At 44.2% G+C, this 264213-nt stretch overlaps 8 protein-coding genes across 27 annotated transcripts in view; 4 read left to right on the top strand and 4 right to left on the bottom strand.

The window, feature by feature from the left end:
• The first annotated feature begins 21154 nt into the window (after positions 1-21154).
• LOC147231711 (aspartyl/asparaginyl beta-hydroxylase-like) lies at positions 21155-56921 on the top strand. 9 transcript variants are annotated; one of them, XM_086150708.1, is made up of 27 exons: positions 23681-24331; positions 24418-24483; positions 28800-29018; positions 31041-31085; positions 31724-31792; positions 40141-40176; positions 40793-40876; positions 40987-41019; positions 42901-42936; positions 43640-43684; positions 43767-43799; positions 43881-43919; positions 44170-44202; positions 44322-44366; positions 45976-46086; positions 47169-47198; positions 47293-47378; positions 49050-49136; positions 49222-49372; positions 49520-49656; positions 49778-49876; positions 51176-51265; positions 52712-52849; positions 52929-53064; positions 53209-53300; positions 53934-54067; positions 54150-56921. In XM_086150708.1, the coding sequence occupies exons 1-27, from the start codon at positions 24145-24147 to the stop codon at positions 54298-54300; spliced, it is 2412 nt and encodes an 803-aa protein (XP_086006834.1). In that variant the 5' UTR covers positions 23681-24144; the 3' UTR covers positions 54301-56921. The 9 variants fall into 9 exon arrangements, with proteins under 9 accessions (XP_086006840.1, XP_086006834.1, XP_086006835.1 ...); XM_086150709.1 differs by having other exon boundaries at positions 44319-44366; positions 45976-46080; XM_086150707.1 differs by having other exon boundaries at positions 44319-44366.
• On the bottom strand, positions 55939-64300 carry LOC147231710 (clavesin-1-like). Its single transcript, XM_086150717.1, has 8 exons — positions 63998-64300; positions 61587-62253; positions 61324-61494; positions 61128-61246; positions 60791-60965; positions 59884-59994; positions 59140-59357; positions 55939-57839 (listed from the first exon to the last, which is right to left on the bottom strand). The coding sequence occupies exons 2-8, from the start codon at positions 61683-61685 to the stop codon at positions 57761-57763; spliced, it is 972 nt and encodes a 323-aa protein (XP_086006843.1). The 5' UTR covers positions 61686-62253; positions 63998-64300; the 3' UTR covers positions 55939-57760.
• A 1084-nt stretch (positions 64301-65384) lies between these two features.
• On the top strand, positions 65385-73421 carry riok3 (RIO kinase 3 (yeast)). Its single transcript, XM_086150694.1, has 13 exons — positions 65385-65671; positions 67498-67613; positions 67980-68125; positions 68846-68953; positions 69113-69222; positions 69556-69699; positions 69800-69927; positions 70208-70390; positions 70529-70688; positions 71044-71124; positions 71228-71317; positions 71435-71542; positions 72131-73421. Exons 1-13 carry the CDS (start codon positions 65636-65638, stop codon positions 72236-72238), a joined length of 1518 nt encoding a protein of 505 aa, XP_086006820.1. The 5' UTR covers positions 65385-65635; the 3' UTR covers positions 72239-73421.
• A 518-nt stretch (positions 73422-73939) lies between these two features.
• Positions 73940-84697, top strand: rmc1 (regulator of MON1-CCZ1). Of its 2 annotated transcripts, XM_086150692.1 has the most exons (21): positions 73940-74142; positions 74966-75042; positions 75184-75268; positions 75627-75683; positions 75782-75868; positions 77253-77393; positions 77623-77726; positions 77939-78028; positions 78320-78425; positions 78527-78635; positions 78740-78784; positions 79250-79303; positions 79588-79716; positions 80100-80206; positions 80347-80466; positions 80853-80930; positions 81046-81150; positions 82099-82167; positions 82270-82357; positions 82573-82710; positions 84075-84697. In XM_086150692.1, exons 1-21 carry the CDS (start codon positions 74044-74046, stop codon positions 84152-84154), a joined length of 1968 nt encoding a protein of 655 aa, XP_086006818.1. In that variant the 5' UTR covers positions 73940-74043; the 3' UTR covers positions 84155-84697. The 2 variants fall into 2 exon arrangements, with proteins under 2 accessions (XP_086006818.1, XP_086006819.1); XM_086150693.1 differs by lacking the exon at positions 73940-74142 and having other exon boundaries at positions 74989-75098.
• Positions 84698-93383: 8686 nt separating this feature from the next.
• Positions 93384-148259, bottom strand: rreb1a (ras responsive element binding protein 1a). Of its 8 annotated transcripts, none has more exons than XM_086150688.1 (20): positions 147704-148259; positions 125216-125317; positions 116985-117092; positions 116647-116857; positions 116439-116508; positions 115784-115903; positions 115177-115340; positions 108860-109001; positions 108619-108770; positions 105595-105784; positions 105241-105486; positions 104684-105164; positions 102865-104608; positions 102601-102779; positions 101576-101770; positions 101330-101491; positions 100866-101000; positions 100617-100735; positions 98815-99529; positions 93384-97866 (listed from the first exon to the last, which is right to left on the bottom strand). In XM_086150688.1, the coding sequence occupies exons 3-20, from the start codon at positions 117085-117087 to the stop codon at positions 97238-97240; spliced, it is 5757 nt and encodes a 1918-aa protein (XP_086006814.1). In that variant the 5' UTR covers positions 117088-117092; positions 125216-125317; positions 147704-148259; the 3' UTR covers positions 93384-97237. The 8 variants fall into 8 exon arrangements, with proteins under 8 accessions (XP_086006814.1, XP_086006816.1, XP_086006815.1 ...); XM_086150690.1 differs by having other exon boundaries at positions 115784-115873; XM_086150689.1 differs by having other exon boundaries at positions 115784-115873; positions 116985-117089; positions 147704-147972.
• An 11594-nt stretch (positions 148260-159853) lies between these two features.
• On the bottom strand, positions 159854-171269 carry LOC147231706 (coagulation factor XIII A chain-like). Its single transcript, XM_086151621.1, has 17 exons — positions 171225-171269; positions 170728-170824; positions 170480-170653; positions 169084-169332; positions 167827-167945; positions 167644-167751; positions 167391-167565; positions 166620-166758; positions 165928-166031; positions 165264-165352; positions 164241-164394; positions 163879-163988; positions 162821-162986; positions 162586-162740; positions 161113-161249; positions 160491-160596; positions 159854-159889 (listed from the first exon to the last, which is right to left on the bottom strand). Exons 1-17 carry the CDS (start codon positions 171267-171269, stop codon positions 159854-159856), a joined length of 2163 nt encoding a protein of 720 aa, XP_086007747.1.
• Positions 171270-181454: 10185 nt separating this feature from the next.
• nrn1a (neuritin 1a) lies at positions 181455-195962 on the top strand. The gene is made up of 3 exons (XM_086150676.1): positions 181455-181751; positions 189994-190141; positions 192473-195962. The coding sequence occupies exons 1-3, from the start codon at positions 181691-181693 to the stop codon at positions 192699-192701; spliced, it is 438 nt and encodes a 145-aa protein (XP_086006802.1). The 5' UTR covers positions 181455-181690; the 3' UTR covers positions 192702-195962.
• Positions 195963-230364: 34402 nt separating this feature from the next.
• Positions 230365-264213, bottom strand: part of fars2 (phenylalanyl-tRNA synthetase 2, mitochondrial) — a 102712-nt gene continuing 68863 nt past the window's right edge. For all 4 annotated transcript variants that reach the window (XM_086150680.1, XM_086150681.1, XM_086150679.1 and 1 more), the window contains 2 exons: positions 258861-259015; positions 230365-231463 (listed from right to left, as the gene is read on the bottom strand). In XM_086150680.1, coding sequence (XP_086006806.1) covers positions 231325-231463; positions 258861-259015 — 294 coding nt within the window. In that variant the 3' untranslated portion in view covers positions 230365-231324. The remainder of the gene's footprint in view (positions 231464-258860; positions 259016-264213) is intronic.

Genomic DNA, 264213 nt, shown 5'->3' with positions numbered 1-264213 from the left:
TAAGTTCATTTTTTCTTAAAAAGGAAATCAAATTGATAAATGAAATACAACCAAACTGCAATTCTTTTGAAAACAAAAACAAAATTATTTGAAATATAAGACGGGGATGTTACACTGCAAAATAAATTTGGTGGAAAGAAAATAAATAAAATAAAACAAACAGAAAATTTAGCCATAAAAAAAGCTACATTTGCAAGAAAATGGCCGGTTACTTTTTTCTATTATAGAATACAACAGAAAATTGTTTTTGACTTCTGAGTTCTGCTGAAATTACAGATGGTCGGTGTGCGAGTGTGTGTGCGCGCCCGTGTGTGTGTGTGTGTCGCCGTGAATTGGCGGCAATATGGCAGAGAGCCGTCAGCAGCTTGCCACTTGAAATCAAGTTTAATTTGGCCCCTTGACAGGAGCAAACAATGGTCGCTGTCCTAAAAAGCTACTAGTAAATCTCTGCTGACTCCACTAAACAGTTAACCGCACTTAGTTTGATGGAGTCGGTCATTTGTAGTTCAGAGAATAAATAAATAAAAGCGCCGTTCGCCGGTGAGGTGACTGGACTTTTATTTAAAGACGCCGTGCCGAGCCGAGGGACTCCCGGAGTCCACCGCGTCTGATGGGGACGCCGGTCGCCATGGTTCCGCAGTTGCCATAGTTACACCGGGTGGTGATCCCGGTGAACAGGTGAAATCGCAGCATGTGTGAGCACGCGTGTGCATGTGTGTGTGTGTGTGTATGTGTGTGCGTTCAATGATTTTGTGATGATAGAGAAGCAGACACATCCACAGAGTGTGATTTATAACTCTGCCCTGCACCTCAGGGGCGATAAAACATAACGCGCTCACGGACACACACACACACACACACACACACACACACACACACACACACACACACACACACACACACACATACACACACACACACGCAGTGCCGCTAATGAAAAGATGGTGGAATATTCTGACGCTAGACTTTAACTTGACTAGCTCACACACACACACACACACAAACACACACACACACACACACACACACACACACACACACACACACACACACAGAGCTCTCTTGTTGCCGGGCACAGACACCCGGGCATGTGAATGACTCAAGGTGCGTTTGATTTACACTAACAGACACTTGAAGGGAAGTGGGCACGTCACCGAGCGGGAAGATAAATCCAAACGCTGCCGGTGGGGTGTCAAGATCTCCACCACACTATGACCTTTGACCTCCGGGCTTGATGCATCCCAGAAATTGCCCCCACCCTCCTCCTCCTCCAGGCGAACAGGAATTCACAAGGCAGGTGGCCGCTGCTTCTTTGAGCAACCAAAAACTAATCAGCGAAAAAATTACAGGAAGGATATCCGTTACCGAGCATCAAAGCACTCGAACCCTGACCCGAATGATTAAATCAGGAAACAATTATCGTCAATAAACATTTGCTTCCCACAAGGCTGCTAAAAAATTATATCATGACAAGTTATGTTCATCAATGTTTGAATTCAATTGTCATCCGTATTTTAACTATTAGTTCATAAACTCATTAAACCGTTAATTGTTGCAGGTGCTTTTTGGAAATGTGTTCTACATATGTAATGTAAGATAGTAAGAGCAGAAACCCGGACTCATTACTTTACTCAAATTCTTTTCAATTCTGCCATCTTTCCTTCTTAAAAACAAGCATAATGCAACAGCAAAATCCATTTTATATTACTAAGATATCACGTTTTATTTGTGTTAATTAAATACTTATATATATATATGTCAGATAACATTGTAGGTGAGGTAGCGATTAAAAGAAACAATAAATTTCAAAGCTTTGACTTTACCGTCCAGGACTAACTGCTGAACAAACCCATTAGTCCTACAGTTTACATACCCGGCTAACAGTCATGCTGTAGAATTATGCTAACATTTAACTTTTTATTAGATTATTTCAAAGAAATGAATATTTTTAAAAAAGAGAAACTGGCATCTGAAGGCCAATACATCTGGCGTTTAAATTAGCCCAGGGTTGCAAACGATAATTAGCGGCTAAACACTCATAAATGTCGCTGGGGAAGCTAATCGCTTCTCTCATACTCAGCACACAGATACATTCAGACTTTGTAAAGCTATCTCTGTGAGCCCTCATGAATGTTTTCGAAATGCTGCGGGAAATTTCTGCAAGCTAAAAAAAAATCATTTTCAGCAGGACCAACATTTAGCTAGCAGTTAGTTAGCATCAGTTAGTAAAAATTAAAAATCCAAAACATGCCATTTCAACAACATATGGACAGAATGGGCATCACCCAGCAGTTGGGATACTATAACCGTGATGATGAAGCTAAAAATCATTAGCAAACATTGAAAGAGCAGGGCTAGCTTTCAGTGGTAATGTCAAAATTAGTGTGTTGTTGTTGCAGGATGGAAGATTATATTTTGGGGTTTAGGGGTGGACACTGCATTAGCCATGAGAACAGCTTTGGGAGTAAACGCAACATGGGAATGTGCAGGATTCGTATTTTTCCGCAGTATTGCATTCAAGGCCCTGATATCTCCAGTCCCAGCCGGGTCGGAGGTGAACATAAAGGTCCCTTAGGAAGTCCGAGTTAATTTGGGGCACCTTTTTAGGTGAGTCAGAAATAACATTAGAGGTTACAAGGGGGCAAGCAGGTGGATCTACGCAAAAACGAGTCTGAGCGTGAGTCCGACTCCCTTCTGGGTCCGGGTCGAGTCGTGATTCCCGCAAGTCAGACTCGAGCCAACATGGATTTGTGTTTCAAAAGTCAGGCGGTTAATTTGTTTGTCCTTTTTTCCACACATTGTGCTGGCACTGTTAAGAAACAACGTTAATACCCAAGGTAAATAACTGTCTCATCACAACGTCCTGATTTGTTCGCAGTACAATAATTTCGCAGCCAGCCATAAATGTATGCCGCTCTGATAACGCTGTAAATTTGGAAAGCATTTTAAAATACTCATTGTGTGAGTCGCTGGCGCTGTTTACTTTAGCCGTATCAATCATTTTAATGAAGTTAGCTGTACTTATTTGGATCTTACATTACGACTCTTTTGACAGCTAGCTAGCGCTGCCTAATGTTAAGTGCTATCAGACCTCCTCCATGCTACTCGAATGCACATTTCCAACTAATATGACGTCGAGATATGGACGTAAACACAACAGTCAGACAGCACGTCTATTTAATTTAAAAATAATTTTCCTGCTTAGCTACGACCGGGCGGCTTCGCTAAGACGTTTATATTCTTGAATCAAGAGACGATGATCAAAAAGTGTCACCTCTTTAGCAAACTGACCTCTAGGTTGAAAATCTTTAAACATTTCCCCTTTGGTGGAAAATTGTTAAAGGATTGGAAACGTGGCACTTTCAACATCAACCACGATGTCTGCGGACGCTATAAGGTAAAGTCAGCGAACACAAGTAGCCTGGTTACATAAAACCACTTAAAGCTAGGGCTGCCCTGAGATTTTCAACAACAGGGTCTGTAAAAATTAAGGCAGAAGCTCTTAACAGTTCAGCCAAAAGCTTTCTGCCCCCCCCCCCCTTTTTTGTCAGTAAGCCGGCCTCCTTGACTGTCAGACCGCTATTAAAGCCGACAACATGCTGCTCTTTGGTATTTCACTTTGCAAAGACTTGCAGCTGCATTTGGAGCTGTTGGCAAATAATATCTGGCGTTTTCTTTATATCTAATGCGCCGAGACATGACACGACAAAAGGTCTCAGAGTGGGAGAGGGTTTGCACATCATCTTTCAGCTGACCATCGAAGTGAATTTGCATTTCTGTTCAACCGACTTATTGCACAGATAATCCCAACAGCCTTCCTCTTTAAGAAGTGGCTTTTAAATCACTGAAAGTTTTTTTTCCATAAAAAATGAACAGTCATGTTCACGACTATTGTTTTTGAAGTGAGAAAAAAATGGCTTGATGACATTTGACCTTTTCTTTACGATTGAGGGACTCGATTGATGTTAAGTGTTTTCAATGTTTTGAAAATTGTCCTGGTCGGAATCAAACCAGGAACCATAAAGTATTCGAACAGCAGTAATGGAGGGGTGATCTGAGACAGCATGTCGAAGCTCTGCAGACCTAGGTCTGATTTGAACTCAGTTTTGGGTAACAGCCTCAGGTAAGGGGTCCAAGTAGGGGGTCCAGTCAGGGGCATGGGTAAGAGACCCAGTGCAATGGGATGTAAGGGGACTCGGTAGGGGCTCCAGCCAATGGGCCTGAGTAAGAGGCCCAGATAACAGGCCCAGGAAAGGCAAGGTGAGGGACCCAAGTCGTTGGTCCAACCAATAAACCCAGTTAAGCGGCCCAAATAAAGGGGCCACCCCACGGGCAACTCCATTGAGCCCCACTAAGAGGCCCCGTCAATGGGTCCGAGAGAGATACGCAGGTAAGAGACCCAGACAATTTGCTGATCCAATAGGCCCCAGTAAGAGGCCCAGGTATGTGGCCGAGATATGGGGCCCCACCAATGGGCTGCTCCAACAGCTAAGTCAATGGGCCCCAGTACGTGGCCTAGGTAACAGGCTCAAGCAATGGGCCCTGGTAAGACATCAACCTAAGTCCCTGTAACAGGCAGCAACTCTTTCCATTTTTCAGCCCCATAGCCACACTCTCACCTGTCCATGTCCGAGAAACAGGTGAGCCTAGTCATTGTAATCCGCTTCTCTGACATATTTGGAAGTGAAAGTCTGTGTTTCAGGTCTGGCCATCTTGCTCTATTACACGCTCTTTGCTGTATTCATCACCATAATCAAAAAGTTTTGTCTCATAACTTTGTTTTGATTTTTCCAGCTGCCATTTGACTTGCCTGACTTTTAAAACCCGACTGCTCCTCACCATCTCGGCTCAACACTCCCGAGCCTCCGAGAGCTGTCCTCCAAAAAAAAAAAAAAAAAAGGCAGTGCAAGGTACAGCATGAATTCAGATCAATTGAACGATCCCTGTGTGTCGATGACTCTCATCCAAAGTGCCTGATGGTTAAATGCCTGGTCTGACAACTATGATAAGACATGGTTCACTCACACTCCTTCAAAAATGAAGGATGATACATATTTTAGGGAGGGGACTCATCATCATCCTCACCAACACTGGAAATCTATCGCTATCTCTGTCAGTTGTGTCAAACCAGCATTGGAACCCCTGCAGTTTTCACACTAGCCATATATTGGAGTGGAAGATACCATCATCTTCCTGTTCACGCTTTACACGTCTGACTTTAGCTTCTGATCACAGCAGAAGTTCTCAGACAACTACCATCGTGGGCTGTATCAGCAGAAGCCAGGAGGCTGAGTACAGGACTGCGGCAAACAGGTTTGTGGAGCGGTGTGGACTAAACCAGCTGCAACTCAACATAACAAAAACAAAGGAGTTGGTGGTGGACTTTAGGTAACGGTGGACCAGTCCAAACCCAATCTCCATTAGTGTGGCTGATGTGGACATTGTGGACGAGTACGAGTACCTGGGCATCCATATAAACAAAGATATGCACACACCTATTCACCATGCTAGCTACTTATAAAATCTCCAAGTCAAAATGATCTACCAACTATAAAAATGCAAAAAATGTATTTACCGTATGTACCGCACTATAAGGCGCACCGGATTATAAGGCGCACCTTCAATGAATGGCCTATTTCAAAAAAAAATCATATATAAGGCGCACTGCATTATAAGGCGCATATAATAGAAGCTACAGTAGTGGCTGGGGTTGCGTTATGCATCCACTAAATGGAGCTGCGCTAAAGGAAATGTCAACAAAACAGTCAGATAAGTCAGTCAAACTTTAATAATAGAATATAAACCAACGTTCTGACAACTCCCAAAACAAGTTAGTGCATTCACAATACGGTACCGTACGTACCGGTAGCTCATATAGGTATTTGCGCCGCCTTCATTCAAACAATGTATTTCCAACTCACTTTGTCACAGTTCAAAGCGTTTCATAAAACAAAGGACCAAGAAGGACCGCCTCTAAAATCATTGATATTAAGTTTGAGTGCTGGCACTGTTGCCTACATTCGAATAGTGACCATGGTGACACTTTTACTTGCTGCTCTCTGTTCAACAACACACTGTTCAAGTTAGTCCTTTAACTGTGGCCATCTCCCTTTGTTCCCTCGGAAACTCTGTTTAGTCTTCTTTACTCGGCGCAGGTCATCTTATTGCTTCCTCCACTTCCGTACCACTGATTTGTTAATGTTGAATTCTCTCGCTGCTGCTCTATTCCCATGTTCGCCCGCGTGAATGAGTGCCTTGAGTTTAAACTCCGCGTCGTAAGCGTGTCACTTGAAAGGTGGCATTTGGGGGTCTTTACACACACACCAGTGGTGTGGAACTGGAATTCCCCTTTATCGTTTTTACTGCTGCTACTTCGGCGACGCACACACACACACACACAAATGGAAATGAAAACGCCCGCTTCGCGCAGTCATATGTCCTGGCATGCACCGAGCTACCTCTACGGGAGAAAATGGAGTCTGCGGCTGCTTCCCGTAGTTGTGAGACCTCTTGCAGCTCAATATTGATCCATATATAAGGCGCACCCAATTATAAGGCGCGCTGTCGGTTTTTTAGAAGATTGAAGGCTGTTAGGTGCACCTTATAGTGCGGAAAATACGGTAATTATAAATATCGTAAATTCCAGATTATAAACTGCAACTTTTTCCCCTGCTTTGAGAACAGCGGCTTTTAAAATGATGCTACTAATTTATGGATTTTTATAGGGTAATTATGGTAGCTTCCTTCCCCCCAACAGCCTCACAGTGGACAATTGAAACTGTTTCGGCAAAACCACTCACATTCACGATAATTCTTCAGATCAGCCATTTTGCGCTTATTGCTAACACCCCAATCATAAAAAAGACGCGCAGAAATTCATTTCATGCAGCATTCAAGTTGAAAGTGATCGGTCTGGCTGTCGAAGAAGTTAATAGAGATGCTGCATGCAAGTACAGCATCTATTCTGAAAAAAAGCACTTGCATTATGTACCAGTAGTTATAGATGTTACCGTCATTTATTTAATTAAAAGTTTTCAAAAAAAATCTTTCCTGCAATATATTGCAGCATTAATATCTCATATTTCAACGGGGACACCTGCAGCTTATAGACGAGTGCAGCTTATTGATTTACTTTTTTTTTTCCTTTTAAAAATTAGTATGCGCTGCCTATATATAGTTGCGCTATATAGTGCGGAATTTACGGTATATTGAGATTTCTTTATATGAACAATATATGTTGGTGTACCTTGTACAACTCTGTACATTCTTTGCACATTTTTTGTAAATTTTTCTGTTGACTGCAACTGAATAGAATCAGCCAGGGATGTATAGTCTGGACAGTAGCTACTGATAGCCGGCCTCAGCACACTTCGGAATGATCATCAGTCATGGTAGAACGGTAATTGGACATAATGATCTCCATGTAGTGTAACAAGCAATATGTAATAAGTGGAACAGTCCTAAAATGCCGCTCCACATTTCCCTTCTTCTGTATAGTGGTGGTAGACTGGCAGGTGAGGCGAATGCACCTTAAAAATTACATAGTAAAAAAAAAAAGTCCTCCTTCCACTTCAAGTGAAAGTTTTTACCTTCTTACTTGGCCCAGTATAATACCATTTATTTAGTTTAAAAGAAATACATTGGAGGATAACTAGGTAACTCGCTAACTTGCTAGAGTTTTGCAGCACTTAGCACAGTTGTATTCGCATGCATGGTGACCCATGTGTCAGAAAAGGTCAGATGTCAGACTGGCTGCCCTGTGTGTCAATTAAGGGACAAATTAAGAGAGGACACATGAAAAGGCTGAGGTCTATTTTTTTAATATTGTGAGATCTACCCACACTACCTTTGCAATCGACCAACGTGCTCCACACCCCTGACAATAAACTAGTCTGGACTAAAAACAAGGATGCTGTATACAAGAAAGGTCACAGCCGGCTGTTCTTTCTCAGGGGACTCTGGTCTTTCAACGTCTGCAGAGCCATGCTGCAGATGTTTGATCACACAGTGGTGTCAAGTGTCATCTTCTACACTGTAGTGTGCTGGGGCAGTAGGCTGAAGGTAGCCGACACTAACAGACTAAATAAGCTCACTGGGAAGGCTGGCTTCATCCTGGGAGTTAATGGACCAGTTAATGGACATCCTGGACCTGTTAATGGAGGTGTCTGTCTTTCTAAGAGTAAGGTAGATGTGCAGACTTGCGGAAACTGTAGAGTCCCATACAATGAAGTTATGGGAAAGAGTAGTGGGAACTAGACTGGGAGCAGAAGTTAGCATTTGTGAGCAGCAGTTTGGCTTCATGTCTAGATAGAGTACCACAGATGCAGTATTTGCTTTGAGAATGCCAATAGAGAAGTACAGAGAAGGCCAGAGGGAGCTGCATTGTATTTTTGTAGACCTAGAAAAAGCATATGACAGGGTGCCAAGAGAGGAGCTCTGGTATTGTATGAGGCAGAGAAGTATGTCAGACTGGTGCAGGACATGTATGCTAGCTGTAAGACAGTGGTGCGGTGTGCTGTTGCGGTAACAGAGGAAGTTCAAGGTGGGGTTGGGACTCTATCAGGGATCAGCTATGATCTCCTTCGTGTTTGCAGTGGTGATGGACAGGCTGACAGATGAGGTTAGACAGGAATCTCCATGGACCATGATGTTTGCAGATGACAATGTGATCTGTCGTGAGAGCAGAGAACAGGTTGAGGAAAATCTTGAGAGGAGGAGGTATGCTCTGGAAAGGAGAGGAATGAAGGTTAGTCGCAGCTAGACAGAATATATGTGTGTGAACGAGAGGAACTCATGTGGAACAGTGAGACTACAGGAGTGGAGATCAAGAAGCTGGAGGATTTCAGGTATTCAACAGTTGAACAGGGTTCGAAAAGGGTTCAACAGTCCAGAGCAATGAGAGCAGAGAGTGTGGAAAAGAGGTGAAGAAACAGGTTCAAGCAGGTTAGAATGGGTGGAGGAAAGTGTCAGGGGTACTATGTGATAGAAGACTATCAGCCAGAGTGAAAGGAAAAGTGTACAAGACAGTGGTGAGACCAGTGACACTGTATGGCCTAGAAACTGTTACAGTGACGAAAAGACAAGAGGCAGAACTAGAGGTTGCAGAGATGAAGATGTTGAGGTTCTCTTTGGGAGTGACCAGGATGGATAGGATCAGGAATGAGTCTATCAAAGGAACAGCACATGTACGATGTTTTGGAGAGAAGGTCAGAGAAGCCAGACTGAGATGGTTGGCTCATGTACAGAGGAGGGATAGTGAATATATTGGTAGACGGATGCTGGAATTGGAGCTGCCAGGCAGGAGGTCTCAAGGAAGACCAAAGAGAAGATTTATGGTCGTCGTGAGAGAGGATATGAAGGTAGTTGGTGTGAGAGAGGAGGATACAGAGAATAGGGTTAGATGGAGAAGGTTGAATCACTGTGGCGACCCCTGAAGGGAAAAGCCGCAAGAAGACGAAGAAGAGGAGAGGAGGAGGAAGAGAGGAGGAGAGGAGGAAGCCGCTCAGTATCAGGGACAATGTCTCTCACCCCTTGCATGCTGTACTGAAGCCCTACCAGAAAACTTTCAGCCGAGATCATCAAGGAGCACCAGAGAGCATCACAGGAGGTCTTTCTTACCTGTGGCTGTCAAACTATATAACTCCTCCCCTTCTTGCAAGAAGGAAACCTGACAGCAAAAAACAATTAATATCATGTTTCGAGTACATACATATAACGTTGGAGCCTTCCGACAAAAGAATTTCCTTTGGGATCAATAAAGCTCTACTCGTATTCTATTCTATTGTATTCTATTCTATTCTATTCTATTGTATTCTATTCTATTCTATTCTATTCTCTTGTCTGTGCTCCGACCAGAAATGTACATAAATGAACAAGGTGGCGTTTGGGCACGTCAAGAAAGGAGAGCATTTCCCTGACATCAGGGAGCCAAACAACAAGAAGGGGTTAGTTACGGTATTGATAACTGTAAACATCGTATTTACCGAAATTTCTGGACTATTTAGCGCAGCTGAATATAAGGTGCACCACTTAAAAATAACAAAACAAATATATGAGTACATATATAGCCCGTACTTGTCTATCAGCCGCAGGTGTCCTCATTGCAGCATGAGATATTTACACGAAAACATTTTTTTTTTACTTTTAATTAAATACATACCGGTAACATTCACAAATACATACTGGAAATGCTATTTTCTAAACAGTGCCTGTAACACAACTGATGAAAAAGATTAATAATAAATAACACAAGGAAAATTCCATCCATTTTCTATCCCCGCTTTGTCGCACTCCAGCTGATCGCTCCCTTCGTCTTCCTCTTGCGCACTAAAACCAGGAAAGTCGTCTTATTCTGTGTCTGAATTTCACTGTAATTTAATTGATCCTATGTGACGAGACTACCGTAATTTTTGGATGATAAGCCGCGACTTTTTTCACATAGACAACGCTGCGGCTAATATATGGACTTTTTTGGGGGGGGGGGCTAACGAGCTTCACGCCGCTAAAACGTTTCTCCTCGTCACATCAGACCGATGAAATGACTGGAAAATTCTGAGGCCGTTCAACTCCGACACCAAAGAAGATGACTTTGACGGTTTTAGTGCCCAGGAGGAAGCCCAAGATAGTGATCGGCTAGCCGGTAGGGCTTATATTGAGGTGCGCTCAATAGTCCGGAAATTACGGTAAATGTTTTGGCGCATGAAAATATAGCCCCCAAAAAATCCATAAATTAGCTGGATCATTGTTCAAAGCATGTGGAAAAAGTAGCAGATTAGAGTCTGGAAATTACGGTATTCGAGAAGCTGTCAGTAACACCTGTTGACCCCCGGTGGCAGTACAGTCCCATCTGCCTCCTGGCTATCAAACCAGACCCTTCATCCATTCATTCATCCATTCATTCGCAGGCGCTAAGGGCCACTCTCTTCACAGAAGAAGATAAGGGCTTACAATTGGCACTGCAGATTGTTTCAGCAGATGGAAATCACAAACTGCCGTCCAGAAATTCATTCACTTATTCATTCATCTATACTGCCTATCCTGCACTCAGGGTCATGGGGGGCAGAGGTGGAGTTGTACATGCAACTTGTATGTACATGCAAACATACAACATACAATGGAAGTTGGAGAACCCAGAAGATACCCTTGCAGACAGAGGCAGAGCATGCAAGCTCCACACGCAAAGTTCCCCTGAAGGAGTCAAATCGGCGACCCAACTGTATCGTCAAACGTTCTCTCATCGCGAGAAACTCGGTTTTGTGTCAGGAGGCGAGGCGCCAGGTTTCGAAGAGAAAAGTAGGAGCCGCCGCGTCCGTGGGGTCGGAGGGCCGGGCGCCGCCGTTCTCTTTGGATTCGGACAAAAGGCGCACGAACTGCATTGAACTCTGTCAACAAAAACGACCACATGCTGCCTCTGAGGCTAAATTTAGCCCCAGTGACACGCAACACCGCTGTGATTTTATTGCCGGGTTTGTCTTTTACCCAGCGGCTTCAACCCCGTCCGTCTGGTGCCCGGCCGCTGCCCGGCCGCTGCCCGGCTACCATCTTCTCTGAATAATACCGATCTTGTTTTGTGTCTAACGAGGCTGGAGCCAATCAGCTGGGTAACAATGTCAACGATCATGTTTGTTTATCGTCACGTGTTATGATGCAAATTGTGTCCACGAATAAAACTATGCCGCCCCCTCTTCTCTCATCCATTCAGCACCAGGTGGACACTCTCTGAGGGACAGGGCTCAACCCCGAACGCTTAACTGTCAATCACAGGGTCCAAGTATACAGAGACATCCAGCTGTTCACTCTCATTCATGCTAATGGACGATCTAGAGTCGTCAATGACCCTGCTGGCTGATTTTGGACTGTTGAAGGAAGACGGAGAACCTGGAGAGAACCCAGGCAGGAGAACCTGGAGAACCTGCAGAAAGAGAACGCAGTGGAACACTAGACTAGAATCAGGACCTTTTTGACTTTTAGACAAGAGTTCTAAGCTCTGTTTTTGGACTATTGGAAAGGTGACAGAGAACAAGGAGAGAACCCAGGTGGGAAGAACATGGAGAACCCAAACAAGGAGAACCCAGTGGAGGACTGGATTTGAACCAGTAACTACATGACTTTTAGACAAGAGTTCAGAAGAAGACATAGAGAAAGGAGAGAACCAAGACAGGAGATCTAGGAGAGAACCCTGGCAGGAGAACATGGAGAACCTGCACAAAAAGAACCCAGTGGCCGTTGGATTACAACCAGGAACTCAAGAAAACTCCCATCAGCTCTTGCAAAGTATACAGTGTACCATAAGCTGGTGAGAGCACCTGAATATCGCCATGGAAACTGTTAGGATACCTAAAGAAAATCTGTCAGAAAATGTTCGACGTCTCAGCGGAAAACTACAAAAATGATCGAAATACTTGCTTTGTGTTTTTTTTTTTTTTTTTTTTTTTTTTTTTTGCATTGTAGGGTTTAAAGTTTAAATCATGAAACGTTAAAAAAAAAAAAAAAAATCACATTTAACCGCTGATGCTTCAAAACTGCTGTTTGCAAAACGCAAGTGTCGCGTAAGCACCGGGGGGGGTCGCAGCGGCGGCAGGGAAAAACCCGGCTTTGCTGACGCCGACGTCTCCCCAGATTTCGGACAGTAAATTGTGAAGGGGAAAGGAGAGCGGCCGTCACTTTTTAAGAGTATTTCTTCGAGCTGCTTTAACGGGGAAATAACAGATAATTAAACTGTCAGCGGCGTCCACTCGCCCGGCAGAGGATCACCCAGATTAAAGACGGACAGGAGCGAATCCTGACTCAGCCCAGAGCCGCCGTGACTCAGCTGCGGAGGTGAGCCCGCCGCAGGCCCAACGCCGGCCACCTCCGACCCCGATTCAAGGCTCCGGAAGAGACTCATCCTTCCAAATTACCGCCTCGGAGCAGGAAGGTCCCTGGTGCGATTCCCACAGGGGAACAATGCATTGGATTCAGTGGAGATCCGACGTTGAATGAGAATGAGAAGGTGAACGGTTTTATATCTCCTTATGCGGCTCTGAGATTGACTGGCGACCGGTTGGGGTCAAGCCCCGCCTCCCGACAGCTAAGATAGGCTCCAACCACCCATAAAGAAATGAATGAATGAATGAATGAATGAAAGATCATTTTCCTCGTGTTTGTGCCACCTGGCTCCAGGGTCCTATTTCCTGCCATCTGATCCCCCCCCCCTTTCAATCATGGGCATTGTCGGAGTTGACATTTGTGAATGAATGAATGAATGAATGAATGAAAGATGGTTTCTGTAACATTTGTCCCATATGGCTGCGGGATCCCATTTCCTGCACACTGACCGCCACCTCTTTCAATCACAGGTGTCATCAAGGGGTGATATTTGCAAATGAATGAATGAATGAACATTTTCCTAGTCTTTGTGCCACATAGCTCCATGATTTTTTGCAAGTATATTTCCAGCTATTTCAAAAATGGGCGTTGTCAATGGTGACATTTGTGAATAAATGAATGGATGAATGAATGGTCATTTTCTTAGCATTTGTCCCATATGGCTGCAGGATCCCATTTCCTGCCCACTGACCTCCACCTCTTTCAATCACAGGTGTCATCAGGGGGTAACATTTGTAAGCAAGGAATGAATGAATGAATGAATGAATGAATGATCATTTTCAAAGCATTTGTCCCTCTACAGGGTCTGCTTTTCTGCATGGTGATCTCTACTTTCAAATATTTGAGGTTGTGGGAGGTGACATTTGCAAATGAATGAATGAATGAATGATCATTATGTTTGTCATTCTGGAAGCTGATCTTAGCTTTTTCTATTCATGGACATAGTCAGGGGGGTTACATTTACAAATGAATGAATGAATGAATTATCATTTCCCTAAAGTTTGTCATTCTGGAATCTGATCTCAGTGTTTTCTGTTCATGGGCGTGGTCATGGGGATTACATTTTCCAATGAATGAATGATGGAATGAATGATCATTTTCTTAACATTTCTCCCGTATAGCTGCAGAGTCCCATTTCCTGCACACTGTTTCAAATCTTTGACGTTGTGGGAGGTGATATTAGCAAATGAATGAAGAGATGAATGAATGAATAATCATTTTCCTTATATTTGTCATTCTGGATGCTGATCTTAGCTTTTTCTGGGCATGGTTGGGGGGTTACATTTTCAAATAAACAAATGAATGAACGAATGAATGAATGGCTCATTTTCGTCATATTTTTCCCATCATGACTGCAGGGTCCACTTATTTGCATCCATGCAACTTCTTTTGATTCATAGGCATTAACGGGAATTAGATTTTTGAATTTTGAATTAATTAATTTCAGGGCCCACTTTTCTGCACAATGATCGCCATTTCTATCAGGTTGACATTTCCAAATGAATGAATGAATGAATGTTTATTATATAAAGTTTATTTTTGGTTATTTGGGTTTTTTTGTCTTTGTTTGTGTGTTTGAAAACCTCAGTGCTAATTTGATGACGACTTACCGAGTACATTCAATAGAAGACAAGAAAAGTGACCTGGATGCCTCGTATTTTTTAAAAGATGTTTTCGTTAAAATGATATTCAGAAGTTACATTCGAAGAGAATTCAATTAATATTAAAAGGCAATTTTTTTTCTTTTTTTCACCTTCAGAATCTCAGCCCAGTTCCATCCATCGTTTATTCCGGCGCCGGCTGTTTCATTCAGGTAATGATCTGCAAACTGGCCTTTCCCTTTCCACGGGATATGACACGAGCACAAATCTCTCACGGAGGTTAATGGCCATGAAAACACGCCGCCAGAAAACACACAAAGGAAGTGAATGCAAAGCAAACGCTGGGGGAGAAAGATTGTCGCGAGGGTTTTTTAAGCCCCGTGATAAAAAACCCACCCGAGCCGCTCTCAGGTTTCATACGCCGCCTTTACGGCACAAAGGTTGGAGATAATAAGCGGGAGGCTGCTTCCAGCCCGCGGGACAGATGTCCCCCGTCCAACGGCGGCCCGGCCTGCGGAAAGGTCAGGCCGGCTGCTCCGACACTCATCAAACAGCAAACGGCGGTCGGGACACCCGCGGGTTCACACAGGCACAAATGCGATGCATGCGAGGCAGCCGGGCGGCCGGACACCTGTTGTCGGGGCCGGCAGCAGAGGCACGGCGGCCTCTAAAATAATGAATAAATATAATAAAAATAAATATAAAATAAAATGACACTAATTTAAAAAATATATATACAATATAATAATAGTTCATATGTGCCACAAGCTAATGTGATGATGAGATTCGCAGTGAAAAAACAAAACATGCTGCAAATCTGAATCTGAAAATATTGAGGTATTGATTAATAATTAAATGCAGGGGGTAGAAAATCCAAATAAAATATCAATTTTTACAAAAATTTAGGATTTTTATAATTCTTTTTTTAAATTATTGTCATATGATAAATGAAAAAAATAGATAACCAATTAATATCTAATTAAAAATGATTGATTGAATTATTAAATAAATAAATGGATAAATAAATAAATAAGGAAAGCGTTTGAGGGGGAATAGACGTTCCCCGACCTTCTGTCACTTCATCTTTGATCTCGGAGGGGTCATAGGTCGTGACCTAAAATGCACCGCTTCAAATGTGTGTGTGCATGTTTTTGTGATTCATCCCATTTTTGTACCATGTTGTTTATCAAACCATATTATCCCATAAGATGAATAACTTAATCGACTTTACAATACATGTTTCTTTTTTAAATGAAGGCGGAAACAAATGACAAATACTCCATTGCCGGGACTGGTAAAGGTCAAAGGTCATCAGACAGACCCACATGTCTTAACTGTAAGAGATTAGCATTTAGCCCTCTATGAAGATACGCACATTAAATAGAAATCTGAAATTTTTAACGGATAAATGCAACTGAATATGAAGAGGTAAAGGAAGAAAATCCAAAAACTACATCCAAGAAATCAGCGGATTGACAAAAACATCACAATCAGGGATGCTGAGTTACATTTTCTTTCTATCTTTTTTTTTTCGCCCCGCGAGGGCTGTGAGAGCGTCTCAGGGCTTGGAAACACACGGCGGCCCCGAAACGCGTCTCCTCGCACAAACAGAGACGCTTTAATTAATGGAAAGTGGCGGCTCGGCCCGGCTCGGCTCGGTTGCATAGGAACAGAGGGGAAGTGTGTCACTGGAGGGCGAGAGCCGCTCATAACAGGGACGGAGGAGGAAAGACATATTTACTTCAAACTGCAAGACTGCCGAGATTATTACGACAAGGCTGGGGGGGGGGCAGGGCGAGGGCGGAGGGGGGTGAAATCAGGGTCCTCGTTCCCCCCTAGCTCGGGATCTCCTCCCAGGGAGAAGGAAGCTTTTTTTTTTTTTTTTAATAAATTGGGGACATAGGAAGTATGATCCCGCCCAGTCGCATCTGTATGGTTATTCCACCCGCGCCTGCATGTAAATCCTCAATATAATAAGATAAAATAACTTAACAATTTAATTAAAAAATGTAAGTGGTAAAACAAACTGCAGATTTTTTTTTAAATGAGGGGGAAATGACATTCTGATTTAAAGGGGAGATATAGCGATGCATGATGCATTTGTTGTGTTTTTTAATTATATTAAAATGATTCAAAAAAATTGCAAAACATAAATTTGTGGTTTTTTTATTTTATTTATTTATTGCATGAAAGCGTGAGGAACTGGATGTTGGCTGGACATGGGGGGGTACGACCCTCCCTGGCGTTTCTTTTTTTTTTAATCTGTGCCAAAACTACTATAATATTCTCAATAACAGGATTTAAACATCGCCTTGCACAAAAAATATTTTTATATGTGTGTGTAAAAAACATTAAGAGTTTGAAAAGCCGTACTCACATGTGAAAACTCCTGCGTTCGTCCGAAATACCGCGGGTTGGTCTCCTCCGTCCGGCGCTCACTGGCCCCCCGGGGCGGAGGCGCGGGCTGGCCGGCGCATGACTCCCAAACTCCGGCCGTGAAAAAAGGGGGTAACCGTAGAGAAGGGGGGGGACAAGATTAGAAAAAAAAAAAAAAAAAAAAAAAAAAGTGTGTGCAGGAGTGGAGGGTTTAAATCCCGACAGAGATGGATGAGTGGCTGGCAGCGTGGAAAAGTGTCCGGTGGATGGGTGGGGGGGGTCGGGCTCCTTCACTCCGTCTGCGCTTCCGTTTCCGAGCGCGTCTTCTTCCCGCACGCAACTCCGCTTCCCGCCGTGCGACTTACCCCCCCACCCCCCCAACACACACACACACACACACACACACACACACACACACACGCCCCCCTCCTTTCCTGCGGGACTACACGGAAAAACTCCTCAGTCCGCGCACGCACACGCACACGCCTCCAGGTGAGACCTTTTCAAAATAAAAGCCCCGCCTCTCCAGCTGTTGCGTCGCTCGGTTCCTCCGGTGAAAGTTTCTTTGTTTGTTTGTTTGTTTTTTGTTGTTGTTATTGTTGTTGTTGTTGTTGCTGCTGCCGTGGGAGCGGAGAGTCGCGCTGCGTGTTGGTGGGCTCGGAGGGGTCTGAGCGGCCGGACTCCCATCATCCCCGCCGCTTGATCGCCCCCTGGACGCGGAGAGAGAGAGAGGGAGGAGGAAGTGTGTGTGTGTGTGTGTGTGTGTGTGTGTGTGTGTGTGTCTGCGTTCGTGTGTGGGGAGGGGGGGGGGCAGTATCGCGAGGTTACGCAGATTCTCACTGGCAAAATTGCCAAGAATTACATCACAAAAAATATCCAAAAATGTGTTACAAAATTGAACGTATAATTGCATCCAAATAGTTATTTATTCATTTTTATTTTTTTAAATAAATGAATATATCTATCTTTCTATATATTATATTATTTTTTAAGAAATACTAAATATATATACATATATGCATGAGGAGGAAAATGTGCATTCACGTGCCAATATTTTTTATACATGTATATAATTGTGTTTTATTATATATCAAAATTCATATTTATTTATATATATATATATATATATAAATTATGATAAAGTCACGTTATGCACCCTTTAGAAAAAAAAAGATAAGATAAACTATCGATCTCCGTGGGGGAAATTTCTTTGTCACAACAGTGGTACAGTTATGTCAAAAATAAAAAAGTAAAATAAATATGAATATAAATAAAAATAGAGACTCACAAGATAGAAAGAAATCCACAAATAACTAGACAGCAGGTAGAACAACAACAGTAAAAAACAATAATAATGGACAACAATAATGGACAACTCAAATATCATGATATTTATTGTTATTATTATAAATCATTAAAATAAATAGATAAAGCATTCAGGTAAAACAGGAACAAAATCCTGTAAAACCAAGAGTTGAACGATATTCAAATATTTAGAAAAAAATGGAAAAATGATTTTTACGCACACAACACACACACACACACACACACACACACACACACGTATGTATATATATATATATATATATATATATATATATATATATATATATATATTTACATGCCATATAGGCCCCTATATCATATCATTAAACTTAAACGAATAATATATTGATGCAGTCGCCTTCAAATTGATAAACCTTGATTAGTGTATCTTATAAAGTAGTGTGTAGTAGTTTCTACCTGTCAAACCAGTATACAGTATTTTGCCAAGTGACATTTCATGTTATTGATCAGGCAGTTTCCTGATTTCACTGATGAGCTGATTGGATCATGTGATGGGGCGGAGCTCTTCAGTGCCAATCAAGTCACCCAATCACCAACAGCAGCGTAAAAACTGGGTAAAATTCAGCAGGGTGTTAACATCCCATAATTAAAAAAGTCTCAATTGATGTATTGGCGGGTCAGGATATTGATGACCGATCATTTTTTTCTGGTTTGAAATGCTCGTGAGGGGAATCCAAACATCAGCCAACATAATTTCAAGTGACCCCCAACCAATCACAGTCACCTCAAGTGTGTGTGTGTGTGTGTGTGTGTGTGTGTGTATGTGTGTGTGTGTGCGTGTGTGTATAAGGTGGTTTGGATTGGTCTACCCACACCAAACCTCTGTCCAGAAACCCCAAGCCGAAAAACCCTTGTGACAGAATCTAGTGATTCAAATGCAAAATGTAAAGTTTATCTTGATATCTTGTTTGTTTGCTTCCTGCCACAGTGGATTTATTTCCCATCATGCTTCACTTCCAGGTGCAAAACATTTCCCTCCTCCCTCCCTCTGTTGTTTGCTGTCACTCGCTGTTCCATTCGTGCTCGGCGAGCGATTTATTTTTATAGGAGTGTCGAAAGAATCGGATTCTGTTTATTCTTGTGTGTTAAATAATTTTCTGTTGACACTCGTTGGGGAAAAAAATAATTGACATGCCTCTCAATGTTTATCCAATTCATGAAGGTATTCACACGTTAAGAGCTTTTTATGCGTATGTGTGTGTGTGTGCGTTTAGGGTTTTAAGAAAGGATCACACTGGTATGCAACATGAGCTTTATTAGCAAACTGAGTGTGTATGTTTAGCTTGTGTGTAAAGACATCATTAAGTGTGTGTGTGTGTGTGTGTGTGTGTGTGTGTGTACAACAAGCACCTGTCAGTCTGTGTGTGTGAAGTATCGGTACACCATTTAATATCAACTTGACATCAGCAGTTTGATATTCTGTCCTAAAGATGTCCTCTAAATATTTGAAATGTTAACAACAATATGCTTTAAAAAGAAGGATCAAATGAAATACTCATCTTCTTCTTCTTCTTCTTCTTTTTCTTCATCCTTTAAATCATTTTCCATAGGATTTCCCCCCCTGGCTTGCATTTTGACATTCATCTCCCTCAGGTTACGTAGGAGTGTCGTGTTGCTCTTACCTAGAAATCGATATATATGTTCGTTTTTCTTCAAGGCAATAGTGATGATAAAAATATCTGATTTGGAACTTAAGATTCAAGAAAACTGCTAAAAATTACATCTCCAAACTGACCGAAGGAGTCTCTTGGAGAAGTTTAAAAGCGCACAAGGATGTTCCTGTGAAATACAGTGCGACGGCGTCATCTAGTGGTCATAGTTTGTTACTGCACTACAGCTTTTCATCGAACAATAAGAAATTTATTTCTATTACCCTATTGTACATTTTCTATTCGGTATGTATGTTTCTTCCTAATCCCTAGGTATCATTATTACCGGCTATGTGTTTTTGGATATCGTTTGATAAAGTGATTGCTTGTTATTGTATGCCACTGCAGATGTTCCAATACTTTTGGTAATCTTCAAGTAATCTTGAATTTGAAATAAATAGTATTTGTGCAGCTGAATTTCAGTATGTTTGGTCAAAAACCCACTTGTAATTTTTGACATCTTTTCTTGCAATTTCAGCTGAAACGCACTTGTGTTCACATCATGTTTCATCAGGATTTTCTCGTACTCTTAATTTTTCAATCCGTTCTTTTCAATCCAGTTTCTATCTGACTTGATATAGTTTTTACTGTTAAATCTTGCCTGGTGTTATTCTGTATCATATTTTTTTATTTCTATTTCACTGGTTGTTTTTCTTCTGAGGTACCGGATAGTTTGTGGAATAAAACCAAAAAAAAGGATGTCTGATGCTTATTCAATGTATGAAACAATGTCAAATATAAAAATCTCAATTACCACCCTGATATTTGTTGTTTTTATGTTTTACTTTAACGTAATTACTCAATAATTTTGCGTCAAATTTGGCTGGATTTCTCAAAAAACAAAATGACATCGAATGATATCACACACAAGGTCTAGAAGTTTATATGTAAATATCGAGCATCACGTTCAATTGATTCTCACGTTACTCATAATCTATCTCACAAAACGCGGTGATGATGCTTTTAAACGGGGAGAGGATGAAGACAAGAATTTTCGTGACGTTTTACTTTCATTCCATAATTTATTTTTATACGATTGTAGGGAATTTAAATGTTTTTCGTGTCATTCTTTGGCCTGCTCTCCGCCCAGATCCTTAAAACTCCTCTTCTTCTGCCACGTTTTTCCCCTTCTCCGAAGAGAGGGAAGTCAATGGGATGCTGTACCACAGCATGATTGGTGCAAAATGTCAAAGTCCCGCCCTTAACCCCGCCTACTATCTATAACCATGTCTCCAATTGGTCAAACTTTCAGCCAATCACGGTTACTAGGCACGTTAGCTTGCCTGGTATCTAGGCGAAGACGTGATTTCTTGCATGTTGAATGAGAGTCGAAGGCAGACGTCAACTCGTTTACGTCTGAACAGCTAGCATACCTTATTAACTGAATTTGGAAAAAAATAAAATACTAATAACGACGGGAAAGCAGTTACGGTGAATTTTAAACAAAATGGCTCAGAGAAAAAACCCCAAAACCAATGCCAAAAAAGGTCAGTACCCTCGTCTTGCTAGGTTCTCTTGCGCCCGAGACGCGCTTGGTCAAACCACGCAGACTTCCTATTGTTTTCCTGCTGTTTCCATGTGTTTGCTTCACAGGGGAATATGCATGATTACCATGGAAACGCAGAATTCGTGTTCGGGATCTTTAACATACGCTCTTTAACACGGCTACGATGGCGAGACGTTAATTCATCAGGTTTTACAGTTTTCACAATTGATGCTCGTTACTCGTCATTTTAAGTGTGCGCCTTGCATGGCATCAAAATCAGTTCATTTGCAGCGAAACGTTGAGCTTTATTCAATCGAAACTATTTTGGTGTTTTTTGTTTGTACCCGAACTGTGCAGTGCACCTCATAATTTCGTGAAATTGTGTCGATGGATGTTTACGTTGTGTTCGTCGCACCTCTGAACAGCGGCTTGTTAAAGTAGACGAAATTTGAATGGAGCGTGGTTCGCGTTTTCGAAACTGGGCCGTTCCCGTCGCTGTCAAACAAGCCTGAATTTCCCGAATCCAAGGCGCTAAAATAGATGATAAATTCAAATTTCAATCCCGAGGCTTTGCGTGTGACTGTCAGTGTTTTTTGGGGGGGTCTCGGATACTGGACCCTGCGAACGATGTCAGGCTAAGTTAGCCCGCTAACAGGAGCTAAACAGCTATTAACTTTTCCCGAGCTTAATGTTTGTGCATTGCTGTGCATCACGTTTTCTGGCCAACTTTTTGGGTGCAGAAGTCAGCGGAAAAGATTTAATGCTTTTTTGCAGAGCTTATTCTCAAGCCGGATATGAAGCTTTCGTGACATTGAACAAGAAACTCAGAAATGAGTAAGCACTAGTCAAGACTTTGAATATTCCTTTGCAGGACTACTTCTCACATTTATATTCATCTTTACGTTCATTCCAGTGCATGTAGGATGTCTTCCTCAAGCTCAGCAAAGAGTCTATGCTTCCTTTCTCTCTGTCCCTTGATGACACACACTCAAAAACAAGTGATGATAAAATGATTTTTATCTGTGTTCCTGTTGTGTTCTTGTTCATAGGCCCTCAGAGGACAATCTTTTCGACTACTATCCAGATAGGGTGCAGACTTTCACCAATACTACTTTAGCGAGGAAGTATTTCTTGGCACTAATGTATCTATAAGGCTGTGAATAGATTGAGCAATAGAGGTTATCAGCCTTTTCATAGACATACAAGCATCAGTGTGTTTGTTGTACTGCACAGAGCTAAATCTTCCATGTGATTTGTTTGGTTGGTTTGTTTCAGAGTTACACATTTCCAGCAGATACCAGTCAAACCAGTTACATATCAGTTCTTGGTTACCAAAGTTCAGCGTTTGGATGTCCAATGCCTCGGGTTTGATTAAAAAAAAAAAAACAGATGGCCGCTGCTGTTGGTATTGTGTTGCTAACCATCCACAGTCAGATCAATCACTGTCACCCAGTTAGCGTCCACTCAGCGTGACACGTTCCCATACTTCATTTCCTGTTCCGTACTTCAATCTAGCACTCACATTGTTCAGTTCTCATTCATCACTTGTTTGATTCCTGTCCTTTTTTTAATCACAAAGTTTCCACATTTCTTATCCGACTACAGGATGCATCTTCTTCGCGCACTCAGTTCCCATGCTTTGGTACTTTCATGTACTTGCGTTTCCTGGTCACAAGATCCAACAACTGTTCCAACTTGTAGCTAATTTCTGGGCAAAAACTACAAACCTTTTTTTTTCATCTCCATGGCGACTGCAGGGCTCTGTTGGAAACATTTAAATAGATATTAATGAAGCTGGAAGTGCATTGGAAAAATGTATTACATTGATACGCCATAATGTAATATTCTGCATAGACACAAATCTACCACATACCGTGCTTTTTTAATATTTATTCATCAAAAATTGCACTTTTTTTAGTTATTATTTTAAAAATGTAAAATATTGTGATATATTAAAAAAAAGCCACAATACTGGCAGTTTAAGGGCCTGTGGTGTTGCCTCTCCCAAAAATATAACCGAGAGTTAATTCTAATTTTATAGCAGTTTTGCCTCACAAGCTCTTTTAATATTTAGCACAGCTCACAGACAGTTCTTATGTTATCTTACTAATCATATAAAGAAAATAATTCAGCCATGTGTGAACATCATGATCTACAAGTGTCCCGTATCTGTCTGAGATGCGTGGGTTAACTTTTCATCGCTAGCATTAAAATGCTACGGCAACAGCAGCTGCGACGGGGAGGGCAAGACGATCCCGTTTTTATCAGCTTTTATTTTAGCCACGCTCGTCCTTTTAAACGGCGGCGTGATTGGCCCTGACGGGACACCCTCCACAGCTGAGGCTGACGTGTGTGTGTGTGTGTGTGTGTGTGTGTGTGTGTGTGTGAGAACAAACAAGTGTCAAGGTTATTGAGTGAGTTATTCTGTCCTCTCTGGCATCTCTCTCTCTCTCTCTTTCTCTATCTCTCTCTCTCTCTCTCACACACACACAATCTCCCAGGGTTTGTCGGCTCTAATAATAGTGTGCGATCAGGTTCTGGACGTCCGGCAGCTCATCATTCTCAAACACTGGACTGCTGGGATGAGGACGAGGAGGAGCTCCGTCATTGTCCTCATCCCTGTTGATCACTCCTGCACTCGCTTACTCTTGCTCGGATGTTCCATTATTTCTCTTTTCTGTAACGGTTGCATTCATTTTTAAATTGTAGTTTGTTTTTTTTAAATTTTGCACCTTTGACCTATTTAACGTTTCCCTTTGTTTGTTTTTTGGTACTTGAAAGTCACTTCTCATAGTTTGGAAGAAGGGCTCCCGTTTTCATGCAGCGCTACCGCCAATATGGCGCTCCCTTCTCCTCCACCACCTCTTCAGCTGCGGCTCCCGTCGAGGAGGTGCACGCCAATGAGGAGGCTGAGGAAGGGACAGAGGAGGTAGAGTATGTTGAGGAGGAAGTTTATGAGGAAGAGGAGCAGCCGCTCCTAGAGGAGAAGGTTGTCCTGGAAGCAGGTGGGGACCGGCATGTCGGGCAGGTACCTGATTTAGATCGGATTGGAGTTCGGTTTCTAAGAATGGCCTGGTTTCGGCTAGAGCAGGAGAGGCTCCCCAGGAGGAGGCCGCTCCCATGCAGACGGAGATGAAGTCCGATGGCTGTGAAACAGGTAGGAAAGGGCTGTGAAATTAGCTCGGCATGGATTGGCCCAGTTTGGCATGAGAAGGGTGTGCAAGAAGAGCTCTGGACCAACTGGTTTCAGGCATTGCTTGGCTTGGTTTGACTCGCTTCTACCGCATGTGTTTTGTTGTTAATGCAAAAATAGCCACTTCCTGATTTTGCTGATCATGATAATGATGAACTCCGGCTCTTGGGCAATGAAGACTGCCTAAGCGTTTCGACGCAGATCACTCAGCATGCCCGTTGTCTCAAAAAGAAGATCCTAAATTCTGGATATCCAGAAACTAGCTTCTTGGAGGTAGTGAATCTGTTTTTTTTTTTACCCTTTCCTGTCTGCCAACTCGTAATAGCACCCCATGCAGGGTAAGAAGGAAAACATGCATTTTTGTAAAGTCGTCAACGTCGTGTACCCAAGACTTGGGGATCAAAAACTGGACTTGGCGTTTGACATACTTAAGGGTTGGACCATGAGGATGACCTTTCGCTTGTCCAGGCAAAATGACCAGTCTACCTGTGTTTTTATTTTTGAAAGCAGAATCAGGGGATCCTGTGGTTACTAATGTTTTCCAACAAGAGATCATGCATGAGTACAAGAGCTGTAAACAGAACTTCCCTTTGACCCAGTTTAAGCCCTTTTCGATTTGATCTCAATCTCTCAGCAGAGAAACTGAGCCATGTGTAGGATTTCACTTTAAATCTCCCGGTGTCAAAGGTTGTCACAGTCGGTGCTCCAAAAATGCATCCTCTGTCTTAGCAGTCTCTGAAAGACTCTGAGGCTCTCACACCTTCCGGACATCTTTTTAGTGCCGAACCAAATGAGTTGTCCTTGTATTTGAACTACCTCCCAAAAGTGACCCCACCCCTCATTTAGAGCGTCACATTTGAACATGTAAAATTTGTTACAATGTTAAATTTTTCACCAACTATTATTAGTAATATGCTTGACCCTCTGAGAAAGCCCCCCCCCCCCAAGAAACAGAAAATAATCCTGTACTTGTGAATACAAGTCACAACCTTTTAGGCCGTTTTGTACAACATTCTGTTGCTAACTGTCTCCAGGGGGCCGATACTGTTGAGATCCTGGTCTACTCTCCCCTCCAGCTCCACGGCAACTAGCGGTGTCTAATGTTTGGTCTTTTTTTTTTTTTTCCCCTCTGACCCCCACTCTCAATAAACCCATACAACATGTGGTCACCACTTATGTAATAATTTTCAAACAGTCGGACCTCGATGCTTTCACAGACCCTTGAAGTGCATTTGCTGCCTGTACTTTTACAGTAATTAGACCCGATTGTGCTTCTTTTCAAGCACAGCAAGGAATGGGAACAGCTGCTGTGCACACTCTGAGTCTATTCCTGTGTCAGGTTGCCCTCTGAAGAACCAGGCATATTGTCTCCTTGGTCTCTTCCTTTTCTTTGATTTGGAACAAGTATTCCTATGGGACCATGGTCTTCGCTATTAATCAACAATGAATTAAAATACAATACCATTATTTGGGGTACTGCATAGGCGGGGCCAAAATGATTGCATTCTTTTTAGCAAATTTTCTTGCAATAACAAGGGTGACTTTTCTGCAATCAGTAACTTGTTCTTTTGGAAGTCACCCTGTTTCTAAGACTGAGCTAAGAGCCACTTACAAGACTCTTCTATGTTCATGTATGGACCAATGAACCGTCCTTAGTAGCCCAAGGGCTTTTTTTTTTATACCAATGGACTTAGCCCTCTGTCCATTCTCTGCATTCATTTTGTGCATAATCCTGTGCACTTCGTGGCGCTTGCTGCTGCATAGCCTAGCGAAGCAGTACCCCCGGAGTGTTGCCCAGTATGCTCAAGGGTGACCAGGGAAAGAACAAGAACAAGAAGACAACATGGCATCGGTACAACAGGGGACGAAGAATTCTCCATCCACATGGTGTGATGCATTTAATGGTCGCACAGACCACCATCGTATACTGCACTGTTTCTATGTTTGTTTCTTTTGTCTGAAATGGCACTCTGAACCACCCCACCCCCCCTTGTGGATGCATTGCTTAATAACCATGGCAACATAAAGTATGGATGTGATGTTTGGAAACGTGTGAAAAGGACATACCTATTTCCGCAAAGTGAGTATAAATGAGCCTTTAAAGCTGTTGCGATGTCTTGGGCTGTTAGCAGCTAGCCAGATTTCCGCCGTCTGCAGTCCCTTGACTGGCCACTTTTTAATTGACTCAAAGGGCAGCAAGGTCCCGAAGCCTCACATGAAGAGCAGGTCTTGCAGAAGGAAATGCTTGGGTTATTCCATTGAGTATCTTGCTAAAGAGGAAATTCCAATGGTGCTTGATAAACATGTCATGTCCAAGGATATGTACATTAAATTGCCTCTGCACCACCTGCATACCTGATCATTGGTTTTCCCCAACGCCCTCTGAGTTCAATAATCCCATTTGGATTATTTATGTATAGCGGTTTGCCAATTCGTCTGTTCTTATTTCCAAAGACGCCAGAATGGGTTGTATTTTATTTTCTCCTTGTTGAGTGCGTTGTGACGGTGGGGCAGTATAAAGTGCCCCTGATCTTGCTGTCAGAACGCCGGGTTGTATGAAGTCCAGCTGTGCAAGCACAGATTTCTAAGCTATGCTATTCTGTCTTTGATTCAGTCAAGACCACTGATTAAGATTTAAACATCTCATCTCAAAGAAATCAGACTCTCAACCCTTGAGATTGTTTTCACTCCGTCATCGATGACGATCCCTGAGATGCCTAGTTGTAAAATCCCAGCTTTCGTTTCCTGTTGTACTGAGGACTTCTCAATCTTATTTCCTCATTTCATTTCTCCAACTCATTCTTTCATCAATTCAGGTACCTTCAAATTGTCAAATTCATTCTTCTCCCCTAGTGTCTCTTAAATCTTACCCCGAGCTTAAGCAGTCCATCTCACCTTCCCTTCCTCCTCATCTGGCTCACTCTTCCATGCTGGTTTTCTTTCCATGACATCCTGCAGTGAACAGTGCCGTAATACATAAATACTTGACATACACAGCCCTCAGTTCAGGTCCTCGCCCATCTGTGTTGTATAGAACTCCTGTTGTGCGGAAATCCAGACAGAAGTGAAGATGATTCCTGAGGTTCTTGGATGATGGAGATCTTCCCTTCCTCTCAACCCTCTGGGTTGTCTCCAGGCACTTTTGGACTGTTTTATCTTGCTTTTGAAACCAGAAGTGGAGGTGCCGGACAACTCCCTGACACACACCCATGTTATTTCCACGGCTCCTAAACAGAGGTTGGGAATCCTGTCAGCTGACCCTTACTCTTGTCCCACAGCCAGTCATACTAACACGATATGGACCGTTCTAAAATGCAAATACACCAAATATTAACCCTCAGCCCAACTCTTTTGCAGAGATCTGAACTGTACACAGCTTGTCTGCACTCATTTAAGTAGAATTTCAATTATAAAATTAATGTTTGCTACTTTCAGCACATTCTACAATGTCGGTCCACTACCTGGAATGAAAATCTGACTTTGATACCAGACTCCCCAATCCGAATTACGATATGCGGCTATCGTCCAAAATGAAATCCAGTGAGGCTAGCGAATGTGTTTTTATTTTCTCCCTGTGTTGCTTCCTTACGTGAAAACCTAGCATTAGCTAACTCCATACTTATTTTGCCCATAATGTCAATGTTCCTCTGCAATCCCCGGAAACCCCTTTGTGGCAAAGCAGGCCATAGCAGGTCATATGAGTTCCGATGGAATCTTACAAAGACCCTGCCTTGGAGTGGGGGCTGAGAAGGTTTCTAGGAACGAAGGTCCATGGTCTCTGGTTTCTATGCTGTCTGAAATGCACAAAGAAACGGCCTAGTTGCTGAAAAGGTTCTGGGAACGTCACAAAGCCCCTAGAGTGTGAAAGCAGCTTTTCATTTGGAAATCATACAAGAGCAGAGCAAGTATCTGATCAGGAGGCGACAACATGAAGTGTCATTAAGTGAATCCACATGGAAACCGCTTAGAGTCCACATTTGTAAGCAGGTAAGTTGGTTATAGTTCGGTAACCTGGCCCGTCACTTGGGAAGCCACAGAAGATGAGCGTAGTCACTGATAGGGCTCTATTGTGACGAAAGTGTATACCTGAAGGAAGGGTTGCAGGCCGTGACCTACTAAGCAGAAGGAAAAAAAAAAAAAAATGCATGAAAGCAGAAGTGGTAAGAGCTGAAGATCAAATGATGTCTCGATCTTATGACCTTAATTTAAGACACAAGCATTGCAAAATGTGAAACATCCGTTGACTTGTTAACACTTAACATTTCCACTCGTGTCCACAGAGGTGAAGACGACACCGATGGAAAGCAAGAATGGAAAGAGGACAGAGGGAGGAGCGGCAGCGGGAGGAGGAGGAGGAGGAGGAGGAGGAGGTGGTGGGGATGCGGGAGGGGGTCCCAAACACTCCATGGTGACGTGGTTCGTGGTCCTGGCTCTCCTGGGTGTCTGGAGCTCTGTCGCCGTGGTCTACTTTGACATTGTGGACTACGACACTGTTGTTGGTAAGTAGGCAGGCAAATGACCCTGTATCATATATATCAGATGGGCTTTTGGAAGTAGGTGTGTAAAAGGAATATATTGAACCATCCCACTGGGGGGGAATTTCAGTTCACATGCAGTAGAAAGTGGGTAGTGCAGTAAAGGTCATTGATAACAACGTGCAGGAGTAAGAAATATAAATAACAGAAAAATATAAAATAAGCATAAAAAATATACAGTAAATTAAAAGGGATAAAGAATATTTACTGTACACGATCAGTGCAAAAGTGGCAACTAGATGCGCACAATCGTATATATCTGTGTGTGTGTGTGTGTGTGTATACACTTTATTCGTGTTTACATGTATGTATGTGTGTGTGTGTGTGTGTGTGTGTGTGTGTGTGTGTGTGTGTGTGTGTGTGTGTGTGTGTGTGTGTGTGTGTGTGTGTGTGTGTGTGTGTGTGTGTGTGTGTGTGTGTGAACTCATCACATGTAAATGATGCGAGGTTCCTCTGCCAATTCCTGTAATGTGCAAATAACAGTAACCCACTACACACACACACTGAAGGCTGTAGCTATACCTACTTCCAAGAGCTTTATAAAGACAATCCCTGGAAATCTATCTGAGAAAAAAATCTAGGTGGTAGCTCCCTCATGAGAAAAAACTTTTTAAAGGCCCACCGAGAGATCTCTCGATTTTTCTCTCTCTCTCTGTAACGCACACACACACCAACACACACACACAATGTATATATCAATACGAGACTTGTTTCAGTTATCATGAGTACGACGTTCACGCAAAGCTTCACATCCTCTTTCTCTATAATCCACACACCGATTAACACGCTCGCTATGTCCCAGAACTGACGACCCACTTGTTTCATCTCCAGCCTTACTTCCTCTATTTCACCTACTCATGAACTTATGAGGTCATTCTTCTCGTCATTGAAGTGAAACCTGGCCATTACGGCGATGCAGTAGACTGTTTACTGCGGTATATGACTTCCTGTTTGGAGGGTAGAAAAAATAAAAAAGCCAGACCTCCGCTGTCTGGCTGCATGGCAATGGAAACGTACAAATATCAGGTATATCATGTATTGTTGGAAATGTTATCATGCGTACTTATGCACATCTTTATTGTCATGATACTGCGAGAATAACATTAGTCTTGTTCTTAGTACTATATAAACACAGACATTTTAGACATTTTGTATGCTTGTTATCAATAGATATTGACACGTATATTTAAAAGTGGGGGGGGGATCAGCATTGGCACTTAACTTTCTTAACATACCCCTATGGTTAGAAAGAAATGGATAAAATACAATTATTAATTTTTATATATAGGGTCCTTGATTTGCGCCATTTTCAATTTAACGGTAGTGTGCTGCTGTGTGCGTTCTGTGCATTCGCTCTTTCACTTTTGTGATTAATGTTTTTTTTCCCACTTTTTTGTGGGAAATACACTAAATACACAGCTCCCAAACGCAAGGCTTCGCTATGTAATGTTCTCCTTTTCAGTTTTTTGATGCATACATGTGACCTCAGGGTGTTTTAGGCTGGGGTGGTCCTGACTTGTATTGAAAATGGCCTCACACAACTCGAGGAGCCCCCATTTATCTTTATACAACCCAGATTTCTGTCACACAGCAACAGTGACAAGAACACTTTTGTTTTCCACCCAAAAATCACATTTTTATTTCTTATGTAAAGTTCCAGACCCAGGATTACTATCATGATGTCCCATTGTGCCTAAGAAGAAAAATACATTTTATTTCAGCACCCTATTAAACACTCAACAACACCGTTCAGACAAATACACGAAATACAGATCCAAAGAAACAATTAAATTAAATCAATAAAACTAACAAAGCGGTTTAAAAAACAAAAACATATATGTGCATATATAAAATATATATATTCTATTGCTTTGTATCATTTCTCTCTCTCATCAAGAACAGTGGTGTAGATAATAATGCCGTGATCTTTTGTTTAGTTCTGGCTTCATTCTCTCTCTCTCCTCCCTGTGTTATCTCTGCATGCAGCCAGAGCTAAGGAGTTTCGCACGAACTTTTCTCAAGTGTTACAAGGTACGACGGGTCAAATGTTCTCCCACGTATAAAAAAAAAAAATTAATACCCCTGACCCCAGTTTTTGATCACTGAAACTCAACTGGTGTCAGATTCTGAAATAAAATTAAAAGAAACTGATGACTTTCCTTCATTCATTCATTCATTCATTCTCTCACACACCGAACAACATGGCCACCCTTCTCGCGTATGTACCCAGTTATGTCCAATTCAGGAAAATGCTGACGTGCATTTTCAAAATAACATTTTTTTTCGTCAAATAAGTCTGTCAGACCGGCCTGATGTACCTGGTCAGCAGGATACATTCATAATATTTATAAATGCTACCGAAAAGTTGATGAGGTTGTTCACTTTTTGTGCCTTACACAGCACGAGTGTCCATCTTTGAAAGAGATTGATAAAGTATAAAAAAATGTTTATACAATTTCAAATTTATAGAATGTATAAATTAATATACTTTTCAAATGATTCACTGGTACGTTAACATTTATCACATTTAATTTTTTTTTTTGGTTCATCTTATCTTAGAAGGTTGATGGGGCCATCATATTAATATTAGTGACATTTCACATGAGTTACTTTAACTGTCTCCTGTTGGCGTGTTCGCTCATCTTCCTCCTCCTCTTCTTCGACTCCAGGAAAGCTGATGGCCTTCGACACGGATGGAGACGGAGACTTTGACATGGAAGACGCCAAAGTGCTGTTCGGCAAGTCCCCTCAAACCTTAAAACCGCGCTCACTGCGACCAACTCGATTTGTTTTTTTTACCGGTTGAGTGACTTTGCTTGGCGCATGTGAACAATAGAGAGACGCAAATAGTGCTTTGCATTTATTTAGTGCTAGCTTAGCGCTTACTTAGCACTTTTATAACATTGGAAAAATAGGCTTCAGAGCTTTTTTGATATTTCTTGCTTTTTAAAGGGAACTTCTTACTAACTGAAGGTAATTTCTTGCTCATTTTATTGTAATTTCTTGCTGATCTTTAATGATTGCCTGCTGTTTATTCATTTTTTCAACACGATCTTATTTTACCAATGTCCCAATGGAAAATCTCTATAAGGATATGAAAATTAAAATAATTTGCTGGGGGAGGGGGCTCACAAAAAAAAAACAAAAAAAAAGAAAACTAAAATTCCCCTTATACACAAAGACAAATAGAAAAGGACACCCCAAAAAAACACTTTCTTTCTTCTTTTTCCACTTTTCCAAAATCAAAACTAGTTTCTCATGATCAACCGGCAGTTTGAGAAAAGCACTTCTGCCCCCCCCCTGCAGGTCACGCTCACGCAGGAAGGACAGATATTTATCTACTTTTTTGTGACTCATCTGCAACTTCTTTAACTCACTATCTTTCTCTCCTCCTCTTCATCGTCATCCTTTGTTTTCTGTTTTTGCTCTGCGCCGTCCCACCCCGCCTCCTCCCATCTTATTTTTTTTTTCTGTTTCTCCTTCCTTTGCCTCGCCTCCCCTGCTCATTTTTCCATCGTTTTCTCTCAACCTGCTCCCTCGTTTTCCGCTTTGCTGTTTCCACGTTCACCCCCTCCCCTCTCTTCGCCTCTCTCTTTCGTCAGGCCCGGTCAAAGATGACGAAGGTAGTGCGAAAGCGGAGTCGCTTGAGGAGATTCTTAATATTTTAGCTGAGGAGGGCTCTGATTGGATCTATGGCTTCTTCACCTTCCTGTACGATGTAGTGTCCTCACCTGTAGAGCAGGGGAAGGAGGAGGAGGAGGAGGAGGCGGCCGCAGTGGCCGAGAAGCGGGAGGAAGGCGAGGATGTGGAGGTCAAAGAGGTCATACTGGACCTCCAGAACCAGTAGGAGGCTGGGAAATTGAGCCTGCAGCCGGTAAAGAGGCTCCCCTTGTGCCGCGGACGAGGACCAGAAAGGGGCGTAGGCAGGTACAGCTGCAAGAGGAGGAGGAAGAAGGCAGTTTGTAGCACAACAGAGAAGATGTTTCAACTATGTGGCCAAACCAGGCCTTAAAAGAAAAGAAAGAATGAAAGCCATCTCAGAACTCCTGCAGGGCTTTACATGCCATGAAACCAATGTCCAAAGTCTAGGACATCACCAGTTTACCCAATTGTGTCTCATGTGTGTGTTCAGTTGTACTCAGAATCGCCGAAAGGTGTTATACTGAACATTTCCATTTATAAATGACCAAACATGAATTACAGTTATCAACAGAATGTTTTGTGTCGCAGGGATACTTGCCCGAGTTAGCATTTGCATGCTACTAGGCTAGAGCAAATGCTCTAGGGGTCCCTCTGTTTTTGCTGCGGCAACCAAAAGAAATTATGAAACAACTCGTGAATTTACAAAAAAAATTAGCAAGAAATTGCCTTAAAATTATTTTTTTCCTAGCAGGAAATACAAAGAGGGAACGAAAAATTCCTAGGGTTTCCTGTTTTGTTCTTTGTTTTGTTTTTTTTATTCCTTATTCGGCGGTTAAAAACAAAAATTCATATTACTTGATGAACCCTCCAGGATGTCTGTGTGACTGTTATATTCTGCTGTGTCCGTTGCTGCTCCCCCAATGTGATGTTCTCTGTATTAACACTACTAAATTCTTCTCTGCCTGTAAAAAACGCTAAAAACTTTTAAAAAAGTTTTTACGTTCATTAACGATGCGTCAATCTATCGCTTATATTTCCACTTAGTTACACTTTTTTCTTTACACTCTTAATGTAAAAAAACATACACTCCGTACCACATTCACTCTTAGTCGTGCTGATTTTTTTTTTCCCTTTATTAATGAATGTATTTTGTGTGACTTAATTCCTAAAAAACACAACAATAATCGTCATTACCAATGATTTGCCTTGAAAATCGGTTCAATCTCGAAGCCGGCCAGAATCTCCTCCCTTTCATAATCAAAGCTTGAATTCTTGGTTCATGCAAGCTGCAGAAAAGCCAGTACCGAGATGAAAACTTGCCCTTTATTGTAATAGTTAATAAAAAAAAGGTTCCTCTCCGAGGACAAACACAGGTTAGCATCAGCGTGGTTGTGTGTGTGTGTGTGTGTGTGTGTGTGTGTGTGTGTGTGTGTGTGTGTGTGTGTGTGTGTGTGTGTGTGTGTGTGTGTGTGTGTGTGTGTGTGTGTGTGTGTGTGTGTGTGTGTGTGTGTGTGTGTGTGTGTGCGCGCGTGTGTGCGTGCGCATGTTTATTTGTTAACTTAACTTTTGTTAAGTTCCTTAAACACAGATGTACTTCGATTTTTTTTATTTTTTTTTTATTTCTAATTACAAAATAAAATGCTGAATCGTGTTTTATGGAGCGAAGTCGTCATTTTAAGACGTTTGTCTACTTTCCACGACAAGATGGAAAACATGGAATGTGCGGGCAGCACAGCTGTCAAATCATGTGACCTGTGCAGCGAATCGGAGTGGTCACGTATGACCCTTGTTTAACATTCATCACAGCTTTTCAGTCCCGATCGGTCGTTCTTATATCCTCCCCGACATTCGCGTTATCCAAGCTGCCGATTTTGAGTTATCGAGCTCCGCAGAAACAAATTGCGTTTCCTCTCTGTGTCAGACAAGACGCCGGCAGAAGCAGCAGCAGCCGCCGCCACAAAGGCCACTGGCCGAGGTACGCGATACGACTACTTGTACGCATGCTTGTTTGGCTTTTTTTGTTTACGACTTCATGTGTGAGAAGCACGGGTTGGTTTGATAAACTGCTAACACTTTGCCGTAGCCCGTTGGTATCGACCGAAACTCTGACAGGAAAGCGCCAAGTTGGACAGTTTATAACTGCGCTAAAAAAAGTTCCCATTCAGCAGCTGTATATGGTACAACTGCGAGTGTGCACGATTGTCAAGGAAACACAATAACCCATCCATGAAAGTGCACGGTATTGTTTGAAGTGACTGCATTGTACGGAGAAAGACAGGCCGGCCAGGTTGTCCAGTCCAGGTGTTGGTGAACACCCATTGATGGGATCATCTCAATTTATTTAATTTACAGTAACACCTTATACGAGTTCAGTCGATTCCGTGACTGAGCGTGTAACTCAATTGGAGGTATTTCAAATCAAATTTTCCCATTAGAATTAATAGGAAATTATTGATTCAAAGATGCATCAAGATGACAATTTAGAAATATTGCAGTTAAGTGACATAATCAGTTTTTAAATAAAATAAGTTGAATGGTTACCTTTCTGCCTGGATGATATATTTTTGAAGTTTTAGTTGCAAAAAGCAGCAGCGGCTGAAGCGCAATTAAATTTCAACACAGTTTGATCACAGATATCTGGGAATTTTTTTAAATTTTTTTTTATTTTTTTATGAAGCTCCCAGGCAACCTCCACTGGATCAGACTCACCGCATTTGTAAAACTTGCAAAAATAAAGTACTTCGGTAACACCGCTTGCACGAGGAACCACATTACCTGATAGCACACCTAGCTAACATTAGCCTTGCCTAACAACTATACAAAAAATAATGTCCCAGGCCTGTATCATCGAATCCAACCAAATCTTAGACTGGTGAATCGTAAGCGAATCACAAGGCCAGTGAAAATGCACACCCCAGTTTGTTAGCTGTTCTAATTAGAAAAAAATTACTTTCGAAATGAATGATGTATGAAAATAATAATAAATTAAGTAGCGGGGCGTGGATCCTTTCGGTTTCTGTCGATGGAGCAAACACTCAGCCTCTTTTTAAAATGACCAAACCGGTCCCCCAAACTCCTCCGATGGCTCATCCGTCTGACGCTCCTGCTGCCTGCTGCATCAAATCCTCACAGATAACGCTCTCGGTCACGGTATCTCACCAACAACAACTTCTCCATCTCTTCCCTGACAGCAGTTCAGAGCTTTGAAAATAGTCTTGACAGTCTCGGCTGGTGTGATAGCCTTTATCGACTTCAAAATCGAACATATCTCATGATCCTACTGCCTCACCAAGTCAACAACATGTGCACCTTGCTCTTGTTTTTGGATGAATCATGCTATATGTCCAAGAACATTGTTCTTTTCTTCGTCTCAGCACTGCCGTTTGCATCCACTTTCTTTGGAAGCATCAAGCATCCTCGGCTCACATCAAATACCCTGATGAGCGATGGCTCATCTCATAATTCGCAGGTTCATTCGTATTTGACGGATGATCAGTCAATCCTTCGGGACCCTGCTGAATCACGCTGTTTCTGTGCTAGTAAGCCTAGCATCTTGTCAAACTTGCATGTTAACCCTCTCAAAGCATCTTCTTGGATCTATTGACAGCGATCTGTGCAACGGCAAGAACCATGCAAACTCGCTGGGCCACCTAGTGGCGGAAGCTCACTCATAACTCAGATCACGACTCACGTCATAATACCAAGCCAGGCGATTGCTCGTTTCTCAAAATTTGTGAGTTGGCTCGCGAGTCAAGTTTTCACAGTATTTGACTCGGAAGATCAGTCAATCCATCGATACCCAGCTGAATCCCATCTTTGTTTTGCTAGTTAGCCTAGCATCTTGTCAAACTTGCATGTTGCCATCAAATGGAGGTTGCTTCCTGGATGATGTCGACACCAACCCCGAAGAGTTACTGCATTTCTAACATCTGGGTTGCCGTGCAGAGTTGATCCAGCCTGCGTTCCCCCCCTGTCCGCTGAATTGGTTTTTTTTTTTAACGTCGACCTCAGACCAGCCCCTCCGCGGCGCCAGGCTGCGCTCCGCCCTGAAGGAGGAGCTCAGGATGATCCACGAAAAGATGGAGGCCAAGCGAATCGCCCGCATCGCCCTGGCCGAGATCAGGGCCTTCCTCCAGGAGGAGCAGGACGAGAGGGAGGCCGAGTGGCAGAGGAAGACCGAAGCGCTGGAGGCCGCCCGCGAGGAACTGAAGGAGGAGAAGAGGAAGGAGGCTGAAAGACTGGAGAGGGAGAGGGCGGAGAGAGAGAAGGCAGAGAGGGAGAAGGCGGAGAAGGAGAGGATGGAGAGAGAGAAGGCAGAGACCGAAAGGATGGAGAGAGAGAAGGCGGAGAGAGAGAGGATGGAGAGAGAGAAGGCGGAGAGAGAGAAGGCGGAGAGAGAGAAGGCAGAGAGAGAGAAGGCAGAGAGAGAGAAGGCGGAGAGAGAGAAAGCGGAGAGGGAGAGGATGGAGAGAGAGAAGGCGGAAAAGGAGAGGATGGAGAGAGAGAAGGCAGAGAGAGAGAGGATGGAGAAAGAGAAAGCGGCGAGGGAGAGGATGGAGAGAGAGAAGGTGGAGAGAGAGAGGATGGAGAGAGAGAAGGTGGAGAGAGAGAAGGCAGAGAGGGAGAGGATGGAGAGAGAGAAGGCGGAGAGAGAGAAGGCGGAGAGAGAGAGGATGGAGAGAGAGAAGGCAGAGAGGGAGAGGATGGAGAGAGAGAAGGCGGAAAAGGAGAGGATGGAGAGAGAGAAGGCGGCGAGAGAGAGGATGGAGAGAGCGAAGGTGGAGAAGGAGAGGATGGAGAGAGAGAAGGCAGTGAAGGAGAGGATGGAGAGAGAGAGGATAGAGAGGGCAAAGGTGGAGAGAGAAAGGATAGAGAGAGAGAAAGCAGAGAAGGCAAGGATGGAGAGAGAGAAGGCGGAGAAGGAGAGGATGGAGAGAGAGAAGGCAGAAAGAAAGAGGATGGAGAGAGAGAAGATAGAGAAGGAGAAGGCAGAGAAGGAGAGGGAGAAGATAGAGAAGGAGAGGCTGGAGAGGGAAAAGGCAGCGAGGGAGAGGATGGAGAAGGAGAAAGCGGAGAAGAGGAGGATAGAGAGAGAGAAGGCAGAGAGGGAGCGACAGGAGATGGAGAGACTCGCCAAAGAGAAGGCGGCAAAGAAAGCCAGGGAGCGACTGGAGCAAGAGAGACTGGAGAGAGAACGGCTGGCGCGGGAACGAGAGAGGGAAGACAAGGAGAGGATGAGGAGAGAGAGGGAGAAGGTGGAGAAGGACAGGACGGCGAAGGAGGAAGCGGAAAAGGAGAGGACGGTCAGAGAGAGGCAAAGATCGGAGGTGGAGAAGGAGAGGGAGCACCTCGCCCAGGAGAAGGCGCAGGAAAAGCAGAGGCTGGTGAGGGTGAAAGACGCCCGCCAGCCCGCGGAGGGCGAGCATCACGCCAAATCCAACGCCACCATGCCCAAACCGCCGGAGGCACGGAGGGAAAGGAGCGCACCGGGGAGGAAGTAGGACGGAGCTGACAGGACTTTTCTCGACCCTCCACCCGCCCCCAGAGGCGACGGGCCCCATTTTGACAAACATTCGCAAAGAACCCAAACCGCTTCGACCTTTTTGTAAAAACGCAGTCGAAAAAATCAGGGCCGCCCTTTCATTTCCCGTCTTCCTCAGACGTCCAGGTGAACTCTTCCAGGTCTCGCAGCATCTTTTCTCCTTAGAACAGCAAGTAGAATATTTAACAAAAAAAAAAAAAAGGATTTTTACCCAACAAGAGAAATAAAATGAATTTACCACGGAGTCCTTGTCTGTCTTACTCGCATGTGGCGATGAATCACTTTTTATTTTTTTTGTTTATTTTTCTCATTTTCCCTGCACACGAGACCTTCAAATGTCCCTGAGGATGTAGGAGGTTTCAATTTCATGTGCCGTTTCACTTTTACATTCATTTTTCTCACAAAAACGGCACATCACGGGAACAAGTTTTTTTTTTGGTGGGGGGGGTTGTTTGCTGTCGTTAATAAGAATCCTATCTTTTATGTTGAATAAAGAGGGGCTGGTGCAGTCTGACTAACACAGACTTCCACGAACATTGCACATCTTCCTCCTGTCTGCTGTCGCCCTCTCGCCGTCTAGCCACTTCCTTCCGGAGGAGTGATATTCAGGACTGTGCTCGGACGGATGGGGGCCAGTTATGCGCTTGAAATAGATAAGAGCTCTCCGATTGGTCGATCTTCACACTTCCTTTCTGTCGCCGCCGAGACCCAGCTTGGACATCCGCTGCAAACCAACGCGGTCCAGCACGACATTTGAGTGACCGGTGAATGAGAGATTGAATGGTTGTATGTCTCAACATTGAGTGCAATGAGGGCGTGAATGGTTGCATGTGTCCACATGACGGATGACTGAGAGTGAATGTTTGTATGACTATATGAGACCTGGGCATTTATGGCACATCTAGCCTGTTTTGCTTTTTTACCCGGCCCCCCAAAGTATTTTCTTTGAATATTTTAATAAGAATTTTCAATCAATATTGTATTTAGAAACTCCTTATTTTTTCCTTTTTTTAAATTTTGTATCCAACATTGCATGCAAAATAATATTGGTTCATTTTTATGATCATTAATGATTTTAAAGTCAAAATAAAATACCCCAAAAATTTTAAATATTTAAATTGCAATTTTCATTTTGTTCAATGTACATGAATACCTAGTTGGCCCGCGCAAAAAAATCGTGAAATGTGGCCGGCCAGCCAAAACAATTGCCCACCCCTGGGGTACATATATAATATTTGAATGATAAAGTGAATAATTGAATGTGTAAATATCATGCAAATGAAAGAATGAATAGTTGTATGTCTCTATATGATGAGTAAATGAGAGTGAATGATTGTATGGCTTTATATTATGTTTGAATGGGAGTGAATGGATGAATGTCTATATGCTGTGTGAATGAAAGAGTAAATGACTGTATGGCTGGATATGACATGAATGAGAGAATGAATAATTGGTTATCACTAAATGTGGCCCTGCTATCAACTGGCAACCGGTCCAGGGTCACCCAGTGACAGCTGGGAGAGGCTCTGGCGCTGCAATGACCCTGAGTGCAGGGCGAACACAGCACACAATGAATGAACTATCGTAATAAATATGATAATAGGAAGGCCGCCTGCTTCTGCAGCCTTCCTTTTGCAGGCTCGATAAAGAGAGACACTTTTTAAAGGGACATTCTGCAAAACCACAATTCAGAATCAGGCTGAAACAAGCTGTTTACAAGACATTTAAGGGAAACACTATCCCCAGTCAGCAACTACAATTGAACAAAAGCAAAAAGGGACTATGAAATAAAATCCAGAGGGAGGTCGAGTTTGAAGACATGTTCCCCCCGAAAGACGCAGAGTTCGGAGATTGACGTTATTTTTGTGTCTGATTTTATTTCCCCTCTGATTCCCTGCACAGGCCTGAGAGAGGCACCGGGCACTGGAGAGACGGCAGGTAACAATATGCACGGACACACACACACATACACACAAACACACATTCCGGCCATATACCTGACTGGCCATCCGAGGGCGACATCCCTCTCTTTCAGATTTTATGTTTTATATTATTCAGCCCCAGGTGAAAATAGGTGCTGAAGTTTGAAATATTAAAATACACAGTAAATACACATATATATATGTATAGATAGACAGATAGATAGATAGATAGATATAGATATAGATATAGATATAGATATGTGTGTGTGTGTGTGTGTGTGTGTGTGTATCACTTTAGGTATGAGTTTTTACCTTTACCACTGTCACTTTTTTGTCTTTATAGGTATTTTTTCTTTTGAATCTGTCTTTTGTATATATGTATATTTCTGTGTAGAGTAAGGCACCATATAGTATTTAAAAATGTTTTCTAATGGTCCCCGAAATATTCTAAAGATTATTAAAATTTAGAAAATTCTGTCTGTGTTTGCACGGATGAATGACATGTGGTCCAGTGATTGACAGCTGATATATACAAGATAAACCCCGTAAATGTTGCTGATGGTACTTCTTGAAGTGCAGTGAATTTTAGCCGTTTGTTGACGTCATAACTCAGCTCCCCTTCCCATGTTTAGACAACAGCCGGCGCGTGTCCGAGCCGACCAATCAGCAAGCCAAAGAGCAAAAGGGGGAGGAGCCAGCCAAGAAGGCCCCGTCAGGTGTGTAAATTAATATACAGCCTTAATCTGAAATCACCAACATTATTGTAATATGTGAAGCAATGGCTAGCGTTCAGTTGCTAATTGTGATTTTCTGTCATTTGTTTTAGAGAGCGCCCCCCTTTCCGCTGGTGACGATGAAGGTACGGATGCTTTTTGAGCAATTTGACATCTCACAGCTTCACAGCTTTTTTAAAAAAATTTTTAGCTTGTAAATTGTAAATTTTGTAAATTGCGGTCCAAACCGACTGACCATCAGACACACGCTCATCATCTCTTGTTGTTTCCATAGTAACAATCAGTAGCAGACAACCAATTTTAGGTTGTTTTGTTTTTACATGTCTGATGCTCAAGGTTTTCTCGTTGGATTAATTTCCCTCCCCCCTGTCAAACACCTGCCGCTGTGTTTCCTGCTGCGCTGGCATGTTTCACCGCTAAGACCGGCCGTTTCCACTTTTATTTACTCCTCGACGTCTCCCGGCTTTGCAATGCCACCTGCCTCACACCACCTGGCCGAAAGTATGAGGACACAACCAGAATATTCCAACTCCCTCGCGGAGTATCATTTGGCGTTCAATGATTTACGGAAAAATATATGGAGCCGTTTTTTCAGTGTGGCAACGCCCTTCGTAGGAAATCCAAGTCAAGTCAGATTTGTTATATATAGAGCCATTCTGGATCAGTCTTTTAAAGGGATCCTGGTTACCAAGATGTTATTGTCCTATTTGATTAATATTCTTACCAGCTACAGAAAAACAATCATTAAAATCCCTCAGCATATCTTAGTTTGTATAAAATTGTAAAAGAAACAAAATTTCAGTCATAGGCCACCATTGTTGTTTACGTCACAGTGACATCACGGGGTCGACCTGGGCTCTGTCCCGTTCATTTTACCGTGCAAAAATATGTCATCTGTGAAACCTTTCCCATTTGGAGCCGAGACGGATGTGAGTGAGGAGGATAATAATGAAGACAGAAGTTAGAACGAGCTTCAAAACGAAGACCAATAAAGATGCGAAGGCAGGAGTCGATAAAAGTCGCTGGTGTGTTAGCGGTCACTGCGTTGCTATGCCAACAAAGAAAGCGTCTGTTGTCAGGAGCTCCGCTTTTTGTCACCAGCTTTTCACTTTTCAGTTGTGTACGACCACAAGCAATTTCCCACTCCTTTCTTCCCTTCTTGTCCCTTGGAAAGCTGTGTAGTCTAGCATCAGTCCCCTTCTTTCACTTGGGCTGGAAATTGCACCCAAAATCAGCACATTGTGGCATTATTACTGCGTTTACTCTACTGGACAGACCAAAAGTTAGCACAAGCAAATAGCCAAAGTTAACATGAACAACGTCTATATATCATCAACCTATCATGTATTGCGCTAGTAAAACAATGGCTGCGGCAATTGGTTAAAATATGTTATACATTGCAATTTTTAAAGAAATAAAAAATTGTCGTACTTTTCTAGCAACTCATTTTATTATAAGAGAAAACTTTAAGCAAATTTATGCCAATTAGTATTAGTCGGGGATCCCCTTCGAAAAGCTCGCCAAAAACCCAACGTTCCTCCATGAGCAGGCACTTTTGGGCGGCCTTCTGCCTCGACCGACTGGGCTAAAGAACGGAGAGACGGAGCGCTTTGAGGGTTGGGAGGGACATGGATGAATGCTAATACTAGTAGAGCTAACAGCTACAATCTAATAGCTAATGATAGCCTTAATATTCACGCGGGAGCATAACCAGGAGCTAGCCTGAGCTAGCCTAGCCCCAAAGTATATGCTTTCCAGGTGACAGGAAGGTTGTTCCAAAGAAGCAGAGTTTATTTGTGGGTTGAGAGTTTCAAATTTTTTGATCATATATTAATGAGTCTCAGTGAACCAGAAACTTTTTTTGATCCACATACTTTTTTCCATGTTGTGCATTCATCCTCCACCAGAAGCAGCTTTTTATTTTTCTTTCGCCAGCAACCTTGACAGCCTTGTCCGTCTCTCCCTCTGCTTGTCCGTCTGTACGTTTTGTCTCTCCGTCCGTCCAGTCTCTGGATCTCAGGATGTGGAATCTGAAATCCAAGGTTGGTTCGCATTCTCTGGCTCTCTCTTTGCCCGATCACGCCTGACGGCCTCAAAGGGACAGTACAACCCCAAAAAGTGACCTTGTCCCCTCCATACCATGACACAGTCAAGTTGAGAAAGAAGCAGCGACATTTCGAAACACTAGTCCACTCTTAAGTTGGATGGCGGGTGGGGAAGTTATTTATAGATTTCTTTTGGGTGGGGCTGAACTGTCCCATTTAAGCCTGGATTTACTGTATCAACTTTATTTCCAGCGACATCTATTTTAATATCATACGTGTGTGTGGGGGGGGAATAGCAAATGCCCAAACTGAGCATCCCCAGAAATCCATATCGCCGCCTTATGAAAATAACGGCTTAGCTCATGTCTTTTTAAGTTTTTCACAAAAAAAAAAAAAAAACTGAAGCAATGTCAAAAAACGTACTTATTTTGAGAAGGTTCCAACATGTAAAATTTAAAGATGTTATAAATCGAGGCCTGCACTGTCAGGCTTATTCAGCTTGTTTTGATTTTTAATTTCCTCGCCGGCTCGGGACCTCTTGAGAGGATGGTAAAACGCGATAGTGTTATTTTGGAAAGTCAAAATTGTGTGACTGATGGATGAATACAGAAAGAAAATAGAAACAGTGTAGTTGAAAATCCCAAAGTTTGTTTCTTTTACGTCCGTGTGTGAGCCTGTTTTCTGGGTTTGTTGCATCCAGCTGCCGTCCCTCTCCCTCCTCCGGTGGACGACAACTTTATCCCAGGTCAGCCCCGTCTCTCAAATAAACACAAACATTCATTTATATCCTATTTATTACATTGACCAATCCATCCGGTCTCTTCCAGACGATCCCCGAGGAGCCAGCGAACTTCACTACGGTCCGTTATACTCCCGTCTCCGCCTTTCCCCGCTAACATGAGCGGCCAGTAACAGCGGGACGTGTGCTTCTTTTCTTTCAGAGGGCGCCAACGGCGGCGGCGGCATCGACTCGACGGGGGGTGAGTTAGCAAATCTGGCCGGGAGAAGAGATCCGTAAGCAGGACCGGGAGGGAGAGAGTTAGATTCCCCCCCACCAAGGTCCTTTATAATGAGATAAATATCAGTTCGCATTCAGGTGCCTTCACAAAACACAAGAATCTGGCTTGCATAGTAAAAAAAAGGAAAGCTCAGTCCTTTGGCCGGACGGCAGGATGTCCTGCTTCGGATCAGTCTGAGGCGTTTTTTTTGTTTTTTTCCTCTCGGTTGCAGTCCTGGTGGAGGAACCGTTGCAGGAAAGCCAAGGTGAGGCAGAGTCCCCCCACGCCTCACCTGTCAATCAGCAAATATTGTTCAGGAGAGTTTGGAAGACGTTTGTTCTTGTAACGACGCGGCCTCGTTTCTTTCTGTTTGTCCCAAAGCAGCATCCGGAGAACCTCTGACGAGTTCGAAGGTCACACAGGAAGCAGGTACGGTCGGACTGGTGACCCTTTTCAGATAAGCAGAGATCTTGAATAAAGCCCAAAAGTTATTTATTGAATATTCTTAGCACGGTTGGCGGAATTTAATGCTGGGCTTACAACTCGAAATTTTCACGGTGGTGGATTAAAACTAAAAGTAGGAAATTTCAGGAGTCTTACTGGAGTCTCACAGCTGTTCTAGATCAGTATTTTCCGAGTCTTGGGCTTACGACAATATCAGACATGTTTGATATTATCGCAAGTCTTTCAGTCTTTACTGTGACATAACACAAACAACGACCAATGGATGAGCTCCAACAAAACCGGAAATTGGAAACCTGGTAGCCAAACAATCACCAAAGCTTTATTGGTGGCAGAGACGGTATTTGTTGGTGACATGGATGAAAGGGAACGGCAAAGGACGTCCAGATCAATATTGAGCGTCCAGTAAGAGGAGTGGATGGTGGTGTTGTGGGTAGAACAGCCCAGCTTGGACGATGTCAACTCTGACGAGTTACGACCAAGCGGAGAAGGACTGAAATAGCTGAGGCTCTGCAAATACCGGCTGAAAACATTGCATGGTGCGAAAAAATTGCTGAAAAAGAATCTGTTGTAGTGTTGTAAATGGTGACCCTGTAAGCAGGGTTTCCGCAGGTCATTAAAAGTCATTATATCAGCAACGTATGATTAAAGCTGGGTAGAGGAAAATTTGAAATTTCCTCTAGAAATAAAAAAAATGCAAGAAAGTCCTTGGAAATTCAGATAAATTAAGAGTGTAATTGGCAAAGTAAAGTGTGTGTGCATTTCAAAGTTATTTTCTGTATTTCCTGTTGAGGCGGAAGTTTATTTTGAAAGGATGCATATGAAATGTTGGAACTTGACAGTTAAAAAAGGAAAAGTAAAAATCAGGAGATACAGTGATAAAAGACCAGCGGACTTAAATATCAGAGGCTCTGCAAATACCTGCTGAGAACATCCCATGGTGGGAAAAAAATGCTGAAAAAGAATCTACGTGTAGTCTTGTCAATATAGACCCTTTAAGCAGGGTTTCTGTAGGTCATTTCAAAGCATTAAGTCATTAAATAGATTTAGCCAAAATTAAAGCCTTAAATTGCATTAAAAAGAATTAAATTTCATTTTTGGAGGCATTCAAAGTTTAAACACTCTTAATAGGGAAAAAAAATATTTTAATCAGGCTTCATAAACATTTAGTCATTTTGATTGGAATAGTGTGGTGATTCTGTTCAAAATAAGATAATACTTTATTGATTCCCATTGGGAGAAGTCGGGTAAAATCTATTCCAGATTGCCATTATTATAAATAAAAGTAGTAAATGCAGTTGGACATGGGCATTACATTTGTTAAAATCTCTGTCTGTGACTAAAAACTCTAAAAACCTGTCTTAGTTGTGTAAGCAATAGTTCTCCACAGATGTACAGGTAGTTTAAGGGGAAAAAACATGGCAGTTTGGGGAAATACTTTCGATGGAGGTCGCAAAAGCAATGTCGGATTTCTTACCCAATTCAAAAACGACGATTCCCAAAATGAGGCAGGTGCTAACGAAGGTCAAAGGTCAACCTGCCTGGTCCTGAAACGCATCTACTTCTCTGAGCTCAGAGGAAACAGCGGAGACGGAGACCCGGTCTGAGGAACCAGCGGAACAAGAACTGCAGAGTCGAGCGGCCGTTGAACCTGAGAGGATCTCAGAGGCTGAGGCTGAGGGTGAGGGTGAGTCCTCACGTGCACGCACACACACACGCATTGGCAGAAAAGGCGTCAAAATTTACACTCAAAGCCAAGCTGGCGCTGGTTGGATGGTGAACATTGTGGCCCCATGAATGTCCTTGGTTCTAGTGCAGTGGTTCTTAACCTTGTTGGAGGTACTGAACCCCACCTGTTTTACATGCGCATTCACCGAACCCTTCTTTATTGGATCGAGGATCGTTTCGTTGATGGGTACAAAGAACAGGCAGAGTAGCCTTTTCATTGAATCTGGCTCCCTTCACCTTGAATTCAGCAAGCGCTATGTTCTTGTAGTTCCCATCTCCATGCAGCTTAAGGAAGCCTTCCCTTAGTTTTGCCGGTGCCGGACTAGAATTGCTCATCTTGTCTTTGCAAATCATGCAGTTAGGACATCGATTCCAATCACGTTCCGTCATACATGTGAATCCGTATCGTATGTATTCTTCCGACCGCTTTCTTTTTTTGCCCGACATAATTAGCATGAAGGGATTAAAATATTAAGTAAGAAATCACATGACGTACCATCACGACAGTCACAAGTTACTACAGCTGAGCGCGCCAAAATCTCTGCAGCACAGATAGGCCAAGCTATGTAGCGTGATCACCTTCAGCCATCGATGTCATCACCAATGTGTGTCTTGACCTCCGCCGAACCCCTGAGACTGACTCACCGAACCCCTGGGGTTCGATCGAACCCAGGTTAAGAACCACTGTTCTAGTGCATTGGCCCGTCTGGGTTTTTTAAATTTTGCTTCTTAATGCACCTGGATTAAATATCTGTGATATACAATTGCAGAAACCCATGGTTTCGTGAAAAATCTGCAATAAAAAATTGTATCATGGATCAACAATCCATATTTTCTGTCTAAGGTTTTTTTTTTTCATTGTGTTTTTTAGTTATACCATGAGTTTGTGTGGTGTACAATAAATGATTTTTTTTTACGTATTTATCATTTCAACTATTTTTATGGTAAAATAAGCATTTTCTTGGGTGGCGACCAACCAGAGCGTCATCTTGTGATGTTTGGTTACTGAGGTGTTTTTTTTCTCGCTCTCCTGTTTTACAGGGACAGCTGAGACCCCGCCCAAGGAAAAAGGTAAAAAAAATAAAATACGGGGATATCGGGAGGTAAACACTGTCTCCGGTCTCACTCTCCATCTCCCTGATCTCTCTCTCCATCTTTCATCCAGCCAAGAAGAAAAAAACAAAACTGCTGAATAAGTACGACAAAACCATCAAAGCTGAAATCGACGCGGCAGAGAAGCTGCGCAAGAAGGTGGAGTACACGCACGCTCACACTCGGAAACATACAAACTTGATAACTGACTTGAGAACCAAATTTATGTTCTGATGATCAAATAATAAAATCTGTGCAATGAAGAGAATTTTGGGAGGGGCGCGAAAAGCTCCAAACCCATTAAAACACGGTTTCCCGAGTTTGTGACGGTCATGGATGGACCGCACGTTCCATACCTTTGCAGCTGCAGGGCGGCCCTTGTGTAAGCGTTCTTGCATGTGTGAGCACGTGCGCAAGACAATTTGTTTTGCCTGGCAGAACCGGACAGATGCTGTGGAGGTTCTTAATTTTTTGTACTGTAATTTCCGGACTATTGAACACTCCTGAATATAAGCCGCACGGGTTAAAAAGAAATAATAAGCTGCACTTGTCTATAAGCCGCAGATGTAATAACATGAGATATTTTACATTTTTTTTAAGTTTTAATTAAATACACACCGATAAAATCCACAAATACATATTGGAATTGCTTTTTTCCGAACAGTGCCTGCAACACAGCTGATGAAATGATTAATAATAAATAACGCAAAGAAAAGTCCATCCGTTTTCTATCTCTGCTTTGTCCTACTCCAGCTGATCGCTATCTTCACCTTCCTCCTGCGCACTAAAACCATTAAAGTGTTTTTCTTCAGTGTCAGTGTCTTCAATTGATCAGCCTCAGAATTTCACAGTAATTTCATTGGTCCGGTATGACAAGGCTAAATGTTTTGCCTGCTTGAAGCTTCTTAGCCCCCAAAAAATCCAAATATTAGCCATATCATTGTTGAAGCCGCAGTGTTGAAGCATGTGGAAAAAGTAACGTCTGACAGTCCAGAAATTAGGGTGATGTTCCCTGCCATTGAAGGGTGCCTTCGGTGTTAAAAGGATGCCGTAAAGGAAAAAGGGAGCATTTGTTGTGTCCTGGCCAAACTAGGCCAGTCTAACGTGTTGCATGTCAGAGACGGCCCATTCAGTCCCTTTATACATCACTTAAATGTGTTAAATTTTAATACCCTTGGTGGCTGGCTGCTGTTAAGTATTATTGAAATGCCTTTTTTAATAGCCATTATCACAGATTTAAAATTTTACCAGAGCTAGATATTAAAAATAGGAATTCTGTAAATTCTTTGACAATTTTTTCATTCAAAATGTATTTTTGATCGTTATTGTACCAGAAATCTTAAAATTTCAAATTTAAAAATGTGGATAATTGGCCTCAAAGTAAAGTGTCCGTGTGTAATGTATATAAGAAGTTAATTTTGGGCGGAAGTTTATTTTGAAAGGACTTGGATTTATGTGAAATATAGGAACTTAATGCTATATTTAAAAGGAGTAAATGGTAAAAGACAAACAGGGAGACGGAGACACAACGTTAAGCTTCACTTGAAAGTTTTATTTTTATTATAAGTATTCATTTCAAACAATTCAGTGATTTGCTTGCTATATTTAGTGCTTGATACACTAATGTATCAAGAAAATGCTATTTGCTAAGCATTATAAGAAGAATGCTAAGTTTATCAATTTTATGTTTCATGCTGCTTTTTGTTTTTTTATTTATAACCTGCACTAAACTACAAGTACTAGCTAACTTTTTTCGACTGAATGCAACAACGGGAATATTGAAAAGAAAACGATGATAGTTAAATAACGGCTCATGATGCGTTTCTACAGGGTAAAGTGGAGGAGGCGCTGAGGGCGTATGAGAAACTCGTGCAGAGCCACCCGCAGAGCCCCCGGGCTCGCTACGGCAAAGCCCAGGTATGCTACGCTAATCCATTAGCGTACCTGATTCGTGACACTGTTTACAAACAGTGTTTGTGTGTGTGTGTGTGTGCATGCTCAGGCGGAGGATGACCTTGCCGAGAAACTGCGCAGCAACGACATGCTGCAGAGAGCCATCAACAGCTACAGGGAGGCCGCCGAGCAGCCGGACGCCACCCCTGACCTCCAGAAGACGACACTGAAGCGCTGTGCGGAGCGGCAGCAGTTCCTGGGTAAACGCATATTCCTGAATTGGTGATCGGAGATATTGATCAGTGATGTCACAGAGTGCACAGAGACCTCCATTTAAAAAAAAAACTGGTGACCTTAAGAAACAACTGAGGATGAAACGTGCGCCGCTGAATTTCCCCCCCCCCCAGGTCGGATGCGCGGATCTCTGGCCACTCTGGAACGGCTTGTCCAGCTCTTTCCGGATGACATCAGCATTAAGAACGACATGGGTGTCGCCCATCTGTTGCTAGGAAACAACAAGGGCGCCAAGAAAGTCTACGAAGAGGTGCGTGCTTGCGTGTGTGTGTGCATATGTGTTTGTGTGTATGCATGTGTGCGAAGGCGTCTACGCCGGCATCTTTTCTTTAGTCACCCCAATTCTCACTTATGATGTCTGTCTCTTCCAGGTGCTGGCGGTTGCCCCCGGAGACGGCTTCGCAAAGGTCCATTATGGGTTCATCCTGAAGTCAGAAAACAAGATCGCTGAGAGCATCCCGTACCTGAAGGCACGTGCATGTGCACACAAATAGACACCTCTCATGGATGGATATGATTAGAAGTTTAATATTAGATCTATAATCAATAATATTGATGGATAAATTTTATAGGAGGGTGATATACACATCTCTAGTGTAGTGCTCCCCCTAGTGGCCAATGTCAGAAGTGCACCTTTTTTACCTACATTTTTTTCATTTTCAAATACGTAAACTTTTTCTGTTTATTCTTAATATAAGATAATACAGTGGCCCATTGAGATATGAATCTCTTAATATATGAGTTTGTGGAGACACAAAGTGCGATTTGAGCAAATTTTATCCTTGAAAAAAGGTCATCACATTAATACAAGAGCGAGAAAATCAAAATTCAAAATTTGCACGGTACGCGCCAAGCAAGCTCCAACCACTCAAATACACCTCATGATGCTGCCCCCTCTTCTGAATTGGCACTGCTCACTGCTCTCTGCTCTCACCTTGAAGAACACCTCGCAGTTTCCAGCATCCCTCGGCCACCTCGTCTGGGTAGTTTGTACAATTTGCATATCAGGTGTTGTCCTATCTCATTTGTGGCATAATTTGATGTCTTTGTACTTATTTTGTATATTTTTTGATAATTATCATGGGCCCTAAGAAAGCAAGCGGTAAGTTAAGTGGTGAACCCAGAAAGAGGATGCTTTCTATGGAAGTTAAGCTCGGCATAATTGCAAAGCACAATCATGGTGTATGTGTTACCACATATTGCGCGTGAATATAATTAGAATGCATTCAGGATATGTACCATTTTGTGAGCTTGGAGGGGTTGGGAGGTTGGAATCAATTAATTTGCTTTTTATTATTTTAAATGGGGAAAATTAATTTAAGGTACCAAAAAAATCAACATACGAACCCTCTTCTATAACGAATTTAATTCATATCTTAAGATATCACTGTATTTTCTATGAACCTGTCGTCCCTGAAGCAGAGAGAACTCGAATATGTTGCCGTAAAGAGAAGAATAGGCACGTCATTCACTCATTCATTATCCCACCTCTTATTTAGGGTTTCCATGGTGACAGGTAAACCCACTCTTCACTGACTGGTGCTCTCTAGCGCCCCCTGGTGGACGTTCCTTGAACGCCTCCACAGGGAGATGCCAGAAGGCAGCTCTCGGAGCATCGACTCCCGGCTCCCCCTCCGCAGGTCTGCGCTCCGCGGCCTGTTTCTATGGCGAATCTCCGCCTCCCAGGGGAAACATGACCCGAGTGCGATTCACGCGAAGGAGTCTTTGATTTGGTTGGTTCACGGCCGTTGTTCTCGTCTTTCCCCCAGGAGGGCCTGGAGTCGGGGGAACCCGGGACGGACGACGGGAGATTCTACTTCCACCTGGGAGACGCCCTGCAGAGAGTCGGTGACAATTCCGTGAGTCACGCACACATGCAAGAACTCCAACCAAAAGCGTGGTGAAAAAAGGGAAAAAAGAAACAGGAATGTGTCAAAAACGCTTTTCAATTCAGCAGAGCCTTGACTTACGAGTGCATCAATGTACGAGTCTTCAAAGATATGTTAATTTTTTAATAATTTTTTTTTTTTACTTGCTTTTGGATATGAGCTGGGATCTGAGTTAGGAGCGATAAAGTGACATTTAAAAACAGTCGGACGCGCCGCCCGGGGAAAATCACCGAAAAACATCTCCATGAAGGGATGGAGAAGTTGTTGTCAAAAGAAGGAAGAAGGAACGACACATTTACAGGGATTTGGTGCAACAGACAGCAGGAATGTCTGCAAATGAAGCGTCGGGAGAGACATTCAGAGCCAGTCGATTGGTCATTTTAAAAGGAGGACCGGCGTTCACGCTGTTGCTTAATGAAGTTTAGAGTTAAAGTGTAGCATTGTTTGAGTTAAAGTTAGCAATACATTGTAGCATTAAGTGTGTGGCGAGTAATTCTGGGCTTACACTTATCGATTTTCATGGTCGCAGGATAAAAACTGAAAACTCTTGTCATATATGCCGTTAAGAATAAGTTGGTTGTCTGATGAGCCTTTCCGAATCTTTGGCTTGCGACAAAATTGAACATGTTTGATATTATCGCACGATGAGGTAACACAATCAACAACCAATAGGGGAGCTCTAACATAACCGGAAAAAGGAATCCCCGGGAATCGTCAGAGCCGTAGTGGCGGCAGAGATGGCATTTGTCGGAAGTATGGATGAACGGGAACGGCAAAGGACGTCCTGATCAATTCAGAGTGAGGAGAGGATGGTGGAGCTGTGGGCAGAACGGCTTGGACGATGTCAACTCTCCGACGAATCACATCCAAGCAGAGAAGGAAAAGCAAGTGAAATAGCAGGGGCTCTGCAAAATCAGTGAAAACGTTGCATGGTGGGAAAAAATAGCTGAAAAAGAATCTCGTCGTGATCTTGAAAATAGTGAGCAGGGTTTCTGCGGGTCATTAAAAAGCATTAAAAGTTATTAAATAGACTTTGCCAAAATTAAGGCCTTGAATAGCATTAAAAAGCATTAAATTCCATGTCTAGAGGCATTCAAAATGTAAATACATTCAATGGGAAACATTGTTATTCGGTTAATAGTGACCCCAGAGACTGTAAGATTCAGTCTTGGTGAACTCTCGGTCTGAGACTAAGCTATAACTTGAAACTCCTAAAAACAAGTCTTTAGATGTGAATATGTACAGGACAATAGTTTTCCACGTGTCTTTCCAAAGTCTTGGGATATATGGGTTGCTCAAGGGAAAAAAAAACTTGGCAGTTTAAGGAAATATTTTAGGTGAAACTAAGGTCTTGATTTCTCACCCAATTTAAAATCTATGATGTTTCTGCTCAGGGTTTGTTTTGTGTTCTGGCAGGCGTACCACTGGTACGAGCTGGGTCACCAGCGGGGCCACTTCGCCTCGGTGTGGCAGAGATCTCTGTACAACGTGGACGGGCTGAAGGCCCAGCCCTGGTGGACCCCCAAAGAGACGGGGTACACCGACTTGGTCAAGGTAAGGCGGGAGGGCGGCGACGACAACAACGACGCCTCACCAGGGAGAGATTTTGAGTCGTGTGTGCATTTGTGTTGAGATGTTGGAGAGGAATTGGAGGACCATCAGGGACGAGGCCCTGGCCGTCATGGACCAAAACACAGGGATGTTCATCCCGGAGGAAGAGAACCTGCGGGAAAAAGGAGAGTGGGGCCAGTACACACTCTGGCAGCAAGGTACGCCGTCGTGTCCAACTGCTATGTTTGCCTGTGTGGATGAGGAAAAAGTGTTTTTTGTCATCTTTACTGATTCAAGATTTGTTACTGATTCGTTATCCTTAATGATTCATCGCAATCCAAATGGACGCTTCGTTTGTTCAGGGAGGAAAGTCGGCAACTCGTGTCAGGGCGTCCCTAAGACGTGCTCGCTGCTGGAGAGATATCCAGAAGCAACCGGCTGCAAGAGAGGACAGGTAAACACACACACACACACACACACACACATACACACACATGTACATACTCACACACACAGCAAAACATAACTGGCGGTTCTTATCTTGTATTATATTTTGCAAATCGTCTGATAATCTTGACGAAAATCACCAGGGATTAATTGATGAGGAAAAATCCCCCTGTGAAGAGGAAAAGAAATTACAATTTTTTGTGATTTTTTTTTTTTTTTTTTTTTGTGATTTTAGTGATAGCCCAGTAAACACAAACAGAGTTAAATTTGAGTCAGCAGATCTGCCCGGCAACCCATTGCGGCCCTCATCTTCAAATTCCTGCCCCAGATTTTCAGGACAAAAAAAAAAAAAAAATCAGACGGAGGACGAGGAGGAGGGAGGAGGGAGGAGAGGGGGAATCCGTGCTTTCTGGACAGATGCCGGTAATATTCAGAGGATTTCACCGCTAAAAATATCCGCCAGCCACTAAGTTGACGGCTTAACACCGAAATCTGCGTCGGAGAACTGACCGGGCAGGTCGGTGTGGAATGGGCTGAACCGGCCGTTCCAACCGATTCACTCCACCAGTGATTCACTTTCCCAAACTCTCCGATTGGTCCAGAGTGTGTGTGTGTGTGTGTGTGTGTGTGTGTTTTTCAGATCAAGTTCTCGGTGATGCAGCCCGGCACCCACGTCTGGCCCCACACCGGCCCGACCAACTGCAGGCTCCGGATGCACCTGGGCCTGGTCATCCCCAAGCAGGGCTGCCGTATCCGCTGCACCAACGACACCAGGTACCGTCTTCTTCCTCTTCCTCGCCTTCCTCCTACCTGGTGTTACTTATTCTCCATCTCTTCCCTCTTCCTCGGGTCCCAGGACGTGGGAGGAGGGAAAAGTCCTCATCTTTGACGACTCCTTCGAGCACGAGGTCTGGCAGGATGCCGACAGCTACCGCCTCATCTTCATCGTGGACGTGTGGCATCCGCAGCTGACGGCGTACCAGCGCCAGACTCTCAGCTCCATTTAGACCCTAGTGGGAAGGGGGGGGGTTGGCTCTGAGAAACCTGCAAGGCGAGCCTTACGGAGCGGAGATCTACGCTCTCTAGGTTGGACGCACTACAAAAACTGAAGGAGAGGAAAGACTAGAACAGGTTTGTTTTTCTGGATTAAACTACTGACCAAATGGCACACACACACACACACACACACACACAGAAGACACGGTACTGGTTCAAGGACCGGGTTTCGACTCTGGGTCAGACCCGCTTCAAACCCGGTTCAGACAAGACCAGGACTGGATCTGCAACCCTGGGCTTGGTTTGGGTTCAGACCCTGTTTTTTTTTTTTTTTGGACCTATTTTCAGATCGACCGATTGTTTTGGACCCGGACTGGGACCTGACTTTTCTAGCTTTGGTGTATTCCCTGAACGTAGGTCACATGGCCTCATCCTCGGGGGGATGAAAGGTCATTACTATCCTAAGATCAGCACAGTATTTAGGTTTGTAAAGGCACGGAAAGACAAAAAAAAGCCCAGAAAGGTCCAGGAAGTGTGAATTAGCGGCTAACCAGACTCAGAAACGTCCACTATGTGAATCCCCGTCAAAGCTGATCAGAACTACAAACACGGAGGCCCAAAAAAAAAAAAAAGGAACGGGACCTGGAGGTGCAGTGGTGTGTTTAGATTTACCTTGACCGTTTGAAAAAAAAATATAATAATAAAACTGACCTCTACCGACCTGATCACCACCACGCCCTTTTAAAATCATAGTCCCGCTCCCGCTCTACTTTTGCACCACTTTTGCACAGTTAGAAGGAAAACGCAACGTGTTCTTAAAGATGCTCTATATTTGTATTAAAAAAATAAAAAAGGTACAAGAACCAAAAAAAAAAAAAAGAAAACAGGAAACCAGTGTGTGTTTTGTTTCTTTTGAACTTTTTTTTTTACAGGATGGACATCCAATTTGGACATTGTAGCATTTTTAGCCGCTGTACACCATCCCTCACATCTTGTTTGTGTGGATTAATCGATAATCGATCAATCGCAAATGCACGTAGACACACAAACACACAGCTCATGCCTTTTTTTCTGTGATAATTTCTTCTTTCACATATGGAAAAATAAGAACTAAAATATTGCAACATTTAGCTATCTTAAAATAGTTCATTTGTACAGGCTGTTGAAACGGAATATTATAATTTTATATCATGTATAATTTTTCTTTGTGCGTTTCCATCAATGGTAACACACTCATTTGAAACAAACACAACGTGAAACAAATCTGTCAGATTGTAGTTACCACCACTCACCACAAGAGGGCGCTGTTTGACACGCCCCTTCAGCCACTTCCTGTACAGTTCATAGCTAGCCGCCCCTGGAATCATGTGACCCAGCGGACTCGCATGAGGCCGACAACTCACGAGTGACCCCGGAAATCCAAGGATTACTAAAAAATGTCTTTTAAATATAACCGTAACTTTAAACGTAAAGGAAGTTAAGATATGTAAACACCCAACACTCCCATCAGACGTGTCAACTTCCTGTTTACAAATCCACTTTGGATCAAATTCAAATATCGTGAAGGTGTGAGCGGAGCAGTGTAGCCCCGCCCCCTTTGAGTGTGAAAATAAAAACATCGGCGTCGAATGAAATACAGCGGAGTCAGCTGCGGTGTAAATGTTTTACTTCTTTACATTCGTCGAGAGAAACTACATTACAGTCGAGTGCGGAGATCGGATTGCTGCTCGGTATCGCCATGACGACGAGCAAAAAAAACAACAAAAAAACAAATAAGGGACGAACATGGCAACGATCTCCGTGTCGTTTCACATCCAGCTGTTGAATTTGTCGGAGTCAGAAGTACCAGCACGCCAAGTGTATCACTTTTGTTGTTTTTTTTTGTTTTTTTTTGCAGTGCAAATAATACTCGTAACAATACTATACAATCCTCCAATAAGTTAAATGCAGTAAAAATAATCAGTCACCTTCACGGCAGGTGAAAGGTGAGAGTTTGGCATCCTGTGTTTTCCTCGCAGCTCAACACTCCCTCCCGAGAAACGCCTCATTCCGGTAGAGTTCCATTTTTATTTTATATTTTTTTCATAATGCGTGGAGAGGTGAGCCCGTGCCCTGTGCAGTGCTTTTATTTTAAAAAAAAGGAGAATTAATGAAAGGATTCTACTAAAGTTTCCATCTCATCACCTCTTTTTTACGGCGAGAACTTCCACAACTTCTCGTTTTCACATCACACGAAAACATCGGAAACAATTGTTTTGTTGCTTTTTTTAAATAATTTTTAAATTTGCCTTTCCTTTAAACCTCCCAAAATCTAAATACCAGGTGCAGCATAAATGTTAAAAATCAAAATTTATTGTGGTTTGTCGTACTGTATTCTGTTAAATTGTGTTTTTATTCCGGTGGCGCTCGCTTTTTTTCCTGCCTGAGGTTTAGCTAAAGCTTTGTTTCTGTTTTATTTTCCTTTGTTTTTTCTTTTTTTTACATTCCTGCCCATTTACCTTCAGCTCCCATCTCACCGAGGGTTCAGATCATCTGGATTCTAAAGTCGGGTGTTTTGTGTCCCCCCGTCTTTACCGGTGATTTGTTCCCACGCTCACACACACACACACACACACACATACACACACATCACTAAAACTACTGCCTCTGTAGGCCTCAGCCGCATTTTGAAATTCTTCATTCTTAAAAAGAAAAAAATCTTGATTGTTCAGATCCGGGTATTTTGGAGGAGTCATCTGGAATACGGATGAGCCAAATCGGGCCTTTTAGTGCTAATCTCTTGATCGCTAGGTCTTCTCGGATCATTTCTGGGTGACTGAGAGCCACCGGAGTATGATCGGGATGATCGAAATTGGGAAAATAAGAAATTTCAATAAATTAAAAAATAATAATAATAATTCTGCAACAGAAAAATAACTACTTAAACAGGTCTGTTGGATATGGTGTAAATAATATTGGGGCTGACCAAAGGAATAATATTTTTGTTTTGGTGTGTATCGTCTCTCATTTATCTCTCTCACACACACACACTCACATACATACACATACACATACACGTGTACAAACACACACTTTCAAGTGAACGGCATGTTTGGGAACAGTTCCCACTCTCTCGGGGGGGGGGGGGGATCAAAGCTCGTGGTTGTGCTGATGCACACACACATACAGACAACATGGCGTGTGTGTGTGTGTGTGTGTGTGTGTGTGTGTGTGTGTGAGGCTGCTGCTGAACAGATGCTGGTAAGAGGAGGAAGTCAAGTTGCTGTCAGAGTTCAGCTCACTGCTTCCAATCCAGCTTAGAGACACGCAGCTGATGCGTCTGTGTGTGTGTGTGTGGGTGTGTGTGTGCGTGCGTGTGTGTGTGCAGACTTTACAAAGAAATTCCATCTTTATGAGGATGCGTCGGCTTCTTCTTTTCAGAGAATGTCCTGACAGAGAGCTGTACACCCGAGTGTGTGTGTGTGTGTTTTGTCAGTCCAGCGCCAGCAGCGGGGTGCTCGTCTCTCTGTCCGTCTGCCGAAGAGTTCCAGGTTCGACCACCGACTGGGACCTGGAACGCACAAACACACCGTTGAGGATGTAAATAATAGAATATTTATAGAGAGGAACTTAGAGACATACAACCATTCACCCTCTCATCCACACATAATATAGACATATATATTATAATTAGAATAATAATCATGTCCCATTGTAAAAGGCAGTAAATTACATATTTTGATGAGCTGCTACTGCTTATCAAAATAATTAGCATAGTCTGTTAATATTTATCTAAACATGAAATTATGGTGTAGGACAAACAGGCGAATACTTCCTTTGAAGTATTAAACCGTAAAAACAATCATTACATCAGTGATGGTGTAAAAAATGTTTTGCAGTAGGCTAAAGATTTGTAATTGATTCACTTTTTTAAAAAAGGCAAAAGTGCTTTCTATTCCTTTTGCGTGTTCAGTGAGAGAAATCCAGCCCGACTTAACCGTCAACAAGTGCATTGAAATCCAGCTGAATAACTAAAGTGGATATACAGACGGCAGCTGAGGATCTGGATTTGTCAAATTTATGGCTGCTGACATAAGTTCACATAGGTGAATATGATTTTTAGAGTAAAATCCTTTAAAAAATCGTAAACTGTAAAAAAAAAAAAAAATACTTGTTGGTTTTGAAGTTTTGCTAGTTTAGGTTTGCAGTTTAGCTATTTTCATTTTGCAGTTTAGCTAGCAGTTTCATTTTGCAGTTTAACTAATTGTTTCGTTTCACAGTTTAGCTAGTGTAGTTTTACCGTTCAGCTAACAGTTTTGTTTTGCAGTTTACCTAGTTCAGCTAACAGTTTTGTTAGTTTAGTTTTGCAGTTTAGCTAGTTTAGTTTAGCAGTTTAGCTACCAAAGTTTATGTATCCTCCCCCCATGTTGGGTCATGTAGTCACCATTCAAATTGTAATCTTCATACACTGCTTCGCCTTTGACTTCTGTAAATTAATATTTAGTGGTCCATGTGTTGTTGTATTCGGCATCTACTTTTCTTTTTTGACATTTGTAGGGCTAACTGGTTAGCATCACCCATCTGTTCATGCACCCATGTCATGGATGTAAGTACATGTGTCCGAAAAATAAAACAAAACAAACAAAAAAATCCCACTGTTTTCTAAATGAAAACAACACACTTGCATAACATTAATGCAATAAATGTTTTTTTCACTCGTGTTCAGATTGACCTCAAGGGCAGTAAAATGCCCGGGTCCATCAAATAGGGAACCATTCACCCTCAGCATTAAGTGAACCTTCTGCATATTTGTTTCTTGCCGTCAGGTAGAAAACATCTATCATTTCGACGTCGGAGAACTGATAGGTCACCTCTTCATCAGCTCCTTGTCCCCGCCACAGCTCTCCCGTACGTGCAGGGCGTCGTAAGTCAGCGTGTACTCGGTCTCGTCATTGTAGTCGGGCCCCAGCAGCGTCCGCGCCCAGATGCCCATGTCGTACGGCGGCAACGTCCCGCCGAACTCCGACGGCAGGCACTCGGGCTGGATGAGCTGGTGCAGGGAGTTCAGGTTGTTCCCGTGGAGGAAGATCTGAGGAGGGAGGGAAAGAAAAAAGATGAGGTGAGGAGATGCGGAGACCTGCATGTGGTGAGAATGAATGCAGATGTGAGGAAAGGTGACAGTGAAGATGCAGGAGAGAGGGTGATAGGAAAGGAGACATGAGGAGGAAAAGATGAGCAGATAGGAGGAGAGGAGAGGAGGCGACACAAGAAAGACAGAGGAAGGAGACATGCAGGGGAAGGATAGAGGAAGGAAGGAGGGATGAGGAGAGGATATGGAGGAGACAAGGAAGGAAGAATCGCGGATGTGAGGAGAAGAAAATGGTGAAGATGCAGGGAAGAAGGGATGAGGCGTGGAAAGGAGATGTAGGCGTCAGTGAGGAGTAAGGATGCAGCAGAAGGGGATGATAGGAAAGGAGACATAAAGAGGAAAGGGAGGAGATGTGGAAGGAAGTGACAAATGAGCAGAGGAGTTACGGAAGTTAGGATGAAGAGGAGAGGAGATGTTCAGGGGGAGAGGAGGCAGTGAGGAGGAGGAGGAGGAATGAGCGTCTCACCCGTTTCCTGGTCTTGTCTTTGAGGAAGGGCTTGATGATGGTGTACATGGCATGGATGTACCAGGGCTGGTTCACAAAGTGGATCCCGCCGAAACGAGCAGGGAAGCTGTCCTGAGGGCGGCATGGTGGAAATTTTCATTTATTTCATCTTGTTTAGTTTTTATTTTCATTTTATTTTATTTTATTTTATTTTATTTTATTTCATTTCATTTCATTTCATTTCATTTCATTTTATTTTATTTTATTTTATTTTATATGTTATTCAGTTTTATTTGATTTATATGTTATTAATTTAATTTATTTACATTTTTAAAAATTTAATGTAATGTTTTTTTTTTTCATTTTTTTATTTCAATTATTTTACTTTATTTCCTTTTCTTTTCCTATTGGTTTCTCAACCATTTTAAAAGCTAATTGCGAGCACTTTAGTTGTGAACGCTAATGACAGGTAACATAGCCCCGTTAGCTTGTTTAGCCACTGGCGCAACAAGCTCTACATGGTGAAGGAAAATAAGTGAAATGAGGGGAATTAAAAATACGTGAGTTACAAAAACGTTTAACAATTTATAGTTCTGTGGAATATAATTAGAGGTGAAGACACAAATAATTATTTCTTATCACGCTAAAATTAAAATCATTAAAAAAAAGATTGTTTTTCATTTTAAAAAAATTAATTATAGTAAATGCAGTGAAACGTGAAAGATTCATGTATTCATTCATTGCAAGTGAGCTTGCCGGAGCCAATCCCAGCCAGGGGGCGGGGCTTAACCGGAACCGGTCACCTGTCAATCACTTAGAGACCCGCAACTTTTCCGTGAACCCGCTCAACAGTTTTTGAACCCAGAGAAAATGTGAAAAAGGGAGAAAAAAAAAGTTCAAAAAAGAGAAATCTCCACGCTCCTCCCACCTGCAGGCCTTCGATGGCCAGTTTGAGGATGTTGGGCGTGAGCTTGGACGCCTGCTTGAAGGAGAAGTTGCTCCAGTCGATGATCAGGATGAAGCCGTTGATCTGCAGCTCGGGGTTCTCGATCAAAACCTCCAGCGAGAGCAGGATGGCCCGCAGGATGTCCGTGAAGGAGTTCCTTCAGAGGAGGAGGAGGAGGATCAATAGTTAAAGAGCGCGTGAAAGCACCTTCGTGCCGTCACCCTTAACTACATTTAAATCTATTTTTGTTCAAAACAGCTCATTAGGCCCTTTGTGTGTTCAGTCGCTGGCGGGCTGTGTGCGCTCTAAACACTCGTACCTGCTCTGGTCCCAGTTGGAGGCGAACAGGATGAGGATCTTCCGTCCGTGCTGGTCCGGAGTCTCCAGGACGCCCGGGAAGCCGTCCATCAGCGCCCGCTTGATGCCGGGGTCGTCCACCTGACGGCGAGGGGTGGGGAGTGGGTCGCAAAAAAAAAAAAAAAAAAAAAACTTCTCGACGTGACGTTCGGACTGACCTTGAAGCTCTGGAACATGTCCAGGTTCTGCTGGCGGAACTGGAAGTACTGGGCAAGCAGCCGGAAGGTTTCCACCTGGTCGAACTTGCGGGCTCGCAGGAAGCGGAGGATGAAGTCGTCGTCCGTTCGGAGGAATCCGATGTCGGGCCGCGTCACGATCATGTCCCGGACCTACGCGTGGCGACACACAAAGACGTACGGGTTGACGGCCGGCGGCTAGGGGAGGCGGTCCAAAGCTTGGCGGGAGTTTTTCGGGTTGCCACCTGCTGGATGTCCTGATGCAGCGTGTCGGGGTTTTCGTTCAGCTCCAGACGGGCCTTCTCCGTCGTCTCGGAGCTCAGGCCAACATGGAGGTGCGTCATCTCGGCGTGGCTCGGGTTTCCCCCGCGTCCCCCCCCTCCTCGAAAAGCAGACTCCCCCCGAGGATTCGTCTTTCGCACCCGGGGGGCTTCAGAGTTCGTTTTTCCAGGAACGCTGAGACAATCAACTTTTGCTGGTGGTTTTTTTTTTTTTTTTTGTACAATCTCAGTTTTTGGAGTCAAGTTTCGGAGCGGCGGTCAAAACAATCGCAGTCGAGAAAGCTAGAAACAACGTGAATCAACAATCATGGCCGCTGTCTTCTTCTTCTTCTTCTTTGTTTCCCAGCCTTTTCAGGACGGGTTCATTTGAACCTTTTGTGTGTGTGTGTCGTTCATGAGGAGCGGTTAGCAGGCTAGCTCTAAAGCTAAATTCACATCCTTTTTCCTCCGGTTCTCGCACCCCCCGCCGTGACTCTCTCGTCGCTCGCCGGTGGCGTCGTTAGCCAGCTGCTTCGTTGTGACCCGCTCCTCCATCCATCCATCCACGCTGGGCTCCCGACCTCCGGTTCAGGGTTCAGGGAAAGGTCAAAGGTCGGCCAAGGCAACACGGTCAGATGTGGGACTCCCCAGCCTGCTTGACAGGAAACAGCGGAGGTTGGTAATAATCAATATTGGTAAGTGGATTAGAAAATGATGACTTGAGGTAAGAAATCATCCTGGACCAATAGAAAGTCAACCGCTCTTTAATTTTTGAACACTAATCCGGCTGTGTGTGTGAGAGTGTGTGTATATATATATGGTTTTTTTTTGTTTTCCTTTTTTTTGCCATTTTTTTCAGGTATTTCTTTAAAGATTTAATCTAATTTCCTTCATTTTTTTATACATTTCATTTGTGTATTTATTTCTATTCAGCATTTCTCTCTTTATTAAAATAATGATATAAAAAACCCTTCATGAAAAGAATAAAGTTTGATTTTTTGTAAATATTATTAATTTATCATTAATATTATAATATTTTGTAGATACGTATAATATTCAGCAGAAGCAGCAAACAAATGAAAAGGAAGGAAAAACAGCCAATAGAAAAAAGTACTTATTTAATTCTAAAGACTAATCCGACTATATATATATATACACACACACACACACACACACACATATATATATATATATACATATATACATTATATTTTCTACCATTTTTTTCTGTATTTTTTTCCAGATTCAGAAACATTTTCATTAGGGATTTGGCATACATTAAGCTGATTTTACTGTGATTTCCCTCATTTTTTTAATTTAGATCATCTGATGATTTATTTGAAGCTAAGAATTTAGTTAGATTATTTCTTTGCATTTTTACAGAAACAACATTGTAAATAAGTATGACATTCAGTGGAAGCAGCAAGTAAAAGCAAAGGAAGGAAAACCAGCCAATAGAAAGGCGACTTCGCTTCAATTTTAAACACTATTCCGGATACATATATGGACTGCATTTTTTTGCCAGTATATTTGCCAGTTTGTTTGCTTTTTTTTTATAGATTTTGAAATTTTCTTTAAGGGCTTGGGGTACATTTATCTCATTTAAAAGTAATTTCCATCAATTTTTATTAACTTGAATATTCCTCATTTGTGGATTTATTTGCACTCAGCACCCCCTCCCCTTATTAAATATATTATATTTATATTTGTATTTATTATATATAGATTATACAAAAAAACAACTCCACATGCTAAGAATCTAGTTCAAACGAAAAATAAATAAATTCTAACCGAAACAAATGCTTGCAAATAAGAATAATAGTCAGCAAAAGCTGCGACTTTGCAAAATGCAAAGGAAGGAAAAACCAGCAGCTTCGTCAGGGAAAAAAAAAAAGCCTTTGGGGGTCAGATGGATTAGAGCCGATGTGATTATTGTGTTTGACTGTTGGGGGTTGGGGGTATCGGTGTTTGCCTGGTTGATCCACGCCTGCAAGCCCCCCCTGCCACACACACACACACACACACACACACACACACACACACACAACTGGTCCCCATCTGCCTCTCCTCCTGGACAACATGATGGAGAGACTCTTAAAGGTTCAAGGGGGAGGAGGGAAAGGGTTGGGGAGTGTTTAAACCCAAAAGGCGTTGGAAACGCGTCAGGATCTCAGCTCGAAAAGATTGCAGAGCCGGTGCTATGGTGTTCCCTTGGAGGCCCCGGGGTGCGCGTTTGCTTATGAAAGTCACCCTTCTGGTGTGCAGCCTGTGTGAGCAGATGTCCTCACAAGGAGGCAAAGACCGGAGAGCATCCCCCATCCTTCCCACCCCGCCCTCGCCTCCCAATGAAGCTGGGATGTTCCTGCGTGTTTCGGTCGTTAAATATCCGTACTTACGGTGAAGCGACCCCCCTCCCCCCTGCTAGGTGTGATGGTTGAATCCCGGTCGTCCTGGCTGGCCCGGCGGCCCTCCGGCGGTGGTGCTGATGCTGGGGACGCTGCTTCTGGTGGCCATCGGTATCCCGCGGGAAAAGAAAAGGAGGGGAAAAAGATGAAAATTCAAAGTGGGAGAAAATGTGACATAGACGGCCGTGGGATCAGCAGGGGGAGGGGGGATATTGCTGTTAAATTATCCGTGTGATCATCCTGATGGAGAGGAGGACGCGGGATCTGCGCCTCACTTTGTGCTCCGAGAAGACGTCAAGGGTGGTCCAGAGGTTTGCAACACGAAGCGCCACTTCCGGTTAGCCCTTCACAATAAAAGCTGTGGCTCGGTGTTAAAATTTGTACTGGACGGTGCGGATTTTTCAATTTCATCAAACGATTTGTATTCGGACAAATTTATATGGTCCCGAACAGCAATTCGATTTATTAAGATGTTATGTCAATCTGATTCCAATTTAGAGAAAGAATGTTCGAAAGGGCGCATTTTTTTCAAGCTCAAGCAGAAGTCAATCACGGTTTGATTTTGTTGGAAAAAGGAAACAGGTGAATCACAATAAATAACACTGAAAACAACACACTTTTGTGTTTTGTGTAATTTACGTATGCTGCTTTACAATATGCCTGCTTTAAAATTGGGGTAAAAATGGAAGCAACCAAAATTTGTGTTCTTGTTGGGCAGCTAGAATGTACAAATAAACCTTCAATTAACGAATAAAACGACTGCCTTTAAGACCATAGTAAGTGTTATTATTATTGCTCACACGTTTGTTTTTAATTCAAACCGGATACTAAACAATGTTTATTTTGAGGCCAGTGTCTGTAAGCTTCCGGTTTATCACATCTTTATTCTGTCTAGCTTTACACCCAATCCACTGTTTCGGATGCGCGTTCACGCTCCGACCTGGACAAACGGAGGTGGAGTACGTCGGTGCCCGCGCCCTGTTACACGGATGAAGACAAATTACCCGTGTAATAAAAATAAAACTTACATCCCGCTTCGTTGTTTTTATGTATTTTACCCTGTTGTTATAATATAAAGATGTAAAATTAAAATTCCGGCTGTATTTCAGCATTAGTCATTATTGTCTAATGAGAAATCACTTATTCTTCTTAATAATTATTGTATTCACAAACGTTTGCTTTATTTTTTGCGAATATTTTTTAATGATGATAATAATAATAATAATAATAATAATGATTATTTTTATTGTATGCCAGAATTGCCAGAATTATTCGTCGGTTCAGCGCGGCTTTTATTTTGAAGGCATGCCGCGTCTCCGGGCAGTGATGATGGACTTCCTGTTTTATTACGTTCCCCTCTTCCCTAGATACCTCTTTTGCAGCGGCTTCTCTGACTCAAATCAACCTCTCAAAAATTCAACTCCCTCCGTTCAAGGTTAAATAAAACATTACTCTCGTTTTTTGATAGTTATATAACGCGTGTCTGCCACTGCCATAACGCGGGACCTTGTAATTCCTCTCATTTTCGGTCGCTTTTTTTCGGGTGCTATCTTATTTCTTTGCTAGCATTAGCCCAGCTGCTAGCCACCATTCACTCCTCAAAGCTATCGATTAAACACTTAGGCAACCATGGATCAAACCGGAGTAACAACACAAGCGCCAAAGGTGAGCCGGTTTACATGTTCTTTTCAAAACGGCGGCTTTAATTTTACAGAATTTTGTGGGAAACTTAAAATAGTCTTTGAGTCAGAGCCCAGATTTAGCTTCAGATAACCCCCCCAACATGGCCGCGGCGGCTCTCCCTTCTTTAAAAAGGCGAGGAGTGGCTAGCCGTGGGGATGCTAGCTTGTCACGATAAGAAAGAAAGTTTTCGTGTTTGTTCATTTGCGATTACATGACCAGCGTTATAGACGTCTATTCCACGGTGAAATCCACGACTTCGGGGAAATGCTCATCGATACCTTCAATAGAAATTATGTAGTACATGTAGAACGACAGCCAAAGTGACGAAATTGTTCCACGACATGAGACCAATCAATAACATATAAATAAACACACCTTGTAGTCCTGTTTCGTTTTACAATTGTCTTCTTTACGACAATGTGCCACTGTTTATGTTCCCATTTTGCAATGAAGAATATCAAAGAGATTAACTTTCATGAATTGGTACCATTACTGATATATGGGAAGTAGAAAGTGGCCGTATGTACAGTCTAGAAACGTGTTTCCCTGTGCAGTTAAATTATTATTTTGCTGCCGACAGTGAAGCCAGATAGGTAGCAAAACATAAATAGCAAGAATATTGTTGCAGTCAGATGTAAACATTGCAGAGAAAACGGCCTCATCATTATCTGAATAGCATTGATATAGCATTTTGGTTTTAAACTTGCAGGACTGTTGAATAGTCATATCAACTTCGACTTAATTTTTCCTTAAAATTCACAAACTGTACTTTCTACGCAACAAAACTGTTTGGCGTTGGCTACCAGAACTATATAATTGATTGAAAAATACAAACAAAAGTTAAGCTTTGAAACAGAAGTGTCCACAGAAGTGATCACGGCCATGCCTTAGCAGAAAAATATAAAATTCTTTACTTTTTAATGACCGAATTGGGATTTTGGTCATTGTGACATAATATTGCATGTAACCTCTGGGGGAGGGGATGTCCAGACATGTTTAAACATGTCTGCTGCCTTGTTACAATGCTCGATGACCACAGGCAAGATTGCATTCACATCTGGAAACAAAGTCTTACAAAATTTTGAATGCCTTTAATAAACCCATTATTAGTGTCCTCATTATGTCCAATGTATTGTAGTTTGTCTTTATTTTCAAGATAATAGCATCGGGAACCCCCTCTAATACATTTCATATCATTTTAGTTGTTTGTAAATTCAAAATGTTCTCACATTTGCCCTTTTTTATCGAACGTTTCTTGCTTGGATGCACATTTCACACAACTCAGTGAAGGGAAAATAGCATGGGTGTCATATTCCACTTAGCAGCCCCTCAGCTAAAGAGGGATATTTTAAGTCAGAGGCCAACTGTTCCTATATATCTTGGCTACCATGGTAATTCACAGTTCAGTTTTACACATGAGCCAATTCAAAATTTTGCATGGTATTTAAACAGGTTCAAGCATTTGGATAATATTCATATAAGTTATGCTATTGAAACCCACCTACCACCCAGTATAGCTTTTAAAATGTAGCTAATAAACCAGAACAGTTTCTCTGAGACCCATTCTACTGGGATTATTTCAAGGAATATGGCTATTGCATATGACTTGTGGTGTTTGAGTGGATAAAGATCCTTTTCAACACAACCCTAATTTTCACCACAGTATTTTTTACCTTTAACAAATCAGGATCGAGTCATCATGTGACACTGCGCCGTCACTGGCCGTTCTGTGGGGGGCTTTGCTGGTAAATCTTAATACCACATACTAATGGAAGAAACTAATGGAAGCCTGTGTGTGTGTTGACCAGAGCCCCTGGGGTTCAGTGGCTCCAGTGGCCCCAACCTGCTCTCTGGTTGATGTGATGAGCGAGCAGCTGGCCCTGCACCTGGATGAAGAGAACCATCCTTTCCCTGCCCTCGTGGTGTAAGCTATCACCTTTCTTTCAATTTCTCATCATCTGTGAAATGTATCTTAGTCATTTCACCCATGTGTCTCCTTCCTTAGGATCCTTAGACCCATTAGATTTATTGATTATCACTTCATTCTTGAACACCATATAGATTTCATCCCCTTGGTGAGCTTGGTGTCATTTGACTCATTAGCACCACCTACTGGCAATTAAAAAATGGCCAAAACATTTAGCACAACATTCTCCTTTAGCTGAGATATTTCGATCCCTGGCTGTCCCAGCACTCCTGCAGGTTGTCTAGTAGGGTGTCACTGGACTCACAAGCCTTGTTCCAACATCCCCATCCTCTCATCTATTTTCCCCGCTCATCTCTCTCTCAGCCCCGAAGCTGATCTGCTGCTGTCAGATGACGCTCCCGACACGACCAGCGACCTCATGCTCGCCCAGATGCTGCAGATGCAGTTCGACCGCGAGTATGACCACCAGCTCCGCCGGGAGGAGAAGAAGTTCAACGGCGACAGCAAAGGTAGCACAGGATCAAAAGAGATGCAGCAATTCTGGTTTGGTCAACATCTTTATCAGCTGTCAAACAGTCATCCTGATATGAGTCGGATGACTAAAGCTTCGTGAGCTGATCAGATGTGGACTAAAGGGCCACGTTGTGCAGCAGTGTTATGAAACACGCATTCCAGCGAGGGCGGTAACTAAGCAGGCAGCTCAGCATTGAGAGCAACAGATGATTCAAGGACTGCAGTTTGATAGAACCACCATGTATTTTAGGAATGAAGAAGGGAAAAAGAATCTTAGAGGTTTCATGAATTTCTCCTCGACAACTTTCAGATAATTTTATACAAAGCCGTTGACATTTTTAAATTCGTGTCATACCAATTTTTTCTATATATTTAAATCTTAAGCAAGTTATATATACAATAATTTAGATTGAATCTGTCACCTCCAAGTGTCTTTCAACACAAACACCATCAGAACGACAGAAAAACATTGCTCTTGTGATCTTTCCGAAAGTAATGTGTACTAAGTACATGTGACATTTGATGTTGTAATAGCAGCATATTACAATAAAGCTCCTTCAAGAAATTGATACTATTTGAAAAAAATAAACGGTCACAGAGGCTGACGACATAATCTCAGCTGGAGGCATTTGAGCTGTCAAGGACTCCCTCTTGAGACTGACTCTTTTAAATACAGAGAAATACATTTCTTTCGTCATTTCCCTGTGTGTTCCCAGTGTCCATCTCCTTCGAGAACTACCGTAAGGTCCATCCTTATGTGGATAGCGATAGCTCCGAGGACGAGGTGGACTGGCAGGACACGAGGCACGACCCCTACAGACCAGGTAGCACATCCGTGCAGGAGCCCTCATCAGATATCCATGCGTTTTTTTTCTAACGCCCAGGTTGTCTTTTATACCCCACTGTGTCCAGTCAATAAACATAAATCGTTTCTATTCCAGTCCGATTTGAATAGTTGGATAAATATGTGTTTTCTTGTTCAGTGAAGCCTCAGATCACGCCCAAAAAAGGTTTCTATGGGAAAGGCAAGAACATCAAAACGAAGCATGATGAAGTGACCTGCGGCCGCAAGAACACTGCCCGCATGGATAACGTAGGTTGACTTTTCTCAGACCCTCCTATTTTTCCCAGCTTGAACTCGATAGGACTCGGTGTTGTTTGAAACGCCAGCCTTGTTATAATAGATCCCTGAGCATGAATTGTTGAATTGTCTGTCACCAAAGATTACGATTGCAGGGCTGTTGAAAGAACTGTTTACTGAGACTTGGATCTAAGTGGGAGTTTGGATCACTTCCTCGTAGACGGTTGTTCAGCAGGAGGGTGAAACCCCGCTGGCAATTTTGAGGGGCTGCATTTAAGTCTGCGCTCACTGCTTTTGATTCTGCACATCCCATAAGTTGCCTCTCCGTCCCGTGTGCCGTGTCAGTTTGCCCCAGAGGTGCACGTGGGTGACGGTCTGGGCATGGACCTCAAGCTCTCCAACCAGGTCTTCAACTCTCTGAAGCAGCACTGCTACAGCGAGCAGAGGCGCAGCGCCAGGCTGCACGAGAAGAAGGAGCACTCCACCGCTGTATGTTTTTGCACCGCTACATCCATCCATTAATCCAGAGGTCGTCGTCCTGCCTCTTCTTCCCTACGACGCTAACCCACCCCTCCTCCGCCCCCCTCAGGTCCAAGCAGTGGACCCTCGCACTCGCCTTCTCATGTATAAGATGGTGAACGCCGGTGTGTTGGATAACATCAATGGCTGCATCAGCACCGGGAAAGAGGCTGTCGTCTTCCACGCCGACGGCGGGAGGTAAGCAATGAGAGGCCTTTAAAAAAACATCTCCATAGCGACGAAGAGCACTAACATTGATTGGTCTTAAATGAGCACAAGCAAGATGTGTGCAAGTATTTTTAAATAGTTTGTTCAAATAAGTGACTATACAACTTTTATGCACAAGACTGCTGGAACTGTTAGGAAGGACAGTACAATGCAACAAACGTCCCTTTGCTAACATCTTGATCAGACCTTAACCCTCAATACAGTTCAGTAATACAAAGTCTATATGTGTGTGTCTGTTTGTTTGTGTCAGCCTTGAGGAGCAGCTCGTCCCCGAGGAGGTGGTGCTGAAAGTCTTCAAGACAACACTAAACGAGTTCAAGAACAGAGACCGCTACATCAAGGACGACTACCGTTTTGTCGACCGCTTCAGCAAGCTCAACCCCAGGAAGATCATCAGACTCTGGGCCGAGAAGGAGATGCACAACCTCCTCAGGTGAACAAAGCATGAAGTTCCCGCGGAGCCAGGCGGCGGAGAACTGGCCGCCCGTCGTCGTGGTGGAACTCTCCGGCCGACAGCGACGTTCAACATCTTGTAATATGTTCTCGTGCATGTTTGTGTGCGTGTGTTCAGAATGAAGAAAGCAGGGATTCCTTGTCCCGAAGTGGTGCTGCTGAAGAAACACATTCTGGTGTTGTCCTTCATCGGCAAAAACCACGCAGCAGCCCCCAAACTCAAAGACGCCATGCTTAGTTCGGAGGACAGGAGGAAGGCCTTCGACCAGACCGTACAAGTGAGCACATCAGATGCAAATGAGAAGTTTACATTTGACATTTTTTTAGATGGCACATTTTAAGAAAATCTTGTACCCTAAAAATGTACAACATATTGAAATACTCTGGCTATTATGTTGGATTTACATTGCAACATACTTTAATAATTCAGATTTTTTAAAATACAACAACAGTACTTTAAATTTAGGCATGGCAGTTTTTTAAGAGATAAAATGGAAAAAAGTAGATTCGACCTTGAAATAACCTGTGCATTTAATACATTTTATATAATCTGACAAGTCAGCAGTGGACCGAACCCAGAGCCAGATAAGGTGACACTGAGGTTGTTTCCCATCTCCTGTGGTGTTTGTGCAGATGATGCAGCAGCTCTACCAGGAGTGTAACCTGATTCATGCTGATCTCAGCGAATACAACATGCTGTGGCACGATGGGAAGGTATTGACCCCTCCAAACTTAACTTCACACTGCTCCTTCATCATTTCATCCTCTTCCTGTTTTTCTGACTGACTCTCACCATTTGTTGATTTGCGTGACTCAGGTTTGGTTTATCGATGTCAGTCAGTCCATTGAGCCCACTTACCCCCACGCCCTGGAGTTTCTCTTCAGGGACTGCAAGAATGTCTCCACGGTAACAGAGTTTCCCCTCTTTTTAAATTGAAAAACCCCAGAGGCTGTCTTCTTCCGTTCATCTACAACTTGTGTGCGTATGTGTGTGTTTGTGCGTGTATGTGTGTGCACGCCACAGTTCTTCCAAAAGCAAGGTGTGGCAGAGGTGATGAGTGCAGATGAACTTTTCAATTCAGTGAGTGGACTGAATATCGACGCAGTGAACGAGGCTGATTTCATCTCAGAGGTAACTCACACAAAACCGACCCATATACTAACCTGTTGTAAAAGTACTGTCCAGGCGTATTAACATTTCCAGTCTGTTTTCTCTTACTCGACTTCTTATTATGTCATTTCTTGATCATTTAAACAAGGTTTACTGTCATTTTGACACAGTTTTTACTGCTTTTCTGGTGACATTTACCTTTATCTGGTAAGTGTAGTCATTCCTAAGTAATTATTTTTGTGTTCTGTTTTTACACCCCTTTAGAATAGTAGAAATGGATAATATTTTAATCGAAATGCTATTTTCACCTGACATCGCAGTAATGGTCTATCATCTTTCTGGTATTTGATAGATATTTACTAGTTCTTGAGGTTAGATTGAATCTCATTCCGCTCAAAACGGAGATCAAGGAACTCCAGGCTGTTCATCAGATCAGACAAACCAGCTGGAGAAAACTACAATGCCCTCTTGTGTTCTGCAACAAGTTAATAGACGAAATTTTTAAACAACATGATGAGAATTTTCCTATTTTAACTAACTACTGTGAGCCAGAATGTTCCATCCCGAGCAAATAGTAATCCCCAGGCTGTTGTCTTGCTGCCCCAACAGATCATGGCCCTGGAAAAGAGAAATGAAGACCATGTGCAGCGGCGCGGTAAGAAAGCCTTCTCGGCCGAGGAGGGCGGCCCTCCTTTAAAACCCGCTGCGGATGACTAACCACCAGCCCGGCCTGCGCTCTGCACGATTCCACTGTGCTGAAAACCCGATGAGGAGGAGATTAAGGCGCCCTCCCGATGACCTCCATCACCCTCCAGCTAAATGGAGTGCTCCTCCTGGCTGGAGGAGAATGGCGTTTGGGGCACTTGCAAGACTTCCGACACGTTTCTATGGAGACGACACCCGATTTCAACATTTTCTGCCATTCCCGGCTCACGTTTGATTCCAGTGTGTGTTTTTAATTAGCAGTCATATTAACAAACTAAATTGTAAAAAAAAAAGAAAAAAAGAATCAATCTGACATTTAAAAAAAAAAACAACAAAAAGTAAAACTGAGAGTTGTCAAATCTCCAGGAAATAATTTAGCGAATTGTGATGGGAAATCCGGTGTGGAATGGATCCTGTTTTGAATGTTATGTCGCTGACTTGCAGCTTGGGCCCTCAGTGTTTTTATGTTCTGCAGCTCCCGTGAATTCAAAAGTGAGCATTTGTGGTGTGCGAAAGTAAAATGATGACGCAAGACAAGACATGAGATAATGAAACATGACGGTGGGGATTACCTGTGAAAACACCTCATAATTAGATCGTATGAAAGGAGTGGAAATAACCTTGAGTGAAGCGCACTGCTGATTCTATGAGGAATTTAAACAACTGTTTATGATGAGTTCGTGGACTGGTGGAAATTTCATGTATAAGTCATTTTAATTTGACCATAAATTCTCATATTTCAAGAGTTTTTCAGTTTTGACAGACTTTGAAATATCCAAAAGCCAACCCAGCACCAAACAGAAACCAGAATAAAGTTTTATTCTGCATGTTCTATTCTGTTTCTATTCCATTTAAATGGCCTGATAGAATGGACTCTGACATTGAATCTATCAAATTGCACTTCAGTAAATTACAAGGGCACTGTTCTCTTCTTTCACACAGTCCAGAATGGAAATCAAGGTATCCTCTCGTATGTATTCTGTTTTGTTTGGGGCTTAAGGTAACACTTGCTTGTATTACAGTAGATCAAGTGGTTGATTCGTTAAAAACATAAAAAAAAATTGTCTCATGGTTACAGTGAAGGATTTTTTTGCTGATGCATTTTTAGAGACAGGCCTCAGAGATGAACGTAGATCGGCCGATCGATCATTTTGTCTTTGACGTGAAATAAAATCACGCCTCGCTGCTTGAAACTTTGAGAGGCTTTGTCTTCTTTTCTTCCGGTTGATCGCTGGCCAAAATATCGAGTGTCATCCAGCCAAAGACCCCAAGCACTGACATGTTGACATTCAGCTTCAAAACAAGGGGCTTGCCGAATGACTGTCACGTGACCCGACAGACTTCCGCCTTGTTCCTTTCAAAGTAAAAGCGCAGTAAACGCTAAGTGCGACACAAAAGTAACCTGAGTCTTAATATTAAGATGAAGTGATGATAGCCGCCCTACCTTTTTTTTTTAATTTTTAGTAAACCAAAATACCAGTCCATGCGTAAAAAATTCAATAATCACACACGGATGTTTAGAGTATTTTAATAATGTACCACGAGTATATAGTTTTCTTTTTAAACAGTCATTGATGTATTTCTGGAATTAATTACTAACCGACATTCCAATAAAAAATACTCAATAATCCCACAATACTAGTTATACTAAAGGGCAGATCCTTTTTTTAAAGTTTTTATTTTGAATTCTCTCACCGGAAGTCGAAAGGCTACCCGACCAGTCACTCTGATTTTGCCTCGGGTGACGCTGTGTCGGATACTGTCAGGCGATGTTACGGAGCTGAAACAATCCCAAACTTTGCCCGGCAACCGTAAGGATGAACGCGGAACATTACCTGGAGCTGTGCGAGAACCCAGTGCAGTTTGAAAATGCCTCCAGCGTCAACAACGTCTTCTTTGACGAGGCGAACAAGCAGGTTAGCTAACTTAGCAAGTTAGCAACGTCGCGGCTAGTTAGCATCGTCAGCTGACTTCCAGAGACCGGTCCAAAACCCTTGACACTTTGGATCCAGGCGCTTTTAAAGGGTCGTTTATTCATACAATAAAATAATTGAGACAACCTCGGAAATTGGGATTATTATTAAAAGCCATGGAATCATTGTAACAACTTTGTAAATATGTCGATAAATAACCAAACCCTTGCCTAGGTAACCAGCAGTAATACCGCTAATAATTCAATACACAAACTACATATACTGTGATAGACATATACTGCCTGTGTGCAGTTCTACTCATAATTTGAAATATATATGTTTACGTTTAGCCATAACTGTTGTGAGATAAAAACAAAATAATTAAACAGTAATGAATGGGCTTAAAAGTATTATTTTGTTATTCTTTTTGTGCACAATAGTGTTACATCAAAACTGCATATGACTTTGATATTGGCATTGTATTGATTTAATTTTATATTATTTTTTGCATGATCTTAAGTTAATGTGTTCCCCCATATGAAGAGTGCTGCACTGTCAAGTGCTATACATTTTTTCAATATAAATTAATTGTAAATAACAAAATATATTATTTATTATGATTTTTTTTCATGTCCCACATCCCCTCCAGGAAGTAGCTTTCTTCTCTCCTCATCAGATATTTGAATCATATGGAGATCTGACCAGTTCATGAACTTCATATGCAACCTGTTGTCTCGTAAACATTTGTATACATTTTGTGAGCCGATGTGGAGACTTTCACTGAAAGGATTTAACCTTGGTCCTGCGTGGCATCTCCTGGCTTCAGGTGTTTGCGGTGCGTTCAGGTGGCGCCACAGGAGTGGTGGTCAAAGGCCCGGATGATAAGTGCTCCGTTTCCTTCAGGTATGCCAGTCACCATTTGCTGGAACAGCTCGATGAGTTTCAAAACAAAATTACAAGTAAAGTTTCAAGGTCAAATCACTCCTCTCAGTGCTGCATATTCCTGCGGGTCTTTTCACCCCAACGTCTGTGGCTTCTTCCCAGAATGGACGACAAAGGAGAGGTGAAGTGTATCAAGTTCTCCATCGGAAATAAAATCTTGGCCGTGCAGAGGACATTGAAGTCTGTGGTGAGTTCTGCTGCAGGGAAGTGTGAATGGGTTAATGAGACCATTATGTCATTTTTTTTGATGTTGCTTTGGTTTCCGATCTGTTTGTTAGCACGCAAAATCTGAGACGGGATAAACCAACGACATTTTAACGCCTCATTTTGTTGTTTAAAATTCCAATGTCGGACAAAGTCAGCCTGATTTTTTTGATCAAAGGGAATGATACATTTTGGGATACCTCATTGAATAAATTTTTATTCATTTTGAAATAGCCTCATTCTACCAAAACGATAGTTCAGTTGGTTTTTCGCAAGAATTTATTGTTCCCAAGTCTTACCATTAGCAGCTCTAAACCACAAAAACATGTTTTTTTCTGAAGGATTTCATCAACTTTATGCTGGACTACCCACACACCGAGTACACCCAGGAGTGCAAGGTTTGTTTCCTCTGCCCGCTATCTTGTTTCCCTCCGATTTCAGTCGGGTGGATTGACATCTGACATTGAGAGCGGCTGCTTCTCTTCTCATTGCGCAGATGAAGAATGCCAATGTGCTGGGTTTCTGCTGGACCAACTGGAACGAGATCGTCTTCGTCACCGATCAGGGGATCGAGTTCTACCAGGTGACATTTGCGGTTGTGTAGCAAGCAAGCCAGCCATACATCAGAAGACTTTGAAAAGATTTGGCAAAGACTTGCGAAAAACTATCATATCACACCTGCTCACATCTGAAGACACATTTTTAGTTTTTAATCACACCTAGAGTCGGACTGAGATTGTTCAAAGACTGAATCTTTGGGTCAATAATAACAAGACTACAACTAGATTCTTTATGGTAATTTTTTCCCCACAATATAATTTTTTCGGCAAGTATTTGCAGAGTCTCTGCTATTTCAGTCTGTCGCTTATAATTCTCCATAAGTCGAGCTGTTCTCCCCACAGCTCCACCATCCGCTCCTCTTTTTGGATGGCTTTTATTGATTGGGATGTCCTTCGCTGTTCCTGTTCATCCCCACTTCCAACAAAATATTGTCTCTGCCACAATAAACCTCTGGTGATTGTTTGTCTACCAGATTTCCTTTTTCCGGTTTTGTTAGAGCTCATCTATTGGTTGTTCTTTGTGTTTCGCCGCCATAGAGGCCGAAAGACTTGTGATAATATCAAACATGTTTGAAATTGTTGTAAGCCCAAGATAACAAAAGACTGATCTGAAACTGCTTGGATTACCACTTAATACTCAATAATCGAGATGACGGTGAGCTACGACTCCGGTAAAGTTCCTAAAATTTCATTCTGACTTTGCCTGTTTAGTCTGGGACCATGAAAATCTTTTTGCGTCAGCCCAGCATTAGTGAGGTCTTGATCTTTCCTATTGGGGGTGCTGTTTCTCAGGTTAACAGAACAACCACACCAGGGGTCAGCAAACCCCAGCCTGCAGAGCCACTTGTGGCTCGTTCATCCTTCCATGTGGCTCTGGAAAATAAATTATGAGTTCAATTAAATTAATTTGATTTTAGCTTGTCGGTTAATCTGAATTCAAAGATTATTCAAGAGTCAAAGTGTTTATTGTCGTATGTACAGTCTGGGAACCTTTTTTCCCTGTACAATGAAATCCATTTTTTTTTTCTGTCCACAATGAAGCCAGATAGGTAGCAAAAAAGAAAAAAAAAGAAAAGTTAAAATGACATTGAAGTAAAGCAAAATTTGCGCCACAACCGCAGGAAAGCTTTTACAGATTGAGCTTTTATAGCCCTGAGATTCAGATACTGTACTCTGAGGTTCAGTGGTAAAAATCACATTATCCAGGTAAAATAAGTATTTAATTGGCTGTTTAATTTACAGATACACACTTTTTAGCGTCCAGTGAAATCGATCTTTTTTATTCGCAGCGACAGTTGACTGCCATGGCTCTTTGAGAGTGCTGATGGTTGCCAGACCTTTGGCTCCAAAAACACTAACTCTTAAGTGCTCACGTTCTTGGTCCTGTCTGTGTATTTGTGTGCTCAGGTGTTTCCAGACAAGCGCAGTCTGAAGCTGCTGAAGAGCCAGAGCATCAACGTCAACTGGTACCAGCACTGTCCGGACACGGCCGTCATCCTGCTCTCCACCACCGTGCAGGGGAACATCCTGCAGCCCTTCGCCTTCAGGGTCAGGAACCTCCGGGTTAACTGAAAAACTCCATTAATAAATGTAGAAAAGCAGATCGGAGACTGTATCTCAAGTGGCAGATTAGGTGTAAGATGACAATCCTGTCATTTGTGGCTTGACCTTCAAACAAAATTTCCAAAAAATCAAATTGATTTTTCAAACTCGTGTGTGTGTGTGTGCCAGCAACATAGCAGCATCTTGACAGTGTGTTCTCCCACAATCCTACCAGAATGGGAGCATGGCCAAGATGTCCAAGTTCGAGATCGAGCTGCCTGTGGTCCCGAAACCTGCCAAACTCAGCCTATCAGAGAGAGATATTGCCATGGCAACCATGTAAGGCTGTTGTGAAATAGGCTTTTTTTTTTAATTCATTTGAGTGTAGAAATGGTAATCCTGCCGCAGTCTCCGGTCGAAACCCGATCACTGCTTCTCTCAGGACTTGACTTCCACCTCGATCACTCGCTTTTGTTTTGTTTTGTCTGTTCATGTTTTTTGAATTGTGTTTGTGAACATCGTCCGAAGCGTCTGTGTGTGTCTGCTCGTAGCTACGGCCAGCTGTACGTGATGTATCTGAAGCATCACTCCAGAACAGCCAACAGTCCCAGCGCAGAGGTGGTGCTGTATCACTTACCCAGGTACACACACACACATACACAAACACACACATCTCTGCAGAAAGGTGATTTATATAATTATAAATTTGATTTATTGTAATTTATTGCCCATTTTTGCAATTTCATCCATATTGTTGATCTATATTTAATTTTTGTTCAAATAATTTCCTGCCATTTTTCAGTTAAAATTCATTGTAAAGTTTTGTTTTTTTTAACCTAATTTTTAATATGAATATGAATAACCCTCACCCATAATTTCAAAGCTTGTAAGATCTGACATGAGCCCAACTGTCTCTTTTTGTTTGCTTTCAGGGAGGGTCCATGTAAGAAGAGTCATGTTTTGAAGCTGAACACAACAGGAAAGTTTGCCTTGAACATCGTGGACAACCTGGTGGTGGTCCATCACCAGAGCTCTCAGGTGTGTGTGTGTGTGTGTGTGTGTGTGTGTGTGTGTGTGTGTGTGTGTGTGTGTGCGCGTGTGCGTGTGTTGGTGTCAGTGTCATTCATCTCTCTCCTCAGACCTCGCTGATCTTCGACATTAAACTCAAAGACCCAGACTGTGCCGTCAACACACACCAACCTGTCCTACCAGCCCGCTCCATACACCCTTGCAGAATACCGCTGTCAGGTACACACACATCTACTCCTGACGCTAACATTAAACAAACACACACACTTACAGGAAATATCAGTGACAGTGCAAAGTGATTTTTTTTCTCCCTCTCCCTGCAGGTCCAGCCGTTGTTCCTCCACAGGTTCCGGTTCCATGTCAGCTCTGTATCCTTTATTTCACAGAGATGGTGTGTTTATGTTGTTTTTTTTTGCCTTTCTTCGGCTCTCTGTCCTTTTCTTGCTCCGAAACGCAACGCCTCGCCTGGCTATTCGCTCACGGGCACCAAATCTATCGTAGTAGATACAAGTCCTTCAACTGCGCCACCGCTGCGATCATCACGACCCGAACCCTGAGGTCCAGAAGTGGCACTCTGTTGATAGGATTTTGTATGAAGGTCAAATATCAGGCAATGATCCCATGCATCTTAAGGGTTAAAGGTTAGCTTTTAATATGACATCAAGTTAACCTTGATTAAAAAAAAAAAGAAGATATTGTTTTTCTGAAGATATAATAAACATTCATAATTTATCAAAATCTGTTCATCTTAGATGTAAATTTTATTAAAAGAATGAATAGATTTGTGTTGACCTTTCCGCTCGCTGTCCACGTTGACCCTGACCTTCATCCAGACTCCTCCTCTTGGAGCGTTTTCCAGCCCGACATTATCATCAGTGCCAGTGAAGGTATGGAAATGCACAGCTTTCATTTTCTTTGCCCATTCGAAGGTTGAAAGCCTTTTTTTTTTTTAATGATTATCCACAATCTTAATGAATACCTTATTATCCATAGAGCAGGGAAATTACATTTGAAGGTCTGACTTGTTTTCTTAAGCTAAGGAACAATTAAGGGTTTCAGCCAAAGTCGAGTTGCCTTCAGAACACAACTTTTGCAACGTCGAGTTTTTTGGGTCAATCAATCAAAGAATGTCTGACGTGTCGGTGACTGTTTCGTCCACCTGTCCCGTTAGGTTACCTGTGGTACCTGCAGGTGAAGTTGCCCCCGACGGTCAACCTGCTGCAGGACAAAGGCAAGCTGATGGACTTCCTGCTTCGTCGGAGGGACTGCAAGATGGTCATCCTGTCCGTCTGCTCACAGAGTAGGTCTCAGCGTCCGTCCGTGCCAGAGCAGCAAAACCAATTGACATGATTTGCCTTGGACCCATACATTGAATAAGGACTTGATTTAGGCAAAAAAAAAAAAACGATTTTGTTAAAAACTAACAGCCAGTTATTTTAAGAAGGTGACCATATCACACTGTCATTTAGTTGGGAGTCAAAAAACACACAAGAGGTTAATTCAAAACTAACATAGTTGTAAACTAACAAGTGAATATTTGAATGTCTATATAATATGTGAATGAGTTGTGCCAGAGACATTTGAATGAGTTAATGAATGGCTGTATGTCTATACGACGTGTGGATGCACGCGTCCCTGCATGCTGTTAATCAACCCGCGGCCAATGCCTCTTTTCCTCCTCAGTCCTGGAGGGAAGGGAGAAGGGCAGCCTTCCCGTCGTTGCCACGGTGTTTGACAAACTGAACCAGGTGTACAAGGAGTACCTGGAGGCAGAGCAGACCTACACCGTGGTGAGTGATGTCATTGCATCCGCATCTATTTATTTTAATTTATCGATTCCCGACAATTGTTCAAGGACGCCATTAAAAGCTCTTTTGTCCAGGGCTCTGTGTCAATATTTTGATTCATTTTTTTTTTCCCTGGGTTCTAGGCCATGGAGTCGGGTCCGGCCCGAGGTAACGCCGCCCAGAAGCGTCCGGTCAGGACTCAGGCGGTCATCGACCAATCAGACATGTACACACACGTTCTGTCGTCTTTCACAGAGGGGAAGGTATGAACGCACACACACGCCCTCTTATACACACACACACACGCCCTCTTATACACACACATACCTCCTCTGTGTCTGTTTACTAATTAATGGTTGTTTGAGCCACTTCAGTTACGCAGTTATGTAACAGGAAGAACCAATGCCTTAACGACAAGGCATCTCCTCTGATTTATTTATTTATTCATTCATCTCCCCAATCCTTTAATTATACATTTTAAGAATTAAATATTTTCTGTACAAAATTTTGAGGGGAAAAAAACGAGTCAACAATAAAAGATTGTCTTTCAGAATCAGGCCAAAAAAACAACAAAAAAAAAAAATTTGAGTCACAGCTAAAGAGATGCGAACAACTAAAATGTCCGTCTTCCTGTTTCCTGTCTCCGCAGGGCGTCTCACACAAGTTCGTCATTGCTGTGCTGATGGAGTACATCCGCTCCTTGAATCAGTTCCAGATCACCGTGCAGGTGTGTTTTCCCCATCAGGCTCTTTGGCATCATCGATGTGGACGTTCTGCTTTTCTTAATCCGGAAGCCGTCCCGTCAAACACCCACCGACTCTCTGCTCTCCAATATCTCTCAGCACTACCTGTACGAGCTGGTGATCAAGACGCTGGTGCAGCACAACCTGTTCTATATGCTGCACCAGTTCCTGCAGTACCACGTCCTGAGTGACTCCAAACCCCTGGTGAGTCCAGACTACACCCAGATGCACACATGTAACACCCTTTTTTTTTTTCTTCTTTTTTCCTCCTCGACAACCTTGGCCTTTTTGCTCCCAACATTAAAACCTATCCAAAGCGATCCCCATAAAAGAGCACGTGGACAGAGAAATGAATGGACGTTGCTGAGAGGGGAAGGAGGGTTGTTGTTTTTTTTTTTAATGACAAGTAGAAGATAATACAGTGACTCAGGAGAACGTCAGTTCCCGAGATAAGATCCGTCACTCAGTCGATTTTATTTCATTGTATGTATTTATTGAAATTTAACTTACAAGCCAGTAAGTTACGATAAGTGAAAGAGCATGAAATGAGAAACTCCCCCGACCTCCTCCTCGGCCAGGACCTTCATCCGATTTTCAAGATAAATCACTTAATCATTTCTTGACATTCTCTTTTATTATTTATTATTATTTTTATATACATATCTATATCTACACATCTATACATTATTAGTCAATTTATAAAGTGCATTTTTCTTATTGGAAAACATGTAGCAACGGGACAGATTAGTCACATTTCACTTCATTTCAAGGGGAAATTGAATTTGATTAATGAGCAGATGGAGTCGCAAACTCGGTCACAGAACAAATTAAACGTGTAAGTCGAGGTATTACTGTAAATGCTATCTGGAAAAGAAAAGTAAAAAAACAAATGAGATTATAGAGGCGAGTATTTCTGTTTTCACTACGGTTTTATTATTAGAAAGCCATTAGACTCGCTAAAATGGCTAACAGCAGGGACGAGGAGCTCAGCGCACAGCGACAATACCGCAAGGGGTCAAAGGTCATCGGCCGGGTTGGAATATTTTCCGGTCTTGTGAACGGAGTTGGAACACCAGGCTGAACAAAGCAGGCTGTGTTTCAGCTTTGAAAAGACACGGTTGCTCCAGGGTTGTGTGTGCTCTTGTGTCTCAGGCCTGTTTGCTTCTGTCTCTGGAGAGCACGTATCCACCCGCCCACCAGCTCTCACTTGACATGCTGAAGGTATCACTTTTTCACTCTCTCACACACACACACACACACATACACACACACACTCTCTCTGACGCAATCCATCACTTAATGTGGAACTTTTATGCCTTTCAGCGTCTCTCCACCGCCAACGATGAGATAGTGGAGGTGCTGCTGTCCAAACAGCAGGTTCTGGGCGCGCTCAGATTCATCCGCAGCGTCGGTTCGTCTGATAAATGCATATTTTTTACTGATTATTATTCTCTGTCATAAAGGACAAATTAATTGAAAGTTAAGCAACACAATACCAAATTTTAAAAAAAGGCAGATGAAAAGGGATTTAGAAAGAGTTTGAATTCTTACCTTATTATTAATGTGATATTTTGTGTAAGAAATATTATCATATTTTGCAAGCAATTGTGTGATTATTGGATGCAGGCGGCCACGACAACGTGTCGGCCAGGAAGTTCCTGGACGCTGCCCGACAGGCTGGAGACCAGATGTTGTTCTACACCGTCTTCAGGTCCTTCCAGCAGAGGAACCAGCGGCTGAGAGGGAGCCCCGGCTTCAACCCCGGTGACAACACACACACACACACAAACACACACACACATGCAAGGAGCTTCTGATTCTTGTGACAATCAAATCCAGCACGTCGGTCTCGGCTTACAATATTCTTAGCCAAGCAACAAGCATTTAGGCTGAGTTTCCACAGCTGTATGCTCTGCTTATCTCCATTATTAGGTTTCTACTTTGATGCCCGCTGGAAATTTGAAACTTTTTTACCTGAAAGTTGACACACTGATGACTGAATTGCAGTTTGAAAAGAAAAAAAACTACAAAACAGAAACGCGTGACTTGATTCTAGAAAAACTCAGAAGAATTTCTTAAATATGATACTATTAGTATTAGATTTGAAAATTGAAAATAAGGTGGTTCTAAGGTGGTTCCCACACATTCTTGCAAAACTTGAAAATGATTGACCTTTAAAAGAGAAAAAAAAAGTCAAATGTCTCTGAAAGCTTATTTCTCCTTCACTGCATCGTGAGTTACAGGTTAAAAGTTTCTGTGCGTGCTCGTCTGTTGTCACGCCGTCTTTAAATGGCAACATTGACAAACAACGCCTTTCCGCTTCCCGCATGACATGACCAGCCAGTCAAATTAGCACGTCCTCTCAGAGCAGTCCCGCTATCATTTTTTTTTATTGTCATTCTATATTTGCAGATTATGGTGCTCTTATAACATTTAGATAAAACATTAGTTTTTTTGCCGCACAAATTACCCGACACCTGCTGCCACCATCTATTTAGCTTTGACAGCCCCGAGGTGCAGAAACGTGCACAGAGCTTCAGCAGCAAAAATCCCATTAACCAGCTAAAATTTTGATCTTAATTGCCCATTTAATTTGCAAATGTATATTTTGCTCTGTTCAGTGAATTAGTCAATTAGTCTTTTTTCAAATTTTCTTAATTTTACGTTGAGTCGTCTGCAACGCACCGGCACGCACGATAAAACGATGGCACATGGACACAGGCGGCATGGTTGATCAGCCTTTTAGTTAATAAATGCAAGGAAGACTCTCATAAACACTAAGTATTTTTGATCATAACATTCAACCCAGTTTTTTTTGTTTGTTTTTTTTGAGTGATTTTGCTGTATGCAGTAATAGAATTTCAATTTCTCTGTTACAGTCCATTGATTTCGTAACTACAACCCAACATAGTTTTATTTATGTGTAGCATAACAGGAGGGGGGGGTATATACACATGTATCTTTTTGCATGCATATATATGTTATCTTCATTTTAGATGTAAAAAATGGTTTCATGGCTCTTGGTATTTTTTCATATCTGCGGGTCAAATGGCTCGAGGAGACAGTATTTAGTAACGCGCAGATCCGACCGTTACTGTCGGTGTGACAAATGCTGTGGCCTGCAACAGGAGAGCACTGCGAGGAGCACGTGGTCCACTTCAAGCAGCTGTTTGGAGAGCAAGCGCTGATGAAAGCCTCCACGGTGTGAGACGAGGAGGGAGAAGCGGCCCCGCGGCTCCCCAGGGGATCCCCATCGCCGACTCATGTGTCTCTGCGCTCAGTGATATCCCGGTTCCAGAAAGCCGGAGGATGTCAAGACACACATGCTGCTTTGTCTGAGTGCGGGGGAGGGGATGACGCGAAATATTCAGTGGAGAGAAGGACTTCTCTCTCACTTAATGCTGAGAAGAAGGAAAAAAAGAAAAAAAAAAAAGAGGCCAAATGAATTCTACTCATTCCAGAGAGGACGGCACTCCAGGCACCCACACTTTTGACAGACGCAAACGTAAACATGTTTAAACGTAAATATCTTGGAATATGAATCACTGTAAGGCCAGAGGAGACACTCTGCTCTGATGACACGTTCTGGCCGAAGAAAGAAATTACCAATTTGTAAAAGTCCTCGTAAATTCAGCAGGTGTTTTTTTTTTTTTTTTTTGTGAGGGTTTGACCAAAACTTCATCCTTTAGAACTTTATGGGGTGGCTTTGTATCTTTATTGTGTAATTAAATATGTTTGAAATAAAAAAAAAGCTATTCAAGAGCAGAACTGCTATTTAAATGTTTTATGTATGTAAAATAAATGCATTTTTATGATTACATGTGATTTGTGGGTTTTTTATTTGTCCCCCTGTAAAGTTATTGAAGTTTGCAAATAAAAACTGCTTAGGCAGGATTGTCGGCCGGAGCAGAAGAGCAGTAAACAGTCTTCAAAAGACTTGCTAAACTTGTAGACTAAATTGACTAAATTTCAGTTAAGTATCTAGAAAAGCTATCTTTTATTGGCCATAAACACAATTGCTCCAGACACCTGTAATTAAACCAAGATTGAAAAGAAGAATAGACTTCATTCTTCATGGAGATATTTATTTTCTTTTATTGTATTTATTACTTTTATTTAATTTGACCTGTAATGATAATGACTTTATTTAAATAATAGAATTATTATTATACATTACTTATATACATTCATTCATATGTTTTTACTACTCGAGTGCATAAGATAAATTATTTTAGACATGTATTATTAATGTTAATTAAATTAATTTTTCTCAGATATTTTTTATGTATGATACACCATTTTATAATTTAATTGATTCATTCTATGTATACTCATCTTAATGTATACTCAAGTTTTTTTCTATCATGAAATTCTTTTAACTTATTAATATAATTACATGGGTTTATATATATACATATATATATACACACACACACACATATATATATATATATACTGCTCAAAAAAATAAAGGGAACACTTGAACAACACAATGTAACTCAAGTCAATCACACTTCTGTGAAATCATAGTGTCCACTCAGGAAGCAACACAGATTCATTTTGACTTGTTTTAAGGACATTACATCAAAGTTGGATCAGCTTGGAGTTTGTATCTACACTTTAACTTTGAGTGTGATTCTTATCCAGACCTCCATGGGTTGATACAATTGATTTCCATTGATCATTTTTGTGTGATTTTGTTGTCAGCACATTCAACTGTGTAAAGAGCAAAGTATTTCATAAGAATATTTCATTCATTTAGATCTAGGATGTGTTTTTTAAGTGTTCCCTTTATTTTTTTGAGCAGTGTATATATACACACATACACATATATATACATACATATATATACACATATGTATACATACATATACATATATATATACACACACATATGTATACATACATATACATACACACATATATATACATGCATATATACATACACACACACACACATATATATATATAAATACAAAAATAAAAAAATGTATAAAATATATCTTCTCCTTTCAGCTTTTCCCTTCAGGGATCGCCACAGCGAATCAACCTTGTGAATCCTGACCCCAAGTACCCGAAATCCTCCAACTTCTTGATCTAATATAGACTTATAAAATAACATATTCGTCGAAGGATCACATTTCTTTAAAAGATGATAGTTAATTTAGAAAATAAAAATACAGAATCATGCTCTAAAGCTGCACTCTACTGAGAGGCGGTCCTGAATTCCCCATTCTATGATTGCAAAACCGCAACAAATTATCACCGTTATTTCCAGCAGGTTTCATCAGAGGTTTCTGCAGTCGGTATGCAACATCAAGTGGCGGGACAAAAAATCCTGCAGAGGTTTGACCCACCAAGCATTGAAAGCCTGATCATCACGGCAAGTTGTCCAGATGCCTGATAGCCACACACTAAAGATGCTGCTTTCTAGGCAACTAAAGGAGGAGCGGCTCCTACTTCGCTTTTAAAGCAGCAACATTGAAGAAGAAACCTAGGAAGATACAACTCCAGACAGGAAAGAGTGGAGGCAGCCGGTCAGACAAGAGAAGCATCCATCCATGACAAGAGAGCCCGCAGAAAACATCGACCTCTCATAAGACAAATGATTGGTCCCCTAAGAACTCCAGCTGTCATATGGTGAAGTTTGCGGACGGCGCGGAAGCGATGGGAAACATCACGAACAACAACGAGCCCGAATAGTGAGGGGAAGTGGAACACCTGGAGTACATCGATATAGTTTCGCTTGAGGACGCATTACTCTACTGACGCACTCCTGCTCTCATGACCTCTTAGTGCACCCCGCCCCCCCGCCAACAAATTGTTTTATGACCCCCTCCCCGATGACCCGTTGCCAAGAGCAGAGGTGACCCCCCTCCCAGGCCCCCAAACTAATTGTTTTATCACCAAAATGGAGGCAGGCAAGACACCCCCAACTCAAAATTGCAGCGGGAAATAGAAACATGTCACAGTAAGACAACCCAACTCAAATTTCCAAACATTGCGGTGGGAAATGGAGTATGATGATGTTAACACGACTTGTGACAACGCGGTTTAAAATGATATTGTGGGGTTAAAACGGCGTAAGATAGAAAGCTGGAACGGAAACAGATCCCGCTGGAAAAGCGGTTAACCTTCTCCAGGCAGATGTTGCAGATTTGCGACAGCTAAATGCTACTTAGCTAATTACGCCACAACTTAATTTGAGCCTGAGAGGGTTAACAGCTCGAGCTGAAGATGTTCACGGAAGGCAAAGCATAAAAGGGTACAGGAGACATATAAATCTGACGGAAAAAGGGTCAAAAGAGGCCGGTAGCATAGCCTATAATGCCCGATGAAAGCTTTGACGCCGCCAACAAACAACGCCGGACCAACTTTGCATTGCTCTTTGATAAGAGGCGTCTCTTTGCAGATGGGAAGACATTACCGTTTGGCTATTAATGGCACACCCACTATTTCCCCCCCCAAAAAAAATTTCCACTATTTCCTGGTTGGCTCGCCACTTTTTCGTGAGGGTCTTTTCTGGCCAACATTGGGAAAAGCACTAAACATTTCTCTAGGTTCAAGGGAACGGTAAGCTTCAAAAGGTACAATAAACAATGAGGTAAAAAAGTATTTAGTCAGCCAAAAATTGTGCAAGTTCTCACACTTGAAAAGATGAGAGAGGCCTGTCATTTTCCTTATAGGTACACTTCAACTATGGGACAGAAGGCGAAAAAAAAATCCAGAAAATCACAATGTCTGATTTTTAAAGAATTTATTTGTAAATTATGGTGGAAAATAAATATTTGGTCACCTGCAAGATTTCTGTCTCTCACAAACCTGCAACTTCTTTTGTAAGAGGCGCCTCAGTCCTCCATACGTTTTCTGTATTAATGGCACCTGTTTGAACTGGTTATAAGAATAAAAGACACCCATCCACAACCTCAGTCACACTTAAACTCCACTATGGCCAAGACCAAAGAGCTGTCAAAGAACACCAGTAACAAAATTGTAGACCTGCACCAGGCTGGGAAGACTGAACCTGCAATAGGTAAGCAGCTTGGTGTGAAGAAATCAGCTATGGGAGAAATTATTGGATGGAGGACATACAAGACCACTTATAATCTCCCTCCATCTGGGGCTCCACACAAGATCTCACCCGTGGGTTCAAAATGGTCACAAGAACAGTGAGAGAAAATCCCAGAACCACGCAGGGGGACCTCGTGAATGACCTGCAGAGAGCCGGGACCAAAGTAACAAAGGCCACCATCAGTAACACACTGCACCGCAAGGGACTCGAATCCTGTAGTACCAGACGTGTCCCCCTTCTTCAGACAGCACATGTCCAGGACTGTCTGAAGTTTGCTAGAGAGCATTTGGATGATCCAGAAGAGGATTGGAGAATGTCCCATGGTCAGATGAAACCAAAATAGAAATTTTGGTAAAAAACTCAACTCGTCGTGTTGGAGGAGAAAGAATGCTGAGCAGCATCCAAATAACACCATACCTGCTGTGAAACACGGGCAACACAGATTTTCAACTCTGAAGATTTTCTGTGGGGTCGAGATCTGGAGACGGGCTAGGCCACCTCAGGACCTTGAAATGGTTCTTACTCAGCCGCTCCTTCTTTGGCTGGGCGATGCGTTTGGGATCATTGTCATGCTGAAAGACCCGGCCACGATTCTTTTTCACTGCCCTTGTTGGTACTTCATAAAAAGAAGCAAAATTGTTGTCACCTGAGACCCAGTGTCTAGGAGACAGTTTTAATAGCTGTGCACTTCTGACCCATAAGGCCTCTGAGGAGTGGGGACTGGATTTCAGTTGAGTGTGACCGAATGGAAGATTTGGTCATGACCAAATTACCAAATTTGGTCACTGGTCATTTGGACATTCCGTTGGCTTCCATCCCTTGATAGTCCCATATCAAGGGCTGGTTTCAGTTTAACTGCTGCTTGTTTTCTTCTTCCTGGGATTGTGATTTCCTGTTGAACTCCTTCCAACTCCTTTCAACTGGTTCAGGATTTGGTTCGTCAATGCAATACAGGGTCAGGTGACCATCCTGGCTGCACCTGAAACTGTAGCCTAGGCGGGGCTACTTTGTGTGGTACCAGTCTTGTCCCAAGTCGAGTTTTTGGTTTTGGCCTTTTGTTTAATACTGGCTATAACAGCACTCTGGGGTATGCTCGTATTCAATGCCCCTAGAAGTGAAGCCCTCTGGCTTTGAAAAGTTGCTTTTCAAGCTTCTGAGGGTTATTGGGGGGTGTCTAATCTGCACCATGTGCAAAATCAATCAAGTCTTCCATTGAATGGACATTGGTCTGGGCTTTGGCTTTGGAAAAGCTGAAGTTTTTTCTCATCCGGCGAGATTTGCCCGCTTGACGTCTTCCTCAGTGCGCAGCATGAGAAGTATTTCAGAGAATGGAGGCGGGTTCTTTTTCTCCTGCTGGAGTTGCAGACCAGTAATCAAGGCATTATTCCAACAGCTCTGCAAAACTGCTTAAGGAGCTGCAGATTTGAGTCGGCAGCATGAATCCCCCCTCTCTTCACAACCTTATACGCAATCCAGCTGCCGGACGATTTCTCACAGAAATTGTAATTGGTGTTTAAAAAAACTTGCAAAGAGTTCATCTCCATCATCAACAGCTGAATCTGAATCTGAAGCTAAAATCTAGGAGACTGAGATAGTCATGAGGTGATGCTTTTGGTCCTTGATGCCTTCTAGCAAAGCTGTCAAACTCTGGCCCGCGGGCCAAATTTGGCCCACACTGTAATTATATTTGGCCCACAAAGCCAAACCAAATGGCTATTAGAGCTGGCCCACCGGGATAGTCTGCAGTGCATGTACTGCTAATTCTACAAATCCCAGAATTTTCTGCTGGTATTTTGGCACGAATATCACAACAGGACCCATAAACGCCCTCTCCTCTGTGTACAGTAGTCATAGCGACCTTATGCTAATACTGGCCCGCTGCTACTGAGGCAGAAAACGGGATTTTGCATGTGTGCAATATTAAGTTATATATTGTAAAGTATTAAGCTATGCTTGTTCCATATTTAGTTTTAAGGCAAAATTTGTTTTTGTTCATTGTTATATCTGGAGTGAGATTTTTTTCAATAAATATCAATGGTGGCCCGCAACTTTGTCCCAGTTTTGAAATTTGGCTCACTGTGTATTTGTGTTTGACACCCCTGAGTTAAAATGTAAAAAAAAAAAAGGAAATAAATATGAATATAAATAAAAGTATGAATATAAATAGAAAAGCAGACAACAAAAATAAAAACACAAATAAATGTCACTCCAAGCTGCACTCAAATGTTTTATCTGCACTACCAACAATGTTTATATTTATAATATTTGTTTACACTACCATTATTTATCATCAATAGATATCTAGATTCCCTGTGGACCGCAAAGTAAGAATTTCATTGTACAGGGAAACACGATTCCAAAGTGTACACATGACAATAAACACTTTGAATCTTTGAATAGTCAGACTCGCGACAAGAACATGGGACTCTTCCAGAGACGCCGTTCTTGATCATGTCTGTGGAGGTTCTCGGTCTTCCAGGTCATGGTGAATTCTTGACGAAATCTTCTTGTCGTGGCAAGATGAGAAGATTTCGACAAAAATTTTTCTTTATCGTGTGCTCCACTACTATTTTCGTAAGCATCACAAGGAGAGAAGAGCTTGAACAAGTGATCTGCTCATTACTGTAAAATTGGTCGAAAATAACGAGAAGAACTGGTAAGAATAAATACATAAATAAACTGCTGAAAATTATAAAATTCCCGAAAAATAACTGTTCTTTACAAATATGTATATGAATGTGTATGCCCAAAGTTTAGGGTCAAATTAAAATGAAAATTAAAACACGTTCTCACGTGGAAAGATTCAAGTCCTGGATCCAACGGTTGTCCAAACCGGCTTTCCAATATCGAACCCATCGAGTTTACACACTAGTTGGATGTCAAATCCGGGGCTTCTTTTCATGCGTTTTTGTGAGAGATCTGGGAAGCAAAAAAGAAAAAAAAAAAGAAGGAATTCTTTTTCTTCAATATTTCGCCACGTTTGTTACCAGTTAGATTGTTGTAGTTTGCGTGCCTCTTGATGTTGAATTCCTTGAAAACAGCTGCGGTCTCCTGTCATATGAGGCAGACACAGTGGTTTTGTATTTCTGTGAAATAGTCCTGCAGGTGGCGGCCCTCGCTGTCAACTTTGCTTATTTAGTTACAGTTGCCATTTTTGAAAAGGAAAGGATCACACAATGCCCTTTGACCCTCTTGACAAGGGTCAAAGTTCCCATGGCAGAGCGTGGCCACAGGTCTAGTGCCATCTTCTGGTGAAATATAAAACTAAATTTTTGTACGCCGTTTTATACTGGGGTCAAGAGTGCTGGTGGCCATATATTGATTTTATGACAGAGGCTGCGGGCCGGGGTCAATTTGAAGACGGGCCGCATTCGGTCTTTGGACACGCCTGAATAGGGCAGTTTTGATCTGTTGCTTGAATCCTCCGAAGCAGCTGGTAATCATTTCCCTTGACCTAGTGAGGGATATACTGGTGTTCCATAGCTGCTTGGATGAGGCCATGCAAGTTTGATCCGTATGCGTTCGGCAGATCGAGCTAAAAGCCCATTAGATTTCCTTCACTCTCCTTGGCCTCCTGGATCTGCAAGTTGAGGATACATGTATGCTCCAAGCAACCGATGAATCCTGGAATGCCATCCTTTCGGACTGAAGCAGTCGTTCTTCTTGCTAGCACGGACAATACCTTGTTTTCGACTCTTGGGAGAGTAATGGTTTGGATGTCAAAGATGTCTGTTTCCTTGGGTGCGAGTCACCTCTTCGCTCTGTTCCGGGACGATGGAATGATGCCGTTTGTCCAGATTCTCCACAAGTTTCCATAACCTGCCCGGGAGCATGGGGCATTTCTTGTATGCTTTGTAAGGTTAAGCACTTGGTCCTGGGGCAGATGCTGAGTGGGCTTTCCGTAAAATATCCTGGACTTTATTCCATGTTGGCTCCTCCTTAGGAGTTCAGCAGGTCTGCTGATCTTTAGGTGTCCACTAAAGGCTCGGTTCCTGAAGAACTTCTCTACAACTTCCTCAGGGTTGGCCAATCTTCTAAGTCTTGCCTTGGGGGGAGCAAGATCCCGGCATTTTGGTAAACACGTCCATAACGAACTGAGCTCGCTTGGCCTCCTCCATCAGTTTCAGAGTCCTTTCTGCCCTTCTCAGTCTGCAAAGTTGCCCTCAAAGTCCACTTGTTAGATTTTCTTTACCCTTCTCTTTCTTCGGCACTTGCTGTTTTAAACAGCTTGTTGAATATCATTCAGTGACAGCAAATAAAAAGATTGAAAAGAAGCCCAAGAGAAATGTGATGGAATTACATCATGTTATAATCATGTGAGGCGGGAAAAACAAAAAGACAAAACACATGATGCGTTTTATTCACACACCTTTCCTTAATATAATCTTTATTGCTTTTTCTTATTGGGTTGAATACAGAACAGGTTTACATCTCTTGACTTTAGTGAAACACTGTCATGACTTACTAACAGCAGCCGGGAAGACAGACGAGGGGATGGAGGGATTGTGTATATTTGTATTTCTGACTGACGTTCCCTTTGACCTCTGACCACAACTCAATGTGAGGCTTAAACCAAAGCAGGAAACTGCAATGAAAAAAAGGAAAACAAAACAAAACAAAAAACTGGAGTGACAGGTTTTGAAAAATAGCCAACAATGTTCTAGCTGGAAAATATTTTCTGTTAGATGACGAGTTCACAGTCAAGTGCTAAATGTAGTGATTGACAGTTCTGAATCATAAAAAAAAAAAAAAAAAAAAAAAAAAAAAATAGGACTTGGAAATTGCAACTCAGGAAATAAAACATGTATTTTTTGAATAATGGATTTGTGAAAGACCCTGAGAGCGAGATTATATATATTTACACACACACATATCTATATATACATATAAATATACATATACATATGTGTGTGTCTGTGTGTTTGAGTGTATGTGTGTGTGAGTGTAGCACAAGAAGAGATGGAGAAAGGAAAAACAAATCATCCTTAAATGAACAAATTAGATTAACATGCACGAAAAAAAACAACAAAACAGCCTAACCTAAAAACTCACCCTTAACAGAACAAAATGGATTTTCACAGTTTTTTTTATACGCATTTAAATGTCATTAAGGAAAACAAAAAAAAAAAAAAAAAAAAACACACAAGACAAAAAAAAAAAAAAAAAAAATTCTCAGCCAAACTAAAAATAAAACCGAGACCCACACGGTCTGTTCAACTCATATACAGGAGATCTACATAAAGCTTTTTTGGATTCAGAGGGATTCTTATTGCTGGTCCGACTCGCTGCGCCTGACTACGGCAAGCCGGATAGTCCAAAAACACACGTCCTCAAAAACAGTCACCTGCAGCATAAATGTGATACGTTTTTTTTTTTTTTTTTCTCTTTAATACATGGCTTCTTCTCAAGTCATTGTAGATCGACACATATACGCACAACAAACACACACACACACAAACACACATCTGGGCTCCAAATAAATACATTAAAAACAGTCCATGTGCATTCGAAATGGAACTCCAGTATTCATATGGCCGAGCGCAAACAAACAAACACACACACACACACACACACACACACACACACACACACACACAGTTGCACACAATCGCCGAGGCGGAAAGAGGGGGGGCTAACGAAAAGGCGACAGATAAGAGAAGGAGGGAGAGAGAGAGGAAAGTTGGTGTGAAGAACGAGAGTTCGTTCTTTTGAGATAAGCCGATTTTGAAGTACAAGTAACCCCGGCGGGTTGTAGGCCGCGAACTTTGGCGCTTCGCGGTTTTGCTAGCATGGTTGCAGCTAATAAACCATGTGATTTCCACCCTTAGCAGCAACTTAGAGGTGTTGTAAATAAAAGTTTTTTTTTACATTAAGTTTAGACCAGATGGGGGAAAATACATTGCTAATTTCATAACAGGACCGGAGCTAATTTACCTGCGGATGCATCACACTTCTTCTTGGACCGTTTTGGACACAATATGGGTGTTTTTGGATGTCCAGGGCAATTTCATACAAAGTAAATAACATTAGCCTTCGCACAGCACATGAATCGCAGGAAATGTATACTTACATTACTTAATACAGTTTCAAATGTGTGATCCATTATATCCATGTACAAATTAAAACATACACGTATATTTTTGAGGAATTATCATCGTGGGGTGTTTTTTCCTTTGCTACACTCCAAGCTAGCAGACATTAGAAGGCGTTAGCCCTGCCTTCAAGGGCAGATGGTCTGTGTCATTTCAGAAAAGTCACCAAATAGATTGGAAGAGAAGCTTGTGTCTTGACTTGTGTTAAAAGAGGCACTTTTTATCTGCGGTAAACTGTTATTCGTGTTGTTTGACTGTGAATTGAAGATTCAGTCAGGTTATGTTTGGCCTTTGAGTCCAGTGGGCTATGCTAATGGGGATGCTAACGGGCTTTTAGCTGGTCGGCCAGTTATTAGCTATGCCAGTTGAGCCCAGAAGCGTACATAACTCTTAAAACTAACTTTTAACACCTAAATATGTCACCTATGAACAAATTCATTGGGAAAATGCTTCTCCCCTGTTTTCGCCACAGCTTTTTGCATACAAGCGAAATTGGCGTTTAGCAAATTTGGGAAGGTTTGCCGACAGACCCGAAAGGTTTCACTCATTCAATTTTATTGATCACGACCGGTGTTGACACATTTTGAGATCTAACCAGAAGGAAAACTAAGACGCAAAGTACAGAGGTTTTTAGATATATCCAGGCAAACTCTCTCTCTCTCTTTCTCGACTTTGTCGCAATATTCCACTGTAGTAGTACTAGAAGTAGAAGTAGTAGTTTTGCAAGTTGTTAGTGCCAGTTCACAGCGGCATCCAGTCAGTCGGTCCCCGTTGTGGTTGTTCACTTTCTTTCTTCTTTCTCTACAAACTGTGTGACCGACCAACTGTTGCCGCTTTACAGTTCCATTATGAGCCGCTGAGGTTCGATTTGTTTTTGCTTTTTGAGGTTGCTTGATATAAAAAAATGTACAAGAAGAAAAATAATAGCTATTTCAGCTTCACACGACAAAGAAAAAAAAACAAGACACATACACACTACCCGTCCCTCTGGCTGTGATATCATGATCACAAACGTGTCGCCTTTTCTTCTTTTTTTTTGTTTTCGATTTTTGGCGGCACAAAGTTGTGGAAATGTCCGGCAAGGTGGGGCGCGAACGGTGGGGTTTAGCCCTTTACTGGCAGAGTAATACATATCCGGGAAACACAACATTTAGTGTCGCTACTATTCATCCATCCATCCATCCATTCATCTGCCCGTTCACTCGTTCATTCATGCATCCATCGCCCTGCCGCCAAGCTACGTTTAGAGGTTTCGTCTATGAGAAAAGCCATTCGTTAGCCCATTTGCATGTGATTGTCTCCGACGCTAATTCACCGGTTAGCTCAGTGAAGCTACATTGACACCGAGTTAAGGCGTTTAGGAATAGTAACTTTTTTTTTTTAAACCACCAATTCGACACGGGAACGAGGGTTTAATTCCTAAAACATGTTCTCTGGCCAACATAATACTGGAAGGAGTCTAGCTAGGCCTGTGGTTAGAGAAAAAAGTTAACAAGAGATGCGCAAGCTTGGCTAACCATCCTGGTTTAGTCAGTTATCTGAGCCAAAGTATTTTTTTCTTTTTTTTTCTTTTAATTTTACCACCCAAGCTAATATTTATGGAGCTCAACAAACAGGCTAACAACACATTAGCGAGCTAGCATATAGGTACTACAGCTGTATAGTGTTAGCAAAATCAAGAGGCGGTTATTTTAGCGTGTTTGCATACGAAAAAGGTTAGCAATGACCCAGTTTAGTTGTGTTTTGACACCCGGGCTAATGCTTTAGCCGCAGATGCCTCTGGTTTGGCCCACAGTGGAAACTGGGCTAGCGGACGTTAGCCCCGCTAGCTCCAATTAGGAAGACGCTTGAGATATATATATATATATATATATCTATATATATATATATATATATATATATATACATATAGATATAGATAAAGATATATATATATATTTTTTTAAGGGCTGTGCTTTGTGTTTTGACAGCTGCAGAGGTTGAGGTAAAGTGAACCCGGGTCAGGCCATTCGCGCTGATAATAACCTGCACGCCAGATGGGCTGCAGTGAAGCCTCGATGGACACTAGGGGGTGACGATGAGAGACAGGCAACGATCGCACACATTCGCGCACATGCACAACGAAAAGGTTTGATTTGTTCGGATACAAAAAAAAAAAAAATCCCCTCCCTACACCTAAATGTCACTGATAATCACACAAAACTCAAAAATGTTCATCACTTGCCACATTTTTTTTTTTAAACTCTACAAACATGGAATCAACTGAGAATGATTACGAGTGAGAAATCATCGACACACAAGTCACAGGGTGGCTTCGCTTCGTGGGATAAAGGGATCAAATAGTGTGATGGGTTTAAAAAAAAAAAAACAAGAAAATAAAGAACAGACCAAAAAATAAGTGATAAACACTGTCGGCCTTTTCAGCGTTTCCAGTTCCATGCTGAAATCTCATTTTGACAGAATGTTTTTTCAAACCAGCTGAGAGGTCGTCGGCGGCTGCAGCGAATGTTCGGCCCGCCATCATTTTCCAGTTACACAAAAATAACGATAAGAAAAAAAGAAAAAAGAAATCCTAGCCACATAGTGGGAGGCGGTGACATCTATCCGGCCGACGAGCGTAACATGCAGATTTGATTCAATATCCAGAGTTATCCACAAAAAGAAAAAAAAAAAAAAAGGTGTCTGGCGGAAAAAGTCGGCGTCGTGTCAAACGCTGGTTCAGATCCTGAACGTCGCGATTTTTAAATACAGATCTAGACAGTCCCCGCACAGCTGCGGTCCGTCGCTCAAGAGTTGATCATCGATTCTCAAAATAGAGTCTGGAACAATAATAAATCATGACTTTATTCTTTTTATTGCTGAAATATAGATTCCCCCTCACAAAAAAAAAAAGGTAATGCAAATCATTGTCATCATAAAAAGCTATAAAAATTAGATCCATCCTCCGTAATAATGCAGATAAAGATATAGCAAAAAACATCTGGTAGAAGTAGGACTAGTAGTAAGGCACTTCAAGAGAACAAGGTCTTTCCGTCGATCCAGTCCGGTTTTCTTTTCTTCCGCGTCGGGCGTGGCGGAGTGTCTCTCCGTGGTATGGCACTGCGGTGACACTGTTGGTTTGTTGTCCTCAATCCACCCCCACCAGAGGAGGCTCTCCGTTGGGCAGGATGTGCTCCAGCGTGGGCTTGCTGTGGATCTCCAGCAGCTCCTGGATGAAGCCCTCCGTGGGGGAAGCCGCCTGGGACGGCGCGCCGGAGGACGAGGGATCTTTGGAAATGCTTGAGTTCGACGGTTCGCCGCCCGCCGCCGCCGCCACCGCCGCGTCTCTCGTCTTTGTGTCAGTAGCTTGTTGGCTGGGGGTCGCGTTGGTGTGTTTCGTTGCGGCCGCCTTGGATTCGCCCTCGGCGTCTTGTGGAGCGGCGTGCTCCACGGAAGTAGTCGTTGCCTCCGCCGCCGCTTCCGGGTCGGGGCTGGCCGTTTTCGTGGGGCTCGGTTCCGCGGACGCCGCCACTTCCGCCCCGTCGCCCTCCTCGGCGCCGCCGCCGCCGCTGCCGCACTCACTCTCGTTCTCGGAGGGCGGGCAGGTGGAGGTGGGCGTCGGGGTGCAGGAGTCCCCGTCTTCGCTGGCGGCGTCATCGTTGGCGGCGGCGGCGCCGTCCGAACCGCGGAGTTTCAGGTGGATCCTTTGGTGACGAACCAGGCTGTGCTTCAGGGTAAAGGTCCTCTCGCAGGTTTGACACTGGTAAGGACGCTCGCCTGACGGAGGACGCCACATTAAATGCCAGGAAATACTGGACGACTTAGAACTATCACAGAGCATGTTGAATTTAAACTAGAAAATAAAAGACAATTACATTGAACAATTTTATGTGATTCTTGCGCCTTAATACACGTCCGCCAATCTGGTCCACTGCACTGTTGTGTTTTCTTCCAGTTTTCCTTTAATGCACTTTTTTCGTATTTAAATTTTATCTTATTATATTTTTACATTTTCTTACATTATTGTGTTGTTGCCAGGCTGCTTTGACAACAATTCCCCCATTGGGAAAAATAAAGTAATCTATCTATCTAATATATGGCTAATATATGGCTAATATATTAATTCCTTATAATTTCTTGTTTGTTTTTTTTTGTTTGTTTTTTTTATTCTGTTGATTTATTTATTGTTTTGTCAAATCTAAACTTTTGCACTAAATGGCTATTATTTAGATAAGCTACATTTTTCTTGAAAAATTGAAATGTGTATTTTGTTTTGGGATGTATATGGCTGCTATGACAATCGAATTTCCTCCCGTGGATAAATAAAGTAATGGAGTCATCTATCTATCTGATATATTAATTTTTCTTGACTTTCTGTTTATTCTGTTGATGTAATTATTGTTTTGTCAAATCAAGATTGCATAAAATGTCGACATTGTACAAGATCATTGTAATGTGATATTTCAATAAACATTAAATCTGTATTTATCTGATAAATAAATTAAAATTAAATTAATTAATTTAAATCAAAATTATGAAATATGTATACATAATGTAAATAAATATTTATATGTGTATATGTATATCCTCATTTGTCATGATATATGTATACGTAATATGAAATATGTAATATGTATTATGACATATGTAAAGAAAAAAATATGAAATATGGACACAAGGAAAGCAGTTGAAAATGTGTGTGTGTGTGTGTGTGTGTGTTTGTACCTGTGTGTGACCTCATATGTCTGGTCAGGTCCTGCAGGGACCAGAATCGCTTCCCGCAGACGTTGCAGATCTTCTTCCTCTTGTCCACCCGTCCTCCCGCCACGTCTCCCCCCTCCAGGCTCTTTGGTTCCGACGTCTCCTCGTCGCTCTGCTCCTCCTTCTCCTTCTCCTCCTCCGACTCTCCGCTCTCCCCGGCTTCGCTCTCGCCGCCCTTCCCTCCTCCCTCCTCGCCGTCCGTGTCCACCTCCTTCTTCTGCTCCTCCTCTTTATCTTCCTCTGCTTTGGCGGCGCCGGCGTCTGCCAGGGCCGCCTCCTCCTCTTCTTTCGCCGGTGGCGAGTCCTCTTCCGTCACCGGCGTCTCCTCGCAGAGGTGCGCCCTCTCGTGGCGAGCGAGGGTGGTGGCGTAGCGGAAACTCTTTTTGCAAACCTGACACACGTGCTTGTACTCCGGCGGGGACTTGGAGCTCTTGTCCTTCAGCTCCTCGGTGATGTCGGCCGCTGCCTGGGCGGCCGATGAAGAGGAAGAGCAAGAAGATGGGGAGGAGGAGGAGGAGGAGGAGGATGATGATGATGAAGAGGAGGCGGCGTCGGCGGGTTGTTCTTCCTGAGAGGAGGCGGCCGTGGACGTGCACAGCTTGAAGTCAATTAGCTTTTTGCCAAAGTTCAGGTCCAGACTCTTGTTGCTGTGGCAGTCGTCGTCGTCTGTGTTTTCCACCTGTAAATACAACCCGCTCGGCATTTAAACGCACAGATTCATTGCGGCGTTGAAAAACCTTGAAAGGCCTAGAACAGGGGTCGGCAAATCGTAACACCCAAAGAGCCTTTGGACACGGTTTCCTCGGAAAAGAAAACTCTGGGAGCCGCAATTACTTTTCGACGTCTAAAATAAAGGGAACCACTATTGCTTTTTATCACCTTAACACTTTAACAAGTGTGTAGTGTGTTGCTTCGGAAATTCACAAAGTATTGCGGAGAAAAATTACATTTTATTTATGTAATGAACTCATTTTGAGCTTTGAGCTTTCAGAGCGTGTAGCGGAGCCTTGACCTGAATTTTAAAAATAAATCGGGAAAAAAAAAGAAAAAAAAACGCTGTGTCCGTAAACAATAAAAAAATAAGTATTTGCAAAATATCTTCATAAATATTTATTTTACCTAGTTTATGGGACTTCTGCTCCTGAACTTCTGCGCGCAGCATCTGCAAATGGGGACTTTACTGGCTGGCGGGTATACCGGCTTCGGCGAGTGTGACGTTATTTTGTGCGGCGAAAAATAAAAAATATAATTTTATTTAATATTTCAAGATCACAATAATCTTCCAACTTAGAACTAAAAGTTAAAAAAAGGAATTAACACAAATGACATGCACTTCAATTAAATATTTACAATTTATTTTCCCAAGCCACTCGCAGCCGCGGTGTAACGATGAAAGAGCCGCGGGTCGCCGACCCCCGGCCTAGAACTCACCGATCTCAATAAAACTCCAAAATTCTTAAAAGAAAAAAAAAAAGAACCTGATAATTTTTTCAGGTTTTTCAAAAAACACCCAAAATCTGAGTTACATGTTGAATAAGGAATGAATTTTTCTTTTCGAAGAAGGTGAATAAATTCATTTCAAATTTCTAATATAAAGGGAGTGCAGAAATAAATTTGGGGGTCCCCTGCTTATTACAAAGCAGAAAATCCACCAAGCAAAAACAAGGCAAGTTGTTGAACTCGTAAGTCTAGATTCCACTGCATGTAAAACTCATGTGGACCGGCGTCACCTGGCGGTAACAATGACAACTAGCGCTTGGAGTCACCTTTGTGCTGCTGCTGCCCTGCGGAGGCTGTTTTCCGGGCGCCGCTCTGGCTTCTGCTGCCCCCTGCCGGTCCGACTTCAGCGTCGTTTCCGTCTCCGCCTCCTCGGATGGATCCGCACCTGCGTCGTGAGGGGCGGTTAAATCGATGACGGCGCCCGGCGGAGTCGCGGCGAAAGTTGATCGACTCGTGGGTGTTCAATTTCATTCACGATAGCGCTGATTCCGCTAACGGACCTGCGCTCTGCTTACCGGCGGGACCCGGGCCGGAGGCGGGAAGCTCCGAGAGAGCGGGTCTCTGGTCGGCAGAGGGGCTGGAGCCTGAGATGGAGGGGTTGCTGATGTCCTGCACGTCGGGCATAACCTGCTCTGTCTCCGACTGACTCTCTGAGGGGGAAACAACGTCGTCGGCAGAGAAAAAAAAAAACCTTAGCCGTCATTTTAAAATTATCCTGATACTTTGTTTTGAGCAAACCTAATTATGGAATGCAAATATCCAGAAAAAAAAAAAAAAAAAAAGACACTCGATGCCTGGGGTTGCTTTGTTACCTGCGTTACAGTTTAGCCTTCTGGTTAAACCATTAGCCGACGTCAGCTAGCCGGCTAACAGACCGTGAATTGTTTTTTAAAACACCCCTGGAAATCATTTCAACTTGGTAAGAAGCTGGTTATCGCCACCGCCAAAACGCAACCAGCTTCCAGAGGCCCCTCCTTACCCGCGCTCTCGTGCGAGCCGTCGTCGCCGTCCTTCTTGGTGAGGCCGCCGTTGCGCCGCAGCGCTCGGTTGGTCTCGCCGTGCTTCCTCAGCAGGTGGCGCTCGCAGTTGGATTTGGTGGAGAAGAAGGCGTCGCAGCGCGGACACGGGAAAGGCTTTTGACCTGAGGATGGGGACAGGGAGTGAATTTTGGACGAAGGACGTGCGCGGTGTGCGCGGAGGCGGGTTTGTCTGCTGCGCGTGTTACCGGTGTGCGTCAGCATGTGTCGCTGCAGCGAGCTGGCCCAGGGGAACACCCGGGGGCAGAAGGGGCAGGTCATCTTCTGCACCGAGTTGGAGTAAGCGTTCTTCTTCCCTTTGGACTGGGGCGCCAGGCTCGCCGCCTTCCCCTCCTCCCTCGCTCCGCCCTCCTTGTCCTCCCCGCTTCCCGATTTGTCGGACTCTGTTGGCGGGAAGGAAAAAAAAAGGGATGTTTGCTGAAATTTGCCGAGTTCGAAGATCTGTTGAATCCCTTCTTCAAGAACTAACTGAGAAACTGGCAAAGGGGTCGGTGACTTTTAACACTCCAAGAGACATTTTGGACCTGTTTCCCACAGAAAACAGCGGGAGCCACAAAAACCCTTTTGATAGCTAAAAACTTCTAAAATTTCTAAAAATAATTTTTCCCCTATGATGCGATGTAAAAAAAAAAAAAGAAAAAGAAAAACTAGTGTTGCAGTTGTGTAATCAATTAATTTAAATTCCATCTCTATGTGCATCAATTTACATTTTGAACTCTGAAAAAAAAGGCTGTTAAATGGTTATGGTCACAGTCCAGTAAAATACTCTGTATAACGTATTAAGGAAATAAAGGGTCTAATTTAAATGACCACCCTGTAAACAAAAATGCCTTTTGCAGCTATGTGCCGTTCTATCATTCCAAACAAAAAAAAAGACAATTTCAATGAATGGTGCAAAATATATCTTTACAAATTAAATAGCCAATTAAAAATATTCATGAGAATTTTATTTTTGCTGCTGAACCTCAGCATGCAGACTGCACGCCAGGGCTTATTTTAGCTCAAAAAATGGCACTGCAGTGAAACGCAACGGTTTTCTTCTAATATTAAAATTGAAGAAATACAATAAAAAAAACAATAAAAATAATTTTGAGTGAAATAGTAATTTTCCAACCCCTGAACTAGCCTATGATATATACTACTAGATATACACATATAATGTAACACATATAATAACAAAAAAAATTATTCTGAGGCGTCTCCCGCTTCCGACCTCGCTTTGCCCCCAGCTCCGCCGCCTCAGTCTGCAGGTAGGTGCTGAACTTGTTGGCGTCAGTGGTGGCGAGCATCTTCTCCACGCTGGCAAACTCGCCGCTGGACTCCAGGTCGACGCCGCCGACGGCCTTGTCCTTCAGTGTCGGGTGTGCGGCCTTTTTCCTGCTCCGCTTCCTGCTGGGGAGGAGAAACGACGCTACGTCACAAACATCTGTCGCGGGAGACACGAACTTTTCTTTTAACAATTTTTTAGTTTTTTTACCCCACGGACCTAGACGAGGCCTCGCCGGGGTCGTCGCTGTGCGTTTCGGCGCTGGCGGTGGCGGCCAAGGGTCCGGGCGCGTCCGCGGCCGGGTCGGCCTGGGAGGACGGGGCCTGCGGTTTGGCGGCCTGCGGTTTGGCGTCCAGCGCCGCCGCCGCCTCCCTCTTGAGCAGATCGGGGGCGGCGGAGACGGAGTGGATGATCTGCGCGATGGAGGCGAGGGGCGGGAGCTCTTTGAGGGCGGAGGAGGACGAGGAGGAGGCGGCCGCCGGCTTGGGCAGCAGGGGTTTGAGGCGCTGGGGCCGGTTGTTGAGGGCGACGGGGGGAGGGGTGGAGCTGGAGGGGAACTGGTAGCAGCTGAGCTGGGGGTGGGGATGGAGGGGAGGCAGGGCGCTCGCTGTCTTCTCCTGCTGCTGCTCCAGGACACCGCCGCCGCCGCCGCCGCCGCTCTGCTCCGTCTTGATCTCCCTCTTCTCCACCGCCACTTCCCTCCTCTGCCTCTTGCTAGGGATGGACAGATCGATGGGCTGGTCCAGGAGGGAGCAGTCGTAGCTGGTGGAGCTTCCCTCCGCTTTGACGCCGGGGGACCCCGACTGGCCGGCGCCAACGCGCCCCTTGGTGGAGAAGTCCAGGGGCTGGTCCAGCTCCACGATGTACGCCGCGCCCGGCAGCTCCTCCACCTTCACGGCCTGGATGGGAGGCTGGCCGACGCCGTTCAGCGCCAGTGGGTTCGCCTGGGCGGCGTGGGCCGAGGCGACGGTGGCGGCGGGCTGGAGCGTGGCGATGTGCTTCTCGATCTCCCGCTCCTGCACCTCGGGGTGCTGCTTCAGCAGGTGGTGGATGCAGTTGCGTTTGGCCAGGAAGGTGGCGCCGCAGCACCGGCACTCGAAGGGCTTCTTCTGGCAGCCGTTGTGCGTCCGCAGGTGGAGCTGCAGGGCCCGGTAGGTCTTCAGGTCCTCGCCGCAGAACTTGCACGTGGTCTCCGCGCCGCCGCCCGTCTCCGCGTCCTGCGTGGTGGTGGTGGCGGTGATGGCGGCGGCCATGTTGGGGTTGGAGTTGGAGAAGACGCACTTGATGTTCTTCTCGATGTCCTTGCGGGAGGTCTTGGCGTGCTTCTTCCTGAGGTGGCGCTCGCAGTTGGCCTTAACGGTGAAGGGGTAGTGGCACACGCGGCACACGTACGGCCGCTCGCCGCTGTGCGTGCGCAGGTGTCTGATCAGCGTGGCCTTGTCCGGCGCCACGTAGTCGCAGATGTTGCACTGGTGCGGGAGGATGCCCAGGTGGTAGCGCATGTGCGCTTGCAGGACGCCGGAGAAGGAGAACACCTGGTTGCAGAAGCGACACGGGAAGGAGCCTTTCACCGAGCCGCCGCCCGCCGCTTTGGACCCCGCCTTCCTCGCGCAGAGCCCCGCCTCCTCGTGCGCGCCGGTGGTGGACGCCGGGGGCGAGTCGGACAGGGGCGTCTGGGCGTCGCCCATGCACTCCGCCTCCATCTGCCCGCCACTGGAGGTGCCGGGGGAGGACGAGGACGAGGACGACGACGAGGACGACGACGAGGAGGAAGAGGAGGATGGCGCTTTGAAGAGGGTGGGGGTGGGAGGCGGCAGGCTGGGGCTGATGCAGCCCAGTGAGGCCTGCTGGGAGCTCTGCAGCGGGGGCGGCGTCGTGGCGGTGAGGCTGGAGCGTGGCGTGATGGGAGGTTTGGGCTTCAACGGTGGCATCGCCTTCTGACTCTGGACTTGACCTACGGGAGAAAAACACCGTCACCGCCATCCATCAACATCTGGCGAGTCACACAAACACCCTCCGCTCCACCCACCTTGGCCTCCTGTTAGCCCCGGCCCCTTGGCCAGGTTGGGGAGGGTCAGTCCCATTTGATTGGGCGCCGCCGACGCCACCTTGAGGATCTGCTGGATGTCGGCCAGCTCCACGATGCCGCCGGCGCTCGCCTCGCCGGGTTTGACGCTGGACAGGGCGCCGCCGGTGGTGGCCGCGCCGCCGTCGGGCTGCAAGAGGAAGCCGGCCTGGAACGGCTGCAGGGAGAGCAGGCTGAGGGCGTCCCGCTGGGAGAGGCCCTGCAGGGTGGAGGCCGAACCCGAGGCCTCCAGCATGCTGAGGGCCGGGATGCTGAGGGCCGTCAGCCCGCCGCCGGCCAGGCCCAGGGTCAGACCCAGGCCGCGGGACAGGTAGCCCGACGCCGGCTCCTGGGGCAGGCTGGAGCACAGCGGCTCCACGTGGATCACCTTGATGCTGTCCAGGTGGGCTTGGTGGATCTCGTCCTCCGTGGGGCCCGCCTTCACCTGGGGAGGTGCATTGGAGATCTTCTCAGCACACGTACACGCACGCGCCTCGGCAGGGATCGAACGCCTCCCTCACCTTCGACACATGCTGAAGACCCAGTGCCTCCAGGAATCCGGCTTGCTCGGAACACTCGGGCTCCTCGGCCTCCGCGACGTCTTCCGCGCCCGCCTCCGCCGCTTTCTCCCCGGGCTCGGCGGGACCGTGGCTGACGGCCTTGTGCAGCTCGAGGGCGGGACGCAGAGGGAAAGCCTTGTCGCAGCTCTCGCAGACGAAGCGGTGGAATTTGCTGACGCAGCGGCGGAGGTTTGTCTCGCACCAGACCTGGAGGGACAGGGGTCGCGTGTCAGTTGGCGTCATAAAAAAAACAACAAAAAAAAACAAACAAACAAAAGAGGAAAAAGCATGAAAATATTGGGAAATGTTCAAGACCTGCGCAATTTGGGAAAACTTCAAGCAGGAGAAGTCGATGAAGGCCAGGTCGTTGAAGCCGGTGGGGATGGAAGGGTTGTTCTGGATGAAGGGCCGGCCGCTGGGGTCCTGAGGCAGGATCTTGTGGACCCCCGCGTTGTGGCGCAGCAGGCCGCGGTGGGTTCGGAACGAAAGGCAGCAGAGGTCGCACCTGCACAGGGCACAAGACACGGTTTCCTCTTGTACCGCGGCCAGAGAAGGAACACAGATGCACGTCACCGCATTTGTGTGATAAAACCTAAATAGCAAAAGAACCGGAGCATCGCTGCATTGGGGTCAGAACCGGGGGCCGCCATGGGATGGAGCATCTTCTGGTCTCGGTGAATGATTTTTGATATTACGTTTTAATATTTATTATTATCATTTTTCTATTTTAGCGTCCTTCAATGTCATTTTATTGTAGATCATGCTCAACATAGGGGTATTTGTGCTACCGCAACCTTACTACCTCACTCATTTGCACATGTCATGCCCTAATTCTGTTGTCTATTTTTTTTTTATCCTTGTTGGTGTCACTTCACTCGCATCATGTTTATTTTTAAAATTGTTATTGTCACTGCTTCAGTTCTTATCCTTGTTGTTGTTTTGGTTGTCTATTCCCACCCTTGCTGTTTTTTCCCCCCCATTCTATTGTCTATTCTTTTCCTTGTTGTTGTTGTTCACTCCACTGTCTATTTATTTGTGGATTTATTCTGCTAGCTTTGAATCTAATCTCTTTTATTTATATCTATACTGATTTTTATTGATACTGTCATTGTTGCGCTGCTGAGACAAAAGAATTTCTCCTATGGAGATCAAGAACGCACATCTTATTTTAGTTTAATTCTAAAAAATACACCAGTCATAGAAAACGGTGCAAAAAATGTGTGCAAGAAATGTATTTAGTTTTTTATACTACATATCACCTTGTGTCATGTGTGTTTATTTTGGGATGCCCTGCCTCGAAGACCTGCGCAGTTTAATGGATGAATGTTGTTTCTTATGCGCATCAGTTCCACGCCCAGCATCTAGGGGGCGTCAAGTCTCTGACCGCTCTAACAAATGTTGTCCTCCCCATCAAGTTAAAACTCCAAGAGGTGGAAGGAAAATGACACGATAATGAAGCTTAACTGCACTAATTTGAGTTTATCTCTTAAAACGCTTCCGTCTGTCTCTGCGGAAAACACTTCACTTGTGGAATTGGAGGGGATTTGCGTGTTTTTCTCTTGTTTGCCCCTTTTGCTTGTCCTCCGGGGCCGCCATACTAACAAAAAAAAAAAAAAAAGTGCACGGATGTGAAATGTTGCACCGGCGTGAGTGTAAGTGTGTGCGATAACCCCTGGTGGTAGCGCTTGTTAAGCGCTGAGAGGACAGCTGCTCAATGTCTGCATCAGTCACACACTCTTATCATGCCCTGTGTGTATGTGTATGTGTGTGTAATCCCAACAGACACCTTGCTGAAGGCTTTTGAGAGGACACACACACACACACACAGACATACACACACACTCTTGTCCTCTTGTGAAGCAGGGTGTATCAGAGCGACGTCATTTTAAAAGCATCAAATGCAATTTTCACACTCCAAGTTTTCCAGTTATATTTTTCCCCTCTGTGAGGCGCTGAGTTGCTCTCGGGAGTCGGAAATGAATCCAATATGAATCTGATTTCCGCCCTTGTGTGTGTGTGTGTGTGTGTGTGTGTGTGTGTGTGTGTGTGCGCGCGCAATGGATCAGCTGTTCCCAGTCACCGTAAAGTCACACCGCTGAGAAAGGTCGGAAAACCTGACGGTTTCACGGAGGTCTTCTAATGTTTGATTTAAGTATGTGTTGAAAAAAAAAACAAATAAAAAAACAAATCAAATAAATCAAGATTAGATCCTAGATGATGAATATTTGAAAGACAAAACAAAAAAAGCTTCCCGGCTCTCATCTTTGCACTCTACACTGAAACATATGAAATATTTTGGAGTTAATAACACTTAAGTGTGTATTATCTTCCCTGCAGAACTAAGCATGTAGCTTTGAGAGACTGAAGAAAAAAATGGTCAGTTTTCGAAGGGGGAAAAAAAAAAAAAAAAAATTAAGCTTTTCTTCTTGACCAATCAGGAGGGAGCCGGTGCCCCGTACAGGATTCAGACCCAATCACTCCCCTCCTCCGGCCTTTTCCCCCCCGGTTCTCCGTCTTCACTTAAAGCGTCTGATAAAAAAGTGCAATGTCCGGATTTTTATCTTTTTTTTTTTTTTCTTTTAAATAAGGTTGTAGGAGTTAAATGACCCTCCTCCATCCCTCCCTCCATCCTTTCTTCCATCCCTCCTCCCTCCACCTCGGTCGATCCTCTTACAGGCTGATTAGTGAGGATTTGCAGCTAAATATTCCTTTCTTCCTCCATAACGAGCTCAGCGCCGCCTGCTGCCATCCTGCCCTCTTTCTTTCTTTCTTTCCTCCTTTTTTCCTCCTCCTTCTCGTCTTTCTTTCCCCTCTCCCATCCTTCCATCGACACCCCTTTTGTCTCCCCCCCCTTGTTTTTCCTCCGTTCCTACTTCCTGCGGCTCCGCTCCTCCGTTCCCTCCCCATCTTCCGTCCTCCTCCTTTCTTTCCCTCCATCCCTCCATCCTCATCCGCCTTTTTTTTTTCTCCCGCTATCTTTCCCGCCGAAGAAACAACAAACACATTGAAAACTTTGTGTGTGTGTGTGTGTTGGGGGGATTTGTAAAGGGTTGTGTCGCTATGGTGACAGACGGTGCCATTCTTGAGGAGGGTGGGGGTGTCGTCATGGCGACGAGGGGCTGACCGAGCGGCCTGAAACCTCCTCCTGTCTTCCCAACTAGTGACTTATTAGCCCTCCTCTCCATCCCTCACTTTTCAGCCCCCCCGCCCCCACCCAGTCAGGGGGGAAGCTTCTCCCCTCCCTCTCCTCCTCTCTCTCTCCGTCCATCCATCCATTCGCACCATCATCTCCCCCGTCCAGCTTCTGGTAACTTCTCACGGGACGGAAAAAAGGGGTACCTGAGCGCGGTGTCGGGGTGCGAGTCCATGTGTGTGTCCAGCTCCAGTCTTGTGTTGCAAGTCTTAAAGCAGATGGGACAGGGCAGCAACTCCTCCTCGGCTCCTCGGACCGCGGCCGACATGGCCTCCTCGGTCGACGCGTCCTCTGCGGCCTGCGCAGACACACACACACACACACACACACACCGTTACGCCGCTTCCTCGGAGTCTCTGCCGGGTCGGCGACGGGAAGAGCGGCGACCTTCTTGGAGGGCGGCTCGTCTCCGTTCTCATCCTCCATGCCCTGCCTCCGCTTCACGGACGGGCGGCGGCGCTTGGTGGGCGACGGGGGGCTGACGGGCAGCAGGCCGCTGGCCGGGTCCTTCTCGTGGATCTTCATGTGTCTGGAGGGGAAAAAAAAATAAAAATTGCATTGTGAACGGTTTACCGGTCATGAAATCACCTCATCATTGTTGGGTGATGATGTCGACATCGGGCACCATTTTGAGCCAGACTCGACCCGATGAACCACGTGTGTCTGATATTCTGATTTGAGTTATTGGGTAAGTTCTTCCTCTCGAGTTCCTCCGTCCTCTCCTGGCAGAACCGCCGCTTTGTCGGACCGGCGGGAGAAATTCCTCGAATGGCCGGTCGGCAATTATCAAAACGCAGCGGCGGGCCTTATATGGCCAGAGGAGAAAAGAGGAAGCGCCACAGGAAGTCACTGCCTCCCCCCCTCTACACACACACACACACACACAATCCCCCCGGCTGCTGCGCAGACGGAAACTCTGAGCCAATTAAGCCCCTAACTGATAAAACTCCAAGCAGCACGCCTTGAAAATGGCAGAAATGTCATTTAAAAAAAAAAAAAAAAAAGTTAAAAACGGCTTCTTCCGATGCGTCTGAAAACTGATGATTTACAGGGAATAACAAAGTTTCTGTCACTCATTTCTCTTCGCCGGGTTATCTTGAAATGGACTCGTCATCGGCCCTCCTCATCCTCCATCCCCGTGTGGCATTAGCATGGGAGTAGCTATTAGCCAGTGTTTTTGTGTGTGTGTGTGTTTGTCTTTGCAGGTGAGTAAAGGCCATGCAAACAGGCCGCAGGGTGTTGGTTTACAGACCCTCTGGGATGGAGAGACGATGCAACAGAGACATGCGTGGAAGGAAAGAGGAGGTAAGGAGACAGAGGAGGCAAGGGAGGAGAGAGGAAAGGAAACTGAAAGGGAGGAGTCAAGGGGAGAATGGAGTGGTCAGGAGAGGAATGAAGGGAAGGAGAGGTGAGGATACAAGAGAGGAGAGAGGAGACGAGGATAGGGAAGGAATAAAGGTGATGCACAGAGAAGCAGCGACTAAAGCTGGAAGGAAGGAGGAAAGGAAACAAGGTGGCAGGACCCGGCCGGGATCAACCATTCACTTCAATCCCGAGGTGTACTTTGACCAAACCCCAGCTCTCCACCAATCAGACGTCGGCAACTCGCTCAGCCGGCGGCCACACAATCCTTGTGTGTGTGTGTGTGTGTCGGTGAGTTAAACACACACACAGTTTGGATCACATCACAGGACTGTACGACAAAGTTGTCGAGCTGATATTTAATGATTGACAGTGGACTTTGGAGTGGACGCGTGTTTTAAAAGTGAACAAAGAGCCGAGTCGCGAAAACAGTCCTGGCGTCGACTTTGAATGCAAAGCCCCCCCGAGCGAAATGTGCGATATTTAGGTAAGTGGGTGCGTGATATTTGTTTTAAGTCAGCGACGCACATGCAGATCATTTCAAAAGCGGCATTTGAACAGACCGGATCCCGGTGACAGCAGGGGCCTCGGTGATCTCGGCCGGGAACCGTCGATACGGTGACAGGAGCTCGGACGGAGGCTGCGGGAACGCGGAGAAACCCCCGGAACTAACAGGAAACAACTGCCGACGCTTCCAAGTGCGTCCGACCGGGGGCGGGCCTTAAAGATCGGGGACACTTCAGAGACACCCCCCCCCCCTCTCTAAAAAAAACATCTACCTTAAACTAGTCGCAGAAAGCTTCCGAAATGATGTCACTCTAACTTGTCGGCGACACCCGTCGCTCGCGCTGTGATCTTTGCGTTGCCGTGGCGAGGCCGGATGTTGTACCGAAACACGAGCTGATGTCATTAAAACACGTTCATTCATTATCTGTATCGCTTATCCTGCGGTCGGGGTCTCGGGGAGGGGAGGGGGGCGCCGGAGCCCGACCCAGCTGTCATTGGGCGAGAGGCGCGGGTTCAACCTGCACTAGTTACAGAGCCGCAACCATTCACCCTCTCATTCGCACGTCCTGCAGACCTGCAACTATTCACTCTATCAGCCACATGGAGATCCGAACTCATCTTGTAGTGAGACGACCAACCATTCACTCTCTCTTTGAGACATCTGGGTCATTTACGGCCTCTAATGAACCTCCAAGGAGAACCCACGTAGACACAGTGGGAGAACATGGAGAGTCCATGAATACAACCTTGCTGCGAGGGCGGAGGCGCAAACCGCTGCGCTACTGCATTATGAAAACTCCAGAAATGGCAGTTTATGCTGTAAAAGTGCTCTAAATTGGGGGATAAATGTGATTCTTTCTTTTCCTTTCGTCTTTTTGCACAGCAAATCAACCTGTATCCCCCTTTCTCACACCAACTAACTTCATATTCTCTCACTACGTCCATAAAAAGAGATTATTTTGACCAATTAGCGCCCTCTAGTGGACACACTGCATTCTAAGTTAGAAACTTAGCTAATGACTTTTTCATCTTTTCTTTTTAAATCAAATTAAGCTCTTTTACTCGCTCCCTCCCTTCAACTTTTATTTCTATTTGCCTCCCTTCACCGGCAGAGGAACAGCGCTGACTTTCTTTTTTTCTTTGCCGAAGAGGGATGAGAATCCATCACATGACGGGTTTGAGTCCCCCCCCCTGTTTTTTTTCCTTTTTTTTTCCATCCCGCGCCTACGTCTCAGCTCTCCCTCCCTCCTCTGCCAGTCTGAAGACAGTCGAGTAGGAAAATCTCACATTTCAAAGGATGCTCGGCTGCAAAATGGATTCCTCCGCCACCCCCCCCCCCAAAACCCCACCTTCCTCCCTCCCTTCCACCCGCCGCTCAAACAGGCCTTTATTTTCCTGCAGAAAAAAAAAAAAATAGAGCGTCTCAAAACGCGGAGCTGAAGTTTTTCTGTCTCTGCTCTCTTTCCTCTCTTTGCCTTCCCTCCCTTCCCCCCCCCAGCAGGACACGCTGCTAACGCTGTGTGTGTGTGTGTTTTTCTTTTAAAAAAAAAAAAAAAAAAAAAAAGGAGCGTCAGACTCGCATCTGTCCTGTTTCCCCTCTCCAGTTTGCGCTCCTCGCAGGCTTCTGAGAAAAAAAATGACGCAACCCTTTCCAGGGCGTGTTGATGGAAATCAGCATCCAGCTCGCCGGCAGCCTGCAGGAGGCCGTTCTCTCCCCCTCTCTCTCTCTCGGTCTCTCTTTCTCTTTCTCGGCTCAGGGAAAGGGAGGCAAGTCGCCAAACCAGACCCGCCGGCTTTCCGCGCAAGCCGCACCAGGTGCGGGATGGTCGGCCGCGCAAAGTGACTCATCAAACTTCGTTGTATGTTGAAGAACCGACTGAGGGAGAAGGAAGGGGAAAAAAAACAACAAAAAAACGAATCCACAGGCTTTTAGGAGCCTCGGAACCCATCGCCGTTGCTGTGAGGGCTCTCGCACGCCGGACGATAATCTGCGACCGATGCAGAACAAAAACATTTTTATTTTTAAGAGCGTGAACTCTTTATGTCTTCCCTCTGCCTTTCCATTAAAAAAAGTTAAAACTCCGTCGTGACACATGCCGACATGTTTACAGGCTCTGTAAACAAGACCCTGCTCGACCGCTTCCAGGTTCTCGACATCCTGCAGCTGCAGTTCGGCTTACTACCACCCGCGTTTTTATTTGTTTGTTTTTTTTTGTTTTTTTTTTTTGTTGAGTGGAGCGCCGTCAATCCCCCGAGTCAAGTGCCATTTAATTAACACTGGCTGCATATACATGTAAATATATGTAAATATAGTAGTCCCCCGCACATTTTCTCACTTGAGGATTTTTTTCCTTTTCTATCTGATTTTAGAAAGCTTTTTTTTTTCTATTCAATGCTTTTTTTGTGGTATAAATGTATTTACAAATATTTATTATTTCAATCATTTTTCAGGTAAAATAAGCATTTTCTAGGGTGACGACCAACCAGAGCGTGGTGCTCAGTATCCTGGGTTCTGATTGGCTCAGCGACCTTTGCATCATTCTCTGCCTCTCCTGCGCACTGCATGCATTTAGCATCACAGCATGTCCATTTCACATCGCAACTCGTAGAGTTACTCTCCTCCGCTACTTCGAAGATTTTCGCTTATTGCAATAACATCGGATGCTTTTGGGAGAGCTGAGTTAGCGCAAATGCTTTTTTTCTAGAATGAGACATGCAGGATGTTTGACACATGGTCATGGTCTTAAGCTGGGATCTGGCTGGTTCGCACCAAATGTTACGGCTGAATAGATGGTCGAATGCAACACTTGTAGGCATTTTCTGCACTTCAGACTGTAAAGGAAGCAACATTTAAACCTTGCTGGGACTTTTGTTTTGTCTCTCACTCACCCTCTAATACACACATCACATACCATAATTTTTGGACTATTGAGAGCACCTGTATATCAGACGATTCCTACTAAATTCGAAAAGAAAAGAACAAATTGTAAATATATAGGCTGCACGTGTTTAAATCATTAATGTCCTTTTGTAACATGAGATATTTACACAATATTATTTTTTTTAACTTTTAATTAAATAGGTACTATAAATATTCCCCCCCCCGAATAGTGCCTCTAACACATCTGGATAGAAAAATAAAAAATACAGCAGGAAAAAGTCATTGATTCCTATCTTCATCTTTTTCCTTTCCACTAAAACCACTTAAGTTGTCTTCTTCAGAGCCAGGATTGCCCAGCCTGAGAATTCCTCCATTACACACTTCCTTAGTCTCCCTTTCGTCGTTACTTTCAATGTTATTTGTGTAAACCACACGCATGTGTTCTGCGGTATCTCTATGTAAATTCACCGGTCTGACGTGACGAGGCAATATTTTGTTGGCGTGACACTCGGTAACCCGTCCATAAATTAGCCGCATTATTGTTGAAGCTGCGGTGTCCGTTCATCCCCTCATTCACTCGTCATATAGACATCAATATTCATTCACCAGAGGAAAGTCCTGGACAATTCAAGGTCTCCAATGAACCTCCTGCATGTTTTTGGACTGCGGGAGGAAACTGGAGAACCCGACCGTAACCCACACAGACGGGGGGGGGGGAGAATATGGAGACTCCATACAATAAGGCAGAATCAAACCGGCTACCTTTTTGCCAACCGCTGCTCTGCAGGGTTTGCTCAAAACTGGGATGTTTCCTTGCGAGCGCGCCAGAAAGTCTCAACATTCAAGAGCGGTCTGAATGTTTGCACACAATCCTCAAACGTAAAGAGGAGCAGCGCTGAGTGTCTGTCTGTCTCTCGGCCCACAGCCATTCCTCCTCGCCCACCAGCTCATACCATCGCCAGGGCCCGGGGGCTGCGACACAGCGTCTCCTGATGTCACAAACATGCGGGGTACACGCTGCACGTGAAGGTGGAACCCCGTGCACGTCGCACGCCCGGCCTTTCGTCCCACAAAGGAGGGTGGCGGGGGGGGCAGGACGCAACGGTGGGTTAAATTGTAAGCCGAAAAAAGCGGGTGAGGAGGGGTGGGGGGTTAAATATTACTCCGAAAAGAGGAATGTGAGAGTTGAAGAAAAAAAAAAAAACGCAGCAAATGATGCGGAGCAAGAAAAAAAAAAAAAAAAACTGACGGGAAGCAGAAACGAGAGCCCGAAAAGCGAAGTGATCCTGAGTGAAGAGCTGACTTTGACATTGCTACTTATTGGGATGCAGTTAGAAACCAGCAGAGGTCATTGAAGGTTAGGTATTAATTAATGCAAACGCCCACCCATAAGACACGCACGCCCGCCCGCGCACACACACACACACACACACACACACACACACACACACACACACACACACACACACACACACACACACACGTACATATACACACACGGAACAACGCCCATCATTTATCAGCAAAGTCCAGCTTCAGACACAAGATCCAACGGTCTCTGCAGCGTGTGTGTGTGTGTGTGTGTGTGTGTGTGCGCAAGAGAGATGGAGGGTTATACAGGAAGTGGGACTTTAAACCATCCTTCCCCATCACACACACACATACTCACACACACAAACGACCATTTGGGGTTTGTGCCTCCATCATGGTTGACTGGGAGTTGAGTTAATCGCTAACTTCCTCTTCCCAAAGTTACAAGATGGGGTGTGTGAGTACGTGTGTGAGTGCGTGTGCGACTGAGTGTGTTAGTGTGCATGTGTTGCATCGAAACCAGTTTGTGCAGCTTTTTATTTTATCCTAATTCTTCGCATCTCACCCTGCTCCGGGGAGGTGACAGGGTGACATCTTCAAAACAAAATTCAAGCGCAAGTTACCTTAGTGCGCGCGTGTGTACCTGTGCATGTTGCCGTTGGTGGTGAAGGTCTGTCCGCAAATGTTGCACTTGTAGGGCCTCTCCCCGCTGTGCACCAGCATGTGTCTGTCCAGTGACGAGGCCGAGCTCAGGCACTTCCCGCAGATGCTACACGAGTGGTCCGTCGCCCCCGTGTCGGCGTTGTGCTGCAGACGAAACACAGCTGGTTACGGCGGCGGCGGCGGTGTCGGGATGTCCAATTCCCCCACAGCAGTGTCAAAAGGAGGGGCCGGTGCGTGACCCGGCCCCCGGCGTGGGAATTTGTAGTTTACCCCCAGCAGAGTGGTGAGGTACATATGCAACCTGTCCACTTCGGCCTTCGGTGTCTCCTTTTTTTTGTCGATTTTTTTTTTTTTTTTTTTACACTGTATTTATCCAAAGACTTGGAAAGTTGAATTCGAGAAAGCTATAAATAATGGCTTTTTTTTTTTTTGTCCCCTTCTCTTTGGCATTGTTTTGTGATTCAGACATTTCAGAGGAGCGTGCAGGCACACGGGAGGCGGTTCGGCCTTTTCGCCTGAATTTTCCGGTGCCGGGAACGGATTCTCAAAAGCTCACAGGGCGGGGGGGTGCACATTCGTGTGTTTACCTGTCGGATATGCATGGTCAGCTGGTGCTGGGTCTGGCAGTTCTTGTCACACAGCGGACAGATGTGAGCCGAGCTGTCGTCTTTGGTGTCCTGGTGAAAGATCATTTTCAGGGTTTTATTCTAAAAAGCCAATCGACAAACAGTGAGAATTATGGTCAGCTTTGGTTGGATGTCAGCTGATCATTCTCTCTCTCTCTCTCTCGTGTGTGCACACACACACGCACACCAACCCACACACACACACACACCAATAGCCGGGGAAGCAGAACTTCCTTTTCCTGATTCGGCCACAGGAAGCCATGAGGTGGCGTGGAATGCAGCATGTGCACATGATGGGAGAGGAGAGACGGGCGAGGGGGCGACATGTTGGGGGAGGACGTGAGAACATAAGGAATATGGAGAAAGAAAGAGAGAAGATGACAAAAAAGAAACCAAAAGAACATGAGAGGACGGACGGCGGGGGGGGAACTATGCGAGGTGACGAGGGAGCGGTAAACAAGGATATGCAAAAAGGCAGCGGGACACGGGGAAAGGAGGAGTGCACGTTAAGAGTGCGGATGAGGAGTTTTGTTTCCCCTTCTCGTACATTGCGCATTTCCTCCATGCCTCTGCAGAAACTGGGCCGCGCCCAGGAAGCGACGCGCCGTCCGCTCACCTGGGTGCGTCGTGCGTTGCGGCTGGGCGGCGCTCTCATGGCTGACGTTGTCGTCTTGTTGGGGGAGGGGCTAGAGAACGGGAAGAGGGGTCCGGCGTGAGGGATCGTCATGACGACGGCACATTCATCAATTTGAATTGAGGCAACTAAAACGTAGTTGGGAGGCTTGAAGTTCTTTGAGGAAGTTATGGACTTTCGGCCTCCTCACCTGGGGGAAGGGCCGGTGGAGGACGGGCCGGAGGCGACGCCGCTGCTGCCCTCTCCTCCGCCGTTGATGGTCCCGGCGGCCGACATCACCGCTGACATCATGGCGTTGATAGAGGACAGGTCTCCTCCCTCGGCTCCGCCACCCCCTCGATCGCCATTGTGCAGCTTCTCTCCCGCAGCGGGCGCCGCTCCCTCCATCACGCCGTTCACCGCTGAACGGTTGGGGGGGGGAGAAGGAGAGACACTCGACAACTTAATCTCTGGGCTGGGTTTAATCCACTGGGACGCTGGAAAGGTTTAATTAAATCTCCCTCCCCTTAACTTGAAGGCGTGGCGTACCTTTGAGGTTATTGTGCGTTTTCTCCTCTTTTTGCTCCGCCTCTTCACTTATCACAGCATTGGCTCCTCCCCCTTCTTGCAGCTCCTCTGTGGCGTTTTCCATCGCTGCTGGGAAATGGACGCACAGACACATAACTGTAGATAAATACACACCACTGGTAAAACGCATGCTAGATAGTGGCCACGGATCTCATACTAAACTGTTTGAAAATGTGTCGATTTAAGGATTAAGTGTCTCATTCATTTGACTGAGTTTATAGAAGAGAAGGACATAAAGAAATTATTACAGTCAGTGAGCGGCGAATAACGCAATTAAATATGAAAACACATAGATGCTCAATTCTGCTAACAAGTCAAGATTACATTTCCTTTAATGCTTTTTTGATTTCATAAGGGGACTACTTTTACAGGCGGATGTTTACATGGCGTCTTGAGGTTTTGCGGACCCCCAGGTGTCATCCAGGAGGGCCTCCAGGAGAACGAGGACCGGGTTTCAATTTTGCTCCGAAAAAATAACTTTGGGTTTGAACCCATTTGAACTTCCAGGTATTTTGTGCAAATTAGGTCATTGTTGGTTTTTCTACATATTTTTTTTTAGGAATCTGCAGGATTAGGAGGAAATGTCAGCAACCAAAATGAAAAAAACTGCTCTTGGAAATTATATATATATCTAAATATGTTGCATAACATTTGCTGAGCAGGCATAAAAAAAAAAAACCCTGGACAACAAGAGATCATCACAGACCAGGCAAGCCCTAACTTTTATTTTGAAAGCACGCATGTGACTCTTGCGTCTTATTCTGAAAGGGACACAATGCGCCGACGCTTTATTTTGAAAGGGCACAAAGCGAGGTGAAGCAGAGGAGGACGTGACCTTCGAACTATCGGAGCAGTTTGGCTCGGCGCCTACTGGACAAGAGGGGACGCATTTACAGCCGCAACACCTGCCTCGCCGCGGACGAGCGACACCGACAGAGACGGTGTGTGCGTGTGTGGGAGAGAGCAGATTAATCTCACTCTGGATTTCTGAAGGAATAAAAAAAAAAGCTTGGAAAAGGTGGGAGGGGACAGAGGGGCAATGATGGATGAGAAGAAATGAGGAGAGTTCGCCTGAAGCAGAAGAAGAAATGATTACAGCTTCCTGTTTAGCTTCCCCCACAGGAAGACTGGCCACTTCCTCTTCCAGCTGTGTGTGTCTGTGTGTGTGTGTGTGTGTGTGCGTGTGTGTGTGTGTGTGTGTGTGTGTGTGTGTGAATGCGTTCACAGGAGGCATTCCACATTCAAAGAAAAAGCTACGAAAGAAAACCGTCAGGCAAACAGCAGGGGAAGCAGCCGCAACGGAGATGGAGGGCGATCTGCAAATACACACGCACGCACGCACGCACACGTGTGTGCACACACACACACACACAAACACACTTTTATTCTTTCTGCCTTTTTATCATCTCAAAATCTTTCATTTCCATATTTTACTGCTATTGTCTAATTCGGTTTTAAGTGATTTATCTTTACATTTTTCATTCATTTGTCCCTTGTTTGCTTTGACCCTGGGTTTTATTTAATTTATTTTATCTTTATTTCATCTATCCTGTTTTCACTGCTTTGACACGCGGTGCCTTGACTTTCTAAAGGTCGGATAAATAAAATGATTCTGTTTAAATGAAATATGATGCGGTGGAAAAGGCCGGAGGAGGAGGTGAAGAAATGAGAGCGTAGAGGAGAAAAAGGGATGAGGAAAGGATGAGTGAAGCGAGTGACTGGTGACAACTGGCAGTGTGCGTTTGCGCGCATGTGTGTGTGTGTGTGTGTGTGTGTGTGTGTGAGTGCATGCATGTGTGTGTGTGTTTCCACTGACCTGTTTGTATCACTGCTCTTACATGACAAACTGTAACATGGCCATGGCAGGTGCACGCACAAACACGCGCGCGCACACACACACACATGCGCGCGCGCACACACACACACGCGCACACAAACACACACACTCTTGCACATATACGCGTTCAGGCACTCACACACACACGCACGAAGCATCTGAAGCTGAGACCCTGGATTGTTTTTTTACATTAGCATCATTCATCTTCAGTAACGCGTGTGCGCGCACACACACACACACACACACACACACACACACAAACGCACGCACGATGAAGTGCCCAGGCAGCACTTTTTACAGCCGACTGAAACGAACGGCAACAGATGGCTGCAAGTGTGTGTGTGTGTGTGTTGGGTGGGGGTGATGGAGATAAGAGGGGAGGAGGTGAAGAAGGGATGGCGAGGAGGGAGGGACAAAATGAGAAAAAGGTGTTGAAGGACGGAACGGTGACCTTTGACCTCATGCTATGGAAGAACAGACTCAGAATCTTCTATATAATCGTTAGAAAATAATATTTTTGTGTATTTTTTATTTTACACAATTTTCTTTCTTCTTTTTGGATTACTTTCTTTTAGAAATACTTTTCTGGTTCAGCAAATACAGCTATTCATTTGAAGTATTTTTTAATAAAAAAACGGAGTCACTTCCGGAAAAGTTACGGATGCGACACCGGTATCAGCTGCCTCCAACATGATGGCGTGGCAAATAAAAGATGCCAGCGTTGAGGAAGAAAGGTTGTTCACAGAGTGACCTCATCGCGGCAAAAAGGAGGGGTTCCTATTAGCGGGGTCAGAGGTCAGAGCGCCTCCTGCTGTACGGCACCTGTGTGAGGACGTAACCCGTGACAGGATGGAGATTGGAGGAGGAAAAAAGGGATGAAGCTTCTGAGTGTGTTTGTGTGCGACGTGACAGCTGCGATGAGGCTGACAGCGGCGCCCGTTTTTTTTTCTCCCCCAAACCGGAACAAATGAGGCGTTCGGATGGCGTGCGATGAGCGGGTCCCTATGACATAATGGCGTGGTGATGTCTCACTCACGGACAAGGCGGACGGATGGCCTTTTCTCTAAAAACGGCGGCGGCAAAGGATATGTTTCTGGTCATCCCTGGGCAGGATTTGAGGTCAACTTCCTGTCTATTATTTTAAAAGAGTTTAAAGTTAGCTCCTTAAAAGAGTTAAAGTTAGCTCCTTTTTTAATTCCTCTTTCCTCAGCCACAGGGAATCTTCAAATCTTTGTACTTTAGACCTTAAAACACTTGATAGCCTTAACCTTGACAATTTATGTTTTATTGTATTTCTCATTCTCCCTCCTTCCTACTATTATCTATTACTGTAATGTTTTTGCTTGAAACTCTGGCACAACAACTTCCTTCGGGATAAATAAAGTTGTTCTCATCTCATCTCATCTGAAAAACGAGCAAGCTGGTCTTTTCTTTGTTTTGGCTAGCCCATAACGCAGAATCAGAAATTCAAAAAGTAGATTATGAATACATTTGAAAAAGAATGACTAGACATCTAGATAGGGGACAGTATAGCGATTTTAACAATTTATTTGTCAACTATCGATTAAATGGGCTTATTTAAATGTCCTGCCATCAATGGTGAGGTTGCTAACCGCTAGCCTGGTAGCATCATTTACGGCCTGCGGGAGCCAAACTGACAGAAGTGACACGTGTTGAGGAAAACAAACAGCCCTCGGGAGCTCGCCTGTGACCCAAACCTCCTCTTTTCATTGACACCCCTGTGTCTCGGCGTGGATGAGGCAGGCGGAGGGGGGTCGGTCCCCGCCGGGTGTCGGCTAACAGTCTGTGTTTAGCATCAGGGATGTGAAGGAGGGAGATGGACGGAGGGATGGGAGGGATGGGAGGGGGCAGGATCCGGTGACCATATGTTGACTATTTATTGCCTCCTTAACTGTCCCTTCACCCTCTTTCCGCAGCCCCCTCCTCCCGACCGTCCTCCCTCGTCTCCTTCAACATGGCCGCACTAGTTCAGAGCTAACGGGAAACCAGTCAACGTCACTTTTCTACCCGATGTGTTGAACGGATTGCTTTAAGGGCAAGGAACCAGCCTCACAGGGGGCATCCGCTTGATATACAATATACGTGATGCTATCATTATGCAACATGCACGTATCGCCATGCACTGGCTGCTCGGAGTGATACATGTGCGCCACAGGCCGTGCGTCTTGAAGCTGTGCATTAGCAAACACAGTCACCGCCGGGTTTGATCGGTTTGAACGAAAGAAGAAGCCGCACAGACGAGAAACACATGCGCACAAGCACGTCGCTTCATTTGCAAATGTTCTTCTTAATCTGCCCCGGAGACAGTGCAGCAACAGAAAATGGCCGCCGTGACCCGGATCATTCTTCTGCAACATATTTTAGATGCTAATTTATAGGCAGCTACTTTCAGTAATAAACTAACTATTCCAGTCTGTTTTGTGAATCCTAATACTTGTCCATTGTTTTGGACATCTGTCCAGTGACTTTAAAAAATAAATAAAAAAAAAACAATAAAAGCACAAACATGGGGGGAAAGAAAAGTTCTCGAATGCCTCGGGTTGACGCAGTTACCCACGGACGAGTTTCACGACTGAAATGTCAGAAAGCGTCGCGCCGGCTCGTTTGTCCTGATCCATCCCGTATGAATCCTCGCGCCGCGGGACGCTGATGTCAGCAGATATTCTGCATTTTTACTTGAGGGGTCAGACGGCCGGACTGGTTGCAGCTCAGCGCTCGGGGGGGAACTTTAAACAGAAAAAGGACACGAAGGGGCGTGTCTGCATACTTTCAGCTTCCATCTTCTCCCCTCCTCCGCCACTCTGCTGTGGTGAATCTTAAACACTGACTGTTTCAGATGTCACTTCCTCTCCTCTGTTGCATCATCTGGCCTCATCTCTTCTGCCTGGTTACACATTGGCTTTGTGTGTGTGTGTGTGTGTGTGCGTGTGTGTGCGTGTGTGTGCGTGTGTGCAACCCTCTGGAGTTTAGACCCGATGCGATAAAGTGTTGAGATAGCAGGAGCTCTACTGTACCACATAGAGACGGGGAGAAGCGTCTGCTGGGTCTCAGCCAATCAGAATGCGGATTCCTCCACTCTTGCTAAAGCAGGCGAACACAGACGGGCACCCAGACACACACGTGCACGCGCATGCAACAATTAGTAACCAAAATCCATCGTATCAGCCTGTATCACCGTGTCAGCCATTTTAACAATGATTCAAATATACAATAAGAAGAATAATGTGTTTGTGTGTGTGTGTATATATACACACACATATGTATACATATATACATATATATATATATATGTGTGTGTGTGTGTGTCTATACACACACACACACACACACACACACACACACACACACACACACACACACATAAACTCATCCACACACATTACATTAAACTGACCAATCACGACGCACTGCCTAATCTGTTTTTATTTCTAGCACCTCACAAACCTTTGTCTCAAACTATGAACTTCGATGATTCTTTTCATTTAAAAGGGTATGTTAGAATATATAAATATAATTATAACTTTGCCCCCTTTTTTGGAGGGGGGCGCTAATCCTTGCTGACTCTTTGGTCCAGAAGCGGGACTTGAACCCGGGTCGGCTGTCAATCACACGACCACATGTGGACACATCCAACCCTTCAGTCTCTCGGTCAACATTACTTTGCGTCATGGTTGCGGTCACAGTGAGCACAGAGTGTGTTGGGGTAAATGTTCCAGAACAGAGAAAATAAGGAAAAAAAAAAAAGACACTAGTGAATTCCAAGAATTGTGATATTGAAGACAACGATGCTAGGGCTCTAAAACTGCAAGCTGTTTCTGAATCGTGCTTCATGTCCTGAAACATTCAAAGATGCCACGCGCTGACGAATACGACCAACAATTTGCGTACGTTGCATTTATGGGCCGCCCTCGCATTTCTTCGCCGACACCGACGCTTTGGCCCGCTGTTCCAATCAGAAATCCCATTTCTACGCTTCCCGGATGGAGTGAATGCGAGTCTGACGCGTTTAAAACGAAACAAATGTGAAAAACGTTTCTTTTCGCCATGCGGACATCTTGAATGCTTCAGTGTCGCATGACCTCAGTGGAAGCCGCCACATGTTCCCAGTTACTTATGTGTTGGTATCAAGCAAAAAAGAAAAAAAAAAACAACAACAATAACAACATAAAAAAAGGGTTATTAACACATTTCAGAGATCAAACCCTGGCAGCCATCAAGATCAATTTTATTTGACTTCCAATTTTTGTTTTAAGGAAACAAATATGGAAAGTTCCGATCAGTTATCTTTTTGCAAAAATAAGAAATACAAAAAAAACAAAAAACAAAAAACAGATTCATTCTGGATTCGTGAGCCTCTATCCAGAAGCTGACCCCAACTGACTCGGCCTGGGGAGGTGAGGCCGTCGACAGCTAGAATCTAGAATATTTTAGATTCCCCCTGGATAAAAGAGAGTTGAAGGCAAACGCGTCCAAACACCTGTCGATTCTGCTGCGCCGAGGCCACTTTGACGACGAGGTTGAAGGTTTTCGGACGGTGAACCTGATCGCTAAACAGACGCGCTGCTGTTGACAGAATGGAAAAAGGTGCTGCCTCAGGAGCTGCCAATCCAGTTTTTACGCTGCGGTCAGCTGATCTGTTCTCCGCGCCTCTGTCGTCTTCTGGATCGGGTTCGGCCACCGAACAGGACCGGATCAGAACATCCAATCTGGACAGCAGACAGACTCATGGCTGCTCACCTGTCCTCTATGCAGGACCTCTACTCATTTTCCCTATGACCTGTTCTCCCTTCTGGTAGGAGGTGCCGATCGCTGCACGACGAGACACAAGAAGCAGCTTTTTCTCACGAGCCATCGGCCTGACAAACACATAAATCCCCAACGGACCTTACACACCGTACTATGCACTGGCATGAGAGCCAAATTTCGCGTATGTGTGAACATTCTTCGTCAATAAAGCTGTTTCAGCTTCTTTAATGTCCCGATTTGACACCCCAAGGAGGGAATCCAGGCCCAAAACCTCCCTGGTCGGGGGTTCACTTTGCTTTACGTCATTTCGGATGTGTGGCAACGCGAATCAGGGGGAAAAGGGGGGGAAATAAACGAACCGGGCACTCGGGGGAGCATTCCAGACGCTCAGTGCGACCGCGGGAACACGACGGCAAGCGGCTCAGAGTAAAGACGGCAAACGGATGCAGGCCAGAAAACCCGTGGCTTTAACACCATCCCTGCTAAAGACTAGCCACCGGGCGCGTCGGCACAAATAACAATCCCAGATTAGAACAGTTCAAAAGTCTGCAGCGTGACGATTTTCAGTCCCCTGGAACCTGAGAGCTTCTCCATCCGGAACCGATCCTACAGGTAACCCAATCGAACAATCTCCACGTTCACAGTGATGCCGCGACAGTCCAAGAAGTGCGTAGACCCCCATAAGGCCCCCCCCCCCAAAAAAAACACCAAAAATTAAATTAGAGCAACAATTTCCTGCGTACAATGTACTTAAGCGACGCATCTTGGGAAAAACGGCTGCAACTCCAGAAGTTGGTTCCAGAGCTGAAAATAAGTTTCGTCTTGTCTGCCGGGGACGCATCCCAGCCAGGAGACCCATTTCAGCAGAATAACAAGCATTAACATTTGCCTAAATGTGAAGCTCCAAACCAAACAAATTGTCAACGAAAGCTTCATCAAATGCTTTTGCATACCATTTTCCCCCCCCCCCCACCTGCTTCAGGAAATAGTCTGAGCCACATGAACAGCCCTCGTGGCTTTCACCAGGAAATATGGAGGACCATAACTGCCAAAGTTTGATTAAATGATTAGATAAAAATGTAGAATAACCAATTAAATGTCTCTTTTCGCTCCGCTCCATTTTGCATTAATTATCCTGCTTCCTTGTTTATTTACATATTTTCATTTTTTGCTTATTTTCCTGACCAATGAGAGGACGATCAGGTATTAGCAAATTGCATTTGACGGGGTTTAATTATTTTTTTCAATTTTGTTTTTTTTTTTGTAACTGTTGCAGTTTAAAGCCATCCACATTATATATATATGCGAAATATATAGCAAATTGTAGATGCAGTATTTCCCATAGCCGACCATCGTGACACCTGGGGGAAGGGGAGGCGGAGCCAGAGAGCCAAAGGTATCACGTCATGAGTTCTGCTCTGGCAGGGGAAGCAGGAAGCAGCCCCAGAATGAAGATGGGGTTGGGAAATGTCATTCTGAGCGTTTGAATGATGGGACAAGGGAGTGGGGGCAGGAAGCAGAGGAGAAGAGAAAAGCGCTGTAGATCGAGCGCTGGATGGAGGGATGACGGACAGAGGCGTATATTTACCCGTCCTTCTGGTAAAGCAACGTTCGCTCGCTTGTGTCTCGGGGCGGGGCAGGCGGGAAGGGGCCGGGTTCGTTGGGTGTGTGTCTGCAACCACTGCTCACACTGCAGGGGGAGACAGAGAGAGGGTCAGTACATATAAACGTTTAAATAACGTGACCGATATATTACATACATCTGATAGCAGACAAAACCCTAAATAATAAACACATTATTGAGCTTCAAGACACTAGAGGGTGTTTATTTTTATTTCTGTTCCCTTTTTTTAATGACTGGGTCTCATTTTTTCAGGTCAATGTGACGTTCTGCCGCACCATGGAAAAACCCGCGGCATGTCCAACATGTCTTCAGGAGAACATGACAAATATCCAGTGCGTTCCCGAGTCCTCCATTTAGAGGAACTTCACAATGACATGCATCAACACGGTAACCGTTTCTGTAAACCTTTTTCAGCAGTTCTCGACCGTTTCCATGAGCTGCTGCCGCCGCTCAGACAGAACTTTCGCCGCAGATTTTTCCCAGCTTGCACTTTATTATTATTATTTTTTTTTTATAAATAGATGAACGGTGAAACAGGTGGCCAGACATCACCCATCACAAACTCAAAAGATTCTCAAAAGACAGGGATGCTACGTAGAGGATAAGGTTTATTTAATGTACCGAGAGCTTCTCTTTTCCTTAAAAATATAATCAAATCTACAGAATAAGTAGGGATTAGGAGGACAATGGAAGCTAAGGGTTGTTAGCATTGTGAGATAAGTTTGGCATGGTTTAGAAAAAAAAAGAGTCCAAAATAAGTCACTACATTAATTAGCATCTCTGAACGTTAGTAAGTGTGAGGGAGACTGGTTGGATGTCTCTAAGTGATTGACAGGTGAGAGGTGCAGGTTAAACCCTGGACATCGCAACAATCCAGCAGGAAATCCGTTTATTTCCGCAGGGGGGAAAATATATATTTTACGAAGACATGCCGATTAGATTTCCCGTTGGAGTTGAAAATATATAGAACAAAAAAAAAAAAAAGGAAAAAAAAACAACTCAACAAACAGCAACCGCCGCCTCGGTGATGAAGATGCTGCAACGGGAGCACGTTGATGAAACAGGCTTATCAAGATAAAGACGGCGAGGACAACTCAGAGCAGCACAAAGACGATAATCTGCTACCGCTGGGCCGGGCGACCGCAGGGGGAGGGAGGCATTTGGGGGGGGGGGTGAAAAGAGTGAGAGAAAAATCCAACGGGGCGGGGAGAAGAAACAATACGAGGATGGATGGAGGGATGGAGGGATGGATGGATGAGGGGTTGCATCCGTGTGAATGGTGCACGCATGGATGGGGTGAGGGAGGAGTGATACAGGGAGGAGAGGAGAGGAGGGGGCGGAGGCCGAGAGACAGATTAAGAGCTTAGACGGTTGGTAATTAGGAAGCAACTATTGATGGCCCGAGGGAAGAAGAGGTGATGAAATGAAAATGTCTGATAAAGTCCGAGCACCACCTGTTTTTTCCCCCCTATCTCTCACTTTAAAATACAAACCGTAAGCCCACCGACAACATGCGTCCCGCCGCCCCTTTTGAGCCATGGCAGCTATACCTATCCAGAGCTTAAAGGGCGCTTTTTGCAGGCGGCAGGTTTACGGCTGGCGGACAGAGCAGGTGGAAGCTGATACGGGGCAACAGGGCTCCCACCTAACCCCGGGTTTAACACCGTGTTTCCCCTCCGATGCACAAAGCTGCCGCTAAGCCAGCAGCTAATGAGCTAGCCCCGCTAACTGGTCAGCTGCATTGTTTGTAGCTTTACGTTGCTAAACGGCTCTACTTGGGACCCGGCCTGAAACAAGCCTTGAAATTTCCGGCTTCTGTTTTGCACAGTTTTCCAACAGCTAGCAGAACGAGCTATTTGAAGCTACGAGGGGAAATTCTTCATTTTAGGGCAGCCTGTATTCATCTCCAGATGTGCACTCATTAGGACAAGATAGCGCTTTTCAACATGACTATTACCATCATATACTTACACCTCAAAGCTGCCCAGAAACATTGTTGTTAAGGTGAATTAAGTTGAGTGATTTTTTTGTTGTTGTATTTAAAAATAAAATAAATTCATATTATACATAAGCAATTTCAGCAAATATTTCACTATTCCTGTTGGGATGACTCATGCTAGCAAGTCGAGGGAGCTAGGGTCAATGTTGAAATAGACGATGAAAAATGGGGTTACCGCCAAAAAAAAAGGGTTAAAATTGGGTTATAGCTTACAAAATAATAATAATAGTAACAATAATTAAGAATAAAAAAACACATGTTAGTATCAGCATCATTCAATCACACATTAGGGTACGCAAAGAGCACTGAGCTAGACCCCAAGTTAGCATTTGATTAAAATTAGAGGGAAAAGAATAAAAAGATTAAACTATAAATCTAAATGGCAGATTTGGATCGACTGCTATCATAGATTATATATTGTATTTGTTTGCTAAAGCTTTATTTCCAAAAAATGCACATTAAATCTGGGGAAGAGGGGTAATGTTTTCTGTTAGCATTTGTCATCATTGCACACATTATTTAACAACCGTGTACACACACACACACACACACACACACACACACACACACACACACACACACACACACATATATATAAAATATTAAATAAATCGCCCTCTTCAAATACAAACATGCAAAGTTTTAGGTTCACACACTTCAAAAGCAATATCATGTTTCAAGTGTACCAGTCATAGTTAAAAAGTGCAAAACCAGTCAATATGGACAATGTCTTTAAAATGTTGTGCTGTATGTCGTCAACTGTATAGATTGTAGTTCTTTTAAATATATTAAACATCCTCTGAGATAGATACTTTGCCGGTACAGTTATCTGTTTGTCTGTGTCTGTAAATCGGACTAGTTGAAAAAATTTGTTTGAAAGAGGTGTATTTATACTTCATATATTATTGCTTGTAAGTACTGTCCTTTTCAAATTACTGCTTGTGCGCGGGGTAATACACGGTAACTTTGCTGTGGATAAAAAATTAAAAACAAAATAAATAAAAAATAGGATTTATCTTGTCCCCCATATTGAGGTTGCTGATGGAACTGATGCCAACATGGCCATTTAAAAAAAAAAAAAGAAAAAAAAGGAGTGACGCCTGCTTACTTTATATTGATTTTGTTTTTTCTTGAAATAAACTTTGCGGTGAAATTTTGCTCCGAAAATAAAAAACCTAATGTGTTACACCTTAAGCTTTTGACTCGTCAAGACACTCGTCTCATATTTTCCCACCGACCCGCAGGCCATGAATCATTAGCCGAGCACTGGTTCCAGTCTGTTAAAGAGGAACTGGGCGGACTGGGAGCGACGGAAACCGCCGCTACAGCACGAGAAAAGAAGAGAAAAAAAAAAGAAAAAGAAAAAGAACCTGAGCGCAAGTCGCAGATGAAAAGATGCTTCCAGAGCAGGGGCCGGTGGGCCTGGTGCGGCGGTAAAAATAACTAGCCGAGCAGCACAAGGAATGTGCGAGGTGAAGAATGCCGCTCTGCTTTTGGTTTGACAGGCACGGACAAGTGCAAGAGGGGGCCTGGAGGAGGAGACAAAGGAAAGGAGGCGAGGAGGCGAAGGAGAGGAGCGGAGGAGGGACAAAGTCAAGAGGGAAAACAATTGAAGAAGAAGGTATGGGGACATGAAGGGGGGGAGTTAAGAGCGAGGCAGGACAGGAGGAGTGGGACCGAGGGAAAGGTATGAGGAGTTGGAGGAGCGGGAAGGAAGGGTAAGCGACGTTGCGGCAGAGAAGGAAGGTCTGAACGGACTGCTTGATCATGGAATCTCCACAAACCACAACCAGTCATTGAACGTGACTTCACGTGACTTGACTCGCAACTTGATCATCGGCATTGGATGAATCTGTCGATCAAAACACCGGGCATCTTCAACCCCTATCCCGCTTTCTGTTGATTCTTTAAAAAAAAAAAAAGGGGGTTAAGATTTAACTGTCTTTGGAGCGGAGTTGACCACTGTTCTGGGTTTGGTTGTTACATAATCGCAAAAAATTTAAAAAATAAAAACTGGGGAAGAAGTGAAAAACACATTCCCTTTGTTAAAACTCTCATATATGTATACACACACACACATATATACATATATACACCCTGCAGGGTGGTCACTGGAAACGCTGCATGTCTGCTACTTTTTGTAAGAGGCCACCCTGCGGCTCTAGGTTGAGATGTGGGGGAGGATGAGAGGAGGGAGGGTGTTCCACCAGGGAGGATGATCTACTGGGTGTGGATGGTACTTTGTGAAAAAAAAAAAAGGAAGTGAGAAAAGACGGAGTAAGAGAGAATCCGGCCAGACCAGATGAGCCGCTTCCTCGCGTCCTAATCCTGCCTAGTAAACTCTTCCCCTATTGGCTGGCCCGCCTGCCACCCCTCTGTAACCTGGCAGCCGATAGGCCGGCCAGGCTGGCCACACGCCCGATGTCTCCCGGCAGAAGCGCGGCTATTCTGTCTTTTTTTTTTCTCTCCCTTTTACTGCCGGAGCATCTTTATCACAGATGAGTCGGAACATGCTTCTTTGGAGCCGCCGAGGGTTCAAGTCTGATCCTGTGGCTCGGGATGCATTGGGGCAGGTGTGTGTGTGTGTGAGTGTGTGTGGAGGGGGGGGGGGGGGGGGGGGGGCACAACAACAAAAAAACAAGCAAAAAAGACAACAAAAAAAAACAAATTACAACCCAACAGAGAAACTTTACAGATGCAGAACCGAAAGAGACAGGCCTCGTATGATGTTATAAAGCCTTATAAGGCCTTGATGTCCTCAGATGTGTCATGACCCCCTCCATCCCCCACGACAAAGATTTGGAACACTCCTACAACATAGCAGATGAGTATTTAAAAAAAAAGAAAAAAACGCACGATAGGATTAAATTAATTAAACATTCATCTAGCCCTTCAGTGAAGAACTTTCTAAAATAAAAACGTATTTAATTTCCACTTTAACCTATCAAAATGTGTCCGGGCCCTTTATTTCGGCAACTTAATGGTTCGAGTCAGACCATTTTACAAACAGAATTAATTATCAATCATTTGTTCAAATCGAGTTCCAAAAAGAAACGTTTTTGAAAGTGCACCGTCAGCTTCATATTACTGGTATTTAAATGTCCGAATGACTACACAAAAAAAAAAAAAAAAAATCCCGTGACGGTGCAGAAAGAGAGAGCTAACTGTGCTGCTTCCCCTTTTTCAGGGAGCGGGGGATTCGATTCCTTATACATATACATATCTCATACATATACTATATTTTTCAAAAATGGGGAGGGGGGGGTGTAAGAAGGCTGCGGGAAAATTCAAGTCAGCTGATTTGTCCCACGACTTTCACTTTCCCTGCGCGGCACGGCTCCGACGCTGCTTCTTCTGTAAATACAGCCACAATGATGGGGCTGGAGGGGGGTGGAGGTGGGGTCCCTGTCAACGTGCCGAGCAGCTGTCTCACTCTCACACACTAACAGGTGTCGCCGACAGCCAACGATCTCGACTTGCTGCTCTGAGGCTCTATTCATTCACTATATGCTAACAGATGCTAACCTGGCTGTAAGTGAGCGTGTGTGTTTGTGATCTGGCCACTTGTAACCCCCCCACCCCCACCCCAAATCACCACCACTTGCCCCCCTGCCAGGCGACTCCCCCACCCTACATCCCCCCCTCCCCATTTTCTGAAAGCTTTATTCACTCTGGAGTCAGCAGATGCTAAACTGTTAGCATGTGTGTTTGTCAGGTTGTGTTTCCTCGCTGTAAACAGATGTTCAGTGTGACACTGGCCTGTGACCAGGGGTGTGTCCGTGAGTGTGTTTGCATCTACGACTGCTCCTATATCTCCGACATCACAGGGTTTAGAACGCAAATACGACACTTAAATAGAATAAATTATTTGGTTTTAAGACGCCTCTGAATCTAGCGGCGCCAGAAGTGCTGCCAGGTTTACACATACAAACACTCGGGCCAGAAAGCTAATTATATACAGAAAAAAAAAATCACAATATAAGCAAACTATAAGAATCCAGTCCAAGATAATACCCCAAAACTGACAATTCAGCTGGAACTGAGGAAAAAATGTTGAATTTTTGAAATTGAAGCTGAATTATTTTGAGTGTTTTACTTTTACTTTTTTATTGGGGTGATGGTCTCAGAAAGCGGTGTCTCTATTTTGCTCAATAACACTCTACTTTCTCTCCACACGTCCCTCCATCACTTCCCCTCTCCACTGTGTCCCCCCTCCATCATCCTCCAGCAGCTGTCTCGTGGCTCAACAAGTAACACATTCATTCTGGTCCCTCACACACACGCACGCACGCATGCACGCACAACAGCTGGGACACACACCGCCTGCGTATCTGCTAACACAACTGGTAGTGTGTGCGCGAGTGTGTCTTTCTTACACACATATTTGTGGGCTGACAGATACAAGTGTGTGTCGTGAAGCTGGAGTGAGCGGGAGACTTGCTCGCACCCACACACACACACACACACACACACACACACACGCACACACACACACACACACACACACAATGCATCTGCGGAGAGACGACTTGCTTCTGAGGACCAGGACTTTTACTAAAGAAGGGGGGCTTGCATCAAATCATCAGATTCTTGAAATAAAAGTGACGCTACTGAGCAGAGATTGGCGGTGAGATTAAAAAAATAAATAAACAATTACACAAAAAGGCCTCAAAGAAATAAAGATAAAACAATTCTTAGTGATTAATTAAAATATTTTTTTCAAGTGTTAATTTTGACATCAGCCTCGTTCCAATTTTATACAGTAAAAAAAAAAATAATAAAAAGAGGAACTTGATAATGAGGTTTAGCCTCGTTGGTCGCATCCGTACTAATCCTGACTCAAGTCAGTCACCGATCGTATCGCTGGGATGAAGAAACATCTGCTCAAGTTTCAACAGCACCAACCTCCGCCTCCATCTTCATCATCTTCCCTTGTATGCAAAGTCTTTCACCACCTGTGTGTGTGTGTGTGTGTGTGTGTGTGTGTGTGTGTGTGTGTGTGTGTGTTTGTGTTGAGTAAGTCCAGAGCTCCAACTGACTCTGGCGTGTATCAACAAGCTGGGAGGCCTCTGGGCAGAACACACTCTCTCTCACGCACGCATGCAAACATGCATGCACACACGTGCGCACACACACATACACGCACACTTTAAGTTTTCACATGAAATCAAAGAGACTATCATCTGACACGCACGTTCAGATGGACGGTTTTAAGAGGGAGAGCAAGAAAGAGATGAAAGTGTGTGTGTGTGTGTGTGTGTGTGTGTATATGTTTTGCAGGTCTTGTTTACATTGACTCCTGTATTCAAATCGGGAGAACACCTGGCCAATCAGAATGCTCGCAATGCATCGCTTCTCTTTCCTACAGTGGACTGAGACTGGATGAGGATGGGATATTGAACACAACGAGGAGAGGAAAAAACCCCCTCGAAACGTCGCCACATAATCGCGTTACATAAAAACACACACGTCCTGAATCGGGGGGGGGAGCTGGCTGACTTGACTATTGGCCGAACACGTGTTGCGGTGTCCAGGGATCCGGCACATCCTCGTACCAATGTCCATGATCCCGCTTCCTATTTTAACCCCCCTTCGTTTCTATTTCCGGAGTCTCACCTCAGGCGTCACCTTGTTTATATTTATTGTGAGGCATTGGTTAAAAAGTCACTGTGGGGAAAAAAAAAAAAAAAAAACTAGTTTGTCCGCGCATCATATGCTAAGTCTCATCACTTCCTTATTTCTGCTCTCTCTTTCTCTCTCTCTATCTGAAGCAGGCTAAAGTACAAGGCCGAACCGTCAGCCAATCAGACTGTTGGCTGCCTGCTACCCTCCCATCCCATATCTGACAGCTGTGTGTGTGTGAGTGTGTGTGTGTGTGTGTGTGTGTGTGTGTGTCTCCCCGTTTGAAAACAGCTGTTGCTGAGCAGGACAAACTTTTTCCAGTTGTGACCAGTTGAACAGGAATGCACTCGTATATTTCCCTTACATCAAAAAAAAAAAAAAATAACATAAAAAAAAAAGTTCAAGACGTGACAGTAAGTGTTAGGCGCATTTTCTTCTTTGTGTCAAAAATGAAACAGGGAAAAGTAGTTTAAACCGGGACATTATGGGGTGTGCCATACTTTTAGGACTAATTTACCTCAGGAATAAATGCTAGCTTATCTAAGCCTGAGGATAAACCCGATGCTGCCAAGCAAAGGCTCATCTTCGTCGTAATCTTGTGTCACGCCGGCAGAACGCGATAGCGCAGCCCGGACTCTTGTGATGCCGCCTCTCATCGGGGTTTTTTTTCGTCCCACTACCAGAAAAACTGGTTTTACGGCGTCTTTTAATACAGCAGGATCAAAGTGCTCCTGGAGATAATTCGAGTTAATGTGTTACTGACACACAAAGTCCACTCCAGGAGCCTCCTCCGCCCCTTATCAGCCGCACAGATGCTGAAACAACACACAGTATCCTCCACTTCCTGTCTGGGGTGGAAGCAGGAAGCAGCTTTGCTCATACAAAGACACACGCACACATATGTGCAAGTGATGGGCAAAACTGTTTACCAGAGTTTTCTGCTGATTTCTATTTTATTTTTTTTTGTTGTTGTCGTATTATAAAGGGCCACACAGGAAGGGACTGCAGAACAGCATTACCCAGAATGCCCCGCTCCCCGCTGAATCCCAGTCCCTCCATATTAGAGAGAGAGGAGGAGGTCAGGCTGATAAGGAAGTAAGAAGGGAGAGTTGCAGAGGGAGGGGAAAAAATGTCGACGCACAAGGGCAAAAATGAGATTAGGTTGTATGACAGGAGGGGGGAGAAAACAGAAGTGCACGAGGGAGGGAGAGGCGGGGAAAATAGGAGGAGGAGAGGTGCTAAAGTGATGTAAGAAAGGAGTTTGCAGAGCTAGTTTCGCTCAGAACTTTTTGAAAAAAGAGGTCTTTCCTACTTAACATGATGCTCAGGGAAATGTGTTGTCATGACAAACGTGTGTGGAAATTAAGGTTGTTCAGTTGAAAAGGTTTGAGACGGTAAAAAGTACGGAGGTCATAAAAAAAAAACCTTGCGTTCTTAAAAGAAGAATCTTTACATCAACTTGACAATTATACATAGTCTGTGTGGGAAATAGTGGGAAAATAAAATGCATTGCCCTGAAGGTAGAAATATCAGACACTCCCGGCGTGTTATGGGTTATGGTGTGATTGCAATCACACACACACACACACACACGGTGAAAAGAAAAGAAACACTTGTTTTTTGCAGCAAACGCTTTCAGAAAACTGGAAACGAACGTTTTGTTTTCCAGATTCGGACGCTGACTTTTTTTCCTTGCCATCGGACTCTTTCCGCGCAACTGCCCACAACTTTGCAAACCGTCGCCGCTGGCAACACGGTGCCCAGGCGTGCTCCTCCGGCAGGCTCTGGCTCTGCATTTGCCTATAGAAAATATCGTGGCGGCTGCCGATTATTCCCCACAAAGAAATTTATAAAAAAAGAAAAAAGGGAAAAAAAATGTAAAGAGATTTTAAAAAAATATCAACAAGTCTTGACAAGCTGTGGTCACAGGGCTGAAGAGAGGTCCAGTGAGGAACATCTCAGAGTACACACTCCAAACCTCAGAATGAGGAGTGTGTTTGGGAATGCTGTTGGGTGGCTCAATGAATACTCTTAACATGAAAGTTTGTTCAGGTGATGCTGGTAAAGTAGCAAACTTCCGGGGTGAAATCCCAACGTAAGCTGCAGGGGAACTGAAATGATTGCGCAAATCATCTCAAAGCGTACGAACAGCTAGTATCGCTAGTAAATTCTCCAAATAGTTCTTGGGAGTTTGATTGCAGTAATTTTTTTCCTTTTCTTGCTTTCAATAGAATACTGTCATCTATCCAGCTTCTTGACTCTGAACCATTGGTCAACGATCTGACCAAAAGCAGAAACGTCGAGGGAGGACGAAGAGTATTCTCCATCGGCAGGTCGAGCAACGACTCCCGATCTGACTGATGCCGCGGAGACGAGACACCAGCTGGTGTTCATCTTCACTTTAGAACTCACTAAATGTGAACGACCACGTCCAGAGTTTTCTGCGTGAGGTTACGTAACAGCGTAACCCGATGGCAACAAAATGAGTGGCGCCGCCGCGACAGCCACCAAACGACTCCATCAGGAAGTACTCTGATTAAGACGAGGGAGTTCAGCGGCACGAGCCTGACACATCCTGTCCTGGGACATCACTTGATACACCACAAACAAGACTGGCCGGACTTCTGCGATTCCGGTCGAAAAGTGGGGCAACATAAGGACATCCAAGTATTCACTCTCTCATTCACTAGTAATGTAGTCATGATCTTCATTTAAGGGTGTGAAATGTGACTGCAGAAGTAACAAGGGCACCAACTACAGTCCATTTGAACACACACACACACACACAGTAATTATCTTGTGAGTTTGGCAGTCGTGTGCATGTGTGCGTGTGTGTGTGTGCGCAGGGCGTGGTGCTGAGGAGGACCAGGTTTCAGTTGGTTGAAAAGACTTTGGATCTCTTTGTGTCTTTGCCTCAGGGTAACACACACACACACGCACACCTACACAGAAAGAAACACCTGAAGAGTGTGTGTGTGTGTGTGTGTGTGTGTGTGTGTGTGTGTGTGAGACACTTTCCCATGGGAGGTTTTCATTGAATTTTTTTTACTAAAAGTTGAATGAGGTTAGGTGGGCACGCCTGCTGCAGCCCCCCCCCACACACACACACAAACTTGAGACCACACCCACAAACACACACTTTAAAAACAGGACCTTTCTGCCTGACACCTTTAAAGAGCTGAAAGCGAAGGACAAGAAAAGAAAGAAAGAAAAACACAAAGGAAAAACAAGGGAAAGCAGCAGTGCGGCAGATAAAGAGGCAGACGGACAGACATCTGCTCGGCTCCTATCTCCCCAGACGTTTGGACGTTTTGTCTGCAGGCCGAGAACAAACGGCCCCAGGGACGCCGAACCTTCACACTCACGCACACACACACACACACACACACACACACACACACAGCCGCTTAGCATACAATATCTCCCACCGAGAATTCCACCTGACCCAACGAAAAGCAGTAGAAGGACCGCGGCATTAAAATTACACCCTGAATTATTCTGACTTATTTCCCCCTCGCCATCGGTAAGACGTCAAATTGGCAGTTTTCAATCCTCCAAGTCCAAGTGACGTCTCACTCGGCTCGAAATGAGAGCCACCAAATGAGTTCCAAAACACAGAAGTTGCTGGGGGGGGGGGTGGCATCAGGCCCAGGGAGCCAATCACAGCACGGCGTTCGGACGGTGACGGAGAGATGTGGAAACCCCTGGCGTTTACTTTCGTTGTGAAACGGCAAGATACGCATGTTGCCCTGGCGAGCTGGATTTTCTTAAAGGGACAGACACGTCAGGACCCGCTTTTAAAAGATTAACCTTGACTTTTCAAAAATTGGTTTCATGTCTCCAGACAAACGTCTCAGGTGTCTGGTCATGGTCGATTTGTTGCTACAGGTCCGTTCCCGGGTGTTTTTTCGGGTGAAGTGAGTTCAGTGTGTGTCACTGTGATAAGAACTTGCGGGTGATGATCTAGTGTGTGTGCCTGCTTGCGTGCGTGTGTGCGTGCTTATGTGTGTGTGTGTGTGTGCGTGCGCCTCCTTGAAACCTGTAATGATTACTATGTGATTTACAAGAACACACACTATTTACTGGAAGGCTGCAACCCTGTAACTTTGTCTCTCAGTTAATTTTCATCAATCAATGACTTTCATTAAAATTTCAGCTAATTTAAAGCAAACTAAGTCTGAGTAAACATAAAACATTTACTCATAATCACTTAAATTTTTCACCCAACTTGAAGCTCTTTATCTTTTAAACCCCGGGTGTTGGGCTTGAACTGTCCCCTGGATGCACGACTGATGGAATTCGGCGCCAACATCGATTTGCGGGCTGAATAAACTTAAGTCGTTCCTCCGTTCTCCTCCCATCTCTTTAACCACAATGAGACACCAAGCCTCTCCAAACACACACGCACCCGCGCACACATATATACACACACACACACACACACACACGCTCAGGTGTGCTAGCTCGCATGAACAAACCAAGGAGGTAAAGCCTTGGACAGGAGGGGGGATGTGGCAGGGCAGTGGTTGCTGTGGCAACGAGGTGTGTCCTGTGTTTGCAGGACAAACAATGGTACCTTTTCAGAGGAGGGAGGGGTCGTGCGTGTGTGTGTGTGCTGCATTCTTGTTACAATGCATGAGCGTGTGTGTGTGTTTGTTAGCATGATAATCTGTGTTCATGACTGATGTTGCCTGCATGCATGAGTGTGTGTGTATGACAGATTACAGCCTTGCTAACAGTCAGATTAATAGGGATTATGGTCTGTTGGCTCCATTCACATGCTTCTGCTCTATCTGGCTACTTACACACACACACACACACACACACACACACACACACACACACACACACACACACACACACACACACACACACACACACACACATTTACTCAGCCATCCTTGTAAGGACATTACACGGCCTTCCATTAGTTAGACAGCCTTACCCCAACATTAGCTTGACCTTACTTTAAACTTTACCACTTAACCATCAGGCAACATGTCCCCTCTCCAGAAACAAAAAACACAAAGACACTGGCAAACACACAAACAATTATTTCTTTCTTACTCTGCCATATTCTACATTAAAAAAAAAAAAAAAAAAGCAAGCAGACATCTCTCATCTGTGAGTCCCTTCACACGTGCACACAACACACACTGTGCATCCAAGTGTGTGTCTGTGTGTGTGTATAGGGCACCTGTCAATCACAGGCGCATCCAACCGTTCAGCCTCAACTGTTTGAGGCTACTTCACTTCAGGCCCACTAGCCTGCTAGCCCACTATTCGGGACATTTGTGGTTTTCAATTCGTTTTGAATGCAAATCCAGCTTGAAGAGTTTCCGGATTCTCAGCACTCAAAATAAAACAAGTATCCCCTGCTAGTATATGTGCCCTGGCTCCTAAAACAAAAATAAAATAAATAAAAAAAATTAATAATAATTTTAAATAAATAAATAATGTGCAGAAGAGAAAAATTCCCACTCCTGCATTTTGGAGAGAATCTTAAAAATAAAATAAAAAAATAAAAAATATCCAGTAAACCTGACAGGTTTAGTAAAAAAGTTAGTAAGAAATTACCGTTTTTTTATGCGTGTGTATTTGTTTTGTTAAGATACAGTATCTATACACACACACACACACACACACACACACACACACACACACGTAGATAGATATAGGTTTTGTTTTATTCTGTTTATATTTTTATATTTATTTCTGAAAACTAAATTGCTTGTGCTTGTGAGGGAAAGGCCAAAGGAAGCAATTGATCATATTTCTGACATAAATCAAGCATGAGTAAGAATGGGGTGCAAATTACATACAGGAAATATAAATAAATACATCAACAAATAAAAAGAGTGAGGGAGGGAGAAAGTAAAAGCCAGGATTATGACTAATTTTGATCTTTTCTGAAATATACTGCAAGCGAACCAGCTCGAGCACAACAAGCATTATTCAAAAAATAAAACGATGAAGCACATTAAAAATAAGCATATTGAAATATCCGTGAGAGAGGATTTCTAAACATCATTGAAAATTTTGAGTTTTGGAAAACAAAAAAAAAAGGGGGGGGGTTAAATTTTCCACATCCGTCACATCCCCACCATCACGCTCATACTACCGATGACCCCCCTCCCACACCTTAAAGTTCAACCACCACCACCCGCTGTCCAGGCGTCCCTCCCCCTCCCCCTCCCCCTCCAGCCTCCCCCTCCTCCGCTGAGCAGCAGCCAGCTGACAAACTGTTTAGTCAGCAGAGAGCGGGGGAGGGGAGGGGACGGGTTGGTGAAGCTGCAGCCACCCATCGTGGCTTTAAGTTGGTTTTAACTCTTTCCTGTCTGCAGCCTGATCGGGAGGTTGGGGGGGGTAAAAAAGTATAAGCTGCAAAAGTTAAAAAAAAAAGAAAACAGGTTTTCTGTCCTGGGATTAGGGATCTGATTATTTGGGTGTTGCCACACTTCAAATTAAGAGCAGACGTTTAGTTTCCAGGGAGATGTGCAGCATGCACTTCCTGCAGAAAAAGAGGGAAGGGGATCGCATTTTTTTTTTTTTAATTTCATTTTAAAATACCGTTATTTTTATTTGTTTGGGTGAAAATAGAGAAATAAAATGTGCTTCTGGGTGCCAAATTCCAGAAGATTTTCATTTTCTTGTTTTTTCCTCAGGAAAGTGAGGTCACTGTGTCTCCCACCCCTGCACAGATTTCTCCCGCAGCGACCATGGCGTTTCACCATGGATACGGCGCAACGTCACATTGATGCAAAAAAATGAAACTTTAATAAATACATGGTAAGGAAGGAGAAGGAGGGGAGAGAAAAAAAATGGCACAAACAGTCAAGAGGGTTGTGAGATCCTGGGTGGCGGTGGTCTAATATCTGGCTGATGTTCAACCCCGAACAACTTCCTTTTGGTAGATTCTCTTTCATTTTCCTTTCATTTTAAACATTTTTTTCCTGACACGACTTGAGATTATGGCGCGCCGCCCCGACCCAATTGATGTTTCATTCATGTTACTTTAAAGAAGGGCCTTCTTCAATGAGGCCTTCCCTTTTAGTTCCAGGAAAAAGAACAAACAGCAGTTGGTTGCAAACTAAAAAGCTTTGTTGTGATAAAATGTTGAGTGTTTTCGGTGCAGCGCCAGCTGTGGCGGCGGCTTCTGACGGCCCGGCCGAGCCGCGGCTGCTGATGTGAGGCTGCGACGGGAGGCCAGACCAGTTGTATAGGATGCCAGGCGCTCGGAGCGGCTGGGCGCGGCCTGACGCTCGCTGATAAGAAGATTGGGAGTGAGCGAGCGAGCGAACGGCCCGGCCGCCGCTCGTACAAACACGCCGAGCCGTATTTACTGCCAGTCCAAAGTCCGAGCGGCTCGGCTGTGAAAGAATGTCACGGTTGGGGAGGTTGGGAGGGAGGAGCCAGGGAGGGAGGAGGATGCTCGGGAGAGCTTTTCCGAACGGCGGTTTATGATTCTGCGTGTCAAAGAGCAACCGGCGTCTGATTATGTTTAAAAAATAAAAAAAGAAAAAAAAGGGGGAGCGAGAGTGCTGAAGCAGGGAGGGATAAGCTTTCGACCCCGGATGACTCCGCATGCAACGAGTGCCACCGGGAACCTCTCCTACCTGAGCAGTTACCGAATCAGTTTAAAGAAAACACACACACCTGAAGGATCAGTTGAAATGAAACCTACTTGGTCCTTTTTGACTGAATCACCTTGAGGTCTGTTTGATTGGGAACCAGTAGGTGGAGGGGAAAAAAAGGCCTCAAATGTGCGCAAATTAAAATGATGGAGGCTCTTAACATTTAGCAGGAAATTAGCGAAGGAGTCAAGTAAACGTCATTATGATAAGACCATTAGATTTCCTTGATCTGCATTAAAAGATGGCATTTTGGATGAGGATGGAGGGGGTTTGCTGCATGTCAGCCGCCCATCTGAGACCACATGGAAATGGAAAGCAGCGATCAGACACACGCACACACACACACACACACACACACACTGCTATGACCTTGACGTGACCCTGTCTTTCTAGCCCAACCGCAAGTCACCCAACACACCTGGAACCCGTAGAAACACCTCTGACCTGACGATACAAATCTGAGAGCGCATCCATGCGCTGGTGGATTTGGGTGGGGAGTGATTGCCGCACCATCACAGGCTGAAACTGGAGACATGACGTTAAAACCTTCGGAGACCTATTTTGTTTTTATTTCGGCGAGAACTGATGAAACTCGACGCCCCTGCAGGGAAACGGGAGACCTCACTGACGCGGAGCTCATTTGGAGAAACACCGGCTGCACACTGAAAGTTGTGTGTGTGTGTGTGTGTGTGTGTGTGTGTGTGTGAATTATAAAACCCATCCCAGCAGAGGCAGCCCATCATTTCCTGTAGTGAATCAACAACAAGAGTTCATCTAAACCAGCTGACTTCAGCCACACACACACACACACATACACACACACACACACAAACGCACGCTACTTTATATAGTCCATACACTAAAGTTAGCTATGTTTTTGTGTGTGTGTTTGTGTGTGTGTGTGTGCGTACTTATGTATAACTGAGCTCTTGCCTAATTTTAAACCCTGGCAGGGAGACCGCAAGCTGGTGGGCTTGGTGTGTGTGTGTGTGTGTGTGTGTGTGTTTGTGCGCGCGTGTGAAACACCAGTCCCGCACAAACACAGTTCCATGGGAGGAGGCCCATCAGATGAGTTTGACCATATGTGTGTGCATGCATGCGTGTGCATGAGTGTCTGTGTGTGTGTGTGTGTGTGTGTGCGTGTGTGTGTGTGTCCTACTTTATTCAGCACCGTATCTCAAGTTACAGCGGGTGCATCTCTGTGTGTCCAGACTCGACGCAGGTCGTTCACCACAGGTCGTGAAAATTAATTTGTCAATTTTTGATCCGTTTCAAATTTTAAATAAAATGAAAATTTGAAAAAAACCATTGACATTCACTGCTCTTCATTTACATGAAATATGGATTTAGTGTCCATTGAAGGCTGCAAGTGACAAAAAAAAAAACTTGATTTGGAAAGTTTTCCAAAAATTGAAAATATTTCTCTTTGATTTTAAGAAAATATGTAGTAATGTAGGCCACATCACCTTTACTTTTTATTTCCCCTTTTTTTGGCCCGATCGATAAGTCATTCAATTACATACCCAGATCATCCTCCGAGCTCACCATCGATGCTGCAAAGCCAAATTTTGATGAGCCATTTGGTCCGGAGGCCGCGACGGTTTGACTCCCTCCCCCGTCCCGGCCTCCATCCTCCTCCTCCACACCTCTCCGTGTCCCCCGGCAACCCCGAACCCCCACCATCAGACCCCGGGGAGGGGGAAGGACCCCGTCTAGGTTGCCCCGTAATCAATTCATGTTCGTTTCACGCAGCGGGAAGTTTTTACCTTCCCTCGGGCCGATCTTATGAAACTATAAGTAGAGGAAACAAAATACATGGAGTGTTTGTCTCGAGGTTCAATGCAACTGGAATAGATATATGAATATTCCCGATTGAGCCTTGGAAAAAAAACGGCTGGGCAAGGGGTGAAAAGAGCAAATCCTAGGAAGTTGGAAAAAAAGGGGGGTTTCTAAGGGTCGGAGCATCTCTGATTGGATGGACGCGCCTCGTTTCTCGCTCGTTTTTTCTTCGACGCCCAACTGATTCCTGCCACCATTTTCTGTGCAATTCCTCCTTTACATATATAAATATATGTCGCTGCGTATCCAAGCTAAGCCCAAGGAGACCAGCCGCATCTTGAATCCTGTCCATTTCTCAGGAATTCCATGCAAATTTCCAGGCGATTCCTAGCTAGATAGCTTTTTCACGCTCTAGGGGGAGGGGTGGTGGTGGGAGGGGGGAGTTCATGCAAAACATGGCTCTGTGTTTAACACCCCCCACCCCAGAGAGGAGGCCTGAAGTGGCCGACTTGCAGCTTATTAACAGCTCGCGGCTCTGCTGCCCACTTTCAGGCAGTTTCCTGCACTTTTCTCAGCGGCATGTGAACTCCTCCTCCTACTGCTCCTCCTGCTCCTGCTGCTGCTGCTGGTCACTTGGGGGATGAAACATAATCTTATCTAAAAAAGGCGGGTCTATAAATAGAGGTCGGGCACAGTAGAGGGAGAGAGACACCGGGGAGGCAGAGACGGGGAACGGCGCCCCGTCCAGCCATGTGTGGAGCACCCCAACCCCCACCCCAGCCCAGCCGGCGGAGCTCTGACCGGGTCCGGCCGGCTCCGGACCAGCGGCAGCCCCCAAGGGGCACGAAGCGCCTGCCGCCCCGCCTCCGTCCTGGAGACTCCTCCCGCTCCCGACTGATGAGCAAACTCTTAGAATTACAAGCGGAAGCTCTTCCTCCCGATTGGTTACTGAGATCTGAAAATTTGACCAAAGACATAAAAGTTGTGTATTTTTTTTCCGCATGACCAGGAAAGGCCTTTGCACCCAAAGGCCTAAAAGACATCTGTCGTTGCAGCGAGGCCAAGCGTGGCAGGTTGCAGCAGCAGGACACGCACACACATGCCGATACACAAATCTGTCAGTGTGATTTTGTTTTAATTTTCCCATGTAAAAACAATGATTCTCCCAAATGACTCCTCGTTTTCTTTATTCCAGAAGCCATTCCAACAATTATCTCTTCTCCCCTTTTCAAAAACGGATTCCTCCCACAATCATTGTTTCATTTCTCTCTTCTTAAAAAAAAAAAAAACAGAGAAGAAAATTTTTTTCTTATATTTCTTAAATATTATTATATCTAAAAGCCTTATTTCCCTCAATTCTCTAAAACCAGTTAAGTTTAAGTTTTATGCAATACAAGAAAGCAGGCATCACTTGAAGTTGATTAATTTGGATATAGTAGCTGGTCAAGTGACTGCAACTGTGTGTGTGTGTGTGTGTGTGTGTGTGTGTGTGTGTGTTAAATGAGGTTAATGTGAAGACAACAAGCCTCTCAGAGGGAGGATGAAAGGTTTTAATTAGCCGTTCACTCGGGTCCCCATAGACACACACATATCCCACTGAAACCCCCCATTACCACACGCGCACGCCCATGCACGCACGCACGCGCACACACACACACACACACACACACACACACACACACACACACACACACACACACACACAGTTAAATACTGCAATACTACTAAAGAAATTCTCCAATTAAAACCATTAAGCATCTCTTTGTGTGTGACAGCTGTGTTTTAGAGGCTTGATTTGTAATATTTAAAACATGCTTTAGGTCATTTTGTTTCATATTCAATTAAAAAAAATCCTGATTTAGGAATAACATTTTGAAACTACCAATGATTTTTCTTACTCCTTTATGTCGCAGAACAAAACAAGCTGCTTGGAATATCATCGTCAAATCACATGTTATCACAAATATGATAATATTCTTCTGTTATATTTTTTAAATATTAATGGGCCTCTTGCAGAAAAACACGAAGATGAGTATTAATTTGCAGAGGAGACACAAGGCTGTATCTGTAAAGGGGCTAATAAAATCCCTTGGGGGAACAACGAGAGGTTAAAAAGTGAAATTTGGGGTTGATAAAGGAGCATTCTGTCAAACTTCAAGTCAACCGTTTTTTTAATCACCTGAACTGAAAGAAAAACAGGCATGGCTGCCCCTGGCTGTCAGGCTACATCATGCCTTTACATGCCGGCTCTGTCTGAGTGTGTGTGTGTGTGTGTGTGTGTGTGTGTGAGAGAGTGTGTGTCCCATCACACAAGACGGCCTTTGTGTTGCGAGCGAGCGACACATCATGGACTCCGAGCTGGAGAGGAAGAGAGCGAGCGGAGGGAAGCATCCTCTCTGTTGCCACGGCGCCGAGAGGCAGAGAAGACATTTCGACTGCAAAGGAATTTGCAAGACTTTGATGTTTTGATGTCCACAACCCCCCCCACCCTACCGCCACCACCTCCCCCGCACCACACACACACACACACACACATCTCCATTTGAAAACAGTGAAACCAGGCGTGTTGAACCCCCCCGCCCCACACTCCACAGGACGGCCAGTTTGCTACTGAGAGCCAGAGACGAGCGCCTGTCGCCGAGGGCCGCCCCGGCCTCCGTGTTGAATTTCGTACTGGAATGCTAACTGGAGGAGGAGGAGGAGCAGGAGGACCACGGGAGCGGGAGCTGGACTACCTGACAGACGCCAAACTACTAAATAACCTTTGAAATGTGCATTTGTACTTCTCCAGCCTGAAGAGTGGCCCACGCTCGGATCGGGGCCCCGCCATGTAATGAGGGAAGCGAAGGAGAACATCTCCACATCTAAGATTATTCCTTCCTCTCCGTGTCAATTTGCTGACATTTCTCAGTTCACTGGCTGATGTTGGGGCCTCTCTTAAAGCCACTACTCATTAAAATGTGTTTTTGAATAAATTCTAGATTATGTATTTAGCTTTTTTTAAGATAGTTGATAATCAATGATCTGGAGGAGGGGTTTCAAAAACCTGGATTGAAACTTTAAATTCTTTGAATACCTTCCACAACCTGGGGAAAAAAAAAGGATGAGCTTCTAAACCTATAGTTACGGTAGACTGGGAGTTTATGGCATCCTACTCTGACCTCTGACCTCCGAATAGTGGGAACAAAAGAAGACTTGTTTTTTTATCATCTGGCATAAAGAAAAGGGGAACGAGCCACAATGAACGGTCCAGGCAGGTTATCACTAGTCGGCCAACGCCGGCGTTCTCCATGAAACCCCATCGAAGTGAAGGGGGCGTGATCCCTCATCAATACAGCTGATTATCAGTCACTGATTAACAGCTGATTAAAGAGCTCCGTCCGGGATAACTAAAGTCAGCGTCTAAAGGCCTCGCGGTGTCCGTTTGATAAAATCAACGCGATGTACTGAAACAGTAGGTTAGCGCGCCCCGGGGTTCGCAAATAAAAAGTTGCACATCTAGAGCCCCCCTCCACCGCATGCAAAGTCTCCAACAAAACCCTTGCATCTTCCAGATGTGTGTTTATAAAAATAAAAACAACAACAAGTGAGTTACACAAGCCTTCACATCAAGAAGAAACAAAGTGCACTGCAAAAAAGCCAGCAGAACCAGAATGGCCTGGATAAGCACACACACACACACAAAAAGGGAGAAAAACACACACACACAACACTTTTGTTATTTAGTGCCATGGAAATAAAATTGTTTTGTGAACTGCGGAGTATGAGGGAGAGAGAGAGAGAGAGAGAGAGAGAGAGAGAGAGAGAGAGGAATCCCTAGCAACCATTATCTAACCAGTTGAGTGAGACTGGGAGCAGGAACATTCATCAGTCCATCCCCGCCGCCTGCGACTCCAACACCCAGAACCAAGTCCATCAATCATTGACTCGCCTCGCAGATAACAAACTCCCGAGCACGGTGTGAAAACGTGAAAATAAGGCACTTTTTATCCTGTTGAACTTTTTTAACTAGCCAGCATCTTGCGCCACGACGCGGAAATATACGTCTGAAAGAAGGGAGTGAGGGGGGGGGGGCACACAGCGAAAGCTAACGGCTAACTAGCTCGGCCGAAGCTAGCAAAGTCGACGGTTTAACAACCGGGGAGGCGGTTTGAGGCGGAGGAGCGGGCGGCGGGTTAACGTTTAAAGTGGAAGTTTGGACGATGGTGTCGAAAGAGAGAAAAGTGAGGCTTTAAAAAAAGGAGGAGGAGGAGGTGGTGGGGAAGGAGGAGGAGGATGCAACAGGCGTCACGTCGATGCTGCTGGCGGCGAGTCAACGGGGAGAGAGAGGGGAGAGGGGGGGTCCCCTGAAACACGGCGAAAAGTCGCCGAAAGTGCCGCTAACTCGAAAGCCCGTCGAACAGGTATACGGTTCGAGGCGCCTGGTCGACGGGTTGATGTGCTTAGGAAATGAACGGGGGTCGGTTTCTTGCCAAATATGTCTGGGCAAGGTCACGGCAGCGCCATCCACATAGCCGCAGTTAGCAACAAGTGGGACGGAAAGTCCACAGATCGGCCCTTCACCGTAAAACGCCCCATAGCAATTGACTACTGCTCTCACATTGGGTATGAAGATGAAGCGTTGCACCTAAATTTCAGTTTTATTATTTATCCCAAGACGATATAAAATATTTACGAATAAACCCGTCCTATCTCAAAGGGGGGGGGCAAGTGACCGAGCGCGTCAAAGTTTGTGTCTTCAGCTAAAAGAGCAACAGGTGTTTTACTTTGAAAGAGGAAAACAGGAAGTGGACCGAGTGGCTGCCGGGCGCTTGACTACCGTGTCTGGTAGCTTTTTACACATGGCCACTAGCAGCGAGGCTCCGACCAAAGTGCACCCGAGATATGGATGCTCGACTCCGGCCGCGAGCAGACTTTGACCCCCGCTGCTGCCACCTCCCCCCCGCCACACACACTCACACACACACACGGGGAAACGAAGCCCCTCCAGCCTTCAGAGACAACCCCCCCCTCTCCGAAAAAAATAAAAAAAATAATAAAAAAAAAGTACACACGCACACGCCGCAAAGTCGCGGTCGAAAGTTTATATGTATTATAAAAACTTGTTTGCGATGTCGGGCCAAAAGTCGAAGTGAATGAGGAAGAGAGCAGGGCTTGAATTCCACCGCTTGGATGCGCATCAAACTAGGAAGCAACGCGGAGAGGAGAGAGAGAGAGAGAGAGAAAAAAAACGAAGCCTCCCTCCCTCCCTAACTTTTCCTCGCCTTCAACGAGGCGCAGAAACTCCCCGACACACACAAACACACGCACACGGCAAAATAAAATAAAATAAAAAAAAACACCCCAAGTCACGAAACGATGGAGGAAGCGTGATGAGAAAGGGGGGAGGAGAGGAGAAAATAAAAAGAGGAGACTTACGCTTGACTTTGTTGGGGTTGGGTTGCTTGCGCCGAGACATCGTGGCGAGGATGATGATGGTGGAGGTGGTGGAGGAGGTGGGGGCGATGATGATGACGACGATGATGATGATGATGTTGATGATGATGATGATGATGGATAGTAATAAAAATAACAGCGACGATAAAGGGATGAGAAGGGAAGGGGGAGAGAGGGGGAGGGAGAGAAAGAGAGAGGGAGGGAGGTTGCAAACTTGCTCCGGAGAGAAGAGGAATCAAAATGGCGTTTCCGAAGGGATGTGCAAACTTGGACAAACTTTACTCCGGCTTCTCCTCCTCCTCCTCCCTCCTCCTCCTCCTCCTCCACCCCCTCCTCTCTTCTCTTCTCTTCCTCCCGTCTCTCTCTCTTTCTCTCTCTCCCTCTGTCTCCCCCTCTCTCTCTCGCCACTCTCCTCCAAAAGTCGAGAAAACGACTCGTCGACGGCCCCCCCACCAAAAAAAGTGGAGTTTGGACGGCTGTTTCGGCTTCTACCTCTGCGTCGGCCTCTCCTCCGCGTCCCTCGGCGTCTATCTCTCTTTCTCTCTCTCTTTCTCTCTCTCTCTCCCCCACCTCCTCCTCCTCCTCCTCCTCCTCTAAACCTGATAAGTAAAGCTCATCACGTGTTTGTCTCTCCAGTCTCCAAGGGGACGTGGCCACCAAGCATCTCTCTTTACGCGCAACTGTTACCGGAGTCTTCCTCTTTTCCTGAGCCGTGAACGCATCACCAGCATCGGTGCGGGGGTTGGGGGGTTGCGGGGGAGAGAGAGGGGGGGTCCCGAAACCGTCCCTTTTTTTTTTTTTTTTTTTTTGATCGATGCAACAAGTCGCGTTCACGAAGCAGACTAAAAAAATAAAAAAATAAAAAATCAAAAAAAGAATTGCGTTTGTGAACTATTTCAATAAGTTCACATCACCGCCTGGTGTCCGATCGGTATCCCTCCGCCGCGTAAAAAGTAAAGTTCATCGCGATAAAATAATCCGCTCGAATGATCGGATGAACATCAGTTTAAAATACTTCGGGAAGGAGGGGGTGGAAAGGGGAGAGAGGGGGAGAAAAAAAAAGAAGAAGAAGACGAAGAAGAAGAAGAAGAAGAAGAAGCAAACCACACGGCTGAGCGCAACTATCGCGAGGTTTGGAGCAGTCGCGTGAAGAGGATGCCAACCGTCAGCCTGGAGGGGATTGTAGTTTCGGGCGCTGTCAAGGTGTTCCGGCGTCTCACTTCCTCCAAATGCAAAGAAAAGTTTTGGAAAAACAAAATACATCACCTCAGTGCGAAAAATAGACTTTTATAAATAATTTAAAAAATTACATATTTCACAATTAGCCGGTTAGTATACATGTAAGTGTTACTTTAAGTTGAAACACTTACTTGCCTTTCAAGTCATGGTAAGACATTGATTTAGAAACACAGGTTAGTTTTGACCCTTTTATCGTATATATGTCATTCCAATTTTAATTAAGATGTACTCTTTTAAGTTGGAATTTTTATCTTTTAAAGAGTTTATCTGAGATGACCTTCATGACTATTTTTTGATGTGTTTCAGGGTGTGTGTATCTGTATGTGTGCGCGTATATATATATATATATATATATATATATTATATATTCTGTCACCCTGAGAACTAGAACCTTGTGTCTTTCTTTTTTTTTTTCAATGACATGCTAGTAATGACACAAAAAGTGCCCATTAAAGCATTTGTTTATTTTTGTTTGAACCACAAAGATTAGTTGTTCACTTCAGTCTGCTCCACTGATGTACCTGTCGACACACACCACAAAAAAAAAAAAAAAAAAAAAAACAGCCTACAATTAAAACTTATAAGAAGACAGAGCCGGTGATCAGATACCTAGCCGAGCTTACATTTACAAGTGCCGTCTTATTTTTACGACCATGTGCACAAAGTCCATCTGCCTGCATGTTGTGTTAACTTGATTCACCTTTTATACAAAATGTCAGGGAACATGAGAACTTTGCATCCTCATCGTGCAACCACACTTTCATTTCAGATAAATAAATAAAGAATATAGAAAATAAAGTGCTTCACATTGCATTTGGTGTGAATCTACACACCTGGTAGTTTATGAATACACCCTCCCATTTGTAAGTTTGCAAGGTTGAATCGGTTAAAGTCATGTAACATCTCACACACACACATACACACTTTTTTATTTGTTTTTTTTAATCTCCCCAGGAATATCGATGTGTTGGATTCTGCCCTTGTGGCTTCTTTTGTTTACCTGGTTATTGGTAGGGCTGAAACCATTCCGCGAATGATTGAAGTAATCAGAAATGATCCGCCTCGAGGAAACGTGAAAAACAGTTTTACAATTCGTCGCATCCGGGCCAGGGTTACGCAACACTATCACTTAAACATAAGTTAGCTCTCACCGGTAATGTGGAAAGATGGCCAACAGACGAAAGCAGCAGGGAGCGAAGGGAAGATACGCCGAGACGGGAGCCACAAAATGGGTCAAATAGTGTAAGACCGATTTTAGCTAAACAGCTAAATGAAACACGGTTTAGTTTGTACGAAAAAAAAAAAGGGAATTAGCGCTCCCCGGCCGCATGTCCTGCATTTTGCGACAACTGTAGACAGCCCCATTTTCATTTGACCCAATGACTTGTCAGAATGAGCGACAGATTACTCGATTGCTGAAATAATTGACGGCCGCAGCTCTGGATGTCAGACCTTCAGGATCTCAGCAAGCTGTTAGCATCAGTGCCAAGGTATGGTTTGCACGACACAGCGCTGTAGAAATCTTTTCATCGTGGAACAACACTTGCGCTCCGACATAATCGCAATTCATGCTAGACATAACGGGTTTCCATCGTCCCCTGGCGAACACGTAGATTTTTCCGCACTCCGCTTTCAGGGGCAGGGATCGAAAAGGCCCGCGTTGCTTGAGGATGAAAAAAATCACCTGGCGTGTTGGGATTGACCTTGAAGCAAAGTCATATGAGGCGAAGGCGGGACAACCGGATGACAGCCGACGCAGATATTCTAACTCAGTCGGAGGTTGCAGGCATGGCGGCCACTTTCTTGTATTTGAAATACGACAAACAACATGCATTTGTGGATCCTATTACTGATCCAAACACGGCCGGCATTTTGTTGTTTTTTGTAAAGGGTTCTGGTTCCACCGGGTCGTTTCCGCTCCCTTGTTCACCTGCAAGAGATAAAAGTAGAGGCGTGGTCACATCAGATCAATTTCTCCTGCCTATATTAACAGCCGAAAGTCACATATGTTTTACAGATCTTGAGAAAATCCAAGATAAAAACTTGAAATCACTTGTGTTGGTATTTTTACTGAAAGCCCCTAAAACCAGAACTTTGAACCGTGCACGCAAACAACGCTTGGATGATTTCAAATCCGTGCAAGATGACCCTTAAAAGAGGCAAATCACAGCCTGAAAACTCACCAGGATAATCACCTTAGAATGAGAGAAAGCTCTTTAAACTGCACGGTGCCTTGGAGCCCTCTGGGTCCCCCTCCTCCGTCCGACCGACTTGTTGATCAGCGTCCTCCTCGCCGTCCTCCGGTGACGCTACAAACGTGCAAGGCTGAAAAAAAACAAACAAAACGGCAGCAGGCCAAGCGGCTCAGGTTGGACCGGAGAGAAGCCGCCCGACTAAATTTAAACTGCTGGACTCGCCGCACGTCCTGTTCCTCTCCCACATTCCTGCCAGCCCCTCCATCTCCAGACCCAGACCCCTCCTCCCATCATCCCCTGCTGCACAGAGGCATCTCTCCTCCCATCACACCCCTCCTCCCCTCCGGAGCAGGAAGAGACGCTCGCTCTGTCTGTCTGCTGCGGCCTGCAGCCGATGAAGGACTGATGGGGCGGCCGGGAGGGTGGGGGGTTTGTTTCACGCTTAAATCATCTGGAGCTGCTCCAAGAGACGATATCGGGCTGAAACTCAAGAACGAGTCTATCAGTTAAGTGCCCCGAGTTTTACTTTTGGGCTCTTTGAGGTGGAGGGACTCAGATGTTTTCAGTGTCTCGAGGACAATGCTGCACGTGAATTAGCAAGGAAGCACAGGGACAAACCGAGCTAAAGTCAAAAAGCACATTTTAGCCTCCATTTGAGGCCGAGGGTTGATAAAAAATAAGCCGTGAATAACCCCCAGAAAAATCACCAGGAAGTAGAATCACCGAGAGTACTCTGAAACTGTCCCCACCTGTATAGCACTTTCACACCTCACAGTTTCAAAGCACTGGATTGAATTCACACACAAACACACACAGACACACACACAAACACATACACACACACACACACACACACACACACACACACACATACACACACAGACACACACACACAGACCCACGCAGCAGAGCTGCCTTGCAAAGCGCTAACCAGGCTACCTCGTCTTGCCCAAGGACACTGAGGCACGCAAACGGTAAGGAGGCAAGGATGGAACCACCAACCCCCTCAAAAAAAAAGGTTTTGCGATGAATGATGGGAAACGTCTCCAACAGCATAAAAGACCATACAGGAAGCTTTATAGGATATGAGCGAAAATTACAATATAAGTCATACAAGAAGCTACAAACTAGTCATTGAGGAACTACCTTTGAATTTGCGAGAAAATATTAAAATTCAGCAACGCCACAACAAGAATTGGCAATTAGAAATTTGAATTTAAATTTTAAGATTCAAAGGTAAGAAAATGAGAATAAATCAGCACTTAAATAGCATAAAAAATGCACTTTAAAGTGACATTAAGCCTCTCTCCGTGTTGTTTTGTTTTGGTGTGAGCAAAGAATGGCCGAGGGAGCTGCAGAGGCCAAGAATTGACGCGTCTTCGGCGTCGTCCACTCCAAGCCCCGTTACTTCGCCTCACCTTCTCCTCTTCCGCCGCGGCTGCTATTTATTTACAATCTAATCAGGTTCGGGTTTGAGTGGTGCTGCTGGCCGCCGGATGAAGCGGGGCGTGGGGGGGCTCTGCTCCCATGTCGGCCTGAACCTTCGCACTGAGCCAGCAGAGTAGATAACGGCCTCACGCCGCTAATCCCATCACCACTTTTCACCTCCTCATTTCAATTCAAATCGAGACGCGGAGACGTGAGGGCCTCCTTCCCCCAACCCCCGGCTCCGTCACCGAGGCCGGGCCCCGCGGGGCTAATTATCCGACGTTTACACGTGCTAATTCTCGATATTGTCCCGGCACTCGGGAGCTTCAGGCGGAGGCGTGTCGCCATCCCGAGGACGAACGAGGGGTATCCGTCACCCACGTCTCTTTGAAAATAAGATTGTTGATATTTTCTTATCACTACTTGGAGCAACAGCGGGATGGCTAATACCGCTAGCAACAACCATTCCCATAGCGACTGCTGTTCCGGGAATTAGCATGAAATTTTTAATAAACTTAAAACAGGAAAATCACAAGAATTAATCAACTTTTTATGCATTTTGAGTCTTTTATATATTTTTTAAATTATCTTTTAAAATCTAACACAGGGGATCACATAGCCAAAGTACCCTAGTGCCCCAAGTTTAGAACACTGGCATGGCTAATTCTGCTACTAAAGTAGCTACTTTAGCAACAATCATTCCAATAAAAACGGAAAAATCTCAGAATTAATTTCTTTTTTAAATATATTTTGTGTTTTTAAGATTTAATTTTACTGATATTTGTTTCATTCTCAAGTAGGGATCTCCTCTGGCATGGCCAACACTGCTACTTTAGCAACAACCATTCTTGGTGTTCCATGAATTAATGTGGAATTTTAAATAAAGGTAGCAAAAGTGAAGAATTAATTAGTTTTAATGCAATTTTGAGTGTTTTTATGATTTTTTAATGGTATTTTTTTATCTCACATAGGGGATCCCACAGCTGAAGTACCCAAGAATCACTTGCTGTCCATGTCTTTAAAAACCCAGTGTATAGTCACATCCTCTGGAGCTTTATTTTTGTATTTTCCAATCAACGCTGGGTGTGGGGGGGGGGGGGGGGGGGACGCAATGGCCTCTGCGGATCCAAGATGGCATCAGGCATTCCCGGTCGGCCCTGCTTTTCCACATTCACCGCCTGTGCTGATGCTCCTGCGGAAATGCAGTACTACTAGTTTCTGTTTGCGTGCGTTTGTTCTCAAATTGGGAACACCAATGGATTAGAACGGATAAAATCATCCCACATTTACCCCAGGGAGTAAAACATCTTTATCACATGTCAAAAGGTGGATAGACCTTCTGCCAGAGGCTTCTGCCTCTCTTGTGTTTCAGTAGTGTTTCTATGACGTGTCAATGAGATGATGAGTGGTCTCTCTATGCAATTTGAATAAGAGGGTGAACAGTTGTGTTTCTGTGTGATGTGAATGAAGGCGCGAATGGTTATAAGCTCCTATATAATGTGTGAATGAGAAGGTGAATGGTCCTTATATGAGATGTGCATGAATAGTGAATAGTTGTATGTTTCTACATGAGTTGTGAATGAGAGGGTGAATGACCAGGATAAGCAGTGTAGATGAAGAGTGAATGAACAAATGAATGGATGAATTATCTTATCAAACACATGTAACGTTTTTGAATCAGTAATTTACATCATGCAAACTTTCAAAAACAGCCTTTGAATTCGAATCTATCCGTGTATGTATGTGTGTGTACGCAAATACAAATCTACTTAAAGTAGAAGTTAAATGAAGTTCCAAATACAAGTGTGCGTTATTTCACCAATGTGGAGCATCGGGGGAGGAAGAGCTAATGAGATGCGGCAGAAAGAGAGAGAAATAGGAAAAGAGAGAGAGAGAAAGAGAGAGAGAGAAAAGAGGAAAGTTGCCTCTCCTCCTGCATCCCGTCCTGAAAGCCTGGGGAGAGTGTGATGTTATTTATTGGACTGTAACCATAGAGCTGTTGCCCAGGAACGAACCATCACCAACAAAAGGGTGGATTCATCCATTCAGGCGGGGGGAGGAGGAAGAGGAGGAGGAGGAGGAGGAGGAGGAGGAGGAGGAGGAAGGACGGTCAGGAGCAGGAGGAGCAGGAGAAGGTGGAGATGCATCCCCTCCCAGAAGGGTTGGGGGGAAGGGGGAAAGATCCGAGCTGGAAGTTTCCCAACACCCGAGTTGACACAGTTGTTGTTGATGAAACTTTACACACTCCTCCTCCTCCTCCTCCTCTTCCTCCTCCTCCTCTTCTTCCTCCTCCTCCTCGTCCCGCCGCTGCTCATTGGAGCACTGTCTGGACAGGCAGGCAGGCAGGCAGGCAGGCAGTCACATGAAGCCAACACCTGTCGGCAGAGTGGGGGATGACAAGCACATGTCCCGACCCGAGCATGCGTCCAAAAAAAAAAGTAAAAAACTCATCCTCCCTTGCTCTTCCTTGCATCCTGAATTTTTTCAAAACTTTTTTTCTACGATTTTTATTTAAGTGCAAAACTATCCATGATGTGGTCAGGAGGTTCACAAGGGTTGGGGGAGGTGAGAGGAAGAGGAGGAGGAGGGAGGGAAGGAGGGAAGGAGGGAGGAAGGGAGGAAGGGAGGGGGTGGGGGTGAAAAACCGGTTTCCAATAGTGACGGATGATTTGTAGGTAACAGTTGTTTGCCTCGCAGCCAGAGAGTCAAGAGAGGAGCAGCTCAGCTTCCAGTCTCACAGGCCGGAAACCCTGGGCCGCCGCGGCTCGGAGGGATGCTAACTTTAAATCTCCTTTAAAACTACAAAAGATATTTTATTCTCTGCACGAGAATGTGCAAACACGCGCACATAAATATAAATATTTGTATTTAAAAGCACCCTGGCTACTGGGAGAGGTCAATTTTGCAGATATTTGGATATTTTTCATTGTCCAACCCCCTGCAGTTCCGGAAGTGGCCACCAGAGGGCCAGTCCATGACAGCCTTGTGTTTTATCCCTAGTCTATTTTTATCTTGGAAGTACATCCAATGACCGATGTGGCTGAAGGAGGTGCTTTGTCGGTGCAGCCGAGCAAACAGCCAGCAAGGCTAATGCCCACCGGATGGACGTGCACACTTTTGGGGAGGGACATGATGAAAAAATGGTTTAGACATTGGAAAATCACCTTGAGTCACAAAACGTCAACGCTAAAAGTGATTAAAAGTTAGTCTTGATCACCAGATGCTACTATCCAAGACAGGTAAGCTTAAACAAGCCTGAATATCAGGGGGAGGTTCAAACGCCACCTTGTGGTGGGAATTCGCAAGATCATTGTTAGCTTTGGTTATTGTTCTGAATCCAAAGGCTGGGATTGGCCCTTTGCGTGCACGTCTCAGCCTTTGACCAACCGGGCGTCCATCTGGCATCGGACATTTTCGACAGAGATGATGAAAAATGAAGACATTTCGTGGAACTATGAGCGGGTTACACAAGTCCAAACACATACTGTTGGTGTGTGTGTCTGCGCATGCGTGTGTGTAACTCATACTCTCAATAATTCAGTGGTGCTAAGATAACTATGCCTCTATGTGTGTGTGTGTGTGTGTGTGTGTGTGTGCGTGCGTGCATGAGAGAGAGATGTGGTATCTGGAAAGACCAGTTTTGTGATGCTGTTGGGTTAGCTACAGTTGCGATGGCAACGGCTCACCTGTTGCTGCCCCAGGGTTGGGGGTTGGGAGTGTAGAGGCCTAAAGAAAACACACACACGCATACTCGAGCGCTCAATCACACACACACACACTCACAAACACAAATGCACCCATCACCTTAGATGAAGTGAAATGTTGCTTAAAGTTTTAAACCACAAAGATAAAGATGAGAAGAAAAACAGGCATGGTATTTCATATAAAATGTGTATAAAGATAAGATAAACTTTATACATTCCCATGGGGGAAATTACTGTGTCACAGCACCAACAGTTATAAGTCTCAATAAATGTGAATATAAATAGTGAGGCAATTAGGAGAGAATTAGGAAAAGCCAAAGACATCCACAAATAAATAGACAATGGCAACAACATCAAGGAAAAGAATGAACAGAAGGAAAAAAAAGACAGTAAGGGTGAAAATAGACAGCCAAAACTAAACAACATAAACAGAGTGACGATAGCAATGACAAAAATAAAAGAAATGAGCAAAAATAGGCAGGATATGTGCGGGCTGGGACCAACAAGGATAAGAAAGACAGCAGAGTTGCGGTAGCACAGATGCACCTCCGGCCGGTCGGAGTTGTGTGCCGTCCAGACTGCTGTTATACAGTCTGATGGCCGTGGGCACTAAGGAGCGTCTGAAGCGTTCGGTTCTACACTGGGGTGGGATGAACCAGCTGAAGGAGCCGCCCATCAGCTACAGCTCGTCGCGCAGGGGGCAGGAAGGATTGTCCAGGATAGCTCCCAGTTTGTCCTTCACCCTCCCCGCTGCCACCGGTTGGAGATGGTCCGGGTTCAGTCCCACTACAGAGCAGGCTTTCCTTACTAGCTTGTTGAGCCTGTTGACCCCACCGGTCCTGGCACCGACCCACCAGTACACTATAGCGAAGAAAAGTGCGCTTTCTACCATAGACAGGTAGAAGGTCTCGAGGAACCCGCTATGGGCGCCAAACAACTTCAGTCTCCTCAGGAAGAACATCCTGGTCTGACTCTTCCTATAGAGTGTATCAGTGTTGTGTGTCCAGTCCAGTTTACTGTTCACGGGACCCAAAGGTACTTGTATTAGTCCACTATCTCCACTTCCACACCCTGGATGGTGATCGGTACCTGCCCCCTCCGATTCTTCCAGAAGTTCCGGTCACCTCCTCGGTCTTGGAGATGTTGAGTAGGAGGTGGTTCAGGTTCCTCCACGCAACAAAACTGGGGATCGGACCTCTGAACTCCCACTCATCGTCCTCGTTGATGCATCCAACGATGAATGGGAGAGTCATCGGAGAACTTCTGGAGATGGCAGGAACTGGATTGTGCCAGAAGTTGGAGGTGAAGAGCGTGAAGAGGGGGAAGAGGAGGTATTATTGTTATTGGGATTATTGAGATTACTGGCATGAAGAGAAGAAATAAAAAAGGGAAAATATTAATTGCGTGACTGAATTAAAGTCATTCATGAGATGCTGTTCAGCTTGCGCCAATAAATAAGTTTGCTGATTTTTTTTCACATTTTTTAAAATATATGATCAGAGAATACATTATTGATTTCCATAGGGGTAATTTTTTTTGTACCAGCAGGGCAACAATAACAATATCAATAAATATGAATCTCAATATAAATAGAAGAGAATTAAAAGGACGAAGACGAAAACAAGAAAAAGAACAGATAACAGGATGAGAATGGAGTGACAACAAGCAATACAAATAGGGAACAAGGTTTTTTTCTGAGCTGGATTTTTATAAATGTTTAAATGATCCTGCAAAATAAATAAAATGATGAGAACAATATTATCAACAAGTTGTTTTTCTTAAGGAACTTGCGAGCGAGGGGAACCAACCGGGGTAGGCTGAGGAATTGGTCTTTGGCGCCCTCTAGTGGTGAGTTGGACAAACTGCATGTCGGCAGGCAGGGGGTCACATGAGCAGCGCGGTCAATGTGACGTAACAGCGGAGGAGACGCTCAGTCACGGGTTGAAATAAGGAAACCGGGCGGCGGTGTTCAGCGCATGCGCACTAACGCCCCCCAGCATACACACTCACACACACACACACACACACACACACACACACACACACGCGCGCGCACACACACGCGCGCACACGCACACACACAAGCACGTTAACTTTTCAAATTAAAACGGAATCTGGATCGTAAAAGCACATCGTTTTCTGAGTGGAACATTTTAACATTTTAATTCATGTGAATTTTCATTCTTTACTTTTTCCGTTTTTTTTTTTTTTTTTGATAATTACTCATCGTTAGATTTTTACTTCCCATTTCTTAACGACGTTGGATTGATGCAGATCATTCAAACTCCTTTTCATTTCTTTATTCTATTCACGTCACCCAGCAAAAGTTGAGGTTGTGAGGGTCCGGATAAGATTTTTGTACAAATTTAACATTCTTCTCAGTGCGATGCAGACCGTCCAGAATGTTTCTATAAATCTTGCATTATCCAGATTCACATTTTAAATTTTACTTTGAAAGAGTGCGAAAGCCGTTTGTCCAGATGTGACTCTGTATGCTTGAGTGGGAAGTTTTGTGCAGGGGTTCGAGTGCCGCCCCCGGGGAAGCTCTAGGATGTGACATCATGGCCCCGCCCCTTCCAGCACGCCGGTTGTGACCTCATAAGGTCACCTTGTGACGAGACACACCCCATTGCTTTATGATGTAATTTCTTATTTCCCCTGAATGCATTTAATAGGTTCCGTGTGCTCTTTATTACATATTAATGTTGTTGATTTAAACCTCTAAAGACAGAGGGAGAAATTCAGCTGTGGTTTTGAAAATGCTTTTATTGTTATTTCAATTTTTGCATGAGCGGGAAGAGTTAAAAAGCACCAAGGCGAGGGGAGACAAGTCACATTTGAACAGATTGATAGAAAGAATGAGTTCCTGTCCGCCACGCTTTAACATCTGGCCATTTAAAAACATCCTATGAAAGCTTCTTATTCAGATTTTGTTGTTTTTTTCTATTTTCCTCTGTGGGTCAAAAATGTGTTCCACATTGATTTTATTTTAAAAATCCCTTTCTACATTGAAGGCTGATTGATTGAAAATCTAGATGGAGTTGCAAGCAAAAAGTCCAAAAAATAACTGAAAAAAGTAAATTATTGTTCCGTTAAATCACTTTGTTTATACAATTTTAAACAGAAAAACCCTGACTCCTGCTTTTATTTTGCAACCCATTTCCTCCTCCATTAAGCTCAACTTCCTGTTAAAGTTTGATGCTAACTTTACACACATTTAAATGGTCAACAAAATGTTCTCCGAAAAGACATTTGAATGAAATTGAATTAGATCAAAGTCAGCTGGAAATTAATTGGATTGCTGCTTTACGACTTTTTTCATGATTAGATTTACACTCATTTTCATCATATCAATAATAAAATGAATTAATAGCGTCTGGTTACTAATATCTAAACTGTCCTGTTATGAATGCAGTGAACTTTGACCTTCCCGGGCCTGGTTTAAAGAGAAGCAACCAGAGAAGCAGCTGTTGTGTGATTCAAGCCGAATGCTGCGTCCCGCGGCCTCCGCCTGCAGGCGACGTGATTAGTGATTGGCGGAGTCGCAGGGGCGTCAGCCAATCATCTCAGGGCTCGATGACGAAGTCACAAACCCCAGACACCTGAGGGGACAGAAAAAGGGGGCGTCACATGACTGTTTTCAGTTTCAGCTGCTGTTTTTTGTCACTAGTTTTCCCAAACCTGGATTCACAAAAATAATTTCTTTAATGCAATAATCTATTTTTTTCCCCATATGTATTTGTTTTATAGAAACAAACAAAATACAAATAAAACCAAATCCTCACAATGGAATAAGGAGGGGACAGGAGCCATAACGTGAGAGGTAAAATCTGAAGTTGTGACTTTGTCTTTTACATTTTTCTGACGTTCTAACACATTTAAAAAATACTTCTCACGTGAATAAGCCTGACTTTCTGAGAGACATGGCGGACAGACCGAATGGTTTTTCCATGAAAAGAAAAAGCTCACAGAGTTTTGGGAGAGAATATTTTTTCTGGTGGAATGCTGCCGCTTGGTGACGCGGAGTGTAAAGTACAACTCCAGTGATCATGTTTGGAAAGTGCACAACAGCGCCCTCTATATGTCAAAACTGTTGTCAGATCTGTTGACTTCTGTGTCGAGGCAAAGCATTTTTTTTTTTTTTTTTTGCATTATAAGACAGTGATGAAGTTTGTCCGTGTGTATGAGGAGGTGGTGGGTTACCTCGCGCAGTATGCTGCAGTCCATCAGCACCAGGATGCGCCGAGGTCCCAGTACCTGAGGAACGAAGGACTCCTTCCAGGTGATGGTCGCCGAGGCTTCAATCATTCTGAACGGCAGACACACACACACACACACGGGTCAGAACAGATCCAGCTGTACATGAGACCGCAAGGGAATCAACAACCTGGTTGACGAAGTGAAACGTAAGCAAAATTATGGATGTAATACTTTAGTTTCGGCTTCTTTTTTTTCGGATGATTTTCATGCCTGTTTCATGCCATGCGTCTCAATAATTTTATCAGAACTGACCCAAAACCCCAATCCTCTCTCTCTCTATATATCACAATAAAAATCTGAATTATTTTACATTTTTCAAACACTGACTCAGCCATTTTAAGCACTTTCCTTCATTTTTATACCATTTATCAATACATTCTTTTTCTTGTTGTCCAGGTGACGCTCGGCCGGCTCACTTGATTAATTTGTCCACTAACTCGTGAATACAAAGTCAAATGTGATGGTCAATCGATTTCCTCTAAACCTTAAGGCCACTTCAATGCTTAAATCTAGTTTATTTCTCACTGATTTGTTTATAGTTTGTTTGCTACGTGGATGCTCGCACCTGAAGAAACGAGTCCTGTGGGTCAGGAGTTTTGGTCCCTCCATGGCGAAGTTGACGTTGTACAGCGGGTAGTCGAAGGGGTTGGTGAAGGTGGCGGTGACGTACACTTCTTGTTTCACCTGAGGTTTCTTGCTCACCTGGACGGGAGGAGAAGATTCACGGAAAATGCTCATTTGAGGTTAATTATGAGTGATCAATATCAATGATTCAGAACAAAAAAATTATTGCCTGAATAAAGGTTTGAAAAAAAAATGTAAAAAAGACAATTTATTTTACGTAGAGTCAAATATGTCTTCAGATGTTTACCAAAATATGTTTAACAAACATGTTACTGTGGCTCAATTTTGAAAGAAAATTATTATGTGATTGCCCTCTTTTTTTTTTTTTGCACCTTATTAGATATGTAATTTAATTTCAACATTATCTTCAACTTGTTTTGAGAAAAGGCCCAAGAAACAGATACTCTTCACATATGTACAGAGATGGAACTGCACATCATTGATCAGATTTATTTATTTATTTATTATTTATTTTGAAAAGTGACCAAATTCTGCATCTATGACTCACTCTTGACGCATGTGAAGCTGCTTGTCTGGGTCATATGATACATAATGCGAATATTAAACCCACAAACTAGCAAAATGAGTAAAATGATGTCTTTGGAAGTTTCTTTGCAAAGGGGAAAAGACCCAGTGAGGAGACAGAAGAGCCTGTGACCACTAAGGAAAAGAAAGCTGCATTTAACAGACAATACCAGGAGACCTACCTAAAATATGGATTTATCGCAACAGATGAATCCCACACATCAAGCCTTCAAAACTGCTTCGCCACTTGGAAAACAAGCAACGTGCATTAAAAAAACAAGCCTCTGTAGCTTTTGAAAGAAAAAAGCGGGAATATTTATATATTATGGATCTTTATGGGTCGCCATTTCAATGCTCTGTATGTGTGAGCGTATGGCAGCATTGACAATAAAGTTGACTTTGACTTAATATGTATTTATCCGGCACGCCTTAAAGGCCGGTCCATGAAAATATTATCTGTCATTAAACCGGTCGGTTGGGGATCACATTAGTTATGAATGAGACAGTGAAAGGCTGTCTCTATATGACAGGTGAATGATTTCCTTTATGAATCTGAAGCTTATAGAGTTATGGGATGTCTCTATATGATGCCTGAATGAATTGTAAGTCTCTATATGACATATGAATGAGAGGGTGAATAGTTGCGTCTCTATATGACGTGTGAATGATTTTCTCAACATAATGTGTGGATGAGAGGGTGAATATTTGTCTCTAAATGTGGCCCTGTGATTCACTTGCACCTCCTGCAAACCAATGACGCTGACCAGGAGATAAGAGGAATAGATAATGAATGGATGAATGTTGTACAGTCAATATCAATTAATCTTTTTTTTTTTAAATGTAATGGGAAAAATTCCTCTCCACCGCAGAGACAAACTGTGAGCCTCGCCTCGACACTGATGGACGGGACGTTCAGGACGACCGCCTTGATGGTGCTCAGCTGCTGGTTGTTGGCCTCCCCGGTGATGCAGGCGTTCAGGCAGCGCTGGGATCCCAGGTGGGCCATGTACTCCTCAGCTGTGACGCTCAGGACCATACGCTCCGCTGCAGGAACACACACACACAAGTCATTATTCAGGCTAAATAGAGGCTCTCACACCTCAGGGGACGTTCTTGTCACCTACTCTGGTTTCCAGGGATGGTGACGGTGAACTTCTTTTCCTTGAAAGCCTTGGCCAGGACGCCGGTGTAGTAGTTGACGGACACAGCCAGGTTACATTCGGCCGTGACGCTGGCGCTGCTCTTATTGCTGAGGTCCACCAGCAGAGTCACATCCTGGGCCATGTTCACCTGAGGGCAGCAAAGGGGCAACACACACACGTTCAGGCATTAGGCTGACCATAAGCTGTGGTCTAACTTCTTCTTCTTCTTTCGGCTTTTCCCTTCAGGGGTCGCCACAGCGAGTCAACTTTCTCCATCTAACCCTATTCTCTGTCTCCTCCTCTCTCACACCAACTACCTTCATATCCTCTCTCACTACGTCCATAAACCTTCTCTTTGGTCTTCCTCCAGACCTCTTGCCTGGCAGCTCCAATTCCAGCATCTGTCTACCAATATATTCTCTATCCCTCCTCTGTACATGACCAATGACCAAGCTGTGGTCTAACCAGAAGCACGAATACAGGAAATGATGGTACATCTGACTGGGTTTTGTCGCCCCCAGTGGACATGGGAATTATTGCACTTTGTAAATCAGATCCAACAAACAATGTGGTGGATTGAGAGAAAGGGTGAAGAGAGGGAAAGAGGTGAGGAGTAAGGGAGGAAAGGAGGTGAGTAGAGATGGGAAGAGAGAGAGAGCGGAGGAGGAAAGGAGGAAAGGACAAGGGGAGAGGAGGAAAGAGGAAAAGATGTGAGGAGTAGGGGAGGAGAAAAAGATTGGGAGAGGAGAGGGAAGGAAAGAAGGATGGGAGGAAAGAATGAGAAAAGAGAAGTACAAGAGGAGAGGGGGAAAGGTGGGAAGAGAGGAATCGAGGAGATTTGGAGTGGAAGAGGAAGAAAGGAGAAGAGGAGGAGGAGGAACGGAAGAAGACGACAAGATGGGAGGAGAAGAGCAGTGGAGATGAAGGGAAGAGAGGAGGAAAGGAGACAAGCAGGGAAGAGAGGTGGAGAGGAAGAGGAGGATAGGGGAGGACAGGATGGAAGGAAAGATGGGAGGAGTGAAGACAATGAGGTGTGCTACCGGGTCGTTGCTGATGGTGATGTCCACGTCGCCCTCCGTGAGCTCAGAGTGATCCCTCTCACAGCCGAAAGCCTCGGCCGTTCTCATGGTCTCTTCATCCTGGGCGCTACCTGGATAGCACGGGGGAGGAGAGGGGGGTCCGTATTTAGACGCCCGAGAAAGCGACCGATTGGGACCGAGACCACGATCTCTCCAACAACTTCGACTACTATTCGCAATAGCAAACTCCGTAATCGACCGATGGGGGATTTTTGTAAGTGATTCCCTGGAACTCTTCAAAATAGCAAAAAATAGAAGATAAATGCTGTTGCCGTTAACTTCCATAAGGATTGGAATTGGGATGCAAATGTTGTTTGCGTCACCTTCCGGGTACTTGTAGGTGTGCGTGATGTCCTGGGCCATGCCGGTGCCGGGGGCTTCGGTGTAGATCAGCTGCCCGATGTAGGTTGTGTCCACCTTGTACGGGGTGGTGACGCCGTAGCGGTCCCTCTTCATGTAGACCACGTCGCTGTTGACCTGTAGGGAGAGGGAGGACACAGAAAAACCGAGCTGCGTCACGACGAGCGCAATTTTCTTGTACGAAACGTGTTTTTTTCCCCCCCAGTCCAGTTCCAATATTTGAATCTCAGCTTCAGATGGGGAAATCTGTACGTACAGCTGATGCTGGCATCCATTGGTTTAAAACAACAAACCAAAAAAAAAAAAAATCCAATAACTTTTACAAGCTACAAGGATCAAATGCTGTTTATAAGTGTTGAATTTTAATCCTGATCATTGATGCACAATCAGTCAAATTTCCAACGTGTAAGAAATTTACTGAAAATGAAAACAAATATTCAGGAATTTGAATTATGAATAAATGGACAAGTTGAATTATTATATTGATCATTGTGAAATATTGGACAAAAGTTAGAAAAAAAATTTGTACTAATTTTCAGAAAATGTGAAAAACAACAAAAATGGAATAAAATTTTGCTGCGTCACTTATGTGCACATCTATTTGGATATTTTCGGTACAAGTGACGGGAGCGGGCTTGTCAGGATTAGTTGAAATTACCCCCAAAGTAGAAAATGAAAGGATGACATGAATTTTTGGGGGGGGATTTTTTTGGAAAAATTCAGAGAACAAAATTGAAGATGACAATGAGCAACTCCTGACAAAGGAAAAATTTTCCTGTAAATACTGTCAAACAGAAAACAAAATTTCAAACAATATTAATCATTTGAAAAATTTTAATTTGTCCACTCGTACTGCCCTTACATTTGATCTGACTGCAAAAAACCCTTTCTTTATTTTCTTATGCTTTTACTTTTTCTGTTTAAGAGACAACCAAACCAATATTAAAACTGTGTCAACTTACTTTGAAAGATATATTGACACTAACCTCAGCGAAAACGAAGCCGGCGTCAAAGGGGTAGCACAGCCGACCGTCCTTGATGGCCTTGACCGAGGCCGGGCCGCAGCGGAAGTGCCCTGCGGACGGAGACGCACAGCGGTTGACCTTTGACCTCCCCCGTGTCAAATCATTTCACACAGATTATTTAAAAAAAAAAAAAAAAGTACTTGTTTCAAAACAGGTAAAGATGAACTGAGCCAGATGGGCTCTGAAAAAGGGTAAAATCTAGGGGAAGTCATTCATTCTCAAAGCTGTTTACTCCAGCTGTCATCGGTCGAGAGGCGGGGCTCACTTTGGACCAATCACAGAGCCACATATAGACATTCACCCTCTCATTCAAACATCATATAGAAACATGCAAAAATGTACCTTCTCATTCACAAGTCAAATAGAGACATGCAACAATTCCTTCTCACGTTATGTAAAGACATACTGGTACAAACCCTCTCATTCAGAAGTCATATAGACACTCAAGCACATCTTCAATCGCTGCATGTGTCTGGACTGAGGGAGGAAACTTAAGACACGAGGAGAACATGCAAACCCCTCACACAATTGACAGAATCGAACCAGGGATCTTCTTGCCAGAAGACGGAAGCGCTAAATGCTGCACCGAGTGAAAATGTCAATTCGACGTTCCATGGCCTCCTACCGTCGCTGGTCTCCTGCGGGGTGGAGTCGACCACCTGCCAGCCCCCGAGCTCCGGAGGAAGGTCGGTACGTACCATGTAGACCTCGTTCCAGCAGTGGTAGTTCCTGCGGGGGATGGATCTCATTTCAGACTCGAAGGTGCCAACAGACAAAGCTGAAGAAATGTTCCCATTATGTTGAGGAATAACCTCAATATTTTGAAATTAAATCACAAAAGGAATATTCATTCATTCATCTTGCAGAAAAACTCAAATAAATAAATAAAACCCAGAGAGAAACTTCCCCACCAGGGCTAGGAATGGCTGAATTATGAGTTAAAAAAACAAAAAACACAATGTATTACTCAAAATATGACATAAAAATAGGAAAAAAGGGTTCCTAAGTGTCTAAAAATGATTTAAAAATACAAAATAATTCCTAAAAATAGAAAATAAAAAGTATTTTGGAGTTCCAAAACAAAATCAGAAAAAGTTTAATATTCTATAAATGTTGAATTTATAAAAGGCAAAGACATTAAGACCAAAACAACAATAATATTAATAATGATATTAATAACAAGAACAACAATAATAATAATAATAAAAATGATGACCATAAAAGAAGACATGTCTGTGTTGTCTGCCTGTGTGTGTTTAAGAAGTCCAAGACGGTTTCTTAGCAACCAAGAGAACCAGCAGGTGTTGCTGGACCCACCAGATGGAATCCCGGGTGTTCCTGCGGTCCGGCGTGCCGTCGGGCTGGAAGATGAGGTCGGTCTTCAGGTTGCCCGTGTTGTCGTGGGCTGAGTTGAAGTTGGTGATGACCCTGCTGGGGATCCCCAGGCAGCGCAGGACTGTGCAGGACAAAGAAAAAACACCATTTTTAATAACACACTTTGATCATTTTTTTCTCTTGCCCTTTTATTTTTTGGTCCGAACCTCCTCTTCATCTCAGCTGGTAAATCTCCACCTTAGGGCTGAACCGTGGATTTTCAGTGTGGCCACTCGAGAGAGCTATGCAACAGAGGACAATACCAGGACTCGGGGGTCAAATATTGTGGAAATAATTCAAAATAATACAATCAATCATTATTATTTTTTTTTTTAAATGTCCAGAATACATTTTCTGCTTTTCGTATTTAGAGAATATCTCTAATTTTCTCAATTTTTTTCTTTTATTTTTCTGGTGATTTTTGTGACGTTTTGCTCAACTCTTACGTGGATCAACTGATTTAAAAACTTATTTTAATTCATGTATCTACTTTACGTGACTTCTGAATCATATTTGCCAGGAAAATGCATTTTTTTTTCCTGAAAGAAATTTAGATTTGTTAATTAGATTAAAATTCTTGTGAGACGGGTTAAAGTTTATGCTATTCCCACCATCCTTACAATACTGTGAATGTCCCGTTGCGGTACTTTTATTCTGATAAAGTTTTGACAGAGCTACATCACGACCGTAACCATGGCAACAGGGCACTCTTACAGGTGTTAAAGACCCCGGCGTACACCCAGCACTGGGCGTAGCTGACGGGGATGCCGGTGTTGGCGTACTGCAGCAGAATCCTCACGCTGCCCGTCCACAGCGTGGGTGGCGAGCCCCCGGCGAAGCTCTCGCCCCAGTTCCCCACCAGCACGCCGTTATCGTCCTGGGAGTTCAGCTGGCACAGGGTAGAGGTCAAAGGTCAGCGGGGTCTCAGCATCATCATCATCATCATCATCATCATCGCTGTTCTCACCATGGCAGACCCCTTCCTGACCAGTTTGATGGCATTAGAGCGGTCGGAGATGGGCATGTGTGACGCGTCCAGGATGTAGATGCAGGCGTCCAGCACGCCTCGCTCGAACTGCGGGGAAAAGCAGACGGCGGGGGTTCAGGGCCACGCCGCGTTTTTTCACCTGCGTGGCTCGTCTGCGCTCACCTGCCCGTACATCCAGGAGCGCTGGGACACGGCTCCGACTGAGCCCTGGAAGATGCTGCCGTAGTCACTGAGGACGTAGTTGGCGCGCCCTGATTCGTCAGGGTAGAACACATGGTCCTCTGTGGAGAGAGGAAAAAGTAACAGTGTACTTCAACTACCAACATCGAGGGGGGTTGATATTTAGAAATATATAGTATATGCACTACTGGTAATATTTTTAAACCACTTTGAATCGCATCTGTTGTACATTGGATGCTATTAATGTATTTTGATCGTAATGATCATTATCATTATTTTATATTCATATCATCATCATTATAATATTAAAATTATCATGGACATTATCAGTAGTAGTGCATGAACAGTTGTATTATTGGAAGCAGTCGAACTAGTGGTATTAGTTGCAGTAAAAGAAGCAGTTGTAGTGCTCGGAGTGGTTGCGGTGGAAGTCGTTTTATTTTTTAACTTATTAATTCATTTATTTTAAGTTTTACCACTCTGTCACTTTCTTTATTTTTTTCTTGTTTTAAATCTATATTTTGTGATCTTGAGTGTCAAGTTAGCTTCCTCAATAAAATGTATTATCATTATTGTTATTTGTAGCATTGGCAGTACTAGCATTATTATACATATTGGTACAAATATTAGGGGAAGAACTACCGTCATTTCCGGACTACAAGCCACTACTTTTTTCCACACACTTTGAACACTGCGACTTAAACAATAATGCAGCGAATTTATGGATTTTTTTTGGATCGCGATCAGCTAGAGTAGGACGAAGCGGGGATAGAAAACAGATGAACTTTTCCTTGTGTTATTTATTATTAAATCTTTTTCATTAGCCGTGTCACAGGCACTGTTTGGAAAAAAACATTTCCGGTATATATTTGTGGATGTTACCGGTATTTTTTTAATTAAAAATTTTAAAAAAATATTACTGGGTAGATATCTCATGCTACAACATGGACACCTGTGAGTTATAGAGAAGTGCAGCCTATATATGTATACATATATTTAGTTCTTTTTTGCCAGTTCAGTGGTTGCAGTAGAAGTTGTTTTAGTTTTTATTTTATTTATTCGCTTATTTTAACTTTAACCACTTCAGATCTATATTTTGTTTATATGTCTGTACAATAATATTAGGTGAAGAGCTAGTACTAGTTGGAGTAGTTCTAGTAGCAGTGGTAGGAGTGATTACTAGGAGTGGTAATATGATTTTAATAATGGTTGTAATATTAGCAGAGTTGGCGTGCTCACCGGAGCACCAGGCATTGAAAAGCAGGTACAGGTCGGTGGAGGTGTCCCTCTGGGTGCGATGCACCCCACTGCCGCTGCCGATGCCCACATAGGTGCGGAACTTCCCCACGATGGCGTTGGGCGTGGGCGTGATGCCGAAGGTGGTGGTGTCCCCCTGGCTCTCCACGATGCGGCCGGCCCAGGAGCTGCCTGGGCGGGAACCAAAGGTCACCACCACCTTGGTCTCCTTGTTGGAGGCAGGGCTGGACCCTGGAGGAGGAGGAGGAGTGTTATTCAGCCTCATTCTGATGACTATAATTAATTGTTGCCTCAGAGAAATTAGCAATTCTTTAGAAAAAAAAACAAACAAACAACTAGTTAAAAAAATTCACAAAGAACAACACAACTTTTGGAGTTGAAATCAGTTAGAAATTAGCAATAACTTCAACAATTGCATGATTAGCTAAAAGTCGGTAATTGTATTAGTGATGGTGAATATATATCACATTTCAGTGGAAGTAATAAAGAGTTACTTCAGACCACAGCCTCTGGTGAATAAACTGCTAATTATGCTATTAGCACATCTTAGCAAGCCTGAGTGCGTTTATGACGCTAGTTGACTGAACACGCTGTCTCATTTACACAACTTGTTTAGCAACATGCTAACTACCACAGGGCTAGCAGCCTCCACTGGGGTGGAGTTAGCGCTACCTTGCTAAGTACTTACCGAGCAACCTAGCCACGTGGTCAGTGATATTTTAATTTCTAATGGTATTTCTCCCTCATTTTATTTGGAGGCAAGACAGGCTGCTCACTCGGAGAGAGAATATCTGTTTGTTTGTGTATTTATTTTCTCCCTGATGTTTTTGCTATCCGAACACAGGTTTTCAGATTCCCTCCTCGCGCTCGAAGCTGTTTCTCAAAACCGCAGCGCAAACTTTCTAAACGTCCCAATTAAGCGCCGCAACGGAGTTGTCTTTTTCAGATTTGGCTCCCGGGGCTTCCCGAGTGATTTGTTGTCGAAGGGAAATAAAAACGCGAGGCCGGTGAACATCTGTCGGCCCCCGCTCCGCCATTACGACAGAGCCGCGGGGATGGCACGCTAATTACCCTGCTAAATGAACGTGAGGCCGCCTGACGCACTGACAGCTAACCAGCGCCTTTTACGGACGCTAATTGTTTAATGAGGTGGCAGCTGAAGAGTCAGTCTTGTGTGGGGTGAGCTCTTAGTCACACACACACACACACACACACACACACACACACAAGTGCAGGGAATCCCGTCAATTTCTGGGAATAACCATATTTCTACCGCTCTGTATCTCAGTTTTAAAATGAGTATTGACCAGGATGAGATATTCAAAAATTAGCTGCTATTTATTAATCACAAACATTTTGATCTGGCGCTGAGACTGACCAATCAGGAACTCCAGCTGGACGTCGTCGTTCTGCTCCATCGGGCGGGAGAAAGTGACGCGGATGATGAACTCCTGGCCGCGGCGCACCACCAGATTGTCACACTCGTATAAATGAGTGTTGTGGGCGGACATGTTGGTTTGCAAGCACATGTCTACACCCAACACGCTTATGCCTGAGGGTTAGATTACGTCCCGTTAGCGGATTGACTGTCCGGTTCCAATCTGACCCGGAAGGGCGGAAACTCACCTGTTCCGAGATCGGGGCCTCTGAGGAAGGGGATGTCTTTGAAAGACTCAAACCCCGAGTAGTCTTCCTCCGTTTCCACAAGGTTGGCGGTTACCGGCTGAAGGTTACATGAGCATTAGCCCTTCTTTTTCATGATTTAGGGAATCTTATCTTAATTTAAGTCAATGAATTTCAATTTAATTCAATGTAATTTAATTTTTCAAAAATCTAAATCTTATTCACCGGGCGTCGTCATTGACGACGAGGAGAACCCTCAAGCCTCAAATCACCAGGAATTACATATTTTATAGAAAAGAAAGGATGAAGGAAAGCAAAACAGATGGATGGAAAGAAAAAGAACAGAAGAAAGAAGACTAGTAAGGCAGGGAGAAAGAAAGAAAGAAAATCAGGATGTAAAATAGACGGAAAGAAAGCTAGACCAACAGACCGAACGAATGAGGACAAAGTAAAAAAGGGAATCAGAAGAGAGGGAAAGGTTTTCTTTGCAGTGATCCTACCGGCTCCAGGAAGCGCCCGCTGTATTTGAGTGCCCTCCGAAACATTGTGGCCACAAAGGTCAAAGTTGAACTGGACAGAGAGAAAGACTTTTTCCAGGCATGAAAATTCAAATTGAATTAAATCTATCTATCTATCTATCTATCTATCTATCTACTGAATCTAAATATGAAGTACCTATATTCAAGCAAAAATAAAACTTTGAAAATTGTAAACTACTCAGCATTAAATGGCTAATAATGTCATTGAAGTATTATGGTAAATTTCTTTTCTTTAGAGAAACAAATGCTTTTTAGATTTATTGAAATAAACAAAATAAAAGTCTTTCTTCACACCTGATTTCTTAGGAAAATACATTTAAAAAAACATTGTTAAATAGATGTGAGCATCCTGGGGAAGTGATGGAAAACACAGTGAAAATATGTGTGTGTGTGTGTGTGTGTGTGTGTGTGTGTGTGTGTGTGTGTGTGTGTGTGTGTGGTCTCACCGTTCAGGCAGGGAGGTGGTCTTCGTCGTCTGATGGGATCAGATGATGGTCTGATCGGATCCAGCCATCGCTTTATATCTACAAATCACTTCCTGTTTTTCGTTCACACTCTCACACACTCTTTCAGTCACTTCCGAGGACCGAGGACAGTTTGCGTTCACAAATCCCCCGCTTTTCAAATGATTTAAAATAAATAAATATTTTAGAGGCTTTGAAGGGAGACATTTCTCGTGGTTCTTTATTATAAACCAAACTTGGAATAAAGCTTAAAATGAAAAGTAACCCAAGAAAATGTCAGATTTTAAATCAGATTGCGCGTAATTTCTTCTTTTCATTTTCTTTTTACACCCCATAATGTATCTATTAATATCAAACACATATTTTAATCAATTTCCTTCCATAAATACTGAAATAGTCATTTCACATAAATGAAATAATTCAACTTATCAGTGTAAATCCAGTGTTATGTAATATGATATAATTGTAAAATACATAGATTTGCTGTCATACTTCCTCTGACCTCGGCCGGCGGGTCATCGTGCCACAGCGCTGCTGGTCATGTGACCTTTTCTGCCCTGACCTGGCCTCCTGCATGTCCTACCATTTCTGGGTGAACAGATGTTTCCGCCGTTTCCACGACGAGAAACTTAAGAACCCGTCGTCCCGATTTCTGGGCTCAGATATTTTGGCTCGCGACGTTCATAAATCCTATACTAGATTCAATTCTATGATGCTTTGCAGACGACACTGTGATCCGTGGTGAGAGCAGGGAATAGGTGGGGAAAAGTCGGAGCAGGTGGAGAAAAGTCGAAAAAGGCGGAGGTATGCTCTGGAGAGGAGATAGATGAAGGTTAGCTGCAGCAAGACAGAATGCATGCGTTGAGGCTACAGGGAGTGGAGACAAAGAAGGTTTAAGGTCAACAGTCCGGAGGCTGGAGAAGAGGCGAAGAGTCATGCTGGAAGCAGGTTGGGACAGGTGGAAAAGGGGGTCAGATGTGGTCAAATAGGATCACCCAAAAAGAAAGGAAAGGTGTACAAGACAGAGGTGAGGCTAGTAATGGCGCCAGGTTTGGAGACACTGAGGAGAAGACAGGGAGGGTTGGAGGCAGCAGAGATGAAGATGTGGAGGTTCTCTTTGGGAGTGAGGAGCATGGAAAGGATCAGAAATGAATCCATCAGTGGGACAACAGGGCTTAGGTGTTTCGGAGAGAAGGCAGGCCGAGATGGTTCGATCATGTGCAGAGGAGAAATAGTCAATATATTGGTGAAAGGATGGAAGGATTGGAACTGGTAGGCAGGAGGATTAGTAGAAGACCAAGGAGAAGATTTATGGATGCAGTGAAAGAGGACATGAAGTTAATTGGTGTGAGAGAAGAAGATACAGAGAATAGGGTTCGATGGAGGTGGATTTGTTGTGTCAACCCCAAGGGGAGTAGCCAAAAAGAAAAGAAGAATATTCTTATAAAAAGCCTGAAACATGGAGGAGAGGGTTAGACGGAGGCAGAGAGGAAAAAGAGATTCTTTATGTTTTGCTGCCTGCAATATTTCAACGAGCAATATGTGTTTCAAATAATGTCAATGTCTAGTTGACACATGTTGGATACTCTTGAGATTAAGTTAGACTTCAATGGAGAGGAGGGACAGGGAAGATCTGGGTGCTGAGGTTGGAGCTTCCAGGCAGGAAGTCTAGAGGAAGAACCAGACAGGAGGTTTGTGGATGGAGTGAAAGAAGACATGAAATTAGTTGGTTAAAGAGAGGACACAGAACAAGATGTTACTGTCCTTTGTGCCAAAAGCCAAGGTAAATCACATCTAGAAGCCCAATTCAGATTATAGAGGAGCTAACAAGCAAGCTAACCCTACCCTAGTCAGCAGCAGTGTGAAGCATGTCATTGGGGTTTTCAAGTGGGCACCTTCCTTAACCAATATTTTGTTAAGTTTGGCCCACAACACCTCAAGAAGGCTTAACAACGAATTCCAGCATCCTGGAGTCAACCCTCCACAAGCGATCTACAAGCAAACAGTCCTACCTTAGCCACCTCCCTAGCTAACATGCTTCCTCCTTAACCACAGCCATTCACTTGCTCCTTCTGCTGCCAGAGACACGCCACTGGCTGAAAGTTTCAGGCTCCGACCAGCAATGTCCAACTCAATGACAGACTTTGCTGCAAATCCACAGCAGCCAACCTCTACAGGACCTCATTGCTGCAAACCTGCTGCCGTCTCAGCTAGCTTTCTAATGCTCACAGGCCCCCTCAACTTGATCCTCCCAGGGGACCGTAAGTTTGATAAAATACACTACCCTCCCCACCCATAGTCGGGTGCTAACTAAGTCTGCTGGGATAACCAGCTGCTCATTCAGATCAACCATCAACTCCCAGGCCCCACCTGCACTTAGCTGCCCTGAGCTGTGCCTGAACCCAAACTGTGTAACATTTTCTCCCTCACATACAAATGTAATCTACCTCGCCTCCTTACTAGCAACTACAGCTTTTACCACCATTTCTGGATTTTCTTCAACTGCTGCTGCCAAACATTTCAACACCTTGTTATGATGCCAAGTGTATTCCCCCCGGGAAAGACTAACCTTACACCATGATAATTTATGACTGTATATGCAGACACCGCAACACAATGGGGAGGCAGCATCTGTGCCCAACCACTGCTTAGGCTCTCAGGAGATGGTAGCACATCATAAGTAGCACCTATGATAAACCTAATTCTATTGGCTTCTATTGGCCTCTCTGCATTTTCTCAGTTCACCCACTGTACTTTCTTTGCTTATGGCAAGAGAGAATAAAGTTAGATGGAGGAAGATGATTGGCTGCAGTGACTAAAGACTCTCTAAAGAGAGCAGGCCAAAATAAAAGAAGGTAGATGAATTTATTTGCGTTTCTTTGACAAACTCACCACGGAAAGCGACACGCCCACAAAAACTTCCTGTGGCCCAGAGGACTCAGCTCTTCACGTCACACTCACAGGCCATGAAAGGTCTCAAAGTTCTTTGCAGAACATCTGGCAGGTGTGCACACAAACAGTTTTAACCTGTCTCTAACACAAGCAGTCATCTCACAGATATTCACATCCTACGTTATCATAGGAAAACTGACCGAAGACCGCTTGCACTCACATCAGTAGCCATGAAATACCCGGTACTTTCACACCTCAACTCAGCAATCCTGGACACTAGTTCCTTTTTCGTATTCTGAGACTTGTCCAGCTTGGATTTCATCCCAGGAGCTACCTTTCCAGGGGAACCTTTTAGTTTCCCACTGGCAGTAAGTGATAACGGTAGGGACCGATGTCACGCAAGTGTCTGCGTACCTTAGTGTACCTTAAGCACCGCACTCAAAAACAAATCTCTGCAAAGAAGGCGACATGGACTACTTGGAGAAAAAGTTTCCATATCATTTATGTTCTGGTGGGTTAAATAGCCATTGAATTTCAGATGGGTTGAAGGGATTTTATTTTCTGATAACCTTGTTGGTCAGTAGCTAACTCTGGATTTGTTTAGGCCAAAATGTTGCGAGCCCCGGAAACCCTCTGTGGCGTAGCAGGCCAGAAGAAACTGCACCTCTTTTTCAAATCCATTTCTGGATGGTCTGCCCATTTTGTGGCAAGAGAACAGACGACCAGTTCTTTTTTTCAGATGCCGCTTCACATTACGCGAGAAGTATCTGGTAATGGCCGTAGCTTATGAGGGCTCCCAAATCACCAAGCACCTACACCAGGGGTCTAAGACTCGCGGCCCGCAGGCCAATTGCGGCTCTCGAAACAATATTTTGTGGCCTCCTGCCTGAAATCAAATCTTTGTGTTAGTGCGGCCCGCATGTTTTTTCTCACATGCATCTGGGGGTTTTATACAGTGGGTTCCAAAAAAAAAAAAAAACGGGCAAGGAAAAAAAAGAAATATTTTTCACTTCAAAATTTGAAAACAAAATCTTTTGATGAAAAAAAGTCTAGTGACATTGTTAAAACAATCTTTTCTTTTCTTATTTCTCTAAAAACCACAAAAACGATAGCAAAAAAAAACAAGTAAAATTAAAAAAATTGATGTCATAACCAGATTAGCCTTGTAAACACTATACGTCCTCTTATACATGCTACCAATCAATTTTCTAATAAAGTCTAGTGGCAAAGTTTCCCACAGTGACAAGATTTTCTCTTTTAACTCAAAAATATTTTTCAACATCAATTCTATTTTTAATATTCATTTTTAATATTAATTTGTCGTGTATTTTTTAGAGGAACAGTTCATTACATAGACAGATTTTCATTTTTTACCTGTTTAACTCCTTTACACTGAAACAAAGGAAAAATATGAACTTGGTGTTTCTTCTAGGTACTGATTTTACTTGACATCCAATCAGGCCGTATGTGGCCCCCGGACCAAAATGAGTTTGACACCCCTGACTTACACCATATGAATTCCTATGGAACTGTAAAAAGAGTCGGAGCTAAAACGTCCTAGTTCAGAGGGTGTCCTAATGTGCAAAAGAACAGCCTAGTTCCCAAAAAGGTTAAAAAAATGCAAAAAAGGTCATTGAATGCAAAAGCAGCTACTGTTGACCGTCGAACACCCAAATAAATCGGTGGTGAGGATCTCTGCTGAGTCGTCACCAGCTACAGCCCTGATCGACAACACCGTCATCGTCAAATGTGCTGATCACGCGATGATCAGGAGGGCAGTAAGGCTGTGGTCCAACAGGACGCTCGTCCACAGTGAGGAAAACCACCTCAAGATCATTGTGGAAAACTTGGATGAACCTGCTGTCTGTTTTTGGACTCTAGGAGAAAGACAGATCCTGGAGAGAACCCAGACAGGAACAGGGGTAGGGCATAGAGTCTCCAGAAAGGCAGGTGGAACGTGAAACCTTGTTGGGATTAAAGACTTTCTCTTGTGTTTCTTCATCCTGGTTTCTTGGACCAGAAGTGTGATGGAGTGAAACAAATCAATGAATGCACCAAAAAATGAGAAACCTGAATAATTAAAATTTTTTTTTTGGATTTCTGTCTTGTTTGATGGAATTTCGTGATCATTTTTGCAGGATTTCTCTGCACTTTCAAGCTGTCGCTTTCTTGAGTTCAGTCAGAATAGCTAGTTGTGTGAGAGCGTGAGGCCGGGATCTGCCCAAATAGGAAAATCCCAAAAACCTGCACATTTGTTTTGTTTTTTAAAAGAATGCAGAAACGCAGCGGGTGCTTGACACGTATTGCTGTGACCGAGCCGCGGGTCGACTCGCCACCGTAGGCCGAAGGGCAGGAAGCGAAAGAGGAAGGTCGCGCCGGTCCAGGACTCTGACACATCATGCAACATCCATATAAAACTCAACGAAGGGGGAGTTATTGTCGACTTCCGAGAGCGAAAGCTACTGTCCGCAATGGAAAAACAACGCAGATGAAACATTAAAACAGAAACTCTGGGATTCCCCAGGTCACAAGGTCACCGTGGCTTTAACCTGGGCCGGTCACCTGTCAATCACCTACATTGACATTGATTCTTGCTGAAAGATGGTGATGCTAACCAAAAAAAATTCCTCGTGAATCAAAAACAGCTGTTGTGTCAAAATACAAATAGAAATAGAACCCCGAATGTCTGCCGTGTGCTTGTGGAAGCATCTAAAGGAGGTGAGGTGAAGGGTCGTGGATCCGCGGTTGGGTTCTCCTCTGAAGGGTTGGGTCTGGAGGCGCGTCGGGATGAGCCTGTTGCCACGGCAGCAGAACGAGTCGATACTCAACCCCAAAAAAAACAATTAGAGCCTGGCCAGGTGTTGAGGCAGCCTGTAATTGCACCGCAGGGATCAGTCCCCCCCCGTCACACTCCTTGTCTGACGCTAATTGATAGATGAGACACAAAATAATCATGGCCTCATTCAAACGACAAATTTCTTCTTATTCTCGTTTCTTTTCGCGGCTTCTTCGGACATCCATCGTCTTAACTGCTTATCCTCACAAGGGCCAATGAGAGGCGGGGTTAAACCTGGATGGGGCACCTGTCAATCACAGGTCCGCGTAGACCAGACCTGGGCATTTTATGACCACAATTTCTCTTTTCTAATCGGCCCACCAAACTATTTTCTTGCAATATTTTAATAAGTATTTTCAATCAATATTGAAACTCCTTATTTTTTCCTTTTGTTTAATTTTGTTCGGATGATTACAAACGAAATAATGTCGGTACATTTATATGATCATGAATATTTTAAAGGTGAAATAAAATGACAAAATATTTCAGTATTTAAATTGCAATTTTCATTTTGTTCAATTCACTTGATACCCAGCTGGCTCGCGCATTAAAAAATTAAATAAGAAATGTGGCCCACCAGCCAAAATAATTACCCACCCCTGGCATAGAGACACATCCAAAAACTCACTCCCTCATTCACAATTTAGCATCTTCAGTGGACCTGGTGGCTGTTTTTGGAGGCAGAACCCACAACCTTTGAGAGCCGGCCCTACAGGAAATACACCGCACCGACGTTGCATCGACCAATCAGTCGTGCCACTCTAAAATACGTGACAATCGCGAGAAAAACAAAACGCGCAAATAAAGTACTAATGTGTCAGGGGGTGATAGAACTTAAATTATAACAGTCGTTATACCACCAATAGTTGCTGTTAAATACTGTGTTCATAGTACTTGCAGGTTATTTTGCAGTGCTTTGTTTGCAGTAATTTTCTTTTCACTTGTTTTTATTCACAACTCTGTTTTCTTGGCACCGGGGGTCATTTTAGCTCCTCTCGCCTGGCGAGCTCTCGAGCTGTTTGATTGCGTTTCAGTGCCTCGGGAAACTGTGTGTGTGTATGTGTGTGTGTGTGTGTGTGTGTGTGTGTGTGTGTGTGAGAGAGAGAGAGAGAGAGAGAGAGAGAGAGAGAGAGAGAGAGAGAGAGAGAGAGAGAGAGAGAGAGAAGGGGAAAGTGAAAAACATGCCCGGGCATTTGATTTGATGAAAAAAGAATAGCAGCCTGTGACGTCCCACCTGTCTGAACATACAGGAAACTATCCAGGAAACTGGATTTCTAACGCAGTATCTAGTGGAACAATACCTCAAAGTACTAGAAGTACTGGAGAAGTACTTCTTACTTACTCTGTGTACTAACTTGGCCATGTCATTCATTGAGTATCTGAACTGAAGGGTCAAGCAGAAGTCAATCATGGCTGTCGAGAGGCAGGGTTTAACCTGGATGGTTCACCTGTTAATCACAGAGCCTCATATAGAGACATTCAACCTATTCTTCATTGAACCTGTTGAGTGTTTTATGACTCTGGGAGGATGGAGAACCTGGAGAGAACCCAAGCAGGAGAACATAGAAAGAACCCAGGTAGGAGAACATAGAGAGCCCAGGCTGGAGAACATGGAGAGAAGCCAGGATGGAGAAACAAGATGGAGAACCCACACAGAGAACCCAGCTATACGTTTGACTGATACATTAGAGTTAGACTTGTAGATACTTCTGGTTTTCACCCAGACTCTGCTGAGTGCTTCGTTCTGATATGATGGGATGGCGTGCAACCCGACCCGCCTCCTCCAGTAGGTCCATGGCTGCAGGATGTTCACGGTCAAGAGGAAGTCATTTGATCTGGTTCCTCCGGAGCATCTATGGAAATATATAGAAATTAAGAGAAAAATAAAAGAAATGAAGTTCAAACATGTCCACTTTGATATCAATCAAATGAGGCTAATTTGGATTTAGATCTCATATGACGGGACAAGCAGTCGTTTTCACCTGCAGGATGAGTTCCCGCCACTAGAGGGCGCCGCACACCCAGAAACGTGCATCGTCTAACCGCACGCGCACGCGCACGCGCACTCCCTTCACTTCATTGAAGAACGGGCCGGTGTGACGTCATGGGTCCTCCTCCGCCTGCGGTTGCTAAAACACACCAAACAACACACTTCCAAAATAGCTCAATAAAGACCACTCATAATAATTATGATTATTAATATCAATACTATTATTTTTCTTTAGTTGTTACTGTAGTTCCAATCTTATATGATTTTTTTTTCCCTCCCAGCAGGTTAGCGGGACCCCTTGTTGCAGTTGCAGTTTCGGTCTTTGGCCAGCAGGGGGCGCTAAAACCCGCCACCTTGATCGAGGGAACACGGCGGCCTCTGATTGGACGAGAGAAGCGGGGGCGCGTTTGAAGGTCAAACTTGGGAGTCAAACAAGGTCAAGCAGAGGCTCCTTCAATACTTGAGTGTATGTGTGTGAATGTGTATGTGTGTGTGTGTGTGTGTGTGTTTGTGAGGGTGCGTATGTGCGTATGTGTGTGTGTGCGTACCGTACGTTTGTGTGCGTGTGTGTGCGTGTGTGTTGCTGTGTGTGTGTGTGTGTGTGTGTGTGTGTGTGTGTGTGTGTGTGTGTGTGTGTGTGTGTGTGTGTGTGTGGGTGACTCCCACACTCCGAGAAAACATCTGTGTCCATACGCGCGCGAGGGAACGTGGTTCACGTTCTGTTGACGTCAGCTGGAGAACACAGACACACACACACACACACACACACACACACACACACACACGCATGAACACGGACGTGGATCGCCAATGAACGCCTGCAGGGCACAAAGAGATTTTACCCAGAAAAATCGATTAATTAATCATAATTTCATTTACTAGAAAACTGAATTTCTAGATATTAGTATGTAGGTCATCTATTGATAAGACAAATCACGTGACTGACAGTGTGTTCGTTTGAATAAACAGAGAAGACCACTCTAAAGTAAAATAATCCCGCTAGAACAGCACTTCTACTACTAATATTACTATTGCTACTATTAATAGTAATAATTAAAATAATAATAATAATTATGACTCACTTCGCCAGCGGCCCTAGATCCCTGGACCAATAAACAACGTTTTCTTTCCTGTCGCGGAATGTCGGCACTTCCGGGTTTTTGAAACCATTCATTCATTCATTCATTCATTCATTCATTCATGCACGTGAGCCGGCCACGGGGAGGCGGAGCCACCGGCCCGATTGTGACGTCAGAGAGTACGTAAGCGAATTCCGTCCATGACGAACAGACAACGTCCAAACAAGAACACATCAAATAATATCTTTTCAAAATAAAAGCGTTTCCAGTGTAATAATCCACGCGTGAAGCTGAAAGAACGAATAAACCGATATTTTGATGTGTTCGTTCTTTATTAAAATTTCCGTTTTAATTGGAAAAAAAATGGGACCAAAGCGAGTTTATTTTACTACCGAGGTCAAACTCAAATTTTTCTGTGTAGGAAAAACAGAAATATCATTATTCTAATAATAAATGATTAAAACAATGTTTTTTTCCAATTATAACAAATTCACTGTCAGTTTAAAAATTCAGTTCACATTTACTTTATTCGTAGTCATAATTAATTATTTTCGGTATTATTGTTTGTGTGTGTTTAACCAAGTTAATAATATTTAATAGTGGAAAATGTCCATCTTTCTTAATAAATATCCCCGTTTCCAACAATTTCTCAACAACCCTCCGTAAAATCCTTCTAATTCAAAGTTTCTTTTTTTAATTTCATTTCAATTTGAATTTTCCTAAGAAAAAAAAGAAGTAACGTTATTGCCATTATTTAAATAGAGGATTTAAGAAGATTTTCCGGGAGGGGGGGGGGGGGCATCAAGTTAAATAATTAGTGAGGATGTTGAGACGTAAAAGGGACGGGAAGAAGAGGAGGGTCTCTCTCTCTCTCTCTCTCTCTCTCTCTCTCTTTCTCTCTCTCTCCATCTCTCCCTCCCTTCCTCTCCCGCTTCAGACGCGGTAAAACGGGCAGGAGGTGCAGCGGCACGGAGCAGAGCCGCCGAAACACTAAAAAAAAAAAAAAAAAAAAGAAGAAGGAAGAAGAAGAAGAAGAAAAAGGAGAAGGAGCGGACGGAGGCCTGCGGAGGTCAGGCGCGGTCGGATGGTGCGGCTCTCGCCGGGAATGCGCGGCTCCTCCTCGGCTGCCCTCCAACTTGGTGAAGCGCTGCTGGTGAGGGAGGAGGATGGGAGGAAGCTGCTGCTGCTCCTCCAGGCGCCTCGCTCTTTGCCTCGCTCTACTCCTCGGTGAGCGCGTACATGCACACGCACATGCATGCGACAATTTGCACAATCTCCCTCTTCTTTTTTTTTTTTTCTGGTCGAGCGATCGATAATCGAACGGTGACTTTCCCGCCGCTTCCGCGGGGCGTGTTGGCGCGTCTCGTTTGGCGTGTGCGCGTTCCCGCGTGCGCGTGCACTAACATGGGGGATGCCCCCTCCTCCTCTTCATCCTCACACGGACTATAATTTAATTTAAATTAAAAAAAAAATTATGAATTATTAATTATCATAGGAAAGGGTGGGGAGGCGTTGTGGTGGTGGTTTATAAGGGAATATGTGTGTGTGTGTGTGTGTGTGTGTGTGTGTGTGTGTGTGTGTGTAGGGGGTCACGCGTGATCGGCGGAACCGAGCCGCTTCCCGCCGCCGCAGTGCGAGTGGGGCTGCAGCGGGAGGAGTCACCGGACCGCGGGAAAAAAATGAAAATAAAAACATGTATATATTTATGTAGGTATATTTTCTTAAAGTAATTTTTGTATATTTTTTTAGATAAATATAAAAAGACAAGTTATGATATCAAATATCTGCAAATAATAACCGATCGACCCGGTTCGATTTAAATCTTTTAGTTGTAAAATTGAAAGAATCGGAACGAAAAAGATTTCTTTTGTTTGTTTAAAAAAAAAAAAAAAAGTTTTTTTTTTTTTTGTTAGGACCTTAAAATGAAATAAAATTTAAATGAAAAAGATTTTTTTCAAAAAGATCGATTTTGAGTAGTCACGTGTGACCCGAACGGCGACGGTGATTCGTTCGGGTTGAAATGACGGAAGAGGAAGAGGAAGAGGAGGAGGAAGAGGAGGATGTCGGCCGGGGCTCCGTCTAATACCTGGTGCGGAGATGGGAGGGAAAAAGGGATGATGAAAGTGAAGATGGGTGCCGTCTCGTTGTGTTTTCTGCGTTGCATAACGGCGCTGTGGAGGAGGGTCTGGCGTGTGTGTATGTGTGTGTGTGTGTGTATGTGTGTGTGTGTGTGTGTTCGTTTCTCTGGCGGCGGCAGAGAGAAATGCTGAATTATTCAGGACACAGATCCTCCTCCGTGCTATTGTTAGAGAGAGAGAGATGGGAAGAGAGAGAGAGAGTGATTTAATCGGGAGGGGAGAAAAAAAACAACAACAACGAAATCAAGAGGGAATCACAGGTTTTGAGTTTTTTTCAGATTAAAAAGAAAATTAAAATCTGATCTGAAACCGAGCGGAAGTGAACGCACCACCGCCGGATAACTCACCGGACGGAGAAAAATCGATTGAAATCGATTAATCGGTCCGGTTGTTATGAGCGCCCCACCACAACCACACAAACACACATATTTTTTCCTTTCTTTTTCATTTAATTCTGTTTTTTTAATGTTATTTTAAAACCGCAATTTGACGTTTTGATGCGTCGAATCCCATCAGAACCACGTGTCCGGATGTGAAAGCGCCTGAAAGCCTCTTTGAATGAAAACACATTATTTATCTATTTTAATAACAAATGAACTCATTTTATTTTATCATATTTTTTGTCTTCATGGGCCTTGCGTGACTTTTCTGTCTTTTTTTTGCACGTGCGTGTTTCCTGCGGGGTTTTGGCGCGCGGAGGTGGGTGTGTCACCGTAAGTCACGCCGCTCCTGGCGTGGAAGCGCCGCAGTGTGTGTGTGTGTGTGTGTGTATGCGCGCTTGTGTGTGTGTGCGTGTGTGTGAGGTTTCATAGATGGGGGTGTGAATGAGAGAGTAATGCGTGTGCTTGGATGGGTGGGGTGTGAGTGTGTGTGTGTGTGTGAACGCAACGAATAAATGGATAAATAAATAATGCGGTCGTGCACGCGCATCGTTGTCCTAATTTCATTTAAATCGAAATGCAGGACCTTTTCGCATTAAACCTATAAGTACAAACACACGTAAATGAACTCGGAGGGAAAAAATAATCAATAATCGATAAGGGAAAAATTATATAATGTTTTATGATGATTTAAATAATTATATACATGCGCGTTTGTTACAGGTAAATCAGAATTGATTGATAAAAGAGACCGGGGGAGTGTGATGACACGCACGCGTCCACGCACACCCACGTTTAAGTTCATTTCAAATGTAATAATAACAATAATAAAAAAGGATTGCTAGAATAAAGGTGATGTAAGATTTTATTTCGAATCATAATGATCGATTATGTATTGTAATACGAAACGATGATATTGGTTAAATGAAAAAAAACAACGTTTTTTGTTATTTTTCCGCCTCCGATTTGAACGGGATTATAATTTCCGCAGACTAAAAAGAAACTGCAGAAAAGTCACGATGTTCGCGTTGCAGCGTGTTACCGAGAGATGATGTAATGCCTCCTCACACATGCAGGGGGTGGGGCGTGTGCGTGTGCATGCATGTGTGTGCGTGTGTGTGTGTGTGTTGGGGGGGTCCCTCATTCATCCTCCGTTGCAGGACATTTTTACACCCGTGTTTTTTCTGTTGAGGAGAAAATGTGAACAAAAGCTGAAACGATTCATATGATTTATTCCTTTTTTAAAAAAGATTAAATATTAAATGTGTAAAGAATCTAAAAATAAATCTAAATTCCCGGATTTGTTGAGATTTAGAGGCTCCGTTCCGTGTCCGCGGCGGCAATGAACGGAATTCGAGAACCGATCGAAAGTAATCAGATTACTCTCACGGTTTCAACCGAATCTGCACATGAATCCGGTCACATACATAAACGTTGTTCTTTATTTTAATGATTATTTAGTTTCTAAAACAAGGGGGGGGGGGGGCTGATTGCAGAACTGGCGGCGTAAATTGATTTTAAATCAATGAATTAATGAATAATGAAGTAACAAATGAATTAATAGATTAATAGATAAAATAACTAACGTCGCAGAAGCCAAAATGAATAGATCCCATTGCAGTCACTGAAGTTGGCTGAGTTCCTATTTCAAACCAGTCAAACTATGATCATATGTTAATGATTCTGTATTTATGAATAAATGAATAAATAAATGACTGAATGGATCATCGAATAAATCTCCTTGCAGAAACCAGAGATACGGAAGTCTTGTGAGCTCCTCTTACAAATGAGTCAAAACTACATTTACATACAAAGTATTATATTTCATGAATGAATGAATGAATCTGTTTTCACCATTCAGAAGCCGGAGTCACTGAAGCTGGGTCAGCTCATCTTTTAAACAAGTCAAAACATCTTTTAAATAAGTCAAAACTATGGATCTGTACAAATTATTATGTATTTTATAAAGGAATGAATGAATGAGTGAGTCAACTAATTAATCTCATTTCACCATTTCAGAAGGTGGGTCAGATCTCCTTTTAAACAAGTCAAAACTATGTATTGAAAAAAAATTAAATATCTTACGAATGAACAAATGAATGAGTGAGTTAGTGAATGAATGAATCCCATTTCACCATGTCAGAAGCCGGTGTCACTCAAATCGAATGAGCTTCTCTATCAAAACAAGTCCTAACTATGATTATTTATCAACAATTCTGTAATTATGAATGAATGATTGGATAAATGAATGTCAATATATCAGAGTGTCCAGCAGGGGCAGCACAAAAAGCGTTTGCACATGGTTTTTATTACCTGCCGATATCTAATCTGTAGCTTTTCCCAGAAAAACGATAAAACGTTAAAAACCGACACGAAATATCTTATTTTTGCTTTTATTTCATGTAATTATACTTATTATTTACCCCCCCCTCCACGATATTCTTGGTGTTCAGTTCTTCCACAACATGGGAAACAAACGTAGAATCTGATTGGATGTTTAAGCGCTTAAATGTAAATATACACTGGATTTGATTAGGTTTCTGCTTGTTCTCGAGTCATGTAAAAAAATCATGTACATTTAAATGAAATACTTCACGTACTGTATAGTGGGGGTGAACCATCGCAAGCGTCTCCGAGTGCAAACAGAAAAAGGCCGTTGTTTTGCTTTCCAAGCCAGGAGAACCTGCCTCTTGCGTTCACGCTCTGCCAGCCTGGAGTGTGTATGTTTGTGTGTGTGTGTGTGTGTGTGTGTGTGTGCGTGCGTGCGCTGTGATCAACCCTGAGTCCTTGCAAGCCCCCCCCAACGTGTCATAAAACGCTCCAGAATTAGTTTCCACAGAACGACACCACTGCTCCTAGCGCGTGATTCATCGCGGCGCCCTGGCGTTTTTACGCTTCCTATTCATTTTTTTTTTTTCTCTGTGACGATATTTCCACGCAATTTGAAACTTTTAATTTGGTTTTCCATCCAGGCCGGGACATCCTGCCAGCAGATGTGTTGCATTTTAATCAGACTTCATCGCTTTAACGGAGCATAACTTTAAATTTAATGTCAAAAAAAACTCTCCCGTGTGGTGAAAACGTGCAGATTTGATAGTCTTGCGAAGATAAGCGACGTTTAAGGCCACGGATTGCCAGTTTTCCGCGGGTTGCTTGCTGAACCTGAACGCATCGCTAAAACCACCGCTAATGTTCTGCACCTCCGTGAAGCGGAGTGACCCTTCATGCTATCTGGGGCGCTAGTCTGGTGATGAGACGATGCGAAAAAGAGATTCAGTATCTTGGATATTCCAGAAGGCTTTATTCATATGAGTGGAATATGTAAAGATTACAAATATTTTCTTATGAAGATAAAAGTATTCATTTTTTTCATCACCACAATGTCCTAGAGCCAGGTCAGTCGCAACGCTGTGGCTGTAAAAAAATTCAAAATAAGTAGAAAAACTAAATTTCTGTGGTCTCTCAAGGGTGAAGATGGAAGGAGGATTAAACTGGATTTTATTTCAATTATAACAAAACACTAAGACGACCGACAGTCGGTCACCGGGCTGAACTTCTGATATAATTGTGAAAAAACAATCGCACATTTTCCGCCAACTGTCTTGAAAATTGCTGACCGATTTAAGTCTCAATTTTACGATTTCTTTCAGTCCTTAAATGTCACCTAAATACAATAGTATATAACGTTATTTTCTCGCCTCCGGCTGTTTTGGTCAGGTGGATGACGATGCATTTGAAGGTCCTGCTTGAAAACCGACGTTGGATGATGTAACTCCAGATTTAAGGGTCCGTCTTTGAGTATGAATCTCAAAAAGAAACTGCCTGTTTGGCGTGAAACGGCCGCCGACCTTCTCGGGCTAAAGCTGCGACGTAACCACGGCAACAGAGAGAAGGGCGACCTCTCGCGTCAGATATGAACCACCTTGAACTTCCTGTCTGTGTGCAACCGAGAGCAAACCCATCATTTTTACAGGCGTTTCGACCCTTTCTCTTCGGCGTCGTATACAGCAGCGGACCGAACCATTTAAGTTACGGGGGGGTGGGGGAACGACCGAAAATCAACCCCGTTGATCGGGTGATTCAGGGATTCAACTGAAAATGCACGCATGAACTCTGTATTTGTTTCTTTTTTTTGGAAAACAAACAAACAAACAAAAATAACAATAGAGCCTCGCCCCCTTACTTCGCACAGCGAGGAAACCCGGAACCCCCCTCGACCCATCTCAAGGTCGGCCATGCCGGAAAGTGATTTGAATCAAAAAGAGAATCACAAAGAGACTATTACAAATATAAAAGATGACTTTGAAGTAACGTGGATATGGATGGTGTGTGTGTGTGTTGGGGGGGGGCATCGTACCTGAGGACACATGGCAAAGTCCCTGTCAGCGTCAAATCCTTCAATTACTATCACTCAAACACCAATCCGGCCTCTCTTGAATTGAGTCTTCGCCTGACTTTTCAGTGTGTGTGTGTGTGTGTGTATGTGTGTGTAGATAAACAAGAAAATCACCTTGCAATGAACCTGAGAGCATCTGATGCAAAATGTCCAGATTTCTATGAGTAAGCCATATTTTGAAGGGCAAGTGTAAGGTGTGTATGTGTGTGTGTGTGTTTGGGTGTGTGTGTGTGTGTGTCACCGTGTCCTGCTGGGTTTATTATAGCAAACCACTGGAACCTCCTCCTCTAACAGCCGTGCTTCGTCTGACACGTCACGCCGAGTTAGTCCACAGAGTGATGTAGTGGAACTTATTACCCGAGCCGATCAATCAGCGAAATCCCCTGCTTAACGAACCGCACACACACACACACACACACGCACACACACACACACACAAACACAGCCATCGTGGGTCACGTACGGGGGTGTGTGCGTGTGTCACATGGTAAAAAGAGGGATGGAGACTTATCAGATGCGGCAACCCCAGAGGTGTTTTATATCCGTCAGATTAATTGGAAGGGGGTGGTTCTCTCTCTTTCCCTCACACACACACACACACACACACACACGAACACACGCACACACACATGCTGACACATAAAAGCACTGTGTAAAAAAACATGTGAGGCCCGCCGGAGCACAAAGCAAGGGAATGACATTTACATGCTTTACATATACATTCTGAAAACAAGGGGATATGGGCGAATTATCCAAAAATAATAACCCCTAAAAATCATAAAGAAATTAATAGTAAAATCAATGATAAATAAAATAAAATAAAGTAAAATTTTTGACGGAGGGAAATAAATATGTGTCTCCTCTGATTCGCTGATCGGCTTCTGGCAGTGAAAGTCACCGGGGGTGGGGGAGCGCGGGGGTGTCTGGGTTACTCACTGAGATGCGCGCGGGCGTCGATGACGTCACGGACGCCGACATCGTTCCCACCTCCTGAAGCGTGACAACCAAAACACAGATGTATAAATAACACGGTAATAGAGCTATTATTACACAAAGAGCTGCTGAACTCATCAAGGAGGAGGAGGAGGAGGAGGAGGAGGAGGAGGCAACATCATCTGTCAGTATCACCAAGGTTTTCATGTATTTTCATAAATACCCGGTTGCCCGAAATAAGTCAAAATGATTTTTAGCCCTTTGAAAAGAAGAGACCTTTTTTAAAGCTTAAAGATAGAAGTGGAGGAGGAATTTCTCCAAATAAATTCAAACAAAGACATCAGAATTGGAATCACAACTTAATATTGTTTTTGAATTATCGAATGCGATTCGAACAATAACAATTATTTTTCGTATTATTGAATTGTTATTTTATTTCCATTTGAGTCAGGATAGAATTTTGCTCAGTGTTTTTTTTTTTTGGACATCCTTGGCAAGGAATTCCGATTGGGTTTTAAAACCATCCAATGGTGAATCAGATGATTTGTTTCCATGACAACCACAAACACTGGGTTGTTTTCGGGTGTCCATCAGGGATAGTACCTGGCGACTGGTACTTTTTTCGTATCTGCTCCGGTGAGTTTCCAAGTAAGCTGAGCCTGATGTTCAAAACGTGACGTAAACAGACCGCTGGCCACTGATTGGCTGGAGCCATCTGAAAAAGATATCGCTACATGTTAGCATGCTGTAGCTTGTAGCCTTCTGTAGCTCTTCTCTTGCTCTGCCATCCATTGTTTGTGCGTTTCTTGTAAAGCACGTCATGAGCCTGACCACATAGAAACTACCATATTTTTCAGTCTATTGAGCGCATCTGAATGTAAGCTGCACAAAAATGAAAATAAATAAAAAAATTACATGTGAACATATATAGGCCGCACTTGTTTATAAGCCGCAGATGTCCATGTTATAACATGAGGTATTTACACAGAAACATTTATCTCAACTTTTAATTAAATGCATACTGGTGACATCCATGAATAATCATCCATAATAAATAAAATAAATAAAAAACTGGAAATGCTTTTTTCCAAACAGTGCCTGTAACACGGCCGATGAAAAAGATTAATAATAAATAAGACAAGGAAAAGCCCATCCATTTTCTATCCCCGCTTTGTCCTACTCCAGCTGATCTTCGTCTTCCTCCTGCGCGCTAAAACCACAAAAGTCGTCTTCTTCAGCATCGGAATTGAGCAGCCTCAGAATTTCACGGAAATTTCAGTGGTCCGATGTGAAGGGCCAGAATGTTTTGGTGGCATTTGTAATGAAATGAAAAAAGTAGCGGCTTATAGCCCGGAAATTACGGGAGCAAATCCCAATTTTTTTTCCTCTTTTATCGTTTCGGGGCAGAAATGCAAGTCAGCAATGGATCACTACAACCACAGAGTGTTTTACCGCCGTTGCCCTGAGAGAGGTGCCAGAACTCACCGCAAACAACCGTCGAATCCGTAGAAAGTCTGACTGAATTATTGACTTCTACACCATCGAAGGCCCCGGAGGAAGTTCTGGAGCCCCGCGTTTGTCCGTCCCTGTTCTGACTCTGTCTTTGTCCCCCTTTCTCACAGTCTCGGTGTTGCAGACGGTGCTGGTCAGCGCAGGTCAGTGTGACTTGGTGTTCAGGGGACTGTCGGATTGCCTGCTTCAGCTCGGGGAGAACATGGCCACCTACCCCCAGGACCTGGACGACAGGGAGAACCTGCACAAGATCTGCACGTAGGTGTTTAACACGTTTGCACCTTTCCGGGTGTCGCGATGACGGTTAATAGAGCGCCTCGGGCGCTTTTAGGAGCGAGGTCATCTGAAAATGTGCGTTTAGCTGTAAGTTATTTGGGGATTGCGGAAGAATCCCCTCACGATCAAAAATACATAACATCAACTTTCTATTCTATTAGATGAATTTATTCAAATGAATGAAAGAAATGTAGAGATAGCAACACTCCCCTGATATTTTGCAGGAATAATCTCCTAAAAGCGCGAGAAGTACTGATAATTACGGGGAAAACATTCAACTTTACAAAAAAACATGAATAGATCATTTGAAAAAAAGTGACATTTTTACTAAATGGTTCCAGTGGGATGAAAGAAAGGGGTAGGAAAAACGGGACTATTTTTTTTCTAAAATGCTTAATCAGTTTCTGAGGCCCTGTGGTTGACATCTGATTGGTCCTGGTTAAGCCCCGCCTCTTGGATAAATAAATAGATACAAACAAAAAGTGACAAAGTTATAGAAATGTGTCAGAGAGATGGGACTTTTTTTTTCCAGAATGTCTAATCACAACTAGTGGGCTGTCGCCGTATGAAGCCCTGTGATTGACAGGCGACCGGTTCTGGTTAAGCCCCGCCTCCTAGAAAAATATATGCATTTATACAAAAAGGGACATTAATAAAAACGTCTCCAGGTGGATTAAAGATGTGTCAGAAAGACATGACTATTTTTTCCAGAACACCTAGTTGCCTGTTTCCATGCGATACCCTGTGATTGACAGGCGACCAGTCCTGGTTAAGCCCCGCCTCTTGGCCGGGCCCCTGATCCCGGGCAGAGGATAATCGGTGTAGACGATGAATGAACGAACGAATGACAATAACAAAAACAATAGCAGAGCGAAGGGGAGAGCAAAAAACAAAAAACACTTTGCCCGCGGGAGATTTCAAGGAACTGCTCTGTTTCAAAGAAGTGATTCACAGGTTTCGGGGTCAGATTCCTAGAAGGACCCCTGTCCGGTACACCGAGGAGGTGGGGTGGGGTGTGTGTGTGTGTGTGTGTGTGTGTGTGTGGGGGGGGGGGCGCTCCGAGGCCGGCGGAGGAAATGAGATGTGTGATTTAACCGCAAACCCTGCGGGCGACACCCAAGCTTTGGAGGGTGATCACATATGGGCCCCCCCACCCCCACTCCCACTCCCAGCACACACAGAGCGAGTGGGCAGCAGATGGCACACTGCAGCTCTCCCCTCCCTGCACACACACACACACACACACACACACACACACACACACACACACAGCTTTTTAATTCGGTGACAGCTCCATCACAGCGGTGTCGAGGCGTGGCACACACACACACACACGCGCGTGCGCACCAACACCCACACCCACACCCACACACACACATACACTGGTTAATTGCTCTGAGATGGCGCATCAACACGGCCCGGTTCACGGGGTCAACATCAATAAGAGCAGATTGGAAGATTGGATTAGATTCTTGCGGCACGCTTCATTGAGCCGGCTGGTGTCATCACGGGGAGGGGGGGAAGAGGAGGAGGCAGAGACTGATGACAGGTGGGAGGGATGGATAGATGGATGGATGGATAGATGGAAGGCAGAAACACACTCAAGGAGGAATTAAACTGAGATATATGTCGTCCGAACAATTGGAAAAGAGGAACGGGGGAGCCTGGGGGTGCGGGGGGTGGGCGGGCAGGAGACCCCCTCTATGCCCCCCCCCCCCCCCCTCCTCTCCTCCATTACCCCATGGGAGTATGAATAAAACATGACCCTGGCTGAGGAAGAAATTAAAAGGGGAAGAGGCTAGAAACATGTAGGTGGATCGGGAGGAAAGAGGGATGAAGGGAAGGAAGTAGGAAGGGGGAAGGAGAGATGGACAGAGGAGGTGATGGAGGGCAAGAAAAGCAAACCCGCGTCAACTGACCTTTAGTTTGAAGGTTTTTGTCTATTCACATGTTATGAACATGTTATTAACATGTTAGCATCTCTGCTACCATTGAATTGGTTTAAAACTTTTTCCCATTTTTTTGGTTTTGCTTGTTTGTATAATTCTCCAAATGTGGAGCAGCAAACACGCCTCTCCCTTTTTTTTTTTTTTTTTTTCCGTTTTTCCTGGAATAAAAACCCAAAACGCCGGCTGTGTCCTCGCGAGCTCGCTCCTCGCCGAGCCGGATCCCGGGACGGCTTCCAGCTTTGGCTCGGGCCCCGCCGAGCCCACCCGATGTATTCGGTTTCAACCCCGGGGCCATCCTCCCCGCAGCCGCAGACGCAACGTGTAACGCCCGCTGTGTTTTTTTTTTTTTCTTTTCTCCCGCCAGATACTGGGATAACTTCCACTCATGTGCCACGACTGCGCTGGCCGACTGCCAGGAGGGAGCCACCGACCTCTGGGAGAAACTGAAAAAGGAGTCCCGCAATCTGGATATCCGCGGGAGCTTGTTTGAACTGTGCGGCGGCGGCAACGGGGCCCCGAGATCGGCCGACGCCAGGGGCCTCGGCGTGCTCCTAACCGCGCTGCCCACCCTACTGACTTGGCTGGTGTTTTAACGTGGAGTAAAGAGTTACGAAAAAAGAATGGAGGGGGAAAAAAAAAAAAAAAGAAAATAGAAGCTTCTCTCCAATAACGAAAATATAACGTCAAGGATTCATTGCCAAGAAAACAACAAAAGTACACCCCCGCGCCCCCGCCCCCTCCCGTAATGGATTCTTTTCTACGCCGTAGCCTGGTTTGCCTTCTTGGGACATCTGCAGGTCCATCCGCCCCGGAGCGCTCACTCGGATCACACGCCGGCCCCCCTCCAACCCCCTCCCCGAAGCCCAAGGTCCACCAACCATGTAAAGTTCAACGCGGCGTGGAGCCGGGGAAACGACGATGAAAACGTGAAGGATTCCACCCCCGCCGCCCGCTTACGATCGTGGAATTACACGGCGTTGAAGTCACGAGAGCCACGGCGCAGGAGGGCAAACGCTACGAAAATAAGACTGCCGAGGCCCCGAGGCCATTCCATTTCGTCATGGACAGTTTTTCCCTTTTCTATCGCGCCACTTTGAATTTGGTAGGTTTGATGGACTGTTTGCTTGACCGGGTTGAAATATTTGTACTCTTACTAGCTGTTTTTGTGCTCATGGTCGCACCGGTTTTTAATTTTTGTTTTTTTATCGGCGGACAGACTGACCTTGATGTGAACTGACCAAGCGATGAAAAAAAGCACACGCTTGAATTTCTTAGCGTGCTAGTTTTTAAGCACAATTGCTAGCGACCGACAGAGAATGTGAGGACGCGTGGTGTTGTTTGGGATAAGGCGCCATATTGTGAGGACATAAAAAAAAATTCTCCCCGTCCGCTTTTTTCATCAACCGATAGTTAGTTGGTTGGTTGTTTCCCGGAATCAGAAGCCAAAAACAACATAAACAAACAATTAAAAAAATGCCGTTGTCTTGAGCGTCTTTACGATTGTTTGATATTAACCTCACATTCTCTGTTGGAGTGGCCAAATACTGATTTTTAGCTAATTATTTTCTGGTGCGACCATTATTTCCCCCCCGCCAAAGTTTGAGGTGCAGGGACGAGGTTGAGAATATAAAGCCTGCAGACGGTTGCTAACCTGCATGATGTCATACCTTTTTTTCAGGAAATGTGTACGGGGATTCAATCACGCTACATGCTGAGCTGTGAACCACTGGTGCCCAGCTAGTTAAATAATCTAGGATGCTCAATCTGATGAATGAAGCACGATTATCGTACGCTGGTACGATCCAGGGTGCAGAAAACACGGGTCCAAGGCTAGCTGGGTTGGGGTTAGCTGGGGTGAAAGTTCGAAAAGGAACACTTGGCGGATGTTTGTCCTAGTTAATTAAGATTATCTGAAAGTTTAGTGAAGAGGCTAAAAAGGTTTTGGTTTATGCTAATGTTAAAGTATTGCCTTAGCAGCCAAATGGTTTTGTCCACGTGGGGAACCTTCTGGCTCAGCAATAAACACGAGGCTAACACTTGAGATTAGCGGCTAAAATGGTCTAAAACATCTTTCACAGACTGACTGTTTGGTACAACAGCCGAAGCGGACTGCTTGATGCTAGCTCGACTATGTATAACAGTTCAGTTGACTGCTAACCGGAACAATTGGGCTAGCAGCTTATTTTGAAGGTTATATTTGATTTAGCAGTCAACAAGGCTACGGAAGCGGCAGTGTCAGCGGACTGTTCAGTTAAGCATGGTAAACTGATGCTAGCTGAAACATTTAGTTAAAGGTTTTAAAAATGTCAAGATACAGGTTTCAGCTAACTTATTTAACCAACAGTTTTTTTAAAGCTAAAATGGTCGGTGACTGGTCAAAGTTAATAAAGCGCAGGTTTTGGATGCATATTAGCGAACGGTTCAAATAAGTCATGCTAAGTCATGCTAAGTCATGCGCGTCTCTGTTCAAAAGTCTAATTAACTGCTAACCCAAACATTTTGGCTGGTAGCTAATTTTGAAAGGAGCTTTATTTGGTTTTGTATTGAGTAGCTGACTGCTCAGTTTGGCATGTAAAATTGACGCTAGCTATAAACCTCCAGATTAAGGTTTTAATTAGCTAAAAGCTAGAGGCTTTGGCTAGAGGTTTTAGCTAAAACCACCGATGATGAACTGATGAACATACAGTTTCTTGCATATTAGCGAACAGTGCAAATAAGTCATGCTGTCCATGCTAACCCAACCTTTGCATTAGCATGGATAAGAGATAAATATTCAGCTTAAGTAATATAAAACTGAACACAGACCGTCTTTTAGTGTTTACAAAATACTTTCTCTCGACCATGTCCTAATACTCTGACTTTTTCGCAATCTTAACCTAGACTCCGTCGGGGAAAGGTTGAAAATTCTAAGCATTAAGAACACGAACAAGCAAACAAAAAATGTGGAGAAAGTTTTGATTCAATTTTGGTTGATTTTCTAGCTCAGTAGAACGGCATTCGCCAATTTAGCACAAAATGTGGATTTTATTTATTTACTATTTTAATTTTTTTGAAAATCCCAACAGCAATACGAAGACATGACTTCACGGCCAGTGTAGCTAAAAACAAACAAACAAAAACAAAACAATAAACCGTGGCTGAAGAGAGATATGACTGTTGCCATTTAGCACATCCCCCCCTTCTCATGAGCCGGTGATCCATCATTTAGAGGTGATATTTTAGGTCTGTGTGTTAGAAATTAAAAAATAAAAAAAACTGAGTCCCAACCGTAGAATATCATAACCTGGAAAAATAAAAAAATAAAAAATAAATAAAAATAAAAAACAAAAATGTAAAAAAAAAAAAAATAAATTCAAGGATGTTCATTTCTACGCGGAGGCGCAGATTTCCGCCGCTTCCCGACGTAAAAACAAACAAAAAAAAAAAAAGACGAGAAAAAAAGACGTGTACTTCTGTTTGTTTGTTGGTTTGTCTCTTTGTTTAACGGGGATGTTGCGTTATGAAAAAAGAAAAACACGAACACACACACAGACACACACACACACACAAAAAGAGAAGACTTTAAAAAAAAAAAACATCTAAGTAGAGAACATGTGTATCAGAGGATTTTGAGAAAATAAAGAGTTTTAAAAGAAAATAAAAATAAAATAGAAGCTCTATCGTAGATCGTCTATCTGGAACAGTTTTAACACAAGATTGATACTTTACAGATTATAGGCCTAATGACATCTATATATATATATATATATATATATATATATATATATTTATATAAATATATATATATATATAAACAATAAATAAATACAAGATTGCTAAAATGATTAAGAGTTATAAATAAACAATGTTTGAAATGAAGTGTGTTTTTGTCATTTTGAACGAATTATATAAATATTATTTTTTCTTTTTCTATAGGGCATTCACAGTGAACACACACACACACACACACACACACACACAGTGGCGCATTCATTATTAATGAAGGGGAGTCCCTGAGCTGCCTGAGTGTATACTGATTGAATGGAAGAGAAGGAGGGGGGTTGTTTGTTCAGTCCGACGTGATGGAAAAATAGACAAAAAAAATGAATAATTAAATAAATCGCAATCAATCGGGATCAGCCATCAGGACGACCTCTTTTCGTCCAGTCTTCCCGTCTTTCATCAATATTGAAACTGCCCGTCTTGAAAATTTCACTTTTTTTTTTATTCATATCCATTCGTCCTTTCATATATGATAGATTTGAAGCCAAGACTGAACAATGAATAATATCAATGACAATCTGGTGCCCAAATGCCGTCGGGGGAAAAAAAAAAAAACAACAAATCATGGAGGAATTGTGACCTTCAATGCAACCGTCCAGTTTAAGACGCACAAAGTAAATAAATAAAATGAGGGTCGCCTTGAAGAGAATTAATCGTTTTGAGTCGTGGATCTATTTGGAGATAATCACCGAATATTGTTATTACATGATTGTTCAAAAAAAAGTAAGCGCCGGCACTGTAATGCAGGATCAGACTAGAACAATGCCGACATGTAACAGGATATGCTTCACACTAAAATGAAAAAAAAAAAAAGATGGCGGAGGATAGAAGGGTGGAGATGTGTCGAGTCATCCCCCCCGATGCAACGGTTGAACAGTTGCACGCGGGTTATTTAGCGACGCTAACGTTTTAATCCCGTCCCCGCTCCGAAGTGACAACAAGTCTCGAGGCCGACAGATAAACCGAACGGGGTCAGACTATTAAAGGGCTCTCGGGGTCCTGGGGGATCTCCTGCATCTCGCAGGCTTCCCTCCATACATCTTTAATGAGCAGCTCGCCTGCTCCTTTTCCTCCCCACAGGCGATAATTGCCTCCCGAATTTATTTATTATTTTATCCTCCAGGAATTAGACAGCCCCCACCCCTATAGCTGCTAATGCTCCGCTGACGGGGTTTTATATTTCCGTTTTTTTACAGGAAATGTATTTTTTTAATCGGATTTGCGTATTTGGACGGATATCGGGTCAGTTCAAGAGCGGGTGAGTTTAAAAGTGCAACATCCTTTAAAAAAAAAAAAAAAAAAGGTTGATCTTTTAAATGTTGGTCTTCCGTGTATTTTCCGTTTCACTGCAATTACAGTACCCAGTACCGCCTTTTCATTTGATCCCGGATGCAGCGTAACGATAAGTGATATTATTATCACGGCCTTCGACTGGCGTTTTGCCCTCGTCGCCCATCTTACCGACAAAACGCGGCCCTGAGCCCGATACTCTATCCGCACCCCACTTGTAAAAATACACAATTTAAAAATAAAAAAGATGTTTTTGCACGTGTTGTCACGTGTTTGCCACGTGGCGTCGGAAAGTCTGCAGGTTCTCTCGGCTGTTTGAATGATGTAACCTAGGAGATAGAGGCGCCCACTCTGTCTGGTGGTGGTCGCAGACAGCAGCTGTATTCTCCTTCACATCACATATTAATGCAGAAACACGCCGCTGTGCGCCCCCTCTCCCCTCCTCTCGGGAGCGAGCGGCACGCGAACTGCAGCTCCATCGGAAAATCTGCATGAGCTTCATTAAACCTTAAAGGGTGCAATAGAATTATGGAGAACCCTACCTTCTAGAAAAGAATCTAGAAAGAGTGAGTGCTTCAGAAAGCATTTAAAACCCGTTTGATGCTCAAAATTAACCCTATTTCACGGAGGCGTCGTAGTCGGAGTCCGTTTGATCCTTTTTTTGGTGTTAAATTTCTATTTATCATACACACACAAAATAAAGCAGACACAAAATAAGCATTAAAGTGGATAAAAATTTGCTAAATATTTCACAGACACTTGAGAATTAGCTAAAAAATTATGATGTAAAAAAATCAGAATGAACTAAGGAGTTTCAGCAAAAAATAAATAAATCAATACAAAATAATAAATGATTAAATAAATAGATACATGGAGGTGTCATAGTCAGAGTCCGTTTGATTCCTTTTGTTGCTAAATTTCTATTTATCATACACACACAAAAAAACAGACACAAAAATAAGCATGTAAGTGGATAAAAATTTGCTAAATTTTTCACAAACGGAAGCTTGAGAATTAACTAAAAAATTATGATGTACAAAAAAAAATCAGAATGAACTAAAGAGTTTCAGCAAAAAATAAATAAATCAATAAAAAATAATAAATGATTAAATAAATAGACAGGGAGGAATGTGATCAATCCAACCTTCAAGCCGACTAAAATTTTAATTTTGAGCAAGAATAGACAGTAAAATCTCCAAATCAACAGGCCATCCAAGGGAAATTCTATAAATATTTACATATTTCCTATTTGAGATGTGTGACGCGGCCCTTTCACACATAGACTCCCGCAGATGCAGAGAAAATCAAGCCTGGACACGGAATCCGGCTCCACACAGGCAACTCACAGCCAGGGATTTTCTGCATCCTGTGTGTGCATGTGTGTGTGTGTGTGTGTGTGTGTGTGTGTGTGTGTGTGTGTGTGTGTGTGTGTGCATGTATGTGTGTGGTGGTGGTTAGGGGGGTCTATCGAGCGTGCAGGTGGCAGGAAGTGAACCAAACGCTGCGCAGTTGGGACGACAGGCCGCTTGTTGCGTCCCAGCGTCGGTCGGAAAAGCTCCAGTCCCTTCCAGGTGCGTTTTGCACGCGTGAAAGAGCAACGCTTCGGCAGAGCCCCTTTCCCGGATTCCATCGCATCGATTTCCACGAGCGGAGAAAGCCTGTTTTTTCCTGTTCGACGATACTACGAAAGCTCAATAAGCACCGAACATAATTATAGCCTCCGGGGGTCTTTTAACCAGAGAACTTTTGCCTTCATTGTTAAAAACGCCCACAAACAAAGTACTGAAATCCATCTCAGACACAGCGAGGAAATAAAAAACAATTTTTTTATTTTTTTGTGTTAACCGCAATAAAGCCAGCTTTTCATCCTTGTACTCGCTAAATTGATTTCAGATAGCTTTTTTGATAGCCACACAACATCTGTGTTGCTATTTTCTGCGTTACTTATTTGTTACACAAGTACTAGCGGATGTATGTTAACGGCAGGTGTTTAGCGTAAAAGCGTCACAACGGCACAAGAGAAGCTAATGACCATCGGACAGGAGTCGGAAAATACCTGGATGAAGAAAAAAACGTTTCCAAGGAAAAGGCCGTGAGCTAGAGCAAGATTTTAGCAAAACCCTGAAGAGTTTGTGATTAGCTTGGGAATGCTAATAGCTAAAATTAATGAATTTTTGTTGTCAACCTGCATGACTCCCTTGGGATAATGACTACCTTGAGAAAACCGTGGTTGTTTATGTCTAGCTCGGGTGCCACCAGCGAGCTTGCTAACGTTAACGTCATCGATAAACGCAGCCTCCGGCATATTCCGTACTGTACATCTCCCGGACGTGGCAGGCAGGTTCAGGACGCAAATATCACACGGGGACCTTTTCCAAAGCGACGAGGGTTCGTGTCTGAATTTCAAAACAGGATGATAGCTGTGCAGAACCTAAAATAACGCCGCCCTTCTCTGGGACTCCAGCTCTGGGTGTAAATGGGGCGGGTAGCGGTTGCTGTTCCCTCCGGAGGACGCGCCGGCTCTAAAACTGCATTATGCAGGAATCAGAGGGGACTGAAATTGAGGTTGCGACTGTGGCCCGCGATGAATCTGACCAGCGGAGCAGGCTAAAACTGAGTTTGCTGATGCGCAAATGGGTCACGAGTTCTTACTTTTAGACGGCAGCCCTACATTTCAGCCGCGGGACATTTTGCTGGAGTGGACCGGCGGGCTGCTCGGGGAGCGTTATCCAAAACAACCCCCTAGCCTTTTCCGCCCTGATACGTGCACGGTTGTTTTTGTCTTCCAACCTTGATGATAAAAACAACAAGAGCCTGAGAAACAGGGATTCAAACTGTTCCCATATTCTTTGATTCTGCGGATGCAACTTGGGTTAACACAGAGCTCAGAACTCCAATTATAATCATTTTAAAAGGTGAACGCTCAGCCTCTGGAATAAAAATGTCCACATCTGCAACGCTGGGCCCGATTAATCTCCGGCGACATTTATTGTTTTCTCACTAGCTCATTAAGTCTCACACAGTTGTGCATGAGCATGTTGAAGGGAAAGTCAGAAATACCAAGCGGGACTACCAAGCGGGACTCATCAAAAATCACAGAAAACAAAAATAATCAACGATTAAACCCATCGCAACAGAGGTGAGTCTGACCATCAGACTCTATGTTTTTTGTTTTCACCCAGCGGGAACGTCAGCGTCTGTGGAGGCCTGGGCCTGGGACTTCAGGATGAAAATTACAACATCCATCCGACCTTTCCGTCCATATGTCTGTCTGTTGTGTCTATCCACTTATCCATCCATCCATCCATCTGTTTGTTCATCCATCATCCATCCATCCATCCATCATTCATCTATCCATCCATCCATCTATTGTTCATCCATCCATCCATCCATCCATCCATCCATCCATCCATCCATCCATCCATCCATCCATCCATCCATCCATCCATCCATCCATCCATCCATCCATCGTTCATCCACCCATCCGTCCATCCGTCCATCATCCATCCATCCATCCCGTCTCCTTGGTCACCACCAATGCAAAATGTCCAGCTCCACTTTCCCCGCACAGATATTTGCCCTTCTCCTCCTCCTCTTCTCGGGGCAGGAAGTGACTTGAAACGGTTGGAACTAAAAACACAACATCGACACTCCTGCGATTTGAGATCTATTCCTAAACCCACGTTCTCCTGTCTGGTTTCTCTCCAGGTTCTCCATCTTCCTCCCACTGTCCAAACACACAACACTGAAGACTCCAAATAGTCCGTGGGCGTTGGATGTCTCTGTATAAACCAATGCTTGACAGGTGACCCGTCCAGATTAAACCCTGCGTCTTGCCTAGCGACAGCTGTCATTGGCTCGGCCCAGCGGCGAGCAATATTAGATAATGAATGAATGAAAATGTTTATACGTTTGGGTACGAAAGCTGGATTTCATGGGTTAAATCCGGCTGAAGGTTCTGGCAGGCGTTCTCACCGCGCGACTGAAAATTTCCTTTTGTCACAGCGATGGAAGGGAAATTTTTGATGGGCGGAGAGAGGCATAAATGATCTTCCAAAGAGCGCAGAGGGGTTCAACATCGCTGATCGGATACTGAACCCGCAACGGCTCAAAGAGATGAAAGAAGTGTTTACATTCATCTCTGCTGGAGCTCTGATATGGTTTGATATCTGGAGATAGTCCCGGCCCCACGGATCATTACTAAAAATATTACACACACACACACACACACACACACACACATCCGGCGCCGCTCTTTGCAATAAACACGTCGGGCATCCTTGAGAAATAAAAAAAGTAAAAGAAAAAAACAAGCCATGCGTGTCTCTAATGTGATCTATTGATAGCACTGCGGAGGGGAAGAAATAGCCTGGCCGGGAAACAGGCACGGAGTCCCAGGCCAAAAAAAACAAAAAACAAGAGGAGGGCTGGTGGTGGCGGTGGTGGGGCAGTTGGCCGCAGGACGAGGAATCTGTTTGTTTGTTTCCTCGCGAAAAATTGATCCGCGAGCTCTGACTTTTTTCGAGTTTAAGTGGAGACATGTTGAGGGATTTCTGTTTTTCTATTTTTTTTTTCTAAAATGCACCAAATTCGGGAGGCCGTCGGATGCTAAAAAGGTTGCTTAATGTCTCAGATTATTCTAATATCCAATAATATTGAAAGGTTCTCCCAGGACCATCGTATAGAGACATCGAAACACAGACACACACACAAAGATTCACCCTCTCATGCGAACATCACATTCAGACATACATGCATGCATTCTGTCAGTCATAGGTTATATAGAGAAATAAAATCATTCAAACTCTCATTCACAAATCATGTAGGGAAATACAAACATTCACCCTGTCATCCACATGTTGTATAAAGACCATTCATTCACTCATTCATGCGTCACATATGGTAAAAACATACAACCATTCATCCTTTTATTTACAAATCATATAGCGAGATACAACTACCGCAATTTCTGGACTATTGGGCGCACCTGAATATAAGCTGCGCCAGCTAAAAATAACTAAATAAATATATGTGTTCATACATCCAAGTTGTAACATGGACAGATGTTAAGCAAAAACTTTTATTTAACTTTTGATCAAATACATACCGGTAACATCCACAAATATGTACCGGATATGCTTTTTTCCTAACAGTGCCGGCTGATGAAAAAGATTAACAATAAATAAGAGAAGGAAAAGTCCATCCATTTTCTATCCCCGCTTTTTCCAACTCCAGCTGATCGCTATCTTAATCTTCCTCCTGCGCACTTAAACCATTGTAATCGTCTTCTTCAGTGTCGGCATTGAACAGACTCAGAATTTCACGGTCACTGCATTGGTCCGATGTGACGAGGCTAAATGTTTTGGTAACATGAAGCTCGGAAGCTCCCCAAAAAAATCCATAGATAAGCCGGAGTGTTCCAAGCGTGTTGAAAGCAGCTTATAATCCGGAAATGACGATATTCACCCTTTCATTCACAGGTCATATTGCGACGGACAACCATTCACCCTTTCATTAGCACCTAAAGACAACGTAGCTCTCAGGAAGTGACTCCTTGCAGCGAGAAGAGGGCGTTCACCCTCGCACGGCTTTGCTGACAGGTTCTTCCTGTCATATTATTAAAAGGTTACAATATGCCTCTGATTAATTTGTCTGTTCACCAGAAATAAAGAGGAAACATCATCAAGAAAGTCTAATCATAATTGTATTGAGACTCTTTCAAAATGCATGCGTAAAAACCCAAACTCCACATCTGAAGTGCAGAAACACCATGCAGTGCTGCAAAAATGACTTCTGAACAAAGAATTACTGAAACGGATCAGCCGTCTTTTCAGCACCTCCGACAACCAGCGGCAGACACTGCCGCTGAGAACCACAGAGAGGGGAAATCCATTAATTTGATTTGAGAATTTTGCTCTTTTTTTTTTTTTTCCTCCACTTGTACTCCGGCCCGGCGGTTTATTTCCCCGTTGGCTACGCTTCCCGCCGTCGTGCTTCGGAAATTGAAATCCAAAGCGACATCTGCCGTCAGCCGTATTTTAAATCAAACGCTTGACCTGTAAACCTTGGTTATCACATATCACGTCTCATGCGCGCCGGATCGTAGGAGCCAATCAGGGCTGGTCAGAGGCGGGGTTTAACTTCTGATCAGCTGTCAATGACATATAGACACCCACAACCATTCACTTTACTTTCACGTGTGATAAAGACATACAACTCTTGACCCTCTCATCCAGACACGAACAATTCAGTGTCCTCAGGACCACGGAGAACCCAGGGAGAATGCAAAGACTCCTTCTCCTTACGTGATTGGCTGCAGCCGTCCAATTGGCCGCAGCTGTTGCCGCCGACCGCGCAGGGCGATCCCAGGCGGATAACGGCCGGATGAACGGATAAACTAATCATATTAATTTCTGGCTTCCGCTGAGCGCCTGGGTGTTTGAGCCAGGAGAAAGGAGGCCGCTTCCCACACACCTGCGGCGGATCGGTGCCGTCCCGGCGACTTTGCGACGAACCTCCTCCCGTCGGCCTCCTGATACTTTCGCAATTATTCTCCCGTGAAACACGGCGGTGCACCCGCTCACCCCGACGCTCCTTCGCCGCCCCGCCCTCTCCCCGCTCGCGATCCCAAAGTGCTGATGAGGCTGCGATGCGATTAAGGAGGAGCTCCACAGATGTCCCCCCCCCACAACCCCAACCCCCCTGCCGACCTCCCCACCCCCGTGATGGATTGCTTCATTTATTGTCTGAGGGCTGACTGTAATAAAGTCATTAGCAGAGTCCCAGAGCGGGACGGGTGGCGGAGTGTGTCTGCGACGGAGGACGACCGATGTCACGACCTCCCGCCTCCGACGGGTGATTAAAGGAGTTTTCCTTTCCACCCGGAGGGACCGCGGGCCAAATTCACGGGGTCGCTGCGGAGCCTTACCGAGATCCTGAGCGACGCGTTCACAATCTTGAATAAACAAAGCGACCTCTCCGTGTTCTGTGATTAAGCAGAGTTTTTGCGATTGCTCCGGAAAATAAATCTGTGAAATTTGAGGTGAAATATTTTAAATAGATCATAAGTTTAAATAGGATTATTTTTCTGTATTAATTCTTAAGTAAGTAAGTAAGTAAGTAAATAGATGAATATAAAATTAATTTAAAAAATATATATTGTGGTGTTTTCAGAAGAAAATGATCATTATTATCATTAATTTTTGAAGCGTTAGATCCAGATGAAAACATGAAACAGATGAATAAACCGCTCTTTAATAAGCATTGCCTTTTTTATTTTGTTAACAAACTAGTTTATAAAAAGAAAAAAACAAGACTTAATAATAATAAAAAACTTTTGGTAGATCACCTTTCCAAGTTGAATAAATTCACTTGGAAAAACTACTTTCAAAAGTTATTGAGTGGGTTAAAAAAAATGCTTTCTTTTTCCAAGTATTTTCTTAAGTAAAAAAAAACTCACTGTTGAAAAATCTTCAGCGAACAGAAAGTTTTCATGAGAACAAAACGAGTAAATGGAAGAACTTTACACATATATGGCATATAAACATACATATGTGTGGTATCCCATATATATTTATATATATATGAAGATAAATACATGGTATGTACATCGATTCAGCTCATTGATCACCTTGTACGTGCGGCTCCACTATGTTATCAAATAAGTCACAAATTTCCATTTACAAGCAAAGCCAGCGACTGATCAGTCAGTCGATATGTCCACAAAGTGATTGATGAATTTGACTGTTGAATAAAAAATAAATGGAGCGAGCACGGTGATGATTTGTGAGTTGGATGGATGTGTGGTTAGCTCGGTTAGCCAACGATAGAAGACTGATGTTAAAATTGATTGATTTATGGAAGTGATTAACTTCTAATCAAGTCTTCAGTTTTTTTTTTCTACTTTCATCTTATATCCGACTATATTAAATTAAATCCAACCTGAATCACCTTCTGGAGTCTGTCGGTGTCGAAACAAACAAATAACAGAAAGCTAAATTCAAGTATTAGTTCAGCAACTACAATCAAAAAGCCAAAAATAGGAGCTGAATATAATGTTAAACAGCTAAATGTCAACTGTTAAGAAGTATTTGCTAAAGTATTGTTAAAATGATTAAAGTTGAACTGAAGAAAGTTGTGCAACCTAAACTTGAGAATGAACATGAACAAATCATAAGGTAAAAGAACTGCAAGCTGAAAATGAGCTAAAAAAAAGCAATAAAACCTAATGGCCATATATAAGCTGAACATAAGCTAAAACAGCAAGTTAAAGAACTTAACGAAACACAACTATTCCACCATGTCAAGCTAAATATGAGCTGAAAAACAACAAAAATGAGTAGCTAAACACAATAAATGCTAAAATTAACTCCCAAACTGTTAAATAACTGTTTGCTGTACATAAGATAAAACAACTACAAGCTGAATTTTAGGTACAAACAAAAAATTAGCTGTATGCTAAACATCCCTTAATTACATTACATTACATTTGGCAGACGCTTTTATCCAAAGCGACTTACAATAGAGGACATAGGGACTGCAAATAACACTTGCAAATACAAGATGCACAGGAAATATACAGAACAGTAAGCTTGGGTTAGTGAGTTTTTTTTTTTTTTTTGACAAAGACATACACAAACGTACACACACACACACACACACACACACACACACACACACTGTGTGTGTGTGTGTGTGTGTGTGTGTGTCTGGCTACATATTAGCCAGACATAAGCTAAAGCAACTGTTAGCTACATATAAGTCATAACCCCCCCAAATAACTGCCAGCTAAATGTCAGCTGTACATAAGATAAAATAACTGCAAGCTAAAAATAAGCTAAAAAAAAAAACAACAATTATTGGCTACACATTAGCTTAACATATTATAAAACAACTGCAAAATAAATATAAACTAGAAAAACAACCCCCCGATTAGCCCTATATCAGCTAAACGCAAGCTAGACATAACCAAAAAAAAACCTTCAAGGTTAAAAAAAAACAACAAAAACTTGTATCTAAACAAAATACATGCTCAAACATAACCCAACAATCGTTAAATAACTGTTTGCTATACATAAGATAAAACAACTAAAAGCTGAATATGAGCTAAAGTGAACTAAAAAAATTAGCTGTTTCTTAAGCACAAGTTATAAGCCCAAAAACCCAACTATCATTACTTACATATTAGCCAGACTAGACTAAAACAACTGCAAGCTACATATAAACTAAAATAAAACAACCCTAACTCTTAGCTAAATGTTAACTACGCATAAGAAAAAACAACTGCAAGACAAAGGGAAAATCTGTGCAGCAGCTCAAAGCACAAAGCAGCTTCATCAGCATTTGATGGGACGAGGAAGAGGAAGAGTGTGGATATTAGAAGTTATCCTCTGTAGTGCTATAACACACCAGTCATTAAGACTAACGCGTGAGGAAGAGGACTGGAGGAGGAAGCAACATCTGGTCAAACGGGACGATTTTTCCGCTCGTTCTTCATGTTGCCGCAAGACGCAGGTGACGTTTCCCTGTCCGGGTTCTCATCGCGGCCCGGCCGCCTCGCGCCGCCACGCTCTCCTCGGCCTTATCGGGTTACGGCTCGGCTAAGCGGGTTAAGGACTCTCTGCGAGGCGTCTGTCCCTCGGGCGCCGCAGAAGCCGGCGTGAGCGAGGGGCCGTCGGCGTCCGCGAGGTGCCTCGGCTCGTCTTATCCATTTCCAAATGTCCTTCTGATGCCAATTTCTGAACTGGGTCGGAAATTGTTTTTTTCGCCGAGAAATCAGAGCGCTTCATTGTCACGCGATCGCCAGGTTCGTGGACACCTGCTTGGAAATCATGAGGGTTTTTACACTTCAGCTGAGCAAACTCAAATCTTCCGGGAGGATTATTTGTCATCGGGACGTTTCAGGGGCAAAACAGCAGACGCTTACAAACGCACTTGTTTACTTTTTCCTGTCTATGGAGATGCGACGGGCGCCAGACGGCGGCGCGGTTTGGACGGATCTCTGCGGAATGGTCCGACGACAGTTCCCGATCCTCCGGAGCTCACAAAGCAAAGGACGTGCAGGGAAAAAAGGAAGCGTGGGCGTTGCCGGAGACATGGCGGCTCGGCGGGGTGACGGGTCTGGCGGGATTGGACGGAAATCAATTACGTTTCGTTGGATTGGGTTTGTTCTTCCGAATTAGCGTCGTTGATTACCATTTTCCCGGTCGAGGTAGGTCGTTTTCAAGCGTGCGGTTGGAAATTGTTCAATGTTGCGGCCCCCGACGCCGGCCCATCTTTGCATTCTCTTCTCCTTCCTCTCGCTCGGAACAGACTCTGCCTGCTCCCTGTTGTGTGTTTCTCCTTTGAACGGTGTGTGTGGTCCATAACAAATCAGCATCAGCGGAGGGATTCATCTGGCTGCCTTCTGCTGCTGAATAGCACCTTAACTAGACGAGTTCAGACCCACGGTTAGCGGTGGGGAAGTGTTCTCGTGTAGTTACTACAGTAAACTGTAAATGATCGGGCATTCATCCATTCGCAAACTCCATTCGCACACTGATGGCGGCAAACATGCCGTGCAAGGCACTAACCAGGATTGGATTGGAGGGATGCACTCAGGGTTACAACTCATGTGAACAGGGGAAGGTGATTCATTTCTACAAGGTGAGAAACCTGAACGGTGTTGGAGGACTGACCCGACAATAACTTAAGCTTATTTCTGCTCAAAATTAATTATGCCCCATTGTAAAAGGCGGTAAATTCCATATCCTGATTTGCTGGTAGCGGTTATCAGAATCATAAAATAATAAAAAATATAAACAAAATCAGTCATTACATCAGTACTCTCAGAAGGTGTTGCCCTTCACAAACACTAAAAAGGCATTTAGCAATATGCTAAAGATATGACATTGATCATCTTTATGCAAAAAGCAAAAATTGTAATATTATTAGTGTGATACATAGGTGTCAAACTCTGGCCCGCGGGCCAAATGTGGCCCGCACTGTAATTATATTTGTCCCGCAAAGCCATACCAAATGGCTATTAGAGCTGGCCCGTTGGTATACAGGACTGTCTCAGACAATTAGAATATTGTGATAAAGTTCTTTATCTTCTAATGCAATGCGATAATGCAATTAAAAAAAATAAAAATTACTTTTTCATGATATTCTAATATTTTGAGATAGGATTTTTGAGTTTTCTTAAGATGTAAGCCATAATCAACAATATTAAAATAATAAAAGGCTTGCAATATTTCAGTTGATTTGTAATGAATCAAGAATGTATGACATTTTTGTTTTTGTAATTGCATTGCAGAAGATAAAGAACTTCATCGCAATATTCTAATTTTCTGAGACAGTCCTGTAGTCTACAGCGCATGTACCGCTAATTCAACAAATCCCAGAATTTTCTGCTGGTGTTTTGGCACGAAAATCACAACAGGACCCATAAACGCCCTCTCCTCTGATGACAGTAGTCATAGCGACCTTATGCTAAAACTGGCACGCTGCTACTTAGGCAGAAAACAGCATTTTGCATGTGTGCACTATTGAGTTATATTTTGTATAGTATTAAGCTATGCTTGTTCCATATTTTGTTTTTAAGCAAAACTTGTTAGGGTTCATTGATTTTTTTCAATAAATATCAATGTTGGCCCGCGACTTTGTCCCAGATTTGAATTTTGGCCCATTGTGTATTTGAGTTTGCCACCCCTGGTGTAATATGATAGCATATTAATGCTGCAGAGTTCAATAAACGCTCCTTAGTAAATCGTCCGTCCGAAAACAGCTTACCATAATTTCCGGATCAGTGAGCACACCCGAACATAAGCCGCACCGGCTAGCTGATCGCTATATTTGTCTTCCACCTGCGCGCTAAAACCATCAAGGCTGCCTTCTTCAGCGTCAGAATTAAACAGCCTCAGAATTTCATCGGTCTGATGTGACGAGGCTAAATGTTTTGGCTTATAGTCTGGAATTTACTGTACTTTTTTCTGGCGATTTTGTGGCATATGGCGTAAATTGCCTTGAAAGTCGCATTTCTTGGTTTGCAAAGCTTTGTAGAAATTCCCTTTTTGGTTTTGCGGTTTTGCCAACAAAATACAGCTGTGTTCAAAATAATAGCGGTCCAAAAAAACAGATCAATCACTGTTTTCCGTATAAATCACATTATCACATGGCAATTCATTTACCAGTAGGTGTAATAGAGTCAGAGAAACCAACAGACCCAACATTCATGATATGAATGCTCCTGAGTCTGTGTAATTGAATAATTAAATGAAAGGGACGTGTTTCAAATAATAGCAGTGTGGAGTTCAATCAGTTCATTACGTGAAGAAACAGGTGTCATTCAGGCTTATTTAAGGATGAAACCGGCACATGTTGTACATGCCATCCTCTCTGAAAACCTGAGAAAGATTAGTCGTGCCAGACATTGTTCAGAAAAACAGCGTGCTCTAATTAAAATGTTGATTGGAAAAGAGAAAAACATATAAAGAAGTCCAGATAATGATAGGCCGCTCGGCTAAAATGATCTCCGATGCTCTAAAACGGAAAGAGACGTGGAAGAAAACGGCAGACGACCGTTCGAATGGATCGAACCATCGCCAGAATGGCAAAGACTCAGCAAATGATCTCCAGGGAGACCAGAGACGGTCTGAAGTTACCTGCGAGTTCTGTGACAGTTAGAAGACGCTTGTGTGAGGCTCATCTATCGGCCAGAAGCCCCCGCAAATTCGCACTGTTCAAAAAAAAAAAGACATGCTGAAGAGGATACGATTTGGCAAAGAACATATCGACTGGCCCAAAGAGAAATGGAGCAACATTTTGAGCAAAGTAAGATTGTTCTTTTTGGGTCTGAGAACCGCATGCAGTTTGACAGACGACCCCCAAACACTGAATTCAAGCCACAGTGCACCGAAGAGCGTGAAGCACGGTGGTGCAAGCATCGTGATTTGGGGCTGCTGTTTCTCTTACTGTGGTGTCGGGCCTATTTATCACGTACTTGGGGTCACAGATCAATTTGCTGATATCAAAACACTAGAAGAGATCATGCCGCCTTATGCTGAAGTGGATATGCCCTTGAAACGCCCTTGACAACGACCCCAAACACACCAGTAAGCGAGCAGCATCTTGCTTCCAGACCAAAAAAATGAAGGTTATGGAGTGGGCAGCCCAATTCCCGGACCTTAATCCAATAGAAAACTTGTGGGGTGACATCAAAAATGCTGTTTCTGAGGCAAAACCAAGAAATGCAGAAGAATCGGTTGTCAAAGGTCATCAAATCATCCTGGGCTGGAATACACGTTTACAGGTGCCAGATGATGGTTTAAGCAATGCAGCACAAATGTGTAGCAGTTCTCAAAATCAGTGGTTTTACAACTAAATATTAGTTTAGTGATACGCAGGAATGCTAAAACGTAACGATTTTTCAGTTTATTGAGTAAATATTTGGGTTTGTAATGAAAAATGCAGACACTGTTATTTTTTGAACAGCCTAAGATAATATTTTCCTTCATTTTCTGTAGAGTAATTAAAATATTGATACTTTTTTCTTCTAGTTTTGACATGAAATATAATGTGCAATGCTCCCAATGAATGGAAATAAAAAATATTATAAGGATTACTCATGATTTAACAAACACTGCTATTATTTTGGACACAACTGTGCCTGACTACCTTCATCAGACAAGTCTTTGTATCGCACTTCATGTTTGGTCACGTAGTGACGATTCAAATTGTAATCCTTTGTAATCGCTTAACCTTTGGCGTCTGTAAATAAATAATTAGCGGTAAATGTCTTGTTGGAGGCATCGGCTTCTTTTTTTGCCGTGAGCTGACATTTCGAGGGTTTAGCTGACTAGCATCAATCGTCTCAGGTCAGGCACCCACGTCATGCACGCGTCCTAACGTAAAAAACAAATATTAAAAAAATGCCACAGTTTTCTAAATAAAAGCAACACACTTGTGTAACAGAATATTTTTTTTTTTTGTTCATATCCTGATTGACCTCACACAGGCCAGGCAGGAACGGCCAAAGGGCAGTTTTAAAATGCCCGGGTTTGCATTAGAAGCACGTGCACCAGTACTTTTAGAAAGACGTTGCACGCATTCACCACACCAATCAGTTGTTTTTATGACATCACAAAATGGGCAATACAATTCATTTGTCCATCCATCCATTATCTACCGGTTGTCTTGCAGTCAGGGTCGCAGGGATGCTGGAGTCCGTCCCAGCTGGTAATGCAGAAGGGGGGGGAACATGCACACTTCACCAAGAAAGGCCAAGGCTCGTCTCGCCGTGGGGCGGAAGCACGAACCACTGCGCCAGCCAATAAATTATACAAACAACATGGGCATTGATCTGCCCACGTTTGTGACATTAACCTTCTGAGAGGTTTAATGTAAAGACCCTTGAGCTGTGAAATGAAGACACCAAGAAGTCCTTGACGTGCATCCCAATTTGGGACTGAATCAAAAGGAACTGGACGTTGTTTTGATGAGCTTTGAGAACACGATCCAGGACTTCTGGCGTCTCTCTGGGCTTGTGTTCCTGGAAACGGACACGGCGGAAAGCGACGTGGGCGAAAACGGCGACGGCGACGGCGCCGCTACTAAATCGCGTCCCCAACGATGTCCGATCCAGGCGGGTCAGTTTGCCGCGGGATACGCACCTCGCCCATTTGTACTAACTCTCAGCTTGTCCTCCACGAACCCTCCTGGCTCCGTCGACTTCATCCTATCTTATGTTCAACCATTTATTTACGATTAAATCAGGGCTTGTTTTCTCCAGCTCGTAGGCACTGAGTCAGATGTATGTCCAGTTAGGTCATTGTGGACTTGGCCAGCTGGTCTTCTGCAGGGGCTAATGCGACTCGCATATGTATCGATGCAACGCCGATCTATACCGATGAGGCAAACAAAGGCCTTCCAACAGATTCCCCTTCCAAGAAGATGATCCAGGTTTTTGTTGTCCAAGTATATATCCTACTACAGCAGAACAGCACTGCCCCTGGCAGCAAGAGGAGAGACTGCAGGGGAGTGTTCAACACCAGCTGCTGCCTGAGGCTTAGCAAAAAAAAAAAAAAAAAAATACCAATAAAAGTAGCAAAAGAAATTGGCCCTCGGAGGTCGGAGGCCCCGGGGCAACAGTGGTAAATACATGCTGAGATAAAAGGGCCGGTTTTTCCTGCAGAAACAATACAGGATGTCTCAAATGTTAGAAGAGATTGAAATATTGAAGGTCCCCAAAGGCAAACACTTCTCTGAATAAAAATGCTGCTGCGACATTTTGATGTGAAGACGCAGATACCCTTTTTATTTTTTCTCTTCTTGTTCTTTAAACTAAATGCCTACATGATCGGTGTGGAGCCTTTTACAAATCTGCTAGTTTTTTTTGGCATTTACAGCTGTCGTTTGCAGCGGGGCGTTTGTTTGTTTTTCGTCTTTGTCGAGCAATAAAAGCAGGAGTGGTTTTCAACCAGGAAGTAAATAAAAATGTGCACGTCGCCATGTAGAAGGAGGAACATGCAACAAATTGAAAAAGGGTGTACGCGCTAAGTACGCAGGTGGGTTGACCGTAACAACAATGGCCGACTTGGTCGTAGTTCTACCACAATGACTTCCACCTTATCGTATATCCTTACAAGGACAGTTGAGCCTCGGCTTACAAACTACCCGAATCACGAACAAATCGTCCGACAAACAGGGTTTTCGATCAAATTTTTGAACCGAGCTGCGAACGAGTCGCCTCGGCACACGAACCAGCAAACAGACAAACTCACGGGGTTTCCACGTTGTGGTGTTGTAGCGTAGCTGCAGTCATGCGTGCTGCTCCGTGTTCTTTACGTCGCTTATCGTTGGGTCCTCCTGTTATAACATTTTTGTGCTTTTTTTCAGTAAGCTAATAGTCATTGAGGCTCCCCTAAGAGTTGAAACTGCTCGTGAGAGCGGTGTCAAAACAAAGTTGAAAATGACAGAGATTCTGGTGAAGGGAATAATAGCTAGATGTGAGAGCGGTGTTGGGTGTTACAGATCATACCAAGCATAGCTGAGTTAACTGTGTGTACAATCCTGAAGAACAAAGATGCGCTAAAGACGGCTGATGTGGCTAAAGGGTCGACTACGCAAAAGAAGTCTCAAGTCTTAGAAGAAGTAGAAAAGGGTTTGCTAGTTTGGATAAATGACAGACAGCGAGGGTCTCATACACGAGAAGGCTTCACTTTTAGCGATTTAGTGAAGGAAAGGCAGAGTACAAGTGTTGGCAAGGAGAGAAAGAACACCAGCAAGAGTGATAAGGTTGGTTTTCTTGTATTTATGCCACATATAAACCCATCAAAAGTTCAAAAGCGTATAGTATGTTTTTGGGGGCTACGGATTGATGGGATTTACATTGATTTCAATGGAGTCAAAGAACAAATCAAATTGCTAAACCCGAGGTTCAACAGTACTGGATCACTCACCATTGCTGACGTGTACACTCGCTGCCGTGCCCCAGACAGGAAGAGTCTCTACACGTGCACATGTTTTAGCTCCTCACGAAATTGCACCGCCAGCCACTGGCCGGCATGTGTACTGCGGCGTTTCCCACGGTCTCGTGCACAGTGATTGCTTGCACCTGCACATGGAACTAACTGAAAATGGCGACTGTTGACTCTTTTCAGACTGTGGGAGGAAGAGAACATGCAGAGAACCCTGGTGGGAGAACATAATGGTTCTTCAACAGAGAGAACCCGATCGCCTTAGTCACCAATGCAGCACAGTCCAGCCGTACCAAAAGGTTACCAAAGTGACAAAATATATGAGGGCTCTTTGTTGGAGTCAGTTACGACATTGCGGAAAAAAAAAAGGATTTGTCGGATCGAAATGTCAGCGCCGTTGAATTTACGTGAAGGTCTTTAAGCTGCGAATGTTTGCTTTTTATTAGCCTAATCAATGCGGTGCAAACAATCCCGAGCCCCACTGTCCGCAGATTTGTGACTCACGCTCAATTGACGGCTGTCAGGAGCAGCCGTGCACAGATGTGCACGAGGTACGAATCGTACCATTCAGTTGTTTTTATGATACGCTGAGGGTGATGCTCTTTCCCACCAATGAGTATCTGCTGACTGACCCTTTAACTATCTTGCATTTCATTCTTCAGGCTGTTCAAGTTGGACGTAAAATACATTTTAGAAAAATTTTTTTTGCTTTTCCCTCTTTGCACGAAATCTTTTTGAGAGTTCTGTTGGGTAAATAAAAATGGTAACAGAGATGATAATGAAAGAGTAATGGGTCCAGACAAGTTGTTCGATTATGCTAACAACCCTTGCTAATGGTGTTTTTAGCTGAGACGGCATCGTCTGCTGGATGTTAGTCAGAGCTTCTCCGTTTGCTTCCTTCTCCTTCAGTGCAAACCCAAAGTCCCGCCGCGGCCCTAAAGGTTTGATCGCTACAGCCCCTCCTGGTGCAATAACCTTTAGCACCGGCTTTTAACGCCAGCTGAAAAAATGTGGAACAGATCCCGTTGAACATACCGCGTCCGTCAAGAGTTCCAGTGCGGAGGCCCTTTTGCCGCCTGAGACGTCAACGTACCTGATTTCCTCGGGAGAAAAATGCGTCTCAACTTCACGCGGCAACGGGGCCCTCGTTCGGATGCCCGGGAACACACTGCGGGGTCAAGTTTACACATTTTAACCCAACGGGCCGACGAGTGGACAAAAGGAATCCCACAGTTGTGCTTTTGAGACAGCAGTCTTTATAGAGGCGTCGTTTATCTATTAGTTTCGTACCTCATTACGAAACTAATGGATGAATCAAAATGGAGTGCGGGGGCTCGAGTGCAAAGGTCGAAAGGCGGGTTGGAGTTCGGCCTGCTGTCAGGAGGGGCCCGTTGAGTGTTTCACATCTGAAAAAGCACATAAAAAATAGCTTTATCAGGAAATCTGATCATATTGCTTCTTTAGCTTCTTCCCCTTTCAGCTTTTCCCTCCAGGGGTCGCCATAGCGATTCCACCTTCTCAATCGAACCCCATTCTCTGTATCCTCTTCTCTCACACCAACTACCTCCATATCCTCTCTTACTACGTCTGACCACACCTTCCTCCTCTCCTCCTTTGACCAACAGTAGCCCAGTTTCCATTGGTTCCCTGTAGGTCATCGGTACCAATGGCGGTCGACGTTAACCCGGGCCTCGACCGATCCGGTATCATCTGCTTATTATGGTTGATTTGCATGTTTGGTTTTGGCAAATGTTTTACGCCGGATGCCCTTCCTGACGCAGCCCTCCGCATTTACTGGGATCGGCTCGGGGAGACACTGCATTGTATTGCTTCTTTAGCGACCATTGAAACTTTAAAAATCCCACACAGCAGAATTTTGAAAGGGCTGCTTGCCCCACTCTCAGCCGCTGTGAACACTACAACATCGACAATGATACCAGAGTAAAAAAGTTGATGAGCAGATGGAGCGTGCCTGTTAGCGGTCGCTAGCTCATCCCTTGCTAGCTAGATTCAAGATCCAAAAAATTGTTCGTCATATGTACGATGTGGAAAACGTATTTCCCCGAACAAGGAAATTCTTACTTACCATGTCTTGCTAGCACTTCAACCAGCTAATGGAGACATGTATGTCTCACCCACAGGATTCGGGACATTATACCTGTCCAATGCAGTTTAGCGGCTAATTTTTTTTGTTTTGCGCCTCGCTTCAACCAGATGCCGCCTGTCTGGAACCCGCATGTTCTCCGCTTGCTCCTGCATGGTTCTCTCCTTGTTCTCCAACAGTCTGCAGGTTCGTTGAATGACAGGTGTCGGGGCCGGGCCGGGGTAAACCCGGCCTCATCGGCAGGTGAAGATGTTCAAATACTACAAATATTCTCACACAGATATTCTATGTTTTCTCTCCAGGCGATGCGTATTTCCAGTTTTCCTTATAAATAATTTAAAAAATTCAAATAAATAACTAAAAATAAAACAGACCAGAGAGGAGACTCGTGTTAATTTATCCCGGCGGACGGAGCGGGAGTCGGAGTCGGGGATGTTCGAGGGCAGTCTGACCTCAAACTCAAAAAACAAAAGCTTTTTCTCTTCCTTTCTTTTCTTTTCTTTTTTTTTTTCTCGGGGAAAAGTGCCGCCTGCAGCGCTCAGCCTCGGCAGGCCGAAAAAAAGTGGATCACGCACCTTGTTTCCATGACAACTGAGTGGTGCTTTCAGTTCACCTGTGAGTGTGCAGCCAAGAGAGAGAGAGAATGAGAGAGAGAGACTCTCTTTGCTTTTGGCCGAGAGTCAGATGATGGACGAATGAATCTCTCGTACAAAGTAGGAGCCGCTTCCTCTCCTCTGGGTTTCGGCTGGCGTCGGCGACTCGGCCGGCGCCTCGCTGTGACCCGTCTCCGGCAAAAAAATAATAATTCGGGTGGACAGAAGCACGGAAAGGAGTAACAACGGAGTTCTCCAAAAGATATTTTATTTTGACTTTCCGTCGCTTTTCATCCCCTTCATCTCAAACTGAATCACCAAGTGCGGCTTCAGCCATTCATTTACAATTTCCTTTTTTTGAAATACAGTTCAGCATATAATGAGCAAATGCACAGTATTTACAAGATCTATTATGTCAATAATTCACAGGTGATTTACAGATTGGGTACTATGAACATACTGTATAGCAGTGACGTACGGTGAGGTTCATGGCTGGTGAGGCACTGACGTTATCACAGTCAGATTTACAAACATATGAACCCTACAGAGAAACTTATTCACCATTTTATTGGCAGCAGTTGATGTGTTTTGTTTAAAAATATCATATCAGCATTCTTTACATGTACAAGCTGTAGCATAGAAAATAGCACATGTAAAAAAAATGTTATTATCTCTTACCTTTACTTATAAATGAAGTCCACGTGCCGCTCCTTCTGAAGCATGGATAACTTGCTTGTAGAAGTCTTCCGTTTCTTTCCTCAGTTTTAAAAGTTGAGAAGTTGCCCAAGAGATTTACATTCATCCCTCACCGTTTGTGAGCTATACAGCCCGATGGGATCGGGAAAAAAATAGTTGGATGGCTGCACATCACTTGCTAGTTGTGTACTGTAGCTTGCTATCGCTAATTCTATTATTCTGTAGCCGACTAGTAAGAAGGATCCCTGGGATCAGCGTTGCCCCCGACCATGAGGCACCGTCACTGCCTGCCTCACTTAATGTCTCTTCGCACTCGTTTTATGATTACGAGAAACACGAGAAACACGTTACAGTTGTTGACGAAAAACATTACTCATCAGCTAAACTATGGAAATTTAGTCCATATATTAAAAGTGTTTTTTTTAATTGTGACATACACAGAGACAGCAATACGGTCTCAGTGCATAGCATGGCAGCACAGTTAGCAGAATCATTGCGCAATCCATAGTGGGCTCAGCTGGTTGATGCGTCAACGCACGTCTGCTCTTCATATTTGAACGGTACATGTGAGGTTTTTTTTTTGGCGATTTAGAAATTAAAAAAAACTTAAAATAGTGAAGCTACGTGGACAATAAGTTTATAGTACAAATCACTAAATAAATAAAACAATTTAATTTATTTTTTCATTTTGCATTTTTTCCTTTGCGTGATGACAGGTGAGGCCCGGCCTCCCCTGCCTCTACTGACTGCACGTCACTGCTGTATCGTATAGATGGATACGTAGACCATAGACAGCAGTGATGGATATAATTTACAAGTATAATTTAAAATTATTTATAAGTAGAAATGTGCAGATGATAGATTATGCTATACAAAAATACAGTTGAAATGGACATTAAATAGTACATAAATAAATATGGAGAGTAGCTGCCGAGGGTTGCTAAACTAGTGTAGTAAGTAGTAATAAAATAAAGCAGGATTTTTTACAAAATTGTGGCAATACAGGAAAACAAACGAAACACAAACAGAATACGGATAATAGATACCTATTGTTTTGACGTGTGGCTTTATGGATCTTTAATATGTGAAATATAATTTAAAAAACGCAGCTATAATTTAAAAAAAGGAGAAAGTAATTTATGCACAAACAGAATATTTCTACGTTTTGACGAGGTGGGGCTCAGACGATAAACTTCCTGCTGAAGCAAAACAAAGATGGCCGCCAACTTCTTCAGTTTTGTTGGTGAAAAGCAAGAACATCTTCTGACTCTAGGAGAAAGTTAGGTGTTCTTTTTTTTTTTGGTTTTGTTTTCTTTTCTTTTAAAGTGTTGGTTGCCGGTGAGTCGGCGTCAACGTGACGGTGTCGCGTCACACAGACCTCCAACTCATTAACAGCACTCTGAAGTCTGGGTGTGTGAAGAGCTGCCACCAGAACAGATTCATCTTCCGTTGATACAGCTGCTATAACACCCTCACACACGTGTGCATGCGTGTGTGTGTGTGTGTGTGTGTGTGCCTGTTATTGCCATCTTTGAGTCTTCCTTCTTTGTAGAGGATGAAAAGATATCAAGATGCCTCCTCCTCACTCCCATCGTTTCCATGACAATAGGTCTGGGATTCCAGAGGTGTTTTGTTTCATGGGCAAAATGCCTTCATCACAGCCTGACACACACGCACACACACACACACACACACACACACACACACACACACACACACACACACACCCACACAGAGTGGCTATTTTAGCTGACTTAGCTCGTCGGTCACTGGCTTGGCGTTCCCAATATGCTACCTAGCTCGAACCCATTGCTCGAACCCACTCTGTGCATGTGTCTCCATGCATGTGTGTGTGCGTGCATGTGTCTCCATGCATGTGTGTGTGCATGCATGTGTCTCCATGCGTGTGTGTGCATGCATGTGTGGGGGAATATATCTGTGTTAACACGCTGAGATATAAACGCATGCAGATGTAGGCTGATTGTAAAACAACCGCAACACAACTGGGGGGGGGGGGGGGGGGATGGATCACCATGACAACCACCTTCCATCTTGACGTGCCTCGGGTGAGTGGCGGGCCGGCCGGCAGCCCTTTCCCAGCTCTCCCGGTCACTCCGGTCCAGATGAGTAAAACTGAGCCAGGGTTCATTATTCATATATAAAGTAAATAGTAAATAAAGGAAATAATGTGCCTAAAGAAGCATAATTTTTTATATCAATAACCAAATAATTTGATATCAGTTGAGGCCTGTTTCTATAGCCCTGTGATAACTATATCAGTAAATGTTTTTTTTAAGTGACCGAATGAATTACATCCCTTTAAGACACACACACACACACACATACACACACACACACACGCTTTTTTTAATGAATATTGTGGTGTGAATATACAGAAAAAACAAGCTGTTAATTTATTGTATTTTTTCCATCTATTTTTTTCTTAAAACCCTTAAAGACACACACACACACAGACACACACACACACACACACACACATACACACACACATAGTTTATAAATATTGTTGCGTACAATAAAATGTAAAAAAAAGGTAATGGTTATTTACTTATTTTTTCTTAAAAGCTAAAGCCGATTAGAGCCTGACAGTAGCCCTCTGATCGACTCTCCGGGTACCTGGCTAATAACCTCGGGGTCAAGGCTACCTGGCTCTGTATTCGGCTCATCTCGCACATTTAGCTCCGGACCCGAACTCTCCGGGTGATGCGGTCGAGCCCAATTTCATCTAATTTCTTATAAATGACTAATTTTTCCTTAAGATGCAGCTGGTGTCCAGTGTTTGCTCAAAATGAGCAAAACGACTTTTAGAGGAAAAAAGGAGCTTTAAATGATCTGATGCTCCACCTGGAGCGTGGTCTCTTTTTAGAGGGACAGCCTCCCTGTGTGTGTGTGTGTGTGTATGTGAGTGTGTGTGTGTGTGTGTGTGTGTGTGTGTGTGTTCTTGCAGTCCATCCTTTCTGACACAGCGTGAGAGGCGGGGATAAATCTAATTATTTCACATTGTGATGTTATGGTCTTAATAATTTAGCACGTTTGTGCCCTTAAATGTGTGTGTATGTGTCTGACTGTGTGTGTGTGCGCGTGTATGTGTGTGCTGGGGGGTGTTCCCGACAGCCAATCACTTCTGACATCTGGTGAATGGCGGCGGGGTTAATTCTCACCTGAAATAATTTTTTCACATTGTAGTGTCATTATTTAGCACATCTGTGTGTGTGTTTGTGTGTTTGTGTGTGTGTGTGTGTGTGTGTGTGTGTGTGTATGTGTGTGTTGTCCGTAGCCAATCCCTTCTGAAACTGGGCAAGATGCAGGTTATGAATCTAATTTTTTTTTCACTTTATAATGTCATAGTTGTGATCATTTAGCACATCTGTGTGTGTTTGTGTGTGTGTGTGTGTGTGTGTGTGTGTGTGTGTGTGTGTGTGTGTGTATGTGTGTGTGTGTGTGCAGCCAACACCTTCTAACATCGGGCAAGAGGCAGGTTATGAATCATTTTTTCACATTATGTTAAAGTTGTGATCATTTATCATGTGTGCTTCTAAGTGTGTGTGCGTGTGTGTGTGTGTGTGTTAGTGTGCTTGTGTGTGTATTCCCTGCAGCCAATCACATTTCACATCTGGTGAGAGGCGGGGTTAATCTCACCTGAAATAATTCTTTCATCTCGCAGTGTCACAGTTGCGATCATTTAGCAGATTTGAGTTTGTGTGTTAACATGAGTGTGTGTGTGTGTGTGTGTGTGTGTGTGTGTGTGTGTGTGTGTGTGTGTGTGTGTGTGTGTGTGTGTGTGTTCACTGGCCAAGAGGCGAATTCTGAATCAATTTTTTTTTTTTACATTATAATATTATAGTTGTGATAATTTAGCACGTTTGGGCCTCTCAGTGCATGTATGTGTCCTTTCTTTTATTCCTGATGTCTGGAGTGAGGTTGACAGATGGGCACAGTGGCTGGCCCTTACACACACACACACACACACACACACACACACACACACACACACACGCATGCACAGCTTACTGATACGGGAGTGTGTATGCATGCATTTGGTGGATTTGCAAAAGATCAAGTCCAAAGCTGGGAACACACCCAGCGGGGCGTCACACACTCGTCGTGACTGCAAGCGCCGACGGTTCATTCTGCTGCGACGGGAACCAGCAGAGTGACGGGGAAGGTGAATAAAAACGTCTGAAGGAGTGAGGGATGAGGATGAGGAGAGAGAGAAACACTGTGTGTGTGTTTGTTTTTAAAAAAGAAAATCACTTTTGTTGTCTGTATGTACTAATTCTCCAATCAGATCCACCTGTCTGGGTCACATGATCCAGGATACCAGCAAACAAATCTTTAAAATATTGCAGCTCAACTAACTTTACATTTAACTGCGATCATATTTCACCCCTCTACCACACACACACACCTTAAAGGTGGCCCCCAGGGGTCAGAGGTCACCGGTTCATGTGTGTGTTCCCCCAGATGTAAAGATGGCGGCTCTTTTCCTGAGTGAAAAGCGGACGTGTAACCGGGCAACAGGGGCGTCTGCACGCCCACAGGAAGGAACAGATGCTCTGCAAAGTTCCTTTATCATTGCGGAGGTATATATGTGTGTGTGTGTGTGTTGACAGTTGTAGCCCCGACGTCTGCCGAGCGCTCGGACATGACGCTGACACGCCGCCCCAATTAAAGTCAAATATGCGTCCTCCTGCGTGACGGCCAGATGCTAACCGCTTTAGCGTCCGTGGGGCTGCAGAGACGCTTCTTCTCTTCGAGCGGGAAAAAGCGGACGGCGTGACTGAGCTGGCTTTCTCTCTCATGTAGAAACGTGGGCGGCGAGATGGTCCCCGGTTCAATTCCCAAAGGGTTCTCCAGTTTCCTTGCGCAGTCCAAAAACATGCAGGAGGTTCAATGGACACCCTAAATTTCCCGAATGTGTGAATGACAGGGTGAGTGTTGTCTATATGTTGCATCAGACTCGCGGCCCGCGGAGCAATATTTTGTGGCCCCCTGCCTGAAATCAAATCTTTGTGTTAGTGCGGCCTGTGCGTTTTTTTTTCCGGGGGTTTTATACAGTGGGTTTAAAGGGCAAGGAAAAAAAGAAAAAGTGACTTTGCAATGAATTTTTTGCTTCAGCATTTGAAAAGAAAATGACTTTTTTGATGAAAAACCGTCTAGTGACATGGTTAAAATGATTTTTCCTTTTCTTGTTTCTATAAAAAACACAAAAACAACAGCAAAAAAAACAAAACTGGCAAAATTAAAAAGATTGATTTGATAACCAGAATAACCACCATTAGCCTTGTAAACATTAAACCTCCTCTTATACATGCTACCAATCAATTTTGTAATAAATCCTAGTGGCAAATTTTCCCACAGTGACAAGATTTTGTCTTTTAACACTTTAAACAATATTTTTAGGGCTTAATTTCATCAATTCTATTTAAATATTCATTTTTAGTATTAATTTGTCATGTATTTTTTAGAGGAACAGCTCAATGACATATAAAGATTGTTATAATTTACTTGTTTACCTCCTTTACACTAAAACAGGAAAAATTGGGACTTCGAGTTACTTCTAGGTAATGATTTGCCTGGTCCGGCCCTGTTGACACCAAATGAGGCCATATGTGGGCCCCGGGCCAAATTGAGTTTGACACCTCAGCTATATGTCATGTGAGGGTGAATGGTTATGTATCTATGTGACGTGTGAATGACAGGATGCATGTTTATCTCATTTTCACAAGTGACTGAAAGGGTGAATATTTGTCCCTATATGATATCTGACAGGGTGAATGGTTGCTTATCTGGTGACAGTGGAATAGTTGAATGCCACTATTTGAGTGTTTATCTCCATAGAAGATAAAGGAGCGACACCCCCATTAGCATAACAACCCCCTAAGACCTAACTATTACTGATCAACTCCGACATTTACATAACAAGCCACCATAACGTAGACCCGCCCAAAACCCTGGCTGTTACACTCAGGAACTCCTTGCAGGCCATTAGAATTGGCGAAGCCTCTCAGACGAGGATGGAAATGTCTTCAAGTGAGGAAATCCAGGACAAGATTTCGACAAGAGCTCTTCCAAACATGTGAATGAGAGGGTGAACGCCTGTCTCTATATGACGTGTGAATGGCTGCATGTCTCGAGATGTGGATTTGACCAAAACCAGGAAATATTCATTCATTCATTGTCCATAACTGTTCTCCTGCAGCAGGGACGGTCAGGCAAGAGGCGGGGCTTAACTCACACCTGTCAATCAAAGCGGGCACATACAGATCCACCCAAACCTGAGTAATTCAGAGCCTTCAAAGAACCCGACGATATGTGTTTGGACTGTGGGAGGAAGACGGAGAACCTGAGAGAGCTCAGGAAGGAGAACATGGACGATTCAGGCGGGGAAGGGAAGAGAGAACCTTCTGAAGTTGCTCGGAAACACAAACTCGTTTTCTGGAAATTCCTTCAACCGCCATCTCTGCGTGACGACGAATCACTGAGAACTCAGCTGAGCTGGAACTGGACTTGTTCCCGATGCGTATTGAGTGTGAGAGTGTGTGTGTGTGTGTGTGTGTGTGTGTGTGTGTGTGTGTCTCCTCCAGCAGCACTGAGGAAATGTGCAGCATGTGACATGTCACGGCTGAAATCCCTCAAACACATCGGATGAGCCTGTCAGCAAACCGTCAGAAACCAGAGCAAATCACACTGTGTGAGTGTGTGTGAGTGCCTGCCTACGTATGTGTGTGTGTGTGTGTGTGTGTGTGCATGCGTGCTTGAGATGATGCAACCAATCAAACGTCTTAATGCCTCCCTCACATCCTCAAACAACCTGAAATTTCCCCCCAAAACATCCTCTCATTCCCGTTAAATATTTAAAAGCGTTCCTCCCATGGACCCCAAACAACCTTAAACCCCCGTCAAACGTGCTTAAACCTCAAAGATGCAAGTCTTTAGAATAGGAAAAAAAAAAAATCGGACCCCTCAACTAGTCTCCACGGGAACATTTTCACATCTGCGGCCCAAACGTCATCCGTCGTCCTTCAAACGTCCTTGACGCTCGCTACAAATCCTTGTTCGAGACGACCCTTAAAGGAGCCTTAATCCTCCTGCGGCAGCTTTAAGACTTCACAAAACATCCTTGGACTTTTTCTTTAACATCCCAGGAGGTTCAAGAAGATCCTTGAATGTTCTCTCGACACCCCCCGAGTTGACGCTCACCTACTTTTAATTAGCGGCTTCCCTAAAACGTTCCTCGCTTGGCGCCGAAAACCCTCCACGAAACCGTCGGCCAATCGTGATTTTAGTTTACGGACGTCGCGGAAATCATCTTAAGTCTGATCCGGAGAAGTCACTTGGCGAGCGCTGTTGGACAATTCCACAAAACGCGGGTCTAGGAAGCGTCCAGCTCGAAGGGGAACATTTTAGTTTTACATTCTCACAGGAAGTAAAGGACCATGTGAGTAAAGGGACCTCGCCTGAGCTGAGGATCTGCTGTTCCTGGAGAAACAGCCCAGTTCCCGGTGAGAAAGTCGTAAAAAGGTGCTCTTATCCTGAAGGGTGAGAGGCAGTCAGGCCTCCGCCTCCTTCTTTGTGAATGTTTTTTGTGAACAGTAGATTTCTCCGGAAAGTTCATGGGATTTGGGGTGCATCTTTAGCTGGTTCTGCACTACAGGAACTTTTGGCATTTCTTCGAACCTTTTCAGGAACTAGACCTCAACTAGACCAGGAACCTCAACTCCTAGAGCCCTCTTAACCATTGGACGGTCCCCGACCGTTGCCAGTGAGCTACAACCTTCCCTGGAACCATATTGGAGCTGGAAATTCCTGTGTGGGAGTTAGACATTGAACACATCTTGTGCATGGGAGGTTTCTTTGGGGGTTATTATGTAACATGGAAAGGTTGTCTGGTCAGAATGTAAATGGACGTGAGAAGGACAAAAGTGCCTTCATTTCAGGACGTAGACGTCGCCGTCGCCCAGGAAACTCATCAGCCTCACTTGAGAGATAATTACATTTTAATGGTCCTTGGAGGAGGTGAGACGGCTTAATACGACAGAAAGTGAACTGGTGACGCCGGAAGCCAAAAAGGCAGGACGGGGACCATAGCGGCTGAAACGTCCACGGGTACGTGGAAGAACTTGTCCGTGTGCAGGAACGAGAGGGTGAACGGTTGAATTTCTCGAACACGTGACCTTGTGATTGACAGGTGAGCGGCCCAGGATAAACCCCGCCTCTGGCGGTACGATGGCCGGTTGGCTCCGCCCCCTCCGCCAGCAGCATAGGAGGCACAGAGCGGGTAGAGAAACATCCATTCTGGGACACAGAGCCCAAATGATGCTAAATCCGAGATACATTGATTAAAAAAACGAACCGCTCATACCGACAAGCACAAAGCACGCAAATAAAGCGTTTAATTACTTTGTACTCGTCTTTACCAGTCGCACAAATATCCACCGGCACAAACACCTCGGGGCTCCTTTTCACTCATTAATCTTCCAGAACTGTCCGAGGACTGAGCGGAGCGTTTCCATCGATGAAAATCTGGGGCGGGGGGAGAAAAACTCGCCCCGTCGGTCCGGCTGCCAGGGAATCGATAATCCGCGCTGGCAGCCCGCAAACAGAGTTTTGCATCCCGGCAGTCGCGCGAGGAGGCCGAAGATGGACAGTAGCCGCTCTCGCACCGCGGGAACTTTTTGCAGTTCTTCGACCCTTCCCGAGGAGCTGAGCCGTAGCAGACCTCAGCTTCTTGAACCGATTTTAGCTCCTCGGCTACGTTCCCGAATGAACAAGAAGGTGCTTGGTGGAAGTCATCGACCACGCTATTTCCTCAATACTTCTCATAGTACGGCATTTTAAGATAGTATCGTTGTGACTGGTCAGCTGTTTTGTTGCGACAAAATGGGACCTAAGAGGTCCAAGCTGCTCTATGACACAAAGGGGTTTCTGGGGAACGTCAACAATTTTAGCTAAAGGTGTCGTTCTTTGTATGGCGAAGCAGCGCAGGGATAAAAAAATTAAAAAAAACACCTCACCTCATTTGATAGTCCGATTTCCCCTGTCCCTAACCGCCCATGCAAATGCAAAACTAGAAAGTTCCCCTGGAGGAGGGAAGTTCCTGGAATCAAATTTTTGGTGAGCAGATTTTAGGGCCGAGCTCTTTTATGTCCAAAAGCAGCTAATGACACCGCGAGAGGGTTCGGACACCCTACAGCCTGATGGACGTGGACTGGAAAAGGCCTAATAAAGCGCTAGTTTCCCTGGCAGGCGCTGGTAAGAGAGAGCGCACACACACACACACGAGTGTGTGCACACACATGCATGGGTTTAAGAAGTACGGTTATTGCCAGAAGCCGTTTTTTAACGAATGGCCCGATGTGCTCCTTCTCACAGTCCTGTTTATTTTCGAACCATTTGCTGCAGAGCTAACAGTGCTAACAATGCTAACACCACCGGGCGGAGGTTCACCGTTTTGTTTTGAATCTAAATTAGGACGAAACGACGGCTGGAATTTCCCCTTTCCCAATTCAGGATTTGCATAATATTCATGACATGGCAATTGTAATATAAATATTAAAAAAAAAAAAATATATATATATATATATATATATATATATATATATATATATATATACGGTATGAATATATTTATCATATTAAATATAAAAAATATAATATAAAAAAATATAAAATATAACATTTTAAAATATAAAACATCTCACCCACTTACTGTAAATGGTAATAATTTATCTGTATATATGTTCATAACTTCAATATTTCATTCCATAATAGCTTCATGTACAATATTTTTTCCTACTCTTGTACACTGCTTATCTTTCACTTGGTACTTAAAACCTTAAGACACTTTATAGTTTTCACTTGTTACTTAGGACACTTAAAAGTTTATTTGTATTTCGTATTCCCCCCCATCTTATTTTTTTTTTACTGTTTATACAACTTTTTTTACTATTATTTATTAACGTTATGTTTTCTTTGTAACTCTGGCACAACAATTTCCTTTTCGGGATAAATAAAGTTGTTCTTATTCTAATTCTTATTCATATAAGCTTTACTAACTATAGTATAGTTCAAATAGTATTTAATACTTAAGATACGAATCACTGTACGTACCGTAATTTCCGTCCGATTGAGCGCACCGGAATATAAAAATAATTATACATGTGTAAATATACAGGCTGTACTTGTATATAAGGTGGAAGTGTCCACGTTGTAAAAACACAGAAACATTTCTCTTAACTTGTAATTCAAAACATACTGGAAATATCCACAAATATGTGCTGGATTTTTTTTTTTTTTTTTCCAAACAGTGCCTGAAACACAGCTGATTAAAAGGTTAATAATAGTGGTCTTCTTCAGTGTTGGAATAAAAGAGACTCCTAATTTCACGATAATTTCATTGGTCTGATGTGACGAGGCTCAATGTTTTGGCAGCATGAAGCTTGTTTGCCCCCCAAAAAATCCATCAGTTTGCTGCATCATTGTTTAACCCACAGTGTTCAATGTGTGTGAAAAAAGTAGCGGCTTATAGTCCGGAAATTACGGTACAATTTTTTTTAAGATACAAAGCGCCATTTGGGCAATTTTTTTCCTTGAAATACAAAAATGATATGAATACGACAGCTAGAAAATCAAAATTAGAAATTCACACGGTACGCTCCAAGTGAGCTCTACAACTCGAATACACTCCGTGACGCCGCAGGATCTTCTGATTTGGCGCTGCTCGCTGCTCTCACCTTTAAGAACGCCTCGCAGCTTCCAGCATTTTATATCTTTGTGCTTATTTATTTTTTTTAATAATCATCACGGGCCTAAGAAAGCAAGTGGTGAACCCAGAAACAAGATGCTTTCTATGGAAATTAAGCACGAAATAATAGCGAAGCACGAACGTGGTGTTCGTGTGACCGATATCGCACGTGAATATAATCGCGATTTATTTTGTGAATAATTAGTTACGAATTGATTTGTTTTCCGTTTTTTAAATGGGGAAAATTCAATAAAGATATGAAAAAAATCAACATACATACCCACTTCTTGAATGAATGAAATTTGAAACTTAAGGGACCATTGTATATACAAGAAAAAAAAACAAACAAACAAAAAAAAACAATCTGGACAGGATTAATGTCATTAGTTTTGCCGGCGTGGTTGTTTGCCGATGTGCCATTAAGGGCGGAACAAGACGGTGCTGACAGCCGGTACGATGGGATATAAAATGATATCCAGGTGTTTTTTACACTGCCGTAACTCAAGGTGATGGTGTGAAGGTCTGAAGGTCAACCAGACTCACAATTTAACCCCTCAAAACCCACGGTGAACGGGTGAGTTACCTTCTGTTACCGTGACGATAGATCTTGGGTTAATATGACTCCGGAAAGGTGTTAAAAATCGGTAAAATGCATACAAGTGAAATTCGGACAACCGGCTGCAATAGCTGATAATATGAGTTTGTTTATAAATAACTACAATATACATTTTTTTTACATACACTTCTCAAAAAAATTAAGGGAACACTAATATAACGCATACTAGATTTTTATTAAATACTTCGTTCTTTGCATTGTTGAATGTGCTGTCAACAAAGTCACACAAAAATTATGGAATGGAAATCATAACTATTAACCCTGGAGGTCTGGATTTGGAGTCACACTCAAAATTTAAATGGAAAAACAAACTACAAGCTGATCCAACGTTAATGTAATGTCCTTAAAACAAGTCCAAATGAATCAGTGTTGCTTCCTAAGTGGAAAATTTGATTTCACACAAGTGTGATTGACTTGGAGCTACATCGTGTTTCCTCTATTTTTTTGAAAAAAAAAAAAAAAAAAAAAAAAAAAAAATATATATATATATATATATATATATATATATATATATGAGGATATTTTTAATCATGTCTTTTCATTGTCATGGGATCTGATCAGGGATCCATTCAAAAGCTCTTTGTTATTTTGGCGCAATTAAAAAAAAAAAGAGAAAAAGGGCAGTATGGAGGCGTTGTGAAGCCCCCTGAAGTCGGAGGTCAGCGTTGCATCTGATCTGGTTTTCTCAAAGTCCGTCACCTTCACCAACAGACTGAAATATCTGGTGAGTTCACGGCGACCTCAAACTGTCAGAGGTGTGTTTTAACTCCAGCCGAGTGACGAGCGGCGACGGCAGGCGGCCTCCCGCTGCGCACTTGTGTGTGTGTGTGTGTGTGTGTGTGAGAGCCCCTAGTGTAGGACTGCATCACCACACGGATGGAGTGCTGTCTGTTTATTATGCACTGTGTGTGTGTGTGTGTGTGTTACCTAATGAGTCCTATTCAAATGAGTGCGCGCAAAAGCCGAGCGAGAACTCCCAGAATTCAGTGCACGGCTGACTGGGATGACAGACGGAGCCATTTAATGCCTCGACGACGGGCAGCCGGCGACTGACAAGAGCGGCATTTGGGCGCTCGCGTGTTTCCGTGAAAAGATAGTGGAAGGTCGGGAGACCCGTCGAACCCCGAATGTCTCCAGATATTTAATGTAAATCACAAATTAAAAAAATGAGTGAAAAAACGAACTTACACATTAGCGACACAGTCCAATACACGGTTAATTAGGTTGGCAAAGGCTCGCTAACATCAGCTGGTAATAATTCAAAAAGGAGAGAAAATTCTGTAATATTGACTTTAAATTAGCTAAATATCACTGCAAAATTTCCGAAATAAATCCTCTGAGGCGCAACGGTTTAAAAGCCAGAGATTTAAAAAAAAAAAAAAAGGCGTCAGCTTGAGCCAGACCTGGGCATTTTACGGCCCGCGGGCCACATTCGGCCTGTTTTGCTTTTTTATCCGGCTCGCAGAAATATTTTCTGTGAATATTTTTTGATAATATTGAATTTAGAAACTTAGAAAATAGAATTTTTTCTTTTTGTTTAATTTCGTATAGACAATTACATACAAAATAATGTTGATACATTTCTATGATCATTAATCATTTTAAAGTTGTATAAAATGGCAAAAAATTGAAATATTTAAATTGCAATTTTCATTTGGTTCAATTTACATGATAACTACTTGGCCTGCGCACGACAGCCGAAATAATTTCCCACCCGTGGTTTAAGGGATATTAGCTGTAAGATCCAAAAACTATGAAAAATCTATGAAAAAAAAACTATTTTTCATTGTCTGCCAGCATAGACATTGACAGAAAAACATTGGCAAATGTCAAAACATTCTCCGGGAGGAGTAAAATACTCTGCAAAGTAACAAATACACCCAAGTACATGTAACAGAGTACTTATAAAAGTACAGAGTAACCCTTGGTCACACTTATGGCGGCAATAAATGAAAACACAAAGAGTGTCTGTGAAAACTGTTTTAATACATTCACCAGGAGACACACACATGCACATGCGTGCACACACACACACCACACACACACACACACACAAAAGCACCTCCTCTACGTGATAAAGAGAGATATTTTGAGGTTCCTTTGGTGTCCCACGCGGCGTGACCCGCCGATCTGCACCGTCATGCGTGACGGCGCCCGACACACGCTTTCTGATCCCGGTGCGTGTTAATAAGCCGGTAACGACACTTGACCCGGCGCGGCTGTGAGCGATCTGATCGGGGTCGGGCGTCTGACGGCGCCGAGACGGACGAGGGTGTCGGGAAAATGAAGCCTGACAGGCGTCAGATTGTGACGTTTGAGGCTTCAAGACAAGCGAGGAAGATGTCCTGCCTGTGCGGCGATCAAACGGCGAGTCGCTATCAAAGGCGGCGTGTTTCCCCGGCGGCGAAACATTAGAGCTGCCGCGACGTGACGCGCCAGTTTATTAGGGACGCCCGAATTGGCCGAGCGTCAATCTTGAATTACAATTCCTGAGGGCGTCTGGTGAGATGCATGTTATTCGTGTGTAATAACACCTGCGTTTTGCTAACCCACCCGCACATTATGTAAAAAAACAGCTTCGGTAACCAACTTCCTTAGAGGTTGTTTATCACAAAATGCACACGTTGGGTAATTGTGTAACGGGGTGGTTATTACGCTGTCACTGGAATCCGCGAGAGGGAAAATATGTCTGGCAACGAAAAAAAAAAAAAACTGTCTTCGACCTCTGACCTTGAAGGAGTTGATGTTTCCCAGTGCCGTAGGTTGGGAACAAAAACGAGGATTGGACTCGAGGGAGCAAAATTCACGATCGATCAGAAATAAATGAATAGCCTTCAGGTTCGGGAGAGTTTTTTTTTTTTTTTTTTTCCCCCTAGTTGGCTTGTACCTTTGGCTGAAAAGTTTCCCGCCGTGTCCGTCCAGAGGGGCGCTCAGTATCGACCCTCCACGCCGAGCTCCGACTCGGCCGTTTGCTCGATCTGCCGGTGGACGAGGCCGACTTCCTGCTGCGTCAGCGTCCGCTCCATGTGGCGGTACACGATGCGGTAGCACTGGCTTTTCCGACCGGTCCTGAGGGATTGCAAAGACAAAGAGAAACGAAAAAAAAAAAAAAAAATTACTGTTAACATGGCAAAAAAAAAAAGGACAAAGTACTGTTAACGTGGCACAAAAAAAAAAAAAAAATCCCTTTCGGAAAAACGACTCAACAAAAGTTTAAACCACTCTCAGGGTCAACAGTCTGCTTTATTTTCAGGATGAGAAACTCTGAGTGACCCGGACACGACATTAAAATCCATGAAATGAAGCCCCCACCCCTCTCTCTCTCTCTCTCTCTCTCTCTCTCTCTCTTCATTCACGGCTAATGTCTCTCTCTCTCTCTCTCTTCCAGCAGCCTCTGAATAATTGAACGCGGCTACATTTGCTGCAAATATCAGCGATCCGTAGTCGCACTCCCGAGTCTTGCAGGGAGCCAATGAAGACACACGCAAACGCAATTACACCTCCATATTTGTATACACAAACACACACACACAAAAACGTGCACGATCAAGCTCGGGGGTGGGGTGGACGCGCGCGCGCGCACACACACACACACACACGCACACGCGCACACGGACCGAATGGTCTTTCAGGTGATAGACTGTGTCGTTGTTGAATAATTGATGTCTCCATTATCCAGCCAACGTAGCTGGGGGTGGAGGGGGGCGGGGGAGGGGATAATCGATACTGTGACACCTGTAAAGTCTGTGTACGTGCACATGCACGTGCACGCGCGCACGCAGACACGCACTCTGCAAAGTAAACAAGAATATGTGCAATAAATATGCAGGTTACATTATGTATGGGGAATGTCTCCCAGGCCTCATACATGCGCAAATACGCAGAATAAATGACAGGATGCCGAACCTGAGGCTCCGATTGAACTGAAACCCAGTAGAAGACTGAAGACAGATGGAAGGGAGAAGAAGACACTGAGGTATTTTATTTCCGTTTCATTACAGGTACTCTTTCTTATTACTTACTTAAAGCATTTAAAATGCAGCTACGTTACCAGGACGTTTACATGGAAACTTCCTGTGGTGAATCCGGGCTGACCGGTTGCAGCGGGACGGCCCAACTGAAAGGCCGGGACGGGGGGGGTTCACACTTTCTGGGGCGTACCAATATTTCCTCACACGTAACTACGTGTTCAGGGCTTCGGCTACACCGTCATTTAGCTGTGTGGAAATAAAAAAAAAATAAAGATGGAATGTCCGCCATGTTTTTTTTTTATTCCCATCAAAAAGGAGAGCCGCTTCCAGCCTCTGCTATCCGTCCATTAGTGTAAAATGGACCCGGTTGGTTTCCTTAGAGCTTCTCCGCTCAAAGTGGTGGACTGGCGTCTAAAAGAAAACGTCTGCGGATGTTTTCGGAATGGTGGATAACAACAATGGTGCCGATGCTTTTTTTGACTGGCTAGCTAATTTAAAATGAATGTTCGATCTACCAATAATAAAAATGTCAAACATATTTATTCATATATATTTATATACACCGAGTATACATTGTTCACCTTGTGCGCCGCTCTCAAACACACTTCTAATAATGATCATCGGTCGGCCGGAACGGTATTTGGATCGAGATCCCGAACTGGCCGTACTGTTTGTCCATCAAGTGCCAAATGCCACAATGGGGATGATTGATAGTCTCAGAATTATTCTTTTAAATGACTTGATCCAGTTAGGCTACATGTACTGTATTGAATTCTGCTGCGTTTTTACGCTCTGTCAGGGTGTCGGACTCCGGCGCCAAAACAAGACTCTGCATCAAAACAGGTGCTGTTTACAAAAGAAAGTTTACTTTGAGGGGAGAACAGGTACGTGGACAGGTGGGGGGACGCTGGAACGGTAATAGGGGGCGCTGCACGGCTGACAAGGGTCCTCGTATCCAAGCTTGTTCAAGTGAAAACCTGGTCGGGAGACGGGTGGCCAGGAGGAAGGTGCCGGCCTACACCGACAAGGGAAACCCGGTTGGATCACGGGCAGCTCGGCGAGAGGCGCCGGCGTACGCCGACAAGTAAGGAAGGAACAGGAACCCAGAGGAAATCGGGGAACGTTGGACGGAGCGGTGGGCCGGCAAATTGCACGGGTTTACACAGCTGGGAGAAGGTCAAGGGATGTAGCCACTAGCAGTGTAAAAAAAAATCGATATGTATCGATATATCGATCCGACAGCTGACGATCCGATGCATCGACACGTCCGCAAGAGTATCGATCCACGTATGCATTTTACCTGTCTATTTTTAGTCTGCTCTGAGGCGTAATTCTCACTCCGTGCTGCGGGTGGCGGTAACCTACTTTGTCTCCACCTACTTCGCTTCCCTTACCCTCTTTCAGCACAGTCTTTCAGCGGACACACCCTCTTTGGCATAGCACTCGCATTTAAACATTCGGGAGGCGGAGAAGGACGCGGACTTACACACTCCTGTAGGTTTAAAATCGTTCGTGCGGAAGTATTTCGGCTTCCGCAAAAACGGGGCGGGATTGGTAAAGGATGTGGCGATATGTAAAGAATGTCGAATTGAAATTAGCTACTGTGGCAACACTTCTAATTTGTCGGCTCACCTGAAAAGACGGCACGGTGTTGTTGAAGGCGAATGTTCAGAAAAAGCACAGCGCCCTGCCCGGCTGAGTACATTTTTCCCACAAAAGTTACCGAGCAGTTCGAAAAGGGCCAAAAACATATCGTATTTAAAAAATATATGGTAATTAAAAAAAATCGTATTGAGTTGAATCGTGGGGCATTTTTAAGTATCGAAAAAAAAAATCGAGTAGCCACACATGGGAAACAGAAACGAGCGAGGCCATCGGTGAGGCTGAAGCTCCAGCCTTTTACGCCCTCACAGATTGCAGGTAACTCGGACCAATCTGAGTTCCAGCCGCCCCAGATGCTGTAATCTCGGTGTGGCTAACACGTCGATTGTGATCCACCGGTTGATCGCAAAGGCAACACGGGTGGATTGCGGATCCCTGCCACGCACAGGAGTGTTACGGTTGGTAGAGCAGGCCTCCCTCTGATTGGACGGTTGGCCGAAGTGTCTTTTAGTAAGACACCGAACCCCAAGTTGCTCCTGATGGTCTGGTTAGCGCCTTGCATGGAGCCTCTGCCATCGTCGTCACGTGAAAGGGCTGAATGGGCGAACGCTATCTCGCAATTCGCAACCTCAAGGTGCGAGAGAGCAATAGAAATGTATTTTTCTATTTCTCAGCCGCCCGTTCGGCCCCCAGGAGCTGAGCTCTGATGGCGCCTCCCCGCCGTTCATTTGTCTTTTCTTATTGGGTTCCTACCGGCGAGGCTCTCAGGATTCAAGAGTGCGCTACAAATTAGCGGCGGAGAATGATGCTTTCTGTTTCGAGCGAGCTTTACGGATATCGCCTCCTCGCAGCTTTCCCCAGGACGAATCATTGCCGTCATCTGATTTGGTGTAGAAATGACTGAACCTGACAAACCATCCAAAACGGCAAATCAATCAAGGGGCGACACAATCGAGCTTCCGGGCGTTCTTGAGTAGCGCGTCTTTTTTCACAGTTACACCCCCTCCTCACCCCACGCTGATGTTTTTGCATCTAAATGTAATTTTCCTCTGTGTTTTATCCGACCAGCTGACACGTGAGCCGCGGCGAGTCTTCTGAACTGGCTGGGAAACAATTTTAAATGTTTTACGTCTAAGAAATGAAAGAGTCTCCTCAGACATTTACGTGTTTTAGATGAATGTACGACACCCCGGCCACTATTTATAGAGCTTTAATTGGTTGAGATGAAGAATCCCCTCCCCCACCGATTTCTATTTATATGTCAGTTATAGGCGTACAAACACATGGTTCACTCCATGGCCTTTCTCACGGGGGAAAAAAAAAGGCTCCGTTTACAACGCAAACAGCTTCGTCACCACTTTACCGACACATTGTCAATGTCTAAGTTAAAAATAGGAATCTTAAAATACTCTGAAATGACTCGTGACGACTGAATGCGTCGTCAGGTTTAGGCGATGTCATTCACTTTCTGGATCTTCTGCTTCTAATCTCCTTTTTGCTGTCATTGTCACAAAAAAACCCAATAAACACATGGAAATGACTCATGAAACACATGACTGTGTTAGATCACATACCATGCAAACAACGCACTGTGGTAGTACATGTGATTTAAACGCCAGGCTGTAACACATCACTTCTGATGTACACACTCCGCCACATTGGATCATATCTCACGTAAACACCAGACTTCATTAGATCACATTTCACCTAAATACCATACTGTATTAGATCACGTCTCGCGCAAACACCAGGCTTATTAGATCACATCTCATGTACACGCCATTGTATTGTAACTTCATTAGATCACATATAACACCAGACTGGAATAGTTCACGTCTCATGTAAACACCCAATGGTGTGAGATCACATCTTAGGTCACCATTAGACCAGTGGTCCCCAACCCTCGGGTCACGGACCGGCACCAGGTACCAGGCCGCCCAAGAAATAATCAAATATTTCTGTTGGATTTATTATCTGAGTCTGAACAATCTTTATTTTGAAAAATCTTTTATTGAGAAAAATGACCGGAATCTCTCGGTTACATCTTGGTCACTAGAGCGCCAAAAATGTAACCCACAAGCTAGCACAATGAGTAAAAAACAGATGTTGCACGGGAAGTTTCTTTTCGAAGAGGAAAAGGTCTAGTGAAGAGACAGAAGAACTTCTAAGAAAAAGACAGAGTTTAACAATACCAGGAGTTCTACTCTAAATGTGGATTTATTGTAACAGGTGATTCCCACAAATAAAGCTGCTCTGCATGATATGCAGCAACGACGCAATGAAGCCTTCATCATACTCATGTTATGTTGTTGGCGCAATGTTATGAGGAAGCTGCTTATAAAGTTGCATACGAGTACACTGTGGATTCATGTTTATTATTATAGTCACAATATAAAAAATCTACCTGTACACATCCAATTTAAACACCAGATCATATGTCCCGACTAGAATGTATCCCGTCATATATCATGTTAACACTAGCATGCTATAGGTCACGTATGATGTCAACACCACACTGGAATAAATCATATGAAAACACCTGCATGCTTTAGGTCATATATGATGTAAACACCAGATTATAATAGATCACATCCAATGTAAACATCAGACTATGAAAACACTAGCATGCTTTAGGTCACCAGACTGTACTACATCTCATCACATGTCCAGAATAGAATGTATCATGTCATTTATCATGGAAAAACTAGCTTGCTTTAGGTCATATATAATGTATCTAATAGATCATATCTAATAGAAACACCTGAGTGTATTACATCTGATCATATGTACAGACTACAATGTACTACGTTATATAACACTAGCATGTATATACTATCTTGATATAGGTCACGCGTGATCTAAACACCACACTGTAATAGATCATATCCGGAGTAAACACCAGATGATATTACATCACATCCCATTTTATTTGCATATAAAGCCAATTACTGACACTGAACATCACGAGCCTCTCATGTACAGGCTAACAATGAGAGACGCTAACATCGGGTGCTAAAGCGTGGCGCTAACACCGAGTCACTTTCTTATTCACCGGATTCCATCGGAAGTTGCGAAGGGTTCGGAAGAGAACACAAACACATCGGGGTCCGGACGAACCCCGATTGGTTGCGATTTTGGGCAGATGGTGGGATGACGGGGGGATTGATCAAGGTATGGAGAGGCTTCACAGAGGGGTGTCAGGTTTCATTCAGACAGTGGGGCGAGAGAGGGGAAGTGACGGGGAAACAGAGCAAGAGGATGAAGATGGACAAGCTTAAAAGAGGAGTGTTGGCTTTCATTCGGATCGGGGAGAGAGATGAAGAAATCGATGAGGGGATGAGAGGAAACTCCAGAAGCTGCCAACGCCCTAGAAAGGATGGCGCTGGCTTCGCCTGCAGACAAACTCCAACAATGGCTAATATAATGACTTGACAAAAATAACCATCCACGCATTGTTTCAGCCATTTTGGATACAAGATATCAGCCTCACCTGATCAGAAGATTTTAGAAGGACGGATATCGAGTTTTTTTTTTTTTTTATCATCTCGATCATATCAGTGCATTTTCCAGTTCAAATTCAGTCATTTGCTGATTGTGGGGGAAAAAAAATGGGCAATTTTTTAATTTTTTTATTATTTTTCGGGTGATTTCTCAGCAAAACTGTTGAGTGGAAGTGGGCACGATAGCTTTACTGTAATCCTGTAATTTTCCATTACGCCTTCCTCCCTTGGCTTTTTGCGTCCCTCCTCCTCCTCCATCTACTCCCAGATCACGTAAACAGATTAAGATCCATATTCGTCCTCTTGTCTCCTCCATTTATCCGAGCAGAAGCCGGAGGAGGACACACACCTCCTTCAAAGCCTCCCACTCCCTCCTCCTCTCCCGCTGTCCGGTGGGCCAGAAAAGAGCCGGGGATCAATCAGTATTGGGTGAGCGGATCCTGTGATGTATGTGAAGCGGAGATTCGGTTTGGGGTTAATAAGATCCTCCATGACCGGACCCGAACGGGGAGCTCCGACCCCCTCCCCGTTAGCACAAACAACGAGGAGATTGCGATGAAATGAAGGGATGAATATTAAAGTGCGGAGAGAGATGGAAAAATCTGCACGTCTCTTAGGCTAAGGGGCCGACTACGCAACCGTCGCCGTGGTTACCGAAGTCGGAGAAAACCCCTTCGCCAACCCGCAGGATTCAGATTTCCTTGTGACCAATCAAAGACGTTACACGGCGGCGCCTGATTAGGGATCACAGAAGACAAGGTTGGTCAACCCAAAACACCTGAACGCATCACGAGTGGCCGACAGTGTAGAGCGCACGTGTCAAACTCTTTTACGTGGCGCGCGAGAACATCTTAAAACGTCTGATTGTCTTAAATTAAATAAGTCAAACGCATGCATTGACCTGAAACTACATTTCCCGCAATTCATGCCGATCCTGTTACCCGCAAAGTAACGGCATCCCGCCATTAGATTGCGGCGTATCCATGTCAATGCCATTTTCAACAACTGGAACGGTGAAATAAAAATGATCCCTAAATGGGAAACGTTGATGCAGATTGAAGGCTGGTTCAAGAAAGATGGGAAGGCCAATACATGTCGGTGCTTCACGGAGAAAAACAACGGTATGTCTTTTGTGTTATGAGGCAGCGTCGGTTGTCAAAGAGGACAATCTACGTCGGCATCTTGACAAAAACACTGAGCAAAGAATGCCAAAGTTAGCCTTCCAGAAAAACAACAAATTGTCCACGAATTTAAAGCCAAAATGTTACACATGCATTCGCATAGATTATGTAACATTTTGTCTTGAATCGAATGAGTAGTAAATGCAGAGGCATTGAACATTAAGGAGAAGTTACATTTATTTTGCATTACATTTGGTTCCATTTAGTTACATTTATACTGTTACTGTTACATGTGGCCCTTTGAGGGGAACTATTATACTGATGGCCGGTGGCCCTTGGTGAAAATGAGTTTGACACCCTGGTGTAGATGGTAAACAAACAAACACTACTCCTGCTATTTCCTGTGTCCTGCCTCCCCTTTTTCCATTGGCTGTTGGCAGCGCGTGCTAGCAGTAAGCTCAAAAATTCAAACATCTGATTGACAGCAGCTATGGTCGGGTCGCGTCCCTTCGCACAGTAAAGAGGTTTAATGGTGGCCAACAAGCCACCATTAGCCACTTGCACACCCACAACTAGCCACGTCCACTATCCGCAGCTAGCGCTGAGCGCCGTCATGTTTCCCGGGTAATATCGAGCAAAACAACTCGCGGGTAAAATTTAAGAAAAGAAAAACAGAACTGTTTAATTTGGTTAGATTTTAATTTAAAACAAGCTTCCAAATTAGCACTTTCTTGCCGACACTCAGTTTTTTATTCTTTTTTATCTTGCTGATTTAAGGTTACTTTTTAAATCTCGAGGTGTTCGAGGGAATTTTCCGGAGAATTCTCAAGATTTCAGGGAATTATACCCAAATTCCAAGGCCAAGTTTGATTTAGTGACTATGTTATTTTTGGTGAGCCCTTTGTCCTTCAGAATTTCATATCTTTTTTGCTGTTTTTTTTTTCATTTTTTTCTTCCCCCCGATGTTTTATGCTACAAACTGCTGTGAAAACACTAATTCATTCATTCATTCATTTTTTTTAAATAATAATAATCATAATTGTGATAAATGTATTTAAATAGTGCTTTCCATCTAAGTGCCTTTCCAATGAGAATTTTCAAAATGAAATGAAGTGGATGTTTGTCTCTATATGATGTTGACATGTTGATCATGTGCATATTAATGAATGGTCGGACAAATTGGGATCTTCCGCCATTTTGACTTCAAGACGGTCCGATATCTTTATTTTTCGCGCCCCCACTCTCAACCCCAAATAGCATTTAACGCCTTCAACCGTGAGAAAACAAGATAAATAGATGAATTAGAAATGCATGAAAGATTTAAACAAAGCCGTGCGTCGGAAGCGCGGAGGCTGCTGCTTCTTCAGAAGCTGCAGACGGAGCTCCTCTTTTTCCTCGCCTGTTTATTTGGCCTTCCTCCGCTGCTTGTGATCTATTAATACCTCTGAATGAATTAGCCAATCCCCCTGTATCCACCGGGATCTGATACTCGTGCCGGGAGGTCAAAGGTCACGGTCCGGCTGGGATGGATCTACCAGACAGTACATGTGTCGCAGCGACGGGCCGACACGATGGAGGAGAAACGGCGGGAATAATACATCTGGCTTTGGCCTTTTTTCAATAATTTTCCGGACGCTCTGAAGGTTCTGTTTCCACAATGATCAGAAAATTTTCAAGTGATCATATCTCTTCCTGTTCTATCATTTATTTTTTTGAATTTTTTTTAAGATTAATCTCCCGGTGGCGTCCTTTCATTGCTTCGCTCTTTTTTAATTTTTTTTTTTTTTTTTTATAGATTCCTTATTTATGCCTGTTGTGCGCCCTTTAATTCATTTGCTCCTATTTACCATTTCCTAAGCACCAAAAATTATATTTTTAAGCAAACCTTAGCTTTGGAACAAAAGCAAAAATAGAATTATATTTTCTGATCCGATCAGTGATGCTGGGACTCCTGGGTTTAAAAAGTCCAAAAGGTGAAGTAGCATATTATTTTTCCCAGGGAGTGGAAACAGATAAACAGAGGAGCCGGGGCAGATCCCTGAGGAGCACCAGTCCCTTATTTGCTTCATCCATTTTCTTTTTCTTTTAAATGTGCTGTTTTCTCTTTTTGCCTTTGTTTTTTTTCTTCATTTTTTTTCATGTATTTATTTCATAATTCTTTTTTAATTGAGTTAGATATTTTCATTTTCTTGACCCCCCCCCTTCATTGTTACCATGTCAATTTCATTAAATTCTTTATAAGAATTATTCAATCATCATATTTCTGATAGAAATGGTGCCCGATCTGGGAGATACTTTACGGAATTATTTTGATGTGCTGTTTCATGTCAGAGCGCCGGTAAATCGATATTTATGTGTTGTCTTGGCAACTTCGACCACCTCATGACCCTGTGAATAAAAACACGTCACATTCATGTCTGTTCTTGCATTTTTAAGAAATATAATCTTTAATTCAATGTTCGTAGGTCCGTTTTCAAGCCCCCCCCCTCCTCAGTGACATCCTTTGTTCCCTCACTCTCTTCACACTGAGAATTTTCGCCTGCTGTCGTGTACGTGTGTGTGTGTGTGTGTGTGTGCCTGTGTGAGAGTGTGTGTGTGTGTTTGTCTATACTGTATATATACAGTGTGTATTGCCTACAGTCCATCTGTCGGCTCTCCTGGAAACACGAGGAGTGTTTACCGTGACTCAGACACTCGCCTGGTTTCTTTGCCGTTCGTCAGCTTATCGGGGAAAGAAAAAAAAAAAAAGGCGAACAGACGACGTGAGTCACGAAAACGCGACACGTACACGGTGTCGGATCCTACGGGACCGAGCGCCCCGGCTCGGGTTCGGCTAAAAGCGGATCGGCGATGCGTCTGGAGGCCCGAGAGCAGGCGGTTTGAGGAGCGGAGGGGCGACTGGAATCGAAGAGGAGTGGCGACCGGCGCCTTTGTGGTGCCACGATGTCGACAAACATTCAATCACGAGGGAGGACACGTTCAGCTGCTTTCCCACTCTAGGAACTTTTTGCAGTTCTGAGAACCTTCCTCGGGAACTAGGTTGTTTTTTTTCGTGCGTTCGGACGGCGCAGGAACCATGGATCTCAGCTCCGAGAACCACCTTAGCACCTGCACCCAGGGTCACCATCAAATACTTCTCCTGAACTGTCGTCTACTGTTTTTAAAAACGAATGGGTTTTTATTCATCCCTTTTCTTGCGGGGAAACGGACAAAACCATCGAGAAATGCTAAGATAAAGAAGTCCAGGCACTTCTGGCCTGCTACGCCTGCAGCAGATCACCGTCCTCAGTCATCAGAACGCCATTGCGCTTTGCAATCTGACGCTCATTCTGTCGATGCTCTGACGTTAGCGCCTTAAGTTTCCGGTCGTACGGGCAGAGAGGTATCGTTACCCCGATGACGCGGGCGCTAACTGGCTAACCGCCGATAGCATCCCTTGTTTGTTTTGGCAAAGTTGGCCGCTCTGCTGCAAACGTTCTGCAAGTCAGACGACCTCAAACTACGTCACTGATTGGACGGAAGACCCGTGATTTTTTCTCTTAACTATCTCGATTTATACTGTGCTTTGCTTGCTACTCTGGTTAAAAATAGATGCAGTTCAAAAAAGGAAACAAGAAAGGAAATATGTCGGGCCTACCACTTGCCTGGTTGAAATAAGAAATGAAACAACAGGAATGAGAGGGAGGAAGGAAGAAAACAACAGCGGCAGCTGATGGAAAGTTATCCAACTTCCATACTGCAAGTTTCTGATCGTACAGCGGAGAGGGAAAATGTTAGCACGACGATGCGGGCGCTAATTGGCTAACTGACCGTAGCATACCTTGTTTGTTTGGGAAAGGCAAAGACGGCCGCTGCTGAAAACGGTACGCACAGACATTTTGACACCCTCCGGGACGGGGATGCGCTCACGTATGTACTCCAGAGAACGTCCGCAAGCCTCGAAATCAACCCATGGGAACCCACGATTTGCATCGCGCTGCGCTAAAAACCTCGGGTACATTAAAAGCTAGAATGCCAAGAAATGCGGGGGAACCCAGGACTCCCCGCCCTCCTCGCTATGAGTCCACCGCACTGTAACGGCGTGTGATTGGCCGCCGAGAGAACACGCGCTCGCCGCTTCCCTCTCCATTACGGCAGTGAATAATTCACATGGCTGTTTAACCGTCGGCATCGCTGGCATTTCCTCTGGGCTAATTGCTCATTAAGTGCCCCACTTGACCTTTAGCGGGAGGATCCGGGTGGAAGGAGGGATTTCAGGCGCCGGTTTCACTGACACCCATCAACAACGTTTCCTTTAGGGCCGAAATCCCCCTCCTCCTCCTCCTCCTCCTCCACCACCTCCTTTTTTTTTTTTTTTTTTTTTTGTGTTGTCAACCCTGAATTGGAAGAAAAAAAAAACCCGCCTTCGTTCCTTCAGCCTAAGCAGATGAAAAAAGGAAAATGCCGGCTGATCAGTGGCAAAAAGTTGCTTCCGCTTGTTCTTGAAAAGTCGGCTGTCAAGAAAAATCAAACCTCAAGGGACCCGAAACGCATCTTGGGGGATTTGGAAAAAAAAAATCTGCGCTTTCTGAATTTACTGCATTCGTCCCATTTTTTATGTGACACACCCCTTTTGAGAACATTCTGTGGGGGGAAAAAAAAATTGAGCTCATCACCATGTGCAGCCATTGTTCCTAATTATCAGCCATAAAAGGTGCCAGGATGTATCTTTTAACAATCTGTGTGGTAAAAATATGAAATTAAGACGCCAACTTTGTATCTGGGGCTTATAAACGCTTTATAATAACAGGGTTTAAAGGTTCAGGTCTTGCAGAGGGAAAACACATGCTTCCCTTCACTGCTCACATCCACTTTGCTATTTTGTCCGGAGGCAGCTATAAAACTTTTAACGGCAACATACAGTGCGCGCGCGCACACACACACACACACACACACACACACACACACACACACACACACAAATACAATGTGAGGCAGCAGTGAAGCAGGAAGCTGTCATTTAACGCAATAACTTTCACTTCACATTGTCATTGATAAAAAAAAATTGCTCTCTTTTTCCCCTTACATGCACACACACACACACACAAACACAGAGCAATGAATAATTCATAGAAATGTTGCACAACTGACGAGCCGGTCAACTACTTGTTTGCGCGTTTATTTCCTTGCTTTACTTCACAAATCTGCCTCGAATGGCTGCACCGCTCAAATTAAAATCGGCACCGCTCGCGCGTGAACTCCAGAGCGACGCAAACAAGTGTTTTTTACGACCCGGTGATTCATTTCGCGGCGGCATTCGGACCACTGTGAGGGCCACTGCCATATTGGTGCACGTCTCTATGGCAGGTTGCTCATATTGATGAGTCAAGATGGCTGAGTTTTATTATACCAAGTGCTAATGGAAACTCCATGGAAGGTACTTCCATGATGAACGACAAGAACCGAATGATTAAATGTAGCCCTTCTTTTTAGTTTTGGAAAGGGGCGGTGCCAACGATATCCTTGCAAAATTGCAAAAATATCTTTGAGACATAGTGCGATACTTTGCTGATGATGTTGCGCTTTATTTAGAAATGCTATTTTCTGCTTTCTAGCGATTTCCACCTCCACTAGAGAGCACCTGTTATGCAAATGGTAAAAAAAATCCTGCATCTAAGTGACACAGTAGTTTTTCTTACTGACCCTCGGGTGATGAAAATGAAAAAAACAAAAAGGATAGAATGAAATTTCACTGACGCGACTGTTTTTCCGTCGGTTTATATAATCCAAATCCTCCATATTCAAGTAGGAGGGGTAATACTCTGTCTCTGACGTCTGGTTTGGGATGTGAGGATGCTGCCAGGAAGTACACTGCAACCTCGCATCTCATCCCTACTGTATAATCTCTGACTCAGCGGCTGCGGTGGGAGATTGTTTCCTGTCTCCTCGCCACCGGAAACCACTTCAACTTCCTGGAAATGGCGGGAGGTGACTCACGCTTCTGCAGGACCGGTGTAACGGTCACAAAAAGAAGACAAAGTGGAGAAAAACGAGCGTCTCGTCGTTCGTCAGATCATTACATCGGTCGGCGGCCGAAGCCTGATATCAAACTGAAGTGTGGTGCGTTCGGGGACGGAGGGACATCGGGGCCATGATTAATAGTGAACCCCTAATGTGGCCACTTCTATCCGCAGATTGTCTGCCATCAGGCGCCGAGTCATTTAATGACGCGCGCCTGTTTTTTGTTTTTCGACTCCTCACCCGAGTGGTGGAGGAATGCGTTGCCTTGACGACGCGACTCATTTCAAGCAGAGGGTTTTTCGAGAGATGTTCGGGCGAAATTTGGCGATACTAGCCGCCTGAAAGGAGAGTGGGTGTCGGACGCGGTGACCGGATGTCCTCGCAAGGACAGAAGCACAGGTGTGTGCGTGTGTGTGTGTGTGTGTGCACTTGAGTGTGTGTCTCACAGATCGATACTGGTTAAGAGACAAACAGGAAGCCACTTGAGGGAGTGTGTGGTGCGTAACTCCAAGTGTGTGTTTCTATTAATTGCGTTAGGGTGCAGGAAAGTCACAAAAGGAGAGCATCATTACTCTGGAAGGAAGGAAGTGTGTGTGTGTGTGTGTGTGTGCGTGTGTGTGTGTTTCTCAGTGCCATAATACTACAAATTCCACTATAAAAAGAAAAAGCCCCGAAACATGACACAGCATTAATTTCCATCAGTGTGTTCCCCGGCTGACGTTCTCCTCTCGCTACATGTGAATCCTGTACTCTGCTGACAGAGAACCAAACCCTCTAGTCGGGGGACAGTTTGATCATTTTAAAAACGAGGACCGGCATTTACACCGTTGCTAAATTAGGTTAGCGACAAAATGTAGCATGGTGTGCTTGTTAAATTTAGCAATGCATTGTGGCATTCAGTGTGTAGCCAGTAAGATAAGTTTAGCACCCAATGAAAAAAACTCTGTAAATACACTTAATACGGGCAGTTTATTCCTTTACATTCCCATGAATGATGTATAATTATCTGTTTAAACATTATTTCCTTTCTATAAAGTACATTTTTCTTACTTTAAAATGTAAAGAAATAGTGTTTCAATTGATTTTAATGAGATATGCTGATGAGTCACAAGCTTGACGGTGACGGGAACAAATGAAACTTATATATTAATCATAATTATTTTATAATAACTTTGATAAACAGACCAAGCAATTTTCCCCGGACTTTTGTTCATGCTTGATGCTTTATATGACGCAAGTACCTTATTTTTCTTATTTCCAGATACCATATCAAGCACATGTGTGCAGGGAACGTTACCACGATGAACCAGGCGCTAACAGGCTAACTGTCCATAGCATCCTTTGTTTATTTGGAAAATGCAAAAATGGCCGCCCTGCTGCAAACGTTCTACGAGTCACATGATCTCAAACTGCGTCACTGATTGGACGGAAGAAAAGAGCTACTCTCTTTAATATCTCGCTTTATCCTTTGCTTTGTTTTCTCCTCTGGAAATATTATTTGGTTAAAAAAAAGGGAAAGGAGGAACACATAGGGCTAAAAACTGGCCTGGTTGAAATGAGAAATGAAACAGCGAGGATGAGAGAGAGGGAGAAAGAAAACAACAGCGGCAGCCGGTGGAAAGTGAAATATGGCCCGCGGCTCTCTGGATGGACTGCGGGGAAAAAAAATCCGCCCGGGGTCGCCGGGTCTTTGTCCGGCGCCTCTGGGGGGTTCCGGGTCTGCAGTTTTGGGACGAAGGGTCTAATAGAGTCTAGAGTCTGGGGGCGTTATTGTTTCCCTCCATCAAGGTCGCCGAGACCGCCATCTCACACGGGAGGGAAACGACGAGAGCATTGATTTTAAACCCGGCATCCGCATTCTGTTTTATTTATTTATCTGTTACAACGCTTCCTCCGGTGGAGACCCCGCTCGGAGAAGCTGTTAGCTCCGAAAAAGGCGGAAGGTCTGCCTTGCAACGCACGAAAATCGGGATTAAAATCTCCGTCTCTGACGCCGCTGGGCGTCGTTGCTGATTCGCAGTTGCCATTTCTTCTTATTTTTTTTTCTTTTCTTCTACCAGATCCAATGATGCACCTCCTGTTTCACTCAGATATCACACAAAAGAGCACTGAGCGTCCGCTTTATCAAGCAAAAATGACCGGCACGAGGCTCCAACTCATTCCTGGAGGCTTCTCCTCCGCAAGGAAGAGGGACTTAGGTTTATTATTTTTTTGAAATAGTTATTTGTGAGGCGTCTCGCTGGACACTCCGTCCCCCCGGTGACTTTGGCCGGCATGATGGACGCTAACGGAGGGGATCGGAGTTCATTTTGCTGAGAGAATCAGAAACTGCGCAGGGACGTCGGGGTGGAATGGAGGAGGAGGGGGGCAATAAGGACGCAGACAGCGGCTCTCTGGGGTCTCTCGCACTCAGGATCGGTTATTGTACGTATTGACCTTGTCAGCGACCTCTGCCATTTCACACAGTCCATTGGGGGGTGCTGGAGGGACGGCGGAGCGAGCTATGGCTCAAGTCAGATCTTCCCAACTTGGAAGTAAATTTAGCAAATTTTTCATATATTCATTTCCAAATTTGTATTAAATCATTTGATTACATTTTGGTTTAAATCTATTTACAAATTTGACTATTTTCCATAATTGTTATCATAAGTATTACTGTTATTGCTGATATTAATATTTCAAGAGATATTTTGTTTAAACTGTGAAAAAACACGACTCCTTATTTCAATAAAACCATACGAGTATAAAAGAAGATTAAAATAGTCAAATTTTTTTTTTAAATTACTCAGTAAAACCCGCCCAGTACAAATAATTATTATCATAAATATGACTGTTACTGCTGATATTCGTATTCCAAAGTGGAAAAAACAGGGCTTTCTACTTTAATGAACCAAAAGATTATGAAAAAAAGATCTTAAAATAGTAATATATATATAAAAAAAAAATGACAGAATAAAACCTGCCCAGGACAAATTATTATTATAATTATTATTACTGTTCTTGCTGATATGAATATTTCAGGAAATATTTCATTTTATGTAGAAAAAAAACAAGAGTTTCTTTTTTAATAAACCAAATGGATATGAAAAAAAGATTATTATTATTAAAATACTTTTAAGAATATTGAGTGAAAGTTGCAGGGGACAGAAATATAAATGTAAAAAAAAGGAAAAAAGAAAAAGCAGCCACTCGGTGTTCGCTCTTGAGTGAGTCAAGTCTCTTTTTTTCAATCTTTGGAAAAAAAAAAAGACACTTGATGTTTGCTTTATGAATTTGCAAACGCTGTTTTTCTTGCTTCTGCTGCTGTTGTTGCCTGTGGTGGCTCCCGCTTTCTGTCTGTTTTCAACCATGACCGTCCCGTAAGCTGGCTGCGACTGTTGCCTTAAATTCACAACGGATCTCCGGAAGCCAGATGCCTGTTAAGTTGGCACAGTTCGGATTAAAATTTCAAATTCTAATTAAAACAAAAGTTATACAATTTGTATTTTTACATTTTGACGCGTTGGCCTGAGCGAAAGCACTCTGGAGTCGTCTATTGTTGTTATGGTTGACTCACACGTGCCTGGCCATTGACTACAGCCTGAGTGAGCATGCTACATTTTCAAAATGCTGTGTTATAGGGGAAAAAGCCCCAAAACAAAACTCTTCCGTTCCGTCTCTGTCGAAATGGCGTTTTCATCTCCCCGCTCAGAAGCCCGTTTCCGCTTTTTTTCGTTTTCAAGCGCCGTTCTTGTGTCGGCTGACGGCCAACGTCGTCGCGCAAACGGAGTGCCCGCCTCTCACGAAGCAGCCGCTAGCATTAGCCGCTAGCCCCCACATTGCGAACGATAGCGGGGCGGCTTACACAAGCCGCTGCCTGTCAGCGCACGTACAGAAAAATCATCAAGGGCCTACTGATGTTAATCCAGCGGGTGGCGAGATTGCATTTTAGCATGCCCAGCTAACAGTCGGGTCAACTTTTCTCCCCGTATTGACGGACGCTCAAGGAAATCCGGAAAAATCCTCTCCCCATTGGAATTTACGTATGTCACTAAATTACATCTTTGCTGTTCCCACCTCCATCCTTCACCTTTTCGGGCCACGGTAGCGGCCGAGGTGATGGCTGGAAGGGGTGACCTTCCCCCCGGCGGCGTGGCAGGACCGGACCAAAGTGCGGAGTTGTGTTTCTTTAGCTCGCCGACAAATCAAACGCTCTTTCCTCCTTGTAGGAATCAGGGGAGCTGGGAGAACAACTGCTGTTTATCAGCCCCACATGTCTCCAGGTGACTTTTTTTTTTCTTTTTTTTTTAAATATTCATGAGATCTTGAGCGAGCCTCGGCCTACGACAGCGGCGCAAGCTGCAGGTGAAAGGTCAGGACGCACTGGTCACTTGATTCCGTGCAGGTCGGCAGCGGCGGGCAAAGAATCAAGCTGGAAGTGACAAAATACGGCCCGACATACATTTTCCGGTGTTCTGAATAATAATAATAAAAAAAAAGTTGGAACCTGAAGGTGCTCCACCGGGGGGAAATAGTCATGTCTCTCTTTGCTGTGATTAATCGGCGAAATCAACCGGTTCATTGATTTATCCGCACGGCGTACGGCACATGGGGAATTCGAAATAAATTGTAACTAAACAGAATAACGGCTCCCTGAGTTTAAACTGATCATCTGGTTCAAATTCAAGGAATATATCTGGATCCAGTCGATCCCAAGGCCACATACAGAAGCAAAAAGACATTCACCCTCTCATTCACTTGACATATAGAGAAGGCCTGCGCGACTGGGGGTGCAGGAGGGGTCAGAGGTCAGACTCGTCTCAGTGCGGGAAGCAGCTGAGGTAACCGATCGGCATTCATAAACTGGGGGGGCGCAAACAGCGGAAGGTCTCGTAGTTTACCTGATGTAGCAAATCCCCCAAGACGATTCTGTACGGGTTTTTTTTTGTCCCCGTGGCGACAGCTGGACTGAGACAACAGGTGGATTAGCCAGGCTTTGATTTCAATTAGCGAGAAAGGATTAACCAACACCTGGATGTCTTATTCTTGTTCTTGTTTTTTTCTAAAACACCTTCTCCCAGCAAAGGGGTAAGACGCAAGTTAAAAAACCCTCCAATTAAATAAAGACTTGATAACATTTCAATTGCATTTCAATGTTTAACATTAGAAAAAAGAAATAAAAGTGTGTCAAATGAATGAACTAAATCAGATTCCACCAAACCTATGGGTGAGCGCAGGAAACACATCTCCGTCTCTTCATCATGATCTGTGAAATTTCCATGAAGTTAAAATTCCCGACCTGCGCGGTAGCACAGTTAGCTTTATCGACCTGTGCGCTAACACAAGTTAGCATAATCAACCTGCGTTGTATTAACTTTGCATGACCGACATGGATTCGTATTACTGACCTGTGTGCTCATACACAGCTAGCATTACTAGGCTAGTTGGCTAGTCCTAACTTCTTTAGAATAAGAATAAGAACAACTTTATTAATCCCGAAGGAAATTGCAGTGCCAGAGTTACAGAATATAAAACAGTAATAAATAATAAAAGAAAGGCAGAATTAGAAATAAAAATAAACTATAAACTATAAAGTGTTTCAGTGAAACTATAAAGTGTAAAGTAAAGTGTGCAGCTCCGTTAGCGCTGAGGTGCTAACGGAGATTGGAGGTTCCTCTGTGATATGCAAACTCCTTTCACAGCTTTTCTGTTCATGATTCCATCTGGAAATTTCTGTCATATAAATTTCCCTGCAACCAGCATCGTCTCATCTGCTTCCTCCATTGTGGTTGTTTATGCTAACTTTATACAAGCATGCAAGTCGGTAATGCTAACTTTTTACTAGCAAGCAAGTCAGTGATGCTAATTTTGTGCTAACACTGTGCGGCGATTTAATCCGTCCCCTAGGAACTCGGGAACAGCGGGAAGTGAATTAAGAAATGTTCTGCGTTGCATTATTTAAGTGCGATGAAAGCTCATTAATTTACTTAACCCATTGCTTTTTTCTGTAATTAATTAATCAGTCAATGAATTAATTAACACGTTAAGGTCCAAGCCCTATTTTTTTTCCAATTATAGTTGTTTCACCAAACACGCAGGCTCTACTGAATGATGGTGAGGTTGGGGGCGGGGAGGATGTTTAAATTCTTATGTACCTTTGTCGCCGGGGTTATATTTTCTGCAACAACGTCGCCAAAGTCCCCGATAGTGAAATGATAATGAGAACTTTTGTTCCTGCCGGTGAAACGGCGGAAAACTGCAGCGGCGAGGCTTTTGTGACATCAGCGACTTGCTGCCTGTCTAACCTCACACGACCCGGGAGGAGCTGCTGACGGCGTGATTCATCCGTACTGACAGAAGGTGTGTGTGTGTGTGTGTGTGTGTGTGTGTGTGTGTGTGTGTGTGTTGGCATCAGGTTGCAGGCACGACCGCCCCACCAGTGTGTGTTCTCACTCTCTCTATATGTGTGTGTGTGTGTGTGCGTAAGTTGCTCAAACGCCACATTAGATTGTAAACACAAACCAAAGAGAGAAAACTGGCGGAAGTAGAGAAGGAAAACAAAGGTGAGGAATTAGGGAAGGAAGTAAAAGGAGGCAGGGAAGGAAAGACTGCAAGGAAGCGAAGAAGGAGAGAAGTGTGTCCAGAAAGACAAGATGAGGCAAAGAAGAAACATTTTTTTTTAATTTTCTATAACAGTGAGGTCCAAAATACCAAAAAGTCCCCAACCACTATGGAGTGTGTTTGTTACTGGGCCGCTACTTAAAATGACATGTAATTTATTTTCATGAGTCTTTCCATTTTATTTTGAAAAACAGAATTGACCAATTCAGCCCGGGTCTCACTACTGCACAGTCCCGGGGGTTTCAGCGCAGCACTAAGTCTGTAAGCTAAGTCTGTAACCCTGGTCCAAACGGGCCGTGAACAAACACCAGGACCTGTCAGAGCGCCAGCAAAAAGAGAGCGCTGAATTTAAAAGTACCGTAATTTCCAGACTCCTGAATATAAGCCGCACCGGCTTAAAATATCTAAATAAATGTATGTGTACATATATAAGCTGCACTTGTCTATAAGCCGCAGATGTCCACATTGTAACATGAGTTATTTACACAGAAAGATGTTACAGAGAAACAATTCTTTTTTACTTTTAATTCAAATCATCCACAAATACGTACTGGAATTGCTTTTTTCAGAACAGTGCCCGGAACACGGCTGATGAAAAAGATTAATAATAAATAACACAAGGACGAGTCCATTTGTTATCCCTGCTTTGTCCTACTCCAGCTGATCGCTATCTTGGCCTTCCTCCTGCGCACTAAAACCATTAAAGTTGTCTTCTTCACTGTCAGAATTGAACGGCATCAGATATTCACGCTAATTTCATTGGTCCGATGTGGGGAGGCTAAATGTTTCGGCGGCGTGAAAGTCATTAGCCCAGAACAGTTCAAGGCACAGTGTTTTTAAAGAGTGTGAAAAAAAGTAGCGGCTGATAGTCCGGAAATTCCGGTAAATACCAAGAGTCCAACTTAAACGGCGGGTTTGTCGCACCAGGTGATTCAAACTCTTCAAACCTGCTCTGGCGCTAATATCCAGCTAATGTAGCTATGAAACCCTCAGAAGTACTTCACCACATAAAGACCAAGCACTGACCAACATCAGACCTTTCGAGAGGCCGCGTTTTCTGCGTCGACTGCGACAAAAACGAGATTCAATTCACTCACTCGCCCATGCCGTGCTACGCTAGCCAGGTCATCGGCAGCGAGTCTTTTAGCGTCTTTCCCAAGGGCACTCCGGTATGTAGACCGGAGGAGCCGAGGATTGAACCGCCAACCTTCCGATTGGAGGTAAACTCGCTCGACACTCGCTCGATTGCCAGGCGTCTGGGTTGGCGGCGTACTCTGGTTGAGGTCGCCCGCCATAATGTGCGCGACCGTCTCCAAATTGCTCTTCGAGCCACTAAACCCCCCCCTCCGGTGAGCAGGGAGCGAAGCAGAGGACGGGAGGGAAAAAACAAAGTGCCCCTGTGTCTGCTCCTCGTCCATAAACATCTCATGTAGCGGCAAATCAAAGCTGATGGCTCGCTAAGATCCCTCACAAATCTGCATTTATTGGCCCCTAACGCTGTCAGCCACCACCGGCCCGGGACTAATTTGATAGGCTGACGGAGCTGTCAGTCAAGCTAATGCCCCCCCACCCGCTCCTCCGGCTCCCCGGGGAGAAGACGGGCGGCTGGGAGAAGGGAAGCGCAGAGGGGGTTGAAATCCCATCCTTTAAAACCCCACAAAAAAAAACAAAACCTGGAGTTAAATTTATGTAAACTGCGACGAAGTGATTTCCAGCTTGGCGTACGTGTGTGTGTGTGTGTGTGTGTGTGTGTGTGTGACTCTTGAGAACCAAAGAGAACTATCACAGGATGTGTTGAAGGACCACCGGTAGTGAAAAACATGTGAACTTGAAAACTCTTGTTGCCTCAGAGGAGGACAAGAAGTTCCCCTGTTTCTTTGTGTTGGTCCTCATGTTCTCCGTCTGCCGGGTTTCTCCTCAGATTCCCTTGACTGGAGTGTGTCCACGTTCTCCTCCCTGTTCTCTTCCTCACACACTCCGAAACCCATCAGCGGGTTGGTTAAAGTCCGTAGGTGCGAATGACTGGGTGTCTCTAAATGCGTCACCGTGATTGACAGGCGGCCCGTCCGGGTTAAGCCCCGCCTCTCGGCGTCAGCTTCAACCGGGATTGGCTCCGACCGCCACCGCCGAAGGATAATTGATACCGATAACGAATAAATGATTAAACTGTAGAAACCGACCGGGGAGACGACAACTTTTTGACAGTTTTGTCCAAAAAAAAAAAAAAAAAAAAAAAAAAAATGACACGCCGAGTGGACCGGCCTGAGCGCAACCCAAGAAAAGAACATGTTTTCCCTCTTTCCCTCCTGCCCCCCCGCACCTCCGTCACCGTGCAGCCTCAGCAGGACTCTCCAAGACAGTCACTCCCCGCCATGAATGATTTAACAGCCGGGGAGAGACGCTCGCCCCAAAAGATGAAGGAGGACTGACGGCTGGCGGGGGAGAGAAGAGGGAGTCGGAGCGAGGATTATTACTGGGAGTTTTCATCTTCCAGAGTGCAGGTTTTGCAGTGTGTGTGTGTGTGTGTGTGTTATTCGGCTGAATAATGTATGATTGTTTTCTGGTTCCACGGCTAATCAGCCTGACAGACACAGACAGAACCGCAGCTTCGGTTCAGGTCTGATGGTTCCACCTCAGCGGGACGCTCTAAGTGGTCGGTCCGGAAGCCCTGAACCCAGAACTCGCCGGCGACTTTCAAAGTCCTACTTCGGGAGATCGACACTGGTGAACAGACTGGCAACTTTTCTTTTCCACCCCCACTGAGGGTGTTCGGATGCATCGCCCCGTGATTCAGCCAGTCTGAAACCACCTCCTGAACCAGCGTGGGGTTGCTAGTGGGCTCATGGTCCACTTCCTCTGGATTTTTTTCCGCAGGCTCTAGAATGACTGGCTCTGTCTGAGCCCCCCGACCCCTCCACCTCCAGCAGACCCTTTCGGAGGAGAAGGTCCGCTCCTCTGTGCTGGACGACGCCGCCGGGTAGTTTCTTAGAGATACAAGATGAGTGACCGATGGTGGCCAGGGCCTGCAGGAGCCTATTGTAGCCTGCAGGAGCTGAAAGGAGCCTGCGAAGCCTACAACAGCCCGCTGTGGCTTACGGGACTCTGCGTGGAATCTACGGCGTGGGGCCTACAGCAGCCTACGGGAGCCTGGAGTAGCTCAAATGAGTCTACAGCAGCCTGCGAGGTGGGGTTACAACAGCCTTTGGAAGCCTGAGGGGCCTTGCTTAGCCTACAGCAGCTGACAGGAGCCAACAGTAGGCTGCCAAAGGAGCCTGTGAGAGCCTGCTGTAGCCAACAGCAGCCTGCAGGAGCTGGTAGGAGCCTGCTAAAAGTCTGCTGCGGCATACAGCAGCCTGTAGGGGCCTGTAGGGGCCTGCAGCAGCAGACAGGTGCCTTTTGCACCCTTCAGTGGCCTTAAGGGGCCTGTAGGAGTTTGCAGGAGCCAACAGGAGCCTGCAAAAACCCAAGGGGACTTGCAAACGCCTCCGGCAGCATGCTGCAGCCTGTAGCAGGCTGCCGGAACTCGTACGGACCTACACCCGCAGGGGGCTACAGGACTCCGCAGAACGCCTCGCGAACTTACGAGAGCCTGAGAAAGCCTGCTGCAGTCTACAGTAGCTTGCAAGGGCCCACAGGAGCCTGCAGGAGCCTGCAACACTGCAAATAGCAGCCTGCAGGGGCTTACAGTAGCTTACAGGGAGCCTTCGGCAGTCTGCAGGGGGCTTACAGTAGCCTGCAGGGGGCTTACAGTAGGGTTCCTGCATGGGCTTACAGTAGCCTACAGGGAGCCTACAGTCGCCTACAGGAGTCTGCAGGAGCCTGCAACACTGCGAATAGCAGCCTGCAGGGGCTTACAGTAGCCTACAGGGAGCCTACAGTCGCTTGCAAGAGCCAAAGTGAACCAGCGGGAGCCAAAGTGAGCTTGCAGGAGCTTTCAGTTGCCCACGGAACCCTGCAGGAGTCTGGAAGGCCCTATGTTCCGGATGCAATAAGGCCTCGAATGTTTTCTAAATGATAAAAACCAATGCTGGGTACCTCATATCAGCCCAACTGCCAAAGAAAAACAAACTGGATGTCTAAAAGTTGAAAATAATAAATACCGAACACGACGAGCGGTTGTTGTTATTAATAAATATTACGTGCCTCAGACTTGCCGGATCGGAAAATCGGACCTTTTTTTTTTTTAATAATTTCAAAACAGCAATCCGGGCTTGGTGAAGTTACCAGGGATCCATGCACACACAATTTTCTAAATGGATCTATGTTTCACTTTGTCTAGTTTTTCTCTAAATGTCAACATCAGCCCGTTCACCTTTTCAAAATGTCACTCCCCCCATTCTGCCTCCGCCTCCTTGCTCAATTCCTTCCTTCCTTCCCTCTCTCTCTCTTTCAGGCGACATCGTCTCCTCGTCCCTCCTTTCCTTCGGCCTCTTTCATATTCCCTTTCGACAAATCGCCGCTGGATTTTCCGTTTCCTCGTCTTTAAACGACTCCCGCCTCTTCTTTATCCCTCCATCCCGCCTCCTTATTTGCTCTCCTCATCTCTCTCTTTCTCCTTATTTCCTTTCCTGTTTTCGCAGTACACTGAGGCCACGCTCTGCACAAAGGAGGCCCAAAAAGTCAAAAAGCAATGTCTCCGTTGTTCCTCCCGGTCTTCTCCCCGTCTCATTCTCCTCCTGCCTCTTCGCATCCTTGTCTCCCTCCCCTCCACCTCCTCCTCGTTTCGTCTCCTCGACAATTTAGACGGCGACGGCGCTGAATCCCTGACGTAAAATGGGAAAAGTCGTGGTCCAGAGCAAAAGAGGAGGCTCCTTTCGGCGATTAACCTCGTGACATTCGGGTTTATATTTCGCTAAATTGAAGCTAACCTGTCGCAAACGGTTCTCCATCTGCGTGTTCCTGACGCGATCTCTCCTCCTCCTCCTCCTCGAGTCGACCTGCAGTTTTAGTCGACTGTAGCGCAGCTCCCCAGAGCGCCGCGGTATTGTGTGCGTCTGCATTACCTTGTTTTTTTTTTGCATGAATATCGAGCGACACATCAGCATCAGAGTTACGCCCGCCGGCTCGACGGCCGCCCCGCGGGCCTCTGGGTAATCTGGCTGTAAATTGAGCAGGGGAGGTTACACGGCAAAATAAATAGAGAGATAAAAACACATCAAACGAACACGACGCGTATACCTTAGCATTCTGCGGCATCCGATCCCATCGATTTCTCGACGAGGAGCTTAAGTTGTGAATGGCGGAGGATGAGAGGATGGAGGAGGAGGAGGGGGAGGAGGGAAAGGTGCATTGCAGGTGTGTTACGGCCCGCGAATTAAATCAAATTAACTTTCTTCCCTTTCTCCGCCATGACCACAAAAACAGGAAGATGCCTGCGCGTTTGTGTGTGTGTGTGTGTGTGTGTGTGTGTGTGTGTGTGTGTGCGCCTGCGATATCAGCAGTGAAAATGACAGTATGAGGTTGATGATAGGAAGAAAGAAAAAAAAAAAGAAGAGGGATTTTAGGAAGAGAAAAGGTGCAATGCAGGTGTTTCAAGCCACGTTGATTTAAAGGGGGGCTGTGCGTCTTTTTTTTTTTTATTTTTTTCCTGAACGCCTTCAGGAATCACCGCGACCCCGGGTGCTGGGTCACATGACTCCACTGCGTCACCATAACACAAGCGCTGGGTATCTGTTGCTACATAACACGCGCCAAATGCACAATTAACCTACTGCGTGTAGATTCATTACCGTATTCCATGTAATATGGCGCGCCGGTGAGGCCGCCATCTGCTCGCAGTTAGAAAAACAGCTGGTTCTGGGGAAACTTCAGGTCCGACCAGGACGATGGCAGAGTTTCGCCGGAATTTAGAGAATTGCATCTGAGAAACTGGGTGACAAATGCGGGGAACAGAAGATGGCGGTCCTTCCACGCCTGTTTGGTGTCGCACCATTTTTAAGATTTCATGGCTTCATCTATAAATGCGATACGAAAACAGAATTTCTCCCACCCTCGGCTCACAAACCGGGAGTCAATGTATATTAATGCATCCTTAGTGGTGTGAGAGTGTGTGCATGAGAGTGTGTGTGTGTGTGTGTGTGTGTGTGTGTGTGTGTGCGTGAATATGTGCGTGTTAGGGAAAAGGTCACTAAGAGATATTAAGAGGCTGAAAGATGAATGGTGTCGGACATTTTTACGCAGTGCAGGCCTTAATACACACACACACACACACACACAAACACACACACACTCACACACCAACCAACGCAAGGTCGGGTAAGTGTGTGTGTGTGTGTGTTTCACGAGTGACGAGAAGGAGTCTTAGCCATAAGGTACCAACCTCCCACTGCTTTCCCTTCACACACACACACACACACACACACACACACACACACACACACACACACAAACTCTTCATAAAAAATGAGATGTCAATGCAGCCACTGCTGCCTAAGAGGTGCATGCCAAGGTCTGTCTGCAAGTGTGTGTGTGTGTGTGTGTGTGTACACGTGCACATCTGTGACTGAATGACTGTGTCATGGCGGGCCTTGCAAGCATGCACTAATTAAGCCCTCCTTAGAGCCGCCATGTTGGCGCAAACCTTCCGATGACATCGCGGCGCCCCTGTTTTCGTACTCTGGCAATTTTTTTTTTTTTAAAGAAAATCTGTTTCCCAGCCCATGCTTGCCGCTGCTAGTTATCGTCCCCGGCAGTCTAGACGATTGCAGGTGGTTCTCCATCTTCTCAGACCCCGAGAGCCGGTTTGATCGACAGGCATCAATCAAGACGACTGTCTCGACGGGCTTCTACCACCTCTCGTTTAAATGACATTCAGCCGTCGCAAAGTCGAAGCGCAAAAGAAAATATCCCGGAACTGGGTAAAATTCTGACCTTGAGATACAAGCAGTCGTGCGTCTGGACATTTTGGGTTCTCCACAACACCTGCTGCATGTTTTTGGACTGTGGGGGGAAACCGGAGAACCCAGAGAACACGCAGATTCCTGGCAGTAAAAGCCCCTCCTGTTGGAATTGAACCGCGGACGTTCGTCCCTCCGGTGTGTTTCTAACGCGCCCGCCGGAAAAAAAAAAACGCACTCAATCAACCGAAATGTCATTTTATTTCAACCGAGGCCCGATCTGGAGCGGCTAATGGCTTGATTTTATTAAAAGAGCATTCAGCCATGGAAATTAAACGGATCTGCCAGGTTCCCCTTTTCAGCTGTTTAAAACACATCCTTAATATCCCGGGCGCGTTCTGCCCGGTCCCTCCCTCCGGCTTGATTTAATCCTTTTTGTGACACTTTAACGCATCCCTTTTTTTTTCTTATCATTTTAGATTTGTGGGACCGACTTGTATGCAAAGCGTTGGAGTGTTTCGGGAAAACGAATTTCCCGTCAGCGAGTCCGCTTCGGCGTCCCGTTCGTCAACCTTTCCGCTCCCTTCCATCTTTTTTTTTTTTTTTTTTGTTGTTCCGCCTTAATGTTTTTCACCCCGCTTCACCTCTCTAATTGATTTGTGGGATGTTCTTTCTTCCCCTCCCGCTTTACAACGCTTCGCTCTTAACTCGGCAGACGGCGATAAAACAAGACGGAACGCCTCATTAAGCCTCGGCGGGATGATGACGCGAAGTCAACGCCACGTCGTCCAAAACAGACTCGGGGGGGAAAAAAAGAAAACCTCGGGTCTTCTTACTTTGGGTGAGTGAACTCGTCCACCAGCGAGACCTTCTCCACCAGGTCGCCTCCGACGGAACGCACCAGCTCGTAGAAGTCATTGGAGAAGCCCTCGCGTTCCTCCGGCAGCCAGAAGGAGATGTCGTTGAGGAGCGGCGGGTATTTGCTGAGCGGCTGAGGAGACAGGAGGGGAGTCGGGGATGAGTCGCCGGTCGGAGTACCGGTCGGCGCCGAACGGGCGATACTGTGAGACCCAAACGGCTTGAAAATAACTAAAACGAGAACTTTAAAATAAAAGAAACTATCGGGAATCGCAGAGTTTCTATTTTCCCGCAAAGCTTCATCTGCGCTTCGCCTCCTTCTGCAGACCGCCGGTGTCACAGGTTCGGTCGGAACCGCGCATCCCGTCGCATGTATCGACCTTTCAGAGGGACTCAAATGATACATGAAGCTAAAGAGCTTCTTCCATGCAGGTCTGGACAAGTGAGAAGGGATACGAGTAGTGAGCAAATCAGCAAAGACGCTCATTCAATGCTCCCCCCCCCCCCTGCTATTTTCTATTGTCGGTTTCTCTGCACGTGCTGGACGTGCAAAGGAATCGAAAAGATGTTTCTCAAGATCCCACGGTGTCATGAAATGAACCAAATAATAACAATAATAACAGAGTGCAAATTAACAGCAAAGTCCACTATTATATTGAACAGTAAACGTTAAATTAGGAGTGTCCATACATTTTGCAAAGACAGGCATATTTGTTGAGGGGAAAATGATGTGTGAGGGCCGACCATTCAGCTTGACATTCTTTGAACCATTAACATTAAATGCAAATGTACAATTACATGATTTTTTTTTTTTTAACACAGAACACAAATATGAAAATATAAAACAAAAAAATCACTTAGTCTTTTATATTACTACATAAAATCAGGAAAAATCGGTCTGGAATTTTTTTTTTTTTTAAACATATCTACGTTCATTTTAGGCGTTACATATTATTCACTATCAAATGAAATTCTACATGAAAATAACATCAACAGTGATATTATTCAGAAGTCCAAAACATTGAGGGCCATGTGAATCCTTGTATTACTCCTTATCAAAAAGGAGACACGCAGTGTTCATTATTTCAATTTTAGATTCTGATAAAAAATATGAAATAGAAAAACGGGCTGCTGGACTGAATTTGAATTTATTATTGATTTCTGACAAAGGCTGCACGCTGGTGTAAATTTTAAACACGGGCCACATTTGGCCCGCGGGCCAGACTTTGAACATGCCTGCACTAAACTGTGAGGTGTGAAGTATAAAGTGCACGCAGATACAAACTGCAGCAGACAACTGACGGCACGAACGAGTAACAGCAGGGCGTTTTTTTTGTACAGTGTAGTGCAAAGGTCAATAAGTAATACCATGCAGTGCAAAGTAGCAGTAGTGCAAAAAAAAGTAGCACTATTGAGATGTATTATCAGAGTCCAGTAGAGAGTGGGAGAGAGAGAGTTCAACATCTTGGGATGGGGTGGAATGGAGGTAGTGGGATAGCGGGGTAGGAGTTGAGCCTCCTGACAGCCTGGTGTATGAAGCAGTTGGTGAGTGTGTTGGAGCAGGCCCGGAGGCTCCGGTACCTTCTCTCTGAAGGCAGGAGGCTGAACAAGCTGTGTGTGGGGTGGCTGGGGTCGCTCACGATTGAGGATGTTTTATGTGTGAGGTTGGTGGTGTGTATGACTTTCAGGCAGGGGAGTAGGGCACCGGTGACCCTTTCCAACTGTCCACTAGCTACCATGAATCAAGGAACTCAATGGGGTGAGAAGCTTCCAGTGAGCTTCCTACATGGCTTTGGACCGTGTCAGAGAAACCAAATAACCATGGGGAACCCTGCATAGCATACCGGGAGAACACAGAGACTCCAAACAGAAAAGCCACCCGTCGGAAACTGGGGAACTTCTAGCTGTGAGGCACAGGTGCTAACTACTGCGCCACCCGGTACTCATACATGGCGGCAAACAAGTTGGTCGTCAACATTGCCTAAAAAGAATGAAGCGATGAGGCATGCCTGATGTCAGGAGGCATGCAGTTCCCCCATGTTGCTTCAGGAGAAGGTTCTCTTGCCTTCATTTTTTCAAGGACCTTGGGGACAAACTGAGGACTAGAGACCAGGGAGTACAAGTCAAGGTCCAGGCAAACAGAGCTTCTCCAACTTGCGATGTCGTGTATGCATGGATCAAGATCTCTGCGTCCACTCATGACAAGATTGGAGATGTTTCTAAGATTGGAAGAGGCCGATGGCGGTGACCTCCTGAATATGGAGGTCAATCATTCCGTCTCGTTAAACGGGTGTTCCACCTGGTGTTCTGATCGAACCACCGGCGTCCAGAAGAGCCTGTTAGTGCGAAATCTCACGGAAATCCAGATTGACGAGGAATAACCGTCCGGGCAACTGAAAACCTAGAAGTGGAACCTACTGCACCCTCAACGCTCACACCAGCCCCTGAGCCAATGGCATAAAGACGGCAAGAGACACGAGAGGAAACGAGAAATTGCAACTCAGATACCGTGCATACCATGAAACCTTCGACCACACCTGATGTCATCATGTGCAATGGATCCAGAGGGAACACTGCTCCAGACACTGCCACATCTACCCCGGGAATGAATTACCTTCACCTGGATGGTAATATCAAATTTCTATGCAATATAGCGAAGGGGCAGTGCTGCTAAATTGCATGCACAGCATAACACAACAAGAGCCACTATGCACCGTCATTGCGTTGGCACGTGACTGCCGAGGAGCCTTATGGAGCTACTCACCTGTGTCAACTTTCAACCAATCCTCTCCTCCCCAAAAAGGGCAAAAACGAAAGGCGGGCTTTGAAAACAGGGGTTTTCCAGGAAGGTTGGAGGCAGAGTGTATGTTGGGGGATGTAAAGGACAAAGCATGTTTTAATACGCATTCATTTTTGTATTTTTTTTCTCCTTCCCCAACAGGACGTTTGCTTTTCTTTGAGGGAAATTATTTTTTTGGCTGTAGATTTTTTTCTCTCTTGAATTTAGCCTTAAAAAGTTGGAGATATAGCCATAACAAATGAATGTAATCAATTTTGTTATTATTATTATGATTTTTTTATTTAATGATTCAGGTTGTTTTACAAGCAATAACTTACGGGATTTACAAAACCCACAATCATAAATATACTGTCGATGAGAAAAAATTTTTACTATTCGAAAATAAAAACAGGCCTGTTTCTTCCCAGAGCAGAGACGATTCATTTTTTTTTTTTTCCCCGAAATGAAAAGCAGACGGGTCAACGGAAGCGAGGGATAACACGCGGCGAGCTGGATCGCATGACTGAGGAGCGTGGAGAAGAAAAGGAACATGGAGACAATAACACATTAAAAGTTAATCAGGACAGGAGAATAAACCTGATGTTTTATGCAGCGACAGACGGGCTCCTATCTGCTGTGACTTGTTTATTGTGGTGGAAATAACTTTTAATAAACAGCGGGAGTGACGCCTCTCCCCGCCTCCCCTTTTATCTCCAGTTTAATCCTAATTTATTGAGATGTTTCAATCAGCATGCAGCTTTATTTATTCATGAAACGTGGGGGTGGGGTGGGGGGGGGGGGGGGTTCGACGCACATGTGAAAATCTGCAATGAGCATTTTTCTTTTTTTTTTCTTATTATTTTATTTCTTATTATAACACCAGAAATTGTTTGGAAAAGAAACAATGGAGTCGAGGAGGAGTGTTGCGGGATTTGAATTATTTTTCACTTTGCGAGCGGCTGAGAGGAGCAGGGGCTCAATGAGTGGGATGATGCTTTTTATTGAAAATAGATTCCCCTTTTATTTTTTTTATTTTTTTTTACAAGGCGAGCGTGCGTTTCGGAGGTCACGCTGGTAAAGGGAAGGAAATTTTTCCATAAAAGAAAAAAAAAAGACAAAGCGCAACCGCTGTGGGGAGCAGCTTGTTAGCGGGCTTGCTCAAGGGCACGTCGGTAGCGGTCAGATGTTTGTGTGATCGGTCTGAGTTAAACCCTGCCTTTTTGCTCAAAGACATCCAATCTGATGTTTCCATGGCGACAGGTGTTTTGAAAAGGACAAGAAACCGTCGCTGCAGTGCACACACCGGGCCAATAGGTGGCGGTCAGACTCGGTGATTAACTCAAACACGTCGGCGTCGAGACGCTTCCTGTCTCGGCGCCATTTTTATTAAGGTCGACCAAAACCGTGCGTGTTGACCGACCGTGACCTTAGCGTGCACGCCTGCTGCGTATCCACCCACGGCCGCGGAGATCACGGCCTTTTCAAATCTTTCCGATTCCGTGCCGTTCCCATCGTCACGCACCGCACATGCCGTTGTCGTAGTGACAACACGAAAAGCGTTAGCGCACGTTCGTTGAGCTTTCCTATTCTAACTCCGGCAGAAAAGACTTGTAGGTTTAAAAAAAAAAAAAAAAAAAAAAGGAGCACAAATACCCTGAGACAGGGGACGTGACCTGGAGTGTCCACACACACACATAAACAAACACACACACAGCGGTCACACTTCATTACCTGTGGATCCAGGGCTGCCTGGGTGTTTATGGGAGGTGGAGATGAGGCTCAGCCCAGCGGCGGTGCACCGACCCCGGGCAGGAGATGAGCCGTGATCCCTGCCTCCCTCCGGAGGAGACCCTTCATCAATAACAGTAAACAGCAGCGGGGCGACAGGATCCCCACGTCACTCGTCTTTCACCTCATCCCTCCATCCACCGCACTCGTTTTTCTCCTCATCCCTCCATCGGGCAACACATCTTTTCACTCATCCTTATGTCAACCGCGCCTTTCTTTCTCCTCATCCTTCCATCATCGAGCACTCGTCTTTCTGCTCATCCCTTTTTTCAACCGCACTGTGTTTACTTCTCATCCCTCCATCAGGCCGCACTCGTCTTTCTCCTCATCCCTCCATCAACTGGCGCCAATCTTTCTTTTCATCCCTTCATCAACCGCACTCTTCTTTCTCCTCATCCTTTCATCGGCCCGTGTTCGTCATCCACCTCATCCCTCTATCAACTTGCGCGCCTCTCACTCCTCATCCCTCCATCAGGCCACACATCTTCAACCCCATCCCTCCATCAAACAGCACTCATCTTTCTCCTCCATCCATCCCTCCATCAGGCCCTTCTCATCTTTTGTCTATTCCCTCCATCATTCCGCACGTCACGGCCTTTTTCTTTAGTATCGTCGGAGAAGACACCGTCTCTCTTTTCTTTCAGTCGTCTTTCCATCCATCACCACCTCTTCCTTTGTTTATTCCCCCCGCCTGACTCTTCCCTTCATCTCTCCCCAGCTAGTCCGTCTATATATCTTCATCCTCCACCTTTTCTCCTCCTTCT

Source organism: Fistularia commersonii, chromosome 8 (assembly GCF_037954325.1).
Source record: "Fistularia commersonii isolate RoL2024-O1a breed Wild chromosome 8, RoL_Fcom_v1.0, whole genome shotgun sequence".
In the NCBI taxonomy this organism is placed as follows: domain Eukaryota; kingdom Metazoa; phylum Chordata; class Actinopteri; order Syngnathiformes; family Fistulariidae; genus Fistularia; species Fistularia commersonii.
Note: the sequence above shows the minus strand (reverse complement) of the source record. Positions and strands in the feature narration are given on the sequence as shown.

Bases quoted from the DNA above. Each gene is read 5' to 3' on its own strand.
- rmc1 (XM_086150692.1), top strand. From the start codon at position 74,044: ATGAACGCGGAACATTACCTGGAGCTGTGCGAGAACCCAGTGCAGTTT. The intron at 75,869-77,252 runs GTGACATTTGCG...TTGTGTGCTCAG, and splicing joins AGGGGATCGAGTTCTACCAG to GTGTTTCCAGACAAGCGCAG. The intron at 78,636-78,739 runs GTACACACACAT...CTCTCCCTGCAG, and splicing joins TTGCAGAATACCGCTGTCAG to GTCCAGCCGTTGTTCCTCCA.
- LOC147231706 (XM_086151621.1), bottom strand. From the start codon at position 171,269: ATGTTTCGGAGGGCACTCAAATACAGCGGGCGCTTCCTGGAGCCG. The intron at 164,395-165,263 runs GTTAGTGTCAAT...CTCTCCCTACAG, and splicing joins CCGGCTTCGTTTTCGCTGAG to GTCAACAGCGACGTGGTCTA. The intron at 159,890-160,490 runs GTAACCCACCAC...CTGTCCCCTCAG, and splicing joins ACTGCAGCATACTGCGCGAG to GTGTCTGGGGTTTGTGACTT.
- nrn1a (XM_086150676.1), top strand. From the start codon at position 181,691: ATGGGAGGAAGCTGCTGCTGCTCCTCCAGGCGCCTCGCTCTTTGCCTC. The intron at 181,752-189,993 runs GTGAGCGCGTAC...CCTTTCTCACAG, and splicing joins TTGCCTCGCTCTACTCCTCG to TCTCGGTGTTGCAGACGGTG. The intron at 190,142-192,472 runs GTAGGTGTTTAA...TTCTCCCGCCAG, and splicing joins AACCTGCACAAGATCTGCAC to ATACTGGGATAACTTCCACT.
- riok3 (XM_086150694.1), top strand. From the start codon at position 65,636: ATGGATCAAACCGGAGTAACAACACAAGCGCCAAAG. The intron at 69,223-69,555 runs GTAGGTTGACTT...GTGCCGTGTCAG, and splicing joins ACACTGCCCGCATGGATAAC to TTTGCCCCAGAGGTGCACGT. The intron at 69,928-70,207 runs GTAAGCAATGAG...TGTTTGTGTCAG, and splicing joins TTCCACGCCGACGGCGGGAG to CCTTGAGGAGCAGCTCGTCC.
- LOC147231710 (XM_086150717.1), bottom strand. From the start codon at position 61,685: ATGACGCACCTCCATGTTGGCCTGAGCTCCGAGACGACGGAGAAGGCC. The intron at 60,966-61,127 runs GTACGAGTGTTT...CCTCCTCTGAAG, and splicing joins TCCAACTGGGACCAGAGCAG to GAACTCCTTCACGGACATCC. The intron at 59,358-59,883 runs GTGAGACGCTCA...CTCCCTCCTCAG, and splicing joins AAGACAAGACCAGGAAACGG to ATCTTCCTCCACGGGAACAA.
- rreb1a (XM_086150684.1), bottom strand. From the start codon at position 117,153: ATGCGTTTTACCAGTGGTGTGTATTTATCTACAGTTATGTGTCTGTGC. The intron at 105,165-105,240 runs GTGAGGGAGGCG...GCACCTCCCCAG, and splicing joins GTCTTCAGCATGTGTCGAAG to GTGAAGGCGGGCCCCACGGA. The intron at 100,736-100,865 runs GTAAGCAGAGCG...CTCACGACGCAG, and splicing joins CTCCGGCCCGGGTCCCGCCG to GTGCGGATCCATCCGAGGAG.
- LOC147231711 (XM_086150707.1), top strand. From the start codon at position 24,145: ATGCAGCGCTACCGCCAATATGGCGCTCCCTTCTCCTCCACCACCTCT. The intron at 24,484-28,799 runs GTAGGAAAGGGC...TCGTGTCCACAG, and splicing joins GTCCGATGGCTGTGAAACAG to AGGTGAAGACGACACCGATG. The intron at 52,850-52,928 runs GTAAGGCGGGAG...ATTTGTGTTGAG, and splicing joins GGTACACCGACTTGGTCAAG to ATGTTGGAGAGGAATTGGAG.